Genomic DNA, 288,358 nt, shown 5'->3' on the forward strand with positions numbered 1-288,358 from the left:
AGCCGTGTGAAGTTCGTTTATGACGGATGGATGCACGTTTTTGAGCTTTAATCTGTTGGTTGCAATCCACTGCCATTATAAAACTTGGAAGAGCCGGGATATTTTTTAACATAACTGTGATTGTATTCGTCTGAAAGAAGAAAGTCATATACACCAATCAACAAACAAAGCTAAATTCCAGACTCAAATCCACTCACCTTGTACATCATAATGCGGGTCCACAGACGAAGAAATTCTGATCCACGAAGTCTTCCAGTGACAGAGAACTATTTTTATTGTCAGGAAATATTTCTAGAGCTAAAACATGTTTCTTCACAGTATGACTGGAAACAAACTGATGGGGATAAATCATATATCATCATTCAACTAATTATTTTTTAATCGTTTTTAATTAAGGAAAAAAGGATACATCTGACATGGCAATTATACTTCTGCAGGAATCCAGGCCAAATCCTTCAGTATTTTTATTTCCTAAAAGGTACGGGTCACATTTGTGAGATTTATGAGGCAATTTGAGATTTCTAAACTATATTTCACATAGAACGTACAGGATTTTTCAAACACTCACCTCTGAGTAGGTTTTCATGAAGAAGCTGTTGAAGTTTCTCAGCATCAACAACTTTGTACTGTTTCCAAAGAAGACATTCAAGAGGTTGAAGCTTGTAGCAGCTCATTTTATTTTTTGATAATATAATAGCTTACATATTTACCTGATCGGAATATTGCCGAAACAGAATTTTAGTTTGCAATCCTTCATCCACTTTATCGTTGTATGCGATCTAAATATGAAAAAAGAGACAACTGTATCATCGGCAACTGCTAAAATCACAATTAGACTTCTCATTTCTAAAGCAGAAAACAAATGTCTGAGTTCTGATAATCTACTCTTTACAATTTTCAGATGATATAAAATTCTCAAATCTTTAAAAACTTTAGTGTGTAATGTTGCTGTTTGAGAATAAACAACATCTGCAAAGTTACGACGCTCAAAGTTCAAAGCAAAGGGAGATATTTGCTTTTAAAGAAATTGCTTTTTAAGGACTACAACAAACGGCTGGTAGGGACTACACGACATTCCTCCCGGGTTAGTGACATCGCCAACCCTAAAATTTGCATAAACCCCGCCCCCGGAACACGATTTATAGATTATCAAGACAGAATATGCTAATCAATGACTAGAAGATAGCTATACATAATGCTGGGTACACACCAAAAGATTTTTTACATCTTATAAGATTTTCAAAATGTGATAGGATATTTCCAATATGTGATACAAAATGTGACTCACAATGATTTAGTCTCCTCAGAAGACTGAACTGTTTGGGCGTCATAGCTCAGACTATTGAGCTAGTGTACATCACACACATTGAAAGTGTTTTAACCTTTCATCTCTCTGCTTGGTTTGGCCATTTAAAATGCAAACTTATTTCTGGCCAGTTTGAGCTTCTGAAGTCTGGGAGGCGCTTCAGAGTGCCTCTGCCTATCCCAAATGCCATCAGTATCCTTAACCAAACCAAGTGACAACAACAAATGAGTTGTTATCTTAATGTATTATTTTCATTATGATATTTTCCATTGTATCCTTTTTTTATATTTCCTTTACTATATTTGAGATGTTGTCTGTATGTTTGTCTGTCTTGTATGTTTGGTGAGCCAAAGAAAAATGTAGACCACAAACATGAGGACAAAAAATTTAAAAAACGCCATGACTGCGTTTGTTATGCTTCCGTCTTCCATCATCTCACTTTCTGATTGGATATTGTTTCGTTTCACGTGATAATCTCCAGAGCGTGCGCACGTTTGTCCTCGGGCTTCACCCCACACATCAGGATTTCTGATCGTAAATATTCAACATGTAGAATATTTACGATTCGCGATCGGGGCGGCTCCGACGTTCTTCCGATCAGGTTGAGATGGTCCTCCCTGCAGAACACAAAATCCAACGGGAAGGAGTTGGATCCAGGTCCAACGGGAAGGAGTTGGATCCAGATCCAACTCCTCCCGCCTTAAGGCTTGTTCGACTTGAACCGGCGCTGCACAGATCGATCGGTGAATGACATCAAAGTACCGTGAGAGTGAATAGAAAGTAGACGGCTCCTTATGCTTTTGAATTGCTCTCACGGTACTTTGATGTCATAAACCGATCAGTCCGTGCAGCGCCGGTTCAAGTCGAACAAGCCTATACCTAAACCTACCCATCTCCACCCCCTGATCCCTAAACCCACCCCTAAACCTACCCATCTCCACCCCTAAACCTACCAGTCTCCACCCCTTATATGTGGATCCAACCCCGCCCCCTGGATCTTGTGGACTGCATTGAGGTGCTACTGATCAGGTTCGGCCTCACACCTCACACAAAGGGAAAATCTGATAAGATAATCTGTAGAACCATCAAGATAATCGGGACATAGCTAGGATTGGTGGGAGGGGGGAAATCGGCCCAAAATCAGCCTGATTATCTTTTGGTGTGTACCCAGCATAAGCTACATAAATTCATAAACTAACCATTCAGAGATGTTGTCTACATGTTGTCACTTTTTCTTGAGTCTCTCCGTCTTTGTCTGACTCCAATTTGAACATAAAGGCTAAAAGGTTTTGAAATTTTCAGTGCATATCTGTGTGAAGTAAAAGGACACAAGCTCTTGAAGCTCCGCCCTCTGTGCCGGAATCAGCAGCTCATTTGCATTTAAAGGGACAGACATGGTGCGTTTTTTGCTTACCCTCAAAAAGTGACAACTTTAACATGCTATATAAAAATATCTGTGGGGTATTTTGAGCTAAAACTTCACATACAAACTCTGGGGACATCAGATACTTATTTTACATCTTGTGAAAAGGGGATTATACCACCCCTTTAAAATGAATAAAATGTGAATTTATGTAACAATATATTAATATTTGTATAGAATAAACAATAATGTAATATTCAATGTGCAGAGAAGAGTGTTCAATCGATTCTGAAGTTGTAATTATGCTAACTTTATTTGTACAATTAATATCATTCCCCTTGTAGGAGAATTAACAAAAACAAGACAAAGATAGGGTTTAGTTGCAATTGCAGAGATATGTTGAAAGAACCAATATAACTAATTCAATGATTGCACATATTGACAAACTCAAGAGTATACTAAAAATTTTACAAAATAAGTGTGTGTATTATTACCTCGTCTACGAGATCCACAAGAAAATCTTTCTCTGTCCTTTCTGTGTCCTTTCTGGATAAAAAAAACACATATTTAAAAAAAAAAAAACCAGTGTAATAAAGCACATGATTGTGAACATTTCAGTGTATAAAGTCAGTTTTTCAGTATTCCAAGCATAAATAATTACTCAAATGTTGAATATTGTAAAGTTATAGTCAATCTCTCAGTCCTTCATGTAACTTACTGAATGTTTATCTCATTTTTGCACAGAATGGACAGGATGAATTCTGCGTTCTTATTAGGGATGTAAGTGGATGGTACAATGAGATACTCTCCTGGCTCCAGTCTGAATAATTTCATCACTTGTCTTGCATCCTGAAAGTCCCCGCTTGTTGCCACAGGCTTTCTGCTATAGAAAAAGCTTAATCCAAACTTTCCCTCAGATCTCATCTAAAGGATAATTAAACAATAAACGTGTCAGAAAGGTATGACAACTTATGTATTATGTATTAAAAACTTTGAGTATATTTTACTTGCCTCGGGTGGAACCTGTAAAAGTTCAAAACAAAAATAAAGGTTACACTCTAAGCACAATTGCATCATTGTACAACCATATTTATTGCCTTTGTGTTTGTTTGTTTGTTTGTTTGTTTTTGTGTGTGGTTTTTTATGTTTTTTTGTGAATACTGACTGCAAATACGCAGAAGCCGATGCCATGGTGTGAAGCAAGGCGTCTGTTTCTCTTGTCAGGTTTCTGTATGAGGGACACCAGAACATTGCTCTGGCCCTGATCACAGCCCTTATCCATCTCATTAATCTTCAGCCAAAACTGGGGGTTGGTAAAGAAGGTGTCTACAATTACAGGACACGGGTGTTAGAAGCAGATTTGCATTGATGACTAGTAGATTTATAATCATAACTGGAATGTACATTTCCTGAAGAAAATGTGAGTGGTGCAATATGCTAACAAAATTAGCATGTTGTTAGCATGATGATGACATGATTAGCATGTTGCTAGCATGATGCTAGCATGATTAACATAATGCTAGTAGGATTATCATGTTGCCAACATGATGCTAGCATGATGCTTGCACATTTTTAATTGTTCTTATGTTTAACCCTAAGCTAATTGTAATTAGCATGTAGCTATCCACAGCTAGCATGTGTAGCATGTAGAAAATCCTGTTTGATAGCACGAGTCAAAAGAGCCAAACCCCATCTCTATATGATGTTCTGATGCAGAGATATAGGTCTTGCAAAACGGTTGCTAAGGTACTCTATTTGGTTGCTAGGGAGTAGCTTGGCAGCTGCCAATGATGATACTCCAAAGGCTGCTTGTCAGTATGAATGATAAACCAACTCCCATGCCTCTATGACATTCAGAATGGAAGATATCCCTCTTTGGATTTGGGTTGCTAGGATGTGCCCAGGAAGTGTTGAAGGTGTCTCATGATTGTCTGTTTGCTGACCCAAGTCAAACGAGACCACCTTCATGTTTCTATCCAAACTTCTATCCAAAGATATCCCTTTGATCTATTTTCAAGAGTGATCTCTATGACACTGTGATCCAGAGTTATGTTAAATTCAAAATCCCTATGCAATTTACCATATTAGGAAAAACATGTGTGTTTCATGGGCCGTCCTACACCATAGTAACGCTTCAACTGTGGGCAGCTCCTGCCCCCCAGGGTCACAACTTTTACCCCATTGTGAGGAATGTTCTTACAGAGCCTGCCAGCCTCTTCAAATGTGGTAAATCACATTTCTGCGAAATCCTCGCTCGGAGCTATTGCTTGTCAAAGTTTTGCACTAAATAATAATAATAAGTATTAGCAATGATGACAATAGTAGTGCCTTGCCTTTGGCACCACTAATGAAAGAAAAGCACCTGAATGATTCATGCAGCCTCCAGCTGTGCTCCCAGGAACCCATCTGCCATGGTGGAACTTGGAAATCCAGTGACATGCAGACTTTTCTTCCAGAAAATCAGGACAGGAACAGCAGATATCTATGTTGTCAAATGTTCTACAGAAATCTTTCATTGACATCCTGCAAAAAAACAAAAAAAACAACGCTTCATATGTAAATCCTAGACAATATGTAATTCATGTTTTAGTACGTGTTAAGAATCTTTTTTAAAACATGGTTCATAGTATACTCACCAGAACTCTCCATTTTCGTTCCGAAGATGTTGTTTGCGGTCCTCATCACTCACTGTGTTCCACAAGGGTGAGCTGAAAGAATTATGTAAAACATACATCTCAATAACGGATCATTTTGACTGTGCAATAATCAAACAATTTCACAAACTTTTTTGTTTGAGAACTGCAAAAAATATAACAATTTTTTGTTGAATGTTTTCACTGCCAGTTGTTCTGAAAGTTAGTTATGTTAAACTGCTACTATTGTGTGATATAATTCATGATTCCCTATCTATTGCTGTACAATTTATAAAATCATTCTTATATTAATAGCTTCAATAATCTACTATTATTATACAATTATATCGTATGTTTTCTTTTACTAAATTAATACCTACAGAAGTTTTGAATATTATTGATCAACTCAGTCTTAATAATACATTAAATTTGCTTATCATATCCTCATGTATCCACTGGCTGATCCACTGACTATATGGAAGTATTCTTGTATTACTCCAATTTATAAAGAAGGTGATCCACATTCTTGATCAACAAAATGATAGACCTATATCAATAATTTGTGTTATTGTTTAAGTATTTGAACAATTAATTTATAATCTGTTATCAAAGTACCTAAAAAATAATACATTAGAAGAGATAGAAGAGGCGGATGAGAGTGGTGAGGATTCTCTCCCCCCACTGCTCTCCGGGCCCTCTTCGGACCCAGAGATGGAAGAAACTGCTATTTTAAGGTGATGATACACAGGGAAACTTTTTGAGCAATGTTGCTGGGCAATGTTGCCGTCAACGGGCAACCAGATGAGACACAGGGCCCACGACCAATCTAAATTATACAGATAGAAATTGATTGCCCATTTTCAATGGGAAAGTGCCCAAGCAACAATCGCTCGGCAAGATTGCCCTGCAACATTGCTCAAAAAGTTGCCCTGTGTCACCTTTATTGAAAATTTGGGTACCGCTGGTTTTGAGGCCAGCGGTGGAACATAAACAAAAGGAAAACAAGGATTTTTCACCCGGGGGAGGGAGCGGTGCGGTCACCGTCTCCCGAAGAACAATCCCATCCATCTCCGGGTCGCCCGTCCAAGGGCCGCTTGCTCTTGGCTTTACCAGCCTTCTTGGCGGAGGCCTGCGACTGGCTCCACAGCGCCGTTCAGGTGGCGGCTGCTGCTGCGGCGCGGGAGCGAGGGCAGACGCAGGAGGCCGGCCCCGGCGACGAGCAGACTGAGGGGCCGCAGGCAGTGGGGTGGAGGCAGCAGCTGACCGCCGCGGCAGGATGTGTTTGATGGCCTCAGTCTGCTTTTGTACAGCCGAGAACTGCTGGGCGAAGTTCTCAACCGCGTCGCCGAAGAGGCCAGTCTGGGACACGGGGGAGTTAAGGAAGCGGAGCTTGTCGGTCTCCCTCATGTCGGCCAGACACAGCCAGAGATGGCGTTTCTGGACCACAAGCGTGGACATCGCATGACCCACTGACCGCGCGGTGACCTTTGTCACATGAAGCGCGAGGTCCATTGCGGCGTGAAGTTCCTGGAGAACTTGTGGGTCGTGACCACCCTCGTGCAGTTTCTTCAGTGCCTTGGCCTGATGGACCTGCAGCAACACCATGGCGTGACAGGAATGTGCACCAGTCTGTGCGCGTCTCTCTCACTGGTCTTACCGGCTGTAAAAACAGCTTTTTGTTTGCTCAAAGGCAAAAACAAAAAATAGAGAAGGGGAGATAGAGAGAAGAGAGAGAGAAAAAAGACTGCTCGCGCTGCTGTGTCGTCACGCCCGCATCTCTGGAGAAATCCAAAAAAGAAGCTTGCTCGAAATAGTCTTCACAAGCTTTGCTTGGCTCCGAAGCAAAAAGCTGAAATGCAATCGCACCTGCAGCTCGTTATAACCGCGCTGCGAGGCTGAACAGCTGATGCAAATGATTGCATGCCAATGTGTATTGGCTCGTTTTAGTTTCACTCAAAGTAGATTGGCCTCTCTAGCGAGATTCCTATCAGTCGGTCATGATGTACGCTGAAGTGATCGACTGATAAGGGAAACCAAGATGCCATGAAGAATCCACAATGCACACAATAACATAGATGATAACCGGGAGAGAACAGAACGGAACAGGGATTATATATACAGATTATATATTTGCTTCTTTATTTTGAGACATGCTGTACATGCTTTAGATTATGTTATATTTATGTTTATATATACTGTATATTTTATTGCTAAGCAAACATTGCCATGTTCAAGTAATGTTTCGTTTCTTTATCATGTCTTGTTTAGTTTAAAGGTCCCGTTCTTCGTGATCCCATGTTTCAAACTTTAGTTAGTGTGTAATGTTGTTGTTAGAGTATAAATAATATGTGTAAAATTATAAAGCTCAAAGTTCAATGCCAAGCGAGATATTTTATTTAACAGAAGTCGCCTTCATCGAACGGCCGGTTTGGACTACATCCCTCTACTTCCTTCTTTAATGACGTCACTAGAACCGTTTTTTGACTAACCTCCGCCCACAGGAATACACAAAAAAAGGGGGCGTGGTCTTGTTGCGCTCCCACGGAGAAGAGGAAGAGTTGTGTTTGTAGTGTGTGTTTGTCGCCATGTCGTCGAGACACTGTTACTTTCAATCCCGGAGTCCAATCACCTTTGTTTGGCCTTCCCAACGGGCAACGTGCGCTACGCTGCTGTCGAATCACAACACAGGAACCGCTGGCACAATCAGAACTCGTTACGTATTTCTGAAGGAGGGACTTCATAGAACAAGGAAGTTATCAGCCCGTTCTTAGGACAGTGAAAACAGCGGTATACAGATAAGTAAATTGTGTGAAAAATACTGTTTTTTTACACACGAAACATGAACACATGTTATATTGCACACTGTAAACACAATCAAAGCTTCAAAAACACACGAAAAATGGGACCTTTAATAGTTTTATTGTTATGTTTTGTTTCTTTGTCATGGTATTTGTTGATACTGTTTTGCTGATTTCTAGTTTGTAGTTTGTTACCATGGTTTCTGATTAGTTGCACACCTGTTCCCTGTTTCTTTGATTGCTATCCTGTGTATTTAGCCCTCAGTTTCCTCAGATCTGTGTTCGTCGTTGAAGTTATGGTAGATGTGTAGAGTTCACTTGATTTCTTTGTTTATTTAACCTCATGTTTCATTGTCATTCTGTGCCACGCATCCCTCTTTAGATTCAACTACACTGCACCGTTACAAATATTTGTTTGTTGTAATTTATTGGTTGTGTTTATTAACAGTTTGCAATTCTTGTGTATGAATTATCTTGTAGTTTTTTTGTGTTTTGTGTTTTGTATATTAGGACCCTCTTGAAAGCAAGATTGTGCATTTCAAGGGGTTTATCCATAAGAATAAAATTTGTTGCAAATAGTACATTTCCACAACAGACTTTAAAAAAAAGAGAATGTGTGGTTAAATAAAATCAGTTCTTACTTGTCACCCCAGTCTCCATTCCACTCAATGCCTCCCCATGGGTTGAACAATCTCACCAGCTGAACTGGATATTTACCACTCATGACCTGTGGAGCATGATTTTAAATAATTAGTAGATCTTTCTGATATTACCAGTAGATTTAGCCTTTAGTAGCTTTATTTTTTAATTTAACAGAATTTTGAAGTAAAATGCATATGTTTATTTTTAATGATTTGTCACGTTCGAGCACTGAGCAGAACAAACACTAAGATTATGCAAAAAGGCCAAATCATGTACAAACATGTAAAGCATGGGTGAGTATCAAGTTTGTTGGCTTCCATTATCTTTTGTCCCTAAAATATTTACCTTAATACCTTATATGAATCTGATGCGTGCTGAGACTTGATTTTGTGCAGTCTTACCTGGTAAACCTTTGTCACAGTGTAAGCGTGACCCAGAACAATGCCATTTGGTAATCGTTCCTCACTCTCTTTCTGATTATGTGGAAACAGAGAAAAATTATCAGAAGACAGATGGTGTGGTGTAAAAGTCATTGCTTAAAATGTGCTGTAAGTGTTTTTTTGGAATCCCTCAAATTAAAATGTCCCTGTAAAATATTGTTGTTTTTTTGTTTTTACTCCTGCTGGAGTTTCACAGCCCATAAGGACTTCTGACTGGAAAGCACGGTACATTATCTCCCACAAATCAGTTGGAGCCGTTTTCAGTTCGTAGTGCATGTGAACCCCTCCGGTGAAGTCCATGAGGGCTTCGGATACCCGGCCATAGTGCATGTCAGCGTAGGAGCCGCACACTCTGTAACAGTCATTCAAACTCTAAATTATATGCCGCAATGTAATAGACATACATTTGAAGGCTAATACTGTACATTAATCACAGGTTGAATTACAGTCGTGCTTATATTGAATACGACAGCACAATTGCTTACATATACTTGAAATTATTTTTTTATAAAGTCACATAAAGTCACTAAAAGATGTACAGGCACTTACTTTGCATATGCTTTCTCCAGCAAGGCTGGCCAGAACTCATTATATGTTTTTGATCTGACAAAAATCAGCCTGTTGTTGATTGCTGGCAGTTTGTCATCAATCACAACATCGTACCATTTCCCAAACCGCCAGAACTGTAAGTTTAAATAAGCAGAACACTGAGTAAAAAACTAACAGGAATAACTATTGCTTGGGGTTTCGATTCTGGATAATATGATCAACATAGTGGAAAAAATTAAATATTGGAAATTATGGCATGAAATAAGAGGAACTCACCCTGAAGTGAAATAAACCAGTATAATTGTGGCTGAACGATTGTCTGTCTGGGACGACCTTTTGTAATAATTTGTCTTGAAATGTTAGAGCCCCAACAGAGGCCAGAAACCAGCAGTTTCCTAAAGAAAAAAACACACAAATTGGAACAGTAAATTTTATAGGATATCTTACATATTCCACATATTTTCAATGGCTCGGACTAAAGGATATAGGGATGTTGCCATGCATCTTTTCAAATACAACAAGTCTTTAAGTGTGTCTTTATAGATGTGTTATATTATAAAAGACAAATAATATTGTCTCTTCATTTTAATTAGACAGCAGTATATATAGCCTACCACATCACACAAATTGACAAATATGTTTTCAATATTATTGGGATAAATTGTAAATTATATAAAACTACATTGTAAGTGCAATATAAAATTATGTTTCTTTCGATAACATTTTTTTCATGAGGGTCTTGGGAAGTTTTGTGCAAATCGAACCAAAAAATCGGTTTTCCAGAAAGTTCAACCACTCCATAATGGCGGTAAACAAAATCAGATGTATGATTATTGGGGCTTACAAGGATTTGAAAGGGAACAGGAATGTAGGAAGACTCTAATGCACTTATTATAGCACCATCTAGTGTGTTGCTCAGAGGGCAGAAAAAAAATAATATGCAAATCTGTACAAAATACAATAAGGTTACTTGGCTTAAATATAGGCTAAGCTTTTATTTACACAGAGCAGGTCGCTTTGTCACAATAGCCCCTCTAATCTATTATTGAAAAAATAATCATGGCTGACTCAATTACTGGATGTTTACAATGGCATAGGTAATTGAACTGAACACCATTCTGCTTATGTATGATGCCGCTAGGTGGCAGTAGGTGCCAATGCACTAGAATTTACTAGAGTTTTAAACTAGGGTTTTTAAACTTTTGCTAGGGTAGGCCATTTTTTTATATACTTGTTGAAACTCCTTTCTCGTCTTGATAGCAATCAATAATTGAAGTGGTCTAAGTTTAAAAATGTACAAAATGCAATGATAGGAGGACCTTCCTGCCTGTATTTCCATCACATGTCAACATGTTGTAGACAGACAGCCAAAGCGCTGCAAAGAAACAGCAGCCGCTGTTTTTACTTTTACAGTTCCTCCTGAACCAAAACAACGAGTTTATGCTGCATAATTACCGAGATGGCAATCCGTGACGTTCTACTTTTTATTTCTGTTTCTTTCGCCGAAATGTATTTGCATCAATAAGGTGGTACAAGTAAGAGCTCTGTAAGTTGTTTACGTTCAATAATATTGTAGTGTTATGTGCTTTGAGACATGAGGTAATTTAATTCCGTCTCTCATGACGCTTTGCAGACTCTCTGGCTTTGCGCGTTCATGTGTTTTGAAGGAGGCGTGGCTTTGGAGAAGCTCTGAAGGGAGGGTGGGATGCTTTCCAAGCTAACATGCTATTGCTAGCATCTCCAAAACTGTCTTCCCACGCTTTAAGTGTCTAAAACGACAATATTGTGGTTACCCAGACATACCTATATTCCCTTGGGCGTAGTCAAACCTGGACACTGTATCTACAACAAATTCAGCTTTATCTGGATACAATTTCTGAAAGAAAATAAGTAATATCTTCAGTATTTGGCAACTGATGCATTCTGTGAAATGGATGTGATTGAAAGTTGTTTTTAGTTGTGTCTTTTAAATTCTTAAAAAAAAAAAAATGTAATTGTCATAGTCACATCTTTTAGCTTTCAAAAAATAAAAAAAATTTACACTTCTAATTAGTGTGCATTATTATCAGAACATGTCAAAGATGAAGTATAGATTACATACCGATGGTCTTATCCACTCCACTCGGGCCATGACTTCTGGCTCCAGCAGCCCTTCGCCAATGGAACGAGGGTCTGGTGGGAAAAACTCATCAACAAATCTCTGTCTTGTCTTAAGACAGTAGTCTTGTAAAAAGTTGTAGTCCTGATCCATGAACTTCAAAGGATTTGTTTCAGAGCCCATGCCACCCTTCATGTTGCGGTCATCCATGATTTTTAGGCACATGCCGTGTGGAACCGCTGGAGGAGGCATTTTGAAATCTGTCTGGATTTCTTTACTATTAAAAAGAGGAAATTACAACAACAATACAAAGATATTACATTGCTTTAATAAAAGTTACCTCTATCAGATTCATATTCACCAGTTCCCATTGACAACCTGTGCCATTCCCTGCCACCAGAAATACCAGCCGCAATCTTTATTTTAAGAGGAAGGTCAATGTTTACCCTGACAGATCAATGAGTCAGTTCATCTTACAGCTCATCTTACAGACTGTTCTCGTGGTATGCGTGCTAAGAGTCTTTGAATATAGTTGTTCGATTAAACCTAAACAAATCCCATCCTGTTATTGATTTTTCTGTGTTGTAACTTTTACAGTTGCCATTTGAGGATTTTATCCAAACGACTTTCATTTCATTCAAAGTATACATTTTATCAAACCTATTGTTAGCACAATGCTCAACTGTTTATGCTGCGGGAATACAGACATAACACATACATAAACACAGTATAATAAATCCTTACAGAACAACATCTACAGATGTAAATGTACAGTGGTACTTTATTTTACATATGTTACATACTAAAGACAAAGTAATTAAATTCATACAAGTATACAATCCATAAAGTGTTTTTTAAAATCAATTAGTTTGTATCTACAAACTGAATATAGGTCTTCCCTTCCAATGAGACTATTGAGCTTTAACTTATTGCATTACTGACATGAATAATATATATATGTACCTTCAGAGATGCAGTGAATTTTCTCCCAAGTGACTGGTAATCTTCTCCGTCTTTACACACTTTTGCCTTACTTCAAGCTTTTAAACACTTGTAGAAGCCCTCCCCCATTCCCAGCGTAGGTGTTTATAACAAAGAAGTGATTGACAGAAACTCATCTGAACTTTTTCATTATAAGACACTGAAATCCTCCACATTTGCCAAAGGACAAAACGTTGGTCTACGTGTTTCACATTAGCAAGTTATTATTGTTATTATTATTATTTTCATATTATAAAATACATGCTGTTTTTTTAGACACTCTATTACAGTTTAGTTTGCTCTTATAGTATGGGTTTATGCAAGGCCTCCAAAAATGCATTCAGTGCAGCACAAACCAGTTTATCCTGCCTGGACTTGCTTTGAAGGTAGAATTCTACTGCAGGCTTCATCATTATAATGATCATGAATTACAATTTATATTAATTTAAATTAATTAATTATTTAATTAAATTCATTAATTAATTTATTTAATGATGAGTATAAAATATATAAATTATGGCCATAGTAACAAATTAACACTCATGCCAGCCAGGTATGTATTAGGCATTTAAATCCTTGTGTCAATACAGTAGGCTATATGCAAATGAAAACCAGACAAGTCAGATCAAGAACTGTCTCTGTACAAAGAGAGGAGTAGGGTTTGATAGTGCCAAACTACAGTGCATTTGAAGCGGATCAAAAAAGTGAATCAAAGTTGTCCTAAGACAAGAACGCTCGATGGTGTTTTATGCCCCCAATGGCTCCTTAGAGGCAGCTAACCCTACCCTCAACCTTAAACCTACCCATCCCCTCGCTGCCTGGAAGGCGACGTTGGGGGCATAAAACACCAAAGACCGACAAGAACGGGTATTGTTCAAAATTCATGAAGCTTCGGGATTTCTTCGCTGTATTCTCGCTTTTTGCTCGCAGGTTTCTCTCTAGAGCTCCCCCCACAGCTTCGGAATAGATATTTGACAAGACTGTTGTAAAAACTCGTTGGTGATTCTCAGACACCAGAGGCTAGTAGATCAACAACATCAAAGCAGATGGGACATTCTTTAAAACGTCTTCTTCATTCGGGTTAGAACAGCGTGAGGGAGCGCAATAATGACAGCATTTTAGCAGATTTCTTTTGGCCGTAAGGCAATTGTTTACATCGCGAGACCTGATATCACGCGAGACTTCCTGACGCGGCGGCCGGCGGCCCGCCGGCTCAAAGTTGCAAGTGCGTATTTTCCGCTCACGGGCACCAGGGGGGTGCGAAACGACCACCATTCAACCCGAAATAAGTAATATAACCACTCCAATGACTCCGAAGCTGTTCAGTTAAGGTAAAAAAAGTTACTTAGTTCACCTTTAATGAAAGGTTTTGATCCACTTCAAATGTTGACTACTGTAGAAGAATGTGCAATCAGTGTGGAACTGTGAGGTTACTTTGGATAAAAATATACCAAGGCAAATATCTTTTAAAAGCTTTAAAACCATCTGTTGGTAAAACCAACCATGTAGGCTTAACCATTTTTTAAACGTCACAATAAGCAGATGTGTTAATCTTGGCTACAAATAAGCACAAAAGAGTCAATAAAATGTGGACTTACATTTACGCATTTGGCAGATGCTTTTATCCAAAGCGACTTACATTGCATTTCAAGGTTCACACATTTACATTCTTATCAATTCTTGCTTTCCCTGGGAATTGAACCCATGACCTTGGCGCTGCAAGCGTCAACAGCACTCTACTGTTTGAGCTATAGGATTTTTTTTTTTTTTTTTTAATTAAAATGATGAACAAGACCCTCAGAGACAGAGTATAAAACCACTCAAATGTTCACAGGGCACAAGCAATAAGGTGAGTGAGCATTTCTGGTCAGTATCTTCATCACTGTTTGTTTTTTTGTGAGTGATAAAAACTCAGATTAACATTTCCTTCTGCATTCTCAAGAACAAAATGCTTTCTGCTGTCTTCCATAGTCATAATAAAATGCACATTAAATTGATTGGTAAAAACCATGGTAAAAACTGATATTCACAGCCGTCATGTCACCAGTTCTCCACCAGAGGTCACTGACACTAAGTTAGTGAGTTTCATTCCCATTTTCACCTGTAATCATTCAATATCTTCAACATCAATATCTTCATGTTAATGTAGTACTAGTAACTCAAACTGACTACGCCATCCCCTAATGAAGGCAGGAGGAACAACAATATTAGAATCAATAAACACAAAATGTATATGAATAGTAACATCTTTTAGGCTATTATACTAGCCGACCATGCTCCCTAGCTTCTGGGGTCGTGAATCAGTAGGCTATATCGAGTAGGCCTACATGAATTCAGGCACTGGTAAGGACAGTAAGGACCCCTGGTAAGGACACATTGGGACACTGATTACTCTATTTCCAGCAGCATGACAACGTCCTCATTGTACAACTTTACTACTGGTGTTTATGAACAACAGCAGAACTGATATCTTTCCGACATTATCTCCCTGGTTTTCACGGTGCATTGTGGGACTTTTTAGGGAATGAACGTTTCAGTGCACTGGGATCATTTTGTGATTGAGACAGCCCTTAAAATTTCTGTTTCAATATTAAACAACAATTAAAACATCTGTGTTTCGATAAAATCCATAAAAGAAGATAATAGCTCTCCTCAGATGCAAGGAGGGTCAGGCCTGCTCACACACACTGACGCTCCTGCCAGCTGTGAGACTGAAAAAGAGAAGCAGAAAAACACGAACACAGCACCTGAAATAAACAAGCTGCTCAGATCTCTGTCCATTTTGGAATCATGGTGCCTTTAAAGTCTGCGTGAAACGGAAGTTGGGATAGTCTTTTCTTTCCTATTGTGATGTAGGCCTTGGCTATATCAAAGTGATTGTTTCTCGAACGAAAAAAAAATGTAGGGCGGGACTTGATTTTGTCCATCGGGAACTGATTGGATCATCAGTTTTAATTTCAAGGTGACTTTTGTTTTGTTTATTGATAGGCTAAGAAGTCTTGCAGAAATTCAACAATACATTATGAATTTAATATTTATGCTCATCAGTCTTTCAACGTTGCAATATGGTTGAAAATAAGTCGGTCCGCCTTGGACTGGTTTACGACGTGACTAAGTAGTTTCGGCCGGACTGTTTGACTACGTGTTTTCAACTGATCATCTAAGACAGGATAAGTCTGTTATACATGCTAAAATAACGGAGAAAAACAAACTACCAAACCATGTTCATTATTATTTCAAATAAATTTAAAGAGTTTTACATATTCCATCAAGACGATCAAGATCGATCTGTTTTCAACGTTGAAAAGTCGTAATTAGACGCTGAAGATTTACGTCTATTCAACATCTAATAGACAACTTTTTGCTAGCTGGGTAGTCTTTTGCACCAGCAGGTAGATGCAAAATTGCAAACAACAAGCAGATGTCTGATAAGAAAATATACTACAGAGGAAGGAAACTGTCTGTTTACAAGTCAGAGCTCATGGGACGGACAGCAGATGTTTCTTTGTGGAGCTTTTCTGCTTTAAAAGAGTGAGATATTTGGGGAGAGACAATGGGTTGATCTTTGTACTGAAATTGAATATTAATAAACTTGGATAGAGTGAATTATGATTATGAGTATGGGCTTCATTGACATGATCCACTATAAGTATCCATGCCCATCCTTTTTAATAGATCATCCTTTTTGTATGTAATAAATATGTCCTTTGCATTTTTGATGAAGTTCCTTATCATCACAGTTATGCTAACTTGTATTAATGCAGTGAAGACAATGTTTTTCACTAATTCCAACACCCTGTATAATGCAAAATAGTAGGACAGAGTACAATTCCCAATGACTACGAAAAAAAAGCAACTTCACTTGCATCGACACAGGGTCTTAAGGGCCCACCGGAAGGGTGTCTTAGGTCATTTCCTGCCATTCAAGTGGAGGCGCTGCCCTGCTTAACACAAACACAGGATGTGATCCATGGCTAGATTTATCAGCATCAGGCAGGACAGACACAATGGCAAGACATGTTGTGTGTTTGTTTCTATGTACAACATAGAAAAGATCATAACCTTTGTGGCTGAGTATGCAGTATGCATTAAATGTTAAATTCAGGGTTGTCACATGCACAGCGCTTTATGTTAGTGACTATTTTAATTAAAAGATTAGTTACACAAATGTATGCATTCTCTATAGCCGTGGTTTTGTATGTTAGTTTCAAACACCTAGATCATAGCTGCTATTTCTTAACTATTTCAATCGTTTAGTTTCGTATTCGTTTTTACTGCTGAATAACCTATAAAAGGCTGTTCATATACCAACTATCAGCACAAAATATCAGTGTTTGTGCAATGAACTATATCTTGGTCCAGAAAATTTTGGAAATATATTAAAAAAATTTTTTAAAAAAAGTAAAAAGTGTGACAACTAGCCCATATAGTAGAAACTAGCCCTATATTGTCCTAAAGGGTTGGAGTAATATAAGGTAACTACATGGGTTAAGGTTAGATTTAAGGGTAGATTCAGGGTTAGTATAGTTATTACCGTTATTGTAATTAGCCTACTATAATAAGACTAGGCCTACATGCGGAACAGGACTGTAAAATAAAGTGCTATTGTAATTCATTAAAAATATATGCAATAGAATTATGTTGTTTGATAATGACAACATAATACACAACTTGTTCCCTCTTTTTGATAACATTAATTTGTGAATTATGATTAATGAAAAGATATGGATTTTCTACTCTCCCAGTTTGTCTGATTATTATTGTTTAATATTGATGGCACAAGAACATCAGGATTTGTTTGTTTGATACTTGACAAACCTTAGGCACTTAGTACTCATGGTAAACTAAATTATGAATGGTTAATATGGTGTGAATGTGATTCTTCATTAGAAACTATGACAGCATGAAACATGGATATTAGTCTAAATCTAAAATTGGACTGGTGTCACGTTGTTGAACTGCCATAGGCTGATACATCTGGGAAAGTAGTCAAAACAATCAGCAGCCTGGTCAGTTGTGTTTTGTTGGCGTCAGGAACTCGCCCTGAGAAGACACAAATGAAACATTATTTCCGTTGTAGGTTATTCACTAAACAGGATGCATTAGTTTGAGCCTTGGAATTCCTATGAAGAACTCTTTCTCCATTCTCTGAGATGAACTGAATATTTCTCCTCAAAGCGAGAAGTATTTTAACATTAATGAAAGTGGCGGGATGATGCGTGTACTGATTCTGATGTTGTCCTTTTTTGTCGCTGACGGAACTGACCGGGTGATCCCAACCTGCACGGCCGAGGCTTGCTTCACATTGCATTTGAAGGAGGAGCAGTTTGAAAAAGCTTCAGAAAACTGTGTCAATAATGGCGGCAATTTGGTTACAATGAGAAATGACAATGAATTTCAGAGCGTTAAATCAGCTCTTCTAGCAGCAGAAGACAGCATCCTTAACTCTAAACTTTGGATCGGACTTGAGTTGCTGAAAGGACGCTGCACTGATTTCACTGAAGAGTTGCACGGCTTCAGATGGACGTCAGAGCCAAGCGAGTCCAAATATTCCAAATGGAAAAAGAAACCTTTGAGCACGTGCACGGAAAAAAGATGCGTGTCGATTTCGCTGACTGATGATCTCAAGTGGACAGATGGCTCATGTAAAGAAAGTTCATTTTATATATGTAAATTTCTTTCCAAAGGCAGGTGCAAACCTATAGTGATGGAAAAACCAGGTGATGTCAAATACATTCTTCCGTTCTTAGACAAACCGCAAACTCAAAGTGAAAAGTTGGCGATGTTACCACACGGGACGTGGGCTGAAATACTGTGCGGCGGGTCGGAAGATGCAGAATCTTTAATGTCATTTTGTAACAACAAAGATGGCATTTTTGGCTGGACAAATTCAGAGCGTTTTTGCGCTCGAGATAAAAGAAGCTGTGCGCGTAAAAACGGAGGCTGTGATCACCTTTGTTCAGGGACTTCTGGAGCAAGTGTTCGTTGTGAATGTCGTGACGGTTATTATCTGATGGATGATCAAGTAAGTTGTGCTCTCAGAAACACCTGCGAAAATTCACCGTGCAAATCAAAGTGTATTCCGACAGCTGCTGGATTTTGGTGCGCATGCGCGGATGGATTTCAGCTGTCTGAAGACAACATCAGCTGCGTTGATATCAATGAATGTCATCAGCGTGTCTGCGGTGAACACAGGTGTCACAACACGCCGGGAAGCTTTCTTTGTGAGTGTAACCCAGGTTTCAGGCTTATTGCTGGCAAATGTAAAGACGTGGACGAATGCACCGAATCAAGGTGTCAGCAGGGCTGTCTCAATTCGGAGGGTTCATTCTCTTGTTACTGCCACGCAGGTTACGATTTATTATCAGATAGCGGGATATGTACAGATATAGATGAATGTCTTGGTAAACCATGTGAAGACATCTGCAACAATACTATAGGTAGTTTCAAATGTTCATGCAGAGAAAACTTCATTTTGGCTAAAAATGGCATCAGCTGCATACAGGATCCCACTGAGAATCCACAAAACACTCCTCCTCCAGTTCATAGAGAAGAGTTCATCACTAAATTGAGTCACTTACCTGTCAGTTTTGAGTCGACAACAATCAACCCCCCTCCACTTAACAAGACAAACACTAAAGTGGACTCCACTAAACGCAGAGAAAGTTTCCTCGGTAGTTCTTGGATATTGGTGTGCGTCTTAGCTTCAGTTTTTGCATTGGTTTCGCTCATTGTGGTCATATCTGTCGTTTTATGGAAACGTTCAAAAAAAGCCACTTTGAAAAATACCACTGCTGACAACTACTGCTGGGTTTCATCTGGATTGGACAAAGAACGGAAAAAAAGCAACATTCAACTGAATAATAGAATGTAACTATTCCAAGTGTGAATACTTATTTTCTGTCAGCATCATATTTAACAGAGATACAATGTTATCTACACCAGTTTCAAACACCAGTTCAGAACTTAAAAAAAAAAAAAAAAAAAATGTATTATTTTTTCAAGAGCATTACAAAAAAAGTAAAGAAAAAAAATGTTCATATGTTATGCTAAGTCCTCTATGGACACCAGGCAAAAATGAAATGAGGTGAAATTACTGGCAAAAACAGGGAAAAGGGATTGTTGTTGTTTTTTTTATTCACTTTTACATTTTTTAGGTCAGAATTGTTTTTAACCAAAATTAGTATAAAGGTGATTCTCAACTATGAAACAAATAACGGAATGAATACCATTTTGCTTTATGCAATATGCAAAATGGCCATAATTGTAGTCCCATTCAATAATCTATACACTGTATCTGATTTGCATATTAATAATGTGTTCTTGGGGCAACATGTAATGAAAACAAGATAATGGGAGAAATAATATTATATTTAATAATGGGAGAAATAATTGGCAACATTTTCATAATATCTAATATTTCATATGAATATTTATATATAATTTATTTCCCTATTCACTTGTTGTGTCTTCCAGAATGCCTGATAAACATGCTTTAAGTCCTGGTGTCTCTACAGAGGACATGTATGAAATCAATGCACTCTTGTAACAGAAAGTCATATTTTGATTAACATTTTCCTGAGATGTTGATTTATGATAAACAGTTTGAAAATTAGTCAGATTTATATGATAATGACAAAATATCATCATATGTCCAAAAGAGTGCTACATTTGATTACTAAATCATTTTTAAAGACCAAGGAGATGTTGTTGTCATGTTGAAACCTCCAAACATTTGGTATCCCTGAAAAGCCCTGAATGTGCTCTTTACTGGACATCTGGTGACATTTTTTCAGATTTCAGAATTATAATATTTTTTTTCCTCTATATGTTGGATAAAAAATCTAGCATAATAAAACCACACAGGATACTTTAAGGCAAGGGTCAATAATGAAGTTATACTTTAACGAATAGATGAACTCTTTTTCAGGGTGTTTTTCTGTCAGGGAGGGGCAAGTTATATGTGATGTCAACTTTTGTTTAACCTTTTACCTTATTAAATACAGTTTCTGTCTTTTACCTGTTTTCTGTTTTATTGTTTTGTTTGATAATCGTCTTGCTGTAAAGCCTATAAAATAATATTTAATTGAACAGGACCCATCATGATACAATTTGAACATGTTGTCACAAAAGGGCAAGGTTTTTTCAGTGAACTTTCTTTCTTTCTGGCACTAAATGTAAATATATAAAGACTTTGTTGTTGTTGTTGTTTTAAGTACACAATGTGTAGATACTGTTGTAAAAAAAAAAGTCTGGTTGAACAAATAAAGCTACATTTAACTGTTTTCAGTGATCTAAAGATTTGTTCTTCGACAGGGCTACCCTAACAAAAAATAAGTATATACTTTAATTTTATTAAGTAAAGTTCAAGTATATTTTAAAGTATACTTTATGTAATAAGTAGCCTATACTAGATCAATGAAATAGAACTTGTAAGTGTACTATTTCTATGCTACCTAGGACTAATTTTTAGTAGCCTATAAAAGTATACTTTTAAGCTACTATAAGTGAAAGTATTTGATAGTTTTCTTGTCAAATACTTGTAGCACATTGTTTAGCTTATCAAAGTCCACTTTGAAGTATACTCTCAGTAAACTAGTTAGTTTTATACTGCAAGTATACTTGTAAGTTTTCTTTAAGTGAACATACACTCACCTAAAGGATTATTAGGAACACCATACTAATACTGTGTTTGACCTTCAGAACTGCCTTAATTCTACGTGGCATTGATTCAACAAGGTGCTGAAAGCATTCTTTAGAAATGTTGGCCCATATTGATAGGATAGCATCTTGCAGTTGATGGAGATTTGTGGGATGCACATCCAGGGCACGAAGCTCCCGTTCCACCACATCCCAAAGATGCTCTATTGGGTTGAGATCTGGTGACTGTGGGGGCCATTTTAGTACAGTGAACTCATTGTCATGTTCAAGAAACCAATTTGAAATGATTCGAGCTTTGTGACATGGTGTATTATCCTGCTGGAAGTAGCCATCAGAGGATGGGTACATGGTGGTCATAAAGGGATGGACATGGTCAGAAACAATGCTCAGGTAGGCCGTGGCATTTAAACGATGCCCAATTGGCACTAAGGGGCCTAAAGTGTGCCAAGAAAACATCCCCCACACCATTACACTACCACCAGCCTGCACAGTGGTAACAAGGCATGATGGATCCATGTTCTCATTCTGTTGACGCCAAATTCTGACTCTACCATCTGAATGTCTCAACAGAAATCGAGACTCATCAGACCAGGCAACATTTTTCCAGTCTTCAACTGTCCAATTTTGGTGAGCTCGTGCAAATTGTAGCCTCTTTTTCCTATTTGTAGTGGAGATGAGTGGTACCCGGTGGGGTCTTCTGCTGTTGTAGCCCATCCACCTCAAGGTTGTGCGTGTTGTGGCTTCACAAATGCTTTGCTGCATACTTCAGTTGTAACGAGTGGTTATTTCAGTCAAAGTTGCTCTTCTATCAGCTTGAATCAGTCGGCCCATTCTCCTCTGACCTCTAGCATCAACAAGGCATTTTCGCCCACAGGACTGCCGCATACTGGATGTTTTTCCCTTTTCACACCATTCTTTGTAAACCCTAGAAATGGTTGTGCGTGAAAATCCCAGTAACTGAGCAGATTGTGAAATACTCAGACCGGCCCGTCTGGCACCAACAACCATGCCACACTCAAAATTGCTTAAATCACCTTTCTTTCCCATTCTGACATTCAGTTTGGAGTTCAGGAGATTGTCTTGACCAGGACCACACCCCTAAATGCATTGAAGTAACTGCCATGTGATTGGTTGATTAGATAATTGCATTAATGAGAAATTGAACAAGTGTTCCTTATAATCCTTTAGTTAGTGGTGTAGGATACGTGCATATGATACGCATGGGTAGGATTAGTCGTGTGGGGTGCGTGTGTAGGCTATTACACGCAATAAAGTGCGAATCAAATGCACGCGAAAACTGCGTATTGTAATAAACCTCTAGGCTGGGGTTTCTTTTAAGAGGTTTAATTAGATTTCAATGGAGGACAGAGGGTACACCACACCACAGGCTTTAATGGAAATATTACTTTATTGACAATGTTCAATTTAGAAAAGTAGTCATTATGTGAAACAGCATTTAGTTCATCAAACATCAACTCAGTACGCTCACTAGGACAAACGGCGATACACAAGTGAAACTCCAAACACGTCACTCCACTGCACTCTAGTGGTTAACCTCAGACCAGCACAGCACAATATAAATCGTGATCACACAGCAATCAGGTTTTTAAGTGGAAAATCAGCACGTCCCTAGTCCAGCATACACGAATTATAATGGCCGTAAACCTCAAAATCTTAAAATACAACATACACACTCACTCATACATGCTCACAATGATAATTAAAATATAGAACACTTCCCCGTTTCCATGACACAAGACCCCGACCCGGGGTCTAGGGAAAGGAATCAGCCGTGCCAAGCAGTCCACAACAGCACGCGCTCTCCTCAGCGTTGTTCCCGTCTCCACAGTCACGGCAATTAATCACTGGTTCTGGCCTGAATTAGTCCTCTTTGGCCGTCACAGCTCTCTTTAGAACTTATAAAGTGTCTTTGGGCTTTACGAGGTCTCTTTGGACAGCACGGCTCTCAACCGTTCCTGGAACATGTGGCCAGCGCTCCTACACCCCAGCCCCACTATTATCTAACTACACAGGTCGGTCTAGCTAGCTATCTTCGTTGCAGGTGTTGCACCAAAAACTGTGACCCATCAGATTCTGTGACCCAAGAGGGCGCTGCTGCACATCTTATGAGGTCACACATTTTGATAGCTGCCTATCATATATTGTGATCATATATTGTGACCTATGTGGTACTGAGTCTGTGATGACTCTAATTAATAAAACATGTGTCTATATTAGTCTGAATGGATGCTATATCAACCCTAAAACAGTATTTTGAAGTTTGACTAATTTATTAGGCAGTTACAGTGAGGTCACACATTTTGACAGCTGTCTATCATATTTTGTGACCTATCATATATTGTGACCTATGTGGTACTGGGTCTGTGATGTCTCTAAATAATTAAACATGTGTCTATATTAGTCTGAAGGAATGCTATATCAACCCTAAAACAGTATTTTGAAGTTTGACTCATTTATTAGGCAGTTATAGTGAGGTCACACATTTTGATGTGCAGCAGCGCCCTCTTGGGTCACAGAATCTGATGGGTCACAGTTTTTGGTGCAACACCTGACAAACCCTAACGGTCTCGAGCAACACAAAACGTCCTCATTTCTTTCCCGAGCGCGACGAGCCAGTCCCGTGCTGCCTTCCCCTCCGCTTTTCTCACTCTCCTTAAATCTCCTCACTCCAGGTGAGATCAATCTCTTCCTTCAGGCCATCAATCACATGTGCTGCAGAAAGTTTCAGATGGGCCGAACCAAACCAGAAAGACAAATCCCCAGCGTTCATCACAGTATCATATGCACGTAAAAACTAATTTTTGCGTATAAATTGCACGACAAACACAATGCGTGCAATAGAGACGCATTTTGGAGCAGGCGACATGAGGAAGTAAGTGAGCGAATGGCTGACTGACTGAATGAATGAATGAATGAATGAATGAATCGGTAACTGTGAACATTCTCGTGGGATTACAATTATTCATGAGTCATTTTCAAGGTCATTGCCATTGGTGCATGATATAACAGACAGTGTTCGTCAACGTCCTTTTGGTGTATTTCTCGGCTCCCTCAGGCGGGGTTTCCTTCCTATGTTTAGGCTTATCTCTGCTAATGGGTTTTCTAAAGTTGGGAATATTCCATGCTTTTAAAGCCATACAGACTATCCTCATTCAGCTCATGTTGCCGTTCCTCTTGAAATCAAGATAGGATGGATTCTTATGGACAAACGATTTTGATTTTCATCGTGTTAATTTCGTCTTGTGCTGGATTGGAGCATAGCTGTGCTTGCTCAAGTAATCTAAAACATTGTGCAAACATCTACCAAATACCAGCGGACTTTCAAACGGCTCAAGAGAATTGCAGAAAACGGGGCGGTCAATTGTCTATCCAGCCGAATGCATCTGACGTTTTCGGCTTTCTTCTTGATAACACGATAGGACACTTTTGGATAGGACAACATTTTCCAAAGGATAAGTGTAATACGAGTGCATTAGGCGAAAGAGAAATGACCACGGAGTTGACGAACTTGGAGAGCGCAGAAACGGCGTGCGTTCCTCTCTGCGTGTCTGTCTCCAGCGACAGAAGATTGACTGTGAAACCATGCGCAGAAAAACTGGATGGATTTCTGTGTGAGGACCCTCAGCGGGATCTCTGCAAAGGAAGTGTGGTCATCCTGGATAATGCGCGATGTATGTATGCACCCTGTGAACATAAATGTATTCCTATGGGAACCGGATACAGGTGTTCGTGTATGGAGCGATACCGTCCTAATGCACGGGATCCACGCCGCTGTGACTTATTTTGCACAACAACAGTTTGTGAAGCGATGTGTCTGAGAAGCGGGACGGCGTGTTGGTGTCCGGATGGCTTTGTTAGAAGCGAAAAAAACTGCGAAGATATAGATGAATGTGAATCAAATAATGACTGTGCTCACATGTGTATAAATACGATAGGAAGTTATAGATGTGATTGCTATCAGCCCTTTATCCTCGTTGATGGAAGTGAATGCGTTCTCGGTCTTGATATATTTAATGGTCAAGTATTCACAACACCGTTCCCTAATTATATAGCACGGGGGGGCATGTCGACCCCAGGAGAATATGTTGGGCTGATAATATTCCTAGTAGTAGCTGCTTTTGCTCTATTAGTACTTGTGCGTTATTTGCGCGGACGTAAAGCAACTGTACAGGAATGCAATCCACCAGATTATGACGAGTTTCAAGGAAGTGTATCCAAGTGAATGATAACTTGCTAACTAAGTTGATAGTAATGTCTCTTTGTGTAGCTATACGTCAAGTACTCTTCTTTGTGACTCTACACATTCTCTGAAGGATTGAAATTTTGAATGACAGTTAAACTCTTATGTCCCTATCTAAAATAGAAATGTTATTTTAAAAATATATTATAAGCTAAAATGCGTTGAAGCTTTAAAATTGTTCTTGAAAAATTATTAAAATATTCTCATAGCAAAATTACCCATTAAAAATGATTAACTTATAGCATGCCATAAAGACCATGTGAAAATATATGTAGGCCTGCACATGACACTCTGATGCTGCTTCGTCTCCATAGGGGTGTGATGAATCCGATCTTCAAGCTAAAGGAACTGGATTAAATATTTGAATGCTACTGATCCACTATCTGATTTCTAACTTGTGATGCAGCCTGAATCATGATCACACCGTGTTCGTTCGTTGCCAGAGGAGAACTGGCACCTCGACTGAGTCTGGTTTCTCCCAAGGTTTTTCTCTCCATTCTGTCACCTGATGGAGTTTGGGTTCCTCGCCACTGTCACCTCTGGCTTGCTTAGTTGGGGATACTTAATATTCAACAATATTATTGATCTGACTGCACCGACACTATTGGATGAGAACTGAACTGAGCTGGATGATGACATCACTGTTTTTCTGCAGAACTGCTTTATAGATTAACTGATTTAATTATTGATGATATTTACAATGGAACTGAATCAACACTGACTTCAGCTGAACAATGACACTATTTTAGAGCTGCCAGCCGAAATTAACTCTGTTTGCATCATTGAATCATTTTCCTGTTATTACTGTAAAGATTCTTTGAAACAATATGTGTAAAGCATTATATAAACAAAGGTCACTTGACTTGACTATAGTTTTTCTGTGCAGGAAGTTGGGAAATACATATTTTTCTGTTATTGTAATTTTCAAAAGTTGCTTTTGATGTTTAAAATGATAATGCCTCTATAAGTATATTCTTGATGTATATGCACTTTGATAAGAGGTAATTTGCTGCATAAATAAATGCAGCCCTCTTTTAGCCCTTTGATCTGTATGATATCTGACTAGATGATTTCTATAGTGATTAAATTGAATTCCTTCAGCCTAAACTTTCATCTGAGTCATTCAGTGGTCAAGCTTTGTTCACTTAATTTGTTAGTAGCCTACATTACCAGCTAACTATTGAATTTTACTGATATACAGTTTTACCTTGAATGCATAAGATAAAACCATTTCTGAATACTTTTTATAGCTGATATTCTGTAATTCGCTAATAAATAATGACAGTTTTCATATTTGTCAAAGTTCCATTCTGAAATTAACTAAATTCATTGCCTGCTGTTAATATATATGTTAAAAGGAATGGATTTACTTGTGTAAATCAAAATTGTGTATCACCAAAAATGTCATGTCTTTTTTAAACCTTATTTGATCAGATCATATCACATGCTCATCCTTTCAAATGTATTCTTGCTCTTTATTTTAGCATTTAGGCCTATAGTTTATTTAAAAACGTTGTTTCCCTATTGCTCATTTTATGTTTCTCCACACAGGTATACTTTGACCTGTATAATAATTCATCTACCCATCACGAGATGGCCTATTACACCACGAGAGGCTGGACAACTTTACAGTGTAGAAATGATCTAGCCTACAACAGCAGAAGTAACCTCATTATTCCATTGAATATAATCAGCTTGATCAAGCTCGAGGGAGAGAGAAACGCCGACGAAACTCATTTTCAATGTACGACATTGGGTAGGTGACAGAAAACACGAGCACTTTTTTAAAAACAGCAGTAGCGTCATCATTAGACCTTGGCTTTCAACCGGGTAAGGTAGACTGGTGACGCTTATGACGTATTTTTCATCATCCTCTCGACCATCGTACATTTAAACAGCATCGATATGTTGCGCGAGCCTTCCTCTGATCCGCTTAAGACAATAGAATAATGCATAATAATGCGTGCCGGATATGCCCTACACGCGTTCCCGAAAAGACTATTTTGGTATTTACAAATTGATATGGGGATTTTCTGGTCATCATGTTCTGCGCGTCGGCGAGGAGATTCTGCAGGGTTAAAAATCCATGATGCAATCCTAATATTTTCACGTTTTACCTAGTTTTTGTCGTTGTCATCATAATTTCAGAGCATTGTGACCCGATGAATTTCATTCAGTGAAAGATGTTTCATCATGGTGATAAAGAAGGCAAGAAATCTGCATTTGGACATCCTGTCTACGGCCAGATTATTCTCTCGATCATCCTCCTCCTCCTTCTTCCTCTTCTGGTCACCGCCTTCCCGGTTAACACAGTAGGTAAGAGAACTGCTTAAATGCTGCGATTATATAAGTGATAAGGATTTGGGAATATAATGAGGATGCAGGACCTCCCTTGTGTAACGGGACACTCTGAAATTGTCGATAGCCCCCTGGCCCGTTCTGTTCTGTTCACTTAATGCCATGACGATGCTGCTTTCCAGCTGTCTGTTGTATATTGAATAACCTTTGGTCATGACGAAGCAAACAAATTCAAAACAAGCAAAAACACACTCATAAAATTCCAGAACCATTGAGTAAAACAAACATCTCAGCCGAAAAGTGTTTTCTCTTGTAAAAGGAAATGATATATTGATAGTGTGATGCTGGAGAAACTGTTGTAACACGGGATGAGTTGTAACACTAACAGTTTCACCCAACAAAAATACGCGTGACAAAATGCTATCATGCGCTCAACACCCTCCTGAGGAGGTGATAGAAGTTGTTGTAAGACCATATTGAAAATATAAAGGAAAATAACAATTTTAAGAAAAGATAGATTGCGGAAAGAGATAGCAAATTTCTTTCTTGTTGTTTATGATTTAATCTGTGAGCATAAAGCAACTGAAACAGAAACTGGTATCATCTGAATAAGCTGAATCACCATGACTCACCAGACTTTGTCAGGTTATCATACATGTATGGAAGAGTTTCCGCCACGGAATAAAATAACTTAAAAGATAATTACAATTTTTTTGAGTTTTTGAGTTTTTTTGAGTACAATGTTTTTGGCCTTTTTGTGCCTTTATTGGATAGGACAGTAGAGATTTTGACAGGAAAGCATGGGGTAGGGAGAGAGGGGAGCAGGACCTGGGAATCGAACTCAGGTAGCAGTTGCTTTTTTCCCCCTCACAATTGAGTTATAAAGTCAGAATTGCGAGATATAGTCAGAATTGAGTGACACAATTCGGAGAAAGTCAGTGCTTAAACTCGCAATTCTGAGGGGAAAAAAAGTCAGAACTGTGAGATAAAAAGTCGCAATTACCCTTTTTATTTTTTATTCTGTGGCGGAAACAAGCTTCAATGTACCTTAGACCAGTCAGTGTTTTTATTTTATTTTATTTTTTCATTTTTAATGAAATACTTTCATATGTAGCAGATATAAACAAGAGTATATTAAAGCTTGGATGGTATGGAACAAAAAAACGATCAAATTACAGACATTAGGATCCAACACTGATATCTTGTTAGGGGTAAACAGTTTAGGACCCAAGGACCAGATGTTTGAAAAAAGACCCGGAGTCAGAATTATAATAAATTGAAGAAAAGTTTTACTGAAGATAGTTTGCAGTTTCATCAGCAGAAGTCAGCTTCAAGACTCACACAGGAGTTTGTAGGCCGTCCCGCTTACAGTTACAAAGATCACAGCAGTTATACCCTTCACCCAGGTCTAAGCTACGTCATTACTTCAGGTTGCAGTTTCTGATTGGCTAAGAAATGGATAAACATAGTAATTTTCCACACATATACAGATAGACGGAAGCATATCTCCATTAATTATGCAGCTGACACTCTGACCCTGAAGTTAGGCCTTCCAGGTCACAGATTTGGGTTGCTGGGCGCCAGCATGTCCCAAACAACAACTCAGTCAATGTCCAGTAATGCCAGTGGTTCCTTAACCTGTAACCAAGAAGACTAAAACACACACCGACACACAGCTTTTCCAAGGTTGGATTTGGCCAGGCTCTAACTATAAACAGGAGAGTCCTCTCAAAACATCAAGATAATGCATTCTTTCTCTCAAGGAGAGCTACACTTTAGTCTAACTGGAAAGTAAGGCTTTAACAAAGGAATGGTCCCTTAAACTATTGGCTTCAATTACCCCTATATGTTTTAACACGTTGAAGACCTTTCTCAAACACAAAACAAGTCCCGATTTCATTTCTGGAAGCCGGGATAAATAAGCAAGCACTGTTACTGCATTCAGATATCAAATACACACATCAAAGAATACATGAAAAGAACATTTCAGTAATCACACTGGTAACTTCTATAACAAAGTAAAATCTCCAGAGAAGTCATTCAACTCATGTGATATTTAGCAGGAAAAATATTGATTAATACCTTGATTATAATCATATATACATTGAATATACATATACATCTGCACAATCATAAGATGTCTTCTTTGCTTTAAATGCATGATTTTGGTTCTTCCCGGTGCACTTTTAGTGGGGCAGTTCTGCAATGATCCCGGTGTTCCTGAGCACGGAATCAGAACTCCAAACACCGGTGTGTTCTTCGAAAACTCGGTGGCGAGGTTCTCTTGTGTAGATGGTTATAACTTAAAGGGGCCGGCCAAGATTATCTGCACGCGCTTCCACAATGGATCGGTAGGCTGGAAACCAAGCCTTAAACCAGTGTGCCTTTCATCAGGTGTGGCTACTCAGTCTTAAATAATTCTGTTCTGTAACTCAATCATTTTTACTGTTTCATCTGTAATTGTATGAAAATGTTGCAGCGTTTATTTATTTGGAGAATCTATCTTTCAAAGATTGTCTTCCTCCATTCATCGAGGATGCCCATGTCACAAATAAGACGTACAGGCCTGGCGACAGCCTCATTATTAGCTGTCATGAGGGATTTCAGATCCGGTATCCTGACACGGAAACTATGGAATCAGTGTGTCAAGCCGATGGGACGTGGGATAATCAGCCAACTTGTCAAGGTTGATGCAAGTCAACAAATCTGACTATATTTCAAAAATGTTCATGTGATATGATGTCCTCCACTTAAGATGTGGGTTTGATGCGCTTCTCTGTCTCCACAGGCTGTCTACGGCCGCTGATCCCGCCACACAGTTACATGAACATCTCGGAAACAGAGTTCTCTGTGCCTGTTGGAACTGTAGTCCACTACCAGTGTTTTCCTGGTTACAAGTTGGAGGGTCCTGAACTTTTGGAATGCATGTATAACCTCATCTGGTCGGACACGCCACCCCGGTGCCTTGATGTTGAGGGTAAATATCATTAAATCAGTTCTCAGTTTTGAGAGAATCAAGATCCACAAGCTATGTTCAGAATAAAAATGTTCTTTATTATTATTATCTTTTTAGAATGGTCGTTCTTTACACAACTGCGTTTGGGGCCTGAAGATGCAGACTTTTGGGTTTCAAAGTGCAAGTTGATGAAAACGATACGGTTATCGTCTATGTGTAAACTACAAAAATGTGAATTTGTGAAAACAGTGATGTCATGCGCATGCATGTTACGTGTTCAGTCTGTAGGCGCGAAGTGTTTCTTTACATCGCCAACTACTGGCCTGGCATGAATAATACAGCGTCTTTAGTCGTTTTTGCGAATCCTTATGAACGGGCTCGTTTTGACAACGTTGTCATCTGGAAGCAAAAAGGAGTTTTTAGTACATTATTGTCTTGTAAACAAACCTTAGTTAAGGGTTTACAGTATATAGTCTTAATCACATAGTATACTTCGGCCGTTCACGTTCCGTGTCGGTCCGCGTACTGTCCATGTGATAGAATTTTCTTCACTTTACGTCATCAGGAGGGTCCACGGACGTCCACATGCAGCACAATTTTTGTGTCAGTGCACATGCAAGTGAACTGAGCGCTTGAAAACAAAGCCCACTAGACAGAGAGCACGAGCCAAACGCATCTTTCCATGCTCATGGCCATAGGACGTACTTAGAAACGCTCGAGCTCTAAACTGTGCACAAGACAGAGCAGAATGAGGGAAACAACAAAGTATACCCAGGTCTTTAGTTTTCTCTGTTAATGAAAGACAAGTAAAATCTCAAGATCTATATGTAAACTTTTGAAAGCAACTTTTAAAAAAATTATTAAGAAAATCTGCAGTAATGTAAACAGAAAGCTACGTAATAGTGTTATTTTGAAGTGTTTGTAAACAAATACAGGGACACTCAGGAAGAGGAAATGAGTTCTCTGTTTCAGATGTCTTTTTCTCTGTCTCTGATGTTTTTGCAGCATGTTCCTTACCCTCGATGATAGAACATGGAGATTACATGTGCCACCCACAACCATGTGACCGCTACATTCATGGGACAGTCGTAGAATACTACTGTTATCCTGGCTACTCTCTAGCGAATGACTACAAGTACATCACCTGCCAGTACGGGCAATGGTTCCCACAGTTGCAGTTCTACTGCATCAAAGATGGTAAATCAGTCTGCATCAGTTTCGATAAAAGATTACAAGCATTTTTATTTGGAACAGCCTAGTCTAATCAAGCTTGCACATTAGCACAAAGAATGTGCAATTAGAAATTATTAGGTCAATTTCTCTTTCATGTTGAATAAGTTTTATGAAATTTATAAAACTGATTATGTGTATGAGTTAATTATGCAGTTATAGTTTGTTTTGGAACAAATGGACTTGAATTAAATTGGTCAATCTTTTTTAAAACTGTTACAAAAAGTTATATTTTGAGTAAATTCTGCCCTCTTTAACATTACGGTCTCAACAAAAATATTAAGCAGCACAGCCATTTTCAACACTAATAATAAGAAATGTTTCTTGAACACCAAATCAGCATATTAGATTGATTTCTGAAGGGTCATGTGACACTGAAGACTGGAGTAATGATGCTGAAACCATCAACAGTTGGAAAACAATTATTTTGAATTGTAATTATATTGAACAAAATGACTGTTTTTACTGTATTTTTTATTAAATAAATGCAGCTTTGGTCAGGATATATATATATTACAGTTAAGTTTGGTGTCAGTAAGATATATCTATATAGATTAATTCTGCTCTGTTTATCTGATTCCTTTAAGTTTATGTTCAATTTTCTCTCATATCCTAAACACAATATTCATATGCCCTTCTTTCATTTATGGACCACAAAAGGAGAATTTTTAAGGGTGCTGATTGCTATCGGCCGATAATAGCTTTATATAGTTTGATCGGTGGTTTCTGTAAAGGCCGATCAGAAGAGCTGATGATGCAAAACTCGTGAGACAATTTTTCTATACGCACCTAAAACCGGTTTGGCAGTTCTACCAAGTGTCTGAAAAGAACAATAAATTTGCAACATCTTTTGCGGAGAGCAGAGAGATTGCAACGAAAGCAACATACAGCAATGAGAGCAAGAATCAAGGGCCTGGTTTCACAGACAGGGCTTAGATTAAGCAAGGATTAGGCCTTAGTCCAATTAGAACATTTAAGTCACTTTTATAAACATGCCTAAGAAAAAAAACATTACCAGTGTGCATCTTGAGACAAAACAATGGCACATATATTAAAAATGACATTTTAATGTATATCAGTGCAAGTTGCTTGCAGTTAAAACAGCTCAAACGTGCATTTTAGTCTGGGACTAGGCTTAAGACTTTAGTGCATTTCTTTCCTTTAAAGCACTTTCGTTCCTACCTAAAAGCCAAAACTGAACTTCTAAATCAGCTAGATCAGTGATTGTTGTAAAATGCAGTTACTAAACTGTCACTAAACTGCAGGACGTGCTCGATCATAAAAAGGGTAATTAAAACAGTATTTAGACAACACAGTCAAGGAAAGTGAACTTTGGACTTTGGGTTTGCGCCTAAGTGGTTAAAAACAGAAATGTCAAAATGCCTGGCTTGGTGAGTGTTTGCTTAAACAGTCGGTTATGTCTTAAGTGAACATAAAGAGTTGGGAAATAAGTCACATATGGAACAGAATGTTGGATCCGTGCATTAGGTCTTAAAGTGACAGTAGCCTAATATTCCTTCTGCCGTCTGTCCTTAATGTTGATCAAGCAAGAAAAGACAAGAGAAAACCACTCACTGCACTTTAGTAATTTAGTAGGATTAATCTATATTTTATTTATACAGTGAAGACTATGCAGTGGTTTTACATTTGATTACTTTCTGTTGATTTTTTTTTTTATAGTATGTTTTATTATAAGTTGTTCCTAATCGCCTTCAAGTGAGGGGATGGAATATGTTGCCAATAAATAGAGTTGTCAATTCATGATATTTTATCATCTCTTAATTTTTTATGCTTAAAATACATTGTTGTTAAGAATAGCTAAATAACCCCAGTTTAAAAGCATTAAAGGCTTTAATTAGGTGATCCGTATCGGCTAATACTGCTTCCAGTGATTGGTATTTTTTCAATAAATAATACATTAAATTTCATATCGTATGCCCCCAGAACACTTGGAATATATGACATGTATCGCACGGGATCATTCTGTGATACTTTTGAGTCTTTTTTAAAAAGCTTGATGCTGGTCGCTATTCACTGCTATTATATTTTTTATTCTCCTTTTGTGGTCCATAAAAGAAAGAAGGGCATATGGGCATTAGAACAACACCAGGGTGAGTAATTTAGGACTTAACTTTCATTTTAGGGTGAACTATCCCTTTAAACTTGGATGTACTTGTTAATAAGTACTGTTTTTTTTCCCCTCCATAGAGACATCCTGGCCTGATTTTCAAGACTCTCTACTAACCACATGGAAAGTAGTGGCTTGTACGGCCACAAGTGTGCTGCTAGCCCTGCTCTTGGTGATCACAGCCAAGATGTTCCACTTCAAATGCAAATCCCAGCAAAGGCCAAGGTACAGCCAACATAATACTCACAGTGTCGTTTGATCTTTTTTGATTACTCATTAAAAAGTTTCTTTTTTTTACTTTTTCAGTGAAGAGCAAGATGAAAGCCGGGATCCGAACATCTTGGTTGTAGATGGTGTTGCTGTGCCACTTCCCTCTTATGAAGAAGCTGTTAGTGGTAATTACTGTCAGCCCCCAAACGATCTGCCCCCTGCTGGTCTGGGGAGCTCACAGCATTCAGTAGAGCAAAACCCACCTTCATATCCCGGGCATACAGGGAGTCAAAATAGTGTGCCGTTGGACACTGGTGAGGCTGAGACCTGCGATAGCATCTCGGACACATCAGAATGTTTTCAAGGCATACAGCCATCTTCCTCGCACGCTGGTGGACTAAATAACATGTCTGAGAAAACCAATGCCATCACCTCAATGGAAGAAACCGCTTCCACAAGCCCTAGCATAGACATTGCAGACGGTAAGGCTGCTGCCACCTAGTGGTATAACACACTGTTTTATCATACCAATGACCAATGTTTTGCTTTGTATTTTGCAGAAATTCCTCTCGTGGAGGATGGTGAAGAGGACTGTTGATTGTTACTTTTAACTGAAAATGAGATTGTTTCACTCCACTGATAATTATTTCAGCATTTATTTCTGATTTTGTTGAACAATATTGCACAGGCCAAATTGCTGCTCATAAGGATGATATTTAATGAAGAGCACACCAGGGAAGGATAGGCAATAAAAAAGTAATTATCAAAAATTAAATAAACTCCCAATTTTTGCTCATGAAGGAACTATGCATTAGATCATTGCATATTATGTTAATTTAACTTTCCCACAACACAATATATACAATTTAAGTATTCTAAATTATTTTTCTTCTGACTTTCACAATGTGCTGCATTCTGGACAGCTATCAAATGGTATGGACTGTAACAATGATGAATATTTCTTAAATAAATGACAAGTTAACTTTACATCTAAGTTTATTGTTATTAAATTTCATATGCACTTATCCAGGTTAATTGTGGATGAAAGTATGTACAAGTTAAAGGCAGGTGCACTGTAAACATTATGACAAGCTGACAACAAAGTGTAAATTTGGAGTAAAGTAAAAATATTGGTCATGCAAATGCATTGCTGCCACATACATATTATTATTTCCCCTCAATTATGTCATAATAGCGAGATCTTATGTCGTTAAAACGACATCTTTTTCTCGTAATAACGAGATGTTATGTCGTTAAAACGACATATTTTCTTGGCCTTATAAGGACGTGTAGTCATGTACAAAATATGCCTTTATCCACATAAAATTGATAGGCTATCACGCCTTTATCACACTTCTACGTTCAAAAAGCTTAAGCAAATAGTAGCAGCCCCCAATCAGGCAAAATTAATCAATGAGGCCCTTTTTTTTAAATATATTTTATATAGGCCTATACGTTTTTTTTAGATAATATATTATATATAAGATTTATTTTTGTTAATAGGCTATATCTTCATTACCTAGAGATATAATTAAACAAAAAGTAGTCAAAATACATCTAACAGAACATAGCCTAAGTTGTTTACTTTTAACAACATTGTGTACTTATTTTGTTGAATTAATGAAATGTAAATCTTCGTCTTTATAACAGAAGATACAATACAATAAAAAAATCTTCAAGATACAGCCTACAATCTTCACATGTATAACGGATTGTCACCTTATAAACAGTCCGTTGTGTGGTGGTATAAGCAATGCTATATAGAAATATATGGTTAGTATCTTAATTTAAACTTTATTTTATTATTTTATTAGTTCATTAACTAATTATGCTAACTCAACTAATTTAATGTAAAAAGCTGGATACTAATTACTAATTAAATAATGTCAAATATTAAATGTAGGCTATTGATTAAAGTTGCCACAGACTAAAGATTTTTTTAGACTTGTAGTCATTCAAGCAGTTAGGAATAATCGCACGTTCATTTTCATTCCTGGGTGTATATAGCCTAGTGGTCAGTACACTCTCCATTGACATTCATTGCTTTTCAGCTTATTGCGGCCTGAGTTCAAGTCCCTATTTGCCGTCGGATTCTGTTCCCCCTATGTTTCTTTCACAATGAGGTTCTAATATTTATCACATTGGAGCTGATTTATAAACCCAATAGCCAAGTGGTCAGTACACTCTCCATCGACATTCATTGCTTTTCAGCTTATTGCGGCCTGAGTTCAAGTCCCGCTTCATCAAACTTTCTTGATACTATACTGTCCTATCATAATAAAAGGCAAAAAAATATATTCTTTAAACTGATGCAAGTTAAGTTCCATCCACTCCAAAAATAAAATCAGCAATTTTTAAGCTATTACATCAACACCTCTCATAATGGGAGTGGGGGAACGGATTCCGACAGCTGGGGTTTTTTTGCTGTCGGTTTCTCTTCCCCCCATATCTCTGACAAACTGAGATTCTAATATTTATCACATTGCAGTTAATTTCTAAACCCAATAGCCAGGTGGTCAGTACACTCTTCATTGACATTTGTTGCTTTTCAGCTTATTGCGGCCTGAGTTCAAGTCCCGCTTCATCAAACTTTCTTGATACTATACTGTCCTATCATAATAAAAGGCAAAAAAATACATTCTTTAAACTGATGCAAGTTAAGTTCCATTCACTCCAAAAATAAAATCAGCAATTTTTAAGCTATTACATCAACACCTCTCATAATGGGAGTGGGGGAACGGATTCCGACAGCTGTTTTATTTGCCGTCGGTTTCTGTTCCCCCCATATTTCTGACAAACTGAGATTCTAATATTTATCAAATTGATGCTGTTTAAGCTCCATCCACACACAGAATAGAATAAGCATATTTTAAGCCGATACATCAACATCTCTCATCATTGGGGTGGGGGAACGGATTTCGACAGCTGAACTATTTGCCGTCGGATTCTGTTCCCCCTATGTTTCTTTCAGTATGAGGTTCTAATATTTATCACATTGCAGCTGATTTCTAAACCCAATAGCCAAGTGGTCAGTACACTCTTCATCGATATTCATTGCTTTTCAGCTTATTGCGGCCTGAGTTCAAGTCCCGCTTCATCAAACTTTCTTGATACTATACTGTCCTATCATAATAAAAGGCAAAAAAAATATTCTTTAAACTGATTCAAGTTAAGTTCCATCCACTCCAAAAATAAAATCAGCAATTTTTAAGCTATTACATCAACAGCTCTCATAAGGGGAGTGGGGGAACGGATTCCGACAGCTGTTTTTTTTTTTGCTGTCGGTTTCTCTTCCCCCCATGTCTCTGAAAAACTGAGATTCTAATATTTATCACATTGATGCTGTTTAAGCTCCATCCACACACAAAAATAAAATCAGCATTTTTTAAGCCATTACATCAACATCTCTCATCATTGGGGTGGGGGAACAGATTTCGACAGCTGAACTATTTGCCGTCGGATTCTGTTCCCCCTATGTTTCTTACACAATGAGGTTCTAATATTTATCACATTGCAGTTAATTTATGAACCCAATAGCCAAGTGGTCAGTACACTCTCCATCGATATTCATTGCTTTTCAGCTTATTGCGGCCTGAGTTCAAGTCCCGCTTCATCAAACTTTCTTGATACTATACTGTCCTATCATAATAAAAGGCAAAAAAAATATTCTTTAAACTGATGCAAGTTAAGTTCCATCCACTCCAAAAATAAAATCAGCAATTTTTAAGCTATTACATCAACACCTCTCATAATGGGAGTGGGGGAACGGATTCCGACAGCTGTTTTTTTTGCCGTCGGTTTCTGTTCCCCCCATATCTCTGACAAACTGAGATTCTAATATTTATCACATTGATGCTGTTTAAGCTCCATCCACACACAAAAATAAAATCAGCATTTTTTTAAGCCATTACATCAACATCTCTCATCATTGGGGTGGGGGAACGGATTTCGACAGCTGAACTATTTGCCGTCGGATTCTGTTCCCCCTATGTTTCTTTCACAATGAGGTTCTAATATTTATCACATTGCAGCTGATTTATAAACCCAATAGCCAAGTGGTCAGTACACTCTTTGTTGACATTTGTTGCTTTTCAGCTTATTGCGGCCTGAGTTCAAGTCCCGCTTCATCAAACTTTCTTGATACTATACTGTCCTATCATAATAAAAGGCAAAAAAATATATTCTTTAAACTGATGCAAGTTAAGTTCCATCCACTCCAAAAATAAAATCAGCAATTTTTAAGCTATTACATCAACACCTCTCATAATGGGAGTGGGGGAACGGATTCCGACAGCTGTTTTATTTGCCGTCGGTTTCTGTTCCCCCCATATCTCTGACAAACTGAGATTCTAATATTTATCACATTGATGCTGTTTAAGCTCCATCCACACACAAAAATAAAATCAGCATTTTTTTAAGCCATTACATCAACATCTCTCATCATTGGGGTGGGGGAACGGATTTCGACAGCTGAACTATTTGCCGTCGGATTCTGTTCCCCCTATGTTTCTTTCACAATGAGGTTCTAATATTTATCACATTGCAGCTGATTTATAAACCCAATAGCCAAGTGGTCAGTACACTCTCCATCGACATTCATTGCTTTTCAGCTTATTGCGGCCTGAGTTCAAGTCCCGCTTCATCAAACTTTCTTGATACTATACTGTCGTATCATAATAAAAGGCAAAAAAATATTTTCTTTAAACTGATGCAAGTTAAGTTCCATCCACTCCAAAAATAAAATCAGCCATTTTTAAGCTATTACATCAACACCTCTCATAATGGGAGTGGGGGAACGGATTCCGACAGATGTTTTATTTGCCGTCGGTTTCTGTTCCCCCCATATTTCTGACAAACTGAGATTCTAATATTTATCAAATTGATGCTGTTTAAGCTCCATCCACACACAGAATAGAATAAGCATATTTTAAGCCGATACATCAACATCTCTCATCATTGGGGTGGGGGAACGGATTTCGACAGCTGAACTATTTGCCGTCGGATTCTGTTCCCCCTATGTTTCTTTCAGTATGAGGTTCTAATATTTATCACATTGCAGCTAATTTCTAAACCCAATAGCCAAGTGGTCAGTACACTCTTCGTTGACATTTGTTGCTTTTCAGCTTATTGCGGCCTGAGTTCAAGTCCCGCTTCATCAAACTTTCTTGATACTATACTGTCCTATCATAATAAAAGGCAAAAAAATATATTCTTTAAACTGATGCAAGTTAAGTTCCATCCACTCCAAAAATAAAATCAGCAATTTTTAAGCTATTACATCAACACCTCTCATAATGGGAGTGGGGGAACGGATTCCGACAGCTGTTTTATTTGCCGTCGGTTTCTGTTCCCCCCATATCTCTGACAAACTGAGATTCTAATATTTATCACATTGATGCTGTTTAAGCTCCATCCACACACAAAAATAAAATCAGCATTTTTTTAAGCCATTACATCAACATCTCTCATCATTGGGGTGGGGGAACGGATTTCGACAGCTGAACTATTTGCCGTCGGATTCTGTTCCCCCTATGTTTCTTTCACAATGAGGTTCTAATATTTATCACATTGCAGCTGATTTATAAACCCAATAGCCAAGTGGTCAGTACACTCTCCATCGACATTCATTGCTTTTCAGCTTATTGCGGCCTGAGTTCAAGTCCCGCTTCATCAAACTTTCTTGATACTATACTGTCCTATCATAATAAAAGGCAAAAAAATATTTTCTTTAAACTGATGCAAGTTAAGTTCCATCCACTCCAAAAATAAAATCAGCAATTTTTAAGCTATTACATCAACACCTCTCATAATGGGAGTGGGGGAACGGATTCCGACAGCTGTTTTTTTTGCCGTCGGTTTCTGTTCCCCCCATATCTCTGACAAACTGAGATTCTAATATTTATCACATTGATGCTGTTTAAGCTCCATCCACACACAAAAATAAAATCAGCATTTTTTTAAGCCATTACATCAACATCTCTCATCATTGGGGTGGGGGAACGGATTTCGACAGCTGAACTATTTGCCGTCGGATTCTGTTCCCCCTATGTTTCTTTCACAATGAGGTTCTAATATTTATCACATTGCAGCTGATTTATAAACCCAATAGCCAAGTGGTCAGTACACTCTCCATTGACTTTCATTGCTTTTCAGCTTATTGCGGCCTGAGTTCAAGTCCCGCTTCATCAAACTTTCTTGATACTATACTGTCCTATCATAATAAAAGGCAAAAAAATATATTCTTTAAACTGATGCAAGTTAAGTTCCATCCACTCCAAAAATAAAATCAGCAATTTTTAAGCTATTACATCAACACCTCTCATAATGGGAGTGGGGGAACGGATTCCGACAGCTGTTTTTTTTGCCGTCGGTTTCTGTTCCCCCCATATCTCTGACAAACTGAGATTCTAATATTTATCACATTGATGCTGTTTAAGCTCCATCCACACACAAAAATAAAATCAGCATTTTTTTAAGCCATTACATCAACATCTCTCATCATTGGGGTGGGGGAACGGATTTCGACAGCTGAACTATTTGCCGTCGGATTCTGTTCCCCCTATGTTTCTTTCACAATGAGGTTCTAATATTTATCACATTGCAGCTGATTTATAAACCCAATAGCCAAGTGGTCAGTACACTCTCCATTGACTTTCATTGCTTTTCAGCTTATTGCGGCCTGAGTTCAAGTCCCGCTTCATCAAACTTTCTTGATACTATACTGTCCTATCATAATAAAAGGCAAAAAAATATATTCTTTAAACTGATGCAAGTTAAGTTCCATCCACTCCAAAAATAAAATCAGCAATTTTTAAGCTATTACATCAACAGCTCTCATAAGGGGAGTGGGGGAACGGATTCCGACAGCTGTTTTTTTTTTTGCTGTCGGTTTCTCTTCCCCCCATATCTCTGACAAACTGAGATTCTAATATTTATCACATTGATGCTGTTTAAGCTCCATCCACACACAAAAATAAAATCAGCATTTTTTAAGCCATTACATCAACATCTCTCATCATTGGGGTGGGGGAACAGATTTCGACAGCTGAACTATTTGCCGTCGGATTCTGTTCCCCCTATGTTTCTTACACAATGAGGTTCTAATATTTATCACATTGCAGTTAATTTATAAACCCAATAGCCAAGTGGTCAGTACACTCTCCATCAATATTCATTGCTTTTCAGCTTATTGCGGCCTGAGTTCAAGTCCCGCTTCATCAAACTTTCTTGATACTATACTGTCCTATCATAATAAAAGGCAAAAAAATATATTCTTTAAACTGATGCAAGTTAAGTTCCATCCACTCCAAAAATAAAATCAGCGATTTTTAAGCTATTACATCAACACCTCTCATAATGGGAGTGGGGGAACGGATTCCGACAGCTGTTTTTTTTGCCGTCGGTTTCTGTTCCCCCCATATCTCTGACAAACTGAGATTCTAATATTTATCACATTGATGCTGTTTAAGCTCCATCCACACACAAAAATAAAATCAGCATTTTTTTAAGCCATTACATCAACATCTCTCATCATTGGGGTGGGGGAACGGATTTCGACAGCTGAACTATTTGCCGTCGGATTCTGTTCCCCCTATGTTTCTTTCACAATGAGGTTCTAATATTTATCACATTGCAGCTGATTTATAAACCCAATAGCCAAGTGGTCAGTACACTCTTCGTTGACATTTGTTGCTTTTCAGCTTATTGCGGCCTGAGTTCAAGTCCCGCTTCATCAAACTTTCTTGATACTATACTGTCCTATCATAATAAAAGGCAAAAAAATATATTCTTTAAACTGATGCAAGTTAAGTTCCATCCACTCCAAAAATAAAATCAGCAATTTTTAAGCTATTACATCAACACCTCTCATAATGGGAGTGGGGGAACGGATTCCGACAGCTGTTTTATTTGCCGTCGGTTTCTGTTCCCCCCATATCTCTGACAAACTGAGATTCTAATATTTATCACATTGATGCTGTTTAAGCTCCATCCACACACAAAAATAAAATCAGCATTTTTTTAAGCCATTACATCAACATCTCTCATCATTGGGGTGGGGGAACGGATTTCGACAGCTGAACTATTTGCCGTCGGATTCTGTTCCCCCTATGTTTCTTTCACAATGAGGTTCTAATATTTATCACATTGCAGCTGATTTATAAACCCAATAGCCAAGTGGTCAGTACACTCTCCATTGACTTTCATTGCTTTTCAGCTTATTGCGGCCTGAGTTCAAGTCCCGCTTCATCAAACTTTCTTGATACTATACTGTCCTATCATAATAAAAGGCAAAAAAATATATTCTTTAAACTGATGCAAGTTAAGTTCCATCCACTCCAAAAATAAAATCAGCGATTTTTAAGCTATTACATCAACACCTCTCATAATGGGAGTGGGGGAACGGATTCCGACAGCTGGGTTTTTTTGCCGTCGGTTTCTCTTCCCCCCATATCTCTGACAAACTGAGATTCTAATATTTATCACATTGATGCTGTTTAAGCTCCATCCACACACAAAAATAAAATCAGCATTTTTTTAAGCCATTACATCAACATCTCTCATCATTGGGGTGGGGGAACGGATTTCGACAGCTGAACTATTTCCCGTCGGATTCTGTTCCCCCTATGTTTCTTTCACAATGAGGTTCTAATATTTATCACATTGCAGCTGATTTATAAACCCAATAGCCAAGTGGTCAGTACACTCTTCGTTGACATTTGTTGCTTTTCAGCTTATTGCGGCCTGAGTTCAAGTCCCGCTTCATCAAACTTTCTTGATACTATACTGTCCTATCATAATAAAAGGCAAAAAAATATATTCTTTAAACTGATGCAAGTTAAGTTCCATCCACTCCAAAAATAAAATCAGCAATTTTTAAGCTATTACATCAACACCTCTCATAATGGGAGTGGGGGAACGGATTCCGACAGCTGTTTTATTTGCCGTCGGTTTCTGTTCCCCCCATATCTCTGACAAACTGAGATTCTAATATTTATCACATTGATGCTGTTTAAGCTCCATCCACACACAAAAATAAAATCAGCATTTTTTTAAGCCATTACATCAACATCTCTCATCATTGGGGTGGGGGAACGGATTTCGACAGCTGAACTATTTGCCGTCGGATTCTGTTCCCCCTATGTTTCTTTCACAATGAGGTTCTAATATTTATCACATTGCAGCTGATTTATAAACCCAATAGCCAAGTGGTCAGTACACTCTCCATCGACATTCATTGCTTTTCAGCTTATTGCGGCCTGAGTTCAAGTCCCGCTTCATCAAACTTTCTTGATACTATACTGTCCTATCATAATAAAAGGCAAAAAAATATTTTCTTTAAACTGATGCAAGTTAAGTTCCATCCACTCCAAAAATAAAATCAGCAATTTTTAAGCTATTACATCAACACCTCTCATAATGGGAGTGGGGGAACGGATTCCGACAGCTGTTTTTTTTGCCGTCGGTTTCTGTTCCCCCCATATCTCTGACAAACTGAGATTCTAATATTTATCACATTGATGCTGTTTAAGCTCCATCCACACACAAAAATAAAATCAGCATTTTTTTAAGCCATTACATCAACATCTCTCATCATTGGGGTGGGGGAACGGATTTCGACAGCTGAACTATTTGCCGTCGGATTCTGTTCCCCCTATGTTTCTTTCACAATGAGGTTCTAATATTTATCACATTGCAGCTGATTTATAAACCCAATAGCCAAGTGGTCAGTACACTCTCCATTGACTTTCATTGCTTTTCAGCTTATTGCGGCCTGAGTTCAAGTCCCGCTTCATCAAACTTTCTTGATACTATACTATCCTATCATAATAAAAGGCAAAAAAATATATTCTTTAAACTGATGCAAGTTAAGTTCCATCCACTCCAAAAATAAAATCAGCAATTTTTAAGCTATTACATCAACACCTCTCATAATGGGAGTGGGGGAACGGATTCCGACAGCTGTTTTTTTTGCCGTCGGTTTCTGTTCCCCCCATATCTCTGACAAACTGAGATTCTAATATTTATCACATTGATGCTGTTTAAGCTCCATCCACACACAAAAATAAAATCAGCATTTTTTTAAGCCATTACATCAACATCTCTCATCATTGGGGTGGGGGAACGGATTTCGACAGCTGAACTATTTGCCGTCGGATTCTGTTCCCCCTATGTTTCTTTCACAATGAGGTTCTAATATTTATCACATTGCATCTGATTTATAATCCCAATAGCCAAGTGGTCAGTACACTCTCCGTCGACATTCATTGCTTTTCAGCTTATTGCGGCCTGAGTTCAAGTCCTGCTTCATCAAACTTTCTTGATACTATACTGTCCTATCATAATAAAAGGCAAAAAAATATATTCTTTAAACTGATGCAAGTTAAGTTCCATCCACTCCAAAAATAAAATCAGCAATTTTTAAGCTATTACATCAACACCTCTCATAATGGGAGTGGGGGAACGGATTCCGACAGCTGTTTTTTTTGCCGTCGGTTTCTGTTCCCCCCATATCTCTGACAAACTGAGATTCTAATATTTATCACATTGATGCTGTTTAAGCTCCATCCACACACAAAAATAAAATCAGCATTTTTTAAGCCATTACATCAACATCTCTCATCATTGGGGTGGGGGAACGGATTTCGACAGCTGAACTATTTGCCGTCGGATTCTGTTCCCCCTATGTTTCTTTCACAATGAGGTTCTAATATTTATCACATTGCAGCTGATTTATAAACCCAATAGCCAAGTGGTCAGTACACTCTTCGTTGACATTTGTTGCTTTTCAGCTTATTGCGGCCTGAGTTCAAGTCCCGCTTCATCAAACTTTCTTGATACTATACTGTCCTATCATAATAAAAGGCAAAAAAATATATTCTTTAAACTGATGCAAGTTAAGTTCCATCCACTCCAAAAATAAAATCAGCAATTTTTAAGCTATTACATCAACACCTCTCATAATGGGAGTGGGGGAACGGATTCCGACAGCTGTTTTATTTGCCGTCGGTTTCTGTTCCCCCCATATCTCTGACAAACTGAGATTCTAATATTTATCACATTGATGCTGTTTAAGCTCCATCCACACACAAAAATAAAATCAGCATTTTTTTAAGCCATTACATCAACATCTCTCATCATTGGGGTGGGGGAACGGATTTCGACAGCTGAACTATTTGCCGTCGGATTCTGTTCCCCCTATGTTTCTTTCACAATGAGGTTCTAATATTTATCACATTGCAGGTGATTTATAAACCCAATAGCCAAGTGGTCAGTACACTCTCCATCGACATTCATTGCTTTTCAGCTTATTGCGGCCTGAGTTCAAGTCCCGCTTCATCAAACTTTCTTGATACTATACTGTCCTATCATAATAAAAGGCAAAAAAATATATTCTTTAAACTGATGCAAGTTAAGTTCCATCCACTCCAAAAATAAAATCAGCAATTTTTAAGCTATTACATCAACACCTCTCATAATGGGGAGTGGGGGAACGGATTCCGACAGCTGTTTTTTTTGCCGTCGGTTTCTGTTCCCCCCATATCTCTGACAAACTGAGATTCTAATATTTATCACATTGATGCTGTTTAAGCTCCATCCACACACAAAAATAAAATCAGCATTTTTTTAAGCCATTACATCAACATCTCTCATCATTGGGGTGGGGGAACGGATTTCGACAGCTGAACTATTTGCCGTCGGATTCTGTTCCCCCTATGTTTCTTTCACAATGAGGTTCTAATATTTATCACATTGCAGCTGATTTATAATCCCAATAGCCAAGTGGTCAGTACACTCTCAATCGACATTCATTGCTTTTCAGCTTATTGCGGCCTGAGTTCAAGTCCCGCTTCATCAAACTTTCTTGATACTATACTGTCCTATCATAATAAAAGGCAAAAAAATATATTCTTTAAACTGATGCAAGTTAAGTTCCATCCACTCCAAAAATAAAATCAGCAATTTTTAAGCTATTACATCAACACCTCTCATAATGGGAGTGGGGGAACGGATTCCGACAGCTGTTTTTTTTGCCGTCGGTTTCTGTTCCCCCCATATCTCTGACAAACTGAGATTCTAATATTTATCACATTGATGCTGTTTAAGCTCCATCCACACACAAAAATAAAATCAGCATTTTTTTAAGCCATTACATCAACATCTCTCATCATTGGGGTGGGGGAACGGATTTCGACAGCTGAACTATTTGCCGTCGGATTCTGTTCCCCCTATGTTTCTTTCACAATGAGGTTCTAATATTTATCACATTGCAGCTGATTTATAAACCCAATAGCCAAGTGGTCAGTACACTCTCCATTGACTTTCATTGCTTTTCAGCTTATTGCGGCCTGAGTTCAAGTCCCGCTTCATCAAACTTTCTTGATACTATACTGTCCTATCATAATAAAAGGCAAAAAAATATATTCTTTAAACTGATGCAAGTTAAGTTCCATCCACTCCAAAAATAAAATCAGCGATTTTTAAGCTATTACATCAACACCTCTCATAATGGGAGTGGGGGAACGGATTCCGACAGCTGTTTTTTTTGCCGTCGGTTTCTGTTCCCCCCATATCTCTGACAAACTGAGATTCTAATATTTATCACATTGATGCTGTTTAAGCTCCATCCACACACAAAAATAAAATCAGCATTTTTTAAGCCATTACATCAACATCTCTCATCATTGGGGTGGGGGAACGGATTTCGACAGCTGAACTATTTCCCGTCGGATTCTGTTCCCCCTATGTTTCTTTCACAATGAGGTTCTAATATTTATCACATTGCAGCAAAATTCCAAACCCAATAGCCTAGTGGTCAGTACACTCCGAACTGGCGTAAATTGTATTTCAGCTTATTACGACCTGAGTTCAAGTCCCGCTTCATCAAACTTTCTTGATACTATACTGTCCTATCATAATAAAAGGCAAAAAAAATATTCTTTAAACTGATTCAAGTTAAGTTCCATCCACTCCAAAAATAAAATCAGCAATTTTTAAGCTATTACATCAACAGCTCTCATAATGGGAGTGGGGGAACGGATTCCGACAGCTGTTTTTTTTTTTTGCTGTCGGTTTCTCTTCCCCCCATATCTCTGACAAACTGAGATTCTAATATTTATCACATTGATGCTGTTTAAGCTCCATCCACACAAAAATAAAATCAGCATTTTTTAAGCCATTACATCAACATCTCTCATCATTGGGGTGGGGGAACGGATTTCGACAGCTGAACTATTTGCCGTCGGATTCTGTTCCCCCTATGTTTCTTACACAATGAGGTTCTAATATTTATCACATTGCACTTAATTTCTAAACCCAATAGCCAAGTGGTCAGTACACTCTCCATCGATATTCATTGCTTTTCAGCTTATTGCGGCCTGAGTTCAAGTCCCGCTTCATCAAACTTTCTTGATACTATACTGTCCTATCATAATAAAAGGCAAAAAAAATATTCTTTAAACTGATGCAAGTTAAGCTCCATCCACACACCAAAATATAATTGCCATTTTTTAAGCCATTACATCAACAACTCATATAATGGGAGTCGGGGAACGGATTCCGACAGCTGTTTTTTTTTTGCCGTCGGTTTCTGTTCCCCCCCATATTTCTGACAAACTGAGATTCTAATATCAAATTGATGCTGTTTAAGCTCCATCCACACACAGAATAGAATAAGCATATTTTAAGCCGATACATCAACATCTCTCATCATTGGGGTGGGGGAATGGATTTCGACAGCTGAACTATTTGCCGTCGGATTCTGTTCCCCCTATGTTTCTTTCACAATGAGGTTCTAATATTTATCACATTGCAGCTGATTTATAAACCCAATAGCCAAGTGGTCAGTACACACTCCATCAACATTCATTGCTTTTCAGCTTATTGCGGCCTGAGTTCAAGTCCCGCTTCATCAAACTTTCTTGATACTATACTGTCCTATCATAATAAAAGGCAAAACAATATATTCTTTAAACTGATGCAAGTTAAGTTCCATCCACTCCAAAAATAAAATCAGCAATTTTTAAGCTATTACATCAACACCTCTCATAATGGGAGTGGGGGAACGGATTCCGACAGCTGTTTTTTTTTGCCGTCGGTTTCTGTTCCCCCCATATCTCTGACAAACTGAGATTCTAATATTTATCACATTGATGCTGTTTAAGCTCCATCCACACACAAAAATAAAATCAGCATTTTTTTAAGCCATTACATCAACATCTCTCATCATTGGGGTGGGGGAACGGATTTCGACAGCTGAACTATTTGCCGTCGGATTCTGTTCCCCCTATGTTTCTTTCACAATGAGGTTCTAATATTTATCACATTGCAGCTGATTTATAAACCCAATAGCCAAGTGGTCAGTACACTCTCCATTGACTTTCATTGCTTTTCAGCTTATTGCGGCCTGAGTTCAAGTCCCGCTTCATCAAACTTTCTTGATACTATACTGTCCTATCATAATAAAAGGCAAAAAAATATATTCTTTAAACTGATGCAAGTTAAGTTCCATCCACTCCAAAAATAAAATCAGCGATTTTTAAGCTATTACATCAACACCTCTCATAATGGGAGTGGGGGAACGGATTCCGACAGCTGGGTTTTTTTGCCGTCGGTTTCTCTTCCCCCCATATCTCTGACAAACTGAGATTCTAATATTTATCACATTGATGCTGTTTAAGCTCCATCCACACACAAAAATAAAATCAGCATTTTTTTAAGCCATTACATCAACATCTCTCATCATTGGGGTGGGGGAACGGATTTCGACAGCTGAACTATTTCCCGTCGGATTCTGTTCCCCCTATGTTTCTTTCACAATGAGGTTCTAATATTTATCACATTGCAGCAAAATTCCAAACCCAATAGCCTAGTGGTCAGTACACTCCGAACTGGCGTAAATTGTATTTCAGCTTATTACGACCTGAGTTCAAGTCCCGCTTCACCAAACTTTCTTGATACTATACTGTCCTATCATAATAAAAGGCAAAAAAAAATATTCTTTAAACTGATTCAAGTGAAGTTCCATCCACTCCAAAAATAAAATCAGCAATTTTTAAGCTATTACATCAACACCTCTCATAATGGGAGTGGGGGAACGGATTCCGACAGCTGGGGTTTTTTTGCTGTCGGTTTCTCTTCCCCCCATATCTCTGACAAACTGAGATTCTAATATTTATCACATTGCAGTTAATTTCTAAACCCAATAGCCAGGTGGTCAGTACACTCTTCATTGACATTTGTTGCTTTTCAGCTTATTGCGGCCTGAGTTCAAGTCCCGCTTCATCAAACTTTCTTGATACTATACTGTCCTATCATAATAAAAGGCAAAAAAATATATTCTTTAAACTGATGCAAGTTAAGTTCCATCCACTCCAAAAATAAAATCAGCCATTTTTAAGCTATTACATCAACACCTCTCATAATTGGAGTGGGGGAACGGATTCCGACAGCTGTTTTTTTTGCCGTCGGTTTCTGTTCCCCCCATATCTCTGACAAACTGAGATTCTAATATTTATCACATTGATGCTGTTTAAGCTCCATCCACACACAAAAATAAAATCAGCATTTTTTTAAGCCATTACATCAACATCTCTCATCATTGGGGTGGGGGAACGGATTTCGACAGCTGAACTATTTGCCGTCGGATTCTGTTCCCCCTATGTTTCTTTCACAATGAGGTTCTAATATTTATCACATTGCAGCTGATTTATAAACCCAATAGCCAAGTGGTCAGTACACTCTTCGTTGACATTTGTTGCTTTTCAGCTTATTGCGGCCTGAGTTCAAGTCCCGCTTCATCAAACTTTCTTGATACTATACTGTCCTATCATAATAAAAGGCAAAAAATATATTCTTTAAACTGATGCAAGTTAAGTTCCATCCACTCCAAAAATAAAATCAGCAATTTTTAAGCTATTACATCAACACCTCTCATAATGGGAGTGGGGGAACGGATTCCGACAGCTGTTTTATTTGCCGTCGGTTTCTGTTCCCCCCATATCTCTGACAAACTGAGATTCTAATATTTATCACATTGATGCTGTTTAAGCTCCATCCACACACAAAAATAAAATCAGCATTTTTTTAAGCCATTACATCAACATCTCTCATCATTGGGGTGGGGGAACGGATTTCGACAGCTGAACTATTTGCCGTCGGATTCTGTTCCCCCTATGTTTTTTTCACAATGAGGTTCTAATATTTATCACATTGCAACAAATTTCCAAACCCAATAGCCTAGTGGTCAGTACACTCCAAACTGGCATAAAAAGTTTTTCAGCTTATTACAACCAGAGTTCAAGTCCCGGTTCATCAAACTTTCTTGATACTATACTGTCCTATCATAATAAAAGGCAAAAATATATATTCTTTAAACTGATGCAAGTTAAGTTCCATCCACTCCAAAAATAAAATCAGCAATTTTTAAGCTATTACATCAACACCTCTCATAATGGGAGTGGGGGAACGGATTCCGACAGCTGGTTTTTTTTGCTGTCGGTTTCTCTTCCCCCCATATCTCTGACAAACTGAGATTCTAATATTTATCACATTGCAGTTAATTTCTAAACCCGATAGCCAAGTGGTCAGTACACTCTTTGTTGACATTTGTTGCTTTTCAGCTTATTGCGGCCTGAGTTCAAGTCCCGCTTCATCAAACTTTCTTGATACTATACTGTCCTATCATTATAAAAGGCAAAAAAATATATTCTTTAAACTGATGCAAGTTAAGTTCCATCCACTCCAAAAATAAAATCAGCCATTTTTAAGCTATTACATCAACACCTCTCATAATGGGAGTGGGGGAACGGATTCCGACAGCTGTTTTATTTGCTGTCGGTTTCTGTTCCCCCCATATTTCTGACAAACTGAGATTCTAATATTTATCAAATTGATGCTGTTTAAGCTCCATCCACACCCAAAAATAAAATTGCCATTTTTTAAGCCATTACATCAACAACTCATATAATGGGAGTGGGGGAACGGATTCCGACAGCTGGTTTTTTTTGCCGTCGGTTTCTGTTCCCCCCCATATTTCTGACAAACTGAGATTCTAATATCAAATTGATGCTGTTTAAGCTCCATCCACACACAGAATAGAATAAGCATATTTTAAGCCGATACATCAACATCTCTCATCATTGGGGTGGGGGAACGGATTTCGACAGCTGAACTATTTGCCGTCGGATTCTGTTCCCCCTATGTTTCTTTCACAATGAGTTTCTAATATTTATCACATTGCAGCTGATTTATAAACCCAATAGCCAAGTGGTCAGTACACTCTCCATCGACATTCATTGCTTTTCAGCTTATTGCGGCCTGAGTTCAAGTCCCGCTTCATCAAACTTTCTTGATACTATACTGTCCTATCATAATAAAAGGCAAAAAAATATATTCTTTAAACTGATGCAAGTTAAGTTCCATCCACTCCAAAAATAAAATCAGCAATTTTTAAGCTATTACATCAACACCTCTCATAATGGGAGTGGGGGAACGGATTCCGACAGCTGGTTTTTTTGCCGTCGGTTTCTGTTCCCCCCATATCTCTGACAAACTGAGATTCTAATATTTATCACATTGATGCTGTTTAAGCTCCATCCACACACAAAAATAAAATCAGCATTTTTTTAAGCCATTACATCAACATCTCTCATCATTGGGGTGGGGGAACGGATTTCGACAGCTGAACTATTTCCCGTCGGATTCTGTTCCCCCTATGTTTCTTTCACAATGAGGTTCTAATATTTATCACATTGCAGCAAAATTCCAAACCCAATAGCCTAGTGGTCAGTACACTCCGAACTGGCGTAAATTGTATTTCAGCTTATTACGACCTGAGTTCAAGTCCCGCTTCATCAAACTTTCTTGATACTATACTGTCCTATCATAATAAAAGGCAAAAAAAATATTCTTTAAATTGATTCAAGTTAAGTTCCATCCACTCCAAAAATAAAATCAGCAATTTTTAAGCTATTACATCAACAGCTCTCATAATGGGAGTGGGGGAACGGATTCCGACAGCTGTTTTTTTTTTTTGTTGTCGGTTTCTCTTCCCCCCATATCTCTGACAAACTGAGATTCTAATATTTATCACATTGATGCTGTTTAAGCTCCATCCACACAAAAATAAAATCAGCATTTTTTAAGCCATTACATCAACATCTCTCATCATTGGGGTGGGGGAACGGATTTCGACAGCTGAACTATTTGCCGTCGGATTCTGTTCCCCCTATGTTTCTTACACAATGAGGTTCTAATATTTATCACATTGCACTTAATTTCTAAACCCAATAGCCAAGTGGTCAGTACACTCTTCGTTGACATTTGTTGCTTTTCAGCTTATTGCGGCCTGAGTTCAAGTCCCGCTTCATCAAACTTTCTTGATACTATACTGTCCTATCATAATAAAAGGCAAAAAAAATATTCTTTAAACTGATGCAAGTTAAGCTCCATCCACACACAAAAATAAAATTGCCATTTTTTAAGCCATTACATCAACAACTCATATAATGGGAGTCGGGGAACGGATTCCGACAGCTGTTTTTTTTTTTGCCGTCGGTTTCTGTTCCCCCCCATATTTCTGACAAACTGAGATTCTAATATCAAATTGATGCTGTTTAAGCTCCATCCACACACAGAATAGAATAAGCATATTTTAAGCCGATACATCAACATCTCTCATCATTGGGGTGGGGGAATGGATTTCGACAGCTGAACTATTTGCCGTCGGATTCTGTTCCCCCTATGTTTCTTTCACAATGAGGTTCTAATATTTATCACATTGCAGCTGATTTATAAACCCAATAGCCAAGTGGTCAGTACACACTCCATCAACATTCATTGCTTTTCAGCTTATTGCGGCCTGAGTTCAAGTCCCGCTTCATCAAACTTTCTTGATACTATACTGTCCTATCATAATAAAAGGCAAAAAAATATATTCTTTAAACTGATGCAAGTTAAGTTCCATCCACTCCAAAAATAAAATCAGCAATTTTTAAGCTATTACATCAACACCTCTCATAATGGGAGTGGGGGAACGGATTCCGACAGCTGGGTTTTTTTGCCGTCGGTTTCTGTTCCCCCCATATCTCTGACAAACTGAGATTCTAATATTTATCACATTGATGCTGTTTAAGCTCCATCCACACACAAAAATAAAATCAGCATTTTTTTAAGCCATTACATCAACATCTCTCATCATTGGGGTGGGGGAACGGATTTCGACAGCTGAACTATTTGCCGTCGGATTCTGTTCCCCCTATGTTTCTTTCACAATGAGGTTCTAATATTTATCACATTGCAGCAAATTTCCAAACCCAATAGCCTAGTGGTCAGTACACTCCAAACTGGCATAAAAAGTTTTTCAGCTTATTACAACCAGAGTTCAAGTCCAGGTTCATCAAACTTTCTTGATACTATACTGTCCTATCATAATAAAAGGCAAAAAAATATATTCTTTAAACTGATGCAAGTTAAGTTCCATTCACTCCAAAAATAAAATCAGCAATTTTTAAGCTATTACATCAACACCTCTCATAATGGGAGTGGGGGAACGGATTCCGACAGCTGTTTTTTTTGCCGTCGGTTTCTGTTCCCCCCATATCTCTGACAAACTGAGATTCTAATATTTATCACATTGATGCTGTTTAAGCTCCATCCACACACAAAAATAAAATCAGCATTTTTTTAAGCCATTACATCAACATCTCTCATTATTGGGGTGGGGGAACGGATTTCGACAGCTGAACTATTTGCCGTCGGATTCTGTTCCCCCTATGTTTCTTTCACAATGAGGTTCTAATATTTATCACATTGCAGCTGATTTATAATCCCAATAGCCAAGTGGTCAGTACACTCTCCATCGACATTCATTGCTTTTCAGCTTATTGCGGCCTGAGTTCAAGTCCCGCTTCATCAAACTTTCTTGATACTATACTGTCCTATCATAATAAAAGGCAAAAAAAATATTCTTTAAACTGATGCAAGTGAAGTTCCATCCACTCCAAAAATAAAATCAGCAATTTTTAAGCTATTACATCAACACCTCTCATAATGGGAGTGGGGGAACGGATTCCGACAGCTGGGGTTTTTTTGCTGTCGGTTTCTCTTCCCCCCATATCTCTGACAAACTGAGATTCTAATATTTATCACATTGCAGTTAATTTCTAAACCCAATAGCCAGGTGGTCAGTACACTCTTCATTGACATTTGTTGCTTTTCAGCTTATTGCGGCCTGAGTTCAAGTCCCGCTTCATCAAACTTTCTTGATACTATACTGTCCTATCATAATAAAAGGCAAAAAAATATATTCTTTAAACTGATGCAAGTGAAGTTCCATCCACTCCAAAAATAAAATCAGCCATTTTTAAGCTATTACATCAACACCTCTCATAATGGGAGTGGGGGAACGGATTCCGACAGCTGTTTTATTTGCCGTCGGTTTCTGTTCCCCCCCTATTTCTGACAAACTGAGATTCTAATATTTATCAAATTGATGCTGTTTAAGCTCCATCCACACACAGAATAGAATAAGCATATTTTAAGCCATTACATCAACATCTCTCATCATTGGGGTGGGGGAACGGATTTCGACAGCTGAACTATTTGCCGTCGGATTCTGTTCCCCCTATGTTTCTTACACAATGAGGTTCTAATATTTATCACATTGCACTTAATTTCTAAACCCAATAGCCAAGTGGTCAGTACACTCTCCATCGATATTCATTGCTTTTCAGCTTATTGCGGCCTGAGTTCAAGTCCCGCTTCATCAAACTTTCTTGATACTATACTGTCCTATCATAATAAAAGGCAAAAAAAATATTCTTTAAACTGATGCAAGTTAAGCTCCATCCACACACAAAAATAAAATTGCCATTTTTTAAGCCATTACATCAACAACTCATATAATGGGAGTCGGGGAACGGATTCCGACAACTGGTTTTTTTTTGCCGTCGGTTTCTGTTCCCCCCCATATTTCTGACAAACTGAGATTCTAATATCAAATTGATGCTGTTTAAGCTCCATCCACACACAGAATAGAATAAGCATATTTTAAGCCGATACATCAACATCTCTCATCATTGGGGTGGGGGAACGGATTTCGACAGCTGAACTATTTGCCGTCGGATTCTGTTCCCCCTATGTTTCTTTCACAATGAGGTTCTAATATTTATCACATTGCAGCTGATTAATAAACCCAATAGCCAAGTGGTCAGTACACACTCCATCAACATTCATTGCTTTTCAGCTTATTGCGGCCTGAGTTCAAGTCCCGCTTCATCAAACTTTCTTGATACTATACTGTCCTATCATAATAAAAGGCAAAAAAATATATTCTTTAAACTGATGCAAGTTAAGTTCCATCCACTCCAAAAATAAAATCAGCAATTTGTAAGCTATTACATCAACACCTCTCATAATGGGAGTGGGGGAACGGATTCCGACAGCTGGTTTTTTTTGCCGTCGGTTTCTGTTCCCCCCATATCTCTGACAAACTGAGATTCTAATATTTATCACATTGATGCTGTTTAAGCTCCATCCACACACAAAAATAAAATCAGCATTTTTTTAAGCCATTACATCAACATCTCTCATCATTGGGGTGGGGGAACGGATTTCGACAGCTGAACTATTTGCCGTCGGATTCTGTTCCCCCTATGTTTCTTTCACAATGAGGTTCTAATATTTATCACATTGCAGCAAAATTCCAAACCCAATAGCCTAGTGGTCAGTACACTCCGAACTGGTTTAAATTGTTTTTCAGCTTATTACGACCAGAGTTCAAGTCCCGCTTCATCAAACTTTCTTGATACTATACTGTCCTATCATAATAAAAGGCAAAAAAATATTCTTAAAACTGATGCAAGTTAAGCTCCATCCACACACAAAAATAAAATCGGCATTTTTTAAGCCATTACATCAACAACTCTTATAATGGGAGTGGGGGAACGGATTCCGACAGCTGTTTTATTTGCCGTCGGTTTCTCTTCCCCCCATATTTCTGACAAACTGAGATTATAATATTTATCAAATTGATGCTGTTTAAGCTCCATCCACGCACAAAAAATAAAATCAGCATTTTTTAAGCCATTACATCAACATCTCTCATCATTGGGGTGGGGGAACGGATTTCGACAGCTGAACTATTTGCCTTCGGATTCTGTTCCCCCTATGTTTCTTACACAATGAGGTTATAATATTTATCACATAGCAGCTAATTTCTCAACCCAATAGCCAAGTGGTCAGTACACTCTCCATTGACATTCATTGCTTTTCAGCTTCTTGCGACCCGAGTTCAAGTCCTGGTTCGTCAAACTTTCTTGATACTATACTGTCCTATCATAATAAAAGGCAAAAATTATATTCTTTAAACTGATACAACATGCAAGTTAGCTATTTACTAAACCCAATAGACTATAGCCTATATTCGAGCGCATGCATAAAACTTAGGACAGGAGTAGCCTATAATCAGATACCATATGTATTTGCTTTCGATTGGATTTTTTTCGTTTGTGGACATTTTTTTATAAGCTTTATATAGATAGCTATATTTCTCATGTCTGTGAGGCGTGTCTATAGTACACTGTTTTTCAGTTCATTTTTGAGACGTGTTCACGGAGATCATGAAAGCGCGCCCTGTTCGTTTTATTTTATTTTACAAAAGCACAACGTTTTCTTGTTGTTGTGAGTTTACAACAATAAAAGTAGTTGCGACTGATGTATTATTCTTTTCTGTATGACCAGAAATGATGGAGTATTTTAAGTTGTTTCCACTGGGAGAACGATCTCATGAAAGTGCGTATCTATAGCACGAATGATATTTCTCGTATCAAAATACGCCAAAACGATTTTTTGCGTACATATGATATGCAGTTTTCGCGTGCATATGATACGCACTTTATGGCGTGTAATATGCACGCCCTCCTCACCCCTAATCCTACCCAAGGGGTTTACAGTGCGTATCATTTGAACGCAAAAACTCGTTTTGGCGTATAAATGATACGAGAAATATCATTCGTGCTATAGATACGTACTTTCATGAGATCGTGTTGGCCGTGTCATGTAGTGCGCGCTCCACACTCCGCACAAACTCTTGGATATGCGCTTAATAATAACGAACATTTATCTAGGACGGTTAACGTTAGAGCGAGCGGCCATGCCAAACTGATAAGTCCTCTTCATGTTTAACAAATCAATTCTGTTGCATTTTATTGCGCCAGTTTGAAAAGGGCGGCTGAAACACAGATAAACGCCCAACGCTGGTGTTTTTCTTTAAATATATTCGTTTAACCCTTATGTGCTGTTGGGGATGTTTTCATCCACTATGGGGTATTTTTTAGTCTAAATTTGGCCATAACTTTCTCTGTGTTTCAGCAAATGGAATGATTTTTGGTGACAAATCTTATTTTGACACATATTTTGGGAAAATGCTTTGAAATTTTTCAAAAACTCAACAGTAGACTGTGGGCAAATTTACTACCCTTTCGTTATGTTTGTGGCTACTTTAAACACACACACACACACACACACACACACACACACACACTTTATTATGCTATTATACTTCATATAAACTCCATATAACTCCATGTAAAAGCCAGAAACTAAGCTTTTTTTTGCACAGGCCTATCTAAAGGGTTAATGGTTCCACCTGGTTATCAACAGTAAAAATTACAAATTTTACCTCTTCCCAACAGGGAAAACCACCAACAATCAAAAATGCATGATTATATGGTGTCATGGCTTTGCAATCAAAAATGTGGTTATAATGGAAGTCAATGGGGCAAAAACAGCCACGAACAGTAAATGAGGGAGAAAAAGTTCAAATCTGATGCTGCACAAAAACTAACAATGCATCAAAACCAATGTTGTTTCTAATCTTTGACATGTCCAAGACTGTGATAAAAGGTTAAAAAAAAATCCAGTCCACAATCACATTTTATATTGAAAATTAGTCATTTTGTGTTTTTTTTCCCCCAAATCAGTGACATCATTTACGAATTTGGCAATTAAAGAGTTAAAATCCTAAAAAAAAATTAAACATTTAGCATTTTTGAGCAGGACTGAGGTTGATTAATAGATTTATGCAAAAAAAATTGAAAAAAATATTTATCTGATACATTTTTACAGCAGTTTAAAGTAGTGGCTGTTTTCAGCCACAAACATAACGAAAGGTAGTAAATTTAAACAATGCACAAGAGTTAAGCTTTAAAATAAAGATTGCTGGTGGGCTAATTAATGCCACAATAATTTGTTTATTTTATTGGCTACTTATATTTTTCATTTTTGTTTTGCATTGAATACCATTTAAAGGATTTGTTGTGCACCGCAATGCCATCCTCCCATAGAAAGACACGTTAAGACGAGCCACCTTTATTTTCTTTATAATAAAGGGTTTCTATGGGAGGAAAACGCTTAACGTGTAATTAAATCCGTTCATATTCTGGGCTCATCTGCTTTTCTGTAGGATAGTATGGTTTATTAATAAGGTGTGTACAGCATTTGATCTTTGTCACTGAAGGCTAGCCTATTAAGCCATTAAGCTTTTTCTTTATTATAAGGGTTTTCTATGGGAGGAAAACGCTTAGCCTAATGTGCAATTAAACGCAATGTTCGTATTATGGGCTCATCTGCCAAATAATAAGGTGTACGTACAGAATTTGATCTTTTAACATGAATGAATTAATAGCATTGGGGGTTGCTATTTCTTCAGCTTTTTGAACGTAGATGTATGATAAAGACATGATTGGCTATCAATTGTATGTGGATAAAGGCATTTTTTGTACATGACTACACGTCCTTGTAAGGCCAAGAAAATATGTCGTTGTAATGGCATAGCATCTCGTTATTACGATAAAAAGATGTCGTTTTAACGACATAAGATCTCGTTATTACGAGAAAAGATGTTGTTAAAACGACATAAGATCTCGTTATTACGAGAAAATATGTTGTTTTAACGACATACATCTCGTTATTACGACATAAGATCTCATTACGAGAAAAAAGTCGTTTTAACGACATAAGATCTCGTTATTACGAGAAAATATGTTGTTTTAACGACACAAGATATCGTTATTACGACATAATTGAGTGGGAAAAAACCTACAAACCTGTAAAACTCTCCTTCAGCTTCAGAACAAAAGTGAGAGCTTTCTGACCGCCCATTGACAGCTAAGCAGCTACTACTTTGACGCTTCAAAAAGTTCATAAAAGTATCATAAAACTAATCCATATATGAATCAAGCAGTTTAGACCAAAATTTTCTGAAGAGACACAATCACTTTATATGATGAAAAGACTGGATTTAGGCCTTATTCACATATAAACATTCATCAACTTGTGATAAACACATCAGTTGTGGTAAACGGAAGCTCAAGCATGTTTGCTTGACGAGCGAGAACCAATGAGGTTCATTCTCGTGTTACACAGCAAGTTTGAGCTTCTGCAAGAACCAATAGGGATTGTTCTCGCACGTCAAGCAGGTTCGGTTGAGCTTCTGTTTATGTTCACTGTTCAATGTTTATAATGTAAATAAAAGCCTAAATTCAATCTGTTCATCATATAAAGTGATCGAGTCTCTTCTGAAAACTTAGACTAAACCGCTAAATTCATGTGGATTAGTTTTATGATCTCTTTATCGTTTAAGAGTCAGGTGGTAGTTCCGTAGCTGTCATTGGAGGGACAGAAATCGCTCAGATTTCATCAAAATTATTTGTATTTGTGTTCCAAAGATGAACAAAAGTCTTACGGGTTTGGAACGACATGAGGCTGAGTAATTAATGACAGAATTTTAATTTTTGGGTGTGCAATTTTCAAAAAATTTTTTATTAAATTGCTACTTATGTGGGCATTATTTCTGAACATCTATTTCTGATCTAGTTAACCACTTTTAAACTCCATAAAAGCAGATGGAATCAAGATTTATTAGACTCTTTGTGTGCAGCATATCAAACACTTTCCAGTTCATGTTGCTGGATCACTAGGATCAAGAGCTATCTTTGAGCTTGTCTGTCATTGAAGAGCATCAGATGACTTATGCATGTTCGATACAGACTTTCTTCTTAAGACAAACATAATACACAGAAACTGTGCAATTTTGAAAGTTAACCAGTTGTAAGGAAGCAATGCTTTGGATAAGATAATATTTTTTCCCCCACTAGGTGGCACACATGAGTTTGTTTTCAGGAAATCAACGGAGTTTTTGCTCGGAAACATCTACTCATCTACCTGGCAACTGAATTGTGGTGGAATTCTTAATTTCATAAACACAATAGAAACTAATCTTGATTTTTGCAATTAAATAAAACAAAACTGTAAAGAAATATAGCCTAATTTTAAAATAATTTAATTAAGTTGTAGGCTATTTGTTAAGCATGGATGGCTCTCTCTTGATTCATTTGTTTTATGTGATTTTATTGTTGATATTTCGTCGTACTTATAACTTATTTTTGTATAAAACAAAATTTACATCGATTTCATTCAAGTTAATGTAATAAATTATTATACCAAAAGTCTTGACAGAAAAAAACAACAATTAATTATCCATAAAATGAATTAGTTTTTTTTTTTTTAATAGAAGCGAGTTTTATATATCAGAAATTTATCGAATTTAAAAATGAATTGTATTTATTGTATTTAATATATATATATATATATATATATATATATATATATATATATATATATATATATATATATATATTATATAGCCTAGAAACTGCTAAATTGGTGATGTAGCCTACAATATTTGTAATTGGCCTATAAAACGACCATATATATATATATATATATATATATATATATATATATATATATATATATATATATATATATATAGTCGTTTTATAGGCCAATTACAAATATTGTACATCACCAATTTAGCATAGGGTAAGAATACGATATCCTGTAATCAAAGGCGCACATTTAACGAAGAGTGCGGCGCGCGCACGCACGCACACACAACATATAGCTTAAGCAAAATTCCGTACACACACACGCTCAAGAGCAAACACACTCCTTCACTCCCAAGCACACGGGAAAAATGCCGAGAGCGCCGGATTCACGAAATCATCATCATCGTGTAAATTGCCCTGAGGTGAGTTTCCTGACCAAGAGGACTGCATGGCTCCAAGGACTCTTCACACGCCTCATTATAATCATTTACTTCTCTTATTTGAGACATGCTGTGGCACATCCTCAGTGTTTGGACTACCGGCCACCTTTCAAACCCCCTTACCACCTTGAGTTTTGCAGGCACTATGAGAAATTTGGTTGCTGTGACCAAAAAACGGACAACAATATTGCAACGAGATACTGGGACATAATGGACCTGATTGGTGAAGAAGAATATGCAGTGTGCGGGGATTTGGTAAAAGATATTATGTGTCAGGTATGTCTGATATTTTGTGAACAATTATGATGACGTTTTAACTGTGTTGTGTTAGCTATGTTAAACTGTTTTGATCCATGTTAGTCTTGTGTGTGTAAGAAAATATTAATAGGCTATAAGTTGCACCTGTTTAAATTATTGCTGCTCTTCCCAGTAGATATGCGGCTGCATACAGTTATACAGATGCAGAAATTTAGAGTAAATTATTTTATTAGTGCTTGGGTAAGACAAGCGTAATTTTACTAGGCTATCATTTGGTTAGATATGACAGTTTTTGAACAAACCCCCAAATCTAAATATTTTGTTTGTTGTACTTGCCCCCTCAGATTTTTGAGCTAGATATATTTTGAATGCAAAAATAATAATAAAAAAATATTATAATTATAATATTTTTACATTTGATACGATCACACAGGTATGATTGGAACGTTCAGTTCGGCACGTTCAGCATCTGCTAAATTCATGCTTTCGCGCTTTGGCTGGTTTGAACCAGAGACGGACGCGCTCACATAGGTTTATTTTATGCTTCTGATATTTTAATGCATATTAGCCTACTAGCAAAAATATATTTTTTTTTAGTTTGTAAAGTACACACTGTCTATAGAAGCGGCAATAATAGTCATCTATTCTTTTCCCAGTTCACCAACGATATACTTTCATGTCTTTTGAGAGAAGTTGATGAATTTAGCCACCACGTGTTGTAAAAGCAAAAGCAAAGTTAAGCAATTTTGATCCAAACCATCCAATCTGATTGTACTTAAATTAAAGCAGCAACTTTTTTAGTGTTCTGAATTGCAGATCAACTAACCTTTATAGATCTACTAAAATATAATTATAAAGGTGTATAAACAACAAAATACATTGTCTTACACATATTTGAGAATCGTAATATCAGATTTCATGATAGCCTATATATTTAACACGTGTTTGGGAATGTTTTGAATTAATGAAAATTAAATTAAACCAACACATCAGTAATACAGCCATATTGTGGCAGAGGTGTCACGTGGCAAGCATGAGGCATTGCATGGAAATAATAAATATATAAAAATGCAAGGCTATCACTGGCCAATCTATACAGATATGAATGATACCTCATAACAGGCTTTTTTGAAGTGTGTACAGTTACCTTTCAAAAGCGATTTTACTTGTAATTTTCACTGGGGGATCAAAGAATTTCATTAACTTACAGTACATTTAAAGTGGGACCCAAGTCATATTACAGGGTAGGAGTGCCAATCCTGTTCCAGGAGATATACCTTCCTGCTCCAAACCTAATTAAATACACCTGAACCAATTAAGCTCCTCAGGAATATTTAAAAACTACAATCAGGTGTGTTGGAACAGGGTTGGAACCAGTGTTGTAGTCGAGACCAGCTCATTCGAGTGCAGGCCAATACCTGAAAAGGTTGAGTCAGACTTAAGACCAAGACCAGAATTCAGACAGTGTAAATAGTCTTTCCTTTAGGGTAAACGAAGCCTGGTTTTGCATCAATGTCACGTGAACCTCTGTAGCATGTTGAAGAGACACGATGACACTGAGTCAAGACCAGGTCCAAATACTGAGGCCCTGTTTTACACCTAGTATCAAGATGTGTTTTGGTCGATCTGATCACAAGTGGACAGCTCTAGATAGAGGTGTTAACGGGTTTAAAACGTTTTGAGCTTGTCCACTTTCGACCACTTCCAGAGGTGGTCAAAAACGCTTTCGACCAGAATGCTTTCATAGTGTAGACGATCATGAGGTCGAAAGCGTTCAAACAGCCACAAAAACCACCTACTGACCTAACTCATAAACATTACGGGAAGTGCGCTAGCCAGACGGGATTTAAACTTTGTCGGCTGAAGACTCAAATTTGGTTTGAAGATGAAAAAGATACCAAGCACAATGTTCTCTCACCATTCTTTCTAACAAACACTCACAGCGTTCGGTGTGGTCTTGTGGCTTTCAGAGCAGAAACGAAAGCTGATGCTCTCCGTATGTTTTTCTGACGTCTTCGGGCACGTTCATATGTAAATTGCACAAGCTTATTTTGTCTATAAGATCGAAAGATCTGAAGAAAAAAACAAAAACAAAAAAAAACATACATTTACCCGGCCATAGACCCTCCCTTCAAAGAAATCAGAACTGATGTGGTCCAAAAGTGGACAAAAGAGACAGGAATGTTTCTCCCTTGTCTACTTGTGATCCATTCGACCAAAATGCATCTTAGTACCAGGTGTAAACAGTGCCTGAGTTGGTGTAGCTGGTCCACCTGCACTCTTGCTTCCCATGCTGGGGGCCAACAAACCAACAGCCAGCATCCCATGCTGGTCCCAGCATGCAAAACATACCTTATGCTGGTAACTAACAATGCTGGATTTTTCAGCAGGCTCAAGATGGACTCAAATCTGGTCTTACAACACTGGTTGGAACTGAACTCTTGGATTGGGCACCCGTTACAAAGACTTGTGGGTGGGCTCTTTTGAGTGGGCCAGTATAAGCTTCAGAAAAGGTCAAAAGTCTAGTTGTCTTTTCTTACTTGTATTGCTCTTTTGCAGGAGTGTTCTCCTTACGCAGCACACTTGTTTGATGCTGAAGACCCGTACACTCCAGTGCGTCACCTACCAGGACTGTGCTTCACTTACTGCTCAGACTTTCACAGCAAGTGCCATTCTGTGGTGAAGTACCTAACCAACAGCCGGACACTGCAGGAGACGTGTGAGAAAGACCGCTCGCATTTCTGTAACCTCATTAACCTCCCTGACCAGGACTACTGCTACCCCAATGTCCTGAGGAACAATAACCTGTATAGCAATCTGGGCAAAGTGGTGGAGGACCCCAGAGGCTGCCTGCAGTTGTGCCTGACAGAAGTGGCCAATGGGCTGAGGAACCCCGTGCTGATGCTCCACAGCGGAGATGACACCCACCGCATGTTCGTGGCAGAGCAGATAGGCTTTGTATGGGTGTATCTGAGAGATGGCAGCCGCTTGGAGCAGCCCTTCCTGGACATCAGCGGGGAGGTTTTGACCACACCGTGGCTGGGAGATGAAAGAGGTTTCCTGGGTCTCGCCTTCCATCCCATGTACAGAAACAATGGCCGCTTCTTCATCTACTACTCCATTCTGATCAACGGCAAACTGGAGAAAGTTCGCATCAGCGAAATGAAGGTCTCAGCTCATGATATGAACATGGCAGACCCCCACTCAGAGAGGTTAATAGGTTTGATCCATGTTGTCATGCATATGCTATCAAAATACATGGAATATGGGATGGTTCTCTCAAAAATACGCAATTTTTTTTTTAACCCAAGTTGTTTAAAATCCGCACAGTTACTCTGTGCTTATATTCCTATAGTCAAGTTCTCAAAAAGCACAAAAAGTGCTTTAGAATTCAAACTACGCCCCGTTAAGCTGCATGTTAATGAAATCAAACCTCATTTGTTCTCTCATGCCTCATGACCAAATGTCATTGAAGTCAAAACTGACGTCATTGTTTTTGAAAACAGACCGTCACTATAACTATCGTTGTATAGAAAAGAACTGCGAGGCATTTTTTTAAAAATTATATTTTCTTTCTGTTCCAAAGAAAAAAAAGAACAGAATACAGGTTTGGAATGACATAAGGGTGAATAAGTAATGACAAATTTCGTTTTTGTGTGAACTATCCCTTTAAGTTGACAGTACATTGGAAATAGTAGGCTACTTTATATTTATCTTCCTTACATTTTAATCTGTTTTAAACCTGTCTTTACAGAGTTCTTCTTGAGATTGAGGAGCCTGCAGCAAACCATAATGGTGGGCAGCTTCTGTTTGGTCTAGATGGATATCTATACATATTCACAGGAGATGGAGGAAAAGCAGGAGACCCTTTTGGGAAGTTTGGAAATTCTCAAAACAGGTGAGGACAGTTTTGAAACATTTAATAATAATTAGTGTAGAGTTAATATTATGAATGTCACAAATCATGCTTAGTGCTTTGAAAAAAACTCTTTCCAGTACCTCCCTCTTGGACACGTTATCATAAAAGCTTTGTTATTCAAATATGTTTCAGATCAGCATTGTTAGGAAAAGCGCTTCGGATTGATGTGGATGGTAGCAGTTTAGATGGAAAGCCCTATAAGATTCCTCCAGACAATCCCTTTCTTGGAGAGCCTGATGCAAAGCCAGAGGTCTATGCCTATGGTGTGAGGAATATGTGGCGCTGCTCAGTGGATCGAGGCGATCCGCTCACCCGTTATGGCAGAGGGAGAATCTTCTGTGGCGATGTGGGTCAGAATCGATACGAGGAGGTTGACATCATTGTGAAGGGAGGAAACTATGGATGGAGGGCCAAAGAAGGCTTTGAATGCTTTGATATGAAACTGTGCCAGAACTCTTCTCTAGGTGAGCTGGACCGTAGAATAACCACACACACATTTGGGTCCGAGAAAATGACAAATCAAACCGAGCATTCCAAGATTTTTTACTGCTCAATGAAACTGGTCACTGAAGAACTTCATACCACAGGCCAGTCCATAAATTTGTAATCCTGATTTCTGGAAATGGTGAAGTTTTCAAAACATTTTAAAGAAATAGTTAACTCAAAAAATGTAGATTTACTTACCCCCATGTCATTCCGACACTAATACTATTTTCAGTTCCATGGAATCCTTAAGATATTAAGCAGAATGTCTGAGCCTGTTTTCTGTTCAAGGAAATTGGATGGTGATTTATACTGCCAAATTCTCATAAGAATTTACAGACTTACAGAGATCTCAAAATAAATTGATACGGTTGGTTTTAGGATTTAATAGCTTTACACATGTTGATGCTTCCATTTTAGACATCTTAAGTGATTACCTATAGAAAGCAGAGTTGTGCACTCTAAATTAAAGATGGTACACAACATAATTAATAAAAGAGCTCCTTCATAATTTTAATATGCATTTTTCTAGGGTAAGTGAGAAACACTGTTATAATACTAGGCAGAGTCTAATGGATATTGCATTATGTCATTTCAAAAGAATGTACGGTCGAAGGTCTTTTGAATACTCAGGGTAATAAGTTGCCTCTAGATGTAAAGAGTATGTTAAATATGGTTGGTTTTAGTGTGAAAGTTAAAAGTTGGCTATTAGATCAGTTTTGTGTTAATGTTTTTGGGTGGATGTTTAAGTGTGATGTATATTTTGGTAATGTGTGTTCTTATTGTATAACAGTATGCAGTGCCAAGATAACCTGTCTCTAGGAGTGAAGTTGTGCTTTACATCAAGGACCACAATGGAAATTTTTTTTTTTTTTTTTACTTTATTGTGTTATCCTTGACAAATGAGTGTATTTTTCACTATTATTTTTGTCTAATAAATCAAATCAAATCAATTAGAATAAAAAAAAAGGCCCAAAGAAAAAAAAATAAAGTATCAAAAGCCCCCAATATTCAGAATAGTGGTAAATTAATATGGGATTTACAATGACAGATTCTCAAACTAGTCCCTCTATCTTGAATTTTGTCTTCTGAAGTCCTATGAAAGACTTGTGTGAGAAAAATTTGTAATTTACTAATAATATGCATAGCTTTCAAATCTCATTTGCTAACAATTGGCCACATTGCACACAAAACAAAAAAAGCAATGGTGTTTGGTGAAAACCAGGTCTAATAGTGCAATGAGCCTAAAAGCAGCTTTGCAGCGGTGGAGAAAATTTTCATTGAATAATTGCTTATATTTTGATGCTCCTCAGACAACATTAATGTAAAGCTATAGGAAGACTTGGAATATAACCCACAAGTTGCATGGACCACATTTATGATGGTTTTTTTTAGGGCTTAGCAGTACAAATCACCATTCTTGTGCAAAGCAGGTCAGACATCCTAGTCCCAGTCCCAGACTTAAATGCATGTTTGAGCTGTGTTAACTGAGGCAGCTTGCAATGGCATATCTTAAAACATTTCACTGCCATTGTTTTGTTTTAAGATGCACACCAGTAATGTTTTTTTTAAAGGCACGATTATAAAAGCTTATGTCCTAATTAAACTAAGGCCTACTCCTGGCTTAATCCAAGCCTTGTCTGTGAAACCAGGCCTTTGTGTTTTATGAAAGAAATACAATTCAGGATCAAAGCAACACAAAGGTGAGGAAATTATCACAGAATATTCTAGAATGAAACTTAATGAAGCATAATAACTTGAGTAAAGTAAAAATAAGACAAGGTCTGTGTCAAATTAAATAATGAACAAATTCTCATTTCTTTACACATTGTTTTATTGACAAAACCTGCTATAATCCACCCATGTGTTTTTTTTATTTGTTTTTTTTTAATAGATGACATTCTTCCAATATTTGCCTATGGACACCATGTTGGGAAATCCGTAACTGGAGGTTATGTGTATAGAGGATGCGAATCACCCAACCTCAACGGTCTTTATATTTTTGGAGACTTTATGAGTGGGTAAGGACCATCGTTCGTTCAGTATTGCAACAACTTAAAAAACTGTCTTTTATGCATAATCAACTTTCAATACGATTTTCTAGAAGATAACTATAAAGTTACAGTACATGAGAGTCATTTTAGGTAATTTTTTTTTTTCTCTCTGGCTATACAAACCATAAAACAAGAACACACAACAATTTCATGTAACATGTAACATAACATGTATCAGTATTTAACCAAAAAAAAAAAAAAAAAAAAAAAAGGTTTAGCCTGAAGCTGACAGCTTATAGCGCCTAACCTTCTCACTTAACATACCAACAGACATTTAATTTACTCTATAACATCATAGTATAACGTAAAGTGCAAACAAACTCATGATTTATTTTACTTGAATCACCCACTTAATTTATAAACCTCCAATCTCTTTATTCTTAGATTTCTTAATTCAGTCACTACTTTTTTTTTAAATTAACATAAGTCTGGGAGAGATGACAATTCAAGCCTTTTGTTCTTATTCAGACAACTAATGGCTCTGGAGGAGGAGAAGAAAACTGGGAGTTGGAAGGAAAAGAATGTGTGCATGGGAGACACTACAACCTGCTCTTTTCCTGGGCTTATAAATCATCACCACAAGTTCATCATCTCATTTGCTGAGGATGAAGCAGGTAGGTTTGTGCACAGTTCTGTAAAGGTGTAATATGAATATTAAAGCAATAATATGGCTGAAAATCATTCATACAATATGTTTGTTTTTGCTTTTTCTGAAGGAGAGCTTTATTTTCTAGCAACCTCCTACCCAAGTGCAATGTCTCCCTTTGGCACACTTTACAAATTCGTGGATCCATCCAGGTATGTATATTTTGATACATATTGTCAACTTACACTGAGTCTCGTGCAAATGAAGGCAATATCTACTGTATCTATCCATTTATCCATCCATCCATCTATAATATGCAGGCAGTATAGTAAGTGAAGAAATGAACTGTCAAAATAAATCTTTGAGTAATGGCCTCTATATAACCAATCATATAGACAGATTGGGTAAATTCCCCATTATAAGAGTACTTAAAATGTAACGGATAACTCTCAGTTAAGACATCATGCTGGGAAACAAAAGGACAGGACGTGTCAGTTTAAGCATCATGTGGTCTATATTCCTTTGGAATCTTGGAATCTGTGGCGCATGCTTTCACCAGATGGTTTCCATCCAAACTTCTGGAAATCTGCTATCATCTATCTATCACGGATCATAACTCAATGATTTGTTCATGCTATTTTGTAAAATAGGGGGTCTGATGTGTGAAATGTTAAATTTATTATTTAATTTTGTCTCTAAATAAAATGAATCTAGTAAAGGATAAATAACTGACAAATTTAGATTTAAAGAGTGAAATGACTATAAACAACCAAACATAAGCTGTTTGATGTTTTAAATAATTAACTGATGAAAAATATCAAGAAAATAATCCTGCTGGAACCAGCAAGACTACAGGAGATTAATCGGCACATCTGAAATCAATCTCACTAATAGCAATACCATACATTAATCCCAGATGTTCCATATTCTTTATCCCTCTTTAAATAGCCAAGTGGAAAAAAATGTATTCATTACTAATAGGAGCAGTTGGAGGTCATTGTCGTCTCACACACACAACCCTGTGTATCAATTTGTGTTGAAAAATGATGATGCAATTTAAAATGTCTTTTTTTTACCTCACGGCGCTATAGGAGGCCTACATTTTTTAAGGTTAATGGGAGTTAATTTTCTCTGCATTCCCTCTGTCTGTCTTGGATTTACAGGAGAGCACCTCCAGGAAAATGCAAAAACAAGCCACTTCCAGTAAAGGTCAGAGGGAAGAAAGTGCCATTTACACCAAGAGAATGTAAGAATCTATCCATCTTTATTGTAGGCTATATATACAGTGCTGCTTGAAAGTTTGTGAACCCCTTGCAGAATAATTTTAACAAAATAAGAGGGATCATACAAAATACATGTTACTTTTTATTTAGTACTGTCCTGAATAAGATTTTTTACATAAAAGATGTTCACAACATAGCCCACAAGACAAAAAATAGCTGATTTTATAAAAATGACCCCAATGAAAAGTTTATGAACCTTTGATTCTTAATACCATGTGTCGTTACTTGGATGATCCACGACTGTTTTTTTTTTGTTTTGTGATGGTTGTTCTTGAGTCCCTTGTTTGTCCTGAGCAGTTAAGCTGCCTAATGTTCTTCAGAAAAATCCTCCAGGTCCCCCATATTCTTAAGTTTTCCAGCATCTTTTGCATAGTTGAACCCTTTCCAGCAGTGACTGTATGATTTTGAGATCCATCTTTTCACACTGAGGACAACTTAGGGACTCAAACATTCACTGATGCTCCAGAAGGAAACAGGATGCATTAAGAGCATTTTTTTTTTTTTACAAATTCTGCAAGGGGTTCACAAACTTTCAAGTAGCACTCTATATTGTTTTATTATTAATTTATTATTTCAACTTCAAACATTCCTGGTTGCCAGTGTTATGTAAAATAACTGCTTAAAGACTCATACATGTATAAATATACTGTTTTTTTTAGTGACTGTGCTTGGCATAAGTGAAACACCTACAAGATCTCCACTGGAAAAGATCATACTCCCCACTAAACCACCGGGCACGCGCCAGCCCACAATGGCCAAACCCTCCACATCTGCACCAAAGAAAGAAAAGCCGGGCCAAACCACTACAGCAAAATTGCGCAAAGACAAGCCCAAGAAAACAACTCAACCAAAGGAGAAGCAAATCAATGTAAGCACAAAAACACTAAAGAAAGCTCCGCATCCTCAGAAGAAGACTATGTTACAAACCAAAAAAGTCACAGGAAAGTCCTCTCACAATCCCAAGCTGTCCATAAAAGGAGCCCCGGAAAGAAAGAAAACCAAACCGCTTAAACCAACAAAACCAAAAGAGGCAACAAAGCCGAATGTCTGGCTACAGAAGGCTAAAAAGACTGGAAAAGAGGTGAAGAAACCTGTGAAGAGCAAACCTAAGGCGACTGTTTCTAAAAAGAATCCAGACGGCAGCAAAAAGACTAAAAATAGCCCTCTGGCAAAAAAGAGAAAACTGTTTAAATAAGCCATGTGCGTGGTGTAGTAATTAGATGGTAGTAATGTAGTGCAGTAATAAGAACTCAAAGATATCCTGTTCAAACAATGTATCAATGAAATAGCAGCTCTGAGGTCAGCAAGATGTGTGATGTGAGAGACCAAAGAAAAAACCACAACAGTCTTGTGCCAACAGTTGATTTTGTTTAGCATGCACTACATGAGCATTCTTCAAATGTTGATCTTTATTTTTGGAATGTGGTTAAGTAATTAGTTCGGGGCGATGATCTTTAGTTTAGATCGAAACTACAATTATAAGGAGAAATTCTAAATAAAAACACGAGAATGCTTTGGAAAGTCTTTCTTAAACATAACTCTTTGAAGCTAAAATACATTGTATTGTAAAATGTGATAATTTTATGACATACCTAAGAAAGTCCAAAATTTTTCAAATGGAAAACCAAAGTGGCATTGCTTTGCCTTTAATAGACACAGACAGAAGGCAAACTTATGTACCATGCATGATAAGTTTTTTGGGGGTGTAAGTAAAAATGGTTCTTTCAATAAAGTGTTTTGGCTTGTTTACAGTAAAATTCCGTTTAATGCAGATCCAAACCAAGTCTGTATGAGGGTGTAAATTAAGTATTACTTGCTACACCCTTGGTGTTTGAAGTACTAGTTCCATCTGAAAAATAATCCCAGACTTATAGGAGGACCACTATTGCTGAACATGTAAAAAAAAGATGTCTTAAAAATGGAAATCACAAATTTTGCAATGTGACTTTTAATGAATTAAACTTTTAAATGATGCAAGTTAGTCATTGCATAAGTATGCACACTTTGATACAAGTATGTTACTTTTGCTAACTGTTATTTCACAAAACAATTAATAAAACACTTTTAATAAAACATGTTTTGTTTTGTGTGTTTTTTTTTTATTGATCAAATCACCAATAAAGTGCCAAGTAAAAAAGATTTTCAAAATAGTTGCACTTTCTGCAGCATTAAATAAAAACGGGTCAAGGAAAAAACTATTTCTCATAAAATTTTACCCCGGCAACAGAGTCATTACTGTGAAGTATGTCAAAAACTCCAAGCAGAGCATAATGTAGATGATCTGCCATAATTTAACTGACAACATCCAGCCAAAGCAAAGGCCAATCCATCATTCAAGATCCTAATAACCTCCCCTTCCTTCCATTCCCTTCCACACACCTGGACAGAACTATGCACCTTACATATTTGAATAGATAATGCACTTCTATCCTTATTTTGCAACGCGAGTTACAGCTATTTTTTATTTTTTTTTTGTGCATGTGCAAGACTTCTGATTTATTAGCTGATACAGGTAAAAAGAAATCTAAGAAAAAAAATGCAGTGAATGGTCAAACTATTTGTGCTATAAACCAGTGTTTATAACTACAACAATACATACAAATAATATGAGAAATGCCAGTTTGCCATATCAAGCAGTTTTTGTACAGAGCCTCACAAATGATTGCACCTGCTCTTTCATCAAAAATAAGGTGGATATAAATGCACAAATTTACTGAGATATTTTTGCAGTGTTTGTAAGGTATTGTGCTGCATCTAATGGTCTTTGCATGTGTAAGATGTCACGGTGATTATAAGAATTCAACTGGGATGGGATGTTGGAATGTTGCAAGGGGATTATCATATTTGGGTCCTTGACATCAAAATGTTTTAAACCCTGAGCTAACCTATGATTATCAACTGTAATGAGTGAATTTGATATTAAATCATTAAAATAAAATGTTTATTAATTTTATTGCCTATTATTTTGGTTGTTTTTCACACTAAATTGTCCATAAGTTTGACCAAATTGGTTAAAATAAAATAGGCAAATACTTAAAAACAAACACTCACCCACCACTTTATTAGGTTCACCTTGTTAGTACCAGGTTAGATCGCTTTTGCCTTCAGAAGTGCCGTAATTCTTCATGGCACAGATTCAACAAGGTGCTGGAAACATTCCTCAGAGATTTTGGTCCATATTGACATGAGAGCATCACACAGTTGCTGCAGATCTTTCGGCTGCACATCCATGATGTGAATCTCCTGTTTCTCCACATCCCAAAGATGCTCTAGAGGATTGAGATCTGGTGACTGTGGAGGTCATTTGAGTTTAGTGAACTCATTGACATGTTCAAGAAACAAGTTTGAGATGATTTAACCTTTGTGACATGGTGTGTTATCCTGAAGTAGCCATCAGAAGATGGGAACACTGGTCATAAAGGGATGGACAAGGTCAGCAACAATACTCAGGTAGGCTGTGGCGTTTAAACGATGCTCAGTTGGTACTAAGTTGCCCAAAGAGTGCCAAGAAAATATCCCTTACACCATTAAGCCTTACACACACAGCAGCACCAGCCTGAACCGTTGATACAAGACAGGATGGATCCAGGCTTTCATGTTGTTTATGCCAAATTCTGACCCGACCATCTGAATGGTGTAGCAGATTCGAGATTCATCAGACCAGGCAACGTTTTTCCAATCTTCTTTAGTTCAATTTTGGTGATCTCGTGTGAATTGTGGTCTCAGTTTCCTGTTCTTATCTGACAGGAGTGTCACCGGTGTGTCTTCTGCTGCTGAAGTCCCTCTGCTTCAAGGTTGGATGTGTTGTGTGTTCAGAGACGCTCTTCTGCTTCAAGGTTGGACGTGTTGTGTGTTCAGAGATTGTTGTGTGTTCAGAGATGCTCTTCTGCTTCAAGGTTGGACGTGTTGTGTGTTCAGAGATTGTTGTGTGTTCAGAGATGCTCTTCTGCTTCAAGGCTGGACATGTTGTGTGTTCAGAGATGCTCTTCTGCTTCAAGGTTGGACATGTTGTGTGTTCAGAGATTGTTGTGTGTTCAGAGATGCTCTTCTGCTTCAGGGTTGGACATGTTGTGTGTTCAGAGATTGTTGTGTGTTCAGAGATGCTCTTCTGCAGACCTCAGTTGTAGCGAGTGCTTATTTTAGTCATTTCCTTTCTATCAGCTTGATCCAGTCTCGAACCATTCTCCTCTGACCTCTGGCATCAACAAGACATTTTCACCCACAGAACTGCCGCTCATTGAATATTTACTCTTTTTCTGATCATTCTCTGTAAACTCTAGAGATGGTTGTGTGTGAATATCCCAGTAGATCAGCAGTTTCTGAAATACTCAGACCAGGCCGTCTGGAACCAACAACCATGCACGTTTAAACTCACTTATATCACCTTTCTTCCCCATTCTGATGCTCAGTTTGAACTTCAGCGGATCGTCTTGACCATGTACCAAATGCATTGAGTTGATGCCATGTGATTGGCTGACCAGATATTTGCATTAATGAGTTGAACAGGTGTACCTAATAAAGTGGCTGGTGAAGGTATAAAGGTTGATTGTGTTCATTTTTAAATAAACTGGCATGCTGATGACGAGTGATCTGGCTGTGACACAATAGGATCACAAACAATATTTTTTTTTAAAACAAGCTTTGTTAGGGCTTGTCTTTTGCAGTTAAACTATACACAAACTTCATGCTGACAGAACATAACTTTGCTAAGTCTGCTAAATCTTTACTTAAAAAGGCTCTGTAATGCTCTCACCCACAGAGCTTTACTGTATGCTGTAATTAAAGCACAGGTTATGGGCATACCATTACAAACGTTTCAGAAGACATGCTGGAACTAGATTATTTGTATCACGACAAGCTGAAACTAATAACTGGGTTTTTATAAGCCACTGCAAGACATTTGTTTGGCAGAAATCCTAAGGACTTCTCTAGGAGATTGCCTAAAGGTGATGATTTGTCGTCGGACTGGTGAAAAGATCACTAAGGTTCCCTTTTATCCCCCCACCAAAAAAAAAAAAAAAAGGGTTTCAGCACGCAAGAAAATATTTTCACTTGGTTCTCTGCTTCTCTATTGGCTTTATTCCGTTTAGGGTCTTTTTATTTCTAACTCCAAGATCATGTTCTAACATGTATTTTTATTAGGTTGAGTCTTGAGGTATACTTATATTTTGTTGTTTCTTCACCTTTATCATAATCTTAAAGGATTAGTTCACTTCAAAATGAAAGTTCTGTCATCATTTACTCACCCTCTCAAGTTGTTTCAAACCTCTATGCGTTTCTTTCTTCTGTTGAACACAAAAGATGATATTTTGAATAATGTTGGTAACCAGACAGTTGATGGACCCCATTGACTTCCATAGTATTTTTCTTCCCTACTATATAAGTTAATGGGGTCCATCAACTGTCTGGTTACCAACATTATTCAAAATATCATCTTTTGTGTTCAGCAGAAGAAAGAAATTCATAGGTTTGAAACTTGAGGGTGAGTAAATGATGACAGAATTTTCATTTCGAAGTGAACTATTCCTTTAAAGTGTATATTGCACAAGTTGTTTGCTATTCAGATAATGTGCACTTGTCTACACTCAACGAGGCCAATGATGCCTACAAGGACTGCCAATTCATGAACCCCGACAAATATCAAACTGGCACTATAGAAATGCCAAAAAGTAGTCATTTAGACTAGGCTCTCTCAAACTTTTGAATCAAGGACCTGTTTCTTGACCCCATACAGCTTGAGGCTGATTTAGAAGAAACGTATTTGAAGCAACTGGTTTGACTTCCCATTGTGTGGATAAAAAACACTGAGACTTTTCTCAAAATATCTTAGTTCTGCAGATAAAAGAAAGTCATACAGGTTTAAAATGGCATGACACTGAAAAATCTGTGTAGAAGACACAATTTTCACTCAGAAATTGCTAATTAATTTAACAAACAATAACAGAGAAATGGCAATTAACACAAGTATAGAAAACCTGAAATAGTATTTTCTTGTAAAACTTACTCCAATAACCTTTGTTTTATTTACAAATTTGAAAAATCAGGTTTATAATGACTTATAATTATAATCTTTGCAATTTTTTTTCTGTCAAATGTTGTTTGTTTGCATATAATCTTCAATGACAGCAATGCCCTGCAGTGTGACATGCTATACTTACTATAAAACAACTTTAAACAAGCTGGGTAACATGAGGGTACCACAATCCCATGAATTCAAATTCAACAAAAGACCCCTGACAGACAAGAGAACATCCATGCAAAAACATGTTTTGGATGTTTTGGTTGCCTGAAAGACAACAAAAGACCTATGTCACTCTGTCTATGTCTGTAATTACTTGCCCTCTAGCAGACACTTTTCACCGCAGGTGTCTTACAGTACACTAATTGCCGGGACTATTCACGTAAAGCAACCTGAAAGAGTGAAGCTGCTAAAATTAAAGGGGCTCGGGACACCTTTAACATGGGTGGGTCCCCTCTCCCCCAGTGGGCCTCTCTGATCACAGGGCCTGAGACAGCATTCCCACTTATGGGGACAGTTCTGCCTGGTTAAGCTCCTGGCTCATGGAAACAATGATGATGGAAGAGGATTTTTGATTTCAGATTTACTTAATCTTTAAGAGAACTGTAGAGATCTGTAGTAACTCATAAAGGGCGGCACAGTGGCTCAACGTGTAGCACTGTCGCCTCACAACAAGGAGGTTCGGTTTTGAGTCCCGTATATGAGCTAGGAGGGCTTTTCTGTATGGAGTTTGCATGTTCATCCTTTGTCTGCGTTGGTTTCCTCTGGGTGCTCCGGTTTCCCCCAAAAACACGCATTATAGGTGAAATGGAGACACTAAATTGTCCGTAGGTGTGAGTGTGTGTGTGTTTGTTTGTGAGTCCCAAGCCATGTAATGTGGAGGGTTGGGGAAAGACCTTGCGAACTGCCCCAGAAAAATCATTGCCAAAAAAAATTCATGCACAGTCTTTTGCATATTGCAAAAAATGGCCCATAAAATCACCAAGAGTTGGATATGACTGAAATGGTTAATGAGTAACTCATAAATGGACACCACAAAATGAAAGGGGAGAAAAATGCTTCAAGAATTGAGTAAAGCCGAAACGCTATTGTCATTATCCTGCTCACCGAGTTTGTCATCTTAGTGAGATATTTCACATAGATGTGCTAGCCTTCCGACAGGAAGAAAATTATTAACTCTCTTTCCCAGTTAAGAGGAACCCGTTTACTGAATGAGCGACAAACATGCTGGCAGGAGACATCTGCCCTGGTTATGAGATTCTTAAGCTTGGAAAAATGGATTTAGCAAGAATTACATTTGCAAATGCAAAACAATACGATACAATAACCCATGCAAATATACTAATTCAATAAAGAATCAATATCACATGATTTTTCCTTTTATTTTATGATATCTGCGTTTTCACTTTAACTTTCTCTACCATGGAAACTGTGTGTGTGTATATATATATATATATATATATATATATATATATATATATATATATATATATACATACACTCACCTAAAGGATTATTAGGAACACCATACTAATACTGTGTTTGACCCCCTTTCGCCTTCAGAACTGCCTTAATTCTACGTGGCATTGATTCAACAAGGTGCTGAAAGCATTCCTTAGAAATGTTGGCCCATATTGATAGGATAGCATCTTGCAGTTGATGGAGATTTGTGGGATGCACATCCAGGGCACGAAGCTCCCGTTCCACCACATCCCAAAGATGCTCTATTGGGTTGAGATCTGGTGACTGTGGGGGCCATTTTAGTACAGTGAACTCATTGTCATGTTCAAGAAACCAATTTGAAATGATTCGAGCTTTGTGACATGGTGTATTATCCTGCTGGAAGTAGCCATCAGAGGATGGGTACATGGTGGTCATAAAGGGATGGACATGGTCAGAAACAATGCTCAGGTAGGCCGTGGCATTTAAATGATGCCCAATTGGCACTAAGGGGCCTAAAGTGTGCCAAGAAAACATCCCCCACACCATTACACCACCACCACCAGCCTGCACAGTGGTAACAAGGCATGATGGATCCATGTTCTTATTCTGTTTGCGCCAAATTCTGACTCTACCATCTGAATGTCTCAACAGAAATCGAGACTCATCAGACCAGGCAACATTTTTCCAGTCTTCAACTGTCCAATTTTGGTGAGCTTGTGCAAATTGTAGCCTCTTTTTCCTATTTATAGTGGAGATGAGTGGTACCCGGTGGGGTCTTCTGCTGTTGTAGCCCATCCGCCTCAAGGTTGTGCGTGTTGTGGCTTCACAAATGCTTTGCTGCATACCTCGGTTGTAACGAGTGGTTATTTCAGTCAAAGTTGCTCTTCTATCAGCTTGAATCAGTCGGCCCATTCTCCTCTGACCTCTAGCATCAACAAGGCATTTTTGCCCACAGGACTGCCGCATACTGGATGTTTTTCCCTTTTCACACCATTCTTTGTAAACCCTAGAAATGGTTGTGCGTGAAAATCCCAGTAACTGAGCAGATTGTGAAATACTCAGACTGGCCCGTCTGTCACCAACAACCATGCCACGCTCAAAATTGCTTAAATCACCTTTCTTTCCCATTCTGACATTCAGTTTGGAGTTCAGGAGATTGTCTTGACCAGGACCACACCCCTAAATGCATTGAAGCAACTGCCATGTGATTGGTTGATTAGATAATTGCATTAATGAGAAATTGAACAGGTGTTCCTAATAATCCTTTAGGTGAGTGTATATATATATATATATATATATATATATATATATATATATATATATATATATATATATATATATATAGAGTGATGATTATTTCAAGTTACATCCTCAATTTATATTAAAGGGGCTATATGTAGAATTCAGAAACCCTTGTTATTAGCAACACCGGTGGCCATTAAGTGAACTGCAGCCAGCAACTTATTTCTTGAGCTCACACACTTGCACACGTAACTTATAAGAGAATGAAGGTGATTATATGCCCCAATATACTCACGGCAAAGTTCTTTTTCGTTCTTCGGTTAGAAAGAAGTTGGAAATACCTTTGCAGCAATATACATTTTAACGAACATCTCGACATCATCCACACTGCTGAGAGAACTCTGTTAGAGCAATATCTAAATATGCACTGCGTGCTTTCCTCTCAATGACAAAATAAACACCCAGCAAAAATGACAGGGGTGAGAAAACAGCAGTTAAGAAAGCATCTGAAGCATAGTTCAGCCAAAATTTTCATTTACTCACTCTATGTTCCAAACTTGTATGACTTACTTACTTCTGTGCAACATAAAAAGAAGATATTTCAAGAAATATATTTTTTTGTTTTTTTCATACAATCCAGCATTCTTCAAAATATCTTCTGACAATTTTCATTTTTGGGTGAACTATTTTAAGCTGAAAAACTATTAAGTGACAAACAAAGTTAAACAGGCACTAGGAGCCAGTTGTTGGACCAAAGAGAGAAGGTACTGTGAGAATATTGGGTCACAGACAGAATCTAATGCTGCATTCCAGACTGCTCAGAATATGCATTTGTCCCACCTCCTACTTGGAAATAACGTATGGAACGCCACTCGAAGTCAGACATTCGACCTGCTCGATCAACCCCAACCTCAGCGAGACACGCAATTTGATGTCACTTCCAAGATTCCAATGCACATAGTGTTGAGCTGCCGCAAGTCAAACGTAGAAACAAACTTTAACATTAGACATTAAGTTTATATACAATACCTTCATTTGAGCTTTTCGTCAGCTGTTTTCAAAGTGAACGGCAGTATTTTTTGCTATTTCTATTGTTTTTGCCATAATTGACACAAAAACAACATGAAATGTTTTTGATGCGTCATAGCGACATGACAACATGTGAATGTGAGTGTGATCGACTGAAGGTCTGAAGTGGGACATTCCCACGTACAACCTAGTCTACCTGGCATATCTGGTATACACATTGCACGTGCAGGGGGAAAAAACACACATTTGCTGCCACAAAGCAGAATCTATACACAAATGACAACACACTTATAGAAGACAGAATGCATTCTAATAGAATATTTAGAGATTTCGGTTACTATAAAATCTTGAAAAATTAAAGGCATGGTTCACCCAAAAATTAACATTTTGTCATCATTTACTCACCCTCATGTTGTTCCAAACCTGTATGAGTTTCTTTCTTCTGTTGAACACAAAAGATGATATTTTAAAGAATGATGGTCACCAGACAGTTGACAACACCCACTGACTTTAATATTTTTTTATGGAAGTCAATAGATACCGTCAGGCTACCAACATTCTTTAAAATATCTTCTTTGGTGTTCAACAGAAGATAGAAACTCATACAAGTTTGAAACAACTTGAGGGTGAGTAAGTAACGACAAAATTTTCATTTTTGGGAGAACTATCCCTTTAACAGTTAATAATTGATCAAAACAGGGATGTCAAGGCTTTTATTCAGGCTTATTTGAAAACTACAGGTATGCGTGTTGAAGCAGGATTGGAACTGAGTTTGACATCCCTAGATTAAAACATTCTTTAAGCCATGAGAGGAAAAGAACTTAACTTAGCAACTACATATAATAGACTGTAAATGTGCAGAAAGAGAAACGTAGTTTAAGTGTCACTGGTTGTCTTCTTCTACTGAAACTCCTTGTAATCACTGAAATGGCACCATCTATTGGATGTTTTCCAAATGAACACAGTACTAGTTAAGTTTCAAAAAGCTTTATGTTCAGTATGCCTGGTCTCCTTTCAACATCACAGTATTAGTAATTCTACTCAATAGTTCAGTGTCTGATGGTTGGGATCATTTAACATGTTGAGAGAAAACAATACTCAAATAGCATCAGGTTTTTGAAAACATCATATACTCAATGCCTCTTTAAATCAGCCACAGACTGTTACAATTAAGTTGTTGGTTTGAGTTGTTACATGAAACCTGATCATTATCGTAATGCAGCATAATTATCTTGCTAATACACACTGGTAATTTTGAGGTACCTAAAGAATATGGATTACTCACAAATAACAGAATTCATATCTTCTCATTGCAAAAAAGGTGACATTTTGGACATTAAAGAATGTGTTCACTCACCCTTGTGGTATTATTTTGACAGAGAAGATTTTTTTGTTTTAGAATCTTGTGTCCCTTTACCTTTGCAGAAGACTAAGACATAATCTAAGACATTTGATCTATTCCGACCATAATTCTACAGCCAATACAGAAAGTTTTACAAACAATCTTTACTTATTCAATGAAAATGATAAGAATATTGATTCACTCTAACTTCAGAAACTGTTAATTAGTCTGCATGTAAATGAATCACTCGATTTTGATATATGGTTTAATATATCATTCCATCCGGCCCCATTTCAATAGGTGACAGTATAAACGGGTTCACCAACATGAAGGACACCTGTTTTCTTGACACTGTAGTACTGTCCCAATATTGGCGCGGTTTTCTGGTTAGGGTCAGTCAGTCGATAGCTATGAAGCAAAAAAATCAAGTAGGTGATGAAAACCGTGGATATATTAAGAGATGCCAACAACATGATATAATAAAATTACCCTATGCGCAGAATCAGGGCTTCCTTTATGATTTAGTTTTTCTAAGGGGGAAGGGGGTGTTGGGTTGGTGGTTGCACCACAAATATATTTATTCATATATAATTCATATATACATGGGGTTGGTAAGATTTTTTTTTCAATTTGAAAGTCTCTTTTGCTCACTAAGGCTGTATTTATTTGATCAAAATAACAAAACAGTAATATTGAGAAAAATTTGTGAATTTAAAATAATTTTCTATTTTAATATTATATTGTAAAATGTAATTGATTCCTGTGATCAAAGCAAAATTTTCAGCATCATTACTCCAGTCTTCAATGTCACACGATCCCTTCTTATTATTATTGCTTAAAATTTTTGTGGAAACTGTGATACATTTAAGTATTCTTTGATGAATAGTTTAATTTATTTGAAACAGAAATATTTTGCAACATTATAAATGTCTTTACTGTCACTTTTGATCAGTTTCATGCATCTTTGCTAAATAAAAGTATTAATTTCCTTTCTTTTTTTAATCTTAATTTTTTTAATCAAATAACAAAATTTTATGGGTTATTTTGGCCAATAATTAATTTTTTTGTTGAATCACTGATTTAATTAAGACATTTATTATGTTGAAAAATAATTATATTTAATAGTTCAATTTCAAATAAATGCTGGGTTTTTTTTACTTTATATTCATCAAAGAATCCAAAAACCTGATCACAGTTTCCACAATAATATTAATAAAATCGTCATATAAAACAAACTGAATACTTGTTTACATGTTAAGCCTCGCGCACACCGGGCGATTATCGACAGCGTTTTTCGATGTGTCTTTGCGTTAATACCCGAGCGATTTCCACTGGCGATGTGCCGAGTGAACGTGCAAATTCACAGTAGACAGTAGATGGCTTGTCACACAGAAGAAGAAGATAGCCAGTATTTACGTGCTCGCCAAAACCATTCACACACTTTTTGCTAACTGGCAAACAGAACATGGATATTTCAGACACCAAAGAGTCTAGCAGCTCTACATTTATCTTGCCTCGTTGCATCTTCTTCTTCGTCTACTTACTTCCTCTTTGTCGTTTTCTTCTATCAATGTGTGTTCGACAAGACCGGTTTGTGCTTGAGCGCCACCAAGTGCTGTAACTTCAGCAGCTCCAGGCACGAGAACAAAAGCGCCAATCTCATTGGTTGGCCAGTTTTTAACACGGGGCGTCAAACCAAAAAAACTAACCAGATTTTTTTATTACGCTTTTACGCCTGCCGTTTAGCGCGTCGCTGTGCATACTCACACTGGCGCCATTTGTTTAGTCAGGAGACGTTAAACATCGGCGATAAGCGCGCGCGATAATCGTCCCGTGTGCACAAGGCTTTACACATTAAGCCGTGTAATAATGTGACTCATTTTCCAGATTCTGTAACTGATTAACTAAAAAGAAACAAAGCCAAGTTTCTTTTCTTTGGCAAGAAGCACAAGAAGAAAATGATTAACTAAACACAACAACAACTCGTGAGCTCTGTCCTTTGATCCAGGTAGATTTTAATTCAACAAATGTGTGCACTTACTTTTTGAGCGTGTCCAGTGGTTCTTTCCGGGTGATGACTCCAGTCTCAGGGTCAACGGTGGTAAAGAGGCATCTGAATATTAATACACAGAATTAAATATTTTACATTACTAACGATTATACTTCTGAACAGTGTATATTCCACTTTACCTTCCACAGCCAACAACTCTCTTCATCTCCACTTGCCCAATCTGAATATGATCCCATGTGTCCTGGTGTAGGAATAACAGGGTTTTATTTTACATCATAACACACCTTACATCATATCATTCATATTGTATTATATTCAGTTATACCTCTGTGAATGCCTCACAGTCACTGACAACAATACTGGGACGGAATTGAAATACAGTAACATCACTATCCAAACGGGTATTCAGGTCCCTAACCGAGGCCTCTGACATTAGCATGATGGGAGCAGCATCAGGATAGGCCACCTGAAGAATTGAAAAATCAGACCAGATAATGCCAGTGACATAAGAAATAACCCAAAGGAAGTTGTTTGGTTTTGTGTATTGTAGCCTACTAGATTTTCATATGTGTTGAAAGGAGGTAGAAGCACAGCTGTGAAACCATATCAAATATACATTTTTAAATACATCTATAGTTCTGCTTTAGGATGATTGAGTGACAATGTGATATCATTTTGCTAAAATAAAAATACAAAAATATAATTCTGTATTTCTCATTCTCCAATTAATAAATGTATAAATAATAAATTTCTCCTCTAAATAATACATTTCAATGTTGCTATATGAAAAACTAGTAATCGCAGGTACAATTATGAGACATGTTTTGTCCCACATCTCAAGAGTCAATATTTCAGTTTTACAATAATAATTGTATGGTTAAAGATCTTTATTTGTGGTATGAGACATGTACAGGGCTGTCCATCAAACCTTTTCGTCCTTAGGATAGAGGGGATTTTTCTCAGAAGGCCTCTGGGCCTTTAGATGAGGTTCAAAATGCACCAGGCGAACTGTCTTGTCTGATTCCAGGTATCGAGTAAGCCAGTCAGACACATCGTCCCCGCAGTCCCTGCCCTGAACGTCTATACTGAAGACTCTGGACACAAAAGCAAAATTAATTTCAAGTTTCAGTATGCCACTTCAACTAGAAGAACTATCTTGCAAAGGGAACTTTGGCCACATATAAAATGAGTTAGCACAGGCACACAACAGGTCATTTCTGACAGGAAAATTTTCTGTTTTGAGAATAAAAAATAAAAAAATAAAAAATCAACAGCTTCATCAGAATGGTACAAAACGCTGTGACTTTTATGGCATTTGGAATGTGAACACAACAAAAAAATTGAGGGTATGATTCGAGCAGGCTAAGTGGTCGTAAAAAAATAGTCACACTTGTGCTCTTCGGTCAAAAATGACTGACCATAAGAAATGAATGGGAAAATCGACAAAAACACAAAAATTCTCTACAAATCGGCTACGATGCAGGAAAAAAAAGGGCTCAGCAATGAAGAGGTGAAACTCTAAAACATCAATAGTGCAAAACAGACCCACCCACTCACACACACACACACACACACACACACACATAAACACACATAAACACACACATATAAACACAAATGATCTGGTAGGGCTATTACCATAAAGCATAATTGAGTCAGAAGACTAAAATAAGAGGTTGAAATTAGATCAGAGCCAGATGGATTAAGCTGTGATAAAGTGGTAATTTTTTTTATTAAATTTTAATGTTACGTGTAACAAAATGCTTTCTCTGTATTCAGGTTTGACTGTAGTAATAATAATAATGCAAAAACGTGTACACTTTACATAAAAAAATAATTTTTTATAAATCTTGACTACAGTATTATTTGAGAATTTCTAAAAAATATATTCAAATCCACATCTTAAAAGTAAGTCATTTTGTCCAAAAACTACTAGAGAATTCACAAGCCTCTCCATAGAGAGCTATACAGGCTCTCTATGGAGTGGTAACACCAATGAGATGACATTTTATTTTATTTTATTTTAACAGATGGCGCTAATCTGACTTCAAAAATTGGATTTAAAAGGCCTAGTCTCTATATTAATCTGAAATACTGCATTCATTGAAAAAAATATTTTTTAAATATATGTTAAATATTAATAAGTACCATCAAATCCTCTCAAAATACAAAATAAAAAATATTATTGAACAAAAATATTTTGGGGGTTTTACAGGGGTGGAGGAAGTTTCATTTTCAGGTGTCCGGTCACTTCTGACCGCGAAGATAACAGGTGTGACTCCCAAATGAGGAGCACCAGAGGATTAAACAAAATGAGTTTGTCAGGTTAAAAATGACAGTTCAAAATGAAGACAAATGTATTTAGGTTGTCCAACATGATGAACTACACCTGTGTGAACTTGGAGAAATTCACGCAAAATATCTGTCATAAAAAAGGAAGTTACTGCAGCAAAATCACATGAGTTTTTTGTTGCATATCAAGGGATTTATTCCAAAAACGAGTTGGGATTTATGCGTATCTTGGCACTTCCATGTAACGTTTTTTTATGCAATATACCAAAATACACATAAAAATAAGTGGATGGAAACATAACAACAGTAAACTAATACTAAAGCTATTGAATAACATTTTCTTTAAGCGAAATAAAGCTGAAAAAAATATATGCAAAAAAAAAATCTAAAAATAGTAGATTTTAAACATATTTTTTATGTTTTAGAAATGTTGCCTTGACAGCTTACTGAAATAAAATTAGTTGAAGTTGAAGTACTAATAAAATTACTAAAACTGAAAAAAAAAAAAAAAATCAAACTTATAAACATGATATAAGCACACAAAATTACTAAAATGAAAACTGAAAATGTAAAAAATAAAAGCTAAATAACAAATGATCAAAATCTTAATAATACAAGAATATAAAGAACACTAAAATAAAACTGCTTCATTCAGCCACTATAATGCTTCATACAGCCACTATACAAAATATATGAAATACATACATTTAAATGTGACCTAAGTGTTGGTGGGGTGGGTCACTGTTTGTAGCATGTACCTGTGACCTAACGGCGCTGATCCACTTGTCCGACACGACTGTCGCGTGGTGTCGCGACGCCTCCCCACATTTGTACGTTGATGGGCGTACACACAGTTCCTTGAGTTTACCGCTATGGGCGTGGTTTTGACCGAGCGGGAAATGTTGCGTATTTAAAACATTTGTTCGAAGAAGTGATGTGTTTTATGGATTTTGTTAAGCAGTCATGAATCAAAAACAGAGAATGATCATTTTAGCTGCTCTGCTCTACCTCCGGAGGAAGAAGCCACGTCGTCGGCATTGGGTTCACCCTATCCGGAGTGAAGTTGTCCGGCAGGAGTGTTGGCCCTCTCTTCTTCCTCATCTGTGGACTGAAATGAGAGGTGGAAGGGCCTGCCTCCTCCAGGTCTCCCCCCACCTCTGTGAGAGGTGGAGTGGGTGCAGGTGGGGTGGGGGGTGCAGGTGGGGGGGGGGGGGTACAGCCAAAGGGGTAGGTGCTGGTGGGGGGCTGGGTGCAGCTGGGGGTAGCGGGGTGGGTGAAGCTGGAGGGGAGTTGACCAAAGGGATGGGTGCAGCTGGGGGGAGTGTGGCAGGGGTAGCTTGGTGGGACAGATTGGAGGTGGTCGGCCTACACTCCATGAATGGGGCCAGGAACCCCATCACAGCCATATATTTCCATGGCCGAGCAGATGAGGCCCCAGCCCCACTCCTGTGTATGAGAAATATATGTATGAGAAAATTACAGGCTATGAATCTGTCTGTGCATCTAATGCAAATTTTTGGTATTAAGCTATTATTTTAATCTTGCTTTAAGCTGCAAATTGATATGCCCATTTCAAATGGTTAGATCTGTCATGAGTTATGTATTTATGTATTTATTTATTTATGTAATCCACTTTTGCGTCGCGACGCCTCCCCACATTGGTACGTTGATGGGCGTTTACCGCTATGGCCGTGGTTTTGACCGAGCGGGAAAGGACCTGCAAGAGACTTCCCTCCGTCTCCATATGGTCTACTTCTATTGGATAGACGCGTCGCGTTTAACGGAATTCATTTGCATAAAGATGGGCATCGGCCAGCTTTTTGACGCGCAGCATTTTTTCAAATGAAGCGCCGCCTTCCTGGAATGCTTTGCGGGCGCGTCAAAGTCGCTTGATGTCACCCATAGGAATATAGTGGAGAGCGGCGGGACAGAAGTGTTCCACGGACAAGTGGATCAGCGCCGTGAACAGAGGACCTGCGAGAGACTTCCCTCCGTCTCCATATGCTCTACTTCTATTGGATAGACGCGTCGCGTTTAACGGAATTCATTTGCATAAAGATGGGCATCACCTAAAAATGGATGCAGAATTATTTTTTATAGTCTCAAAAAAAAAATTTTTACTAAACTTGGGCTATTGTTGTTTACGTAGAATATATACATTTTTTAAAATCAACCCTTTCACGCGAAAGTTAAAAATATTTTAGCTGACCCCTTGTTTCCATGGCGACGCGTCATTATTTTCACGTGACACACCGCAGCCACAATAACTAACAGATGTATCGCTATTTGTTTTATTTCGTTTTTCCTTTTTTATTAAAAATATTCACAAACTTGCTTACCATGTTAACTATCTGATATTCCGATTCTTTGTTTAAAAACCTTTATAAATTATCTTGATTCTTTAACGAGATGAGCGCTGCAGTTCAGTCCTGTCAGCCGGATTTACAGCACCTGAATTCCCCAGTTTCTCCCGAAATACATGAAAGTAAGTGGCTGTTGAACTGGGAGAGAAGAATAGAGTAAACTTTATAGTTCCGCTATGTGTGTCTGATATATGAATAAAACACGTCGGCAAATTACATTTTGAATAGATTGTTTTTGCTGCTTCCATAGACATCAGAGGAGAACTGGCCCCCGACTGAGCCTGGGTTCTCCCAAGGTTTTTTTTTCTCCATTAGGTCACCTGATGGAGTTTTTCGGTTCCTTGCCACTGTTGCCTTTGGCTTGCTCAGTTGGGGATACTTAATTTAATTAATCAATCAACAATACTATTGATCAGCATTACCAAACGTGGACGTTTTACACTAGAAACAAACACTGATGTACTATTTTATTTAATACTGTGAAGCTGCTTTGATACAATCTGTATTGTGAAAAGCGCTATATAAATAAAGTTGACTTGACTTGACTTGACATCAGTGTGTATTTTACAAACTACAAATGTATTGTTTTACTAGTACTTATGTGTATTTAAATGTCTGAAACATAAAATAAACATTATGTGGTCGAAAACACTGCATATTAGTTGTGATACATGACGAGCGCGGCCATCTCTGGCTCAGCGCCAGCCAGCGCGCGAAAGCAATTTGAATCTGGCAGTTCTGAACGTCACTGAACATTCTAAATCATACTCTCAGGGGCACAGAAATAAGAATCCAATATTGTGCCGTAACGTAATTGTAATGTAATTTACATTTTAAATGATTTTCGTTAAAAAAATATCTGATTCTGCCGACATTCGGACTGCCAACCAATCCAGTAGCACCTCAATGCAGTACACGAGATCCGGGGGGCGGAGTTGGATCCAGATATAAGGGGTGGAGATTGGTAGGTTTAGGGGTGGGTTTAGGGATTAAGGGGTGGAGATTGGTAGGTTTAGGGGTGGGTTTAGGGATTAAGGGGTGGAGATGGGTAGGTTTAGGGATCAGGGAGTGGAGATGGGTAGGTTTAGGTATATGTAAGGTGGGAGGAGTTGGATCTGGATCCGACTCCTCCCCGTGGATTTCATGTTCTGCAGTGAGGACCATCTCAACCAATCAGCAAACAGCAGCTTTCGTTGCATGCTGACATTTGAACAAGAACTCGCAGAGACACTTAGCCTGGGAAAACCCAGACAACTTCCGGCAAATTTAGATTTGCTCTGCAAGTAGTCTGGCAAAGAGCTCATTCAAGCCCATTTCCATGGCCTCGAAATCGCGGCACCAATCAGAAACGTTGAGGCGGGCTTTACAAGATGACGATCGCTCTGATTGGTTTTAGGTCTAGCCTATCCAATTGCGCCCAGAGGCATTTGAGCGACGTCCGTTGGTGAAGCGCACCAACTTTTAAATGCATTATTATATTCAAATTGCAAAAACATGAGGACAGTCTCCATGAAAGACCCACTGGCAGATGAACGTGCTAACTACATTTCTCTCCGAAATGGTAGGAAATTAAATGAGATTTAATAGAGGATTTTAACTGTGATTGACAGGGTGACAGGATGCACGTGACAGATCCGTCCGATAAAGATGACGAAGTAGTATGTCCCAAAGCTTGCCTACTTTTTTGCTACACATTCAAAAGTAAATACATTTTCTTCACAAAAAGAGTACATACTTTTATGGCGTAGTGTAACTTAGGCGAATTGGGACGCAGCATATGGCTTTACACGATGCCAATCGCTCTGATTGGTTTGAGGAGTTTTAGGTCTTAGATCCAATTGCGCCCAGAGGCATTTGAGCGTTGGTGACGCCCCTTTGGAAATGAGTTATTAAAGGAGCTTTGCCAGACCATAACTCAGTTACTACTGAGAATTGTCTGGTTTTAACCAGGCTAAGAAACACTGGACCTGGATGATATTTGAGGCTTTCAAGGCCAGGCCACGCCGTCTCGCCCTTTAAGCAACTAACAGGCACTATGTTATGACTATGTTATTGGCGATCCTGAGTGTAATGTGTATTAAGGATAATGTAGAGCGAGGCGGTTGTTATAGCGAATACAACCCCGGCAGGCGAAGCGGAGGGGTCTTGAATCAGCCTGAAGGGGTTGTCCTTAAAAAGGAGTTTATTGACTTAAAGATGATTGTATTGCTTCCGCTAAAGAAAATAGTCCGTTCCGTCTCTACGGTTAGAATCCTGCGTCCATAGCAACGCTCTGTTTTTCATGGCAACGGTGTGTTATACTTAGCAGGGTTATCAAGAAATAACACACCACATTCTACATTAGAATTCAACCAAGCCATGTAATATAGTTATATTTTATGCATGGTTATATGGTTATGGTTAATCATTTTGCACAGTAATCTGACAATAAATGTGGCACACCCAGATTTTCAGATGCACACCCAGAGTCTCTTTTCTGGCTACGCTACTGGGGCATCAGCAAGCTTTTTGACGCGGTGGGGTGGGTAACTGTTTGTAGCACTATGTACCTGTGACCTAAGTGCTGGTGGGGTGGTGGGTCACTGTTTGTAGCACTATGTACCTGCAGTCCACAACTGCATTACTGGGCTGGTGAAGAGGAACCCTCAACTCCTCCATCTGGGGTCCGTTAAGACACAGCTGCCCCCCCTCACAGGTCAAAGACACCAACACCAGACGAGGCTGCTGTCTGCCGGTCACCATGCGTCCATCCTCGGTGATGACCAGCCAGTGACTGCAACAAAACAAAATATGTCATGTCGCGAATTATGAGTGGTTTGAGAGGTGTCTGAATTTTGAACCCCTCCAAAGAAAAACAAAACATGGAAAGACGACACAATTAAGCATTTGCATAATACAAGTATTCATATTTTCACTGAGTTTTCAAAAGTTTTAGTAGACACAAAAGGTACAAAATAGACAAAAACATGGCAACAGCTCGAGCGCTTTCCGTTAGCATCTTTATCAGACAGTAAATCATTAAAAGTCACTGATAGTTCGCACACTGACCCATAGCCTATTACAGAACATTTATACGCGTGTATGAAACAGACAGGCTATGCGTTCAAAGTGTGACTGGAAAGCAAAGATGCACACTTCTATCAAATACTCACCGATCCCGCAGTTCGCCATATTTCAGCCCCATTCGCAGACATTCTGCTGTGTCTACCGACACCACTTTCCCAGACTTCATCGGATGAACCAGCAGATGAGCAACAACTCCAACTCGAGTTAACTTTTTCTCCTGACGCATATATTTATACACGACACCGAGTCCAAGCAGAGCAACAGTTGTGCCTGCAGCGCATAATGCGATTTCCCGATTTTGGTCAAAGATTTTCATAATCATCTCTTTGAAGTCCATCTTTATTTTCGGAAATAATACCTGCCTGCGAAATTTGACAAGTCTGAAAGGTTTCTCAGCGCTCAGCGCGGTGTTTTTATTGCAGCCAATGAAAAGGCGCGTTGCTAAGGTGTAGTTTTAAAGGGGCCTCGCTTTGAAGTCAACATGAAATCAGAAAACTTTCTTTTACACGCTCTTATTGTGAAAGATTCATCAGCAGGTTATTTCAATTCAAAGTAAATATTAGTCTAACTACATCATCATCTGAAACGACTTTTCTTGGCAGCTGTCGTCCCCAAGAAAGCTTTCTTTTTCAACCCTCTCACCCCAAACACCCGGTCGTGAAGTAATTATTTATTCAAAATAAGTACATACTCAAGAGAGTATGCGATTTCAGACACAAACTAAATGTACTAGATCAAATAAAAGTCCCAAGAAATGTAGGGGAGACCGGGACAGTTGCACCAAGAAGACAGTAGACATATTCAACATCTGCTGCTGCATTTATTGAACAAAACTTGTTTTGGAGGTATGAAAGTAATTTTTTTCATGAGATGTATTTTTGTCACTGTCCTGACATTTTGTATGAATTAATCAAAACTTACTTAGTTTGAATTATTGTTTTGTTGACTTCTAAGTGACATAGTTATTAGCATGTGTCAAAGTCAGTGTGTCTAGCAGACACATGATGTTCTGTCATGGCTGTTGGACGGTTGCAACAAGTTATAAATTGCATGTTTAATAAAAGTTTGTTGCATTGCAAATTGTTCAATTCTTCCTGTTTGACACTGAATTATGGAGAGATTGAATAGCATCTGTAACACCTGCACACTGAATCTATGTAGGCCTATGTTCTACACATAAACAAACAAAACTCAATAACTGTTATTTGATAAATATGACTAAATAAATAATAGGCTACAATAATATTACTGTATAAATAAATAATACTATAATATTATATTAGGCCTAAAACAGTTAATATTATCAGAATTCTATGCTCATTGAGACAAAAAGCTAAAGTTAATTAGTGAAATTTAAGGTATTTTTAACATGTTGCAACTGTCCCCTGGTTGTGTTGCAACTGTCCCCTGGGTTGGGGTCAGTTGCAACATCTGGCTTCTTCCATTCAAATAAATACTGTGAACGATATGTCATATGTAATCATCTTTAAATGGTATGGGTAATTAGCAGACAGATGCAAGTTTAATATATAAATTTGGTTGGTCTAGGTGTTGCAACTGAAAATGCAAAAAGTGTTGCAACTGTCCCCGGTCTCCCTACTTGAGTACAAACAAAACTAAAGTTTGTGGTGTACTGTCTACAGACAAGACTAATTACTACAGAAAATAATCTGGTGAAGTTATGCATCACACATGCAAATAAATGTGCATTGTTTTTAGTGGGTTCAAAAATTATTTCAATTAAATCAAATTTAGTTTGTTTTTGCAAAATGTTGGGCAAATATATGACATCTACCCAAAAAAAGGTTAAGTTGTATTGAACTTGTAACATATTCCTTATTAATAAACCTTTCACCGTATACATCCTTTATTTTTACTGACATTTAGCAAAATAAGGATCAATTTCACATGGACAAAACAATATTTTTTCTATTCTTTTTTTATTATTATTATAATCAGCCAAGAGTTATTTTTGCCCTGGTCCATTTAATCCAAGGACAGGATTAGAAACATAAATGTACACTCTGTCCTACCCTCACTGACCTGCTGGTCAAAAGATATTTTTCACCTTTCACATGAATATAGATGCCAAACCAGAAAAATATACAAGAAAAAGCAACAGATGCCGCCACCATGGGGGGCGCAATACAGACATTTGTTGTAATGGCGTTCCTTCTGTCACTGTGTCATGCAGGTTTAATAGCTGAAGGCAAAGTCTTGGGCACAAAGCCCTTTCTCCTTGGCAGGATGTGAAGATGGCACACACTCTTGTGTGAAGATGGCACACACTCCTGTGTGAGCCAAACATAGCCTGAGCAGCAGGGCCTCTCTGAGTCATGGGGGATACACAGGACACAATGTCCAGATCAGTGCTGAGAGGGTCCGTATGGGATAACTGCTGTTTTTCCTACAGCTCTAGTTCAGACCAAGGTCATATTTATTAATTATCTTCAAAGCTGACATTTATGTGTTAAACATCAAGAGTAATTAGATACCTCAGGTTCAAAAGTCGTATACGCTTTCTGTGCCGAGATGTTGGCTCCGATATCATTCTCACATAGACAACTCTGTCCTCGTTTTTGAAAAAACAAAGTGCAGCCAATCTGAATATTATTTTATCACTCCACGTGACCTTCATCAGGTTAATATGTTTAAGGAGGTTTAAAAAAGGTCAGATTATTCCCTTAACACTCTGTACAGAGCTGGGCTGAGAGCAGGAGTCATGTTGGTGTGCCATCTGGATCAACAAATACCTGATAGGTGTTTCATTTTGCTGGTTACACTGAAGTCTATAGCGTATTACAGGGGACTCATTACAATAATGGAGTCTAATATTAATATCCTTTATCAGATCGCAGTATACTTAATAAAGAGTGTCAGATGTAGTTCTCAACATCGCGAAAACTATCAATGCAACATGGTTGTGTTGTGCAAATTACAGAATTATGGATTTGGCTGCCTTTTAAGGAGTTTGAGTTGAATTGGCAACACCCCACAGGAAGTTGGAACGGATAGGAAGGAGAATTTACTGAAAGAATTTCAATGCAGATCATGCATTCAACGGAGCCCCCAAAGGAGCATGGTGAATGGAAAAAAATCCTGAAAAGTTTCCTGAAACTTTTATTATATAAAAACTTTTAAGATGCCCCGAGACACTTTGCTTTCTCTCTCAAAAGTATTGCGTTCCCCTGAAAAATTCAGCGCAAAATTCACTCACAAAAACATTAAAATGGTGTTTTTCCTCCAGTGTCGTATAATTGTTTTGTGAGCAAATGCAAACGTATTGCAATATATAATTTTTTTCCCCAATCTCATATTTTTCAATCACCATTATGACATATATAAACTAAATAGATTTTTCTATTACATACATAAATGACATTTCACCTATCTATCTATCTATCTATCTATCTATCTATCTATCTATCTATCTATCTATCTATCTATCTATCTATCTATCTATCTATCAATCTATCAATCTATCTATCTATCTATCTATCTATCTATCTATCTATCTATCTTCAAATTCAACTCAAGGAACTGAATTGGAATTTAAAAGGCATTCTTAGTTCATTCTGAATGGCAAACAACATTGCAATTCAAAGCCAAAAATGGCTGAAATTTATGAAAATGAACACATTTACAACTCTAATACCATAAGCATTTAATCTGAACAGGGTAAAATAGCATTCGAAATGGGAAGTTTTTTGGTTAGAATATGTCTTTAGTAACACCATTTCAGGGTGTAAATGAGCTATTTGAAGTAGAAGACCATTTGAATTCTCATAACAGTCATCAAAGCATTGATAGAGAATAGATGTGTAAAATGAGTAAAAAGAAGTTTTCATCAGTCCACCTTGATCTTGGGTGGTCCGTTCAAGCATCTTTATGTGATATAATGCTATCGAAATAATTCATGTGACTCATTAAAGATCTACAGTGACTGTGTAAGTAAGTGAGGTGATTCAGACAGAGCTGCGTCTCTTGGAGAAGAGCCTGAACGGTGAGATGTTTCTCAGGTCAGCAGACACAGTGCTAATGGCCGAGCAGCGTTGAGGGTTACACACGCAGCCCGTGGGGCCGGGCTCGAAAAAGTGGTGGGGCGACACGTCTCCTTGCTCCATTAGAGCATCAGTGAAGGACATGTCCTGCGGGAGGATCACCATTTTCTCTCGGCTTTTGTACCACAGGCAGGAGCACACCGTCTGGAAGTGAAGCACCTCGGCGTAGACGCTCTTCAGCCCTCGTCTTTTGTCTCGTCCCGCGGCGGCTGGGCTCGGAGGGTCCGGACGCCGCAGAACCGGACCTATCTGTTGATCTTTGGAGAGCAGCGCCCTCTGCGCCGCGTCTCTTCTCTCGTCCTCGGTGTTCATCGTCATGAACCGTAGCACCACTAGATTGAGGAAAGCACCAATTACTGTGAGGCCCATCAGGATATAGACAAAACTAAAGGCCACGTAATGAGGGTCGTTTTGGAGAGCGTTGTCCTTCTGCAGGGCTACGTAGTCCCCGAAGCCGATGGTGGTGAGGGTGATGAAGCAGTAGTAGAAGGCATGGAAAAAGGTCCAACCTTCATAGTGGGAGAAGGCAGCTGCTCCAACGCACAAGGTGCTGACGCAGGAGAAGAAGCCGATGATCACCATGTTGGCCATGGAGACTTCCGGCCTCCGCAGGCCCATGCATTTCTTGGCTTTGTGCAACAGGAACCGGACGAAGGTGTTTATGCGCTCGCCAAGGCTCTGGAACATCACCAGGGTGAGGGGGATGCCCAGAAGCGCATACCCCATGCAGAACGCTTTCCCAGCATCCGTACTGGGGGCGGCATGGCCATAACCTTGGGAAGGAGAGCAGGGAAAGATACGTGATTTAAAGAATCAACATTTTCATGGAAGACTGTATGTTTAGATGTTTGTAGACCTACAGATCCTGCATCGAATGGAATGGACATCACATGATTTGTGGTTTGAACCAATAAAATGTTATGTTTTTATAATATGGGTAATGTCTGGTCACTGATTGGTTCCTGATCAACCAATCACAATGAATATATGACCCCTTACTTAGTCTGGAATACATTTCCCACTCAACAACACAACTCAATGCTTAAAGGGATAGTTCAGTCATTAATTCTGTCATTAATTACTCATGTCATTTCAAACCCGTAAGACTTTAGTTCATCTTCGGAACTCAAATGAAGATCTTTTTGATGAAATCTGAGGGCTTTCTGTCCCTCCATTGACAGCTACCACTTTGACGCTTAAAAAACGTCATGAAGAGATCATAAAACTAATCCATATGAATTGAGTGGTTTAGGGCAAATTTTCAATCAAGACAATAAAGATATAGATTGCACAGCATGTTAGCTTGCTTATTTTTCTAAAAAGCACGATCTTTGCATGATCAGCTGAGTCCACATGTCATGGTAACAAAAAACTATGCTTTTAACCACAGGTCGAGAGCTGTAGTTTCAACCACACAACTTTGCGATGCCATTTGTGAATGTTCGTTGGAACTATGGTTTCAGGAAACACGGAATCAGAGAACTATGTTGGTAATGATGGAACTTGCAATCATGGTTGGCAAACGATGCTTTTGGGAAACACACCACTTATTGAGCTTCAAGCATCACAATAAAGATAAAGATATAGTTCTAAAAAAAAATCAAAATATAAACGAATAGCAGAGTTCACACCACAACTATAACGATGACGGCATAGAGAAACAATATAATTTGAATCAATTTCAGAACGTTTTTTTTTTTTGCAGCTGATGAACGGTAAAATCACTGACAGCCAATCAGAATCCTTCCTGCTTTCAGAGCTCGAGCATTTAAAGCAGCAAACAACAAAATTCTGGTGTGGACACTAATATAGTTAATCTTATAGTTATCTTTATAGTTATCGTTCTTGGTCTGAACGGGCCTTAAGCCACTTTTTTTTTTACCTTTTATATGGTCATTTTAATTTATGTTCATGGTAGTGTCATCAACTTGCACCCATTATAATCCTGATAATATCAAGTGATAATATTCAAAGTTAATTTAAAGATCTTTCAGAATTGTAGAACACAGGGTAGTCAAGACCATACCAGAGAATGTCAATAGGTCTTTGGTTCCACTGAGTGTGAGATTTACTGCCTTAAGTGCTCTTTAGTGATGTATGTCAGCTAAACAATCTCATTAAAACATCTGAATCATTTAAAGAGGTAAACAGGCCTGTCCTTCGGATGAGACGTAAAATCGAGGTCCTGACTCTCTGTGGTCATTAAAAATCCCATGGCATTTCTCGTAAAGAGTAGGGGTGTAACCCCGGTGTCCTGGCCACATTCCACACATTGGCCCTTACCAATCATGGCCTCCTAATAATCCCCTTACATTGAATTGGCTCTATCACTCTCTCTCCTCTCTCCACCTATAGCTGCAGTGTGGTGAACGCACTGGCGCCGTTGTACTGTGGCTGCCGTCGCACCATCCAAGTGGATGCTGCACACTGGTGGTGGTTGAGGAGAGATCCCCTGATATGATTGTAAAGCGCTTTGGGAGTACAGTAGTACATATGAAAGCGCTACATAAATGCCTCATTCTATTCTTCTTCTTCTATTCTTCACTGTTTGTAACTGGCCAGAGTAATCAGACTATTCACCAGACGCACCCCCCCCATATTTATTTGTACTGGATGTTCTTTAACTTTCTGTAAATATTATTACTGACGTTCATTGCACTTAGCCATCGCAATGTTATGATGATGCTGTAAACTCCCCAATGAGGGCAGACTAATATGGTAATGGAATTGGGATACCAAAAAGAGTCACAAATCAAGTTTTCAACAAGCAAATTTGGACAATGAAGTTAAAATGAATGAAGAATTTAACATTTCAGAATCTCTGTTATTTTTTATTTATTTATTTATTTGGACAAAAGCTGATTTTGTACCTATAAATTAGGTAATAAAAAAATATATTGAAATAAACCACATGTTCTGCTGAGAATGACTATACTTTTTTATGTGTGCATGAACAAATCATAATCATAATTCCAAAACTAACTTAATGTTAAATGATTTATGTAAATATCTTCATCTGACCATATCCAAACCCTACAGTCCATGTGAATAAATCCTTAACCCTATAACCTAATAAAAACTGACATGGTAACCCACAAATGGTGACATCTAAATGAACTTATTATATTCAAGACAAAAATTAATTACATTTGTCATGACGGATTTGAAGATATAAAAGTATGATTATTTGTACAATAGATAATCCCTTCCAATAGCAGAAGCCATTTTTAATCTGATACTAAAAAGCTATTAAAGAGCCTTTCAAACTAAACATGAGGGTTAAAGAGAAATAAAATAAACATTGACCTATACTATTTAGCTGTATTATCGTTCGAACAGGTAATGCAACGTAATTGTCTTCAGCTATTAGCATGTTGAAGGGTGCTCTTCCAAAAATAACCCATGACCATTTTTGAACTAATCCACCGGAAGCAATGACGAAATCCTCATGAACTGTAACACAGGATTAAGCACTTCAGTGATGACTGTATTGAGTCGAATTTCATGATATGTGTTAACTAAGCAATTTTTACGAGCATATGTCACGAAGATTGAATTTTGCTGAATTTCGGCAATATTTTTATTTCAGAGAAGCACACAGTAAAATGTTGATTTTACGTTTAAAAACTGTCAGCTGCAGTTGCCAGAGTTTTCCAGTTAAAAATACAGTTTACAGGATGGCATTTTGGTGATTGTATATTTTAAAATCCCTATAGTTATATGATTACATTAGCCTACCTAATATTATTACTCTTATTTGAGAAAATATGTTCAATGGAAAAACCAAACAATGACTTTAAGTCCATCGAAACTGTCCTCAAAATAAAACAGGAACACAAAACACAAATGCTATAAGCAATTAAATAACCAAATTAGATATTTAGTGGAGGGAATTGCCCCTTTTCACATGCATAAGGCGATTCATAATTTTCATTTCTGAAAATTAAACAGTTGTTTTTGCATAAAAGTATAAAAAGTACACAAGATTTTAAAGTTGAATGGCATATAGCTTAGGAAACTATAACATAATTAGACTTTCTTAACAAATGAAGTTAATCAGTTAGAACTGAAAAACAATTACCTATGGTTGTTATCACAGTGATGGCAAAATAAAAAGACCCGGCGAACCTCCACTGGACTCCGGCTTTGTGAGGCTTCAGAAGCAACACGACCTTTTCAATCTGATCAAAGTCAAGCCTGGTGAGATTATATTTATACATAAGTAGAAATTTTCGATAGTCGAGCTTGCCCTTCTGGGTTTTCTCTTGCTTTGACTCGAGAGCATCGAAGACTCCCGCTCCAATGAGTAAATAGGACAAAGTGCAGATAATTAAGGCGAGTGTCCGCAGGTTTTGCCTCTTCATCTTCTCATAGTCGCTCCAACATATCCCTCAGTTTTCAAAGCTCCGGTCCGGGCATGGGAACTTTCCTGATTCATGGCTTGCCATAACTCCCTTGCACCCCTTGGCAGCAATAACCCAACTGAGGGTCTCCTGAAAAAGTGGCCACAGGGCACCGCTATTAAAAGAAGTCGTGTTTAGTGGGAGCTGTTCTTTCAGCACCACCCCCAGGGACTGATACACACACTCCTTATAAGGTCATTTGTTCCCTCCAGGTACAGTATGAAGGAAGGTTTGCGCGTTATCGATCATATTACATTGTAATTCTTAAAGGGGCCATATGAAAGAATTTAGACAGCGTCTTTTTACATATGTTACATGTACTTACCATAATAATAACTATATAATTAACTACATAATTACATGCAACTAACCCTCAACCAAATCCTAATCCTACCCTAACCCTATAAGTACATAGTTGCTTAATATTAGGCTACTTAGTAGTTAAATATATAATTACACTGTAACAATGACACCTTAAAATAAAGTGTAACCAGAATTTTCATGTAATCGATTTTTGTATTTCCAGTGTGTGAACAGCTTGTATGGAGACTTAAAAAACGAGACCTTCCCCGACTTCCTAGTTTATGAAACCCTGTAGACTGATATTTCTGAGAAGGACTCGGGCCGGTTTTGCCAGGAAAATCCAAAGGATGCGGCGTTAACTCGCGCTCCCGAGAGCCTCTCTTCCGCTCTATGACACATAAATGCTAGGCTACACAATGTTCAGGGGGATAATGTCAAAAGAGCCATTCTGTACTGTAATGTAAGGTGTCATGCAAAGAAAAGGGATAAATTCAAACTCTCACATAGTCAGATCTATAGTACTGTATATAGTCTCAAACATACAGTAGGCCTATTTATATTCAAACTATCATAACAGAGTTTTTTTTTTTTTTTTTAATTTACAGAGATTTTTACATTAACAGAGTAATTAATTACCACATCTTTGTTTGGACATGATGTATGCTTGCAGAGCTTGTGCAAACATTATCCACATAGTCATGATCAGATGCTTTCTTAAATACAGTTTTCTCGCCGCTGTAATTTTTGTGTCTAGATGTTCGCTAACAATAGGCTTTATCACTGCAAATGTATTTCCAACTTATTGTTATTTGTAAGCAAAGTAGTTTGCCGTGAGTATTGGGGCATTGAATCAAGTTCAGTCTGTATATTATGTGACCGAGTGTGAGCATGAGTAATAAGGTACTTGCTGCAGTTCACATAACAGCCACTGGTGTCACTAATAACAAGGGTTTTTAAATTCTACATGTAGCCCCTTTAATTACTGAATGTGTCACTTTTAGGAGCTTTTTGGATTACTAATGTGATAACATGATGTGCAATAAAGAAAATGTAATGTAAAGTGTCGTCTCTTCCTTTACATGAAAAAATAAATTTAAAATTGTTTCTTAAAAAAAAAACAAGCTTTAAACCTGGGAATCTTATTACATTAGTAATTATCTCCAATAAAAAAAAAGAAATATTCATAAACCGATGTTTGCTTTTTCAAGAAAAAAAAAAAAACCTAAATAAACTGTTCCTACTTTCAGTGAAAATCATTGTCTAATGGAAGATTTTTATAGGAGGTTTTCAGGGAACTAAACCAGTGTAGCTAATGATCGCTAAAACATTTTCCAATGGAACACAGTAATCCAGACCCCTTGCATGTTCGATGACCCTTTGCATATTTCAACAAATGGTTTCCAGGCTTCATAAATTGTTGTCTAGCAACATAATTAACGCTCTAGTCCTTGAGTAAATATCAGTGGTCCTTTGTGGGTTCAAGCAGGCGCACCTTTGCATAACAATTTGCCTTTAACAGCCTCTCTGCGCATCAGTGCAAATGAAACTGTAGTTCTTTTAACGGTCACAGCATAAGGACATCTGGTTAAACAGACAATGCAAACCTTTCTGCTACTCTGAACAATTCCGCTATCAAGACATTGTGCTGCTGTCTTTGTCAAAAAAAATCTTAGATTGCATTTTTTTCTTCAAAAACATTTTGCCACAGACCTTCGCCAAACCATTTTTAACCATGCATTTTTTGTCCCACAGTAACTAGACAGAAGAAGTCATTCAAATCAATTTCATATTTTTATTTCAAAATATTACATAGAAAATCTAATTTACTATGCAGCATTTGATTAATCAAAATCTGTTAAAACATTGACTTGTTTGTTATGGCCACTTTTTGATCTCATCCATGTTTTAGATAATTATCTACAATCCTCACACTATATTTACTCTTTTTTTTTTTTTTTTTCGTTCGTTTATTTGTTCTTTTCAAACATAAAAACTCCTTTTTGTGAGGAAGTGATGTGTTTCATGACACATAAAGATCTTAAGTTAGCCACATTAAAAAGGTTCCCATAAAAGATGACATGATTTCTCAAGACAAAGCCTTTGGCACAATTAGCATAAATAGGATCTCAAGAGTGTTCTCAAGGCAAACTTTAAAACATACACATCATTTTAGTGCCTTGAATGAGTATGTTGTCCATATTTGTCACAAAAAAAAAAGTTACTGTACTAGTGTGTACAGTAGTGTGTAGTGTGTAAATAACCCAGTCATTTTAAATGGCAAATACAAAGTGAGACCATTTATGATTAGATAAATTCACCCTTGAACAGCAACACATGAGCAGAGCGCTGCTGGTGCTCGAGGTTTACTGGAGAATTGATCGGCCATTACAAGGCTTCAAACTCATCTATTCTCTGCTTGGTGTTGCCCATGCGGATCTGACGAAGCGTCTTGTACTTGTCCCTCCCGGCTTTTACGTTTTCATTGTGCAGAATGTCGTTCTGAGTCTTCATAGAGTTATCGCGAGCATCGGCCAGCTCAGAGCTCAGGGCCTAAAAACAATTTGAGATACAGTTAATCACAGTGTAAATACCAAATAAAGACAATTGAAATGGAATATTCGGATTCATAGCAGTGGCGTAACTGAACGAATGGTACGTACTGAACTGAAATCAGTGATTTGAGATCAGTTCAACTGAACGAAACATGTTGTTCGCGAATGAACCGAATAAACGTGCCATGTAGTTCATATAAAACTGTATGAATGAAGCATGTCTTTTAGGAACAGCCTAAATTAATTTAAAATAATAAGGCTTGTAATTGTAAACAAAATGTAAATCAATGTACTGTAGTGTTTTTAGCGGAATCTGTTGAATCAATAATACGCAAAAAACACTCACCTAGTAGTGTAATGATGTAAACTACAGATTCAACTGATTTGAATCACTGAATGAATCAAATTCCCCACTACAAGTCAGTGTTATGCAAGTATATAGTATGTAGTATGTGAACAAACTGAAAAAAGGATGATAAGAATTTCATGTTTCATTCATGAACAAAGAATTTCCTGAACGAATGATAGTCAAATTATATTGATTGAATCAAAATCCCAACTACAAGTAAGTGTTATGTTTGTATATGTATTTAAATAAACTGAAAAAACAATGTACTACAACAATGTAACCTTCAGATATAGATACTAAACAAACCAGTGAATGAATCTGAATCTGTTTTAAGGTGTTCAAAAGATTCACTAAATCACTGAGATCAATCAAAATCACAACTACAAGTAAGTTATATGTAGATATGTATTTGAACAAACTAGAAAAAAAAGGATAATAAGGCTTGTTTCATTTGTGAACGACTCTGTTTTTGAACAAATCTCCTGAAACAAATGATAAAATAACTCTGAATGCTCACTCACTCACTCAATAAATAAATAAATAATTAAATAAATAAATCTCTGGTCACCACCTACTGGTGTAACAATGTAACATCCAGATATAGATACTGAACAGGCCAGTGAATGAATCTGGATCTGTTTTTAGGTGTTCAAAAGATTCACTAAATCACTGAGATCAATCAAAATCACAACTACAAGTTTGTGAACAAACTGAAAAAAGTATACTAAGGCATGTTTCATTAGTGAACAATTTTGTGTTTTTGAACAAATCTCCTGAACGAAAGACAAAAAGTCCAGAACCTCCAGAAACAGTTACTAAACAAATCAATGAGGAATCAGGATCTGTTTTAAGGTGTTTTTCGGAATCAGAATTCGATGAAAGATTGGGATGAATCCCCATTATCGCTACTAATGCATACATAATTATGTCTGAGGAAAGGTGATACGCATGTTACCATGAGCTGTTTCTGCACACGTTCGTTCTTCTCTGCCTCTGTGATGCGCTCCTCCTCATTGCGGTGGTCCTCTATGCCCTCCACAGGCAACTCAGCACTGTAGGTGCTGTTGTTCTCCTCGTGATCATCATGATCGTTCTCCATGGGCTCCTCCATCATGGCCCGGGCAGCCATTGGGGCAGCCATGGGGGCAGCAGCCACAGGGGACGACATAACATGCTGCAACTCCTCACGGGTCTTTTCCAGATCACCCTGAACCTCTTTAGCCTGAGAAAAGTGGAGAGGTCAGTTATAAGGAGAAGAATTTAAACATATTTCAACGATAATATACTGTTCAAAACTCACCCTGTTCTGCCATTCATTGGCTTCCTCTTCCTTGACTCTCCTGGCTTCCTCCAGCAAGACAATCTTAGCAGTGAACTCAGCCAGCTCTGCTGCCTTTTAAGGGAAACCAAAAGGTAAATCTTTCTTTATTTCACTATAGATAAACAAATAAGTCGGCCCCATTACACAAACTGTCACAAAATATGCTAGTGTCACTGTCTAAGGTGTGTTTTGTGTGTGTAAAACTGTCCCCGGCATACCAGCTGTTCCTGATTTTTCATCTGATCCTCAGCTTTCCTGGCCAGCTCTTCTTTAGCTATCAGTGCCGCCTGTCTCTCAGCCTCCAAACGCGCTGCCTCCTCCTCCACCCGCCGCCTCTCTTCCTCCAATATCCGTGCCCTCTCAAACTGCTCTCTCAGATCTGAACAATACACAAAATCATCCAGAAGGGGGCAGCAGTCACTCAATTATACAATATCATTACTGCAAGTGTGTGCCAAGTAGGGTGGTCACAGGATTTTGTATAATATGCAATACACACAGTCTGGCCAAAAAAAAAAAGTTTGGATTTAAACATGCAAATGCTTAGGAGTCTATGATTGGATCAGTATTGCAGTGATTATTATGTTTCTTGCATGTTATATGTTTGGCAGCAGTTCTTCTAACCCTAATTGATGGAGTGTGTAGCTTTTCGTTTCTTAAACAATCATGTATGAAGACACATCATGGCCATATTCCAGGATGACAATGTCAAGGTTCATCAGGATCAAATTGTGAAAGAATGGTTGTGAGGGTGAACACGTGAATCGGCTCCTCTGAGTCCAGAGCTTAAATTCATTGAAAGTCTTTGGGATGTGCTGGAGGAGACTTTACAGAGTGCTGGACTCCTGCACTGTCAATACAAGATCTTGACCAAAAAATGCTACACCTCTTGATGGAAATAAATGTTGTGATGTTATTTACATCAAGTGATGCATAATTTTTGGTCAAGATCTTGTATTGACAATGCAAGAGTCCAGCACTCTGTAAAGTCTACTAAAATCTAATAATATATGAGATCAGACATCTAGTGAAATATTCTTACCTCTCTCAACCTTTTTGGTCTGCTCTTCAAACTGGAAAAGCTTCATCATCATCTCTTGCTTCTCTTTCTCCACCATCTCTTTTTCTTTCTCTATTGCCTCCCTTTTCTTCTTCTCATTCTCTAGCTGGGCTCTGGGGGAAAAAACAGGTAGCAAACACACTTAGGGCCACATTTACTAACAGCTTGCTCCAGCACAAACCCTCTTTTGCCGTTAAAAAACACAGTTAGTATTTACTAAAGACACGCATTGAATTTTTTTTTTTGAAAACAGGGTTATTTTTGCGGCTGACCTTATTGCATGTGCATTTGAAGGAGTCTCCCTTTCAGATGCAACATTTATGGGAGGAGAGTATTTAAATGAATCATGCAAGGTGATTTACTAAGGTTTGTGCTCGTCAATTTACTGGTATTTGCACCATTATTTACCGCTCAAAAAAATTATATTTTAAACCAGACGTCTTTGCGCTGCTCTTGTGTTGCTCATTATGATCCGGCTGTGTCTGTGTTCTTTAATTTGTGCGTTGTCAGTACATCATGTGCAGAACTTTCCACTCCCATCGGCGCTTTTATGGGATTGCGCTAATTTGCCCTGTTAAGTAAATCTGGCCCAAAATATACTCCCAATGCAAAAAGAAAAACCTTTGAGAAAAAATTAAATAAATACATATTTTATTAAATTAACTTTTTTTGTGGCCAACATTAGTGATGCTCTGGCCTGAGCTTCCTGGTGTCTTGCTGTGATCACAGGGCAGCGGTTCACTGCTATATGATGACGCACTCTGGGCACTGAACACTGTGTCCTCACCTCTCCATCTGTCTCTGGTGTTTCTCCTCTCTGGCTTGTGCCTTCATCTGCTGCACTTCAATGGTATCAGGTTTCCTGCGTTGCATGTAAAGTTCATGGTTTCCCATGCACAGGTGCAGGATGCGCTTGTTAATACGTAAACGAGATGCATAGAACACAAAGTCCTGCAAAAACAAGAGAGAAAGAACAGAATGTGACACATTTAATGTCATATGCATAAATAACTGGGCCTTCTTGAATGATTAAAAAATATATAAAAATGCAATTCTGTACATATGACTTGAATATAGACCTACTTCTTTTATGAAGAGTATGTTTTTAATTTATTCTGAATAACAATTCATTTAGATATATTTTGTATGCATAACATGAAAAATATCAGGGAAGGGGGTTCAAATGTCCTGATATCGTGATACAGAAAAAAAGTAAAAGAAAAATATCAAAAAAAACCTTTTCTTATAATTTTGATCAAGGAAATTACGTTATTAATTAGATGGTTACACCACATGACATTTATCATTAAGTCATAACATTTAAGCTTTGAAAATGGTATTAAAGTTTTAAAACCATATGAAACCAACATGAATCCAAAGAGCTCATTTCTAAAAACTTGACACATGTATTTTAAATGATTTTTAAAAGATTTTTCCTTTCTTCACCTTCGATACTCTAATTTCAGGGGAGAAAAGACGAAATCATTTATGCAAAGACTTACGGGAGCCTTTTTGTCAATGGGTTTGATTATGAACTTCTTGTCGCTGAATGAGATGTTCCTTATTTCACTCCAAGGAAATCCAATCTTTGGAGTCAGCCTAAGTAATGAAGAACAGACCAAATGTATTTCATGTATTGAATAATGTTAATTAACAACATGTACTTGTGTAGGATCAGGTTTTGGTTTAGGGTTAGCTGCAAGTAATTATGCATAATTTACTGTTTTTACTACTGTAAGCACATGTACCGTAACAAAGCGTTACCTTTTTTGTAATTGTAAAGTCTTTTTATGTGTTTGTCAACAAACATTACAAAAATCTCAAACTTTGTGGTACATTAGTCCTTGAGTGCATTGACCCCTCAATAATAAGCAGCAGGCGTTGATGTTGACTGGTTTGGCTTGTTGTGGGCTTGAACGGTCACTCTGCAGGTCATTAACCACACAGTCATGGCACACTGACCCCAATATCCCCAACTAACATTTCTAAATAATCAGATCTTGCTCACAAAGCTTACCTGTCTTCTTTTTCATAAATGTTAAGTCCCAAAGCATCCACGCCTAACCACAGGTCTGTTCCTTTCTTGTTCTTGATGTCAAAATAGTTGACGCCATACATCTCCAAATCCTGTGAGATCTTTAGATACTCCTGCATGGCATCTTCCCTAGTGATACAGAATTCAAAGAAATGATAAACTTGTGGAACGATATGTAGGCGAGGTGAATGGGAACATATAGGTAAAACTCACTTGAGGATTCCTCTGTGCTCCTCATGCCAAATCTGGATCCTCTCCTCCCATTGCTCTTTAGACAGTTTGTGCTGGTCAAACACTCTGTAAACACAGAATATCAAAATCACATGCGTGTTCTGAGTATTATTGTTACTAAACTGTTTGTGTTTAATTCTCCATCATCATGCGCTTACTACAGCCACAGATCCTGACAATTGTAAATAAGTTAATATTAAAATTTTGAAATTCTGGTAATTTGTGTCAGTTTTGTTTGAGATCCAAACAAAGTCAAAGTGATTTTACAAATATTTACACACTATGGTAAATTCAAGGGGGTACTTTTTTTTTTTTTTTTGGATAAACTTTAAATAATTAAGTTGGTAACTAACATTTAAATTCTTCCCAACATTTTATGCTTTTTTTTAACAAGGTTAACTTTAAGTCAGGTGGACCCAGTCAGTGAACGTAATTTCACCAAGTACAACATGTTTCTGGATTAACATCTTTGTTTATCCTGGAACAACATTTCAATCAACCAATCAGATTTGAGGGACAAGTTTACTCTCATGTGTGGCCGAATCAATCACACAATGAAGGAGATTACACAGAAAAACCTTTCATTTCAATTAAACTAGGAAAGATTGCAGAATAACAAATTTAACACAACCACACAAATGTAAACAAGAACCGACAAGGGACGAAACATAACAGGGAGCAAGGAGAACATAATGACAGACAGGTGATAATGTAACCATAGGACCAAATGAGGGCATAATCATAAACGAAGGAAACCTAAAATTAAAGGGGCTTTCGCAATGGGTAGTTCTATGAACTAGCCACCAGGGTGGTTCCCTGAGAACGAATGGTTCCTTTAGGAACATTTTCCTGGTTGCATTCACACCGCTAGTAGAAACTCTGAAGTGACGTAAGCTGCGCTTGTTGTTGTGACTTTTATTTTGACGGCGCGGCGGACCTTTATTTTGACAACGCTGAGAACGCCAGAGCACACAGGTCTCGCATTCTCCGTGTTCATTAGTTTACGATCTGTCTAACACATTATTAGATAGAACTGTTATACATAGAAAGTAGACAGTGTATGAAAAGGTATTAGCGTATGCCATGTGGTTGATGTCCAGTGTTGCTAGCTGAGCAGAAATACATAATCATGTTTAGCTTGGTCCCCTCAAAGTTGTGTTGGACTTTCTCTTTAGCGTAAAGGCTAAGAGGCCCATCTATCACTGTTTTCCATGTTTCTAGAGTTAGTTTGTGGAGTAAATATATAGGTTATGATCTGTGTGTTTACACAGCTTTTTTTTTAATGGCGGGTGCTGGTGTTTGGCGTGCGTTCGGCCAATCAGCGTACACTAATATCACGGGTAGTTCCTATAGTGCTGGTTTAGACCCAATTCTGAAGTAGGAGCTAAATTAGTTCCTCCAAAAGGAGTTCCTAGAACTAAAATTGTTCCTAATTCCTGAGGTGCGAACACGCCAAAATCCGGGAACTCCCGCCAATAGTTCTAGGAACTGTGAAAAGGTTCCTCCAGTGCGAAAGCCCCTAAACAGAGCAGGGAAACAGGAACTATCGGAAACAAAACAGAACATCAAAATAAGAGTTCATAACCTTGACATTTACAGTTTCTGTCAAGTTTAGGCTTACAACCAGGGTTAGGTGCTTCTACATCAGTGTTATTCACCTATAATTTCCTCTGATTTTATGGATAACTGGGTATGGTTAGGTTTAGGTGCAGGGATAGGGTTAGGACTACATTTTCAGACAGGAATGTTGTTCCAGGATCAACAAAATATCCAGTAACATGGCAAAATCACATTGACCGTGCTTAATGTAAATCTTATTTAAGTCATTTCAAATCATTAGAATGCACTGGATTCATGTTTTTGAGCAGTTTCCCCCCCTCACCTCTGAGGCAGAAGCCTCTCAGACGACAGATATCCAGATTTTTGGGATTCTAGTGAGTAGTCTCCGAACTTGGCCTGTACAGAATATGAGGCCAATAGCACTGCTGTCTCTGGGGGGCAGTAGATCTCATCGCTCAAGATGCCTTCCTTCACTTGCAGGAAGAAAAGCTTTTTTGTGATGTCCTGAATCAGTTCCTCAGACACGTCCTCAGGGTAGTGCTTGGCCCGAAACTTAAACTGCAGAGGGTTCTCTTGCTTTACCTCTTGAGAGGACACCTATGAAATCAGAATGAAGAATGATTGTTGGTTTGCGGCGCCTCTAAAGGAACATGGTGATGGGGAAATAAATGAGATGAGAGGAAAAATGCAAAAAAATTAATACTTTCAAAACTTTTGCATTCCCCCAAGAAACTTTGCGTTGGATGGAAATAATATGAGGTGGTAATTAAGAAGTATATTTCAAAATATTTATGTTTGCTTGCAAAACCTTTGCATCCCCTCTACACACAGAGTGATTGTTAACATACAAAGTAAATTACTATCTATCAATGTTCAGTTCTAGATGCCATGAGACAATGCAGATATTTCAGTGACTCAGCTATTGATTTAATTTATTATTTTTCTTATCGTCCCCATTGTTGAGCAATAATCAAAGTTCTACATCACCAGCATGACTCGTGACTTCTCTAACAGGAATCCTGTAGTGGTCGATGTTTATTTGACTAGCAATCTACACCTATGGTTTTGTCTACTGGGCTGCTAGAACACAACATTTGTGATAATTATTACTATATGATGATATGTATATTAGGTGATTGTGTGTACAATAAATATGGCAACTCTACAAAATATGGGTTAACTGGAATGAACATTTCAAGAGTGAAAAATTGAACTTGTTCTAAAACCTGAACTTTAGTAACTTAATCAAATGTGTCATGTTGCAAGTATACAGTCCTGTCAAAAGCAAAGGCAATCACATGTCAGAAAGTCAGCCTTCATAGTAGTAAATGTAAGAGTAGTAAAAGAGTAGTAAAATAACAATTATATCCCCACCCATATAGCTAACACATTCTCAGTGTTTTTTAGCACATTCCTATGTTGTTGTTAGGATGTTTGCTAGGGTTTTTTGGGTATTTTCTGTTGTGGTTACAAAAGTGACCCAAGCCAAGAGAGCCCACCCCCAAATCTCTATGATATTTTAATCTGTAGATTTGGATTGGGTGCCTGTAAATCTATGGGATTTTTTTGCCTTTCCGTGAGTCTACTCTGCTCTGATTGGTCAAACGGCCCAGGCTGTTGTGATTGGTCTACCGCTTACAGTTGCGTGTCGGAAATGAAACACCCATTACCACATCTGAATTTCAGCTCTAGTTCTTCCTCAGCACTTGATAAACAGCAAAACGAACAGTAGCATTGTTTTTTTTTTTCCTGTATCAATTCAGGCACAAGTCCTTATCGTTTTGAAATGCATACAAATTGGATTCGCAACTCTGTGTTTGCACAGTGTTTGAGGACGGGGCAAAGTAGACACTGTTCGCGGGCAGCCAATGAAGACCATAGGCTGGCATTATGCAGATTTGTTACATTGTTGCAATTCAGAATCGATTATTGATTTTAGGAGACAATAACTTTACTTTGATCTTTCAAACTTTGCAGACCTTTTACATTCACAAACAGCATTACACTCTGCATTAAAAGGTAATATTCAAAAAAGCATAATAGGGGCACTTCAACATGTTATTAACATATTATTAACATTAATCCAAGCATTGTGACTACTAAGCATTTAATGTCTAACAACATGGTGCAAATACGGTTTCAAAAACAATACATTTTCTATATAAAATCAAAAATACCTTTTTGTCCAGTTTCAGCCATGTCAGAAAGCCTTTGTTGTCCGTGTACTGCAGACCAAAGTACCAAACCTCACGCAAACCCACCGTCTTAACCACCTGAATACATGAACACAAAGGATACAATTCAACCAGTTACATGTGACTAACACAATGACAAATGTAAACAAATTGTGATATTGATTCCTATGACGTAAATTTAAAACATAATACCTAATCACCAAGATAAACAAGCATGACCTTATGTTGGATGTCAAACAATGGGAGAGTCTCTGTTCTGAGAAGATTAGAATAGGAACTCTACAATGAGAGTTCATGCTATCAACAGGGAGGGAAACTACCAACCAACCCACCCTCTTATCATTTAGGTGTGTACAAATAGGCAGAGACGGTGTCCACCACCTATATTCCATATACAGCCCTGTCATATCATACCTCACCAATCACCATATACCAAGGTAGTCCCGCATTACTAATCTCAACGGTATCTAAAAAATGATTTACACCCATTGACTATAGTCATAAGCATGAATTCGGGTGTGTCTCTAAGGTAACAAAAATGCTTTTGCAATTAGCTACAAAGCTTTGTTACAAAAATTGTTGTTTTTTTTGTCATTACAAATCATTACAAGTTTATGAGTCATTGTGATAAAACAAAAGTAGTGCATTTCCCTAGTAGGAAATAGTATGAAAGTATTACTTATGCAAGTGCATATAAATATCATCTTGGTATGAGATTTTCATAGTTTAGTGAGGTGCTCTAAATAAAAAAAATTCCCATTAGTTTTTAAATAAGCTTCAGTTATTTTCCCAGCATGCAATGTGAAACTACAAACATGTTTCATCATCTGTATATAAAGTGGATGCAATTTACTCTTTAGCTTAAAAACACATTTAAGTAGTAATTCCTCACATGCCGCCACAAGCTTTAAAAAAAAATATCAAGAAGATTTCAGGAGCCGCTGCTTTACCTGCTCAAAGAGCTGTTTGCCTGTTGTAACTGACTGGATTGCAAATTCCAGCTCGGCATCCATAGTGGTGACACGGACGTTGATCTGCACAGAAACAACAAAAGAATAAATTAAAGCAGGGTATTGTTGGTATGTTGGTATTTGTAGAAAATATTAAATGTACCATTACAACAGAACAAAAGATTTGTTTTAATTTAACACCATGTTGTCATATCAGATATTTAAAATCACATCAGTCAGAATATCAACCATCAGAAGCATGTTAACTATAATCATGGAATATTATGCCAGCTAAATTACATGTCATTCTACAAAGCCACAGGCAATAAAGCCTTATGACAGATATGCATTATGTAATATCTTCAAGAGAACTGACATCTTAGATGGTTAAAACAGATCCAATGAACATTAGGTGTGACATTACTAATCTGGGATACTATAATATACATTGCCCAGTTCGAACTTTAAAAAAATGATGTATCGCTTAATGGAAATAACATCACAACATTTATTTCCATCAAGAGGTGTATTCATTTTTGGTCAAGATCTTGTATTGACAGTGCAAGAGTCCAGGACTATGTAAAGTCTCCTCCAGCACATCCAAATTTAAATCCAAAAACAGCTCATTTTTTATTTTTATTTTGGCCATGCAGTGTATTTTACAGTTTATGAGATTTAGTTTTTCACTTCACAATGTAGACATTAAAACAAAACGCCTTGCAAACATGTAATCTACTTAAACTGATAAAGTAACAAGACATACAACTAAAAATCTGTTTCTAGAAGAGATTCCATGACTTCCATGGTGACAATCTCTTGTCCAAGGTCATGTTTCAGTCCAGCACACTTTACACAAGCTTTCATAACGACCCGGTGAACCTTGACAGAGCCTTACAAGTACTGTCAAAGTTACACAACCTTTATGCGAACTACTCTAGAGCTGTAAAGATAAACCCTTCAAACTTGTGCAACAAATGTTAGCAAAGTTATTTTCAGACCCATCAACATTTCAGTTCAACGCTTGCTTCCTGTTATTAGTTCCTATTCGCAAAGCATAAATAAAAGACCTTCATATATCCAGAATTAGTGCACATTTAGTGGCTCTAATCACGAGAAAAGTTCAAGCAATAATACTCACACTGCAATAACCATTACACCCTGGTGTTAGTATTAAGCCACATCAGCAAGTAAATGATCTGCATGTTTTGGCCACCTACTGTAGAACTATTGGTTAATTGCTGACAATACAAAGTTGCAACAATTTTTACCACTTTAAACTCTATATGTTGTGCAAAACCATTAATGGTACGGTAGAAAGTATAACTAATTTTAATGAAAATAATCAATTGTATATGAATTATATAAAAGCTATATAAAACTGGTTAACTGTAATTCATAACCATGCCACAAAGATTTGGGGTTAGTAAGATTTTTTTATGTTTTTGAAATAAGTCTCTTATGCTCATCAAGGCTGCATTTAGTTGATAGAAAAATACAGTAAAAAATTTAAAATAACTGTTTTCTATTTTTAAATATTTTTAAATGTAATTTATTCCTGTGATGCAAATCTGAATTTTCTTCAGTGTCACATGATCCTTCAGAAATCATTCTATGCTGATTTGTTGCTCAAGAAACATTTATTATTATCAATGTTGAAAACAGCTGTGCTGCTTAATATTTTTGTGGAAACAGTGATACAATTGTTTCAGGATTTTTGAATAAAAATAGAAAGATTGATAGAAAGTTCAGTGTTTATGTAAAATAGAAATATTTTGCAACATTATAAATGTCTTTACTATCACTTTTGATCAATTTAATGCATCCTTGCTGAATAAAAGCATTCATGGAAAAAGGAATTTAATTCTACATTACTATAAAATTCATGGCAAAAAGAGATTTCTTCTCTTTCACAGTAAAATGTTTATATCATTTTTTTATTATTAAAGTAATAATATAATTTACCTAATAATTGATGGTAAAAAACAATAAATCTGTGATTGTGTCTAAATTGTCAATGTTTTGATATAATTCGAATGTGATGTAGTTTTTGTGCCAATCTGTTTCTGTTGTGATATGAAGTCTCCGCTCTAACTCTTCCCAAAGGTGTTCTATCGGGTTGAGGTCAGGACTCTGTGCAGGTCAGTCAAGTTCCTCCACACCTAACTCGCTCATCCATGTCTTTATGGACCTAGCTTTGTGCACTGGTGCGCAGTCATGTTAGAACAGGAAGGGACCATCCCCAAATTGTTCCCACAAAGTTGGGAGCATGAAATTGTCCAAAATGTCTTGGTATGCTAAAGATTTAAAAGTTCCTTTCTCTGAAACTAAGGGGCCAAGCCCAACCCCTGAAAAACAACCCCACACCATAATCCCCCCTCCACCAAACTTTACACATGGCACAATGCAGTCAGGCAAGTACCGTTCTCCTGGCAACTGCCAAACCCAGACTCGTCCATCGGATTGCCAGACAGAGAAGTGTGATTCGTCACTCCAGAGAACAAGTCTCCACTTCTCTAGAGTCCTTTACACCACTGCATCCAACGCTTTGCATTGCACTTGGTGATGTAAGGCTTTGATGCAGCTGCTCGGCCATGGAAACCCATTGAACCCAAGCTCTCTATGCACAGTTCTTGAGCTAATCTGAAGGCCACACAAAGTTTGGAGGTCTGTAGCTATTGACTCTGCAGAAAGTTGGCGACTTCTGCCCACTGTGCGCCTCAGCATGCGCTGACCCCGCTCTGTGATTTTACGTGGCCTACCACTTCGTGGCTGAGTTGCTGTTCCCAATTGCTTCCACTTTGTTATAATACCACTAACAGTTGAACGTGGAATATTTATTGGTATATATATATATAATAATAATAATAATATATAATATATTATAATAATATATTGGTGAGGAAATCTCACGAATGGACTTATTGCACAGGTTGCAACCGATCACGGTACCACGCTTGGAGTCACTGAGCTCCTGAGAGAACTGTGGCCATGGAAGTGATTGGAACGATTGGAATGATTTGGAGGGGTATCCCGATACTTTTGTCAATATAGCATAACATAAAGTAACATAAAAGTTTGTGTGTATATACATATATATAATATATGTGTGTGTGTAAATATATATTTTTATATTTATATATATATATACCGGTATGTGTGTGTGTGTGCATGTCTGTATATATATGTAAATCTGGCACCAGTGCTCATGTCAATTATGCACTGTTCCTTTTCAAATAAAATAAAATAAACAAACATAACTCTCAGTTTTAGTTAGAAATCATGTACAATGATGTGAATAAAATTACAATAAAATAGTAGCACAAGGTGTTCAGTCTTCTGAGTATCACTATCAGTGTAACATAATGCAAATTAACCTTATCAGCAAGCCCTTAGATAAGGCACAATGGGCTGGCAGCTGTGTCAAAAGAGCTTAAATCACTGCTGTAACTAATATGGTATCTTTATATATACACACATAATACATAAGCACATATGCTTTCAGTAATCAAAAATCTTTTCATAAGTGGCAAACAAGCTGCTTATTATTAGCAGCTTCAGCCTCTCCGTATCCAAAGCAAATAAAAATTAATAATCTCAACGCCAGCATGGCAGGTATAATCTATAATCTTCAAAGCTTGTCCTCTTGGTTGGATTTGTCCTAGTAATGGAACAGACTGCATGAGTGCTGTTTAATCCAGCAGTCACCATCTCCATGAGCAACCATCAGAGCTAAACACGTTATCTAGCCGGAAGAAAGACGTCATAACACCTGCGTGTCTCATTTGCCTTGGAGGGTAAAGAGTACCTCACAATAAAGTGCTAACCCACTTCTCCTCAAATCACACACAAGTGTTTGTGCTCCACGTAGCCTTTAGGTCTAATCTCAGATTAAATAAACGTATTTGGATAATTCATGGAAAATGGAAATAGACATTAACTTTCAGGTTCTAATGTATATGATGCTGGTCACCATTTCTTTTAAGCTGTTTAATCAGCTTTACATCTCTAGTTTGTTTAAATGGTCTTGCAATGTCAATTCATATGAGTTTATGAAAACTGCATGCACAATAATTGCAGCTGGGGTTTAAAGTATGTCTGTGATAATCCTGGAAGGACTTTGTACGCATCAAGCAGCGAGGGGACAATTTCAATTGAATTATCTTTTATAACAATTGTAATCTTTGATAGACTGTTCTTTATTGGCATCAATGGTTCATGAAGAACCTTAACATTAATGGAACAATGGAACTATACAATATTCTTCACACTAAAAAAATTAATGGTTCTTCTGTGGTATTATTGTGAACCGTTATTTCTAAGATATAATGGCAGATTTTTTATTTTAACCAAATAATTATTCATTTAATTCAATTATAATGTGATACTCAACAATGGGGACAAACTTGGGAATGCTGTATCTCCATATTTCTCCCAGAGAATTGTTGATAAGAAATAATAGCTTTTCCAGTTAAAATATACATTTCAACATTACCACAACTTGAAACATGTCCATGCGGTGTGCAGAAAGATTCCACTCTTATACCACTAAAAGAGCCCTAATACTTACAAATAAATAAATATTAAAACCTTGATGAATAAGCTGGTTTATCAGTAACCTCTCAGCAATAATTAGAGTGACATCATATCCTGGTATTCAAATACTAAAGTCAAAAGTATGTTCACAGCAGCACATCTAGCTAATCTTTTACTTTTGCGGCATTCTGCGCCCATGAACACAGCATGAACTCATCCTCATTGTCTAAGTTTAGTTAATGAGTAAAGACTCATCTTACTCAAGCATGTTAACCATCAAATTCATAGTTAGTATCCTCCTAAAGTTTGAGGTGATAACAACACCCTTTGGAGATTAAATATAAAGATGATAATGTAATTTCAGGTACAACCACTAATCATAAGCATTAGTAATTTTACTCAACATTGACAAAAAATAATAAGGCAATAGCTTCGTTAACTTGAAAAAAATCTCCTGTCTTTCAACATTATGGATTCAGAGCAGATTACAAAAATATTGAATAAAATATTAAATAATCTTAAACTATTAAACTTTTGTAATGTAATGAGTCTTTTTGACAGAGGCCTATTGTAAGTCACCGTAGATAAATACAAACCCCACTAAATAAGACAGAATTCAACATATTTATCAAGAATAAACATAAATTAGGATAGACAGACATACTAGGCTACTTTATGCACAGAAATCCTTGTGTAATAGGCAGTTTAACTTATATAATTCATCCCATTTATTGCACTGATATCTATTTTTGTTTCTAGGGGTGAATTCAGGTTGAGTGGGACACTTTTTGCCATTGAGATGATTGGGAAAAAGTGTCCAAACCTGAATTCACCCCTATGTAAACATAAACTTTATGTTTAATAAAAAAGAAAATGAATACTTACAGGCTTAGGCATCGTCAGGCTTGTATGGGGACCAACTGAAGAAAGAAACCAGAGGCGCGCGCTGGATCTTTAACAGAGCTGTGCTCGCGACCGATCTGAACAGTGAACGCTAGAGACTCATTCCTGAGTCATTTTCGATAGATGGTGTCAAAGCCTCGCCCCAGCGATTGCTAGTACGATAAGTTAGTTAGACCACTCGAGTTAAAGAGGTGCAACGGGTCTCTGCTTACCGCGCAGCTGCGGGTCCTGTAGGTTCGACCTTTGATCAGGCTCGCGCCCTGACGGCGACGCACGCACGCAATGCGACAGAACAAGATCACGTACAGCAGGCTATGCGCTAATGCAGCCTTGCTGATTTCAACGAAAGGTTCTTGTCTCGTCGCTAACAATGATAAACTCTCTTTAACAGCTCACTGTTACATTACAGCATTAGTCCATATACTGTACACTGGGCGGAGAGATCATGGGTTGAATCTACTGCAAAGGTGGATATCTGGGCAGTTCTCTTCTTTCTCTAGTCTATTAGTAGCCTAAAGGTAGGCTAATATGTAGTAGCCTCACACAACGTAGGCTATTTGAACACTTAAGACGTTGAAAAGTGTTTGAATGTCACAAAATATCAAAATATCGCAAAATCCTTCCAGTGCTCTGAAACGTTCGCTTCCTAAAAAGTCCAACAATATACCTTGAAAACCAGGGAGCATCAATGCTGTTCACTTAACAGAAATTCTGAAGTGTGAAACATCTTGCAAACCAACTCAATACACATCAGGACACAGATGTTTTTTCAAATGCAAACCATTATTAAATTATGTTTCAGAATAATCATACACCGCTAGACAGGTAGGCCTAATGAACATAATCTAGCTGAAATTTACAGCTGAAATGCTGCATGTATATGTAACAAGCCATAATGTACTTTAAATAAGATTAAAAAATAATGTCGGAAAGATATCAGTTCTGCTGTTGTTCATAAACACCAGTTGTTCAACGAAGACGTTGTTATGACACCGGAAATAGAGTCATCAGTGTGTAGTGAGCAGGGTCCTTCTTTACTGTACCAGTGCCTGAATTCATGTACACAATATACTGATTCACGACCAGGGGTAGCTAGCGAGCTGATTGAGACGCACCCAAGGTCTTTAGGAGTACTAGAAATTTTGAGTTTGATCAAGGTTGGAGATAAACTCTGCAGGAAAGTGGATCTCAAGGGCAAGGGTTGAGAACCCCTGTGAAAAACCCCTTTTGGAACCATTTTTTAAAGAAGGTAGGGTTATTTGTTTGCCACTCGGTTTGACATTTTGCTATCTAATTTATTGGTTTTAAATGTGGGTCATGACACATTAGTGAGTTACAAACAGGCATCTCAAACTTTTAACACGTGCACTGTATGCAGAGGAACTGCTAGAGGGCTAAAATGACTGCTTTAACTAAAAGATTGAATTTAAATTAAATATGATGAGACAATCTTTTTAATGGCTATCAAGATCATACACCTCTAGATAGGTCATAGCCTGAGTTTGCTGATCAATGACATTTATACAATGTTCAAATATTAAGGGTCCAAATATTTTTGGGGGGACCATTGTAGTTTAGTAATTTTGTCATTTTTATTATATATATTTTTTAAACATATGTCTATGTTTTTATTATGTTTTAGTTTTTAGTTGTAATTCCATTTAGTATGAGTTATTTAAGTACTTTAACTTAAACTAAATGAAAACAAGAAATGTTGCCTTGGCAACTATAGCTGAAATAAAATAAGTTTTAGTTTTTAATATTTTATTTTAGTTACTGTTGTTTATTTTATTTCAAGTAATTAAAATAATTTACAGACCAAGCTGATTTGGTTCATTGTTTGAAACAAAAACAAAAACTATTCAATTATTTAAATTCATTTTTCATAAATGGAAACATGGCTAGTTTTATTTCATGTCTTTATTTCATGAGAAGACATACAAATGGTTTGCATTGCTTTTAAGCATATACATTAGTTCTGCAAACATTGCACACAAACTTATGAACCTGTGTAGTGAAAATTCCTCAAAGTGCCTTTCAGTTACTTTTTTTACACAATTTTTGGGGAGCTGGAAAATCTAAATACAGTGGGTATAAAAACATTGTCACAAAAGACCAGACTAAAGTGAAGAATAAAATTCAACAAGTTGAGTGCAAATCAATGCCTGAATTGTACTTTATTGTACTTCTGAATTGTGCCTCATTATGAGGTCATAAGCAAAAGATATTATGACACCACCAAAAAGTAGCAACAATAGAAAAAATAGAAAAAAAAACATCTGAACAGTTCGTCAGACATATGTCTCTCTGAGGTGTTCTGGATTGCACCACTCTGGTAGTGATGTTTCATACACAGATTCAGATGTGGTCCTCTGTCTCAACTCTGAGGAGGATCCACTCATACTATCACAACATGTCTCTTCATTGTCTCTATTGTGAATATCAAAATGTTCAATCCCAGAAGGTGAATCCAATGTTTCTTCGCTTGAGGATCTGGAGCAGCTGCATGTTTTCTTCGACAGACATCTGGCGTCCTGAACAGTCAGCGATTTACGGCACGAGAGAGCTACATGGGAATTGTGCACAACCGCTTGCTGATAACTCGGAGGATCGCTTGGTATCCTGCTGTCCACCTGATGGAAAACCTCCTCGCTAGACAAGCGTCTCGGCTCCGGTTGAGGATTCAGCACCTCAGGTAGGGTCTGGCTGTGGCGTAGAGCTCTCTCGATGGCCCGTTTGGTGGACCCACTTCGCCCGAAGACAGTCCTGCTTCTTATGTGTGCACTCTTCATTGATTGCGAGCGTCTTTTTGGGGTCTCTGAGCGATTCGGTGCAGGTGCCGACTGGCGGGTGGGAAACGAATGTTTGCGTAGGAGGGTCTTTCTCTGATTGCATGAAGGCATGATAGGAGAGCTATTATGGATTGAGCTCTCTGAAGCGCTGGAGAAACAACTCTCAAGTGAACTTGAAGAACAATACGAGGAGCCTTTAGAGGTTGTCCTGGCCCCAGTTTTAGGTGCCAAACAACAGCTTTCCCCCAAGCTGTTACCTGCTCTAAACACAATACAGTCATCGGAGATCTGTTTTGTTAGTTGTTTGTCATGAAAGTCCATTTCTGTCTGGCTCCTAGATAGGGCAAGGTGCCGAACATTCTTGCTCAAGACGATTGCTGGTTCAGAGCGTCTGCGAGTCAACAACTTTGTAGTCCAAGGTTCCTCTGTGCTGGAATGTTTCTGGGCATTCTCTTCAACGCCGGATTTGATAGAGTCCATGTCAGAAAAACTTCCCTTGTAGCCGTCTGCATCAGGGTCATTGCTGTCATACGCAGAGTCATGATGTTGTGAAGAATAAGAGTCTGAAGGAGAAATCAAGGATAGATACTTATTAATTGTCAGAACATTAAGTATTATTAGATCATAACAAGTATTTTGTCTACATTGGCTTTTCTAACTATGTAAAGGTTGCCTACACACTGGAGACAGATAATTGGTAAGATGTTTTGAGGGTGTGGAGATAAAATTCAAGTTTCAATTGGACGACCAATTAGATTTCTGAAGGTACAACTGGACCGCCTCTCTTAAATTCTCATTGGTCAAAGGATGAACAACTATTGATTGCATAATGACTGTCAAAATCGCAATTTAAAGAACCATTTAACATGAGATCTCTTTAGCTAAAGTCTCCTGCATCCTTTCTTCAAGGGTTTCAGTCTTAGCAATGTTTCACACTGTTCTCATATTTCCCAAGATATCATTCAAGATCAAAATCTCCTAAATAATATTCAGAGAAACATCTGAGACAGTTGCTACTTCATGCCCATTGATACAAAATCTACTGCATAGGCATTCAAAAAGACAAAATGTTAAAGAATCTACCTTGGTTATCGCTGAGTTCCTCTTCATCAGAGTCTCCAAAGAGCATCAGCGCATCCTCACCAAATATTTGATCGCAGTTTTTAATGAGAAACTCTGTCAGATTTGTTACCTGCAAATACAAAGAGTGACATGAGGATTAAACAAAGGCCACTTCGACAGCAAAAAAGTCATCACATGAATTATGAAATCCAATGAAATTGGGTAAAAATAAGTTTGGATATGAAACTAGGTTGATCATTTCTTCCTCTGGTGAGTTTCAGTATTACTCAGTCTGCTATTTTCTGGCTCCTGGCCACATTGTGTGAGAGGTTAAGACTTTCAGAAATCACTGTACACTCACCTCTTCCATCTTTTTCACTTCGTTGTCTGTTTGGAGCAAGTTGGGGGAAACACATGTAGCTAGATTGAAGGGAACCATCTTGTTTGATTCTGCGTTCTCACTTATGAGGTAAAGCAGAACAATCAAGTGCTTCAAGAGCTGAATATTTGGCTCAGGAAGCGTGTTGATCACCCTAAAGACAAAATAAAGAAAACCTGGTCACAAATACAGCTCATTTACACTAAACACTTTTTATTCAACCCGAGTGTGTCATTAGATAACTTACATTTTGATTTCAGCACACTTCTGAACTTCATCTTCCTTTTCCATTGCAGTCATCCAGGATTTGGCCTTCTCCACCATTAGCAATTTGCCAGGCAGTTGTCTAAGAAAATCCTGCAAATCGGAATACACAAAACCCAGGGAATTAATGACCAAATATGCATCTTTTAGACTTCAATACTGTCAATCACTCAAATCAAATCATGTTGCCCAAGGTCATCCCATACCTTGATAAGATCAGCAAGCAAAAAGACTGACTGCTCTTTCAGATCCACTTCTATCCCGTCGTTGAGCTGCGCCCTGATCTCTTTCAATGCTCTGGCGTTCCCTGCCTTCCTGAACACCCCCTCGGTGTACAGACCCTTTCTCAGAAGCAATGTAAGGATATCCTGCAAAGCAAATTGAGGTAAATTAAGACATTTGAAAGACTAAAACCACATACATAAAATACAACATTTGTTTTCAGTTTTGCAGTGAAGCTCTATTGATCCTTCAGACAATTTCTCACCATGATTGGTTTGGGAGGACACCCATCTTTTTGACAGATATCCGACAAGGCTCGCCCAAACAGTTTGTTTTCGGGATGTACACTTGCATCATGGGATTCCATGTTCCTATTCTGTACTCGTCGAAACATGCTCCTCCAACGCCTTTGATTGACGTTTAAGTTTCCTGATGAATATCAATAAAGAAAATTTTAAAATCCACTATTCCACAAGCATACAGTCTGATATTCTGACTTACAGTAAACTGCATTAACTCTGGTTTTGAAAGGTTGTTGTTGTTGTTTTTACTTTTTGACATCAAAAAGTCCAAAACAACAAGAGCAATGACATTTAAAAGAACAGAAGTGAGACTGTAAGCTTACCAGTGTGGGAGATCCTGGGAAGATTTGCATTAGTCTGCTGACTAAGGGAGATTCCTGTATTCAGTGGAACCTAATAGAAATAGAAAGCAATACATCAGATGAAGCAATGAACAACAGAGGCAGAGCTAAAAATGGTATTACTGGGGAATTTTAGGTTGGTGCAACAAGAGCTTAAAAAAGCAAGCTTTGTAAACTACGTGTTGGTCAAATATATTGAGATGTAACAGGTCAGGACTTTGTAATAACCCATTTTAGGCTTAGTTCTCAATGCTCAGCCTTTAAAGAATTCATAATTGCACTAATCTATCAATCAGAAGGTGATAAGAAGTGCTGTATGCGTAAGATCTTGGGATCAATATACTTACAGCTGTGGCTGGCATGATGAATAGGTCCATGCTGTTTTGAGTCAACGATTTAGGCTGAAACAGAAAGAACAAAAGATGTGTTTATCCTTTCATTGAGATTTGTGGAAGCAGGTCAATTCATATACATACTACTAATCAGTTTCCATGATGACATTAAGGGAGAATAGGTGTGTGAAACTATGTGTGATTGAAGGTGATAACTTACCACGCCGTGACCACTCAGCACCTTCATAAGTTTGCTGGGTTGTGATCACCAATAGATCAGTCCTCCCGGTCAGATTACCTGATCAGTGAAATGAGTTTGATTAGTGATTATAGAACTTGCAGTTTTATTTTATTACAGCAACTTAATACAGAGCATATCATAGAATCAAACTTTGCAAATCAACACCCAAAGTCCATGATCCAAATAATGCATTTAATAAATAAATAAAAATTAAATAGACTCAGTTTTAGTCTTCTACACATAAAAAAACAATTATTTGTAAAACATCAAGTGGTAAAATGAATTACAGTAGAATGTATGCATAATTATGTTTAATTTAATTAGCTAACAGTTCCAAAAGCAGGGTAATAACACAATACAATAAAAACAGTATTTGTAAATAAATATGTTACTCACCAATATAAAAAATTCAAGCAGAGGTCAAATGTTGTGGGTGGCTGGAGAAAGCAACAAGCTACATTGACTCCGGAGCAGAACAGACTCTACCAAGAGACTCAGACAGACTGAAGTGAAACAGCCCACTGCACCACTCAAAATACAAGTGGGCGGGCAAAGGGGAAATTCTGATGTGCAATGGAGACAGGAAGCAGCATCACGGGCTCCCACCATCAACACCTCTTTCGCTACAAAAGGCAAGTTGTTGTGACCGAGGGTGGAAAGTGTGACATACGTCACTCATGTGAGCACGAATGTAAAATTGGAATGAGAATATGGCAATAAAAGGAAGTACATATCAAATTACATGGTCAGAAGGTTTAAGAACATGCATAACATGTTACACTATCATTTGCATTAGAATAAAACAAACATGGGGATAAAGTCCAATTGGAATTTAATATCTTAAGACATCAGTCATTATTATGTAACATATCTACTATCATTCTATGTCTATAACACTATATCTTATAAAGATAAAATGCATGGCAGTTGCTTGGCATTTAGTAATTTTGTATTATTTCTTGAAATCAATTTCAGTTTCTGAAGGTTTTCTGGTAAATAGGATACTAATTAAGCCTGGCTAGTGTTTACAGTAAAGGCACTTCTACAATGATTCATTATTGTGCTGTAAATGCTAATGATACCCTCGGGAATTTTTAAAAGAAACAAAAAACATCATTTTGAGACTCCGAATCTGACAGTGTTTTGCTAACTGACTCACTGTCGCTCATGAAACCAGCCAGCCCCCATGTTTTTAAAGTAAGATGTATAATGGGTAAATTCATCATGAAAATAAAAGAGCTGCATTTGACCAAATGCCTTTTTGCATATACCCTCCTACTGCTTACAGTCTCCATGGAAATCAGGTCATTGCCTTCTCATCAGGAGCCTTTTGATGTTTTGGAAAGTTAAACATGCAGGGGAGTTTAAAACTGTACTAGTGAATCTTCTTAAAATCTCAAGTTTAACAGTTATTTCTTTCTTCACTGGGGAGAACTGGGCAGCAGATTTCAGTTTGATTTTAAGGCACTTACCTTACAGTCTTGGTTATAAAAAAAACAAAAAACATTTCCACTTTTATTTACCAGGGTAAAATATGCCCCAATAGCAGGGAATGTGCCATTAAATAATATATAAAGTGAAAATCAAACAGTAGCACAAATAAGATTCATACAATTTTTGGTTAAAAAATATAATAGTTAAAGGTTTGGGATCAAGCAAGGTTTTATTCAGTAAGTTTACATTCAATCGATCAAAGGTGGCAGACAGTAAAGACATTTATGTTACATAAGATTTCTATTTCAAATCGATTGCAAATCGGTATTTTAAAATGATTTATGAAGGATCATGTGACACTGAAGACTGGAGTAATGGCTGCTTTAAATAGTAATAATATTCCACAATATTGCTGTTTTTACTGTATTTTTGAGCAAATAAATGCAGGCTTTGGTGAGCATAAGACACTTCTTTCAAAAACATGAAAAAAATCTAACTGACCTCAAACATTTAAATGGTAGTATAGATATATCAAACAATTATTTTGTACAACTAGACCTTTTTTTCAGATCCTTACTGAGTTTTAGCTCTCTTAGCTCTTCTACATGTTGAACAGCCATGTTCCAATAGCCTGACTCACATCACACTCTTTTGAGACCAGATGACAACTGTCTGTGTTTTTCTAAACAACTTGTTTATTACATTCCATTCAGACTTAAAATATCCCAGATGACACTAACATGACAGGACAACAAGCTGAAGTAACAAACAACTCTCTCTCTCTCAGATTAATGTGAAACATTTCTGGTCATCAAGGGCATTTTATATAGATTAGACACAAACACTATAATTATGACTGAGATGGTGTTTGAGTAAAAATGGTGTCGTGGAATGATAACATTAACGCTTAACTTCTTAATTTGTATAACGAAACCCCTCACCACAAAAGCGATTTCAATATCTACATGAAGTATGAATCACCAAACTTTCCCCTCATGTACAGTGAAAGAAACCAAGTGATTTATTGCAGATTTACAATAATCAATACTTTTTAAACAGCGCAAACATTTAAAATCATTATCTAGCATCATTTGATACATTTAAAAAGGGCAAACGACGTACCTATTTTTTTTAAATCACACCTGTAGGTGGCCTCATTTGAATGACCTTCAAAGCAGCCCACCAGGGAAAAACCCACGTGGGATATAATGCATCATAATGATTTCTAGGTTGTAGGCTGAAAGACCACCAGACAACCTCAAATTTACACATGCCCACTACTGTCAGAGCAGAGGTCACAAACAACTATTAATCAGACTTTTGATTAGATTGCTGGATATCTTTATTATAAGACAATTGTCTTTAAAGGCTGTCTCAGCATCAAAATTCATCTTTAATTTTGAAATTAGGTTGGTCTTCAGGTTTGAAGTCTTTATTGGGGCTGCCGTCCTCATTGAGAACGCGCCTGCTGGTGTATCCAACGATAGGGTACTTTGCTTTGTATGTGCCTTTAAATATCTGCTCGAGGGATTGAAGTTGACTCTCAGTGAGGCCCGTCTAACAAACAGAAACCAAAAGAGGCAATTACGTTTGTGGCAAAAGAGTCTGGTGGAATCCAATCTTCAATCTAACAACAGTTTATTATGAAAAGTGGCATATGTTTTTTTCTGTGGCAAAGTTGTGATATTTATAAAATCCCCAACTTACAGTGTCATGTGTGAGATCTGCAGGGTCGAGGGACATTTTGGCAACGGCTCTGGTTGAGTCTTTGCCCACAAGGGCATTATAAGATGCCCCCTTTCTGTAAAATTCTGGAAATTAAAGAGACAAAACAGGGTTTCCACACTTTCTGACCAAGGAATTCCCATGATTTTTTAGCCATTCCGATTGCGACGTATATCTGAGTGAAACGGCTTCTCGAACAAGAAAAAATTTAGGGCGGTTTGATTTTGTCCATCGAGAATTGATTGGATCGTTGGATTGTTGTGGTTTGCTATTGCTGTGATCTCATGTGATTGACTGGTTGTCCCGCCCTTGTGCCAGTAAACACATCATCAGAGAAGAACAGTTATTTTGATTAAAGATTATGAGGTCACATGAATTTAAAAAAATTATGTGCACGAATAAAACTTTTTTATAATAAATAATGCAATATTCCATTAAAAACTAAGAATTGCCCGTTTTGAATTCATGGTGACTTTAAATTCACTATAGAAATTATCATGAGTCCTGGAACTATGCTAAAGGCCCGAGCGAAATCGAAGAATGAACTGATGTGACATAATTTCGAACAAAATCAGGCCGAAACGAAGTTCGTTTTGGGAGTTCGAAAAGTTTGCTACGGCTGGTAAAGACGAATGTACTTCCTTTGGTCCGTGGCGATTACATAATAGGCTTCTTTCATGTGAAATCTTTCCCAGGTCATTTCATTTCTCCTGTTCAGTCGGTTGAGGTCAGACGTCCGCGAGTGAAAACATGAATACACTAGAGAGCTGCTTTATAGCAGAAAATTAAGTTGTACTTCAGATTAAACAAGACACTGGCACTGTTTTTCATGTTTAATTCGGTAAAGCTGCTTGATTTTAAGCAATCAATTGTATAAAAATATATATAAATAAACGTGACGTGACTTTACTTGAGTGCCGAATTGCAGAGCTCGTGCAAACATATCCATGTTGCTAAGATGCTTTATTAAAATGCTTGCTGTTTTCTCAATTTTGTTGTGTGTTTATTTTGTTTTTTGAGAGAAAAGCACACAGCACATATTTACATATTCATCTAACCTTCGCTCTCAGCAGTGTGGGCGGCGTTGGATGTTCGATAGTATATCGCTGCTCACGTATTTCAAACATCTTTTTACCCCTAAGCGAAAAACGAAAAAGAACTTCACCTTGTGTATATCGGGGCCTTAAATTGCATAGCTTTATTGTATTTCCAGCCCTGGGAATTCCTGTATTTTCCCAGGACTGTTGGAAACTTGGTCCAGTAAAATGCAAATAGGCCTGTGGTTTCAGTATACACTGCTTAATTCTAACACACACACGTTTGTTTCACTATACTGTATTAGTGAGTGAGGACATTGTATAGACTTCTACTGATTATAAATCATGTTAAGGATATTTTCGAAACCCAATTCCTACCCCTAAACACATCCCTAACAGAAACATGTGCCAAGCACTATATTTAAATCAAAAACATGTTTTGGCCGTTTTATAAGCCTTTTTAACTAGTAAGGATGCCCTCACTAGTCAGCTGTCATAATATTTCACCAGATAAGTGAGGACATTTGGCCCTCACAAGCATAGCCAAACCTGTACACACACAAAATCAAAATAGGGAACAAAGCAAAGATCTAAACTGATAGATCTACTTCCTCAAAGAAGTGTCTATTAGTTTGAAACTTCCACCAGCACACAAAAGATTGAAGAAGGTGAAGTTGTATACAACATCTGACCTTTTCCAGTTGTGACGTCAAACACAACTCCTTTAATGGCCATGTAAATTGGTTGTCCATCCTGTAAAGGGGGCGGGGCACGTTTAAAACTCGTCAGTAAATACAATTTGCATTTAATAATAATCAAAAGAACATAGTTTTGAAATAGCGTATAAAACTAGCACAGTGTTTTTGTGACAGAACATACCTCGCTCCCATCGTATCTTTGCAACTCCTCATCGGTGAACAGACGCACCGGTTTCGATGCGTTTTTTATTTTGCTATCATCATTTGTGGAACAAATAGATAGTAACGCGTATAATACAACACTACGGGCATAAAACATTGTGGACTGTCGGTGTTGAGGTTTGTAAGAACCGAGTCTGCGGCTACAGTTTCCTTGTTGTCACGGGAGTGTCTCTCTGTGTTTCCATTCAGTCTTTCAGATGCTGATCTCAGATCAGCTTTCACAATCGGAGGTGGAAATGCTCCATTTGTTTCGGAACAGTATCTAATTGGTGCTTTAGGACAAAATTGTTTAATATTTTTAACATATCACTGTTAGGGGTCCGAATATATTGGACTTGTATGATTTTGCACTTTATGAAACTTCTTAAAACAACAACAACTTCTGCTTTGGGAACTTTCTAAACTTCCACTAGCCGCGAGTTTCTGTTTTCCATTCACGTGAGATGAACCGGAAGTGACGCGCACCAATGGAACTCCTCTTTAAACCATAGCTTTAAACAAGCCAAGTTCCTTAATATTTTAAATGAGGGAATTCTCAAAATGTCATGGTTATTATCCATAAAAATGCACAAATGTAATGAATCTCTACATTTATAACAATATTGTATCTTATTTTATAAAGCCCATAAAAATCACAATTCTGAAGCACAAATCCTTTGTATGTTATGTTACATTTTAATAGATATTTACAAATCTGCGCAATTGACATTTTTCTACTGTCAACACTTATGTATTTACAACTAAAAGTTTGATAGAGAGAAAACTCATTTTTGAAGTATTTTAGAGTTTGTTTAAATAAATATAGACAGAGAAGACAGCATGGGGGATATTAAAGTACTTTTTTTAGCAGCCAATAAATAAATTTAAAAATGTATTTTAAAAAAGTACCTACTCAAGAAAGTATGCGATTTCGGATGCAGCCATTATGTAGACCACAATGCAACTGTATTGTTATAATTTTCGTTTGTGTAATTTTTTTTATATTTTCTCCAACAGCCCAATGGTATGGTGTGTAAAACAAATTCATAAGATAAAAAAATAAATAATAAATCAGCTCCATTGCGTATTCCTGTGATCAAGGGGGAGTTTCATTTAAACACATTGCAAGGGTTCCGCCATAGTGGGCACTCGTGCAGCATACACAATGTCGTACATTTAAGTGAACGAGACGGAGGGAAGTTAGCGAGGGAAGGGCATTAAAAATAGCTGCTTATAGCTGTGTCCCAATTCAGAGGCTGCATCCTTTAAAGGGCGGATTCGAAGGCCGATTGCATCACTGCGGCACGACGAAGGCTATCCCAATTCGAAGGCTCCTTCAAATGCGGCCTCCAAATGCGTCTTACGTTTCTCGTGAAATTAAGGATACAACAGATATATCCTTCGCGACCTTGCCTACCCCAAAATTCATTGTGACGCCCCAGTGACGACGGGATTTTTTTTTTTTTTTTTTTAGAAATTGACGAATTACACTTTTAAATGCAATTATTGGGTTTCAACTGACTCAAATATCTAATGATACAAATGAAAAGAAAAAAAAACTTTAAAGCGATTCAAATGTTGACATATCTTACTAAGATGCGATTATACGTATAGCTACACTTTGTACTCTGTATTATATACAGAAATGGACCATGGTGAACATATTTAGACAGTTTGTGAACCCTGTTTTGTTTTTAGACAGTTTAATATAACGCTCTTCAACGGCAGCTGTCACAGTTTCTAGGCGACAAGAACAATCCTCTGTAGGCTCAGTCCAACCTTCGAGGCCTTCGAAAGATGCAGCCTTTGAATTGGTACACAGCCAAACACAGCCCTATGCATTCGGAACAGCATTCTACTTACTATTTCTGCCATAGAAAGATATTGTAGACAACAACGTAGTATAAGCACTATGCGGTTCCGAATTCAGCGCTAGTCTCATATAGGCCTAATTTATATACCAAATTTCGTTAGCTTTTAATGCATTGTGAGCTTCTGTCATGAATGTGTGGTTGCCCTCGTCTCTTTATCTTGTGTTTCGTTCAGCACTTTGGTCAGCCATGTTTACTGTTACTATTATAAAAACAAACTTGAAACTTGAAAAACAAACTATATACTGAAATTTGCGTGACTACAAATCTACTAAGAGAATAGTGTCCAACCATCATAACTAAGCTTCCAAATAAATTAAGCGTTTTATTAAAGTTCTTCAATAACTTTAATTTTTATGGTCATCTTTTATTTTTACACATTTATTCTTATTACTATATAACTCTTATTACTCCTTTCTCTCCTTGTGAACGAGACTGACTCACATGATGACAAACCTTAACAGTGTACACACATGCCCCCTGTCGTACAGTAGGGTTAGCACTAAATAACCCTTTCCGAGTAAAAAGCACTTAATAACCCTAATAACGGAGACTCGTTCAGTGACGGGGCGTAGTCGTTCAGTAAACCAAACCAATGAAATGTTCCGTCACAGCCCACCTTGAATGCTATTGGCTCTTGCCATAGTCAGTCTTTCAAGACATAACAGTCAGTCATCACCACACCGTCACGCGCACGCGCTTCAAAAGGAATGAACGAAATATACTAGTAACGTCTCTTAAATGTGAATGACAACGATTCATTCGCTTTAAAGATAGTTCACGAAACACCACTACATTCTGCCTTTTAAAAAACTCCCCAGTACTGCTAAGAAAATAACTTTATTTCTTTACACAAGAAAGTGCTGGCTTCTCATTACAGAGTCAGTCAGTATGCTCTTATTCCTAAGAGAAAACATTTATGGATACCATGTGATGTGTGATAGAAAATACGAAACAGAACCTAAATCGTGTTATGTGTTATGGAAGACTTTGCGTAAACTTTTCACAAAAATATCAAAGATAGTATCCAAGCCCTCCCCAACTAACTAACAGCTGTGATGTCACGCTTGGCAGGTTTGTTGGCCGAGCTCACGCGAGCTCCTCGAGACTATCCGTAATAAGAGATGAGAAGGTCCGGGTCCTGCTCCTGCAAGTTGATGGCAAAGTTTAAATGCCCCAAATATTCGGATGTGAAGCACAATGCTGAGGAGAGACACATCTCGATCTTATCAGGAGGTAATGAAACTAACTAGTGTGTGAAATGCGGTTGGATCCAGCGGGACTCGTGTATAGGGTTGTGAAAGCAGTTTCTTTTCAGAGAGAGGGAGTTTCATAGTAAAGCAGAAGCAGTCATGTGATATCAGCTGACCGCTTGCTTTTTATTGCCGCTGTGCGTTAGAGAGATGCGAGGCGCAAAATACTGTCAAATATACATTAAATGTGTGTATGCAAACAAATAACGATATGTCTGTATTTTTTTATGTCACTTGTTGTTGCATTGTAGTTCAATGGTGAGGACTGTGCTGCTGGACCACTTGAGTCTTACGAGAACAATGATGTTTCTGAAGTGGAGCATGATGAAGCAAGCTGTGACCCTTTACCAGGTCAGAACTTGTACCTAAAATATGACACTGATAAGTCATGTGTTTTATGTTCATGTATGTAGATCTAGATTTAGATGTAGATTTAGGTATTAATCCGGGAACACTTTACAAGAAGGTTCCATTCCACTGAAAGGGTGACATTTCTGTCCCCAGGACATATGTATAAAATTGCATGAAAAATTATCTCTAAAATACATTTTATCATGTCATGCACATTAAGCTAACTACAAATTTAAAATGTATAATTAAAAACATTAATAAAAACTACATAGAACACTAAAAAAATAGCATTTTCTCTCTATCTCTAAACTTTACCATGAAATGTAGTGATAAAAAATGTATTTTTTTGCATTGTTGTGTGACTTTTTATTCAATCTAGCCTATGCTTTAAAATGTTAAAGAAAAAAATATATTTTATCTAATATTTAGAGATAAAATACACATTTTAGTCATTTTAGTTTTCACTCAGTCCTGTTACCCTAACACATCCCCCCTACTGAAAAACTTGGAATATTCCACAAGACACATTTTCAACAGGAAGTTGCATCATCTGGATCTTCTGAAGGCAATGGGAAGACCATAAGTAAGTCCTCTCATTTTAATTTCTGTATATTTGATGAAATTGTAACTATGACTGAGAAGGTCAATCTCAACATACTGTCCTGTTACCTAAATTATTTCTTAGATTTTATTTGTTTATTTTAAAAATATTAACTTTTAGTTAGTCACTAGAATTTGCTCAGTGTCCTAATGCTATTAGCATGTATGCTATGTGGCCATGTATTTGATAACTTTTTGCTTAAAAACTCAATCCTGTTACTTTCAGTCCTGTTACTTATATGAAAAATAACAGGAGTGAGTAGAGTCCTCTGTTTTGTTGATTTAATACTGTAAATATTAGTTGATATAATACTATTCACCTGAATTCTGAGTTTTAATGTTGCAATTACTTATATTGTAGACATTAGCATTAGTTTTACTATGTGAACACCATACTTCCATGAAGCCAGTCCACCATGAAGTGACTTAAACGTTTTGTCTTTGTCATATTTTGTAGAAGATGGAGAAAACCCTTACTGTGCAGGTGCCAGAAACACCCACCTATGGCATCCTGCAATGGAAGGAGCGAAACACACCCTCTCTTTTCTCCCTTTTTTGTCTTAACTTCCCTCTTTCTCCCTCCCTCTCTCTTCTTCTGAGTTTCGGTAACAGGACTGAGAAAACATGCATCCATCTTCTGCTTAGAAACCTTGTAAAAAATGAAATAAAGTTGCCTGAGATTGACCAATACACATTTTGAATAGTTAAATATGTGTAGTATTAGATTCAGTGTTGAAAAAAGATAAAAAATAAAGTTTAATTTTGAAGAGGTACAACAAGCAAATGTCACCCATTCGGTGGAATGGCCCAGTTAACATTAATTAACTACCTTATATGGACTATATATGTATATATATATATATATACATTATAATATGAACTAACAATGAACAATACTTCTACAGCATTTATTCATCTTAGTTTATATTAATTTCAACATTTACTACTACATTATTAAAATCAAATGTTGTATTTGTTAACATTAGTTGATGCTCTGTGAACTAACAATGAACAGCTGTATTTTTATTAAGTAACATTAACCATGATTAGCAAGTACAGTAACAAATGTATTGCTCATGGTTAGTTAATACATTAACTAATGCTAACTAATGAACCTTATTGTAAAGTGTTACCATTAATCCTATAGGTATATTGTGGTGGTGCAATTTTATGTATGTAGAAAACATCACGGTTTTCTGCAGAACTGCTTTATAGATTAAATGAACTAGTTTAATAATTAATGATCTTCACAACGAAACTGAATCAACAGTGAACTGACTTCAGCTGAACAATGACAGCCAAAATGAACTCTGTTTGCTTCACTAAATCAATTTCCTGAGGTTTTGAAACAATCTGTATTGTATAAAGCACAATATAAATAAAGGTGACTTGACTTGACTTGTAGGTAGGCCTATGTATGCATGTTTGTGTTTTGCATTTATTTATTATAAATTAATATATATTTTTTTTTATTTACATATTTAATATATAAATATTTATAATTTAACTTAGGGAGTTGATTTAACAATGTTTGATTGTATGATACATCTAAGTTGCTGAAATAAAACATTAAATTGCAGAAAAAACTACAAGTGCAATAATCACAAAGTAAACCGTTTTCACTGACCAGGTAATCTGACACAGAGGACTGAATCTATATATTTTTTATTTTTTTAAATTTATGCTATAGTTATACAATCGTGTTATTTTTATTTATTTATTTATTTATTTGTACAAATTTATCTTCTTGGACAATACATTGTATTATTTATTTATTTAGTCAAATTTAACATTTACATTCTGGGACAGTTCTACATGTATGTATTGTGTATTTTATAAAAGACATTGCTTTAAAATAAACTTTCATTATATATTGCAGATGAGGATGCTGTGGACAATAATCTAATGCCCATTGGCTTCAACAAAGCTTGCCTGAAGAATGTTTTCACAGTCATCCTTGTCCTCATTTACCTGCTGCTCACTGCAGTGGCTGTGTTCTTGGCCTACCAGACTATTTCAGACTTCATGGAGAAACTCAACCATCCAGTGATGTCTGTTTCATACAAAGAAGTTGAGGAGTTTACTGCACCGGGTGAGCTATAATACACTGTCATTTTATGCTATCTCTCATTATGTCTATTTACAGAATCTCTCATCATTCCTTTGCGAACAGGAATTGCTTTGTATCCTGGGAAGGCGCAGTTATTAAGTTGCATGCATCACTATCATGACAACATTCCACCTCTTGTTGCATCGGGCAGACTAGAGAAAAGTAACTGTATGACCGAGGAGGTCATTTACTATGGGCCATATTCAAACCAGACGCAAGTATGTTTTCAAGCTTCCTCATCAACTATTTTTGAAGAAATGCTACTATTAATAATCTTTTATGCAACACGTCTGCCGCAGAAGCGAGCCATAGTGGTCAGAGGGCCGACTGATGTGAGGAACCGAGAACTTATATTCCTTCAGTTCAGTCGGAATGAAACGGAGGAGGATTTCAGCGCTATCAGTTACATGTTTTTTGCCACATTCAGTGACATGCGTAAAAGGTAGATCTTTAGAGAAATGTTCAGCATGAATCAGATTTGTTTTACTGTTTATATAAAAAAGTATTTTTCTTATCAGCGTGGATAAAGCAGCTTTTATGATGGACTGTGAAAGGAACTACTCCATGTGGACCTTCTCTGGGGGATTTCGGACATGGGTCAAAATGTCTTTGGTCAAGACGTCAGGCAGAGGAAATGAATCAGTTGAATTTAGACAGGAGGTAATAGATTTGTTATGCTATTTTTTTGCCTTTTTTGCATGTTTTTTATATAAATATCCAGATTAGTGGTCAACCAAATTAGTAGCCATTTCTTAAAGAGGACCTATTATGCTTTTTTGCATGGTCAACATTCTTTAGTATGTAATGTTGCAGTTTGAGCATGAAAAAAGTTGCAAAGTTACAAAGCACAAAGTCATAACTACATGGATAACAATAAAGATATAGTTCTCAGTATTAAAGAATAGCAGAGTTCACACCACGGCTATAACGATAACTGCACAGAGAAATTATATCGTTGGAATCGTTTCTGATTGAGATGCACTGACAGACTGGGTATTGAGGTGCTGCAACAATGTAAAATATGTGAAAAATAATGTTTTTTGAAGATTCAAGCATGTAAACCTTTTCTTGTAAAACCTAAAAACAAAATCAAGACTTTTATATATATTACACTTGATCCACCCAAAATACTGAATATTTTGTTACAGCCACTTACTTGATAATCATCCATATTTATTTCAGTCCAGTGTGGTGAAGTACATCGACAAGAGGCCGCCACAGGAGCAAGCCAACGAGCTTTTCTTTGTTGTGTTCCAATGGCGAGATCCATTTATACAGCAAGTGAAAGATGTAAGTGAACACATAATTAAATATTAAACTAATTGTCTCTGTATAATGCTATACAGAGAGTCTAATTAAGTGTGCCTTTTGTTTTTGAACAGATAGTCACAGCAAACCCGTGGAACACTATAGCCATATTGTGTGGCGTCTTCATGGCTCTATTTAAAGCTGCAGAGTTTGCCAAACTCAGCATTAAGTGGATGATCAAAATCCGTAAAAGACACTTAAGGGCCAAAATAAGAGAATTGGACCAAATGAGCTAATTCTATTACATCTGACAACACAAACTGAGTTTTTAAGTACAACCATCGACCACTTAGAGACTTCTAATTCACTAGTTCAATGGAGAACTAATTCAGTGCGAAGAGTGTATTACACTTTCATGAAAAATGTGGTGTTGTTCCATTGTATGTTAAGTTTTAACTGGACAATAGATTTTAACTTGATGAGCTGAGGCATGTGTTCTACAGTACAAGGGCAAAGTGTATTCATGTGCTTGTGACACTGAAATATTAACTATTCACACTGGTTTCTGAGTGAGAATCAGTTAGTTGAAATGATGACTGAGAAGGAATTTAGCTGAAACAAAAAAGGGCTTTTAATGACAGGGACCTTTGGTTAAGTTGCATTTCCAAACGATCAATAAATGTATAAATAACAGGACATTCAATGAGAGAAATTCGGTCTTGCTGCTGTTTTCTTTAATTATTTTGCTGTTAATGTGAATGAGTTGTGTTTTTATTATTATAGACATGTTGTATAGACCCATACCAACTTATGGAATTATGTCAATGATTTAAAAATGTTCTGAAAACATTATTTAATCATGCTTACAAAATAAGCAGGCCTTTTTTTGTAGTTATGATGTAAAGACTTTGACTTGTTTCCATGTAATGTTCTTTTATTTTATTGTGTTTTTTAAAGTTATCAAAATGTGAAAGAATTATAACTTCCAATTGTATTAATATACAAAATATTCTTCTATAGCTGATGCTGCCTCCAGGACTACAAATGTTATCTTGTTTAAACTATTGTTTTTAGTATATTTTGAGATATGTGTGGAAATGCATCAAACTCAAGTACTATTGATATATGTTTTATGCTTTTTAAAACCAAGTTACTTGAATACATCCTATGATTACAGCTGAATTAAGAATGTTTATGAGGGATTTAAAAATTACGGCAAGAGGTGATAATTATGTTATGGCATGGATGAATAATTCCATTAGAGAGATTTGTATTTTATTTTGCACTTTACGTTTATTAATCAGGACTAACTAATACCAAAGGTAAGCTTTATTTTCTACTCGGTATTTACTTATAGTGGTCTTTTTTGTTCTTCGTCTCCTTATTAAAAATCTATAAAAGTATTCTGAAATTATTAACTGTTTTATTGTATTTCACATGAGCTAGTGTGTTTGTTTATTTTACAATTTACATGGTTACCGTTAGTAACTGTTATCTAGTGACTTTTACTTTAAAATCTTGCCGGCCATTTTGAATCTGATCGGTTGTTTCCGTTTTCACGGAAAAAAAGGCGCCCATAACGTTGCTAAGAAGTGTGGAAAATGAATAGAAATGATTTATATGGAAATCTGAAGAAATGCGTTCTCCGCGTGAATTAAGAGGTGATACCGGGTTTGTCTTTATCCACGTTGTATTGCTGCTCACATGATCTAATGTTCAGTCCATGCAGTGTGTTAGCCTGAATGCTAAACATCTGCACATGAGAAACACCCCTGCATGTTTCACTTTTTACGTTCTTCAGCAATTTAACCTTATGTCAGTTCACAGTAGTACTTTAACCAGTGATGTTAGCATCGTTCTTCTTAGAGCTGCATTAACCAATGAGCGACTTTGTAACAGACACGCCGTGCTCTGCATGAATGAGATGTAAACAGTTTGCTTGCTTTCTCCAATGATAGATTTCAGTAACTCAAACCTGGTTATTAACCTTCAGCCTCTTTTATGTTCCACCCAGTTATTATATTACCGAGCTGTTTTACAGGAGAGGGAGGCAGGGCTCCATGTAGAGGACATGCACACTGACCTGTGCTTAAGAGTTATTTTAAGGTTTGTTGTTATCAGTGGCACCAATGGAAATCACCACTCTCAGATTATGCCACTCACAGCACTGATGGTTTGCCATTTTCATGTTGTGGAACTTTAATATTTCCTGCACCGCGGCCTAATGTCATGCCATTTTCTGAGGCATAAACTGCACTTCCTTTCAAAGCATGTCAGTTTACAGTCATGCATATAAACCCTGACTTATGAAATAATAGTCAGAAAATAGAAACTTTTTTTTTATTTTTTAAATGGAACAGTATATTTAAACTTTAGACAAAATCTTACAAGTTTGCATGTGTTTTTTGTTGAGTATCATATTTGATACATCAGGCTCAAATATGATGTAGTGAGAATATGGAGCTCATACCTGAGGAGGATATCAAAATTTTATTCAGAGGCCCAAACTGTGGAATAATATGCAATTTGGTGCAGTTGCTGATATTTATATAGGCTAAAAGGAATATGAAATTCTGATAGCTTGTGATGTAAATCAATGAGATCTTAGCAGTATAGCTGACTACTTCCATAAAATGCATATAAATATCAGGTTTTACGCTATATTTTCTAATAATATGTCTTGGTAAGCTCAAAGTTCTGTAGTTGTTATTGTGGTGGCCAAACGTATATTGCAATACAAGAATGATTGAGAGATGTGCTTGTAAATGTTCCTCAGAAGCCTGGTGTATCATATCTGGTTCTTATATTTTAACAATTTTTGTAAAATAAAATTAAAAGTATGGATAAACAAGTAAACCCAAGTTAATTCAGTCCACCAAGTGTTCATCTTGGAATATTATTAACAATATAAATGTTACTCTTAAGTTTAGGCTACTTAATAAAAATCATTGAATATTTTACAGCAAATTTCGTTCTGGAACATCTTTACATAAATGAATGTGAATGTTTATAATTCTCAATGTCTAATAGTCCACATTGAGCACTTTAGAGCTGGGTGACAAAAATGCGTTCAGTGCGAGTCTTTATGCGCAGATGCGTTACACGGACATGTTTGACTCGTGTCTTTTGCAGCGAATGTCTTGCATATAACATGGCATTCTAAAGTTAAAGTGTTGATCAGTGACAGTGTTGGTTCAGTGTTTTTCCAAACGCTGTGAGAGAACTGAACCTGTCCAGACATGACCCTTCTGTGGTGTTGTGGTTGGCTTGTGTGCTGCACTCTCAGCAAACTGCATTTAGTCCCCTGACCGACTGCTGTTGCTACTGGCTTGTGTCTTCTGGCACCTGCATGGAGCCAGACACACTGACCTTCTTTCCGTCCTTATGGAGTTTGTCCAACCTATTGCATTACTGATACCACACAGTCTAATGTACGAATTGGCAAAGCCCTTTCATACAAGCCTCTGCAGTATGAAATAAATAATAAGTCATCTTTGAGTTATGTGCATGGCTGAGTCTGAATGCCGTCGCTGGTACATATTCAGATTTGAGTCCTATCTATCTATCTATCTATCTATCTATCTATCTATCTATCTATCTATCTATCTATCTATCTATCTATCTATCTATTATAAAACTGTTTATAATCATGTCATATTAATTATTCGTTTTTGATGTATATTTTATTTCATCCAGTATTTTATTTTGTTATATCCAATATTTTATGGACCATAAATGTCAATAGTTACACTTTATTTTATGGTGACATTGTTACAGTGTAATTACACAAATAAGTTCTTAGTAGTAGTTATTAACTACATTAGGGTTAAGGGTAGGGTTTGGTTTAGGGTTAGTTACTTGTAATTATGCATAATTTACCATTATTACTAGTACATGTATTGTGTATCTTTTCAACCTTAAAATAAAGTGTTATCACTTTAATATATGATCAATATTTCAATTTTGAAAGATTTATATTCCCTTTGTAAATCCCAATTTTTTTTTTGTTATCTCAAATATATTTTTGCTTTGATTTGATGTCTGTGTTTTGACAGGAAGTGTTTAACTATTTAATTGTGTGTGTGTGTGTGTATGAAATAAGAAATCATGAAAATCATTCTTAGCATGTGATTTTGCACTCATTACATGCTGCGTGTTCTGATTGTTTTATCTGTCTCTTTATGCAGATCCCTGTTTATTTGCGGTGGTCTAAGATACAATAACATCTTTCAACATGGTTAAAGAACAGAAATGCATTCTTTGTGAAACTGTCTACAGCTCCAAACAGGTAAACCTGGCTTTTTAAACACAAACCTTCTCCCAGTTCTGCTATAATGTGACAATCTGAAAAGTCTTAGTGGTTCTGTTACAAACTGTCAGACACAACTTCCTTACTTGAGTGAAAGTACAGATACTACTGGTCAAATATTACTCCGTTACATGTAAAAGTTGTAAAGACCGATTTTTACTTAAGTAAAAGTTAGGGCTGTCAAACGATTAATCGCATCCAAAATAAAAGTTTGTGTTTACATAATATATGTGTGTGTATGGAGTATAATTATTTTCTATATATAAATACACACACATGCATATATATTTAAGAAAAATGTGTTATTTATATATAAAATATTTATATATAATATAAATTATATATAATATAAATATATATACACAGTATATACATGCAAATATTTCTTAAATATATACATGCATGTGTGTGTATTTATATATAGAAAATAATTATACACCATACACACACATATATTATGTAAAAACAAACTTTTATTTTGGATGCGATTAATCGCGATTAATCGTTTGACAGCCCTACTAAAAGTACAGAAGTACTTGTTTTTATCAAGTATCAAATGTAAAAACTAAATGTCAATGCATTGTTTTATTATTGTTGCATTGTTGTATGTAATACATACAGTACCTTATGCCTCTGAATCTATGCCTGCCTACCCTCATATCAATATCAAATGTATTTCTAGAACACATTTTCCAGTATGGGATTGAATGTGAGATTGAATAAATGCACTCAATAACGTCTACAATGGTTTCAGACACCCAAATGGCTGTTCCCTAAAATGGTGCCCCATTTAAAGTTTTTTGGCTTTTAGTATGAATATGTTAGCCTTACTGTTATCTATAAGCATTGCTCCAAAACAATGACAAAATTCGCATTTAGAAGACCAAACCTAACGTTGAAAATTAAAATCAGGTTGATGTTCTGACGTCAACCCGACTTTCATTTCCAACCAAAATGCAACCCCAGCAAGAAAAATCATCCCCTGACTGACGTTACTACTTTCTACTCAAGGACCAATACAGAAATGTAGTGGAGTAAATAGTATGATATTTGTCTTTCAAATGTGGTGAGGTTAAAGGTTAAAAAGTATCCATAAAAAATAATACTCAAGTTAAGTACAGATGCTCAAAAAGTGTACTTAAGTACAGTACTTAAGTAAATGTACTTTGTTACTGTCCACCTCTGCTAACTGTAATTTACACGCTCATACACATGCACTGTTCTGTTGTGAGATCTATAACCTGTGCAAGGCAAAACATTTTAAGAATAAAATGCTAGTTAAAAAGGATCTGTGTAACATGAAAAAGTTTGTTTCACCAAATGTATGCCTTTATTTATTGAAATATTGTTCAATACCATGATGCTATATTTCAGTGGTGTCTGTCTTTGGTTTTTAGGAGATGGAAGAGCACATGAGGAGTATGCTGCACCACAGGGAGCTGGAGAATCTGAAAGGCCGGTAAGAGGTCATGTTTGTAGTGGATTTTTTCCTAAACCTAACTATCTGGGTCTAGTCTACAAATCGACGTCCCCGAACGTCTACTGTCGATGTTTAGTCTATCTGGGTCTCGTCTACAAATCAACGTCCCCATTCAATAATAGTCACCTAACTAACTTGTTCCCCTAAACTAGCTTCCTGAGCAGGAATAAATCGACAAACAGACCTGCAAATGTCCTTTAAATGCTTTAATCACGGCCAGGAGATCTTCCCGAGCAGTTCTCAGGGAATCTCTCCCAAGAAGCAAGGCCGGAGGATCTCAGACAAATTCCATTGAGAATCCCACCCGAAAACACGGATACAACAGTTTTTATAGAATCGAGAAAACAAATAAGACTAACATGTCACCTTCAATATGATTGGTTCAATTGGTTCAAAAGCCCCAACCTTTTTCCTCTGTCACTGGCACAAGCAAACTCTGATTTTGTGATTACTTATCACAAGGTTTGAGAACTAGTCATTGTCTAGTTTCACTTCCCTTTTCTGTTATTTATACACACACACACACACACATACTCACACATACTCAAAGTCACAAGTTTTCCCCAAAGAGTTTGGAAACATTTAAAAGCATATGAATGTCATTCCTGCAAGAAAAACAAATGTTAGTTGATTAATTAAAGTTGATTAATTAAAATCCATCATGTTACTCACAAATGTTGCATAGAATCATGTAATCCACCTTTTTGTCAACCAGAACCCCTTGACTTGCATCAGGCTTTACTTCAGATAAATATTTTAAGTTAATATTTCAATAATATAACAACACATTTGCACGTTCATGGTTTTGTAATGACGGTTAATGCTCACTTGATAGGCAAGTAAACATAATATTTAATCTTTTCTTAGTAATTGTTTAATTTTTTACAAATTTTTATGATTCCATTAGTTATTAGCTTTTCATCAACTCACAAACTCCCTCATGAACCCCTGTTTGGGAAACCCTTCTCTACACTATCAACATTACAGTTATACTGTCAAGTTCATAGAACTGAGCGACCTTTAAATCTCAGGGTGTTGTAGCCTCATCTGAGACGTTTGTACACTAATTATAATGCTTAATTGTTTTAATCTGCTATTTAAAAATTTGGAAATTCACCCCAAAATTTTGTTAAATATATTTATTTTTTTAAATGCTTATGCAGCAATCTACGGAGCCTCTAAAGGGACATGGCGGTGGAACAAATTTGGGATGGGAGAAAAAATATTTTTCACATCTTTGAACTTGGACTCAAAGATAAAGAAATGCGGTCAGTGCTTAACTCAAGGAGTTCAGTGAAGTTGGCAATATATTCACATATTCGAACTTCCCGGATCAATATTAGTGAGCTAAATGTTGTTAAAACACAAATGACACTTTTTGGACACATTTGAGGAAATTTGGGTTGTAGCTCGTTGTCTACGTTACTGTGATTGTAAATAGCCTAAGTGTCATTTGTAACAACGTTTAGCTCATGAGTTATCAAGGGAACGCAAAGTCTCTCGAGGGAAAGCAAAAGATAAAAAAAAATAATAATTCTCCCATCCCAAATTTTTTCCACCACCACCTCCCTTTAGGGGCTCCGTAGCAATCACAAACAGCTGTGAAAGTCATGTGAAATATTTGGGAAAATTCTTTGATGAAAAGGTGTGGAAACCCTGAATACACTTATGGTCAAAGCATGTGTATTGAAAGGCACATGTCTCTTTTGGTCAGTGGATAGATAAGCCGAGGCAGCTGCCATAACCCAGGAGTATATATAGGGACGTTGAGAACAACTGGTAAGGCCAACAAATGACAACTGCCTCGTGACAATTATGTTGATCTCTGGAATGTGAAAAGTGAGAATTGCGTTCTTAAATGGGGAGAGTATTGAAATCCAAGGTGAAAAACACACAAATATCATGGCCTTTCGAGGTTCGACATATTTTAGCTAATTGCATTTTGGTAATGATGTTTATGAGATTAGTTTAACTTGTTTTGTGCTTTAATCAGAGCAATAATTAAGTCAAGTCAAGTCACCTTCATTTATATAGCGCTTTTAACAATATGGATTGTTTCAAAGCAGCTTTACAGTGATAATAGGAAATTACCATAGCAGATTGTTTAGGCTTTACAACAGCTCCACAAAAGTCCACAAAACAGTGCCTGGTGTGTCTCGAGAACGCACTCCCTGAAATAGGTTTGAAGGTGCAAATGATTATCCGTTTTCTCTGCGCAAACCTCAAAAAGAGCGGTAATCAATAATTAATTTGAACAAATGGTAATGAACTGCAGAACAATAAACACATATAATTCTAATCATAATCAAAATAATAGTACTCATTCGCTAGCCATGGAAAAAGCTTATATTTTCGAATTAGAAAAAACTTTACAGGCTGCTGACTGGAAAATGGCAAACTGCCATGACACCATTTTTCGGGGATAAACCAACTGCCAACAGCAAGCATCTATCAGCTCACGAGTTTGGCAGTTAAAGAGAGAAACTAGGCCGGCAGCTGTAAACAGCTCGCATTACAGCTTGCTGAAGAGTCCTGGCCTTGGTGCAGCCTTAAAGAGCAGTGGAAGGTGGAGCCAGAGGGTGGGGGGATGCGATTTCACACACCAAAATCGAACCGCTCTCCCAACCCTCTTCTCAGAGCACAGCAGACTCCATCATGACAGCGTGCTAGGCTCAGCTGGTGCTGAGCGGGTGGTCACCCCTCTGAGCTCAATGTCTCCTATTGCCTTCTGTTGTTGCCTGTTCACTCTAAACCAGTTGTGAAGCCCTTGGAGATGTGCCTCAAGATCAGGAAGATTGCATTTTTTTTGTTCTTTTTTAGTAACTAGTTGGATTTTATATTGAAAAGTCAGTTTGCCTCCTGATCTCTTAAAAGGATCCTAACTGATTAGACAGCCACTCTCAAAAGTATCAGCCATGCCTGAGGGAAGCATTGAGCAGCCTTTGTGCCTCTCTGTCCCCAGGGACTGTGGACACGAGTGCCGGGTCTGCGGCGTAACTGAGGTGAGCCTGACCGACTATGCCAGTCACATCTCCAGCGCTTCACATAAACAGTGCATTGAGGATCAGAAGCACCAGCCCTCAAACGAAGACCAAGATGAAGACTACTTTGACAAGGACATTGTGCAGCTCATCGAGAAACGCAAGGAAATGATCAGGTGAGTCTTGCTATGGCCCTGCTAAAAACCCTGAATTGTATGGCAGTGATGGTGGTTGCAGACCTGCCAGTCTTTATTTATGATATATAAAGATATATATTTATCAGTTATGTATTTATTAGATGGTAGTGTACTTTTAAGTTATATCGTTAAGTTGAAATATTTCTTATTGGAGTGTCTTTCTTTGGTGTTTTAATTGTCTGTTTGTAACCACAACACCTGCAGTTCTATATTAAACTATTCTGCAAACGGTTCTGACACTAGAGTCTGGTGTCATGTGAGGCCTAAAACAGCCGTGGCTGCAACACTTGCACTGTCACACTCCTGGATGCATACCACACCATACCCTTCCAGCTCAACCCTTAAACAGTATGGGCAGTATGTCTTTAAATAGTCTGACCTCATCAACTATTTTTATGTGCCATGCTGTTTAAATGAGAGTGTTAGACATTCATAAATGACAGAAATCCTTTGCATTCCATGAACATTCAGTCAAGATCACTGCAAATTAAGACAGCAGTAAATAGCTGTAATTCCTTATTAATATGATAGTATTAATACAATATAATAAGTTTGAACCAATAATATAAGTCTGATGTTAAGACAGGGAAAATCACACACATTTCTTCCATGGCATTTATGTATTTTAATTTATATGCATTGTTGTTTAAACTGTTACCATGCTATTCACCTATCCTCATTGTGGTGTCAACACAATTTTATCAGTTAAATCATTATATGTGACCATTCTGTATTGAACTCTATTAGGAAAGAAGAGGCATCTGCAATGCATGCTAAAGAAGAGCGGGACAACTCAAGGAGGTGGCAGGAGCTTCGGACTCAGTGGCAGGGGGCAAGGCCTTTGATGTACCAGCAGTGTGGCCCTTGGGACCGACCCTATCCTAACTTTCCTCAGATACCCAAAAGGGGCAGGGGCTCTAATTGGCAGAATTTAAGATTTTCATCCCCTGACCGCAACAAATGGTTTAACCCTAACCGACAGGCTAGGTGTGCCACATGGCATGCTGAAGGACCACCTGACTTGCAGAAGTGGGGCTGTGTTGGTCGCCAGGGAGGGAGTTTGCACAACCAAGGAAACTTCTGGGGTGGTAGACAAGGTGGCTATGGAGTCTGCCCTCCACATCTGAGAAAGCAATTTCCCTGGAACAACAATCAGTTTAATGCCACTTGGCAGGGACAATATATGCCACCACCTAGGCACTATAAATCACCTGCAAGAGAGCATAAAAAAACACCCAACTGCTCTGAGAATCAGACAAAGGGTGAACAGAGTGTAGAAGAGTCTGGTGGTGATCACGATCCCAACAAAGGTAAGGGTCAGAAGTCAGAGAAGGCACATCGATGGGCACCTTATCCACCAGCTAAACTTGGGGATCCTTTATTTCAGGCTAACCTTCAGCAAATTTTAGATAAGTCTAATGTGGAATCTCCTGAAAATGTTATGGCACAAAGTTTCAATGAGGCCACTCAGGACATGGTAAGGAAATCCAAGGCAGACCAAATAAATGGGCAGGATAATCCCACAGAATCTAACTGTGAAGAGAGTGATTGCAGGGAGCAGAAGAGTGCCTTAAAGAACATTGGCAGTACTAATATAGGTAGTTTCGCCTACCCCTCCACCTCCACCACTAGAAGAACAGAGATGCCCAGCAAGCTTGCAGGAAGTCAAGACTCTATCAGCGCTAAAGGTTCTAAGCATTCCCATTCAAGTTCTGAATTCCCACAACATGCCACTTTCAATGCAGACCAAGACAGTTTGCTGTCAGAGATGCTGCGAAAAGCTAAAGAGACATTGCTTAACAGAAATAACACTTTTGATGTATGTTGCCCAGAGAACGGCCTCAAAGGATCAAAAACTGTGCCTCAGATTAATAAGCAAGTTGAGAATTTAGAACTAAACAAGAATCAAGAATTACATGAGAGTACAAAAAAACTGAGCAAGAACAAGAGTCAAGAAAGGCTGGGTTTTGTAAGACGTATTAGCAATGAACAAGAGCATTTAACCAGCACAGACAAATCAGTACAGATTGGCAATGTGCGCAATGACACTAGGCCATCTCTGCAGTCCTTGCATGTTAGTACCTCCACTATGGACCACGAAGATGAGGAGGAGTGTATTGAAATGGAAGAAAATCCTCACCTTCCAGTACAAGATCAAGTCATGGACACACTAGATGAAGATTTATACTCAGTTGGTGAGGAGTCCCACAGCAGCCCATCCCAACAAACAGCAGGTGGCTCCGTGCCCTCTTTAAGTAAGCTTGCCTTGCCTGCTTGTCTCCAAAGGGATCTGAACCGCCATATGGGAACCAAAGGTAAAGCACCATCTCATGAACCCAACTTGAATATTGCCCGGCGAATTAGGAATGTAAGTGGCACAAGAAAGGAAAAGTGGCACCCTGAAAAGGATTTAGGACTTAAACCCACCTTGCGGCAGCTCATTAGCACCTCTGGCTCCAGGCGGAATGTCAACTGGGACCAGGTCTACCAGGAAGTCAACCGGAAGAAGCAAGGCAAGGGCTTACCAAGGTACTGCATGAGTATTTCTTAAATTTTGGTTTACTTTCATTAAATGGTTGTAGACTGAAACACAGTCAGTACTTTAATGTATTGCTACTTCCTTAATACCCTAATTCCATATTTGTTCTGAATCTTTTTAGATTTGGTATAGAAATGGTGCCCTGTGAACCCGAGGGTCTGAACCAAATGGATGAAAATGATGTACCTCTTTCTGAGGGCTTTCATTGGGATTCTCTGTTTGACCTCAGTCCAGTGCCTTCCCGCAAGCGTAGCTTGTCTGAAAGCAATGTGGTCAAAGATGGCCCTGCTGGTACCAGCTCCCTTCTTAAAGGTGTAGACCCAATGAAAGACTCTCCTGCTTGTGGCCCCTCACAGCAACCAAGGAGAGAAGAGCTGCAGTTCAAAGGTCTTCTGGAGATTCAAGTTTCGAAAGAGCCTTCTAACGGCCCAGAGGATGCTGAAGGAGACAGCGGTTGTACATCAGAGATTGAACAGATTGACACGCAAGGAGCTGGGAAGAAACGCAGAGCTCCTGGGGTAAGCTTTCTACTTTCTGCTGTGGTGGATGCTTGGCATACTTGGAAATACAGCTCTGATCCAAATCTAGTGAGCACCCCGATGTCTACCATATTATGTAGCTGCCTTCCAAGGGAATATCCTAATTGAAATGGAGCATTATAAGTGTCTGATTTGAAATGTTCCACATATAAAGTAATGCAAGAATAACCTAAATTTAATCTAGGTCTTGCCATTATCTAATTGGTGATCTTTCCACTAGGATGTTGTGTCTCCAGAGATTCCTAACGAAGATAGGAAAAACAAGAGGCAAAAAATTAAGTCTAAGAAAGGTAAGAAATCTATGTAATCAGGGTTTGAAATTAACTTTAACTCGACATCCAATTTAGTTGCCTATTATAAAATGGGTATGTATTGTGTTTTGCAGAGCGCTGTCAAGTGGATCAGTTGCTGGCTGTATCTCTACGTGAGGAGGAGCTTAATAGCTCACTTCAGGCAGTGGATAACAGTCTTATTCAGGCACGTGCTGCCCTGCAAGCTGCCTATTTGGAAGTACAGCGTCTGCTTATGGTGAAACAACAGGTAATAACTTTTTTACTTTATCACATTTACAAAAAACTCATTGCGCTATCACTTGATTTTGCAATATTTGAATAACTATTGTATATTTTACAGGTAATCGGTGAGATGAACTCTTTGAGAACCAAGCGGATTGAAATACTTCAAGGAATGCAAGGTACAAAAATCTAAATGGAAGAGTCATTTAATCATATTTACTAGCTTTACAAATCTAAGGTAAAAGTTATCAGGAAAATTATAATAGCTTTAATGGTGATCATACTGTACAAATGGCCTGTAAAGGTGGTTGATTGCCAGTTTTCAGTATGTATTAGCTTATGACAGTAAACACCTTGAGTTTTGTGAACAGCTTCTTTGTTATTTATAATAAATTAAAATAGAGATCAAGAATTCTATTTCTATTACTCTTTTTCAGGTGAATTTGAGCCAACAGAAAAAGAGAGGAACAGTGAGATCTTAACCTCTTCATCAACCCAGGTTACTCAGATAACCGCCAGCGCTGTTCTCCCAGCAACAGCTGCCCAATCATCCTCTTCAACCTTCTCACTGCCTGTTACCATCAAACAAGAGCCCATCGCTCAATGTAACCCCATTCCTGAGCATAACCTTATCAAATCCCCATTCCCAGGACCTCAAAATACCACACCTGTCCAAACAGTGTTTGCAGCTTGTCAAACAGGTAGGTTCCAATCATTAAATTGCAGCTCAGAGGTAGTCATTCCTAATGGAACTGAATTATTGAATTAATTAAAGTGAATGTTAATTCTTCAATTTGAAACAGATACTAACTTCAAGTACAACCTGGAGTCTTCACATGACACCACAAGCATGGATTTGACGGCAGCTCCCTCAGATCACAGAATAGAGCCATCACCCAACAAAGAAATTCATCAAAATTCTCTCGAGGGGTTAGCCAACCCTTCTTCCCAACTCTCTCCCAAGCCGCTGTCTCCCTCAAACCACATAGAAACTGATCCAGTTAAGCGTGTTCGAAAACTGAAGAAGAAAAAGTGTCTTAAGAAAGCAAAGGGGAATGAGCAGCCTGAAATCAGTGAATCAGAGCTTGATGCAGAGCAGCCCGCTGCTCGACCTGCCCGCAAGTACCGACCTAATCGGCGATCCAGCAGAACCTTTGCCTCACCCCCCACACCAGAAGAGAAAAATGAAAATGAGGAGATGATGGTGACCGAAGCTTCAAAGGCACAACCACAAGGAACCAAGCTAGCAACACCACCAATGAAGGAAGCTCACTCTGATTCATCTGAACTGGAAATGGTGGAGCTTCCCCCACCTGTGCCCACTGATTTCGTCAATCTAGATTCTTCAGACCCAGATGAGATGCCTGAAAAGAAGGCCAAGGAGTCGGCCAAGGAGTCGGCCAAGGAGTCGGCCAAGGAGTCGGCCAAAGAGTCGGCCAAAGAGTCGACCAAAGAGTCGGCCAAAGAGTTGGCCAAGGTGTCGGCCAAGGAGTCGGCCAAAGAGTCGGCCAAAGAGTCGGCCAAGGTGTCGGCCAAGGTGTCGGCCAAGGAGTCGGCCAAGGAGTCGGCCGAAGAGTCCACTGCACACTCAACAGACCGTGCCGTCACAGACCCCCAAAATCTTGCCTGCAATGAGGTCACCTCCACTAGTGAAATCGATACTAGCAGTTCAGTCAAGGCTTGTGAAAGGTAAGTCTCATGTTTTGGACTGTGATTTTCTAACCAGTATTCTATAAAACAAGTTGCATCACTTCCGGTTCAGGTCTTTTGTATGTGCTTTATTAAATATAGAGGCGTTTTACTCAAGATACCTTCAAAGGAGAAAAATGAGCATAACCGATGGCCTTCACATATACAGATTGATATTTAAATGTTTTTTATTTTAGGTTCTTGTTACTAACATTTAGATATTTAAATCTAATAAAACGGCAACAATAAAAATAACTATCTAGGTTAGCTGATTACTTAAATGTCCATAGATATCGCCGTCAGTTCGTACTGCCGTTTACACTTTTTCTGACAAGCGGATGCAATGAGACATGTTTTCCTGTTTGTTCATGTGACGGTCAGCATAAAGCCTATTTGGATTGGTGCTAAACTCTGCCGGATAGTGGTCCTTCTGGAGCAGGAGAGGACACCCCTTGTCTTATAGCTTGTGAAGTAAAAAGTATTGATGTTTGATTCTTGAATGAATATTTCTTTTAAGCCAGTAATCGGCTGAGCTGGTCCCCAGAACTGAATCAAACTTTAGTTCTGGGTTGATGGAGGAATCGGTTTGAAATGAACAAATCAAAAAGTATTGGCTCATGCGGTTGAGTTGGACATGACCAAAAAGCTGACTTTCAACTTTGCCTGTAGGTTTGATTCATTAATTTCAAAATGGTTCTTTGGTTCAATAACCCTTCTGGACATGCTTATGGACATAAGGTGAGCTTATGGTGCTGCGCATGGAGCATGCTACTTCAGCTGTCATCTGCCCGAACCTAAAGTTCCTTCAAGAATCAAACATCACTAAGTAAAAAAGGGTCTTTTGAAACTTGACTTCTAAATGAATGCTTCAGAAATTAACCAAACTGAGATTCTCTGTACAACTACAATTTACTTTAAAGTCCGCAGTGCAGGTAGCATACGCATTGTGAATGCACATAAAATATGTCGCTACTGTATAATATTCAATGTATTAATAATAGTAATAATAAAAAAATATATGCTATATTATTCTAGTTCCCTGTTCCACAAACTGTGATTAGAAAGTGGACTTGGATGTGTTGTGTTTTTAATCTCTTAGGTTAGAAAACATTCTGAAAGATATTATTCGGCAAGCATATGTATGGGCTTTGAAAATGGTTGAACACAATGGTGTGTGATAGGCAAGAGTACACAGACATACTATGCTGCCACATTGCTGCCACATACATGTTATTTTTTCCACTCAATTATGTCGTAATAACGACATGTTATGTCGTTTTAACGACATCTTTTCTCGTAATAACGAGATGTTATGTCGCTTTAACGACATCTCTCGTAATAATGAGATGTTACGTTAAAACAACATATCTCGTTATTACGAGCAAAGATGTCGTTAAAACGACATAACATGTCGTTATTACGACATAATTGAGTGGAAAAATAATATGCACGTGGCAGCAATGCGCCACCGTAAGATACAGCTTGTTTAAAATCTTTTTCACTGCATGACCATCTGGTACCTTGACTCTTTCTGTCTGCTTTCATTGATGTTTCTCAGTATTGCAGTATTAAAAATCTTTTTAATCTAATTAATCTTTTTTTCTTATTTTTACAGTGTAATAAAATCAGCCTCAACAGTGTTGAAGTCCAAGTTGCATTCAGGTATGTGATATGTTCAAAAACATACATAGAAGCTGTAACGTATCATTCATACAACTTAACTGCTGCCTCAACAACATACTATGTGCCATTCACTTACTAAATATGTAAAAAAGAAAAAAATGTAACTTGTGGGAGCTGTTAGTACATATAAATTCATCTAGTTCCTTGCTCATTGCAGTCTTAGCAGAGCAACCAAATTAGAATACTCACACGATCAGCATACAAATATAGTTCATCAAGTCCCCAAATTACTTTTTAAGGGCAAGGTATTCTTAGTGCCTGTTAGTTTTATACTTAACCTGTGCCTCTGAGAGTGATTGCCGGTATGACAACCCTGAGAATTGTGCCAACTCATATACAGAATGAGAGCACTAGTGCTGGTTTCTTGGGAACTCCTTTAAATGACTAAAATTAAACATACTGGCACTTTCATATTATCTCAGTTTCACAACGGTTAGTTTAAAAAGGTTAAAAATAAAAACGTTTTATGTAAAGTTTAAAAAGGTTAAAATAATTTTTGTTCAAAAAGAAAACATTCAAATGGATTGATTATCAATTTTGATGATCACCACCCTTGAGTTATGGTGGTGAGTTAGTGATTTAAAGGGATAGCTCGCCCAAAAATTAAAATTCTGTCATCTACTCACCCTCATGACGTTTTAAACCTGCATTACTTTCTTTCATCTTCAGGAACACAAATGAATCTTTTTGATAAAATTCGAGAGCTTTTTGTCCCTCCATTGACAGCTACCAGCTACCACTTTGATGCTTCAAAAAGTTCTTAAAGGGTTCACCGGATGCAAAATTAACTTTTTTGCATATAAATGTGTCTTTGCAGTGTGTGGACACAACCACCATACAATGAAAAAAATCCATTCACTCCTTTTTTTTTTTTTTATTCCTCAAAAAGCCTAAACACTCAATAATCAAGCCATTTGGATTTTCTGAGCAATATGATGTCATATTGCTCATGCTTCGCCCACAAACACTGACGGACTGTCCCGTATTCGCACTTTGCCTGTCTTGTGTCCACACGCCCCAGGGAAGAGAGGGGTGGGGTGAGCAGTTGCTCATTATCATTTAAAGAGACATGCACCGAAACGGGTCGCTGTGAACAGAGCTGTTTTTGAGGAGGTTAAAGGGTGTTGTTTTACACAACCATTGAGGAATTTTAACCAAAGTAGGTTTCAGACTTTACATGAAGACCCTAAAGAATCATACCAACTTGTGGAAAATGGGCATCCGATGACCCCTATAAAGAGATTGAAAAACTAATCAATATGAATTGAGCAGTTTAGTACAAATTTTCTGAATATACACAATCACTTTATGCGCTGAACAGATTGAGTTTTGGCTTTTAATTCACATAAACAGAAGCTCAACCGAACCTACTTGATGCGCGAGAACAAACCTCTTGCTACGTTACACAAGAGAATGAACCTCATTGGTTTTTGCGGAAGCTTCCATTTACCAAAACTGATGTGTGAGTTAATGAATATGTGAATTAAAGCCTGAAGTCAATCTGTTCAGCGTATAAAGCGATCGTGTCTCTTCAGAAAATGTGGTGCCCATAGTGTTAATGTTTCACTCAATAACTGAAATGTTTGTGTGTGTGTGTTAGCAGATATATCAGATCTAGGGGAGGAGGATGTGCCAACTGAAGGAGAGTTTGAAGGCCATCAAGAGGCTGTTAATGGAATGCAGATCCATAACGGACTGCTGTATACTTGCTCAGGGGACCGCACTATACGTGCTTTCAACTTGATAGTAAGATCATTGTACACTTTTTTTTTTTTTAAATTCAGTTGAGTGGGTAAACATCGTACAAAATTGTCTGAAATTTGTAGTTTAGTAAAAGCATTTAAACATGAAAATTATGTTCTTTTGAATGTAGCTCACAAAGCAGGTTTCTTTAAGAAGTCTCTTAATTGTTACAGAGCCGGAAGTGTGTGGCTGTGTATGAAGGTCACAGCAGTAAAGTGAACTGCCTGTTGGTGTCATGTGGAGGAGGCCTGCAACAACGCCTGTACTCGGCATCAAGTGACCAGACCATCCGCTGTTACAACCTCAAGGTGCTTGGGTCTGATCCACACTGCTTTTTACAGGGTTTCTGTACAGGGTTTCTTAAATCAAATCTTGATCAAATTTAAGGTAATATGAAGTCTTAAATATTTTAAATGGTATAAAAAAGTCTTAATTGTCATTTTAAGAGGTCTTGTGGACGGAAAAGGAATCGCGATAAACCTCAAACCGTTGCTTGTTTCAAAGTAAAAAACAGGTTCTACGGCTCTACAGGCTAGCAGTTTCATAGTTTCAAAATAAGAGTCCCGTTTTATTAAAAGTTTTTTTTGGGTGGGGGGGAGGGAGTATTATTGATATTGTGGTTACACAATAAACTGTATCTGGCAACTAACGTAAACTTTTTTTTTTCTTCCACTGAAAAATGAAGTGGATATTTTTCAGATACACAGTCTGCACTTCTCCATTCAGCAAAATATAGAGTTATTCACACTGTCAAGCTCCAAAAAAGTACCATGAAACAATACAATAGCTCTGTGTAAATAACCGACTGATATTTAAAGGATTTATTTAACCAATTATTGGTTCCAAAATCAAGTGATTTTATTTTATCTGTGGAACAACAAAGTTCCAAACATTGAAAGTGATATATTACGAAACTACAAAAAAAGGACCATAAAGGCTGATAAAAGTAGAAAATGTATTATTTAATTTAATGTTAAATGGTTAAAATTGTAATTTAAGTAGTTGTTATAATGAACATCCTAGACATCAGTGTCTTATAAGCCTTAATGTCTTATAAGTCCTTCTATTCCTAAGTTGTATTTCAGTCTTTAAACATTTTTTTTTATTATATTGAAAATATGACAAGCATTTGTCTATTTCTTTCCTCAGACAACAGAATGTAAGGAACAGCTGTCTCTCCCAGATCGAGTGCTCTGTCTTCATAATCGTTGGAAAATTCTCTATGCCGGTCTGGCCAATGGCTCTGTGATCACCTTCAGTCTTAGGGTATGAAGTGCTTAATGGATCAGAAATCAAAAGTTTGGGTTAAAGTAAGTTTTGTGTCCTCTGTTCTTTGGCTGTGGGGTAATTAACAAGATTTCTCTCATCTCCTGTAGAACAATAAGCAGCTGGATATGTTTGAGTGCCATGGCCCTCGGGCTGTAAGCTGCCTGGCGACGGCTCAGGAAGGGGCTCGGCGGATCCTGCTAGTTGGTTCCTATGACGCCACCATCAGCGTTAGAGATGCTAAGAATGGCCTATTGCTGCGTACGCTGGAGGGCCACAGCAAAACTGTGCTCTGCATGAAGGTTTGTGCCTGAATCACACTTTTTCTAATGAATATGCTTAAAGGTGCAGTACGCGATTTCTGAGAAACACTGTTGAAAGTGGTTCGGACTGAGCACCACACAGAGTTTTAAAAGTTTGGAGAATGCTTAATTTTATTAGCCTGACGTCGTCATACTCAGATTCTAGTCAGAATGTGAGTCTGATACTGCTCCATTGAGCTTTGATTATGGGGCGTGTTTCAACCGAACCAGGAAAGAAAATGCCTCTGCACTCAATTGGATAGACCTACAACCAATCAGAGCAACGGAGTAAGTGACGTATGTTTTTCATTCATGTTTCCGATCGACAAATGCCTTGATCGCGGCAGCGGTTCTCTGTTCCTCTTTTAAAATGAATGCGCTGTCGATATCTTCTATAACAGACACGATGGCGGAATCTACACATGATGTTTAGTAAACAAAGTTCAGGAGGAGCACATTCAAATAATCAATCCAATCAACCGTCTACGGTCTACACTATCAGCATGAGAGGAAGCATATATTCACTCTGTCAACTCACCTAACATTCCTTGACAGTTTTCAGCGTCCCTCCACTCACTCTCGGCTTGTTCTTCCACAGCCAGGAATACGGGGGGAGTACTAAGCCCGAGCCCTCTCCTCAGACAGCACGCCAAAATATGCATTTCTTCTATCTGACTTATTTGTAAGCGTGAAATTTCAATTCTCAAGCGGCAGTCATTTGAATTCAACCCAAGCGCTCGTTGATGACGTGGATGATTACGTTACCGTTGCTCATCTGTCCATCATCGTATAAAGCCCGCCCTGACAATTTGATTGGTCCGAACAATTTTTGTTCGGCATAATAGCTCCTCAACGGATCGAGTCCAGACCGAACTTCCCGACCTAAAAATTTTGTGGGCGGGGCTAAGTTCGGCTGGCATCCAGGCTATAATTTTATCAGTTATGTTTTCAAAGTTTGAAATGTGCTTGAATTTTGAATATCATTCTTGAAAATTCTTGATTTCATGACACCATATCAATGACAGCTGACTGGAAGAGAAGTAAGAAACTTGAAATGATTACTACAATATGTAGAGCAATGAAGAGAGGGGTGTGTGTTTGTTTGGGTTGATTTCCAATTTCAACAGTGTTTCTCAGAAATCAATTACTGCACCTTTGATGACGGCATAAAATGGAAATTGCAATAGTCTTTTCTTTCCTATTGTGACGTATATCCAAGTGAAACGGCTTCTCGAACAAGAAAAATGTAGGGCGGGACTTGATTTTGTCCATCGGGAGTTGATTGGATGGTTGTGGTTTGCTATTGGTTGATCTTATGTGAGTGACAGATTATCCCGCCCTCATGCCAGTAAACACATCATAGTCAGAGAAGAGAAAATATATTCCATAAAAAGTAAGATTGTCAATTTAGATTTCATGGTGACTTTTTACAACATGAGGGTGAGTATATGATGACAGAATTAAAAAATTTTAAAGAAATAAAGTAAAAAAGAACAACATGAGGGAGAAATAAAGGATTCCATCAAAGGATGTGTATCAAGTAACACACCCTAAGTTTTTATTTGTTGCTTCTCTGCAGGTGGTGAACGATTTGGTGTTCAGTGGCTCGAGTGACCAGTCTGTACATGCACATAATATACATGTGAGTACCTCATGCACGGTGTTTCTCCTTTCCCATTGAGATGCAGGAATTAAGTATCTTGTTTATCTCTAAATTGCTTCCATGTCTCTGGAACTCCAGACAGGAGAACTGGTGAGGATCTATAAGGGTCATAGTCATGCCGTCACCGTGGTGGCCATATTGGGAAAGGTGATGGTTACCGCATGCCTGGACAAACTGGTCCGTGTATACGAGCTCCAGGTATATGTGACACATTTGCTGATAACTTTTTCTTTCTTTTTTTTTAATTTAAAAACAAGATATTTTAAAGAAATTTCAATTTAAGAATTAAATTTCTTTTAGTTTTATTCATAAAAGAATTATGTTTAGCACCATTAAGATATATTTTACATTGTTTTAATATAAATTAAGCACAAAATTTTAACTGAATAAAAATAAATTAAAGCTAAATATAAATATTAAAATAAATATTATAAAAATAACAAACATTATTAAAACGTGAAAATAAATGAAAATTGAAAATACAAACATAAAAGCAAAACATAAATACTATTGACTTTATATAAATAATACTAAAATCACACTAGCACCCGTTGAACAGTATTTTTTAACTAAAATCATGACAAATGCTACCACGATGTATGAAAACTTTACAGTTTTAATGTATTTTTCACATTATGATGATGAAAATTTGAACAAGAATGTTTTTCTTCACAGTAGTGAAAATTTGAGGAAAGAAAAGTGCTTAATTGTCATGAATTCAATGTAAACAAAATATTCCATTTTCTTTAGAGGTTTGGTGGATTGTATTGGAATTATATTGTTGTGTGCTTGTTATGAACTCTTTTTATGATATTGACCAAATCTCTGGTGGTTCCAGTCTCATGACAGACTTCAAGTATATGGCGGCCATTCAGACATGGTGATGTGTATGGTCATCCACAAGAGCATGGTGAGCACATCTTAACACCCTATTGGGATCCAATAGCAGGTCCCACAATTTTTTTTACATACAGATTTGCAAGCATTGATTAAGTGACCTTTTTTTTTAAAAGAAGCGGTGATGATTTGTCTGTTGCAGATCTACACAGGCTGCTATGATGGGAGCGTGAGAGCTGTTAAATTGAACCTGATTCAGAACTACCGCTGCTGGGTAAGAAACTGAGCTCATGACATATAAAGTGACTGGAAGCTATTCCTGATGCCAGTTAATATCTGTGGCATGACTCTTTACAGTGGTACGGTTGTACCCTAATCTTTGGCGTGATGGAGCACCTGCAGCAGCACCTGCTGAACGACCACACCAGCCCAGCACAGCAAACATTCAAATGCCGCTGGAGGAGCTGCGACTCATACTTCACCACACGCAACGGCTCCAAGCAGGTACGGCAGCTTTCCGACACTCTTAATGCAGGCATTAATATTCACTTTCACACGTGAAAATTCTGAAGTTGTACTGCAAAGGGTAATTTGTCAATTTTGCTGCATGTACCACACCTGTAACGGCTTTCTGTAAGCCACCATTCATGTACCACCAACAAAATGCCGTTTAACCCTCTGCTGTCATTTGCTGTAAATTCTTCAACCTGCTGCATCAGAAATATAATTGGCTACAACTATAAAATATTACAAAAAGAATGACAATTTATTTTCATGACAGTTAACCACATTTTCCTCCCAATTTTCATTACTGTAATGCAACAAAAATTCTATATTATTTTATTTATCATGGTTTTATGATTAAAAAAATGGTTCAAATGAGTTGTTATACTGTGCCCGCGGCACACACTCTTCAATTGGCGCGCTGTATATCACTTAAATATATATAATTGTAAGAATATCAATTCAACAGTATGTGTATATATATATTGCACAATTTATGTGCATGTTACCTTGTGTGTGTGTGTGTGTGTGTGTGTGTGTGTGTGTGTGTGTGTGTGTGTGTGTGTGTGTGTGTGTGTGTGTGTGTGTGTGAAACATTTGTGAGAAATAAATTTGCTTGGTTCAAATTCTTACAAATTTGAGTCACGGATTAATGGCCATATGAAAATGTCATATGCAAATGTAAACAGTTGGGAGCAAATCGGATGTGTAACAGTATATTAGATCTGTGCATTCATTCTTAAATTTATAATAATATTTCACAATGTTACTATTTTTACTGCATTTTTGATCAAATAAATGCAGACTTGATGAGCAGAAGAAAAAATGATAAAACATTGACGTGACTCTTGTCTTTGTAGGCAGTGCATTGTCACATGCAGAAACATGCTGAGGACGACAGTAAAATGGAGCCATGAGGGGCCAATGGAATATCACAGACATAGTCTCCTCTTTTCCCATATTGGGAATGTCTCATTCAGCCCTCACCAGAGGAGCCCTTTTTTATATGACCCATCAGATACCAACAACTGCCACTTAGATGATGCTGACTCCACAGTTTAAATGATGGATGATTTTAATCGCTCAGAAATTCTGAGACAAAAATAAACAAAAAAGACATACAAGTGTTAATGTTAATTCAGACAAAAAGAAGAAAATTTGCCCTTCTCTAAGTGGATGTGATTGGTATCTCTAAGTCTTTCTGAATTTGTCTCTTCTCTTTCACTTCTATCTGAAGTGTGAAATATGCTCAGTTCTTTTATACCGACGTGGCATTGCTCTGATACTCTCCTGGAAGGGATTGATTTCTGTGTCAGATGCTTCTACATGTCTGTCATCATCAGATCTGATTTACTGACCAAATTAAGACAGAGAAACTGTGGGAAACGGTTGGGTACCGGGACAGCAACAGAGGTGCGGCAGCTCCCTCAGCAAACACGTGTGGCTCACTGTTGTGTGTGTGTGCGGTCTGAGTTTAGAGACGTTATGATGTGGAGTGATTTAAGAAAGCGTGAGACTTGTCAAGCAACTAGATTTTGTGTTTTTTTTGTTTTTTTTATGAAGGACATCTTTCTCAAGTTGCATCGCTCTGTTTGTTTGTGTTGTCTATATTCTTGACAACTTTTACATCTAAATCTGGTTTCCAAATAAAAACTATTTTAGTTGTTTCTGCTTTTATTTCTTTTAATTGATCATTTAAATATAGTTGTTTGAGTGGTTGAATCTATTTCCTCTCTTTTTTTTCCTTCTTTTTTTTTGTTTTTTTTCTGTGGTTGCTCATCAATGAAGCAAAGTTGACGGATTCAGGTGTGCTGTGACTCGAGACTGCAGTTGAAATGTGTTTGCTGTGCTGTTGACAGAGACTGAAACGTGACAGTTGGTGTGCGTAAGCCTTTGAGAACACACAAATGTGTTTTGTGACAGTGTGTACAAGAAGACACGAAGACTATTTTGTTTTCCATATTTTTCTGTAGCAAAGAAGTTGTTATATATTTTCTCCACAGTATTTTGTGGCAGTTGTGGAGATGAGATTTGTAGTTTTATGAAAGTACAGGAGGGTCCTCGCACTGGAAAGTACCTTTATTTTTCTGTGCGAGAATGAAAGTTGTAGGGGCGATAAACACGGGAGGTGTTTTTGTGCAGTTGGGTGCGTATTACTTCACTTCCTGTAATCCTCAGCCCTATTACAAACCAAAACCAAACTTAGTGTAACTGTAAACATTTATTGACATCTTAACATCCTAACATGGTCTCTGGTGTTAGATTTTATACGGAGTAACAGCACTATCTCCTGTCAGTTGAAAACGGATTTGTACTCTCCTCTGACTGCCCCTGAAGTGTTGAGTTTTTAACTATATATGGTCACTCTGGGGTTTTTCTTTTTTCGTTTCTTTTTGTTAGGTTATATCATAATGGATGAAGATACAGCTTGTTTTTCCACCCAGTCATAGCCTTTGAAATGCATCTCAGCTCTTTGCTATAGTTGTGTGTTGCTGAGGAGAGTTTGCAGCCAACCTCTTACCTGGTATTCCCAAGTTTCTCACACTTGTTGATCTCAAATACTATTAAATCTTTATAGACATTTTGTACACACGCTATTGAAACAAACAGAATTAAAAAACAATATATACATAACTGTGCTATTGTGTCAGTTTCTTTTATCCTAAGGGGAAATTTGCTTTCATAGAGGTTATATTTCAGTATAGTACTTCACTTAACACTTTTAGGCCTGGTATCACAGACAGGGCTTAGATTAACCCAGGATTAGGCCTGTTTAATTAGGACATATAAGTAGCTTTTATAAACATGCGATTACTGATTTGCATCTTGAGACAAAACAATGGCACTGATATATTTTAAGATATGTCAGTGTAAGTTGCTTTCAGTTAAAACAGCTCAAACATGCATTTTAGTCTGGGACTAGGCTTAAACCTGGTCTGTGAAACCGGGGGATAATGAATAAACTGCAAATCTAGTAATAAAGGCTTATTAGAGAACTATAGATAAACTATTATCTAACATGGCATAAAAATAGTTTTAACATTACATATTTTACTGGTGACTTCATTCGTCAAGCTCAACCATGCAACCCTGTTACCAGTGTTATTGTGTGGAAAACTAATATGTACTTGAATATATGTTTGTTTAATTATTTCTAGAATGTAATATCACATAACAGGGTATTAAAGGCTGAGACCCACATTTTGTAACAGGGCTGAAACCAGATATTATTATAAAATAAATGGTGAAATAAAGAGCTTGTACAATATAAAGCTTTAACAGACCCTTTGTTGAAAAAGTGAAATTTCCCAATTTTATTTTGTAATTGGCACTTTATGCTTATGTTTAAATAATTAGGCTTTACAAAACAGCATTCTTGTTTTTCCTGGGAAAGCACTTCAACCAAGAACTACACAATTATTTATTTTGTTAAACGGGTGAAGTCAGTACACTCATTTGAACAAATGGTTAAATGGGGGTCAAGCACAAAAACAAAAAAGCCTAGGATCGACCCATGTCTTTGCCCACAGTTATGAAATGAAGACCTTGAATCCTGCCATCCGTCATGAGTTCTGAGATGTTCCCTGATGATTCTCCTCCAGTGATTAAGTTTCCTCACCTGGTTCATCATGTTTTTCATTTCCTATTATGTTAACTTACAAAACAAAACAACCAGGATTTGAAACAACAAGGACCATCTACATGGCCCTGCTTTGTTTTTTTAATGGATTTTGATATTACCAAATGGGAACAAAATGTGAAGCTGGGATGCATGTAAGAGTAAATATGGAGAGACATTCTCTAAGAAAGCTGAATCAGAGAGAGTGGTGGTATGATGAAAAGAGTTTGTGTCAGATGCCACAGAGCAAAAAGAATATTAGAAGAGAAAAAATAATGCTAATGCAAACATCAAGATGAGACTTTGTTGGCGTATCCAAAAAGTTTGTTTTTGTAGCCTGAACTCGCATGAAACCCAATGTTTACAAACCTGATCCGAACCACGTCCATATGTGGTGTGAAATCGGAATCAAATCTGGATTGTGTTTCAGTGTGAATGGTCAAACTGAATCATCATTCGTAAAGCACTGTGTATTCAATACCCCATATTGTCAAGAATTATATATCCGAATCTACTTGATCTAGTGTTATCATTTTATGTAATGTTAGATAATCCGTTATATATTAGGTCCATCAGCATATGGCAAAGAAGAAATCTCAGCGTCATGTAAATTAGCATCTTTTGAGGCTGGTTGAGGTAAAAGAGAAATGCTGTCTGTAGCACCAGGGTAGACAAACTGAATGTTCATGTGAAAAGAATGATGACTTTGAGGAACGAATTACAACAGAAAACCAGAAATCATGCTAAAAGTTACACAATGACGTGCCTCAAAAGTCGCTTGTGCACAACGCCCCTGAAAACGTTTCCTGCGCAATCTGACTAAAAAAAGTGACATCGGTCTATAACACTATTACTCATTTCCCCATCATGACAATCCCTAATAAAATTGAAGTAATCGTGTAAAGTTTCTCGAGTTGGTGTTCAATGTGGGCTGAGGTACAGAGAAAGAGGTAACAGTAGTCTGGCACATTGAGTGTTGAGGTAAAAGCTGGTAGTTCTGGTCCTTGCCGAGTCTGGGCTCGCCTGGATCCGTAGGTCTAGGCATACATGGTTAGCTGGAGCCACTGGAGAAATTGAAATAGCGGTTTAACATTTTGTAATCAGCTAACCTACAGCTTTAAAAGGAAGGCTTTTGGCGTTAGAAGGACTCGGACATGATGCTTCACATTAAATCTTAAGATCGCTCACCTCCAGTACATTAAGTCTGATGGTGCCGTCTCCACCTCGATCAAAGGCCTGGAATGCTCCTACAAAGAGAACAGGTTCACTTCAGACAGCACACATGTATGTTGCTTGTGGATGATTATTAGCATCCACAAGCCCCAAATCAATTGTGTTGTTGTGTTGAAGCGGCTCTGTGTGTGTGTTCCCCATGACTTACTGATGTTTTTACTGGATATTGAACTTAGTCATCTTAGTTTGATAACTTTTAGTGTTTAAAGGAGTTTAATATGAAACATTTTCTGAAAAATGCGGACATTTTCTTTGTCCTCGCACATTCTTGTTCAACCCTGTTATGCTGAGATTCGTTCCAGTGTTTTTTAGTTCAATCATGTCTGCATTGCACTAATCCATTCCCTCTTTTTAGGTAAATCGTGGCCATGATTGAACTAAAGTAAACAAGGGGATGAATTAGTACAGCGTGGTGACTACTGAACTAAAACGAGAGAACGAATTCATAAAATGTGGCTACAAATGAAGTTGTGGGAACAAATTTTTAATTCGTGGCCACAATGTTGCTGTAAAAAAGTTTTTTTAAATAGTCTTTCTGACATCATATTTAATAGAGACTTTTATTATTATTTCATTGTTTACACTTTAATTGGTCTTACCAAGCTCAAAAGTTCAACTCTGTTATTAGTGTTATGAGGGGAAAAAGTCAGTGATCAGTCAGCAATTTTTTACAGAAAAGAAATATTGTTCTTGGCACAACCCACAAGAATATTGACTGCAGGAAAATGTTATAATTATTATTATAATGTTATATTTGTTTGCTAAGGCTGTAATTTGTCATTTTGTACTGACTTTAAATCCCAAGACATCTTGAATATAACAGGGTTGACAAAACACTTTAAAAGAGAAATGTTTTTTGTTGTTTTTAAAGCATTATTTATTACAAAACTGTATATAATTCCAAACCTACTATGACAAACTTAACATATTGTAGAAGCAAAAAGTGTTTAACGTAAAAAGTGACCAGCTTAAATGGCACCACTTCCTGATAAAGACACTGTCCACTATTATTTGTTGTACTATTTGCCAGTGAAAAAGGCACATGTGTTTGCAGTTAATTTTAGCAACTTACTGAACATCCCCTCCAGTCGTACAAGACAGCTGACAAAACTGTCAAAGTCCACGTTCATGTTATCATTGGCGTAGCGCATGGTGACGATGTCGTACAGCTGGTTATTCAGACGGAACCCTGAGTGACAAACAAGACACGTGACTGTACAGTGACAAGTCCATTAGTGTTAGTCTAGTCAAATGTTCTTCAACATGAGAACAGATCCACTTACAGTAGAAATGCATGAAAACCTTCTAACCTGCATCATTGATGGCGTTTCTCATCTCATAGCTGCTGATAGTGCCAATATGATCAAAGTCATAGCGCTTAAAGATTCCCTGCAGACAAAATTCATAAAGTCAATATGTGCAGCAATCTTTTTTTACACTCACCCGCCACTTTATTAGGTACACCATGCTAGTACCGGGTTGGACCCCTTTTGTCTTCAGAACGGCCTTAATTCTTCATGGCACAGATTCAACAAGATGCTGGAAACATTCCTCAGAGATTTTGGTCCATATTGACATGAGAGCATCACACAGTTGCTGCAGATTTGTCGCCTGCACATCCATGATGCGAATCTCCCGTTCCTCCACATCCCAAAAATGCTCTATTGGATTGAGATCTGGTGACTGTGGAGGCCAATTGAGTTTAGTGAACTCATTGACGTGGCGTTTAAACAATGCTCAAGTGGCCCAAAATGTGCCAAGAAAATATCCCTCACACCATTACAGCACCAGCATCCTGATCCATTGATACAAGGCAGGATGGATCCATGCTTTCATGTTGTTTACCCCAAATTCTGACCCGACCATCTGAATGGTGCAGTAGAAATCAAGATTCATCAGACCAGGCAACGTTTTTCCAATCTTCTATTGTCTAATTTTGGTGAGCTTGTGTGAATTGTAGCCTCAGTTTCCTGTTCTTATCTGATAGGAGTGTCACCGGTGTGTCTTCTGCTGCTGAAGTCCCTCTGCTTCAGGGTTGGATGTGTTGTGTGTTCAGAGATGCTCTTCTGCTTCAAGGTTGGACGTGTTGTGTGTTCAGAGATTGTTGTGTGTTCAGAGATGCTCTTCTGCTTCAAGGCTGGACGTGTTGTGTGTTCAGACTCAGAGATTGTTGTGTGTTCAGAGATGCTCTTCTGCTTCAGGGTTGGACGTGTTGTGTGTTCAGAGATTGTTGTGTGTTCAGAGATGCTCTTCTGTTTCAGGGTTGGACGTGTTGTGTGTTCAGAGATTGTTGTGTGTTCAGAGATGCTCTTCTGTTTCAGGGTTGGATGTGTTGTGTGTTCAGAGATGCTCTTCTGCTTCAGGGTTGGACGTGTTGTGTGTTCAGAGATTGTTGTGTGTTCAGAGATGCTCTTCTGCTTCAGGGTTGGATGTGTTGTGTGTTCAGAGATGCTCTTCTGCTTCAGGGTTGGACATGTTGTGTGTTCAGAGATTGTTGTGTGTTCAGAGATGCTCTTCTGCAGACCTCAGTTGTAGCGAGTGCTTATTTGAGTTACTGTTGCCTTTCTATCAGCTGAACCAGTCTCGAACCATTCTCCTCTGACCTCTGATATCAACAAGGCATTTTCACCCACAGAAGTGCCGTTCACTGGATATTTTCTCTTTTTCTGATCATTCTCTGTAAACTCTAGAGATGGTTGTGTGTGAAAATCCCAGTAGATCAGCAGTTTCTGAAATACTCAGACCAGCCCGTCTGGCACCAACAACCATGCCACGTTCAAACTCACTTAAATCCCCTTTCTTCCCCATTCTGATGCTCAGTTTGAACTTCAGCGGATCATCTTGACCATGTCTACATGCCTAAATGCATTGAGTTGCTGCCATGTGATATATGTGATATATGATATATGCATAAATGAGCAGTTGAACAGGTGTATCTAATAAAGTGGCCGGTGAGTGTATGTATGGGGAAAGAATGAGGACAAACCTGCCAGTGTTTGATTTTGTTCCACAAGTGTCTAAACTCTTGTAGGTTAAGTCTTCCTGTTCCATCCATCTGTGCGATAAGGATTAAGAAAACTTTGCTTGCAATATTCTACACTACAACCTCTGCTTTAAAATGAAATCTAATGTAATTCTAACAGCGAAACTAGTGATTATGCCTAAATTGACAAGTCAAGTAAATTGTTAAGAATATAAATTCCTAACTTAATATTACAATGTTGAAATGTAGTATTCTATGCTTTCGTTTATCATTAATAATGATAATAATTACATAATAATTGAAAATGATAATTACACACTTAACAAGGCCGTAACCCTATTAACTGGTGGAAACAACTGACATGAGAAAACTGTTTTGGATAAATACCTCAGAATGGATTTACCATTATCAGCATTATGCTAACATAACAATATTTGGTAACACTTTAGTTTATGGTCCAATTCTCACTATTAACTAGTTGCGTATTAGCATGTGCATTGCTAGCATATTGGCTGTTTATTAGTACTTATAAAGCACATATTAATGCCTCATTCTGCATGACTATATTCTACATCTCTTAATCCAACCCAATTCCTAAACTTAACAACCGTACTAACTATTAAAAAGCAGTAATTAGGAGTTTATTGACGCAAAAGTCGCAGTTAATAGAGAGAATTGGACCCTAATCTAAAGTGTGACCCAATATTTTAGCTTGATAGCACCTTCAAAACAGACATGCAATCTTGATACAAAGGATACATCCATGAGGGCGATCATGCTTCTACAGTTCTCTCGACTGAAGCCCTCAGTGTGTATGTCTTTGTCTGTAAATAGCAGATAGTTTCCTGAAGACAGTATACAGAAAAACCATAACCCAGAAGCAATCATTCAAAGATACGTACATTTAGACACCACCTTGTTCAAGACATCGTTGAGTTCACTGGCTGAGATCTCCATTTGCTGCAAGACATAAGAATAAACAGAAAGCCAGGTGTGGTGTTTATTACAGCCAAGTAAAACAGTAATGATATTGCAATTACCATTGTTACCACTGGCATGGCCAATTACCAGTCCCACCCCACCTCCATACTCACACTCCCCCCAGCGCTCAGTGGCTCCCCAGTACTCACGTCCCCCGCGATCTCCTGGAAAATGGACAGGAACTGCTGGTCCTCCTCACTCTCTTCCCCAGTTGAAGCTGGAGCCGGCTGATCAGACATGGTAGTTGTAAATTACACGTTAGAACTGAATTTATTCTCTCATTTTCATTGTGTCAATAGCTAAAGAATCTGATCACTTTTAGATAAAAAAAGATTTTACGCCTCTACAGGGCTCTGTGTGAACACCAAGAATGATTACTATAAAGATATCTATATTAGCGTCCACCAACAGATGATATCGTTCTGTTTATTATAAGTATGCGCTGCAGTTCTGATTGGCTGTCAATGTTTTTATTATTCATCAGCTGGAATGAAAAACACTAGGAAAATTACTCCAACGATTTCTGTCATTATTGTAGTTAACGACACATTGTGGTGTGGACTCTACTGTTCTTTTACATTTATAATGATTTTTAAAAGTATATCTTTAGCATTATCGTTATACTTAGTGTCCTTGGTGTGAACGGGCTGCCCTTCAAAATAACAGTCACATAAAATATTGAGAAATAAGAATATGAACTGAAACCTTTGAAATATTTATATTTATTTAAAATGCTTGCATGTGTGAAATCCCCTAGCCAACGGGTTGCAACATATTTCTGAGTGTTTTTTATTGTGTTACGTTACTGTATAGTTGCTGAAATGTTCTGGGTTGTTGTAAGAGAATAGTTAGGTGGTTGAAAGAGTCCATCACGAGTCTGATATTCTTTCAAAAAAGAGGATTTTTTTTTAGAATTAATTTCTTTTTTTGGAAAAATGTGCAATTCTTTAACATATTCTTAAGAAGTTCTGAAATATTAGAAGAATTTAAGAACAATATGACAAGCTTTGGTGTTATCTCATATATGGCAGTTCTTGCGGAAGATGCGTTTTTGTAGAATTGTTATTGAATTTCGATTTCAGCTAAATGTCACGTAATGCATAATCATGATCAAAAGTGTTACTTAAGAGTATATGTATATGTAACTAATGTTATATTGCAATGCTTAAAGGTGCGGTGAGCGATTTCTGAGAAACACTGTTGATATTTGAAATCAACTCAAACAAACACACCCCTCTCTTCATTGCTCCACCCACAAAATGCACTAACATGCAATGTAAGATTGGATCTCACTTCATAATAGCTGAGGCGAAGCAAAATAATGCTTTGCGAAAAATAAAGCGAAGATGATGAACGAATGACAAGGAAGAACAAAAAACGAACATTCAGTACACAAGAGTCCATACAAGCAAGTGTTGGTTGTTAGTCCCCAGCAGCACACCAGCTCCAGACAAACAATGACACTCAAAACTGTCCTATAGCTAACATTACAACAACAGCATATATTGGTTCTGTGAAACACAACAAAACCAATGTAACTCACGTATGGAGCAGAAAGGCCTTCCCGCTTTGGTCTCTCCAGCACTGGAAAGCTTTTCTAATAGTAGCACCGGTCCTAAAACCCTGATCCCTGATCAAAACCCTTCTTTTTTCAGTGATATACCTCTGACCTTTTCTCTTTTGTAATGTCTCTCAGCCATCTCTCTTTCAACAGTCTTTCTTCAAATCTTTCTCACTCTCTTATGAGTGGACACGCCCCCTGCTGCTGATTGGCTACAAGTGTGTTGTGCTGCTCGGGTCCGATCCACTTTCAACAGTGTTTCTCAGAAATCGAGTACCGGTTACCGCACATTTAATATTTGAAACAACCCAATAAATTAATTAAACATCTCACTTTTGGACAATTTGGAGTTTATCCTAACTTGGAGATGTTTCTTATGGTGATTTTTAAGAAAGAAAAAAGTTAAGAATGTTTTTGGGATTACAAAATATTAGTGAGAAAATAAGAAAATATCAGTTAAGAACTTCATTCTTAAGAATGTCTTGTCTCTAGATGTCAAGTCTCTCCTTCTAGTTCAGTCTATGGGATTTTATCCATTTTTCATTACAAGTTGTTGTAATATCTGCCTTCAATACTTCCAGCCGAAGTCCAGTGCTTATGTTTAGCGGTTTGGTACTATTTGAAATAAGGGAACGTCTTAGCTGAACTCAGATTTCATTCATTTCTAAATGATCAAGAACTTACCACTGGATGATCAGCTTCAATCCTGTTCTCTATCTCCCTGAGAAGAAACCAACAAACATTTGTCACCATAGTAGACAGCACAAGACATCAAAGATCTTTTGGGGAGCCTTTGTTTTTTCCATATAGTATGTCTTTCCTGTCTTTTGAGCCCCTTTTGATAAATAGCCAAATGAGCACTTTTCTCAGGATACATCAGCCATATAAACATATGTGCCTTTTTTCTGTGATAACTGATTAGGAGTTACTCATACTTACCATGTGTAAATAATCTTTAAAGTATGATTACCTTCAAATATTATTAATGATAAATGTTAACGTTAATTCTCTGCATGTTTAAATGTTTTTTTTAAAAGTTTGATTAATGGTTACAGTGATTATCACTGGGCCAGTGACTCATTTACATTTAGGCCACAGCAAGAAACTGTAAATCATGACATGATCCTTATTAAAATACTGTGAATCCTTGTCATCAGGGCTTGACCTGCAGCATCATCAGTATTCCTTGGAGACCTTCATCAGTCCTTTGTGTATCCATGTCTTCCTTGTAGCTGAAGTTTAATTGTGCGGCAAGACTGGGTCAGAACTGAAAGAGAATGTTTACCGGAGGGTCCCAAAATGTGCTGTTGCTTGTCCTAAAAAAGATTCCATTACAGCCTCGAACTGGGGCCGATTTCTTCCAGCTCTACAAATCAAATTGTCATTAAATTTTTTGTCCTTGTGGTTTTCTCCACCCCCTTTCCCAATTGTTTCCCATCCCTTCTGTAAAGTTAACTACTATGAAACTACCTTGGTATTCTTGTGATAATATAACCATGACCCTAGTCTTTGTACATAAAATATATTTTGGTGAGGATTTAAAGAGCCCTTTTGCACCCACTGACATGAGTATTAACTTCTGTAACAGCTGCTTTCCAGCCAGATGTTTCAGAAGTTCTTCACCTATGACACAATTTAACGTAACAGAGTACTTACAAACAACTACAAAAAAACAAGTTTACAAGCAAACACCAGAAAAATTAGGATGTCAGATCAGCGTTACAGAGTTCATTTTTACGGAGCCCCATACATGACATAAGGAAAAATATAGATAATGTGGAGCTAATTAATTGCCAAAAATTTTTAACTAAATTAATCGTTTCCATAATTTAAAGGTACAATATGTGTTATTTTTTTTATTAACTACATTTAAATAATGAGTCAATAGATCATCAATCCCTCTTCCAAAACTTGTTTTTATTCATTATGGTAATCCTTACTATAAGTGTGATGGGTGATTTTCGCTTGAAATTGCGTGCATAAGTCACTCGCCTGTGCGTGTCTCATCATATCCGTAAATAGAGAAAAGTTTCTCCGGCTACTTTGACGCGTGTATGGTGTGTGAGTGGCAGAGGTTAGTTGTTGTCACGAGCGAGAAAAGTTGACATGGAGCAGCTAAATCACAAACCACTGGAGAATCACCCGTTTAAATAAACTGAACAGAGGAGAGTCTGCCGGCAAAAACAGATCGTGACAGAGCTCGTAATAAAACAAGAATCAACATTAACTTGGCTTTTTAGGGATGGCAAGAACTGAGGGATTTGAAATGTTGTAAAAGTGATGTAGAGATGCCATTTTTTATTACTCAACAGGTGAGTAAGGTATTTTATTGAACTGATAAATTAGCTCTCTAACAGAGTTCATAGTAAAGCATAGTATCTATTGTGAAGGGTCATTTCATTGTGGCTGTTATAGTGCTGTGCTAGAATTAATTTTCAAGGAAATATTGTGTCTATTAATGGTTAGAGCTACAGTAATACCGTCAGCTGAACTGGTTATGTCTTTGAAGCCTAGTAGTGAATGTTTTATGAGCAGAGCCAAAGCACAACCAAAACAATGTTCTTCTGCAAAATGTATGCAGTTTTGTTTTTTAACCGCTAGAGGGCGAAAAGTTGCATAGTGTACCTTTTACTAATTTAAAACAAGGCAATTAATTAGTACAACATAGGAACGAATTAAGTCACGTGTGGAAACTTTTCATTCGTGCTGACAATCTATTTTCCCCCTCTCATGTCATGTGCGGAGCTCCGGAATTTTTTCCTCATAATACAAAAGTAATTTTCTTAGGGGCCATTCACAACAAATGAGTTTTTGTCTTTAAAAATGCGAGACACAGGGCAGTGAAATTGAAAAAAAAAAACCCCGCAAAATGTGTTTCTCTGAGAGCTGCATTTCTAAAACGGTTCATGCGTGCAATGCTGTAAAAGACACCAGAGGGCAGCGCAAATTGTCAAAAAATCGTCCGTCTAGCACGTTTACATAAAAAACAATAATAAAGCTGCACAACGGAGTGAAAAACGCATTCTGTGTGCCAGCATTTTTATTTTTCGAGTAAAAATGTTTATACATTTAAGAACCAAAAAATATTAAACATTTGTTTTCCGAGAATTTTTTTATTATTATTTAATTTAATTTAATTCAATTTATTTATCCTGTTTATGGATGTTCCGAAATATTTTCTGACAAAAATACTTAAGAAATTGTTTTTTTTTGCTTTATGAGGATAAATTTACTCAGACATCATTGTATGATAATATAAATAAAAAAACCACCAGCCCTCTCATCCCTTCTGCTCTCACTCACTCAGAGGTATTTCTCCTTTCAGAGAAGACGCGGAGGATGAACTCGCCTTCCTGGTGGGGCTCGTATGTGGAGGGAACGATGACGTACTCCCCTGGACTCAGACGGAAGCGCTGGGTCACCTCTCGCAGGTTAATGTACGCCCTGGAGCGGGCCTTAGAGGAGTTAGACGTGAAGAACTCCTTCTGCATGTGCTGCTTGTTTCCGTGCATCTGACAGACAGAGAAACACAACAGCAGAAAAAAGGGAATTTGATCAGACACAATCACAAAGGTGTTTATATTCCATCTATAAAACAACACTAGTTCTAAAAGAGCAAAGAAACTGCATGAACATGAGCATGATATACACAAGCCTTGGGTCCAAACATTGGATCTCCACATTTCCATACCTCCTTTGGCACCTATGGGCAAATAGAAAGAGTTAAAAGAGTGTTGGATTCATCTTTATCACTATTTGCATGCTTTTGTATCATTTTAGTGATTATCTCTCTGAAGATTAAATATAGTAGCATTGATACCTCATAGATGGAAAATCCAATAGTGAAGAGATTTGCACCCAACTTGCGTTCTCTACGTCTGTTTTTCTGCATTAGAGCAACAACAAAAGTGCACGCTACTTCATCATCCTCTGGGTCGTCATCTTCCTCCAGAAGACGCAGGCGGTATTGTGGATTTGTCCAGAATGTGTCTATAGGAAACCACACAAATAATATGAATGTTTACTTCGTTGAAGCCAATATTGTTTTTTTTTGCAAGACATTATTTTTAGTTTTTTATATTTTGACCTGTGAAGCACTTTGTGATGCATTTTATGTATAATAGATACTATACAAATTAAATGGAAAATTTATATCAAAATCAAAATGTAAATACTTTTTTGTTGTTGTTTTAAAATCATATCTAAAGCTTTTTAAGAACTTTTTTTAAGAGACCCGCACAAATAATAGTTCAAATAATAAACATTTTTACAAAAACAAGTTTTATAAAATTATTAACATTTATTACATCATATATAGAGGTAATATGAAAAGAAAATGCAATCAAAACTGTCCTCGCCAAATGGTATGATATAAACACCATAAAGTAAACAGCAACCAATCAGCTGCGCTATGTATATGAAGATGCGATCGCTACCAAATTGAGTTAAGGACCTATCAGCCTGCGCCATCTAGAGTTTCATGACAGAACTTGGTATTTAATTAAATCATAGCCTTTTGAAATTTAATTATCACATTAAGTCATATCATGATCTGTCCCTAAATTTAAGAACTTAGATATTAAATTGACTTTTTATGACCTGAAACTTGATAAACTAAATTTCTTAAGGACCCATGGGGACCCTGTTTTTTTTTCTTCTTTTTTTTCAGTTTGTTAAAATCACACCCACCTGGATAATTCCTACATCCTCCAGCAGAGCAGCCTCTTATCCAGCGTCCCTCATTAACAGACACCGTCCATTTGTGGAGCTTATCATCCTCCAGAGCATCAGGGGTCAGGTTGCAAATCTCAATTTTTGTGTAATTTTTCTTAAAATCATCAAATGACATCCTATGGGTTGATGACAATAATGTGAATGATTATCTTTGTGAATAAAGATATGGACTTATTTTCATGGTCATGGAGCTTTGGAGCTTCTTCTGGTCTTGGTCTGGACTCAGACTCGAATGAGCTGTTCTCATCCACAACACTCTATATCATTCTCATAATTCATTATGAGGATATGTTTGCTTGTTGATTTTTTTAACTCACCAAAATTCTCCATCTTCAGCATTCTGATGCTGGAGTTTCTCTTTTTCAGTTTTAGAGATGGTTTCCCACTCTTTTGAACTGCAGAAAAAAATGAACAATTGTAATAGTTGTATAGTAATATATATATATATATATATATATATATATATATATATATATATATATAATAATTATTATTATTATTATTATTATTATTATTTTAACCCTGTAAAGCCTGGAAAATTAAATGATAGACAGAAAAATCAAATCTTTCAAGTGGAACAGTTCATTAAAACTTTAGACAAAATATTTTATTTTATATATATATATATAAATGCTTTTTACGTATCATATTTCATGCATTAGGCTTTTATGGATCATATAGTATGATGTAGTGAGAATAAGGAGCTCTTCAGTTTTTTTTAAAACTAAGCAAAAATATGCAATTTGGTGCAGTTGCTGATAATTTTATGGACTAAAAGAAAGATAAAATTGTGATAGCTTTTTGAAGATTTTTGAAATTCTGAAGATCTTTTTAAGAGTATAGATGACTACTGTACTTACATAAAATGCACACACACACACACACACACACACACACACACACACACACACACATATATATATATCAGTCTATATCTCCCAATAATATGTCTTAGTAAGATGATATTTGTACAGAAGTGTACATATAAACGTTCCTCAAAAGTCTGATGTATCATATGTGATACTTACATTTTAACATGATTTTTCAAAAAAATTAATGTATGGATAATCAAGTAGACACAAGTAACGTCAATCCAGTAAGTGTTCATCTTGAAATATTAACAATATTAAAGTTATTCTTACATTTACTTTATAAAAATCTGTAAAGATTTCACTGCAAAAAGACACTGTATTACGACCAGAATGATACTAAAAGGCCTATTAATTGCTATAAACGTATAAACTATCAATCAGACAACAGAAAACATGTAGGAGATTGTGTACACTGTACAACTATATATTCAGCAAAGTTTTTATCATGTTAGAGGCCTTCGAACTTCGTCTTTCAAATATGATATAAAAGGCTTTTTAGGGTTAAACCGGTCTAAATTCAGGTATAAGCAGATACTCACTTATCGCTCCAAGGTCCGTTCCATTCCACCTGACCCCAGGGGTTACGCAGACGCACCAGACGCACTTTAGACTCCTTCTGCTGGGACTGTTTACACTGCAGACACAAAATATCACAATTATCATCCGAGGCTATCAGAGTTAGAAACAAGAAATACAAACTAATAGAATGTTTACCTCCTCTACAGCCGTAACGGAGTAGGCATGACCCTTCACAAGACCCGTAGTGGTACGAGTTTCAAAGCGCGCTGGAACCAGGGACTGTGGGTAAAAATGTAATTGCTTCATGGTAGGATACTAGAATTTCGACCAAAAGTTATCATTGTTTTTATAAAAAATATTTACTATCAAGAGTGTTGTAAAAAGGCCATATTATGCCCTTTTACAAAGTCTTGATTTTGTTTTTGGGGGCTACTAGAATAGATTTTAAAGGTCCCGTTCTATGTGATCCCATGTTTCAAACTTTAGTTAGTGTGTAATGTTGTTGTTAGAGTATAAATAATATCTGTAAAATTATAAAGCTCAAAGTTCAATGCCAAGCTAGATATTTTATTTAACAGAAGTTGACTACAAAAAACGGCTGGATTGGACTACACCCCTCTACTTCCTTCATTAATGATGTCACTAGAACCGTAATCTCCGCCCACAGGAACACAGGCGTATTGATGGCGAAATGTCAACAGACGTGGTTGATGTTTATCTATAATCGGATACCGCAAAAGTTTAATTCGAAGTTGTTAGTTTGCTCTGTCCATTTCACCACGGACTGTTTTTCTAACCTGGGATAATATCAAGCAGGCTTCTCTCAGCGTTTCATACTGACGAAGGGGGCAATTTCAACTATATTCCAGCAAGCGGTAAGTAGTGATTTAATATGGAAGTAGCGATCAACTTCACATCGTTTCTCTTAGTAGGATGAAAATAATCTTACTTAAACTGTGATTAATATACAGAAAGCGATCAAAGAACAATCCCTTTCCAATCGGCCAAGCTATCAATCACACAGCGCGAGTTTATCTGGACACTTGCCAAAACTCGTTATGAAATCAATGACGCTGTTACACTGCACAACGAAGCTCTTACTGTATTTATATACCTCATGTTTGCATTGGTGAAATCATTAGTGAGAGTGCAGAAACTGCGTTGCAATGATAAGATCTTTCACGCGATCAACAGACTGTCATCTGCTCAATGCTCATAACTGCAACCTTTTATGTGATGGGAATAGATCTAAATACTTAAAAAACTTCTCACGATTCGTTAATCCAGATAGCTGTAATAGTAAAAACGTATAATAGCTGTAATAGTAAAAGTTTTCCAGATAGTTCCACATGTAATGCCAGATATTTCATATGCAAACATGTCAGCCAATCACAGCAGTGGGCAACAACACTGAAGTCTCACAGCAGACACGCCCCTTCAAACAGAGTGTTCAAACCAGGGAATGAAATCAGGCTAGGAAATATGCCTTTTATTTCTAAATTATAACAATTTTTGATCTAAAAAACATACTAACTTATAAGGGCACCCCTGGAAACATTATAAAATAATAAAAATAATCCATGGAATGGGACCTTTAATGCTTGAATGTTTTAAAAACACATATTTGACATTGTTGTAGCACCTCACTTCCCAGTCCGCCAGTAACGCTCTGTTTAGTTCCTGTCTTTATGAAGCTCCTCCTTCTTGAAAGCGCAATGTGCTCTGATTGGTCAGCTGGAGCAGTGTGTTGTGATTGGTCAACCGCTTCTAGCATGTTTCGGAAATATTACACCCCTTACCATAGGGCTGAGCGATATGGCAAAAAAACAAAAATCTAGATTTTTTTACAAAACGATTGACCAATTCTCTATTTCGATTATTTTTTTATTTTTTCAATGTTTAACTAGTCAACTACAATATGATTAAAGTAAAATTCTCTTTATTAAGCATCTGGTTAAAAAAGTTCTATTCCACACCTGAAGTGATCAACATGGTGATCTGATTGGTCGACTGAACCAGTGTGTTGTGATTGGTCAACCGCTTCCAGGGCGTTTCAGAAATGTCACGCCCCTTACATTACGTGGTATTTGTTATTTAAATTATTTAAATGAAGGATCTTGTAACGTGTTTTTTCCAGGAAGAAATCTCATGACTACAATCGAGCCGTTTCGGGGAGTTCAGATTCAGTGCTTACTGATAGAGAATAACTCCGTTTGGAATGACTTTGTGCTTTGTAACTTTGCAGAGCTTTTTCATGCCCAAATACCAACATTACACACTAAAGAAAGCTGAAAATGTCTTCTGTTTGACTCACATCAATGGAGCAGCCCATGAGGGAGCCTCTCGCCAGAGCTTTCTTCATGATCTTATACAGCTCTTTAGGTGCCTCCTTCATCTCATAGAATTCAGTCACTCCACCGGTGAAGTCTTCCATTCCCTCGGCAGTGTTTCCACCCTTAAGAGCCTCATAGGAGCCATGAAGTCTGAACAGAAATACAAATGAATTACATTAAGAGAGCAGGTGCTGTGTGCACAAATTATAAAATGAATTCCTTCTGTACTTCAGTTACTGTATAGTTTCATTGGATACAATTCATTAGCTCAAAAAAGAAAGAAAAAAATACTAAAAAGAAGTGCTACAAAGAACAGTTCTGATCGTGAAAGGTAATGTTACATTTAAGATTAGGGTCATTCTTAGGAAATTGTGCCATTTGTGTGTATATGTGTCCCCATCACTGATATCATTAGAGTGTTAGTAGAGTGTTAGGGTTAAGGTTAGAATAAGTTGACATGTAGTTGTACTTATGGACCATCACAATAAAGACTTATACACTGTAAAAAATTTCTAACCCTCCCAAATCAAAAATTTCAAGTGACCGATAACATCTAAATTTTTCAATTGGCCCAAGTGAAATTCTGTAAACTTCAATTGGCCCAAGTGAAAATCTGTAAATTTAATTTTATAATTTACAGAATTTCACTTGGGCCAATTGAAAAATTTAGATGTTATCGGTCACTTGAAATTTTTGATTTGGGAGGGTTAGAAATTTTTTACAGTGTATTAAGCAGACAGTCTACTTATATTCTAATGAGAGTTAGTTGACATGTAGTTGCAAAGTTACTTATATAGTAGTCAACAGAATGTTCAAAAGGGACCATCAAAATAAAGTGTTGCCAATGTTTGTTTTACAGCTAAACATCATCCAGTCTGCATTATTTTTCACCATTTTGTGAATGCAATATGTGATTTAATTTGTGTATGAATATGAATCTGAAATGGAATGTACCAAAAAATGTATTGAATAAAACATGCATTTAGTGATACAGACTTTTATTCGCAAAAATAAGAGATATAAACTAAGAATTCTGAGCGATCCACGTTCTCACGGATCTGCGAAAAAGACTAAATATGCTGTATTATTCATGCCAGATCAGTAGTTGGCGATGTCACTTTGCAAAGAAACAGTGCGCACATATAGAATGAACACGTAATATGCATGTGCATGACGTCACTGTTTTCAAAAATTCACGTTTTCGTAGACGATAACAGCATTGGTTTCAAAGACTTGCACTTGAAAGTTTTCGTTTTCAAGCCCCTGAAACGCTGTGAACGAATGAACGGCCAAAACGGTTTCCGTTTTTAGTTGAAAACGGTGTTGTGTAAATGCCCAATATGAAAAAATTCTCAATTCCGAGATATAAACAAAAAAATAAAGTCAAAATTGTGAGATAAAAAGTCACAATTACCTTTCTTTTTTTTTATATTCTGTGATATTTTAATATTCTGTGATATATTTATTCCTGTGTCTACAGGCTTCCATAGTCTAGTGCGCATATACACTCACCTAAAGGATTATTAGGAACACCATACTAATACTGTGTTTGACCCCCTTTCGCCTTCAGAACTGCCTTAATTCTACGTGGCATTGATTCAACAAGGTGCTGAAAGCATTCTTTAGAAATGTTGGCCCATATTGATAGGATAGCATCTTGCAGTTGATGGAGATTTGTGGGATGCACATCCAGGGCACGAAGCTCCCGTTCCACCACATCCCAAAGATGCTCTATTGGGTTGAGATCTGGTGACTGTGGGGGCCATTTTAGTACAGTGAACTCATTGTCATGTTCAAGAAACCAATTTGAAATGATTCGAGCTTTGTGACATGGTGCATTATCCTGCTGGAAGTAGCCATCAGAGGATGGGTACATGGTGGTCATAAAGGGATGGACATGGTCAGAAACAATGCTCAGGTAGGCCGTGGCATTTAAACGATGCCCAATTGGCACTAAGGGGCCTAAAGTGTGCCAAGAAAACATCCCCCACACCATTACACCACCACCACCAGCCTGCACAGTGGTAACAAGGCATGATGGATTCATGTTCTCATTCTGTTTACGCCAAATTCTGACTCTACCATCTGAATGTCTCAACAGAAATCGAGACTTATCAGACCAGCCAACATTTTTCCAGTCTTCAACTGTCCAATTTTGGTGAGCTCGTGCAAATTGTAGCCTCTTTTTCCTATTTATAGTGGAGATGAGTGGTACCCTGTGGGGTCTTCTGCTGTTGTAGCCCATCCGCCTCAATGTTGTGCGTGTTGTGGCTTCACAAATGCTTTGCTGCATACCTCGGTTGTAACGAGTGGTTATTTCAGTCAAAGTTGCTCTTCTATCAGCTTGAATCAGTCGGCCCATTCTCCTCTGACCTCTAGCATCAACAAGGCATTTTCGCCCACAGGACTGCCGCATACTGGATGTTTTTCCCTTTTCACACCATTCTTTGTAAACCCTAGAAATGGTTGTGCGTGAAAATCCCAGTAACTGAGCAGATTGTGAAATACTCAGACCGGCCCGTCTGGCACCAACAACCATGCCACGCTCAAAATTGCTTAAATCACCTTTCTTTCCCATTCTGACATTCAGTTTGGAGTTCAGGAGATTGTCTTGACCAGGACCACACCCCTAAATGCATTGAAGCAACTGCCATGTGATTGGTTGATTAGATAATTGCATTAATGAGAAATTGAACAGGTGTTCCTAATAATCCTTTAGGTGAGTGTATACATATTAAGGGGTCGTTCACACAGAATGTGTTTTCCATTCCACTGCTCTACTTTTCCATTGTTTTTCCATGTAAACATGCTCTAGACGGACATCTTTAACCGTTGCTCTCGTGTCTTTTGCAGTGTGTTCTGTCCAAGCGGCAACCTCCCTGTCTCTTTCTTGAAACCAACACGGAAGTGAATTAAATGGCAATTCATCGACTGGCCGCTTGAGGCTGGCTGCACAAGTGAGTCAAATCTGCATCTCCCCCATGTTAAAATGCCCAACTTTACAGCAGAAAAAAACATGTTTACAGCCTGGAGCAAAAAGTGGCTTTGGTCTATACAGCTAATTTTGCCCTTCATGACGACTGTGAGGGGGGTGAATTTTTTTATAACTCATCCATTTAAATTATATTAAGCCTTAAATTTCTGCATAATTAAGGGTGTCCACTTTTGAGTGACAGGTGGATTCCCGCTGCTGTGGTCATTAGTCATCATTAGCCATTTGTCTGCTGTCTGTTAGCCGTCACGTTATCTCAGTTCATTGTCTGACTGTAAAAATAAATAAATTCGGGAGTGGCGTGCTGCCAAGATGGCGACGGTAGGCTACGCCCAATTTAGGCTTCAAAAACGGTCTTCAGAAACCTACGGGTGACGTCACGGACACTACGTCCATATTTTTTTTACAGTCTATGGTTCTGTCCGAACGGCCATTAGTGGCCTTAGTCATTTTTGCCCTGACCTTCAACCCTGTAACATTCAACCCCCCCAAAATATTTATATAACAGGGTTGACACAAAAATACTACAACGATTTACTTTGCAACCTCTAACCGTAGAGTATATTTAGGATTGGGGGTATGGACAATATGATACCTTAAATTGGCCTATGTATTTATATATGTCACATCCATAAAAAGATGTTCCAGCTTTTAAATATCAAGGACTGACCAACTCCAAAACAAAAGATGTAAATGTCAAGCACTCGATACTTACTTAGCATAAGCTTTTTCCAAAAGAGCACTCCAGAATTCATTCCTTTCAGCGGACTTGGTGAACACCAGCTGGTTGTTGAAGGTGGGAATGCGGTCATCAACAACAACGTCCACCCAGTCACCATAACGCCAGAACTGAGTAGGAAAACAGACAGAGGAAGACACGGAAATCAGGCGTAATGAAGATATGAAGTCAAAAGCTATTTTGCTCAAAAGAAAAGACACCGACCTGGAAATGGAAAATTCCAGCATAGCTTTCAGAGAAGCTCTGCTCTTGAGGTATAACACGATACAGCAGCTTGTCGTTCAGAGTCAGACATGCAATGGCAGCAAGCAACCAGCAGTCTCCTAAAATACACGAGAAATAACATTTCACAAAAACATTTTATATACTGTACATATAGACCTATTTGCAGCAAAACAGGGCCCTACACACTGCTGATCTCAGCATTTTCAGATTGTCCAGGGGAACATGCCAGGTTGGTAATCTACTCTATGAATTAGCAACCTTTGTGTCTTTGGGCTCTTTTATTGCCCATATGGGGTCACAACAATAGGAAGCGCTGCTAGTTGGATTCCCTTCCAACAGAGTAAACACAATATGGAGGGGTCCCTGCTGGACTGTTGGCCTGTATATGGGGGCCAGAGAGAGGTACTCGTTGCCATAAAGCTGCAATTACACTCTAAACACACTCTCCAAATATCAGGGTAAACAGTCTGTGACATTATTGTGTTAATGTGTTAAAGTGCTCATCTTACCCAGGTCTCCCTGGCAGATATCTGTCCTGCTGGCGCCTCCGACAATGAACTGTGGGTTTTCACATATCTCCTGCAGAACAAATGCCATCAAAGTGTTTGATTGTAACTCAGATTTTACACATACGGTAGTTTGAGAGATGCAAAGACTGATATGAATCTCTGATGTTTTGGATGAAGGGATGAATAGATGGATGGAGAGACTAGTTGTCACAAGGTTTTAAGCTAGAAGTATTGAAGCCTGTTTCCACCTCAGAGTAATAGAGTAAATGTGTATTTCTTTGTGAAATGAATTACTTGTAATCGTGTTCATAATTGCTCTCTTTTCTTGCAATTGTGACTTCATCTTTCACTTGTAATTGTGACTATATCGCACAACGTAACTTTATTTTCTGCTTTTGCAACATTATAACATTATTTTTTATATTATAGTGTGAGTATTTCGAATAATTGCGACTTTATATCTCACAATGTGACTTTAGTTCTCATAATTCTGACTTTAGTTTTCACAACTGTGACTTTCTCAGTGTGACTATTTATCACAATGTGATATATATTTCTAATTTGAAACTTTATCTCTTATGTTTCTTTTTTTCAATTTATTAAAACAAAATTTTCCGTAGAATTATCATGATATGGGTATTTTTTTATTAATCTCTGGTAGGTAATCCTGTTTATCTCAGGGGTAATCATTGACTGTCAAGTGAAATTTACATGTAATTTTATTTACTACAATATCTGTTGGCCTAAACCAGAGTTTCCTGGGGGGTTTATGAGTTGATGAAAAGCTAATGATTAAATCGTAAAAATGTAGAGGAAAAAAAAAAACAATCAAAATGAAAAATGAAAAACCTTATCTGTTTACCTCCATGTCATTTGACCATTAACCAACATCATGTGTTGTTCAATAACTGAAATATTATCTTATAATCTCAGGGGGTTCTTGAAGTAAAGTTTAGATCAAAGAGGTTCAGATGACATAAATGTTTAGGATTACTTGGCATAACAATGGTTTGAAATGTTAATGTTAATTTGTACATTTCATGAATTGCTTCGTGCTTCATAATTAAATACCCTTCTTTTATATGCTAAATGCATTGTGACAACTGACCCCACATAGTATGAAAACTATCCTTGCTGTTATCTAGTCACAAGAGGTCAAAGCATGTTCAATGAAGTGCATTTTTTTATCGTGGACAATCAGAGAATTTGCCAAATAGCTTTTTATAGCAACGACTGTGTCTATACACATGAAGAACAGCGACAACTAGACCCGGATTTCCCAACATGCCCTCTGCAATCATATCTTTTAGGTTCTTAATCCATCAGAGGCAGTTCTTGACCCATTTTGGCATCTGAGCATTATCATTTCCCATGAATGTGTGTATGTATAAGCAAATAAATCTATTTTTAGTTGTGTCATTCCATCCATCCCATGAGCCATTTCGACATCCCACCCACACTGTCAGTCCCAGTCCACTTGAACCCACACAGGCCTTCTGCCTCCTACCTTGGGACGCTTCCAGATGATGTTCTTCACTTTGTTGGACTTGTGGCCCAGCTCTTTATAGCCAAGGGAGTCCACAGTGGCAGGGAAGGTTTCATCCTCAAAAAGGGTCTTTTTCTGGAGATACTCCTGCTTGAGGAGGGTGTAGTCCTGGCCGCTGAAACGGAGAGGTTTGCTCAGGGACCCTTCGCCATCCCTTCTCTCTCTCTCCCGGATTAACCGGTCGCAAAAGAACCCAGACGGTGTATAGGGCATCGTGTCTCACTAGGACAGTGTTTTTTTTAGGGATTGGAAACACTGGCTTTTGCCACCACAACTTAAGTCTTACAAGCCAAAAATCCCTGGCATAAATTCAAACAGCTGACGTCTGATTGGCTCTCCTGCTAAATGACGCACCTTTCATGCGGTCAGGGAGTAGAAATCAGGGTTAGAAGAAAAAAAACAACGTGTGAACACACTCCTTTTACGTGCACAAACACATACACACAAACACTCCTGCATACATACACAGGCATACACAAAATGCTACAGTCTTCTCTTTGGGCTGCTCCCATTGGCTGATGAACAATGAGCATTGGGCGACGGTTGCGCTCTCGTGCCGCCATTGTAGGGCGACACAAAGGAAAGCGGTCCTGCAAAGAGAGGCCAGTGAGATGGCCTGCCTCAGCAGAAGGCATTCACAGCCTTTAAACCTGTTCTCAATAGAGTTCAGCATTAAGCACTCTCAGCATAACCACAGGCTTGACCTAACTTAACAAAACTCTCTATATTTATATCACTTTATCAACGCTTCATTTGTGTGGATAATTATCGGCCATCTACTGTAACCGAAACCGTTGAATGTTCAGTTGTATCATACAATAGCATTCAAAAGTTTGGGGTCGGTAAGATTTTTACTAATGTTTTTCAAAGAGGTCTCTGTTGCTGCACCAATCATAGTGTGACATATTATTACAGTTTAAAATAACTGTTTTCTCTTTTAACAGGTTTTAGAATGTAATTTATTCTTGTGATGGAGCTGAATTTTCAGCATCGTTACTTCAGTCTTCGGTGTCACATGATCAGTCAGAAATCATTCTCATATGCTGATTTTGTACTCAAGAAACATTTCTTTTAATATTATCCATTTATTTTTGGAAATCATGAGACAATTTCTCATGATTCTTTGATGATAGGAACGTTTTAAAAGAACAGCATTTATGTGAAATAGAAATCTTTTGTAACATACTGTCACATTTCATCAATTAAATGGATCCTTACTAAATAAAAATATCAATTTCTTAAATAAAATGATCTTACTGACCACAACCTTTTGAATAGTCTGTACATGGATCATAAAAAAACAAAATTACTTTGCTCTTTCAGAATTCTTTATTCAGAAATTAAGATGTTGTTGCAATTTTTTTCTTTTGAAAACAAATCTCACCTCCATCATGTTAAATCTACAGTATTATGTAAGGAAAACAGCTAGTAATTCACGTTAAAACAAACTCATTTCTTGAGGTAGACAATCATTATGGAGGGAATCTTTAATATTAATCTGCATTATTAAATTGCTGATTTAATTAACCAAATTATAATGTTTTATTGCAATTATAAGCTGCTGACACTTTTTAAGGCATGCAACAGCATCTTAAAAATACCAAAATTAAAATTGTAAAAATAAAATAAAATAATGCAATCCACTATATTATTATTTCCCAGTCTTTGTGTATTTCTAGGCCCAAGCCAGTTAAAGTTAATACACCTCGTTTAACGTCGAACTCAAACATGACTGGTGTCCTCGCCGCACCTTAAAGAGAGAAACAGAAGGTTTATATTATAACTCTCTGGTTTATATTTAACACCACATTATTTATGTATGAAGTATTCTACTGATAGTTCCCACAAAAGAAAACTTGTGCCGTCTACACACCTGACTTGAGCTTGGGTTTTCTTTTCAAACTATTCAGACCAAGAATGACCACTGACTCCACTTTGTCATCGGAGACAAACGAGCCTTTATCATCAGCACAGCTGAAAACACAAGGAACAAGGAGAACGGTGTACTGAGCTTTCTGAACACACACAATGGTATATACCCTGTTCTGTTTACATTTCAAATTTCTTGTAAACAGTACCAAAATATCAAACTTTTAAATATAAGACCATCCCTAAAATGGAAAGTGATGTTGAGCCATTACCTGCTAACAAGCCTGCCAACTCGCATGCTAAAGCGGCGCAGGCAGAACTGCTTCTGGTCTCTGTAACTAAAAGAGTGACCGTCATCCAGATAAACAACTCCATCAGCATTGCCCTGTAATGCAAAACATATAATCCAGATCAATGCGGTCTATTATTATTATGTGTGTGTGTGTGTGTGTGTGTGTGTGTGTGTGTGTGTGTGTGAGTGTGTATGTGTGTTCAAATCTTGTTTAATGTTGGGCTCCTCAAGATTTGACCATGATGCACTAACAAAAACAACCATGTACAACCATGTTTCTTTGGACATGTTCACTTGCAATATGTATAATTTTAAATACTTTAGAGCAGGGGTTCCAAAACTTTTTTGTCATCCGAAAATATTTACTTGAAGTACCCCCCTGAGATTTTAAGTTAATATTTCAATCAATTAAAAATGTATTCGCATATTCACGTTTTTCTGATGATGGTTAATGGTCACATTTTTTTATTGTTTTTATTTGTAAAATATTTTAAAAGAAATAATAATAATATTTATTATTATTATTAATTTAATAACTCTAATAAAAAAAAAATGAAGGCAGAATATATTACTGTTGTAAATCACAATTGTACTGCAAAGAAAACAATTATTATTTGATAATAATTATAACAATTCTTTTATTTTAACAACTCTCTTTGTAACAACTCTTAAAGTGCCCCTATTATGCGATTTTAAAGGTTCCTAATTGTTTTAGAGGTCTCCTAAAACAGGTTTATGTGCATCCAAGGTAAAAAAAAAAAAAACAGTTTAATTTTCTCATAATATACATCGTCATGCACTTTGATCTTTAAAACTTTGCAGGCCTTTCACATTAACAAACAGCCATATTACACACTGCATAAAAGATCATATCTGAACAAGCAAAAAAGGCGCACTTTAAATTCTTAACTTCCAAACTTCAAACCCTTAAGCTTCTAACATTGCAAATCTTTGAGCTTTTATTTTGACGGAACACTGGCGAAATGCTGTAAACTTCAATCCAAAAAATGCTGAAAATGATGTGAATGTAAATAAAGAGAACCTAGTGCACATTGCATTCCCAAATGCTTTAGAAACCGTTGCTTTAGAGTACCATGTAAATACTGTAGAACATAAATATGAAAATCAAACGGTACCATAGTAATTATTAAGTCTTGGAGTGGGCGATATAAGCACAAATCTGGTACACAGTCAGCTTTATTGTGTCCTTATTACAGGTTACCTGTACTTACTATAGTAATAACAGTGGATTATCCATAATTACAAGCAACTTAACAATAACCAATATATTTTAAAATGTAATTTATTCCTGTGATCAAAGCTGAATTCTCAGCATACTCCAGTCTTTAGTGTCACATGATCCTTCAGAAATCATTCTAATATGATGATTTGCTGCTCAAGGAACATTATTATCAATGTGGAAAACAGTTGTGCTGTTTAATTTTGTTTGTGGAAACTGTGATACATGTATATTATGATATTAGCATCTGATTCCATCCCTGACCTGTACTATGGTACCACCCAGTACTTTCTGTTTTATTGTCATGTGGTCACCTTAGTGTCCAGTGCCACAGTGAGAGTGATTGGATGCTGCTGTAAGTCTGCTGTACTGGACCCACAACCTGCTCTCCTGGGCACCACTGTCCCGCCACGCTGGAACACGGGCACCTTACACAGAGGGTATACCGTAAATAACTCCGTATGACTACTATATTCATGAGACTGCTGTATCAGAGATGTAATGTGAGTCACTCACGGTGTTCAGAGTCACTGGCAGATCCAGAGTTCTGGCACCCTTGTGTACTTCTGCCGTGTTTGTGTCGTACCACAGCTTTCAAACACACAAAACATCTCTTATGAACACACTTTAACCTTCAGGACAATTCATTTGTGAATTAGGCTTACCTCATCAGACCCTGGGAGCAAAACCCTGACCTCTGTGACCCCAGGATCTGTCACAGGGCACACAAGGAGAGCACTGCCTGAAAAATGTCCATTAGTTAGAATGGTATCTGAAATTGGACTGCTATGTTTTAATAAGTCTCAAATATATATATATAAAAGCAATTTTATATATTTTATATTTTATCCAACAATAAGGAAAATTAGTAGATGAAAACACTGAATATTTATTGATCTGCATTCTGAAAATAACCAAACATTTTATTTTATTACCAAAACACACTATCAAATAATAAACGTTAAAAATTTAAGTTTAATATAATTTGAAACTCCTACAGAAGCAGGGAAGACGCATGTGAATTAATTTGAATAATTTTAACATTATAATTCAATGTTAAATTTCAAGTAGGTTTAAACAGCTAAATGACTGCCATTTATGACCTAAATGTGATTTTTTTATACAATAATCAATACTTTTCACGCCGTCAGTCCGCACAAGCTTGAGCTCCGAGGATCTCATGGTACTTGTCATATTTTGAGTCAGATATCTCAGTGAATTGCCAACCTGAGTCTCAATCTGAATGAATCGCTGCAGTCGGATCAGTCCGATGACTTGTGAATGAATCATTCAGTGAGATGTGTGAACCGTTTCAACAGGTTCATTGAAAACAATCAGCTCACGAAGAAATCGCAAACAAATCGGATATTGCAATCGCGTCTTGAAATGTGTTGAATTCTTCAGTTCAAAACAACAAGGACTGATAGGATTTTGTAGAATTTAGTGGACTAAAAAGTATATTACGCTTGGGAATGTAAGCTTCGGAAAGTTGTTTTCCTTGCATGTCAAACAAATTTAGTGGCCACGAATTAAGAATATTTAATCATTCACTCATTTTAGTTAAATCTTGGCCACGTTGTACTACTAATATGTTCTCTCATTCGTGATCACAATTGAAACTAAAACGAGGGAACAAGTTAATAAAATGTGCCCAATGACAAAAGTAATGAGAACAAATTCTTAATTTGTGGCCACGATATCTATTTTTTTCTTCCATATTCCACACTGATAGTGACTTTATTAGCAGTATTACACAGCAGATCTACTCATGTTTACCTATCATGTACTGGTTCTCCACAGCAAACGTGCTTGAATCGATGGGAAACTCTACCCAAAGAGGTCTGTAGGGAAACACACACTGCATCAGCAATTCAGCATACATATAAGCCATAGTAAATAAGGTTGTGCTGCAGTTTAAAATGCAGTACCTGATGGGAGGAAGGGCTGACACGTGTGCTTGGTGGAACAGAGTGTACCAGTACGGCAGGAGACAGTATCTGTCCTGAACAGCAGAGCGGATTGCAGAGGTGACTTCGACCCCAAACAGCCAGGGCTCACGACGCTTGGTCACTTTAGCAGAGTGTCCTCTGAAAAATGGCTGAAGAGCCCCTGCTTGATACCAGCGGACCAGGAGCTCAGGGTCTGGATCCTGCACAAATCCCCCTACATCGGCTACACACACACACACACATACGAGACCATATTCAATCAGTGATGGTCATTTTACACCCAGTTCAGCATGAAAATACACTATTGTGCAAAAGTTTGACCAAATTTGCAGTAAACAGTAATATTGTGAAATATTATTAAAATTTAAAATAACTAATTTCAATTGTAATACATTTTAAAATGTACTTTATTCCTGTGATGTCAAAGCTGAATTTCCAGCATCAGTGTCTTCAGTGTCACATGATCCTTCAGAAATCCTTCTAATATGCTGATTTGGTGCTCAAGAAACATTTCTGATTATTATCAATGTTGAAAACAGTTGTGTGGCTTAATATTTCTGTGGAAACCATGATACTTTTTATCAGGATTCTTTAATGAATAGAAATTTCAAAGGAAGAGCATTTATTTTAAATAGAAATCGTTTATAACATAATAAATGTCTTTACTGTCACTTTTGATCAATTTAATGTGTCGCTGTTGCATAAAAGTGTTCATTTCTTTAAAAAAATTTTTTTTGAATAGTAGTGTATTCAGGGCCTAAAATTAATATATGAAATAAAAGTATATGAAACGGTGTCAATCGCCAATTGGCGAAGTTTTTATGATTTCTAACAATTCAATGTTGTGAGAACATGAACAAACACGAACGATGCTCGGGACAGTTGACGGACCAGCGCCGCATCGTCATGAAAGTTTAAGCCTTGACAATTTAAATATTCAAGCTCAAGAAGATGCGAAAGGGAACATCAATTCATATCCTAGTAAACATAGTCGGCTATGTCTTAAATGAACGTAAACAGTTGAGAAAGAAAACACGTGTACAGAATGTATCAGTATTCAGTCTTAAAGTGGCAGCAGCCTAAAATACCTGCTTATCTCTGCGTTTTAATGTTAAAAAACACTCACTGCTCTTGACTAAATAATTTTGTAACTTTAATAAGGATTAATCTATGTTTAATTTATACAGTGAAGAATATGCAGTGTTATTTTACATTTGATTAGCCTACTTTATTCAAGTTGTGTACCTAAAAATCGTGAATTTTCACTGGTATCTAAAATTTGGACGTCATAACTGCCTGTTTTTGCAAAAACAGTTTCATGGCCATTGGCAGGTGTGGCAAACAGTTAATTTTAGGCCATTAGTGTTAATGTACTGTATGTATATGTATGAAATATTTACCTACATTAATATTACAATCAACTTACTTTGTAGGTTTAAATATGATATATTAAAATGAATATGACATAAAAACTGTCACTTTATTAGTCTAACCTCCACAAAACTGTATTCCTGTCAAACTCAGTGACAGCAGCATGGGTATTGAAATCTTCAAGTACTCCCAAGTAGCAACATTGTCCCCAGTCCATATGGCACCTGTGACATAAACAGTTCAGTGTTGCTATGGGCCGTGTTGTTTGTTTCCATCAACACAATGGTATGTCATCTGATTTTGAAGTTACCTAATCTTTGAGACCCAGCAAAGAAGGAACGTGAAAGGATAAACGGCCTTTCTGTGCCACCTGAGCGGGTTAATAAGCCCTCAAATGTAGCCATATGCTGTGAAGGGGAGAAAAAACAATATAACCATAATCTTTCTCTATATTACAAGCATGTTTTGACTGAGCTTACCTGATAGAAGCCATATAAGTTGTGTAGTTCCCTATGTTCCCATCCTCCGAAGTGCACTGCATCTTTTGGCATTGTCTGCTCTGGCCCGTTAAAGACAGAAGGTTCATTCATGTCGTTCCACACAAACAACGATTCTGTTGAGCCCTAATGGAAGAGTGGATGAAGAGCAAACAGTTACCAATAGAAATGAAGAGACAATGAATTGGTTTTTAGATCAAAAGATGCTAAGGAACCACCTCAAATAGTGCTCAGTAATATAGTATTAGAAGTATTAGATAAAACCTTAATAGTGACCAAAAATTGAGACTCACTTCATATTTGCTTAGAGAGAACTGTCTGGCATACCATGATCTTGTCTTTGAGCTACTGAAGTCCAAATAACTGGATTCACCTGATGGAACAGTCATTTTCTTGAAATGTGAGTGCTAAATTTGATGTAAAACAAGATCTCAATGTAAATAAATCTATAAAGGGATAGTTCATCCAAAAATAAAAATGTTGTCATCCTTTACTCACTCATGTCTCATGTCATTTTATTTCTTCTGTGGAACACAAAATCTGATATTTTTGTCAGATTTTTTTTTTGTCCTTACAGTGGAAATCAATGGTAACCAAAATGTTTTATTACTTACCAACATTCTTCAAAATATCTTATTTTGGGTTCCACAGAAGACAGGAAGTCAAACGATATGAGGGTGAGTAAATGATGAAGGAATTTTCAGTGTTGTTATTGTTAACTAAAACTAAAACTACTAAAATGTTTAACCATTAATTGAAATTAGCTGATTTTAATATAAACTTGAGTGAAAATGAGAAAGGCGTCCTTGGCAACCAAATAAAATAAAATAAGTTTAATTTGAAGAACTAAAATGACCAAAACTAAGGGGGGCATTTACACAACACCGTTTTCAACTAAAAATGCTTTGACTATGCGCTTTGACAGTTCATTTACACGACAACAGTGTTTTGGCAGCCTGGAAATGCAAGCTTTTGAAAATGGTTTCAAAGTGAACGTTTTTGAAAACGATACTGTTGTCAATTCACAAACATGAATTTGTGAAAACGGTGATGCGCATGTGTAATACGTGTTCCTGGTTTACATGTTTGTTTCATATCCCCTTTTTTTCCTAGTTATCACATTGATTGTTTATGTTTTACACCTGTTGATTGTTTTTTACAGTGTATATATTGTGCTTGTTTTCAGTCTTTGTTCGGTATTTGTCAAGTTTAGTTGCTTGTTCCGTTCATGTTTTTTGATCCTAAGAATCCAGAGTGTTTTGTAAACTTTTTCATTCCTGTTTTTCAACCACCCATGACAATGAAGCTAAATAGAAATATTAAAAAACCCAAAATCTAATAAATTTGACAAAGGCACATAAAATTACTAGGGCTGTCAAATGATTAATCGCGATTAATCGCATCCAAAATAAAAGTTTGTGTTTACATAATATATGTGTGTGTATGGAGTATAATTATTTTCTATATATAAATACACACACACGCATATATGGTTACACTTTATTTTAAGGTGTCATTGTTACAGTGTAATTATATATTTAAGTACTGAGTAATATTAAGCAACTACATGTACTTACTATAGGGTTAGGGTAGAATTAGGGTTTGGTTGATGGTTAGTTGCATGTAATTATGCATGATTTACTGTTATTCCTATGTTAAGTACATGTAAATGATGTAACAAGGACACTGTAAAATAAAGTGTTACCAAATGTGTTATTTATATATAAAATATTTATATATAATATAAATTATATATAATATAAATATACACAGTATATACATGCAAATATTTCTTAAATATATACATGCATGTGTGTGTATTTATATATAGACAATAATTATACACCATACACACACATATATTATGTAAAAACAAACTTTTATTTTGGATGCGATTAATCGCGATTAATCGTTTGACAGCCCTAAAAATGACTAAACCTTTAACTAAAATTATAGCTATAAAAATAATAGCTAATACAAAATGTTAAATACTACAATAGAATAGTAAATAAATATGAATAAAACAACACTGATTTTCATTTTTGGGTGAAATATTTCCCTTTAATCATTAGCCTAGTAATAGTTATCACTAATGAAGAATTATGGAGAGTTTAGAGAACAAACTGGAATCAATAGACGGTAGGATTTCTGATCGGTTTTGACTTTTAACAGTTACTGCAGGTACAACAGTCTTGTTGAGAATTTTTTCTGTATGATACGATAAACAGTAATGTGAATCTGAGACTGGCCTCTTCATGTATGCTGGATCTTACCTGGCCAACATGTTCCTTCATAAACAGTGCCTTCTCTATTCTTCACAAAATGGCCTCCGTCTTTAGCTTCACAGTAAAACGACCAATCAGGATCGTTCTTGATGTGCGGGTCACTAATAACAACCAACTAAAGAGGCAAAAAATAAACATAAAAAACTGATACCTTTTAACTTTAGAAGCCCCTTACTATACCTTTCTGTTCTTCTTCTGGAGGTGACGCTGTAGTTCTGCTGGGTTTGGAAAAAGCTTGGAGTCCCAGGTGAAGTAGCGCTTCCCATTTGTGTGCTCTATGTCCAACCATATGACATCATACGGAATACTGTGGGAGTCAAATCCAGCATCCACAGCTTTCACATCTGCCTCGTCCTTGTAGTTCCAGCGGCATTGGTGATAGCCCAAAGAGAAGAGTGGAGGAAGAGCCTGATAGCCTGTTGGCAGAGAAATACTAAAGGAACTTCTGTATACATTTATAGCCACCTTTTTTTTAAATATAAGAGCAAGTGCGGACATTTGTAACTTGAATGTGCGAAGTTTCCAGTGTCATCTGAAAAAAAATCAATGTCAATGAAAAACCTACAAAAGTCCTAAATGTAGTTTTTGTTATACCACCATTGACAATATTTGGGGAATAGTCAGTACCTGTGAGTTGAGCGTACTGAGAGAACACTTGGGCAGCTGTGGGTCCCAGCAAAATGAAACAGTCGATTGTGCCGCTCTCTGATATCCATCTAACATCAGTCTGAGGTGCGATCTTGCTTTTCTTCCCTGGTGGTTCATCCTCATTCTGTTCAGACAACAAAAATAATCAACTGAAACAATACACATCTAAAAAAACATGCGTCTCCTATTTTACTGATTTAGACTATTCTCCAGCTAACAGGGAATGTTTTTAGAACTGTGACTAACTAAGGTTCTCTCAAAGTTTACCTAATGTTACTACTTGTTTCAGAACGTTCAGAGAACATTCAAAAGTAACGTTCCCATAATGTTTGCAAAACTATAAAGGAATGTTTCCTTAAAGGGATAGTTCACCCAAAAATGAAAATTCTGTCATCATTTACTCACCCTCAAATTGTTCCAAACCAGTGTGAGTTTCTTTCTTCTGCTGAGCACAAAATAAGATATTTTGAAGAATGTCAGTAACCAACAGTTGACGGTAGCCATTGACTTCCATAGTATTTCCATACTATGGAAGTCAATGGTGCCCAACTGTTTGGTTACCCATATTCTTCAAAATATCTTCATTTGTGTTCAGCAGAAGAAAGAAACTCACACTGGTTTGGAACAATTTGAGGGTGAGTAAATGATGACAGAATTTTCATTTTTGGGTGAACTATCCCTTTAACATTCACATAACCAAGAAAAAGATTTTTAAAGCATTTCAACGTTCAGGGAACATTCAGAAATAAAGTCTTCATAACTTAATGGGAATGTTAGCAAAACATTCTTAAAATATGTTTTTGTTAGCTAGGTCAACTGTTATCTGAAAGTCATTTCAACTTTGCAGTGTGTAATTTCTGGCCCCCTAGTGACACCAAACACTATTTCAATTGTTTCCAAACAGTCGATTGAATAATAGAACTGCACCTCATTTGGCTCTGAATTGTACTTGACATCAACCAGAGTCTCCGACGCGTTCAGCCAGAACACTCCAGCTGTCCTCTCTGGCTTGTGAGCTATCAGGACAGGGACAGAACCGTAAAGACCAAACCTGCTATTGATGTCATAGCCAAACACATCCAAGTTGTACAGCCGATACGCCTCAGAGACACTGTGAAGTAAAACAAGTATTGGGGTTTGATTGCTACATCATATTAGTCGAGAGTCTATTCTGTTCAACTTGTCTTCTATAAGTACGGATAGTGTCTCAACCACATCAGTTTTAGAAAGCAAACTCTAAAATATATTTTATGAAGTGCACTACCTTGTGTCCTTCAACACCAGGGTATCAGCATGCTCAGGAAGACCATACGTATGGTTGAACCCATGGAGACTTAAGTCCATACCCACCGAACTAGGACCTGAATTTAAGACATCAGCAATGATATGTTATAAAATAACTAGAGAATGTGGCTGGTGCTTGCTCATGTAAACCTATGTCTGAATTTCTCTCTTCTGCTGAACACAAAAGAAAATATTTTGAAGAATGTTGGTAACCAGACAGTTGATGGTAGTCATTGACTTCCATAGTAGGAAAAAAAATACAATGGAAGTCAATGGCTACCGTCAACAGTCTGGCTACCAACATTCTTCAAAATGTCTTCTTTTGTCTTCAACAGAAGAAAGAAACTCATATGTTAGGTTGGAACAACTTAAGGTTGAGTAAATTATTTTTCAATTTTTCATTTTTGAGTGAACTATCCCTTTAAGGAACTGTCTTTTTGGCAAATTTTTAGCAAAAATCTATGGGCAAAAGTGGTAGATTGCCACAAAGCACAGTTCACACAGAAGTCACTTTCAAACTAAGCAGCTCTCTGTTGGTCAATGTGGCAAACTCGTGTGAAAAACTTGAACCAGATGCAAAATTTGTCTGGGGATTTTTTTGACCTCTCACAAAATTCCCAAACACATGGATTCTATTTAAACTTACTGGGTTTTGCCTGCAAAATTTAGCCAAATAATGATAAATGTGACCACACCGTTACAGTTAAGGCCCGTTTATACCAAGAAAGATAACTATAACAATACTGGCATCCACTCGACACCAAGCAAGGGCCGATAACATTCTGCTCATTAGAAGTGCACACTGCAGTTCTTCTGCTTCTTTAAACACTCATGCTCTTTAAAGTCAGGTGGGTTCTGATTGACTGTCAATGTTTTTATTGTTCATCAGCTGGGAAAAATAGTTCTGAAAGTGATTCAAATGATAACGTTCCTCTGTGTCATTATCATTACAGTAGTGGTTTGGACTTTGCTATTCTCATTGAATTAGATTGATTATTAAAACTTTGTAGACATCATTATAGTTATTGGCATTGGTGTGAACGGGCCTCTAGGGTTTGTTTAAATCGCTAACCCTATGTATACATCATTAGTAATACAAGCAACCATAATAATAATAATACTGTCAGGGTTCTGCCCTGGCAGTGTTGTCTGTGTTGTCTCTGTTCAATGTATCTATGTTTATGTTGTGCTTAAACACATGGCTGTGTCTTTGTTTGTGTTTGCCATGTGCTCCTCTGTCCCTTCCTCCTTGTTTCCCGTTACCACGCCCCCTTGTTTAGTTGAGTCCTTGTTTGAGTGTTAGCACCTGTCTTCTCGTTAAGTCCTTGTTTGTCTGAGTGTGCTCACCTGTTCCTCATGTTCTTAGCTCCCTTTATATGTTTGCTCTTTCCCTCTTGTATTTGCCAGTTTGTTAAATGTTGTACCTCAGAGTACTACTGTGTCTTAGTATCGGTTCTCTTAAATCGTTAGTGTTTTGTTGTAGAAGTTTGTTAGTGCTCTGGTTACTGCCATTGGCTCTGTCCGTCTTGTTCTCTGTTCCAGTCCTGTCCAAATCCTGTCCAGCAAGCAGCCCTGTTCTGAGCCTGAGTTACCTAAGCGTCAAGCTGTAAGAAGTTCCTGTCTGGCTTTAGCTGGTTACCTCTGGTCTCACTCTGATCTGCCATATCTTCACTCCAGCCTACGGACACCTCATTACATCTGCTGCTCTGCTGTTGTCATTGTCTCATCTCTACCTATTGTTTGGATTGCTACCTTCTCCCACCTCGTCGTGTCATCTGTTTATCAATAAAGCTGTTAATTGTCATCCTGCATTTGAGTCCTCCTTCACAGACCCGTAACAAATACAAGTTTCACTGGAGTTGTATTCTGTATGTTATGGCAGTTTACCGTTTGCCTTGATGTCCTCAAACTGTCTGAAAGTTTCCTTCCACAGCCCGCATTGATTTTCATCTCCCTTTGAGATGGAGAACATGATCTGTCAAACAAGTAAGTTCTCTTGATCATACACTTTCACATTAAAGCCTATAATCTCACCTGACATGAATTTGAAGATGACCTGTAAGAAATTTAAATAGAGTTAAATGGGAAACAACATTAGCTATTACCAAATAGCTTTTTATGGGAGTATAAAACAACAGTCCTCATATATTGTTCCTCACACCTAGTTGGATCTTGCAGAGTCTCAAAGTAGAGTTTGTTTTCTGGGTTAAGTGTGACAATCTCCTCCCCATCACAGGAAATCTCTAGTTTGAAAGGTGAAAAGGAAACCAGCAACTGGTACTGTCCCAGACCCCAAGTTAGACATACACAGTCCTCTCTCTTCCAATGAACTCTCAGCCTGTCAAAGACATCACAATGAAGAACTGGCAGTAGCAGATCTAGGAGAGATGTGAAGAGAGTTGTGAAGTTGATGGCTTACGGCTCATATCTCATCTCTCCAACCAGAACGTCTGAAACGTGGTAGCGCTGTTTCACTGGCTGAAGCTCATCAATAGAAACTCTGACCGTTCCATTTTGGGTGGCCCGTATTTGAAGACTCAACCGATTCTGGAAGATGTAGAAATAGTTTCGATAACGTTTTATTTTGCATCTTTGAATACTTCCAAACTTTACATCCTTTAAACTACATAATTTGAATTTAACTTTTTTTTTTTTTATTCAGCAAGTACACATTAAATTGGTCAAAAGTAACAGTAAAGACATTTTTAATTTAACAGTTTTTTATTTTATTTTATTCAAGGAATCCTGATAAAAAAGGAATTACGGTTTCCACAAAAGTATTAAGCAGCACAACCGTTTTCAACTGTGCTCATGTTCATCTGTGACAAGAAATGTTTCTTGAGCATCAAATGATCATATTAGAATTATTTCTGAAGGATCATGTGACACTGAAGACTGGAGTAATTATGCTGAAAATTCAGCTTTGCATCGCAGGAATAAATTGCATATGAAAATATATAACAATTGAAAAAAGTTATTTTAAATTGTAAGAATATCTCACAAAATTGCTTTTTTGAACTGTATTTTGACCAAATAAATGCAGCCTTGGTGAGCCATTCCAAAAAATATATTTATTAATTTATAATAAAAAAGAAAAATGTGGTCTTAAAGGGTTAGTTCACCCAAAAATGAAAATTCTGTCATCATTTACTCAACTTCATGTCTTTCCAACCTCATTAGCCTGAGAGCTTTCTGTCCCTCCATTGACAGCTATGCAACTACCACTTTGACGCTTCAAAAAGGTCATAAAGAGATCGTAAAACTAATATATATGAGCAGCTTAGTCCACGTTTTCGGATGAGACGATTGCTTTATATGATGAACAGACTGAATTTAGGCTTTTATTCACATATAAACATTCATCAACTCACACATCAGTTGTGGTAAACGGAAGCTCAAGCATGTTTGCTTGAAGCGCGAGAACCAATGAGGTTCATTCTCGTGTTACGCAGCACGTTTGAGCTTCTGCAAGAACCAATGAGGTTTGTTCTCACGCATCAAGCAGGTTCGGCTGAGCTTCTGTTTATATTCGCTGATCAAGCATCACAGTGGTAGTTGCATAGCTGTCAGTGGAGGGACAGAAAGCTCTCAGATTTCAACAAAAAGATCTTCATTTGTGTTCCGAAGATTAATGAAAGTCTTACGGGTTTGGAATGACATGATTTTTGGGTGAACTATCCCTTTAATAGTCAAGTCTTTAGAAAGCAGAATAATAAATAAAAAAATCGAATTAAGTAAATGCATTAAACTTATTGTGTTAAACAAGAATGAGCTATGTGAAAAAAGCAGTGGCAGTCCACCTGAGAGTCCCGCTCACAGAGCTCCAGACTGGCTCCTCTATCTGTGAGCAATAAAGTCTCCAAGGAGGCAAAGTACTGAGACACTGCTTTATCTCTCTGTCGCCTATTGTAGAGATCAAAGGTCAAACAAATTCAAACTTATTCAATTTATTTCACCAAAGAAATAAAGAGACTAATATCCTAAATAATGGCATCTAGATATTATTAATATAATACCAACAATAATAATACTTACCTGTAGAATGTAATGTCATGGTTTTTCTTAAACTTTTCTTTAAACTCATCACCCGGAACGCCACTGTAATGTAATGTTATGGTACATCATAACTAAGTACAGTTCAATTGGTTCTGGTCTAATTTTTCTTAATACTGTAATAATAGCAAGTAGTGTGCAGGCATATGTCCTTAATGACAACAATGATGATAAAGACACATATCGCTCACAATTTTAACAGCGTGCTTTTGATCACAAGCATGACCATCGTTTCAATGCTGCAGAAATGCTTGTTACCTCTCAGGTTGAGTTGAAAGAACATTCACCTCCATGATTCCGCCACATGAAGAGGAAGTTATTTGACAGGGCTAGTCAGTGGTGTGTGTTCTTTCTATTGGGCGACAAACGCTAATACTATGAAATGTTATTATGGGGCACAAATATCCCTGCAAGGGGGCGCATGATGGCTCACACAGCCGAATCCTCCATTCAGACGCATTTAAATCTAAATGGGTTTTGTCTTTCTTTAAATATTTAAATCTCAAGGTTTGTAATTGTAATAAGCTACTGCTATCTGGCATACAAACGGGAACCTGCCTAATCAATCTGTGTAAACATATATTTTTTAATTCATTGTGTACATTAATCACAAACGGCTGTGATTGGTCCATCCTCAGTATCGTTGAGAAAAGGAACAGAGAGGCTTCAGATCAGAGCCGTCACCGTTGATATGGTAGGATATTTCAGTAGCTGTCTGGACAATAATTTACACTTTAGGTATGACAATGAGATATATTAATAGTGGTTAGATTTTAAAGCACAAGTAAAATATAAATATGAAATATATACATAAAATCGACGAATTCTTTTTTAGACCCTACAACTGACCAATCAGAGAACGTCTGGGCTACTAAGCCCCGCCTATTTGATAACTTATAATACTCCATTCTCGTTTTTCACTGTCTGTGATTCTTTGAGCCCTGTGACATTTATCTCGAAATGTCACGCTGAGGACGATTGGGTGGTCTGTTTTGGACTAAAATAGCATTTTCTTTTTAAATAGTGTTGACATTATTGCCTGCCTTCTTCCTTTTGAGAAATGCCGGTTTGAATTATATGTTAGGTATTAAATAGTATTAAATGGATAGTCCACCCAAAAAATGTGTCATTTTGTAATTACTTTGTCATTAATTACTCACCCTTCATGTCGTTGCAAACCTAGTATGACTTATGGGCAAAAATTACAATGGAAGTCAATGGAAACTGCTTGGTTACCAACGTTCTTCGTCTTTTTGTGCTCCGCTGAATAAATAAATGTAAATGAGTGAATATGACCATTTTCAGGTCAACTATCACTAAGATAATTAAGAGGGCAAGTCTATCAGTATTCTATATATCATTAGGCCTATCAGCATATCCTTCATTTTCCTCCTCATCATTTAATAATGAGTAGAAATGCTTTTATGCCTTTAATATTATTGGGCAAAAAGGAAATCTATACAGGACACAAAACACTTTTTTTCTGTCTAAAAATACGTTTTCTGTCTGCAATTTATGTATGGATATCAGGAATATTGGATATCAGGAATTGCATATCTTCCAAAAAATAAATAAAAAAATCTTAAAATAAGTGTACAGTGTACATTTTTGTACACTTTCATACAAAAGGGATCATATATTATCAGTGTTGTTGGGTAAGTTACTCTAAAAAAGTAATTAATTACTAGTTAATTACACTTCAACAGTGTAATTAGATAACTACTCTCTCTAAAACGTAATGCATTACCTATAGCCTACTACCATATCAATCTCAACCAGTTACAAGGATAGACATGAAACTGCTTGTTTAATTCTTTTCAATAAATAATATAAAATTGCATTCATTACTCTTGAACTGACCAAAGCATTTAAAGGGAGAAAGTGACATTAAGAACATAAATTTTAACATTAGACGTTACATTTTGATGTTAAATTAGTAACTGTAAATAAATTACAGAAAGATTAAGAGTAGGCTAATCCCTTACTTTACTTTTTAAAGGGAAAAGTAATTAAATTACAGTAATAAGTAATTAATAAGGCTACACAAAACACTGTATATTACTTAATAGTTATTATAGTAGCCTAATTAATTACTTAAGTAATTAATTAGGCTACACAAAACACTGTATATTACTTAATAGTTATTATAGAAGTCAGAAACCAGACAAAACTGTGATTTGCGTGCTGTCCCGTGTTTAAACAGAAGAGGGATCTTTCTCACATTTTGAACACTTCTCGAGAACGCGCCCGGAGAATCTACGTGCACTCTCAGAGTGGAATGCTAGTGCACGCGCTTGCTGTTGCGAAGGGCGATAGCGTCGCGAACGAGCGCGCATGCAGGCAGAAGGATCAGCACGTCACGAATCTGCAGAGATGCTGAAGGACCCGCGATAGGGACATTTACAAAAACACGGCGCAGTTGTGCATATGTCAGAGCAAATGACACCTCCTTTCGTCTTCATGGAGGAACATTCAGCGTATTTACACCATTTGACGTCTTCGACATGATTTTAAAGCGTATTTTATGAGAATTATAAACCACACCCGGCGCTGTGAGGATCGGGATTGAGGTGAGTAACGTTAACATGGATACGGACACACGGCTCCATGACATGCCGTCAGTGACAGCTGCAGTCATAATAATGCAGTTATAGCACTGTTTTCAAGGTCATATCCACTGGAACGAACAATTTGTGATTTGTAAAGTGTGTGGATGTGTTGTTGTGTGTGTTCACTGTAGCAACGCGACACATCGAGCGGTGCGGATCACATTTCAACAGCGGGCCTCTGCCATTAAACCAGATCAGACTCAAACAGACGAAATATTAACATTAAATATGGAAGAAAATAATCTGATTTTAATTTTTATTAGGAAGTAAAATTCGTCTGCAATGAAACCAGTATTTGCAGACAAAAGCAAATGCTGTAATGATCTGATAATTACTTAAACAAGCTCTGCTAAACACACACACACACACACACACACACACACACACACAAATCGTGCTCAGAGTGTTACGTACGTTAATTAGCACAATCTGCACACCTCTGTTACATTAGTTTCACAGATCAGTTCTCTAGTAAGTTAATGTGTGTACTTGTTAAAATGACACCTGTCAATCACTAAGCTCTAAGTGCAGGTTTATCTCGCTTCTTAAAGATAATATAATTTATCTGATGTCTCTGTACTATTACATTTTCTTTTAGTTGAGGCTTTTATCCAAAGGAAAGCAACTAGTACAACACAGAGTACTGTCTAATTTTTTCAGTCCTCCAATTTGATTGGTTGATATTTTAGTATCTCACATTTGGGCTGTGTTCGAAATCACCCCCTATACCCTCATTCACTATTCCCACATTACTCCACTAATGTAGTCTACTTGTGGGAGTAAATGAAAACGAGTGAGTGAATTCGGACTCTGAGTTCGCCGGAAGGGCTGCCGCTTTTGCATAGTTTGTGCTTGCTGTTTAATAATCATTCATAACCAGTAGTAATGAAAATATTTATCTTCAACTCTGTCATGGAATCTAGCATGTATAAACCTTAATTAAACAATTTAATCATCAATTAAAAAGGAATTTATACCTCTATGATATTACTCTGTACCCACATTGGACCAGCGTTTTGGAAAATGAATGGATGGATGATTCAGCTGCTAGCGCCATCTTCTGGCCAAACGTGGAAATTCATTCTGCAGTGAATTGTGGGTATTCTCTAGCCATTGAGCATACATTGGCTGGATCCCAAATGGCACACTCCGGCCTTGTGGGCCTCCTTCAAGTTCACACTTGGTGACGTCAGGAAGTGCAGACCTAAGAGGCGCTGGCCTCGAGTCCACGAGGGCATGTGAGAGTGTATTTTGGGACAGGCTTGATGACATCATGCCACCGAAAGTCAAACAGTCACGAAACTCCTCCCCTCATTTATCTGATTGGGCGTTCGCAACTCTGCAATGATTCCTGAGTAGGTAACTCGTGTGGAGGGTGCGAAAGTGCGGCGCTCGTGAGCACACTTCTAAGCACTGAAATGCCGAATGGGACACCCTACGGACTCGTGCACTTGGCAAGCACGCTCAGTTTAAGGCCACGAGACCGCAAGTCTACATGAAGTGTGCCATTTGGGATCCAGCCATAGGTTGTACACTCGTTATTGTGGTGGTGCATTGAATGAGTGCACTCGATAAGGGTTCGGACACCACTACAAATGGCTGTCCCCTCAAATAGTACCCTATTTAAGGGTATGGGGAGCAATTTCGGACACAGCCTTGGATTTTTCGCTGTATTATCGGTGTTCCAGACCAGAGAAAATTAGCATGCATGACATGGAAAACCCGGAGTGGAGTTGGAACAGAGTGATTACAGATGCTTGCTGTGCGGGAAGGGAAATCTCTGTTCTCCGCTCCACTCACATACGTTGTTTCTGCACACAATGTCCTAAAGAAAAACCTCTTGAAAAATACTTTTTTTGACTGTTATAAAAATATATTAAATATATGATGACAGTTGTTGTTTTAACTTTATTTTTTATGTCTTTTTTATATTCATTTTTGTATTTATTTCTCAACAGATGTCATTGCTTATCGTATTGCACAAGCCAGTGATAAGCTGTCATCAGACAATTGACGATCTCATGTGCGACTTTTTTCATGATTAATTTTTACTATATTATTATAAAAATTAAAGTGTATTTTTTGTTGTGGATTTCTCAATTGCGATTCGCATTTTTCAGAGTTGCATTTGTGAATAAATAAAAATGTAACTGGTTGTGTAAAATAGATGCATAATATAGTAATATCAATATTATGATCACGGGCCCCTTAATCTAATTAAGTCATATTATTGCATGTTTTGAGGTATCACTAGTAGGGCTGGTCCGAATACCATTTTTTGAGCTTCGAAGCTTCGGTGGTAATGAACATCGATTATTCGAAGCTTCGGAGAGAGGAGGCTGAACATATTCTTCTCTCTAATAAAGGCAGGAATCTCTATGTGTCTGTATGTCCGTTTGCATTTTGATTATTTCGAGAACCGTTCATCCAATCGACTTCACAAGGGAGTGCAGTGTCGCATTTGGTGTAATATAGATGGACACGCGAGACGCGACACATTCAGAATTAATAAACTTTTAGTAAACTACAGAACAGCGCGAGCGGGAAGCGGCGCACCACACGCGAGAACGGACACTGCACTAGTGATATAAAACGCACACATACAGGTCTGTTAAATTATTAAGCAATACTTTTAAGGTAGTCCAATATTTTTCTGACTAACAAATTACTGACACAGTAAAGGGTAGATTTAAATAAAGAAAAACGAATTTTAAATAAAGAAAAACGAAATTTAAATAAAGAAAAAATGAAATTTAAATAAAGAAAAACGAAATTCAAATAAAGAAAAACGAAATGTAAATAAAGAAAAAACGAAATTTAAATAAAGAAAAACGAAATTAAGTTAAATTAAAACGAGATTAATTTAGTTTGATAATAACGGGTAAAAAGGCTAATACATTTTGTTTCTATTATTCTATTTTCCACAATGTCAAAGCAATGTAACTTAACCCAAAACACAAGCTCATGCATGCACTTTGGTATTTCTAGCATGCAAGCGTTTTCCGCGTGGCTCGAGCCGCGCCTGAGACGCGTGTCTCACGCAGGCAGTGTGCAAACTCCAACCTGTTAACATGGGAGCCGAAATAAAAATGGACATGCAACGCAGCCAGTGTGTCGCCGGCCTTATTCAAGCGCGAATGAGAACTGTTGGGGGGGGATCCCAGGTGTGCAAAAAAACAAACAAAAAAAACCCAATATTCGAATCGAATGTCAAATTTTCAAATCGAATACCAACCCACCGAACGAATATTCGAATATTCGGGTCCAGCCCTAATCACTAGCATATCGCTGGCTAAGAGAATATGGTGATGTATCATGATGAAACATCCAATTTACACCCCTACTTAAAACTATTGTATAAAAGCAATAAAACCCTCTAAGTCCCTCATTTGGTCTAAATATCAGCACAGATGTTACCTGGGTGAACAGGTATATATACGGAACTACAGGCTCATGAATATTAGAAATTATTGTTAAAAAATCTAATATTTATTAAATTTAGAAGTCTTTCTCAGAATTTATTTGTAGATTGTGATTTGTGACAAATAGATTAGTCAAACTCTTTCACAGGTCACACATTTCACTTAAGTACACAAATTAATGTCCCCCTGTAGTCAATAATTAGATTTTTTGACTCCAAAATGACATTTTAAACATTTTCCTGTGAGAAAAATTCCTTCTTTATGCCTTAAAAAAGCTTGAATATAACTCTACACCCTTGCTTCATTTAGTATATGTGGACTCATGAATATGCAAATTAGTCCCCGCCTCCACTCAGTCACACAAGCTCAGATTATCTGATCCACTCGGTCAACTTTACTCTACTAAACGCTGCACAATGGCAAGTGGAAATACTGGTTTAATTCAGTCGTAAATGTTTGAACCAGAAACTGATTCAGAAGAAGAAGTGGAAGAATGAATTATATACAGGCTCATATATAAGTCGATGTTGGTAATCAGAATGGTAATGCGTTTTATATCGCACTCTACAATGTCAAACGCATAACGGTAATTAATATAATTAGTCTTTTGCTTGACTTTGTTATCAAACAGCTAATAATGTGTTGCTAATGTTACACAAACCATGTTCCTGTTCGCCATCTCAGATTCAGACAGCTTCCTTCTAAAAATCAGCATCCTTAGAAATGAACTCAGAACATCAGTGGAGAAAGCCATATAGTTCATCATAACATCGTAATATACATCATATACACAATTCACGGCATAACCTGGCTTCTCTCGAGACTAATGATATGCTAATGATATGCTAAAGCCCGCCCGATATGCTAAAGCCCGCCCGCCCGCATGTTGACGTGATTGGTTACAAGGGACAGTGGTGGCCAAAATGATTAGAACACGTGGCATATTTAAGAGGTTTCAGTTGTTATTTTCCAAGAGGACATTGACCCTAAACATTCTTCTAACTATTGCCTGCGACTGAAGGAATCTGCTGGAACATTGAAAATCATGGACTGGCCCTGTCAAAGTCCGGACCTCAACCTCATCGAGCAAATTTGGGGCAAGTCGGAAAATAAACTGGACAGATATATTGTACATTCAAAGGAAAGCCTTTGTCTTCAGATGCAGAAGGCATGGGATAACATTAGTGTTGAAGTTCTCTGTAAATATATTGACACTATGCCAGAGAGATGTGCTGCTAAAGGTGGACATACTAAATATTAAAGTCAAAAGTGGATAAAAACAGTATTACTCACTTTGTCTGATATTTGTTTTGCTCAGAGCAACCATCATATAAAACATCATGTTTTGGAGGCAAAAAAGGTCAATATTTTAAGATCTGTCAGGTGTTCTAATAATTTTGGCCACCACTGTAGTTTGTGACGTCAGAAACACCAGCGATTTTAAACTGCGTTTTTGAGCTTTTCACTGCAGTTTTAAGGACAAAATACTCAGCAATGGTGTTGACATAAATTTGCACACGATTTGTCTTGAAGCATATTAAAAACACCACAGGGGGTCTTAAAGTTTATAGTACCTAGTTTAATATAACGTGTGTGCTAAAACTTATACAGTTCAGAAGTAGAAACTAAATAGATTAGATTAAATACTATTTGGAGATTTCCTTTCGGTATGAACTTTCTTTTGTTTACTGTATGTTTTGGGTCTAACTTTGCTTAATGAAATATTACATTTTTACTCAGCAGTTTTTATGATGGAATAAGAAGCCACGGATTGTGCATTGTAAGTGCTTTAACAGTACAACAAGCAACTTTAACACAATGCTCTTTTCTTTTCTGTGTCCAGTGGGCACCACCGGGCTCCAATGCCAGACCGAGGCCCCTGTCACTGGCGTTAGGGGACGAGCACGGGTCAGACCACAGGCAGGATGAACGCAGGACAGGAGCAGACAGACATCCTGACCACGGGCATTCTGGTGAAGGAACGATGGAAAGTAGTAAGTCTGCAGGTTTTAATGCACATCAGTGGGGTGTAGTAGTGCACAGATCGCGGTTATATCCGCAGACACTGTGGATCATCCGCGGGTTGGGCGGGCCAAGTAATAAAAAAATAACATTCCAATTAATTAGGCGTGTAGGTCACGGGTGGATGAGATAAATCATCATAATGTGTTGATTTTAATAAAGACACAAAATCTCATTTCACAGTAATACGCAACGAACGTGCGTCGCTCTTTTACTTTCGTTTTCAACAACAACATATCTCTTAAAGGTGCTGTATGTAATTTTTTTACCGCACTAAATCATTAAAATTACCATAATATGTTTGCAGAGATGTAGCAAACATGCTAAGTTCAAATACTTGTTTATCCAAATGCAATGCTACGGCCTGTCAATCTACTTTGAAATGTGCATTGTGTTCCAGAATGTCTGTTTTTGCCAATTTACCCAATAGTATTTCGACACCCCGGGTTGCCAGTTGGCGCAAAACAGCGTATTGCAGCCGTGGAAGGCAGCAAACGAACTGGGTCAGAGATTACAGATTCTGCCCGACCAATAAAAACATTGCAAACGTATTCATTAGCTGATCAACTTACAGTGTAAGGCTCATCGCTTTCCATTGTCAATTGTGCTCATTCCTGTTGGGTGTCCTGAGTCTGAGGAGGAGAAGGGGTCGGGGAAACAACTCTCTCTCACAGTTTCAATTTGGACTGCAGTACCCATTTCAACCACTAGCTGTCAATATTACATACTGCACCTTTAAAGGAAAACCATTCAAGGAAAACAAATACCTAAAGACTCAAGAGCACTATATAAAATTACATAAAACACATTATATAAAACACAAAGGAAAAAACTAGATGAGATATTGCTTAATAACTTAACAGCTTTAACAAAAAATATACACAAGCCTAACAGAAATTATTCTGATAGTGATGAGTGTTTTCCAACGTGTTGGAAATATTAACGTGTTTAAAGCTTAATTTTTCATCGGGCATCCATTTGCAGACTCTAAGCTAAGAATTTGTGGGGTCCACTTGTTTAAGCAGCAATGGGGACAAAACCAATCAGACAGAAATTTCAAAAAGGAGAATTAAAAACAAAAGGAAGGAAAGAAAGAAAAAGATTTATTTTTAACAGCAGAGTTGTGACGTTAGAGCTGGTCCTTGCATCTCTAGTGTGGTGTTTTGTTTGTTAAATGACCGGACAGCATAGTTATTGATTTAGGCAGTTCTTAAAGAGATAGTTGTTCACAAAAATTAAAACCTTGAAAAGAAACCACATTTAAATTTGCTTTCTGGAAAGCATGTGAAACCATGTTTGCCCACGTTTACGTGTGTGTCTGCAGATAGTGACAAGTAGTGACTCACTCCTCACGCTGATCTAATATTGCAGTGTGTCTTCATCTGTGTAACTCACTGACCAGCTCTTTTAGTGCACTGATCAGTAATACGATGCTTCCTCTGGCGGAACGTTGTATAATCCTCAGAGAAAACTAGCTGTCTCTGTACAGGGAGATCTGAGGGGAAAGGAAGTGACATGAGAAGACATTGTGGGGACATGTGATGCCAGGAGAAATAAATAGCAAAATATAAAAAATTTAATCCAACTACTGTGCAGAAAATGCTGTGACTTGTAATTTTTGTTTTGTTTTGCATTTTGCTGTACAAAGTACATTTAAAGGGTTGATTTAAATTGTTTTTATTATATTATTTTATAATTATATCATTATTTATTTAATTATCAATGTTTCTTGCACCAAAAAATAGTCCAAAATAGTACAGTGATATCACTCTGGTCTGCTTACCTCTGATATTTGCTTTTTACTTCAGGTGAAAAAAATCGGCGGTGGCGGCTTTGGCGAGATCTACGAGGCTCTGGACCTGATGAACCGCTCCAGCGTGGCTCTGAAAGCAGAGTCCGCTCAACAACCCAAACAGGTTCTGAAGATGGAGGTGGCGGTGTTGAAGAAACTTCAAGGTAAGTGAAGTAGAGCAGCTAAATGGATATTTGTAAATGTTTTTTTTTGTTTTTTTGTTTTTTTATCACAACTGCCATACATCAAATTTACTCTTTTTGCAAGTTTTTTTTATATATACACCACCGTTCAAAAGTTTGGTGGTCATTGAGATTTTTTTTTATTTTTTAAATAAATTGGAAAAAGGTGCAACACTCACTCTTAAGGAAATCCAACATTATTGGTTAAAAAATGTGTGACGTTTCAGCCATTGTCTAAGCCTTCATCAGACATCAAGAGCAACAATCTCACATATTGCTTTGAACACTCTTGCAATCAGCAAACGTTTTTTTATTACATTTTTTAAAGAAATGTATATTTTCAGCAAGAACGCAAAAATTCTAAGCAGCACAACCGTTTTTAACATTGATAATAAGAAATGTTTCTTGAGCAGCAAACCATCATATTAAAATGATTTCTGAAGGATCATGTGACACTGAAGACTGGAGCAATGATGCTGAAAATTCAGCTTTGCAATCACAGGAATAAATTAACTTTTAAAATTTATTAAAATAGAAAACAGCTCTTTTAAATTGTAATAATATTTCATAATATTACTGTTTTTACTGTATTTCTGATCAAAGAAATGCATTACATAAATACATACTTACTGACCCCAAACTTTTGAACAGTATTTTTTTTTATCTTGATTTTTGAGTACTTTTGATCTTGTGTAATTGTTTTCTTGATTAAAACTGAACTATGTTTTTGATTCAGTTATATACATTACAATTTCAAAGAGGGAATCTGAATAGTTTCAAATAGAGATAAGAATGTCTATGATTATAAAACAACTCGTAGTGCAGGGATCTGTAGCTAACCTTGAAATAAAACCGTGCTCTCTCTTCTACTGGGCAAAGAATCAACAAATCAATTAGTAGAGCACAGCAATGACACCATCATTATCCTCTTTCGCTCCCTTTACAGTCTTCCTCCATTATAACCTCAACCTCTCCACACTGCTTATGAAAAAAATCAATGTACTTGTATCATGTTGGCTGTAATATGGCTGTATGATAGGACAGAGTGGTTTTATCTCTTCCTGAGGGAAAGACTTGTAACTGGAGATCTCTCTATCTACTCACGGCGCCCAGAAGTAAACAAAACAGACCCTCACTAGCAGTGATGCACACAAAACATGATACAGTTGCTTTTTATTTTAAGTAATATATGCAAATCTACTAGCAAAAAAAAAAGTAGCATGTCATTTTTCACAAAAGTATGTATACTAATACTCACACTCATAACAGAATAATCATAATAATGGAGCACTGGAGACTGGATGGAAAAGGCAAGTGAGGAATATAGGGCCTTGCAGAGGGCTGTAGGGTGTTTCATGTCAGAGTGGAATATGAATGAAGCTGGTCTGATCTGGCACTGCGGCCCAGAGAGTGTCCCAAGAGAGCCGAGTCGCACTGAACTAAATGCATAAACCTCCCCCTTCTTTGGACAGACCGCCATAATAGGAGGAGGAGTAGAGGATCACATGGACAGAAAAAGAAAGAAACTTACTGTTTACTACTATCATTCTCTTTCAAGTCCACTTATAATGTTTATAATGTAACCATAACCCACCTTCTTTTTGATCCTTTGAATTAAACAGGCTTTTTTGCTGTACTTTTAAGACGACTGTATATGTAAATGACTTCTATTATGCCTGGTTGGCATGTGAAATGAGTTACAATAGCTAAGTTTCCATCCACTTGTCAATCGAATTATCTGAAGTTCGGTATAAAAGCTCATGCGAATAAAGCTGGTGAAAGTGTGTTTCCATCCAACGGCTTTAAAGCGAATAAAAACCTGTGCGTAATGACGTCACATGCTGTTTTGCGATCAAATTGGTATATCGAATTGATTTGAGACATTTTAAGGTGTTTCCATTTCATTTTCGCAATGAATCGCACAACATTCAAGCATACATTTGCGAACAAAGTTTTGCTAGACAAAATGGATCGCGCCATCTATCGTTTCCATCAGCGTTTATCGCATAAGCCGTATATCGATCAAGATAAAATTCGATGAGACCGAACGTATTTCATTTGAGTCGATATTCATGAAATTCAATCGAATTTTACTGTTTCCATAAGGCATTTTTCATTCGATATCACTTAATTCGGATAAAAACGTGTGGATGGAAACATAGCTACTGATATGTAGTTTAATGAAGTTTCCTCTCATTGCTGTTTCAGGAAAGGATCACGTTTGTCGGTTTGTTGGATGTGGCCGCAATGATCGCTTTAACTATGTTGTCATGGAACTTCAGGTGAGGCCGGATTGACTGATTATGCATTTGTTCTAACTTAATGTGTGCCTAATATTACAGTTTATTTATGATGATGATCTGGCACACTTAATATGAGAGTGCAGTTATATACTCAGAAAGCTATAAAGATGATAAATGGACAATAAAGATGGTTGAAGCTTCTATGTGACCTGTAAAGAAACCATTTCCTTAAAGGTTTAGAAGGCTTATACAATTCTGTCATCATTTACTCACCCTCATGTCGTTCTCAATCACTTTATATGATGAACAGATTGACTTTAGGACTTGAACTTCTGTTTATGTTTGCTGATCAATGTTTATGTGAATAAAAGCCTAAATTAAATCTCTTCATCATATAAAGCGATCGTGACTCTTCAAAAAAAAATCGGACTAAACTCAATTCATATGGATTAGTTTTATGATCTCTTTATAAACCTTTTGAAGCGTCAAAGTGGTAGTTGCGTAGCTGTCAATGGAGGGACAGAAATTTGTGTTTAGAAGACGAATGAAAGTCTTACGGGTTCGGAAAGACATGAGGGTGAGTAATTAATGACAGAATTTTCATTTTTGGGTGAACTAACCCTTTAAAGTAAACATATGGTAAATGCATAACTTACCTATAAACAGATTTATGCATTTAAAATGTAGATTTGTCTTTTTGTAATTTATATATGAATTTGATGACTACATACTTTGCAGTCTGTGTTCATTTATTTATGACTTTATATCAAACCTGCCTTTTGATCAAATATTTGTAGCCAAAACAATTAACTGTTGCCTTTTTGGCTTTTGCAGGGCCGTAATTTAGCGGATCTGAGGAGGAGCATGAACCGTGGTACTTTCACAGTCAGTACTACACTCAGACTGTGTCTGCAGATGCTGCAGGCAATCGAGAGCATCCACTCAGTGGGCTTTTTACACCGTGACATTAAACCGGTAAGGTTTACTTGAATAGTATAGTTAGTATAATAATAGGATGCTTTAAAGTGTACTTTTTACTTAAAAGATTACAACCTCATTGTAATAAATAGCCTGTTCACACTGTTTTCAGTCCAACTTTGCCATGGGCCGATTCCCTAGCACATGTCGAACATGCTACATGTTAGACTTTGGTTTGGCGCGGCAGTTTACAAACTCCTGTCAGGAAGTCAGACCGGTCAGTATCAATAGTCATTTCTAATACAGTTTTCTGACTGTACTTGTTTATATGTTTGTGAGAATTTATCTGTCACTGGGCTTTATATATTTGTGTACTGTAAGATTCTTTTCTCTCTTAGCCGCGTCCTGTTGCTGGGTTTAGGGGCACAGTACGATACGCCTCAGTCAATGCTCACAAGAACAAGGTAAGAATCTGCCATGTTTGCTCTGTTGTTCCTGCACAATCTCAGCTGTTGTTAGTAATATTTCAGTTACAAGGATAACTCTGGTCTGATCCGATTTATTTTTGTCTTACTGTCACAGGAGATGGGAAGACATGATGACTTGTGGTCTTTGTTCTACATGCTGGTGGAATTCTTGGTCGGGCAACTACCCTGGAGGAAGATAAAAGACAAGGTGCTGATCGGGCTGGAGGAAGAACTGCTTAGACAAGCATATGCCTGTCTGTTTGGGAAGTGATGATGATATTTGTATATTTATGCATTAGGAGCAAGTGGGGAAGTTAAAAGATACATACGATCATCGGCTGATGTTGAAACACCTGCCGCCAGACTTCAGTGTCTTTCTGGACCACATCAGTAATCTGGACTACTTTACCAAACCTGACTATCAGGTAAAAATATGATACTTTAATAAATCAATGGAATATCTAGCAGTTATTGGTTAATCTGACTTGAAAATGATCTCTCCACTTCAGCTACTGAGGACCGTTTTTGAGAATAGTATGAGAACCTACAACGTAGTGGAAAATGACCCTTATGATTGGGAAAGGATGAGCTCAGATAGCCCACTGACAATCACCGCTGCTGCAAACACGCCACAACATCACACACGCCTCACGCCAGCTCAGATGGGGTAAATCATGTGACTGCTTTACTTTTGTTGAACTCTATCTCAAATATTTGGATTTTCTTTGTAGTGGGATCACCAAGAGTACTCAGGTTCTTCTGTTTTCTTCCAGTGTTTTGAATGCCTCCTTGATGCCTGGAGATCAGAAGGAGAACACAGATGAAGTTCTGCAGGATGAGCAGCTCAGTGATGGGGACAATGCTCGGCCCGAGAATCTGCCTGGATCTCCGAGCCTTCCTCTCAGGAACCAGGAGGCTGATGTCTGGGAGGATCTGGACCGCAATCGGAACCGAATCTGTCCTGCTGTCTTGAAGGTGCCAGAATGTGTTCCATGAACTGAATCAATCGCAGACATCTTTGTCTATTGTTGCAGGCTTCATATTCTGTTGTCCTTCTCTTCTAGATGGGAACAGAGGATGAACATAGCAACCAAGGTAATCAGAGTCCCCATGCGGGGCTTAGCATTGGTTCACCAGTGCGAGTCCGGTCAGAGTTGGTGCCCTCAGATAGAGACACTCCTCTTCTGAGGAAATTGCGGAACATTCATAGCTTTGAGCTGGAGAAGAGACTAACTTTGGAGGCCAAACCCAACACTGAGCGTTTTGTGGAGGCCTGGTAAGTCTCTTCATCTCTCAAGATTGCATTATTTCTAGAGATGCACTGATTGCAGGATTTTTGGCCCATTCCGATTTTATTTTTGTGTGACCTGCCGATACCGATTGCAGATTCAGATTTTCTTTCAAAGAACTGTCATTGACAGCAGATACAAACAAAACTCTACTTTTCTTCAATGCTAAATTTTATTTTCATTAAAAAAACAAGGAAAAATACAGTGATAAAATAAGAACAAATAAAATTTCCCAAGCTGCAGCACAAATAAATACAATAGAATAAAGAGATGAAATAAAGTTTTTCAGGTGGCTCTAATATTATATTCAGGTAAGAAATAATACAGAAATGAAAGTAATCAAATGTAAAATAACACTGGATAGTCTTCATTGTAAAAATTAAATACAGATTAATGCTTACAATTTAAGTTACAAAAGTTAGCAGAGAGTAATTTTCTTTGTCTTGACAGACAGCAGCAGGAATATCAGACTGCTGTCACTTTAAGAGTTTAATGCACAGATCCAATATACTGTTACACAACTTGCGTTATCTTTCTCAATTGATTAGGTTCCAAAACTGACTGTGTTTAACTGAATACTCGCTGAATATAATTTTGTGTATATTTTAAGCACAGCCACTCATTTTGGTACTTGGGACTCACAAGCTGCTTGAGACTGAGAGGCGGCTTGTGCGCTCCACTTATATAGATCAGTGGTGCGCACGCTTTTGGTGTCAGCACGAAACCGGGAATTAGTAAAATTATTAAAGGCACTATTTAACCGGAACGAATGAGACGAGTGAGTGAGAGGAGGCGGGTGTGTGTCATTTCGCTGTCGGAGAGAAGAGAGCGAGAACGCACAGCTGGCATTATTGCCTGTGCCGCTGGCAACAAAACAGACCGGCTCGGTTGATCGGTGCATCTCTAATTATTTCAAATATTCAGCATTCAGCAAATTTACAGTATGTTCTGGAGTCTTAGTTTGCATTTTTTCGGTTTCTGTGAACAGTTCTGGTAAGCAGCCAGCTGGTACAGCACGGGAACGGGAAGCTGATGGTGTCCCTGGCATGGCCATATCCAACGTAAGTCACACAGAGCGTGTTTGGCACCATGACGAGGAATTCCGGTCTGGCGGTGGCTCGCCCAAGCCTGCTTCACCAGGATCTCCTGAGCAGGGCGACGCTGCAGCTAACAGTGGCTTTGTTGCTCTAAACCTGAGCTCAGGTCTCCAAGATGTTGAGTTGCGTGATTGGGTGATGGTAGACAAGGGCTCTGACCTGCAGGACTTCAAAGAGGCAGCAGGAAGTAGCCCTGGTCATAAAGCCAAACTCACTAGTAGCCCATCAGATGAGTGTGATGAGGAGCCAGAGGTTTTGCAGCCAATGGATGAATCACCGGATAAAGAATCCTCTCCTAGTCCCGTACAAGGAGACGCCCATACACCTCACACAGTCCAGGGCCCACAAAGGATGGACCGGTTGGAGCTCTGTGTATTCCCTGCTGCTAGTGGACCTCCTGTTACCCCCACCAGCCCTGGTGAGGCACTGGCTGAAGGAGCGCTCACACAGGTAAGCCCACAAAACGTGTTGTTTTCACTGCTCCTTGCAAATTGTCTACAGTCCCAAATTTGGTCATGTGAAAAGTTTTCAAATTAATGAGTTTTTCAACAAAGGTGCCAACAGGAAGTGAGGCTCTATCTTGGCAGTGCTTTGGCTCATCAAGACAAATTTTGGATACCATGACCCGAGGGTACCTGAGCAGTAGGTTGACAGTGCCCCCTTAAATATACAATATTTCATATGAAACCTGTGTAATCCCTACCAAGTTTCTCACTAAATTTGGATGAGCCAAACAAGAACTGAGGCTGAGGCTTGGCAACATTTGAATCTATCAAAAAGTTACAGTAATAAGTGTTTTTCACTTAACACCCCTCCTGATAATTTCCTTCCAGCTGCCCTGTTCTGGATGTTTAAGCAAACACTTATTATGCCACACGCACACTAGTGTCAGCAGGATAAAATTGGTCTCTGAGGTCTGCTCACCACAGTAATGAGATACAGACAGCTTACCCTCAGTTCTGTGATGTAAGCTTACGTTAGTCTGAGTTAAGCTGATCCTGATACCTGAGCTCTTGTATCCTCACTGCCTTGGTCAGGACACTGTCTGTGGGTGGAGTATTGTAAAACCACACAGAGCTGTTTTATTTTATTAGTATGCTGCAGATTTGAGCACATTACTGACTCTGAAAGTTTGATTTTAGTGCTGAGGTCTATGGAATTTTCTAGAATTTGCATTCTTCCTACCAACATGTATGCTGCTGTGCCATTTTGCTTCTCATTCCTTCATTACCACCTCCTATCTTTCTGTCCGTTTTAATCAGTATTTTTACTTTACTTTGCCCCATCTTCACTACCCATTCATCGCCCCTGACTCACATAATTCACCTCACTAAACCCTCTTCACCTCCCTTCCACTGTTCCCCACTTTCCTTCTCTAGCTGCCCACCTCTCCTGCATCCCAACCTGAGGAGCTTGTGGCGAGGACGTGCAGCCCCCTGCAACTGCGCTCCCCTAGCCCGCACACCCTCCTGACCACCCTGTCGGACCCCCTACACCAGCGCGCCCTGCCCGGGTTGCGCCGCAGCCAATCTGCAGACCACCAACACCACCCTTCCTCTTCCACCTCCTCGTGCCACGCCTCGCTGCCACTACCTTCCCAGCTCCGTGCCGCCCATTCGCCTGGACGCAGGAAACTTCCTGCCATTCCAGCGAGTGCCGCAAACAACAAGTTCCCCTCAGTCATACGAATCACCCGCGCTCAGCTTCAGCAGGTGAATAGGCACTCCCATTCCGTGCTTCCCATAACTTCAACCACCTCTGCCCACCAAACATGTCTTCTCTCCAGTCTCACCGTTCTTTATATTCTTGATTTTTTTTATTTTATATATATAGTTGTATTTGACTGTAACACTGAAGTTATGCTGTTTTTGGTGTGCTCTCTCCTCAGAGAACTTCAGGAATACTGTTCTGTCCGTTATGCATGCCCAGTAAAGTTTTCTGTCAAGGTTGTGTCCTTAAAACTGTGGACCTTGTTAATAGCTTTTGTTAATAGCTCTGTTCCTACAAACCAAGTGAACTCCCTACCTTAATGGCATTTTAGGACATAAAAGGCATGGTTCTAACTAGCGCATCCCAAAAAGTTGCATCGCATATATCCTTCACCGAAAAGATAATACTGGAATGCATTGCAACAAGATTAGTGAAAAAGCACAAAAACAGGAACATAGCAATTACAACATTTATAGAAATTTAAGTTTGCACCAATAATGTTTCATTTTCCTTGGCTAAAGAAAAAAATTAAGATGGTGTCTTGAATAAATGGGTCTGCTTGATCAGATGAGTCCGCATAGGAAAGTCTGAAATAGACGTTTGTAATTGTATCAAGCAGACTATCGGTTCTATGTGACATTGTGTTAGCACTAGTGTAGCCTGGTGTATAATACTATGTATATGTATCTAGTAAAATTTCATTGTTTTACATTTTATTATTTGCAGGGCCGTCACTAGCATTTTTGTGGCTCTTTATGAGAGGGTTGTCCAAACCTGCTCCTGGGGGGGGTTCAGCTTAGCTTAGACTTGAAACAATTGGAATAAGTTGTGAGTCAAGTCTTCCACTTGACTTCAGGATAAATATTTGTATGGTGATTGTGCCACACAGAGGTAATGCTTATTTAGAGAGTTCCAAATCTGTCACTAGTTTTTGGAACAGAGCTTGTGTGTTTTCATTCCTCTGAATATGTGACTAACCGCCTCTTATCCTGTTTAAGCCTTTGGCAGTCAGGTTGCCTTTCATCCTAGGTGTCTAAAGCAGGAGTATGTAATCCTGCTCTTGGTGGGGCACTATACTGCAAAGTTTAGCTCCAACCCTAATCAAACAAACCTAAACCTTCTGGATTACTACAAACTTCCAGTTAGGTGTGTTAAAACAGGTCAGAGCTAAACTCTACAGGACATTGGTCCTCCTTGAGCTGGATTTTACCCCTTTGATCTAAAGGATATTAACACCTTAAAGACATTAGCCCCTTTCACACATCAATCTCGGTAAATTACTGTAAAATTGCCTGAATTACTTTACCGGTGAATACACAAATATGCTGTTCACACAAGCAATGGCATTCTGCCATTCTACTGGTAAGAGACCATTTACACATCAGCTCCAAAATACCAGTAAATGATGTGATGTCAGTCATCGGAAGTGATCTTTAAACGCAGCGCTGTTGTCTTCATTCATCCGCATCCATGAGAACTTTGATTGGCCTAAAGCAGACTTCTTACTTCAGCACCTTCTGACGTTTTACGTGATCATACCAGTAACCATTACTCTTACCGGTAATTTACCAGGAAAGACTGTATGTTTGAAAGGGGCAATTGTCTCTTCACTAACATTAAGATAGTACGTGTGGTTTGTCAAAGATCTGTTTCTATCTGCATGCAAGCATGTTTGATTACCAATACAGGCATTAATATCAAGACTGAAACTGAATTTATGACCTCTGGATGACATCAAGGACATGAACATTTATGTAATACATTGCTAATTTTCTCTATCCCTCTCTCAGCTAACAGCTCAGAGACCTTCTGTGCTGTCCTCCCAATCTGCATCTGAAAGTGTTCCATTGGAGAGACGTGATACTGATAATGGTAACAATGAGATCCATCCTCAAGACAACACAACTGACATCAACTCCCCACAGGAGCCGACTGCTTTCCAGCCCACCAGCCCCTCTAAGGTCGAGGGGGATCCTTTACTAAATGGGAATGGTCCTCAGAAACCTTCAAGCCCAGTGCCAAGCCTAATGCCGTCTCCACGCACACCTTCCTCTCTGCATAGCCCAGTTCTGATGAAAAGCTGTCTTACACCTCCTTTAGACAGCAACGAGCAGCTTCCAAAACTAAAAGACCCCAAGAATGATGCGTTCATTATTGAGCACTCCTTAGAGCCCAACCAGTGGTCTCTGGAGGAGGGAAAGGAAGGTGGTCCTACCAGAAACGGCCCCTCTTCTCCAGCCTCCATTTCCAAACAAGACCTCAGTCATCGGCACAGCCGTATCCCAGTATTAGAACCATCTAGCCTTGTGGATCCACCGCCTGGATCTGCTAAAGAGAAGTTGCTCCAGAGGAGGGTTCAACACATTCCACTTTCACCCTCCGCTTCCCCGACGTTATCCTCCGACAGGCGTGTCATCATGGCTGCCATGCAGCGGGATCAGGTTTCTTCTGCCTCTTCTGAACGCTCTCAAGATGACGAGTCGCTTCTGGGTTCTCGTTCCGATCGTAATGGAGATGATGCTCCATCATTGTCCTCTTCCTCCAGTCCACTTTTACGGAAGAGCAAGATACCACGGCCAGTTACCCCTACAACTAGTGCGGAAACCATCACGGCACACTTCATGCCCCGTCCACCACCAGGAAAACCTCCTAGCCGCTCCACTGTGGATTCAAGGTAGTTATTTTGGCTCAGCAAAGCCAAAAAAAATTCTAACCCTAGACCGAAATGCATGCCTTTCTAGAAAACCAAAATTCTTACTTACCCACAAGAACTTTAGACCTACAATATGTCTACCCCTTATCAGCTGCCTACAATTGTTCTAACTACCACCTAGCAACCTCAGAGAACATCTTAAAGGGGTCATATGATATATTTTCATGATTTCCTTTTTCTCTAGTGTTATGTCGTTGTTTGTGCATGTATAGGCTCTGCAAAGTTACAAAGCTCTCTCCCACAAAAAGATTTTTAATTCACATACCTACGTCACTATGTGGAAATATTTGCATAATCCCGCCCAAATGCATGCGCAAAGAAAGAAGGTGTGGCCTTAGTTATCGTAGTAGTACTGTTGTTGCCGCCATGTCGTGGTGTTTCTACGCGAAAGCAAAAGCACTTTATTTGGCCTTCCGAAAGTGAATGCAATTAGGAATCAGTGATTAAGATTTATTTACAACACTGTTCCAGAACAGTACAACCCAAATGTTCGTGTTTGTGCAGCGCATTTTACGGAGGACAGTTTCCTGAACCTGGGAGAGTACAAGGCCGGCTGTGCACAAAGGCTATTTCTAAAAAATGGGGCAATTCCAACTTTGCTAGGGCAATCTGGCGCTTCTGAATCAGAGCCTGTAAGTATGTTTTATTATTTGTTAAAGTATTTGCTATTGACAGTTCAAATGCAGAGTTTGTGCAGTGTAGATTAACGTCTATTGTTTGTAATTCTTATGATCGAAAGTGCAGAGATCGATTTATATTTACAAACATAGGATCCTCTGTTCCCCACTCATAACTTGTAGTGAAAAGATGACAAACATAGATGCACTCCTGTTTCACACTGGCCGCTCAAGCAGAGCTGAAGCAACACGCGCCCATTGAGCTACACCAGTATGTCTTTAAACTGTTATTTATTTTAACACTTCAGGACGTGAAGTTGTTACAGTTAGGAAGACAAATTAAACCGTTATAACATCGTATCTGAAAAGTAAGAGAGTTTCAAATTAAAAACTTCCCACTGTGAAACGTTCTGCTGAAGTCCGATCGATCGGCTTGATCATCTGCATTTTCAGAATCTGACTCGAGCTCAAAATTATACAGCAAAACTGACAACATTATTAACTGTCTTTATAATTGCTTTGGAAGCTTACGCTCAATTATGGTAAGCAGCGTTACATTTCCGACACATGCTTGATGTGTTCGGCCAATTACAACGCACTGGGTCAGCTGGCCAATCAGAGCACACTGCGCTTTTCAGAAGTTGGGGATTTGTAGAAACTGAAGCGTTTTAGAAATGACTGGGCATAGAGTAGGGCTGTCAAAATTGGTCAAAGATGACGTTCGAATATTGCCTAAAAAACCCCACATATATTCGAACTATTCGAACATCTGGTTGCGCATTTTGTCAATGCATTACGTCAATAACAGGACAAATTAATACAAAGAGACATAACTACTTGTATAGGTAGTTTATTTAAGTTTAAACATATTTAACAACGTATTACCTACACAAAAACAAGTACTGTAAATCAACTATTGGCCAAGACCGCAGACCTCACTCTCGCTCACTCGCACTCGCACTCTCGGGCACTCTTTCTCTCTCTCACCCTCACGCTCTCCCGCATAACGGTTTAAATGAACAACAACAATAAACAAATGTTGAGTGCTGATCAAGAGTTTTTGTGCAAGCAATTTAAGCTCTTGTCCCAAATATAGCAGGCTTCATTCAGTGATTGAAACAAATATTATTAACATTAATTGAAGTTTTACAGTATATAGAACCCCTCAGGCAGCGCGCCCACTCGCAAAGCAGACAGCCGCGCCTCTGCTACTGCGGGCGTGTTTTTCCACATTCGAATTCATTTTCACCTTCAAAATTCTGTTTTTTAAAACTATTCGAATATATATTAGAATTTAGAATATTCGTTGACAGCCCTAGCATAGAGTAGCTACAATAATGTACAGTATGTGAAAAATTATTATAATTTTTTTTTTTTTTACATGAAAGCATGTTAACATATTGTAATTTATTACACCCAATACACCAAATAATGATCTTTGAAAATAGCATCATATGACCCCTTTAACAAACATCCAGAATCCTCCAGCACCCACACATCACCTGGAAAGTTGTTAGACATTTACTAAAATGATGGGTGCTTGGCACTGTGTTTTGGGTGGTTGCTAATTAACTGCTCAGTGGTTGCTAAAGAGCTGTCGATGGTTATTAGGCAGTAGCTAAGGCATTTTGAAAGGTTGCTTAGGTATTCGGGGTAGTATTATTCAGGGCAGTATTTATAAATTGGCTTCTTTTTGATCACTGTATGAGTTTTTCCAGCAATCTCTTGGTTCTTATTTCATGCTATAGCATTGGTTGACTTTTTTTCTCGTCCTCCAGGCACCGGCGGTACAGGATGCCTGCCGGCAGCAGCAGTGACTCAGACCTGCTGACCTGTCTGGCCCAGTTAATGCATGCCAGCTCGCCCCGTGGCTCTCCGCACCACAGCTGCTCATCCCCCCAGCACGTGGACAAGAGGCATGTGTACGTCAGTCCCATCGCTGCTCACCACCTCCACCAGCGCAGCTCTAGCGCCTCCCCCCGCAGTTCCTCCTCACTGCAACGCTCCATCAGCTCTTCCCCGTCCCGCCACGAGCATCGTGGGGGCTGTCTGACCCGCAGCCGCTCTCCTCCCAGTTTCTCCGGCTCGCCTCCTCTGCGCCGCTCTCATCCTCACACACAGGAAGGATGCTGCGGGAGACAGGCTCGCTCCGCCGCCATTCTCACCCAACGGGGCAAAGCCGGCATCCGCGAGCTCAGGTGCTCAAGCAAGCTGAGCAGATAGTCAACCACAGGGTTTAGACTCTGGCAGAAGAGGGACATTTGGTTTATATACTTATTCCGCCACACATCTGGGTTTTTGCAACTTTATTTTCTCTCCATCAATAGCCTCAATTTTAAGATGCTGCTTTGAACACTCAAGTCAGTTTCAGAACATGGGAGGTAATACATGATGGTGATTGGCTGGATCTTTTGTATTTTATAGTTTCTTTTTTTTTTCAAACATTCCAGAGCATTAATGAAGATGATTGTATGTATTCATGAATTACATAAGGTTTTGCATCAAGCTCAGCTGTAATATAGTATTTATGATGTTATTTATTTGGGCTTTGATGCATTGCAGCGCTCTCCGAGCAGTGGCAGGTACACTGATAGATCATGCTATCATTAACCCTATCTGTGCTCTGTGCTTTTGCAACTGTCAGCACCTATACAGTATTACCCCTTTTCCACCAAAAAAGAACTGGTTCGGAACTGGTGCTGGTTCAAAGTTGGTTCATTTTGCGAACCTTCTCAGAACCTGTTTGTTTTTCCACTGACTAGAGAGGCCAGCAAACGACGTCGTTACGTCACTGTGTACGTTGCCATACGTCTTAGCTTTCCCAACTTCAAGCATAACAATTACAATGTTGGACTACATCGTCTTTCTGCAAATGTTTCTCCTGGCTTTGCGATCCTATATTGGGGTCAGAAGAAGACGTTTAGAACACATTTGTGCTGCTCGTCTGGATTACTATAGACGGAGGTTACGTTCGAGAAGAAGTTCGACAATAACCCCGCCCCCAGCCCCCGACGTAAGCATGACGTGGTAAAAGAACGGTTCTAGTCCAGCAAGGAGTTGGTGCCGCTTTGGAACCAATTTTCCTGGCCGAGAACCGGTTCTTTGGCTGTCGAAACACAAAGAACTGGTTCACGAGTAGGCACCGGCTCCAAACCGGCACCAGCACTGCCTTGGTGGAAAAGGGGTATATGTTGCCTGAAACACACTCTACGCAAGTAACAAAGCTAAAATTCAGTCATTAGTGTTCCTATACGTTCAGGATTTACTTTCAGGTCAACTACTGGAGCAACGGAGAACCTTCCTGAGTTAGCTTTCAAATTCTGTCATCCTTTACTCACCCTCATGTTGTTACGAAGCTCTATGAATTTCTTTCTTATGTGGAATACATTAGGGTAGGCTGTTAAAAAAGATGGAGAGCGCGTCTCTGCTTCTTTCCACTGTAAAAAATAAACGTTTGTTGCCAATTACGTAGTTTGGAGATCAAGTCAGAAGTGAGACTGAGGAGGTTTTTATAGCATCAAATAACTAACTAAAACCAAACTTGTTGGGAAAACAAACACGTGAACATACTTCTGCTTGATAAGAACAACCTAAACTGACAGAAACCATCTTTGGAAAAAATTTATTTGAACTGTAATTGTATTTTTTAATTTAGCTCACGTCCCATTCGATTACATGGAGAGGGCGGGGTTTATGACCTATACTGCAGCCAGGGGGCGATCGAAATGCTCTGGCTTCACTTTCCAGGACTTCTGTGACAGACTTGTGTGGACCATAAGAAAATATCTGTGTTTGTTTTTTGATACATTGGAAGTCAGTGGTAACTAAAGATGTTTGGTTACCAGCATTCCTCAAAAGATCTTCTTTTGTGTTCCACAGAAGAAAGAAAGTCATACAGGTTTGTAACGACATGAGGATGAGTAAATGATTTTAGTTTTGGGTGGACCATACCTTCAAGTATGTACAACGGGACCATGCACTTAAAATGGTCTTGCCAAGCATTTGCGTCTGTGTACTTGCGTAGACTGTTTCCGAGTTTGCAAGAGGAAAGTCAGTTCTCTTTTACTTTATTATTATTATTATTTTCAAGAAATGGTGACCACTGAAACAATCAACAACAAAAAAAAGTGTTCTTGTGCTTCAATGTGCCTAAAGAAGTTGCTTTGGAATATGTATACTGTATAGGGCAGGCTCAAGCTTTCAGAATCTAGAGTCACAAACTATTTCCTTTGTATTTTTTCTGTAGTGCTTCTTGTATCTCACAGCATTTTTACCATTTCCAATGAAAGTCACACTTAGTTTTTACTGGTTATTTGCAGGCCCAAACAGAATCCACTCCTACTATACTTATAAAAAACTACGGACGTCCTTAAAACTGGACCATTTACAAAGTACACTAGATATCATTTTTGAATGTAACATTTATTAGTTAATTTGATTTCCGCTTTTAGCTACCAATAAGAATGGAATACTCTCAGATCCATCAAACATTTGTTTCTTAACCCGTTTTACAAGCAGGAAGTCTGCAGATTCTCTCTTCGCATATAAAAAAACGACTAGTCTCCTCGCTTACAATATAAAAGATCAGTCAAAAACTTAATGTTAAAAGGGAAGGTTTTAAAATTGCAATACTTTTACAATTTCTTAATTAAGTTCTTAAGTTCTAATACTGATACATTAGCCAATATCAGTGACTAAACTTGGTTTTATTGTATGTGCCACATGATATCTTCAGTCGAACGAAACTAAACATAACTTAGTTTTAAAACCTTTCATAGTTCATTAAGAATAATAATACCTATTTTTTAAAAGCATGCAGCTAATTCCCTTCAAAGACTGGAGCATTAACTTACACAGCCGTCTTCCTTTTCCGCTTGTAAAATGCTGTAATTACACTTCCCATAGAATGCCAACCCTTTGCATGAGTTAGAGAGAAATAACAAAACGCCGCAATGTACAATAAAAACAGCTTACAAGTTTTCATATACAGTACCTGGAGTTTGTAGCCTGATAAGTACTGTCAGCTTGTAAATAGGGACTTCATATTTGTTTTGCCTCTGGTTTGTTTTAAACATATTCTCTTAAGCTCATTACCTGTTTTAACTTTATATCAGCACTTGCAGAGAGAACGTTTATGTACCTACTCAATCCTCGGCTGGTTAATATGCGTTTATGAGTATGCCGGTGTAATCTGGTAAGTGATTTACCAGCATGTGGTACAAATATTGATTATTTCTCATTAAAGAAAAGGCATTAGTAGCAAGATCCCCCCAATATAGCATCACTTTAGTTAGATAATTAGTTAAGTACAGTTGCAATTACAGTCTTCACTCTGCCCTAAGAAACTGTCTGGTCAGTCATCTTATAAAACAGCTGTTTTCGACCATCACTGCAATAAATCCTTTGGCCAAATGAGATTACAGGCAAATTTCACCCTGGCAAAGTTTCCATGTTCATCTGATCACTGTTAAATAACAAAGAAAACAGCACAGAATTTTCCTGGACACCCTGAAATGCTGTTTTTCATTTAGTTGACATACCCCTTTGCCTTCTGTAAAATAACCGATCTATTTAGCGTTTAGTGAAATGCTAGTCTAGTATACTGTAGTCTAGTTTACTGGTTTTATCACTTCCAAAACAGACCGTACAAAACAAATTTACACATCACTGAGATTCTTTTCTTGGTGGATCTCAACTTTATTCCTCCCATGCATTTGTGTATCGAACAATTAAACTGCACATTATTGTTATGGCAATGAACTGACAGTTTCTCATCTCTAATGAAGGGAATGAACAAAACTAGCAAGTTGCAAATGTTCCAAAGGCTGAAGTAGTGATGTAATAGTCTGAGAAAAGAAAACAATACATGATGAGTACAGTTTTGCATCTGTATCATTTTTATTCATCTTTTTCTTACGGCATATTGTTGTACACAATTTATGAAGTTAAATGTACAGTGTACAAAAGAATGTTATAGGGTGGGACATTGTACATTATTGTAATTATTTGTGTTAATTTTCATTTGTATCATAAATACCTTGTACAGTGGTTTTTTCTGTTTTGTTTATTTGTTGTTGTTGTTGTTGTTTTTTCAGTTGGAATTATTTTATATTTTATTTTTATAAACTTGCTATGAATAAAATTTTCATTCAGCATGTCAACATAGGTCTCCGAACATGAAATGTCTCTATATTTAAATGTTCTAGATTCTGAATAAAGTGCCAATTTTACCGTTGGGACTTTTATTTTGAAAACTTCACGTAAATTATTCTAGTTTCACACAGTTTGAACTAGTTACTATAGAAACCGGACTTGTTTACGACGATAAACCTGTAACTTTAACGATCCGCGATTTAAATGTTTTATGAAAATGCTGGATTTCACTACTAATTTAAACTCTCTCGGATTTGAGGCTGGACTCAGTGAAGTTGAGAAAGAATTGCTTTTTCTGCGCGGTCGATCTGCCGGGCTGACTGTAAGTGGATGTGCGCATGCTGTATTTGTCTATGAACTTTTCAGATTGTTAAGGTAAGAACAGTCGAGCAATGTTGTTAATCTCATATAGACGGCGTTTTTATTATTATTACTGTCGACTATCGTGTACATTTTCCCACAGAAAGAAACTGAACGCTGAGAATGGCTGCACTGCTAACACACATCTGTCTGTTGGCATACTGGGTGGAGGTCACGTGGGCGAACAGCTGGCAAAGCTTTTCCTGAATTCATCCGACCTCATGCCATGCGACATCAACATCTCAACTAAAAGACCTGAGACCTTAGGTTAGTGAGTATAGATGTACAGTTATGTTCCACACAGTTATTTTGGTGGAGGGAAACAATACTTTTTAAAATTTCTTTCAACAGTATTTGTTCTTCAGACATTACTCTTTAAAAGTAAAAGTATCAGCTGTATGTAAAGTGACCCACATTTGGGTTTTCACCACTGAAAATGTGTACAATTTAACTATTCACTCATTGAGATCCTTATACATACATAAATGTGTGTGTGTAGTACACACATACATTTAAATACAATATATATTTAAATATAATGATAATATATACACACACTGACACACATATATTATATAAACAAAAATATTTATGTTGGATGCAATTAATCGCGATTAATTTAATAAATGCAGCCGTTGTGAGCATAAGAGGCAAAAATTCTTATACTGACCCCAAACTTTTTGCAGTCTAAATGCACTCAGAAGCATTTTTTTTATTAAAAGATTGTAGAAATTCATCTAGTTGCATATATTCTGTATTAAAATATGTCAATGAAACATAGTGCACAAATATCTTTAGTAGGAATTCTTTTATTTTTTAATCAAAGCTGCTTAACTACACGTGAATCAGTTCTCATAGTCGTTACAACACTGTGTGGCTGAACTGATGTGTGAGTGTGTTGATCTGTAGGATGGTGCACAGGCGTTACTGTAGAAACACATGTGAAGGTCGAGCGCCTGCGACCCGCTGGCGTCCTCTTGTCAGGGTGATTATTGATGCAGTCAGGAGCAGTTTCCACTCTAATGCTTCACATCTCATAAAAATCCTCCCGAGTCTGGTTGTCATTAAGATTGAAATCAGACCTGGTTTTACATCTGACATCGTAGGACTGGTGCGCCCTAATCGATAAGCCTGTATTTTCATCAAGATCTACTGGTTAATTATTGCCCTATAATCCATCGCGCTCTTTAAGATCACTAAATTCGAGGCTTTTGGTCATACCTAGGATATCCAGATCCACCAAAGGAGGGAGAGCATTTTCACATTTAGCTCCAAAACTCTGGAATAGCCTTGATACTGTTCGTTGCTCAGACTCGCTGTCCCAGTTTAAAACTAGATTAAAGACGCATCTCTTCAGCCAGGCATTCATATAATATTCTTAATCTTACAGTTAAATCCGAATCCTAGTTCATAAACACCAGAGGAGAACTGGCCCCCGACTGAGCCTGGGTTCTCCCAAGGTTTTTTTTTCTCCATTAGGTCACTTGATGGAGTTTTTCGGTTCCTTGCCACTGTTGCCTTTGGCTTGCTCAGTTGGGGATATTTAATTTAATTTAATCAATCAATAATACTATTGATCAGCCTTACCAAACGTGGACGTTTTTTCCACTAGAAACAAACCTTGTTGTGTTATTTTGATTTAATACTGTGAAGCTGCTTTGATACAATATGTATTGTGAAAAGCGCTATACAAATATACTTGACTTGACTTAATTCTGTCTTTTCTTTCATTGATCCACAGGGGAAATTTCAAACTTTGGCGTTGAGTGTTACTTTGACAACATTAGACTGGCTAAATGGGCAGGCTTGCTCTTCCTCTGTGTCTTGCCCTCTCATCTTCCTCAAGTATGCTCAGACATTCGCTGCCATCTTTCTTCAGACTGTCTTGTGTACAGTTTCACCTCAGCAGTGCCATTGAACAGGTACTTCAGATTATTAGCTTTATTTTGAATAATACCCACTAAAAGCACTTTCCTGTGCTTTGATATCTGTTGATTGAATCTGATTTTGGTTATAGAGTGCAGCAGTCGCTTCCGGAAGTAAAAACTCTAAAGACAGCCCTATTTGTTTCTGCTGAAGAAGTAGATAAAATAATCGTGTTGGAACAGCTGAATTCCTGGTGAAAAACTACATTACCCATGATGCTGTACAGAAAATTACATCAATCAGAGAGTTGAAAGATCTCTTTAGCTCCGCCCACTCCCATGAAGCACTGCGAATGACGTCGATCTCTCTACGCTCTCAAAATACTGAAGTGTTTGTGTATGCATATTTTGCAATAAACTTCAAATATATTGTTTTTATATATATTCGTAAATGAGTAGTTTTATATTTCTCCATAGTTTTAAGTTCTATTATGCTGTTCGCAATGCTTCATGGGATTGTAGTTCTTTCCCTCACTAAAGCTGTGAAGTACCTTTGTCTTTTTGTCCAATTTTTTAAAACTTTTTTGCTTCATATCAAAGTTTGTAGTGTTGGGATTCACCTCGTAGCTGATTGGCTTGGTTTATGGCGTATAACTCTTTAACGAAGACTCTTTTAAAATCCCTATTGGAAAAACGAATGGAAAAGATACTTCTGGAACCAGCACCTGAAAAAGGGAGAGGGAACTGTTGCACTCTATACTTAGATTTTGAGGGAAACTTACATTAAAACATTTCTTTGTTAGTTATTTTTCATTTTTTTAAATAAATGTATAAATAATGCAGTTTCTTTTTTATTGCAAAATTATTATTTTATGTAAATATTAATATATTGACCTTCACATGTAGCCACAATATGTCACACAATAGTTAAGCATCAGCTTATGATCTTCTCAAATCTTTTTTTTTTTTTTTCAGGCTTGCAATGCTTCTTGAACACAGTTTTATTATTAAACCTCAGTATGAGTTTGTGGCTTGTGATGATGTCACTACAGTTTGGCTCCTCCACAATCAAGTTACCGCAGCTTTAAAGCACAAGGAAGTGCTTTCGGCATCACTTCCTCTTTCGATGAATGGTGTGTAAAAACTAGGAGTATCCTTGACAATACATTTGTGTTTCCCCTTTAAAATGTTTATACCCATCTGTCATTTTTACAGACATTAATATATGAAGACATAAATAACATTATTTATATTATTATAATTGTTATAAATATTAACATATTTACATGAACCGGTCAAAAATCTGTCATATTTAAATATATAAAATAGTAATATCCAAGTAAATATTTAAAAAACAGTCTATTCATCAAAGAAAATGCATCACACGGAGCTCCTACCTAAGGGGACATGTTATAGAAAAAAAAAATTATAGTTTCATTCTCTCGCAGACATTTGTTTCCACAAAAATATTAACTGTTTACAACATTGATAATAATAAGAAATGTTTCTTGAGCATTAAATCAGCATATTATAATGATTTCTGAAGGATCATGTGACACTGAAGACTGGAGTAATGATGTGGAAAATTTAGCTTTGCATTACAGGGATAAATGAAAATTTTAAATTTAATAAAATAAAAAAATAGTTATTTTAAATTGTAATAATATTTCACAGTATTTTACTGTATTTTTAATCAAATAAATACATCCTTGGTGAGCGCTGACTTGGTGACTTGTTACAGTGTAATTATACATAGTAATATTAATTTAACTACATGTACTTACTATAAGGTTAGGGTTTAGTTTAGGGTTATTTGCATGTAACTATGCATAATTTACTGTTAATACTGTAGTAGTATATGTAACATGTCAGCATACCATTTTTTCCCCCTCAAATGATGTCTGTATCCATCTGTCATGTGAAGTCAATATCGTGTGGTTTTCATATGGTGTTCTATAAGAGCCGTTAAGTAAACGTTGAGTGTTTGCTGAAGGTGGGCTGTTCCTGGATCAGAGATGGGTATCAGCTGTGCTCTACGCTCTCCTCAACATGTGCTCGGCTGCCAAACTGGGGTCCGGAAAGACTCTTCTCCTGCTAAATGAGCTGTTTGAGACCGCTGTTTCAACAAAGACATTTACTTATCACAGTTTTGTAAATTCACCCAGCGCATCTGATCCCCATAAACCCGATGAGTGAGTCTAGAGCTTTTTTTTTATTCTGTGTTATTATAGTTAAATATAGCTTTTATTTGTACACTTTCATGCTAACTTTAGTGTAATTTTTTGTTCTTTTATTATGTGCTTTTGTCATTTTATTATTATTATTATTATTTTAATATTGCTATTTAGATTTGATTTATTTTTATTTCAGTTTTAGTTTAATTTTTGTTTTTATTCATTATCAGTTAATAATTTTAGCGCTTCACCTTATTTCAGTTTATTGTCAAGGCAACATTTCTAATATTCATTTAGTTTAATAATAACAACCCTTTTCCATAGTAGTTGATTGATATTCATATTGACTATTATATAACCAAGTTTTATCATTTTGTTCATAAGATATTGTCTCTGTTGTTTTACAGCCTTTTTCCGTGGATCAATTTGGTCGAAGCACAAACTAAAGACACTCCACTGACTGATTTGGTGTTGAGAAATAAAGGTTTGCGAGACTGCATTTCAGTCATGTACTACAATGTATTTTCAAACCTAGCAGAAGGATAGGACGTACTTTTGTTCACTGAGACAAATCATTTTAGTTTCAGTGTGTAAATTCCTGTGTTCATGTTCAATCTGTTTATAATTAACCAACTGTATGTGCAGATGTGTGCAAGTCTCTAAAATAAGTGCTAATTAAACTCGGGGGAGAAGTTTGTATGTCGGCTCAGCTGAATCCCTGCTGCATTACTGCTATATTTGTGTTTTATCCTCTGCAGACTTTTGCCACTCAAGGCAAAGTACATTTCAAGTACATTTTAATGTGCCAAGAGATAACTAGAAAAAGGCAAATCAAGGAAATAGCTAATAAACAATAGAGCTGTTCACTTATCTCATAAAACATGTAATGCTACCAATGTAAAATAAATATTTTTTGTATTTTAATTTTTTATTTTGTAGAGTGATTCAAAGGTACACTATGTAACTTTTTTTGTTCAAAATTAACAACATTTAAATAAAGCAATACATCATCAGTCCTTCTTCCAAAACGTGTTTTGTCTTACCCTGATTCACTATGGGAAGCCTGTCTTTATATTTTAGACCTGTCGATATGGGTTTCTATACTACTTTGACGTGTGTATGGTGTGGTTAGTTGTCACAATGACAGAGAAAGGTTGACTTTGAGCCGCTAAATTTCAGGGAATCACTCGTTTTAAACAAACGCCAGACAAAGGAGAGTCTGCTGACAAAAAAAAACAAACAAAAAAAAGATTGTGACAGAGCTTGTAATAAAACAAGAATTAACATTGGCTTGGCTTTTCAGAGATGGCGAGAAGTGAGGGATTTGAAGTGTTGCAAAGCGACGCGGAGATGGTGTTTTTATTTCTCAACAGGTGAGTAAGGTGTTTTATTGAACAGATAAATTAGCATGTAGCTCTCTAATAGAGTTCATTGTAAAGCATTATCTACTGTGGAGGGGCATTTCATTATGGTTGTTGTGGTGCTGTGCTTGAATTTATTTTCCAGTGTTTATTAATGGGTAAAGCTACAGTAATGTCTTCAGCTTGAGATCTTTTCCATCTAAACTGGTTGTCATATCGAACCATATTCGATATAGTCACGCAGCACAACAATACTATTCTTCCTCAAAATGCATGCAGTCTTCTTTTTAACCACTAGAGGGCCCAAACTAAGCGTGACAGTGAGAATAATAATACAAAAGGATGACGGATTAATAAAAAAAATTATAATGTCATATAAGCATAGGTACTGTAGTATGGAAGCTTGTTTCCTCCACAAAATAAAACATTTTAAAAGATAATTGCGACTTTTTATCTCACAATTGCGAGTTTACATCTCGCAATTCTGACTTTATTTCTCAGAATTGCGAGATATAAAGTCAGAATTGCGTGAAATAAAGTCGCAATTGCGTGTTATAAAGTCAGAATTGCGAGATATAAAGTCAGAATTGTGTGAAATAAAGTCGCAATTGCGTGTTATAAAGTCAGAATTGCGAGATATAAAGTCGCAATTGCGTGTTATAAAGTCAGAATTGCGAGATATAAAGTCAGAATTCTGACTTTTTTTCTCGCAATTGCGACTTTATATCACGCAATTCTGACTTTATAACACATAATTGTGAGTTTATATCGCGCAATTCTGACATCTTTTCTCACAATTGTGAGATATAAAGTCCAATTCTAAGGAAAAAAAAGACTTTTTTTTTTTTTTTTTTTTTTTTACCTCAGAATAGTTTGTATCTCACAATTCTGACTTTATAACACGCAATTGCGACTTTATTTCTCAGAATTGCGACTTTATTTCTCACAATTCTGACTTCATATCTCGCAATTCTGAGAAAAAAAAAGTCACAATTCTGACTTGATATATCGCAATTGTGAGAAAAAAAGTCAGAATTGTGAGATAAAAAGTCTCAATTATTATTATTTATTTATTATTCAGTGGCGGAAACAAGCTTCCATACTGTAGTGCTAAATATCAGCTTGATTGTTATTAAGTGTGGCTCTTTATGAGTAATCATTGTAATCATCTCTCTGTGATATTGCTTTAACACAAAAAGTTATAAAAACAAGTAATTAAGTTAATTACTATTAAGTTAAATTAATAGTAAAATATGCAGACAAAAATAATTTTGAATCTTTCTTCTCCGCCAATGAAAATTGTTTAGAATGATACAAACAGTGCTGATACAGTCCCAGTGCTGTTTACTAAATATCAGCTCATTTGCAACGCCACAATTCCAATCAATATATATATATGTGTTGAAAATAAATAAATAAAATTATATATATATATATATATATGTGTGTGTGTGTGTGTGTGTGTGTGTGTGTGAAAAAAAATATATATACATACTCTATGCATAAATATATATATATATATATATATATATATATATATATATATATATATATATATATATATATATATACTTTATACTAACTATAACTATTTATATAGTTTATAAATAGAAAGAACAGTATTTATTAAAAACAAATCATTTAAAACATTATAAATGTATTTACTGTCACATTTAATCAATTTAATGCATCCTTGCTTAATAAAAGTAAATTCCTCATTTCTTTTAAAATTTCCTAGCAAACTTTCTTATAGCATCTTTGTGTACTGTTTGCAGTAGTATTTTTTCATAGGACTTTTATTATATATTTGTCTGTGTCTGGCAGCCATTGAGAAAAGACTTGTCTCCTCTGCCTTCACACACAGTACGTATTTACAAATGAACGGACTTCCTGGGGCGTTAAACGTTATTTGTCAAGCAAGCAACACAGTTGCTTCCACAGCATCACAGGGTCGCCGGAGGTAAGAGCATGAACATATATTATGAAACAATACTGTACGTGTGGGTTTAACACATACGGTGGGTCTGATTTGAAAGCAAATGCGGTTTATGCTGTTTTGTGTCTTCTGCTGAGATTGATGATTTAATGGCGAATGACACTTTAGTTACGCGACGTGTCAAAACTGTTGCTGTGATTCGTATAAATGTCAGTTAATGACGATTACGCACAAAATATAGTTCAAACAGCCTTACTTATATTGACAGATGTCTATATGTATTGTTAAAAACCCAATTTTATTTGTTCTTGTATATTTTGTTTAATTTTTTAATGAAGTTCATTGAAAGACAGTTCGTCAGCTGAAAAACTCTTACCTGCCTCAGGTGAGTTTTTATTAGGTGGCCTATTGTGATGAATGTGATGATTTATGTATGTCATGTTTTTTTTGTGCTCTAGAGATGGAGAAACTAGAGACATCAGAGCTTCAATCTAGACTCTCATCCCTGTCTGTTTCTTCTTTCCCTGGTATAACGTCAAAAAACTGTGAAACAAACCCTTTAAACAGGTGTGTGCATGTTTATATGAGTTTAAAAAAAAAATGTTATTTTAGGGTTCAAGGGTATTTAAACCTCATCCTTCCCACTGTCAATTTGAAGTCTTCAAAGCACAGACCTTTCCCGGACAGTAATCCAACCGGACAACCAAAGCAAAATGGACGATAACAGCAACAACAAAGAATCTCCACAGTCTACTGAGGTATATTGCTTTCAAGCCTGTCCGATGTATATATAAATAAGTGAGCTTTAGTGCTGTGTGATTGTATGTATCGTGCTGTTGTCAATAGGAGCCCAGCGCATCTCTGGGGAAGGCAGAAGCGGGTGACACACAGGAGAGCAGTACTTCACACTCCGGGGAGAAAAAAGGTTAGCACATCCCCTATTAGAGAGGTGAAGCTAAGCACAGGAAATCTTCTCATTATGTTTCATCATTGCCCCTCGAGAAGGAAGCTGTCAGAAAAAAGAAAGATGTTTATGATGTTTGTAGTGTGCTATTTATAACCTTAAAAAACTATACCACACATGTCATTTTTCAAGTCACCATGCAGTCAAAATTGACAATTCTTTTTATTATTTTTTATGGAATATTGCAGTTTTTTATTATAAATGATTTATTCGTGCACATCATTATTGTTTAAAGAGGTCATAATATGCCTTGATTTTGTTTTTGTGGTCTACTAGAATAGGTTTTAATGCTCGTATGTTCTAAAAACACATTATTTTTCACATATTACATTGTCCGTCAGTAACGCTCTGTTTAGTTCCTATCTCTATGAAGCTCCTCCTCCTTGAAAGCGCGGTGTGCTCTGATTGGTCAGCTGGAACAGTGTGTTGTGATTGGTCAACCGCTTCCAGCGTGTTTCGGAAATATCACACCCCTTGCCTTACCATAGGGCTGGGCGATATGGCAAAACCAAAATCTAGATTTTTTTTTTTTCAAAACGATTGACCAATTCACGATTTCGATTTTGTTTGTTTTTTATGTTGAACTGGTCAACTACAATATGATTCAAGTAAAATTCTCTTTATTAACCATCTTGTTAAAAAAGTTCCACACCTGAAGTGATCAACATGGTGTAAATGTAAAACAAATATCTTCGCAGAAAATATGAATGAAATATGAAGGCAAATAATGTACAAACTTATCTTAAACATATCCTATATACTCAGGAATCATATAAAAAAGCTATGCATTTCTCAGCCAATAACACCAGTAATAAATTCTTTGTAAAAACAGAAAATAACAGCACCTTTCAGCCTGTCACCATCATGCAAAAATGAAATATCAAACATACAGTAGTAGTTCTTTGCAGGTTTTTGCATTCCATTGCGCTATTTTTCCTGTTGTTTTTATGTTTGGCGAACATGTTTGGCTGTTGCACTCATATCTCGTTTTTTTCAACGCAAAAAAATCTATATATAACATGCTTTACCTGAATAAGCATATGTGCATTTTCTTCCAATTCACCATAGGGCAGGCGATCATGTGACTACTTTGTGCTGTATGGTATGCTTTCTTTTTAACATAGCATGCAGTGTACAGTATATAGGCCAGGTCTTGTTGTATGCAGTACAAAAGTTGTTTAATATAGCACATAAGTTCAGACTCTGATTGCATAAACCATGTTGAAAGCTGCCTTAAAAGATATTGATATATAATATAAACAGATATATGCACAACTCATGACTACTCAATTCATTTTTTTATTAATATGTCAGGTCTACATATTTACAATTAGCTGAAGTTATACTAATTTACTATTAATTGGTGGAGGAATTTTTATTATTATAATTATTATTAATAGCAACAGCAACGTTATGGGTTTGATTCCCAGGGAATGCATGAGCTGATAAAATGTATACCTTGAATGCAAGTTGTTTTGGATAAGTGTCTGCCAAATGCATAAATTATTATTATTATTATTATTATTATTATACATTTGGCAATGGCTTTATTCAAATCGACTCACATTGCATTCAAAGTATACATTTAATTAGTTAATGCATTCCCTGGGAATCGAACCCATGACCTTGCTGTTGCTACTAATAATAATAATGATAATGATAATAATAATAATTATTATTATTATTATCAAAACAACAGCGGTGATAATAATACAATTAATTAAATCATTGTTTATTTAAATTAGTTTGCCTTTATCAAATTGCTGTTGTATGTAGTTAATAAAAACAATAAGCAATTTAAGGTCTTGCATTTAAGTAAATTATTTTAGAATTAAGTTGTTGCCAGGTGAACCAATGTGCAGTCATTATTGTGCAATAATGCAATGAAATCATTTTTATTAATGTATACATTTAAATAATTCAAATGCAAAAATATTCAAAATTTTCAATAAATATACAGTACATATATATTTTTTTTTTTTCTTTAAAAAGTATCCAGGTAATGAGAATTTTGGGGGAAATGTGCTTTAATTGTACATAAAAATAGACTTTCTTGTTTTCTTATGATTTTGAGCTGATATGAATACATACACTACTGTGCAAATATTCCCAAGGTGTTAAATGAACGAATATTCATTGATCGGCCACTTCTCTCTTTGCAGTTCTTCCTCCGATGAATCCGGCCTCCACGTGGACCTCTGTGGCAGTGAAGGAGCTGAAGACTAAGCTGCGTCAAGAGAAGGACAGCGTGGTGACGGTGTATCGCGGAGACATTATGACCGTCCACGTACCCGTTGTTCCTGAGGCCAAGCGAGTGTGCTGGGAGTTTGCCACAGATGGCTATGACATTGGCTTTGGGGTTTACTTCGACTGGTCACCAGTCACTAGCCGAGCCATTACTGTCCACATCAGCGAATCCAGTGACGATGAGGATGAAGATGACGAGCTGGAAGGTGAGGGAGTACTTCCTGTCCTGTTTCAGTCCTATATTGTTTATTAACACACACCCGTACATTTTCAGGACTCACAACCTCATTCTCTGAAAACCTCTGCTGTGTGAACATTTATGCATTTGGCAGACGCTTTTATCCAAAGCAACTTGCATTGCATTTCAAGGTTCACACATTCACATTCTTAACAATTAACATAATGAACCGTTATGTTTTTATTATCTTAGAATGAGCCGTTTCTATCTACGTACACCACGGGTCCCCTTACATTGAAATAGCCATTTTGCGCTGACATGTTTCTACAGTGGCCCTAAACGGACAAACTACAGAGCGCGTTTCGTCACTATGTTGTTCTTCGTGCAAAGAAGCAAGCTAAAGTCAGCGAATAAAACACTGACACAATGATGAACAAGTAACAATAATATTCGCAATAACATATCGTTTTACTGAATAATAAAGTAAACATAATTTCTTAATTTGTTGGTAAAGAAACCTCATCGTTTAACTGGCTTCTCTCTGCTGTCTCAAACGATGACATCACTTCCTGTCGGCCGCCGGTGCATTTCACAACCTCAACACTAGATGGCGCTACAAAATCACACACTGCACCTTTAAGCAACCTCCCCCCAATTTTTATCTCATTATTTGATATTATTATTATTATTATATGAGAAAGAATGTATCGGCATACATTCATAATTTATATGCACCATCGTTCAATAGTTTGGGGACAGTAAGTATAAGGAAATTGTTTAGCAAGGACTCATTACATTTATCAATTTTACATTGTTACAATTTTTTTTTTTTTTTAATGCGGTTCGAATACTGAAAAAATGTTTCACAGTTTTCACAAAAATATTAAGCAGCACAGCATTTTTTTCAACATTGATTATAATAAGAAATGTTCTTTGAGCAGCAAATCAGCATATTCGAATGATTTCTGAAGGATCATGTGACACTGAAGACTGGCTCAGCAAATTCAGCTTTGCATCGCAGGAATAAATTACATTTAAAAATATATTCAAATAGAAAATGGTTATTTAAAATTGTAATAATATTTCAAAATATTACTATTTTTACTGTATTTTTAATCAAACAAATGCAGCCTCCGTGAGCATAAGAGACTTTCCAAAAGATTTACTTTACAAAACTTAAAATAAGGAGATGCATGTAAGGAAAACTCCAGTGACAAATGGACAATTGTTTTGTCAAACAGGCCCTGTGGTTCCAGGAGATGTTGAGAAGGGCTCGAAATCAGTTAACAACTCGAACTTGGGAGAGATCCTGCCTGTGTACCGTCAGGACAGTCATCTGGCAGTGCAGGGCGGCAGCCACGAGTTCCCAGGAGACGGCACATACCAGCTGAAGTTTGACAACTCGTACTCGCTGTGGCGGAATAAGACTCTGTTCTACAGAGTGTACTACAGTGCCTGAGGAAGCAAGTGCTTATTTAAAAAAAAAAAAAAAATCATCGTATGTATTCAATCACTGTATAATTCTTGCTATTGTTGATTTGTGCTTTTTGTTTTATCCAAGCCCTATCATAGATCAAAAATTTGCTTTGAAAAATATATATATATATGGCTTTAAGATGTTACGTGCAAGATTATATATTTCATATAAAAGGTCCATATATGTTTTATAATTGTATTGTCTGACACCACAACAGAACTGTGGCATCACATATCAGGAACTACAGAGTAACTAATCAGGGAACGTATATGGGTGGTGAACCGGGTCCAAAGCTTCTCAAACAATTCTACACATTTAAAAGGCAAACAAAGACCGTGAGAAAGTAATTGCAGGTGACGTGGCAGAAGCCACTGTTGATTCAGGTAATGATATACATGTTTTTGTTTGTTTGTTTGTTTGGTTTCTTGCTGTTTTATGTCTAATATAATATTACGTAGACCTCCATTGAGCAAAATCAGACACTATTTCTTACATACTGCTAATACTGAGTCTCAGCCAGAAAGACACTGGAAGCCACAGCTAGTTAAGGTGTATTTGAAACCTCATATCATGTGTTTTTATTGTAGTTGCTTACTATAGTAAGATGGCAAATGGTTAAAGCCTGCTTGTTTGCAACTTTAAACCATTTCCTGCCACAAAAGCTCATTTGTTGCGTAACTGATCCAATATTTACACGTCCCAGGCTGATTAAGGGTTGTTTGAGGTCTGTATAGACACTATGCAGATGGCCTGTTGAAGACGTTTTATTTACATTTATGCCTCTTTTCCAAGGCTTCTAGAAAACTACTTCTAGTATATAGGTTTCATGATTCAGATAAGTTCATTGGAAGAGCTTTCTTGGCTCGATGGTGTTTTAAGCCCCCAATGGCTCCTTAGAGGCAGCTAACCCTACCCTCAACCTTAAACCTACCCATCCCCTCGCTGCCTGGAAGGCGCCGTTGGGGGCATAAAACACCAAAGACCGCTTTCTTATATCACGTGCAATATGTCACGATAAGCGCTGCCGGCAGGAATAGCGTTTAGTTTCCTTGACGACTTCTTGATTATGAATACCAAATCACGCTGCAAACATTTCTTTTTGTACCTTAAATTATTTGCATGTCTTAAGAGAATGTTGCATTGTGCTGCTGAGGTAGGCTACTTTATTCTGCCAATGTGCTTTTCTGCTCGTCTACCTTTTAGTATGACATGTATATGATGTATGTTTATCATCCTTTTCTTGTTTTTCGTTCGTTGTTTCATTTGATGTGTGTTGTTCACAATAAACGTTGAGGTGAATTCAGTTTGCTGCCTGTTACATATCCAGACTCATGGTTCCTTCCTGGTCTTCTGATAATACACTGCACTTGCTTGTGAGAGAAGCCATAAAAAGTGCTTTTTCAGCATTAAAAACTGTATGTTCCTGAACGGCCACATGCACCATTTCCCCTTAAACGAAGATTAATGTACTGAGTCATATCACTACACATTAGAATGAAGTGCCATTCTTCCTTATTTCAGATAGAGGGCGCTGTTAGACTGACATGAAGACAACATTACCATCCTAATTTAAATCATTCGACTTTCTGCAAGGCCATTGTTTATATTTTTGAATATTTATTTAATATTGTTTGATTATGATTTAATATAATTATAAATCAGATATTCATATTATATCTAATTGCTCTTTTTTTTTTTTATAAATAAATAACTTGGACAGTTATAAACAAATAAATTAATTCAGGATTACATTTAGTGAAAATTACCATGAGCCCATGGGTTGGTAATTTATTTATCACAAAATATTGCACTGAATGTTTGTATCAGTATGTCCCTTATTTATTTTTTCTTAACTTTTTTATATTTATTTCGCTGTCAATGATTATTCCTTTTTAAATACATATCTTAATGTATTTATTTTTGCTGTCACTCCATAATCAAACATTTTTAGTATAAGAAATGTTAATTTTTCATGACTGAGTGTTGTGCATTGTGTTATTGTATTGTAGAAATAATGATAATAATAATGTGTGTGTATGTATGTATGCATGTATGTGTATATATATATATATATATATATATATATATATATATATATATATATATATATATATATACACATATATATTAATATCTACAGTTAATAAAACTGAAATAAAATAAATTAAAACTACAAAGAAATATTTAAAAAAAATAAAAATGGCAAAAACACTAGAAAATAGCATGTATTGTATTAAATATTTTTGGTGTAATAACTGTCTAATTGGTATTTTTATAAATGAATTCGACAATTATTAACAAATAAATTATTTCAGGATTACATTTTCTGAAAATTGGGTCCATGGATCATCATTCTTTAATTCATTCAATGTTTTACTGAGTTTTTGTATCAATAGGTTCTGTATTTAATTTTCTAAAACTTTGTATTATTTTTTGTTATTCATGATTATTTATTTATTTATTTAGTCTATCATTTTGTACTAGTATACTATCTATCACAAAATGTAGTATACTTGTTGAATAAATAGGCCTAGGTCCCATGTTTATTTTTTCTAAAACATTTTTCTTATTTATTTTGTTATCAGGATTTTAATTTTTTTTATTAACTTTCACAAAATGTATAAGGCCTACTGGCTTTTTGTAGGTTATTAATTGTTTATTTTTTTCTAAACTTTTGATTTTACTATTTATTTAGCTGTTTATGATTATTCATTCATTATTTATTATATATATTATATATACAGTAGTTGCTTGTTCATAGGCCTAATGGTTAGAGCTGTCAGTCCATAATAATCAAGAGGTGTGTTCGACTTGAAGCAGCGCTGCTTTCTTACTTTGGTATCAAAGTACCGCGAGAGCGATTTGAAAGCACACGGAGCCGTCTGCTCTCGCGGTACTTTGATGTCATCCACCGATCGGTCACACCTGTGGCGCGTGTGGGACAGGAGGTGATATATACAGCAGAGGTTGCGCGTGACAGGCTGCTGTTGTGACTGAGTGTCTGAAGGCCTCACACCGAGAGCACTGGAGGAGTTTGACCGAATCTGAATCAACAGAATGTGCAAAGTTCACTTTTATGCCGTCTGGTCCTTACGTGAAGCACCTCGTCAGTTTATACGGTGGGCGCTTTCATTTGATCCACTAACGTTATATGACCTAATATTGTTTTATATGCAGCAGGTTGCAATTAAACAAACATGAAGGGGTTTAGGGGGTGTCACAATTTTACAGCAATGACTATTTATCAGGGTAGAAATCTTTTTATTACAAAAAAGTAGCTAAATATGTACATCATTATTACTGATTAAAGGGAGAGTTCACCAAAAAATAAAAATTCTGTCATTTAGTCATCCTCAAGTTGTTCCAAACCTGTATGAATTTCTTTTTTCTGCTGAACACAAAATATATTTAGAAGAATAACGTAACCAAACAGTTGATGGGCCCCATTTACTTCCATAGTATTGTTTTTCTATAGCCTACTATGGAAGCCAATGGGGCCCATCAACTGTTACCAACATTCTTCAAAATAACTTTTGTGTTCAGCAGAAGAAAGGAGGAAGCAACTCAAAAATCCCTGTCACTCACATGATCACACTAATTGCAAACCACAACCATCCAACAATTCAATCAGTTCCCCATGGACAATATCAAGTCCCGCCCAATTCAAATATAGTAAACAGTAGGGACAAAAAAGATGGTCACAACTTCTGTTTTTTGCCGACTTTAATTATATAGTTGACACGTTTTTGAATGCCAGAGTAGTTTAAATGGACATGTTTTTTAGGACTGTAATAAAATATCATTATTTAGAAGAACATAAACACTGAGTAACAAAGCATGTATACAATAGTTAGTATAATTGTGGATCTAGCCCTTGTGACACCTCCCTGTGTTAAAACCTTTTTTTTCTTTAATTTACCCCATTTAGAAATGTCAACCGTACGATGTACCAGGTTCAGATGCCGTTACCTTTACCGAAGCAGCTGATAGTATTTGGTTTAGGGGAATGGTCATCCTTCTCCAGTGACACCGAGATCTCTGTGGAGGTTCAGCTGGGTCCAGAGGTCAAATCACAGGTCATCGGGACTCTTTCACCTCACTCCAGGCAAGTGCAGTGAACATTCTCATTATAGGAGTGCCCTGCAGTGAATCAATTGGTCTAAATCCATCCCGATGTTATTGTTAAAAGTATTAGAAATAGTTTTCAGTAAATGAAATAGAGGTGAAATAAAATTGATGAAAAAATCTAATCGGATGAAAAACTTAACTTATGACAATGGCATTTTTGCCATGGAAACTAAGTGAAATAAAATAAGAAAAGAATTATAGCTACATAGAAATATAAACAACAACAAAAATAATGGAATTGACAAAAGCACATACATTTTCTAAAACTTCAAATGAAAACTGACATTTTTAAAAGCTAACTCAATAAGTTAGGCAATAAAAAAACCACACCAAGAGCCCTGCTACTGGGACACTGACAGTTTATCAGTTTATCTGACAGAAACTTTATCTGTGAAGGTGTCTGATCTGGCAGGGAGTCTGGACTCCTGAACTCCTCACTGAAGCCACACAGAGAGGCAGGAGAGGAGTGTATGCCAAAGTCTTGCTCAGCATCACTGGACAGGTATTTAAACCTCTTCTCTCACTGATGCAGATTTGTCTTGTTTTTTGTCTTTCTCATCCATCCTTTACAAACTTCTTAGATGTTGTTAGCCATATATTCTAATCAATATGTCGAGATCATGATCAAATTTACGTCGATAACGATGATGAGCTCTGGACATCTTTACTCAATATGGATTAATCTATCAGCCAATCACATGGCACAGAAATAAACATGACAAAAGCCAGTCAGTGCATGTCGCTAATACGTGATTTCTGTGTGAATTTCGTCTGATACACAAACCCACACACGTGACGCTCATTTTCTGCATCTCAGTACATGAGGACGTGAACTTCATCTCCAGAGCATCTTCATCTCACAAGCTTTTCACTGTTGCATTTGAGGAAAACTATTGTCAAAATACACTGAAACTGAAACTAAACCTGAAAAATCTTCATGACAAAACCGTCAAAATAGAAGTTCGGTTTAACTTCAAGAAATTATGACAGAAATATATCACTACTGTATACCAAAATGTACCTCTCAAAGTAATAATAATATTTCTAAAGAAAATTATATAGCCAAGATAATTTTTCATCCATGTTTTAAATTTATACAGTTCTGTTGTGCAGCATCTTATTTGACAAAAAATAAAAATGCAATGTTTTGTTGTAAATTAATTGTTATATTTTAAATTGATTACATTTTAAGGTAGGGACACGCACACCAAACCGACGCCAAAGAACTAGCGCTGATGAAAGCCGACTGTGTTGTCTCCTGCGTCAGGGGAAAAGCTGCACTTGAACACACTGAGAGAACTACAGCCGACTGTCAGCCAGAATGCTCGTTCTGCGCCTGCGTGTAAATGAGTCTATTTCTGCAGATATATTCGTCTATATTCATCATTCAAAAAGGGAAACTGACTCTGCAGATACACAAGCCACAAACAAAGCAGTGCGTGCTTACTCTTTTTAATATCAATCCTGCTCAACACTTTCTTTATTCCACTCCGCTCATGTTAATATTGAAATATTCACCAAGGAACACTCCGGTAAGATGACTTAACATTAGAACAGCCTTCTATCTGTACCGGTTTGACTTTGCTCACTGTTTTGCTATTATTCTCGTGCACTGACTCATTCACTAAGCTGAATAGCCAATCAGAGTTCTCTCTCTCACCGACGGCGATTCAACGTAGAATCGGCCGGAAAAAAGTCGACAAGGACCAATTTCAGCCGGCGGTGATGAGAAAACTTAGTCGGCCGACACACAAAAACTGCCCGACGGCTGCCGGTCGGCTTGGTGTGTCCCGGGCTTTAAAAGCATGATTAAATTTAGTTTAAATAAATTTATATTAAATCGTAAAACACAGAATCCCCCCCCAAAATAAAATTGATTTGCTGAGCCATTTCAAGTTTTGCTGATTATACTTCCTATTCTTTTGTTTTCCGCCTGCGGTAACTCTGAATGAAACTTCACTTCATCATTGTGTATCAGACATTGACACCTTGTGGAATAAAGGTGAATTGCACTTATTCAGTCAAAGATTCAATTATTGTTGCGCAGAAAAAATATACTTGCATTGTTACACACCTCGGGTTGTTAGCGATCCTATACTATTTTTACAAAAAATTAATGGGAAAATGGGCATTCTTTTATTAATATTTTCGTGTTATTTTTTTTATAATGAATTGATTGAGGAATACTAAGAAGGTTGATGTCTAACTTAAAGTTATTGTGGAGGAGGATAGTGAATGACGTCCCGGGCCACTTAAGACCCAATGAATACATTTTAGGGTTAAAGGTAAATGAATATCGTGATAAATATCGATATCGTATGATATTTTTGGCCATATCGCCCAGCCCTATTTGAAGGTGAGATCCAGTTTTATCAGCAGCACTCCACGAGTGAGGAGGAAACATCTAGTGCTGAACCACTCCTCCAATCCCTCCAGCACCCTTCTCAGCAGCGGAGAGAGTCATGATGTGAGTCACGCTTTACTGAAGACTGAAGAGAAATGATCCATTCATTGTTCTTCAGTGGATTACAAGGTCATTTCTAACTGAACCAGTCATCAGATTTTAGAATTTTTTGACATAAGGTTTATAAAAACACCTTGAGACATGACTTACACGAATACACAAAAGAATGACTTCTTGTGTTTCTATGAAGATCACCCAGAGATCACCTCCCGAGGGAAGCGTCGGCTGTGCAGAGCTGGGCAAAAGCCAAATGGAGACACGGGAAAACACTCTACTCAATGTTCAGGGTGTGTGGCCAATGGTAAGGAAGGAGTCATCCACAAACTAGTTCTTCAGCAAGTAGATCATCTCCAGGCAGCGAGAGACTCTCAAATGTTTAAACTTACTGTGTCTTTGTGTGGTTTTGAAGGATAAAACTCCAAGACGCTCCATTATAGGGATAAAGGGGAATGTTTGGAGTTCTGAAGAGCCGGAAAGCCCTTGGGATCCAAACCAAGTTTCAAGCCCGAAGAAACGCAAACTTTGTAAAATGTCTGCAATAGATTTAGAGGACGAGACGACCGTCAAACGTGTGAAGAGTTGCAGGGCTGGTAAAGGCTCATTCCTCTGCTCAAATGAAAAATCACTCATGTTTATTTACACACTTGGAGTTTTTAATGTTTCATTGTGATAGTTTCAGAATTAGTTATTGATATAACTATTGAAATGATGGCATAGTTTATATTTTTATTACAATGACTATCAATCTTTTCTATCACAATGAGAACCCAAATGTGTGTAATATTTCGAAATATTATAATATGTTTATATTTTGAAAAGAAAATGACATGTTTAACTGTCAATAATTACTGGTGTTTGCCAAGGTAATCTATTGCCCATAAAAAGTACAATAAAAACTAATTTTCTAATCTTTTGATTTTGATTTTATTTTTCAATTCCCATGTAATTGGTAGAAAGTGACCATGAGAATGGCCTCAGCTGCTGACATGGCATTAAAATCTTATTAATAAAGTTTTATTTATTTCTCAGACTGTCCATCAAAGCGCTGGAGCCACGCAATGTGTTTGAGTGATCCTGAAACGGCCATTCTGATTGGTGGAGAGGCTGATGACCAGGCCAATTGTAAAGACTCTATATGGAAACTGGAGATTGGTACGTTCATTTATTTATTTAATTTTTTACAAATATACATTATGTAATAACTTATGTAAGTATTATTATATAGAGTTATTAACTTATTATTTCTAAATTAACTATATAAGTTTCTTACCACAAAGGGGAGGATTTTGAAATTTTCCTTTACTAGGAAATTTTAGATTAATTGGAGAATATATATTTTTTAAATATAATTTATATAAATCCTATAAATATTATTGTATAATTATTAATTAATTCAATATTTATTTATTTAATAAATTAAGTTGTTTCATACTAATAACTGCAGTGTACCTTTAACATACCTTTAATGGTAATAATTCTCAGACAATGATTTCTGGTTCCCCATGGACGTCGCATCATCTGAGGTCAGTCCACCAAGCTCACAAGGTCACTCTGCAACCTTTGATCCTGAGTCTAAAGTCATCTATGTGTACGGTGGTCTGAGAGACGGCCAGCGGTACAGTGATATTTATGTACTGGACACTATAACATGGAAGTGGAAGCTTGTTTCTGTGAGTATTGGATCATTTATTTCAGTACTTAACAGACAATTCTTTTAGAATTTGTGTATGTTTTATGTAACATGATCATTTGGCTTCTGCATACTGTGTGTCACGTTTGGGTTCGGATAGGCAAAGGGAAATATCCCGTCATTGGCCTACCACAGTGGCACAGTCTATAAGAAGGAGTTGTATGTATTTGGAGGGGTGCAGCCCAGCCGATGTCCTGAAGGCAAGGAGTGCAGTAACGCGTTATACATCTTCAACCCAGAACATGGTCTGTGGTATCAGCCGATTGTGGAGGGTGACCGTCCTCTGCCCAGGTTTGGGTAAGTAGTTAACTTCCTCTTTTTCTTTCTTCCTCTTCCATCTTCCTAATCTTCATAAAAGTAGTCCATACAACATTCAGTGACTTGGGAACCTATGGAAGCTTTTTTCCATCATGGAATAAAACATAAAGGTAATTTTAACTTCTCACAATTTTGAGTTTCTTGCAACAGCAAGAAGTATGTATCTTACAATTCATACGTCACAGTCAGAATTGCAAGGTATAAACTTTGTGAGATAAAGAGTTTATTTCTCGCTATTTTTACTTTATAACTCACAATTGCAAGGAAAAAAAGTCCAGATTTGAGAAGTCCCAATAACCTTTTTTTTTTTTTTTTCATTCTGTGGTGGAAACAAGCTTCCACGGGAACTGGATCAGTCTGATTTATCCTACTTTTTCCACATGAAGTATGCTCACATAAAGCGATATACTACTGTATATAGCAAATCTCAACTGCCTGATTGTTTATATAGCAGCAAAATACATCGCTAGGCAATAATGTAGTTTATATTTTGCCGAGCTGTTGGGATTTGCTATAGACCTCAGTCAGGTTAGACGCCATATTGAATTAAAAGGGATAGTTTACCCAAAAAATGTAATTGTCGTCATTTACTCACCCTCAAGTTGTTCCAAACCTGTATGAGTTTCTTTCTTCTGTTGAAAACAAAATATATTGTGAAGAATGGTGGTAACCAGACAGTTGACGGTAGCCATTGGTTTCCATAGTAGGAAAAAAAATACTACGGAAGTCAGTGACTACGTCAACTTTCTGGTTACCACCATTCTTCAAAATATCTTTTGTTTTCAAAAGAAGAAAGAAACTCATACAGGTTTAGAACAACTTGAGGGTGAGTAAATGACAGAATTAAAATTTTTTTGGGTGAATTAAGTTTTTAGCCTAAGATTTTTGTCCATTTATTTGAACTATAATTTGTCCCAATTGCTTGTTGATGTTTATATCAGGCACTCCAACACGTTGCTGTCCAACAAGATGATCATTTTTGGTGGGAGAAAAACCGCGACCTACCTCAACGATCTTCACATCCTGGATCTCGGTAATGACCCGGAGCACATGGGTATCTTCTGGTATTCGCTGTCTGCTGTTGTTCATATTATCCCAGTCTCGAATACTAAGTCTTTTCTTTCTTGTGGAAAAGGCTTCATGGAATACACAGCTGTGAAGTACGAAAACATGCCACCAGTGGCTCGTGGGTAAGACTTTAAATTATGAAGGCTCTTCAGACCATCACAACTTATTTTTAAAGAACTTTAGAATACGTTGATAGTTAAAGTAAGTAAAATTCATTTTTGAACTATTTAGAAATTCTTCATTGAGTAGGCTTGTTTGCTGTGCATGTGTATTGAAGTGAAGACTGAAGTTTTTTTTTCTACTTGATTCAACTGTGCAGGTTTCACGCTGCTCTACCCGTGTCTGACAACAGGGTGCTGATCAGCGGAGGCTGCAGTGCTATAGGAGCCCTACAGGACCTCCATCTCTTTAACATAGGTCTGTCATTCCCTAACTGACTACATGAAGTACTATACAAATATCTACACTGCCCGGCCAAAAAAGTGTCACTGTTTGGATCACTGTTGACTCTTCAGTCAAGATCTTGTATTGGCAGTGCAAGAGTCCAGCACTCTGTTAAGTCTCCTCCAGCACATCCCAAAGACTTTCAATGAATTTAAGGTGCAAATTCATGTGTAAAAATGATTCTTCATGCCCAACCATTCTTTCACAATTTGAGCCTGATGAATCTTGACATTGTCATCCTGGAATATGGCCATGATGTGTCTTCATATATGGTTGTTTAAGAAATGAAAAGCTACACACCCCATCAATTAGGGTTAGAAGAACTGTTGCCAAACATATAACATGCAAGAAACATAATAATCACTGCAATACTGATCCAATCATAGACTTAAGTATTTGCATATTTAAATCCAAACAGCGACTTTTTTTTTAGGCTGGGCAGTGTATATCTAATTAACGTTTAAATACCTAAAAGTATGTCTTTACTAACTTTTCTGGGCCGGCAAGTTTCGATCCCATAGAAGCCTATGGAGTAGTGATCCAGCTCTCAGATTTCATCAAAAATATCTTAATTTGTGTTCCAAAGATGAACAAAAGTCTTGCGGGGTTGGAACAACATGATTGATATACAGTATATATATATATATATATATATATATATATATCAATAAATCAATATTTCAAAAAAGTATTGTTCAGATCTCCGCCGGACCTCTTGTAACTTTAATTGAATACCCCTGATATAGATGGTCTCAAAGCTAACAGACATGGACCAAATGTCCCAAATCATTGATTGGTTCTTTACAAGGCTTTAGCGTTATTAGTCTGAAAGGTTTGATCTAAAAGGATGCGTGTTTGCAGATACCAGCTCCTGGACATCAGTGGTGTCCCCATTGCTTTGCTCTAAGCCTCGCGCAGGCCACAGTCTGATAAGCCTGGCTTGTACGAAGGCTTTATCTTCAGACCCGAGGGATGCAAGGGATCGGCGTCATGGCAACAGCCTCTCTCTCCAGTGTAACATCCTAGTGTTTGGAGGGTCCGACTGTTCAGGAACATTTTATAATGACACCATTAAATGCACGGTTGAACTCCGTGTTTAGGATCAGGGACTACAGGATTTTTTTTTCTTCTAAGAAATTAATGTTGGGTTTTACAGGAACGTAATGTAAAAAATTGGAATATAAGAAGCACTTTTATCGTTCGTTTTTTTTAAACGTTGCATTGTTGCAGTTTTAGCATGAACAGCTGTTTTACAGCTACTGTTTTTATAATCTCCTTCAAAGCAAGCAAAGGCTTCACTCACTTACATGTGTAGTTCAGATTTGTATTTAGTACATTCAGAGACTCAATGTATTTTTGTGCAATAAATGTTTTCTCTTGTTTTGCACGTATTTGACACGTTTTCACGTTTGTATTTTTGTCCACTTTGTACGTTTGACATTTTCCTTTAAGTCACTGGCATGTACAGCTCATCTCTTGTTCATGGATGTCTGAAAGTTACTAAAAGCAAATCTAGACTTTTCACCAAAGCAATAAATGCAGTACTTTGCGAAAAAAAAGAATCTGAACTGTCTTAACTTTTTAATGAAGAGTCTCACAACTGTTTATTAAAGCGATTTATTGATTTCAGTAAGGATCACTGGAAAGTTATGCCTGCAAATCATCAGGCGTATCAGGCTGATGTGATGGATGACTGGCTTTGAAAGCATCAATCTCAATTAAGGTCTGGTTTAATCGTCTGATAGTAGGGAACTGGGACATATCCACCTTGAACCTAAAGGATGGTAGAATTTACATTAATGTTTGTGTTTAGCAAAAGTCTAAAGTGCAACAGTGCCCGCCCACGTTTTTTAGTGGCATTGGTCCAGGAAGTATTTTTTTCCCTTTAATTTCTCCCATAGGAATTAAAAAAAAAAACTTTTATAAAGAGCTATAAGCCATGATCCAAGTCCAGCAGCTACGAGTTGAATAAGAAACATTACACACTTTGATTTGAAGCAACAACAAAAAATTTAAAATCAGACAAAAAGACGGGTACAAGATAGTTTTAACAGCTTTAGTGAGGTAAAGAACTACAATCCCATGAAGCATTGTGAACAGGATAATCGAATTAAAAACGAGAAATATAAAACTTCTCAATTAAAAATGAGGCAAGGGAGGCAGTGCCTCAAATAATTGGATGAGAAAATAAAGCCTAAAAACAAAAAAACATGCATATATAACAATATGGCGTTAATGAAAAGACTAATTAAAAAGGCAAGTAAACCACTGCAAAAATAGCAGTGATATCACGTCAAAATTAAACTTGAAATGGACTAAAACCATGATTACTGTGGGGTTTTCTTAATGATCAATCCGCTGGGTGAAATGAAAGGTCCATCTTCGTCTGTGAGCATCTTCATTATTGAGCTAGATGACCGATGAACATCAGTTCACAAATAAAATGTTTAAATTGTTACTGCCTCTAGTTATTATTTTAGATGTAATAATGCTTAAAAACACTAACTTGAGATTTATACTTGGTTTTAATAAATAGAACATTAATAACATTGTCAATGTAAAAATACAAAACAGAATTGTATTTGGTCTCTTTTGAATGTAATGTTTAACCAGGAAAATTTGACAACACAAATTTGATTTAAAAAAAAATTATGCCACTATATTATTTATATATATATATATATATATATATATATATATATATACACACACACACACACACACAATATAATACAGTATAATATGTATACAGTATATATATTAAAATATTTGTTTATTTGTAAATATAAGTGTTTTAAGAGCGTAGGAAGACTGTTTTAAAGAGGTTACATCATTCTTTTGCAGTGCTTCATGGGAAAGAGCTCTTTTGGTACGTTTTGCTTGTTTCAACTGTCTGATTGGAGGAATATTCTGTACAGCTTCATGGTTAAAGGGATAGTTCACCCAAAAATGAAAATTCTGTCATCATTTACTCACCCTCAAGTTGTTTCAAACCTGTATGAATTTCTTTTATCTGCTGAACACAAAAGAAGATATTTTGAAAAATGTCTGTAACAGATTAAATTTAAAACAGTTGATGGACCCCATTGACTTCCATAGTATTTTTTTTTTCCTACTATGGAAGTCAATGGGGTCCATCAACTGTTTGGTTACAGACATTTTTCAAAATATCTTCTTTTGTGTTCAGCAGAAAAAAGAAATTCATACAGGTTTGAAACAACTTGAGGATGAGTAAATGATGACAGAATTTTCATTTTTGGGTGAACTATCCCTTTAATGTAGTATTCTGCTGTTAAACAAGCTAATCTGCTCTTAAACATGATTATTGTAAAACTAAGTTGAAATAATGCAGACTAACGGCTTCAGCAGAAGCAAATAGTAGCTCACAGTAGGGCTGTCTTTAAAGGTTTATCATTTATCATTAAAAATCATTTTCCCTATGGAGAAACTGAATGGAGTTTTTACTTCCAGAACCCGGCCGCTGCACTCTATAATGTTAGCTTTAAAGAGACATGTTTTACCTTTCAGCGTTGTAGACTTGAGGCACGAGACAAATATCTGCCATGGATATCTAGAGGATGAACAGTGTAATAACGGCATGAATATAAGTTGAATTTATAATTCTCATTCATCACTGTTTAAAAGTGTGGGGTCTGTAGGATTAAAAAAAATAAAAAAAAATAATAATAATACTTTGATTCAGCTAGGATAGATTATATTTAAACATATTAAAATAAAACAGGTATTTTAAATTGTAATAATATGTCAATATTATGGGTTTTACAGTGCTTTTAATCAAATAAATGCAGCCTTGGTGAGCATAAGAGACTTCTTACAAAAACATTAAAAATCTTATCAACCCCAAAGATTTGAATATGTCATATACTGTGATTTATTTTGATTACATTTGGTAAAGTATTATTACCTCATCACCCACACAGTATTTTCCTGCTGTCTGCTTCAGGATAGGCTCCAGAGCTTCAAATAACACACACAATAACATTCCATTATACAATTAAAGCAATTAGTTAGTATGTTAGGACAGTAATTGGATCAAAGATAAAAACAAATAACCTGGGGCCTGTACCATGAAGCCGGTTTAAGTGGTTAGCCAGGTGTGTTTCACTTTAGTTAGTGCCAACCCTGGGTTTTAGGCACCATGAAAGTGGTTTGGCTTTTAGCAGTGTTCATCGCCATAGTAACTCACGCTCCACGGCTAACCTGGTCCGAGTCAGGTGATGTTCCAGGTAAGAGGTTGCAAAATGAACTTGGACCAATCAGCTGTGAGCAAAGTGACACATGTCTGATGCGATAGTCACTCCACCTGTTTCCACTCCAAATTAAAGGTCACTGTCCTCTTTCATAGACGGCTATTTTCTTCTTGCTGTGTAAATTTGTTTAAATTCTTAATATTTAAATACTTTTATTTAATAAGTGAATTGCGCTGCTTCTCTCGCGAGAGTTTTGAATGAGTTTCACTCTTTCTCAGCATGTGATTGGCTGTTCGCTACTGATGTCACACCTAAACTGCTAAACTCAGGATCAAAGCCTGAGTTGACAGAGAAAGTTGATGATCAGCATCATGGTACCAACAAAGCCTGGTTGGATTGGTTTGGTTTTGTCAACTCGAAACTAATCCTGCAACCCTGAGTTTGTTGAACTACCATCATGGTACAGGCCCCAGACGGTTTATATGACAGCAAGAAGATGCCACTGCATTTACAAGTCCTTCATGAAAAAAACTCACCCTCGAATCCTCGGTTGATGAAATGTTGAGCCCACTGTGCCTTCTCTGCTCCAATTTTCTGGATCACATACAGATTCTGAAATATAGCATCATTAAAAATAATGGCTTTTGTTAATGTTTGACTGACATTCTCTAAATAAAGCACTGATGCAAAATTCACTTGTAGAGGAGAAGTGTTAACTTTTCTATGTGATTGGACATGATTTTTACCTCACGGATGATAAAATGAGTGAAAACTTTTTGTTAAAGGAGCGACCTGGTAGTGATTTGGGGTTGGGCTCTCTTTATTTATTTATTTTTGTACAAATGTGCACCTTTAAAGTCACTGAAATCAAAATGAACCATTCTTATTTTTCGATGGAATATTACAGTATTTATAATGAATGATTTATCCATCCACATCGTTATTTTTTTATTTCATGTACCCTCATAATCATAATCAAAATAACTTCCCCTCCCTCTTGCAGCATCTCTTCTGTTCTCTGATGACACGTTTACTGGTGTGAGGGCGGGGTCAACCTGTCACTCATATGACATCACACCAATAACAAACCACAACCATCCAATCAAAATGAACAAAATTAAGCCCCGCCCTACATTTTTTCTTGCTCAAAAAGCCGTTTCACTCAGATATACTTCACAATAGGGAAGAAAAACTTCCATTTCACGATGTCATGTCTCTCACTCACCTGGAGGGGCTGGATCCCTGATGCGATGATGTCACAAATGATGCGGACGTGAGCTCGCTGCTTTGGGTCTGCAGGCAGGAGGCGGGGCGTTGGCCGAGTTTCCTCAATGTACTGGATAATGGCCAACTGTGATGTTAAACAACAAATCAATGTTAACATACAATCATGTCATTTCTGTGTGCAACAAAGCAGGAGAAGCCATGTTCTCACCGACTGAGACAAGGTGATGCCATCGATGGTGACTGCGGGAACTTGCTGCATTGGATTTATTGCCTTAAACTGATCTGTGAGCTTGTGAAGAAGGTTACTCAGTTAAGATTATTGAGTTAGCGACAACATGTAATGTTATAAATCAGAGGCTTTCAATCTTTTAGAGGTCAAGGACCAGCATATTATGATCATCCTAAAACTGAATCTAATTTCCAACATTTACTTATTTATTTAAAACACATCTAATCTATATTAATCTAATTTGTATTATTTATTTTAATTCAATTTTAATTAAAATTAATTTATTCATTTAAATATATGTAATATATTTATTAGGGCTGTCAAACGATTAATCGCGATTAATCTCATCCAAAATAAAAGTTTGTGTTTACATAATATATGTGTGTGTATGGAGTATAATTATTTTCTATATATAAATACACACACATGCATATATATTTAAGAAAAATGTGTTATTTATATATAAAATATTTATGAATAATATAAATTATATATAATATAAATATATATACACAGTATATACATGCAAATATTTCTTAAATATATACATGCATGTGTGTGTATTTATATATAGAAAATAATTATACACCGTACACACACATGTATTATGTAAAAACAAACTTATTTTGGATGCGATTAATAGCGATTAATCGTTTGACAGCCCTAATATTTATTTAATTCTTTTAATCTTTATTTTTAACATTTTGTCTAAAATTCTCCATAGGCCACCTAGCACTCCCTTGCGGTCCCCGGACCCCAGTTTGAAAGCCCCTGTATAGATAACGCTAGATAAATATTAACAATCCAGAGCAGAGATTTCTGCAGTATACCTGTTGCCCACCATCCTTGATGAGATTCACTGGTTTTTGCTCATATTCAATGCCTTTCAATGCAAACGCTAGGAATATTTAAAAACACATTAGAGAAATATGCAGAAATAGATTCAAGTAATAGAATTAACTGATGTCTTCAAGACTCACCTATCCGGACTCTCCAAGAGCAAGAACTCCTATAGTATCCATAAAGAACAGGCTAGAACATTAAAAAAACAGCAGTCAAATAATGCATTATAAACAATAACTTAATTTAAGATAAGCAACAACATATTTAAACCTTCGCTTGTGTCTCCATGGTATTCATATATCAGTTCTGCAACTACTGAAACTATGCAAGAAAAAAACTACTACTACTTGGTCCACCAATGAGAAGCAGCACCAAAAATCCTCCTCCTGGCTGAGGTTTTAGTGACTAAGCAGCAACTTCAATGGACTTCGGAAGACATCTGGAAATGTGTGTGCGTTTAGATGTCTATATCATCTCCCATCTGCAATGATATTCTCCAAGCATACGGTATTTGTGCGTTTACCTTGATTACACGTGCAGCTGATGCACTCATATTAGATTGTTGGTCCCTGAAAAGAAAGGACTTTGTTTGAAAATCATTTATTGATGCTGGGTGGGTTCACAAACAGTTCTTCTTATGAACCGATTCTTTTTGAGGATTCATTCTGACCGATTCGTGAACCGTTTAGGATGACTTTTTTGGGGGGGAATAAAATGAAATGTGGGAACAAAACTGTTAACGATTATCGGAACCATTCATATTAAATATATTTATATTAAAAAAAAAACCACTATAATGTCTTATATTGGAAGTCATATTCTTATTAGTGTTAGCAATAATTTTAACAAAAGTGTTTGGACAATAACAAACAAACATGTAACATGATCTAATAAAATCCAAATAGTTTGCCACCAAAAATGAACTAAAAATGCCGCGCTGTATGACTCAAGTAAATCGTTTTTAAAATATAAAAATGTTACCGTTTGAACGAACCGATTCCTAAAACGATTCAGACTCCTCGATGCACATTGTAGTTCAAAACAATGTATTTATTTGATTTTGCCCTCAGAATAGAAAACACTTCATCGAGCAAAATGGCGTGGAGTAAATAAAATGTAGCAAAAATGAAGATTAAAAATAACGTAGTTAAAAAAAAATTTGTCGAATCACGTAAATTTGTCACAAGTCTTTCTTTTATGCGATTAACTGACAGGTTTAATACCCTATCACTTTCTAGTCAACAGAGCTCTAGCCTATGAGCTTTGTCTGCGTCACCAAAGGAACGCCTCTCAACAAACGCGCACTGCTATTGGTGCATCATCTTTTACGTCTAACCAATAGATTTCATTAATTTGGGGGGAGTATTTGGATTCGGCATATAATTGGCTATTTGAAGACTATGTCCCGCCCATTCTTAAAGTGACAGTAGGAAAGGCGATTCCTCTGCAGGCTGCAGGTCTCGGCGGTGCACGACACGTCCTCTGGCGGGGGTTGGACGCACATTAGGGGTGGTGAATACAACATTAATCTATGAATTCCATCATGGCAGCGACCTTAATGCGTTCCGTTGTAAAGAAGAGGGTAAGAAACACAAAAAGCATTGCTTTTTTTTTTACAACCATGCAAGTAATATGAGTTTGACGTTACGCAACATCAACTTAGCGGTCAAACACCACGAGCAGATACTTGGTAGCCTCCCTGAAAGCAGTTCTATATATAATACACTAAAAATGGCAAGAAGTTTGTCGCCTAATCACCACAAAGTTATGACCTTTATTCTTATCAAATAATATAATTTCACAACAGTTCACTTGTTCATTTGTGCATATGCACAAAGTTCATATGCGCTAAGTGCTACTCGTGTTATCACAGTTCTAGAAAGCATTTGACTTCATGCATTAATCCTTGTTTAAGTTTGAGCTACAGTGAGTCTAAATAAATCATATTTGCTGCAATCATAAAAGCAGCTTCACTGTATTTAAAGAGAGATATTTGCATATCCACATTGATTAAAAGCTACATAACCCATTCGTTTTATTTCAATGCTGATCTGTGCTTTCTATGAATCAGGTTAAGTGTAAGAGAGGTGCACTGCAGTTTTACTGTATATGAGGTTTAATATACTGACTGACATTATCAAATGAAGTTATCTTTCCAGAGACAATAGTGTAAATGAATGAAATACTGTTCTGCAGGTTCCTCTTCAGATGGGACGGATGTGCTACTCCTCCTCCTCTGTGGTAAGTTCATTGGGTATGTGAGCAGAGCACATATCTGTGCAAAGGGTGTTTGGGCTCAAAAGAAACAAGTGGATTATTAGAATGTTTGTCTAATATGTCAAATGCATTGCAGTCTAAAAAGTAGCGACCATGAGAGCCAAGCAGGCAATTTGATTGTGGAAATATTGCTCATATATCTTATTGATAGGTCTTCAACCTATAGTAGTGTTCGATAAGCCATTAACCTGTAGACAATGTAAACTTTGCCTCATCATTTTAGAAGACCACCACACTTGTGCTGAACCTTGTACTAACAAACACTCTGTATGACTCAGATCTGACAGTGACTCGAGAAATCAGTCTTTCATTCTAGACTTTTATTTCCCTCTATTGAGAGGAATAACACTAAAGTAGTCGTCTTATGTGTAAAGGCTGGAATACACTACAGTACGCGCTTAAAAAGAATGTTTCCAAAATGGTATTTTATTGTGATGCAATAGAAGAAGAAAAAAACTTAGTGTCATTTAAAAAATCTAAAGACTTTTTTTTTGCCACTATAAAGAACATTTTGTGTTTGTGGATGTCAGTGCCAATAAAGAACCTTTATTTTTAAGAGTGTAGATGACGTAAAAAGATTTTAAAACACTAGGCATCATACACTTGCTGTAAATGATTACAGAGAAAAACTGGACGACTGAGGATCACACACTCCAGACTTTGAAGACGTTCAAAAAAACAAACCCATGCAGAAACATGCGTTTCGTTGCTTGGAGATGCATGACAAATGAAAACAATACATTCTAACAGCTTCAGCTTCAATATCAGCTTCAAACATCAAAATGTTTGATATCCTCCGGCTGGATGGAATCATAGTCTGAAGTTATAAAGTGGAAGTCTGAGCGATTACCTGTGAAATCATTTAACTCAGATCTGTAGACTGACTCTGACTTTCAGCAACTAGCATCAAGTCCTCCAGACTGGAAATAAATCAGGGCAGAAATTGGTTACACTTTATTTCGATGGTCCACTTTAGACATTCTACTAATGAAAGTAATTTGCAACTACATGTCAGCTAGCTCTAATTAGAGTATTAGTATACTGTTAGGTTCGGGTTAGTAGAATATGTAGTTGCAAAGTTATTTATAGTGAGTGTAATGTCTGTTGGGGAGCATCAAAATAAAGTGTTAGCGGATATTAAGCAGACAGTCTACCAGAGGTGGACAGTAACAAAGTACATTTACTTGAGTACTGTACTTAAGTAAACTTTTTGAGTATCTGTACTTAACTTGAGTATTATTTTTTCTGGAAACTTGTTACTTTAACTTCACTACATTTGAAAGACAAATATCATACTTTTTACTCCACTACATTTCTGTCAAGGTCCTCGAGTAGAAAGTAGTAACATTAGGTTGCATTTTGGTTGGAAATGAAAGTCGGGTTGACGTCAGTTTGATGTCTGAACCCGACGTTGGATTTTGGTGTCCAACATTGGAGTGTCAATCTGATGTTGGATTCTGACATCAACCTGATTTTCATTTTCAACATTGGGTTTGGTCTTCTAAATTCAAATTTTGTCATTGTTTTGACGCACACTAGCTTATAGATAACAGTAAGGCTAACATATTCATACTAAAAGCCAAAAAACTTTGAATATGGCAGTATTTGAGGGAACAGCCATTTGGGTGTCCATTGTGGACGTTATTGAGTGCACTTATTCAGTCTCACATTCAATCCCACTACTGGAACTGTGTTCTAGAAATACATGTGATATTGATATGAAGGTAGGCAGGCATAGATTCAGAGGCATAAGGTACTGTAAGTATTACATACAACCATAATGCAACAATAATAAAACAATGCATTGACATTTACTTTTTACTTTTGATACTTAAGTACTTTTAAAAACGAGTACTTCTGTACTTTTACGTAAGTAAAAATCGGTCTTTACAACTTTTACTTGTAACGGAGTAATATTTGACCAGTAGTATCTGTACTTTCACTCAAGTAGGGAAGTTGTGTACTTTGTCCACCTCTGCAGTCTACTAATACTCTAATGACTGCTACATGACATGTAGATGCAAAGTTACTGATAGTTTGCAGAATCTCTAAAGTGGTCCATTAATATAAAGTGTTACCCAAACATTTGGTCAAAAGTCATGTAGTGTATTCCAGCCTTAAGCTATTTTTAAAAAAACAAGCAAAACATACTTGTGTTGCTGCATCAAACCATTATTGTTATAACTATGCTTTTGTTTTTATGAGTTGTGTTTTATGTTTGCTTTTTACACATACTTTTCTCTGTGTCCTTCCTCAGCCTACCACCAAGTTGTTCATTGATGGAAAATTTGTAGAATCCAAGAGTCCAGAATGGTTGGACATTCACAATCCTGTAAGTTCATACTGTACTAACAGAGATGCTGAATTTACACTGGAAGAGATAATGTACTACACCAGTTTAATGGATTACATTCTTTGAGCACACTTAGGCCAAGTTAAAACCTATAAGATTATTGTGTTTTAATCACATGTGACTAGACTACTCTGCACCAGCACTACTTACTTAAACCAGCAGTCAGTATATACTACAGACTCACTGATATTGTTTGGTGTTTTCATGGTTTTGAAAAGGAGTATTCACTGAGTATTACCAATGTGCAGAAGGAGCAATAGGGGAACCATTAAGCTTAGCCAGGTTCTTGAGCTTTGGTCTAATCTGCTTTACACAGTAGAAAACAGATGCTAATAATAATTGCTTTTTTGCATTTACACTCTATATTTTAGAAACTCTGAATAATATCACATTAGAGCAGTTTTTTTTAGATATAATTCTTGTATAATTCGATTGCTATGAATGAGTGAATCTTGTGTTAGAAAATAGTTGTTTTTCGATGTTAATGTTTGTAACAGCAAGAAAGCACAACCTTTGTCACCAAGCAGAATGACCTACTGTATCAGCACTTTGCAGAAAAATGGGCACAAACCTTTATTTATAGATGCATTGTCTCTGTGATTGAATTATAATGCTCGTGCTCGCCTCAGGCCACCAACGAGGTCATTGGTCGAGTGCCTAAGGCCACACAAGAGGAGATGTTGGCCGCCGCGGACTCGTGCTCACGGGCGTACCACACCTGGTCCGAAACGTCCATCCTGGCCCGCCAGCAGATCTTCCTTCGCTATCAGCAGCTCATTAAAGACAATATTGTAAGTGACTGCTGCTCATCCTCAACCCCTTTGTTTTGATTTCCACTTCTGTTTTCAGTAACTGGATTATAATTTAAAGGTATAGCGGAGGATTTTCCCGAATTTTAGAAAAGAACCGCCCTCTCCACTTTTTGAAAAAACTCTCTACCTGCTCCCGAGAGGGAACGCCTATTAAACGTGTGCACGAGCTAATCATAGCTTACATTAACTTTTACTAGCAGTGATTTTAATTGGATTTCTCCAAATAGCATGCCAAACTTTACCTGTCAAGTAGAAACTTTGCGACTGAGGCATCAGTGGGAAGCCCAACCTGTGTTCTGAGCGCACGCCATCGTGTGAATCGTGTGCACGAGCACGTACGACGGCCTTACGTAAACATATCACCAGAATGATTGACACTTTGGAGGACCAATAGTTTTGATGATCCACCCGGAAAAAGAAAATCCTCCGCTATACCTTTAATATAATTATGCAAATGGTTACTGATAGTGGCAATTAATAGTCCTTTATTGATTTGTAATGTGAATAATTGAAATATGGAGCTTTGAAAAGGAGGTGATTGTGATTATTATTTTGATTAATCGTTCTGCCCTACTGCCTGCTAAATGTATAATATGTGATTTGATTTGTGTTTCAGAAAGAGCTGGCCAAGTTGATCACCCTGGAGCAGGGTAAAACCCTGGCTGATGCTGAGGGTGATGTGTTCAGAGGACTGCGTGAGTCTTGTGACAATTCTTGAGTAAAATCTCTGTTTGTTAATTCCTGTCTGAATGTTTTAGTTAAGTCTGTAGAACATTAAAAGGCATATTGGGTGTTATTTTCAACCTAATGACCATACCGCAGCCACTACAGACATCATTTTGACTCATCCTTTATGATATGTTAAGCAAACATGATGCGTTTACAGTAAACAGCCTTATGAAGGAGGCTTAAAGGAGAACTCCGGTCAATTTTAACATTGAGCTCATTTTTTTGTACATTTGGAGTGCTGTCAATACAGAGAACAACGACAAAAATCGGTGTTGCCTACACCGTGTTATCCTCTTTTTAAAATTTGCACCCTGTTGACTTCAATGGGGCAAGTTTTAAACCTGCTTTTAGCCTCTTAACATCCTTGATGTGTCATTACAAGTGCACAGGTCATGTGAGTGATTCCTTTAGAGTGAACGGGTGAATCTGACTGCAGTAGATGTGAAAGATATGAATAAAAATGATGTTATTTCAGCCAGCGCACATACCTGTATTTACATCCTGTTTTCGGCTGAAGTCCACAGTAGTCGATTGTCGAGTTCGGGCGCATCATCGTACGTACTAAACCTTTGTGCGTGAACTCGACAATCGACTACTGTGGACTTCAACCGAAAAAAGGATGTAAATACAGGTATGTGCGCTGGCTGAAATAACATCATTTTTATTCATATCTTTCACATCTACTGCAGTCAGATTCACCCGTTCACTCTAAAGGAATCACTCACATGGCTGGGCACTTGTAGCACTCCCAACTCAAAGTACAATTAATACTTTATTTTTGGATAAGGCATAAGATAATTCTTTCAAAAGCATAATTGTTTGCCGACCCCAAACGTTTTGAACGTTAGTGTAAGCTTCTCATTTCTGCTTCTAAACCTTCCTGATGTTTGCCTGCTAAACTTCCATCATAAGTACATTTACTATAAAGATGCTTCCTTTTCTGTTATACACACTGAGAAATAAAACCAACATATCACATTACATAATAGTTATAATGTTGAAAAAAAACTGTGATATTCCATTTTTAAGTCAAGTCAAGTCAAGTTTATTTATATAGCGCTTTTCACAACATAGGTTGTATCAAAGCAGCTTCACAGTATTAAATTAAAACAATACATCAGTGTTTGTTTCTAGTGGAACGTCCACGTTTGGTAATTCTGATCAATAGTATCCTTGATTGATTAAATTAAATTAAATATCCCCAAATATCCCCAACTGAGCAAGCCAAAGGCAACAGTGGCAAGGAACCGAAAAACTCCATCAGGTGACCTAATGGAGAAAAAAAAAACCTTGGGAGAACCCAGGCTCAGTCGGGGGCCAGTTCTTCTCTGGCGTTTATGAACTAGAGGTCGGATTTAACTGTAAGATTAAAAGTATTATATGAATGCCTGGCTGAAGAGATGCGTCTTTAATCTAGTTTTAAACTGGGAGAGTGAGTCTGAGCAACGAACAGTATCAGGAAGGCTATTCCAGAGTTTTGGAGCTAAATGTGAAAATGCTCTCCCTCCTTTGGTGGATCTGGATATCCTAGGTATGACCAAAAGCCTCGAATTTAGTGATCTTAAAGAGCGCGATGGATTATAGGGCGATAGAAGATCGGTTAAATAGACTGGAGCTAAGCCGTTTAGGGCTTTATAAGTCAGTAGCAATACCTTGTAATTAATACGGAACTTTATAGGTAACCAATGTAGTGATGATAAAATTGGTGTTATATGATCATATTTTCTTGATCTAGTAAGAACTCTAGCGGCGGCATTTTGGACTAACTGTATCTTGTTTATTGAGGATGCAGGACAACCAGCTAATAAAGCATTACAGTAATCTAGTCTCGAGGTCATGAATGCATGAACTAACTTTTCTGCATCAGAAACTGATAGCATATTACGTAGCTTAGCAATGTTTCTAAGGTGGAAAAAGGCTGTTCTTGTAACATATGAAATATGATTTTCAAAAGACAGGTTGCAGTCTAGTATAACACCCAGGTCTTTTACTGTAGAGGATAAAGTAACAGGACATCCTACTATGTTAAAGTTGTATTGTGAGAGGTTTTGTGGGTGGTTTTTTGAACCGATAAGTAGTACCTGTGTCTTGTCTGGATTTAATAAAAGAAAATTGCGCGTCATCCAATCTTTTATATCTTTAACACACTGTCAATTTGGATAATTTAGCGTTTTCATCTGGCCGTGATGAAATATAGATTTGAGTGTCATCAGCATTTTTAGTGCTATAGATGAGGTGTTGTTGGCTGTTAGGGCCAAAGAAAGCCTTTAGCCCCATAACTGTTTGCACATTTTGTTTGTGTGCCTTCACATTATTTACTCTATTTGTTGATCTTGCAGAGGTGGTGGAGCACACCTGCAGTATCACATCTCTTATGCTGGGTGAGACCCTCCCCTCTATCACTAAAGACATGGACACGTACACATACCGGTTGCCCATTGGCGTATGTGCCGGTATCGCCCCCTTCAATTTCCCTGCCATGATTCCTCTGTGGATGTTCCCAATGGGCATGGTGTGCGGGAACACCTATTTAATGAAGCCCTCAGAGAGAGTGCCTGGCTGCACCATGTTGCTGGCCAAACTGCTGCAGGACGCCGGCGCTCCAGATGGGACATTGAACATAATCCACGGACAGCATGACGGTACAGAAAACTGCGCAGAAGGATTACAATTTGGCCACATTATGATCTAGATTATGTGTGCAGATAACTAAATTATTATTTTTTTCATCTGTTTTTATAGCTGTGAATTTCATCTGTGAACATCCCGCCATCAAAGCCATCAGTTTCGTCGGCTCCAACCAGGCTGGCGAGTACATCTATGAGAGAGGCTCCAAAAATGGCAAGAGAGTGCAGAGCAACATGGTTGGTTTTGAAAATGAAGTTAATGCATTTCACAGAAAACCATATTGCATGTGACAGTTCATTTAGGAACAACAAAACCATACTCAAGCATCCTCTCCAAAAGTCTTAACTTCGTTAAAGAGGCATTCAGTAGTTCTTTAGCTAGCATTACGTTCTTTGAGTTCATTGGTTTTATGTTAAATTACACAAGCTATGTTTCCATCCACCTATTTTTATGTGGATTTTGGGATATCGCATAAAAAATGCTGGATGGAAACGCCACGATGTGCATAAAAAACTCTCACTTGAGGTGGATACTTTTTTTTTAATCTGATAAGAAGACATGCGTGTAAACTATGATGGAAATACATTTACTAAATAAATCCATCAATGCGCAACAAAGAAAATAGCGTGACTTTGCCTCAACAGTGGATGTGATTGGATAACTGGACTAACCAGCGGATCAGTTTCATTGTACAGCATCTCATTCTCAAGTATTGATTTGATCATTCTGAAATTCCTGAGCCAAAGTCTGTCATCAGAATGATTTGGGTTATTTGGGCAATCCATCAATGCGCAACAAAGAAAATAGCGTGACTTTGCCTCAACAGTGGATGTGATTGGATAACTGGACTAACCAGCGGATCAGTTTCATTGTACAGCATCTCATTCTCAAGTATTGATTTGATCATTCTGAAATTCCTGAGCCAAAGTCTGTCATCAGAATGATTTGGGTTAATTCTCTCCCAAAAGTAGCCTAGAAATCTAGACGCACCCTAGCGGCAGCAAAATGTATTTGGCAGCCAGTGTGGTCTAGCAACTCTCCGTTGACTTTCGGAGCTGTAAAAACCTAAATTGGGTCAGGCCAATCACATCGTGTATAGAGTAGGTGGGGCGGGCTTAACATAATGACGACAGAGTTGCGACGGTTCCCTGCTACTTGAAAACAAAGAATGGCTGATGACGAACAGCGGTCTTTCGATTCGGCTTTGGCCGTGACTCTGGAGGACTTGGAGTTAAGCTTTTCTTTGAGAAAAGAGCAAAGAACGACACTTAAGTCATTCTTAAAAAAGGAAGATGTGTTCATAGTTTTGCCGGCCAGATTCAAAAGTTGAATCTATCAACTAACGTTAGCCCCGCTGTTGGGAAAACGCTCTGGTTGGTTGAAGCGCTGTCATTTGAAAGACAGCCGTTTATCCCGCCCCTCGGATTGAGCCGTGTCTATGGTGAGTTGCCAGACCTAACGTCTTGATGTAGGCTTGCCAGGCTATCCCAAAAGCGTCTGGATTCCCAAACACCAGCATCCGAACGCAAGATAACATGACAGCGACTATTGCATTTCGTTTGCACGCTCTGAGACGTAAGCCATTTATGATGATGGAGGGAAATAGAGCCAGTATCTTCACCGATCGCAGCAACGTTCATTTTTATTAGATATTTTGCGCCAGTTTCCCAGAAAGTGACGATTTTGTTCTCTTGAACACATGGTATGGAAATGTTTTATTCCAAACTGCTGAATGCATCTTTAAAAGGAATAAATAATTAATGAATTAATGAATTTTATTCAATCCATGTTGTTTCAAATCCATATTACTTAGTTACTTCCAGGGAATATGAAATGTGAGTTTTTTTTAAGAATATCCTGGTCGCACTTTCCAATATGATGAAAGTGAATGAACAAATATTTTGTTGAAAAATAAATGATTCATTCATGAATCCATCCTATAAGTTCTCTGTCTTTATCGGCCTAAATCAGGTATGGGCAACTTTCAGTCCAGGAGGGCCACTGTCCTGCAGAGTTTAGCTAAAATCACACAAACCTGAACAAATGAAATCATCCCCTATACCCGCATTCACTATTCCCTTCATTACTCCACTAATATAGTCCACTTGAGGGAGTAAATTAATGAGTGCACTCGATAACGTCCATTTGCAGTTTCGGACACCACTACAAATGGCTGTCCCCTTAAATAGTGCCCTATTAAGGATATAGGGGGCGATTTCGGACACAGCTGAAAGCAGGGTGAGAGTATATCATGGTTGGAGCTAAACTCTGCCGGACCAAAGTTGCCCATCCCTGGTCTAAATGATCGGTTGGTTCCACTGGAGAAGAATATGTCAGTCAATAACAACTTGGAATATATTGCAGTGCATGAAGCATTATGGACCATTTTTTTGTTGTATCGTTATAGTGTCTTTGCACCCTTTTTGAAACTTGATAGCTTTCATGCACTTTCATTATATAGAAAAGAGTGGCCAGGATTCTTTCATTAAAAGAAGGGGAGGGGAGTAATTGACTAAAAGCAGTGATGTTAATAAAATAAGTAAGGGTTAATGCCCGACGAGGTGTCCATTGTCAGGTATTAATGGACGACGGCGAGGCGTGAACCGTCCGACACGCAGCCTCCGCCGAAGTCCATTAATACCTGACAATGGACACCTCGACGGGCATTAACCCGCTTATACCATGGTCACTTGCCAAATAACACATTTTTAAAACATTAGTTTATATTTTAATTAGTTTTACAATCGAAATCTAAAGTTTTTACAAACAATAACTTGGTTTCCCTGGTTACGCCTGACGGTTTATTTACTAGGTGTCCTCCATCACTTTTTAATGGACACCCTGCAGCCAATCAGAATCGAGTATTCACCCAGACCATGGTATAATATTTAGTAGTGTGACGATAAACAGTGTAACTTTCACAAGCAGCTGTATCTCAGCACAACTGTAATGGCCAGATGGTGGCAGCATTTGGTTACAAATGAATCTTCACCATTCTGGTTCATTCCTAAAACCTCTAGAATGAGGCTGCAATTTTAGTCTGACTCAAAATTTGGGAAGGAAATTTTAGATTACCCTTTTTTCAGACTTTATTGCTTTAACAATTAGCATGACTGACTCACGGATGATGCACAGCAGTGAATTAAGTTAAACTGCAGAAATGTATAAGTTAGCAGTTTACAGATGCCTTGGATTTATCACTGCAGATACACTTCCTTTTTTGAAACCCTATAACAATCCCCTCCACTACCACAATCCTTTTCATTTCTTTGGCATAAGATTCAAATGTAAAATTCAAGTTCATTTGCAAAACTGCAATCTAATAGCTATTCAAGATGGTAAACTGTGTTTTTTGCATTTTTCCCTCACTTGTACTTTGCCCATTTCCAATTGTGCTAGTGCTAGAGTTTGTATTTTGATAAAGCTGTAGAGCTGCTTCTTCTGTCCACCAGGGGGCAAAGAATCACGGTGTGGTGATGCCTGATGCCAACAAAGAGAACACACTCAACCAGTTGGTCGGTGCTGCTTTTGGAGCAGCAGGTCAGAGATGTATGGCACTTTCCACCGCAATCCTCATAGGAGAAGCCCAAAACTGGTTGCCTGAGCTGGTTGAACGTGCAAAGAGTCTCCGTGTCAATGCAGGTACTTGAGCTTTATTATATTCCTCAGTTCTGATCCTGGTGTACCCTAGTATATCTCACAAATCTGACACCCAATTTAGGCGTGGAGCAGTGTCCTAATCAGACACAACACGATAAAGCCCAAAATGCACTCTGCTTGTCTGCATTCGGGAACAGTGCGCATGATGTCATTTTCATCATCAGCATAGTCCGCTGATGTTTGCACATGCTATCCGCATCCCGCCTGACAACTGCACTTGCAATGATTGAATACCACTAGGTTAGGTGCATGCACCGAATGTGTCCGTTTGCACTTACGTGCAGTGGATTATACTTTGAAAGAACGGTTTCGTTTGGTCTCTTTCTGGTGGAATGATCTTCCCAACCCTAGCCTGACATCCGAATCCCTGACAATGCTCATCTCTTCCGTGAGCACTTAACTGCATCCTGGAGAAAACAAGTTCTACTTCGAAGCTTTTACTATTCCATATTCCTTCATTGTTCTAGCTTTTACTATTCTGAACAAAACTTCGTATTACTAACATTTCTCATGTTTAATGCCCCTTTAAGATGAATCACTTGTTGTATTCCTCATTTGTAAGTCCTCATTAACTTTGGATAACAGTGTCTGTTAAAATGAATGTAAATGTGAAAGGTTTGCATGTTCAACTGTGTGTGAGACGGAGCAGAATGCGGAAAAAAACGAAATAGACAAAAGGATTGTCTATCTAGGTTTTGTCACTTAGAATTTTGGACCAATGAGATTTTGTTGCAAACATTAAATTTGTTCTGATTGGCTGTGGGTCTCTTGGGTCCAATAATATAATATTTTAAAGTTTTTTTTTTTTTTTTGTGCCAGTTAGAATACATGATAATGAATATTGACCAATTCCATTGTTTGCGTTTCCAGTCAGGTTTACAGGTGTAAACGGGGTCTAAAAACGTTTTAAGCTTGTCCACTTTCGACCACTTCCAGAGGTAGTCGAAAACTCATTCGACCGGATTGCTTTCATATTGTAAACGCTCATGTGTTTCAACAGCCACAAAAGATGCCTACTTTACACCTACTGACCTTACGCGTAAACATTATGGGATTTAAACTTTGTTGGCTGAAGACCCACATTTGGTTTGAAGACGAAAAACATACCAAGCACAATGTTCTCTCACCATTCCTGATTTCTAACACACACTCACAGCGTTCAGCGTCGTCTTGTGGCTGTCAGAGCAGAAACGAAAATAAATTGCATGAGCTTGTTGCACCAATTAGATCAAAAGATCTTAAAAAGCCCATACATTTACCCACCCATAGACCCTCTCCTTGAAGAAATCAGGACAGAAGTGGTTGAAAGTGGACAAAAGATTGATTTAAACACCAGGTGTAAACGGGTATGTGTCTCCCTCGTCTACTTGTGATCCGATCAACCAAAACGTATCTAAATACCAGGTGTAAACAGGGCATATGAAATACATTGCCATAAATGTCACCTTAGAATATTTTTTCCTGATATTCATTGAATAAAGTCTCTCTTCCACAGTTGCACTGGTTTTTTTTCTCTGAATTTTTTGCTCTATCCCTCTTTTTTAGCCTTTTTGTAGACCACCCATGCCTTCATGACCACACCTCTCCCTGTGCAACTTAAAACATGTTCAGCTCACCCAGAGGAGAGACGCACTATTTTTCTTGGTCATGCCACAAAGATGAAGCACATTTTGTGGTATAAAGGGCACCAGAAATTAGTATGGGCCGATCAAATGTTTGAAAAAAAGTTTTGTAATCAGAGGAACTAAACCGCAGCAGCTATTCTGAAACCTTAAAACAGCCCTCTAAGACAAATGGCCTTAGGGTATCTAAAATTGTGCGTTTGGCTGTTTATTCATATGTGTGTGCATGTATGCGTGTGCAAGTGCATTTGGGTATGTCAGTGTTTGCCAGTCCCTTTGGTTATAACCCAGTAAAAAAGGGCAAATTAAAGGAAAGTCATCCTCTTCATCCATCTATTCAGCGAAAATCAACAAAACGACACAGAAACCCTTTCTCCATTATTTTGGAAGTCTACACTTCTGGTTAACCAAGTAAATTGTTGTTTGGAAGGGAAACCGCGACATTTTCTGCAAACTATCCACCTAAATCATCTTCACTACAGTAATGATTCAGCAAATGAGTGCATCTTGGTTGTGCGCTGAATTGTTAACATATGAATTCACACGTTTTTGTGGTCATAAGATTTCTGGTCATTCATTATGTAATGAATAGTGTGTTCATTCAGCTTTCGTTTCAAAGTGCCACATGTGATGACAGTTAAGACTAAAAACATGTTAACAAAAATCTAATAATGATCAGATATGGCTGTGGTTTGGGTATGTTTTGGAAAAACTCCTTAATTATGTTTTTCTGTTATTTTCCATTTTCTCTTCTGTAAGGTGACCAGCCCGGAGCTGATGTGGGACCGCTCATCTCGCCTCAGGCCAAAGAGCGAGTGAACAGCCTTATTCAGAGTGGTGTGGATGAGGGCGCCAAGTTGCTGCTTGATGGCAGGAATGTGAAGGTCAAGGGTTACGAAAACGGGAACTTCGTAGGACCAACCATCATTAGCAATGTTACGGTATTGAACCACTATTTGCGCATGTTCATCCCACTTATTCATGTTGCTCCAAACCTGTATGCCTTTCTTCTTTGGAACATAAAAGATATTGTGCAGAATGTATTTTTTTTTAATACATACTATGAAAGTCAATGGGGTTTAGAGTCGTTTTGGACCTCATTAGCCGCGTTTCCACTGTCGGGCCAGTGCGAGCCAGGGCTTTAAACGGGCCGTGCCGGGCTAATAGCCTCGGGCCAGTAGCACCGGGCCCAAAATCTGCTGCGTTTCCACTGTCGGGCCAGAAGTTCACTAAAACGCCCGTAACACGCCTCTCTGGAACTACGTCACACTAACCCATCATTTCACCAACAAATGGAGGTTTTATCAGAAAACTAATCAGAAAGAAATCACTGGAAACAGCGTGATCGCAAAACAAACATGTTAAAAGCGACCAGTTGCTGGCATTTTTGTTGTTTACTTGAATATTTAAAATCCAAGCATCAATGTTTTACCACAGGTTTACAATAAAAAGTGATACATTAATCATAATGAATTAATTAGTCAAAATTGCACATTAGTCACACAGAAATAAATTACCGTTAGGTCTATTTCACAAAAGAAAGGGGACACACTTACTTATTCAGTCGCATCTGTTTCTGTTAGTTACAGGACATATTTACAACACATTTAGAAAGAACGATAATTTCTACAAATATATGCCACCAAAAATACGACCCGAGGAGCTTTAGCACTCTCTCGACTCCCAGTAGGCTACAGATATTTTCAGTCAGAGAAACAGAGGAAGCTCCCGAAAAAAGGTTGCTTTATTTTATGATAGTCCGGTATAAAGAGACGAGACGTAGGCAGATAAAATAAGATAAAATAAAAACATGATTGTGCTATGCATATCTTCAAGCGTATTTACTATGTTTACTATGGTAATGGTTATAGCGTGCACAGACTTTATGCAGTGATCAGAATCCACATCGGATCACAAACAGAAGGCATTCAAACATGAAAGTGAGTTAAATTATTTGAAAAGTCTTTAATGCTGACAGAATCATCCGGCGCTGCCGTCTCCAGACTCCGCCTCTGTTCGTAACCACTCCTCTAGCCCGAGCTGGCCTGCTTTGGCCCAAGGTATTCAATGGGCCAGAAAATCCTGGCCGTTGGCCCCGAGTAAGCCCCGATCAAGCCCCGGAAGTGACAGTGGAAACGCGACTGGCCCTGGCACGCACTAGCACGCCCGGCCCTGTTCCGACAGTGGAAACGCGGCTATTACCCGCTTTTCCAATATCAGGCCAGTTCAGGCTAGAGCTAACAACGTGCCGGGCAGGGCCAATAACCTTGAGCCACAAGGCCAAAATCAAGCTGTGTTATCCACTGTCAGGCCAGTAGCCCGCAGCGCTACCCTAAAACCTGCCCTTAACACGCCTCTGTAGAACATTACACAACCTCACCAATTCACCAGCATGGGGTTGCTAGCTGACTGAAATGAGCTAGATCACAAAAAAATTTACATGACAGAAGAGTCCAAGTTCTTCAAGCGGTCTCTGGTATTCCCCATGTTCATAGCTTTTGGCCCGACAGTGGAAACGCAGCTATTGACTTTCATTATATGGACAAAAACTGTTTGTAACATGTAGGTGATTAAATCCCAACAAAGTTGGAATATGTCAATAGGATGCAAAGGCTATGTAATGTTATACACCTGCTGTTTGTGATACCTCAATTTCAGCCCGACATGAAGTGCTATACAGAGGAGATATTTGGACCTGTATTGGTGGTTCTGGGCGCTGACAGCTTGGATGAAGCCATCAAACTGGTCAATAAGAACCCATATGGCAACGGAACTGCCATCTTCACCACCAACGGTGCCGCAGCACGTAAATACACCCATGAAGTTGATGTTGGTCAGGTGAGATTTCTTTCAATATTGACTGGGTTTATGATACACATTGAGATATATCAAACTGTCTCAGCTGGATTGCAGCCTAAACACAAGAAATATCCCATTGTGAAACTCTGGTTTTAGAGTTTATGCTTATTGGGTTGAACTGGTTCTTTTTTGAACTGCAGGAAATGGGAATGCTTGTGTTAATGCAATTGTGAGAAAAATAATTGTGGTATATCAGTATCTGATTATATACACGCATCCCTACTAGTTATTCCACCATGATAGTGCCGTTTAACACTGTTGAAATGGTATCTGTGTGACCTGAGATGGGTGCATGCAAGAGTCAGAACTTTGAGAGACCTCTGGACGTCTGGAAAACTCCCTCCTTATAGACAGTGTAGACATGTTAATGTTCAGTTGTGTCGTATTGGGCACCTCCATATGTCAAGTAGACTCTTGACACGACCATTGTAGGTAAAGAGTCCCAGGCACACACCTCTAGAGTAAATATTAGAATGTGAAGTAAATGAAATGTGTAAAGTCCCCATGGCGCCACTCCTCGACCGTTTCATATGCAAGTGTTGTCTCTTTAGCTGCCATAAGTAACACAAGGCCTTCTTTTAAAAATGTATGTAAAACCTTCCTGAACTTACCTTGTTTGCCACATATTTTAAAATGTACAAAATACAGCGGCTACCACAAAACATGCACACTACAAATAGTTCACAGCAAATATGTGCTTTTTATTCAGACCAGCACTATGCCAAAATATTTAGCTGGTAAAGGTCTGAGTCTGAAATTAAACTCAAAAGGGATCCCTTGCAACCTGTTGATTATGCAAAAAACAACCCCCTTTTACCCCGTTTGTTTGCCAGTGGCGAGCCGCTATGCCGTGTGTTTGCGATTCACATGCTGGAGTACACGGCACGGGCCATGTGCTGAGCTGGCCTCTCAATCCCCCTCACACAAGAACCTCCTTTTGCCTTTTTTTTCCCTCCGTCCACTCCCTCACGAGTCACCTTCGGCCAGAAGGCTCAAATTGTGCAACCGCATTACAAAAAAAAAAAAAAAACCCAGTTTCCAGCCTCACCCCATCCCAAAAACAAAATGTTTTGTTTAGTTATTCTCTGCATCCATTACTTTTCTCAGCTGGTACACAAACAAATGATTGTGGCTTTCAGTTGTGTGTCGACTGCCTCGTCAACTCTTTCAATAGAATGAGCTGATTGTTCCACACTTTCCGTACACAGTTGTTGAAGCCCTACAGTAGCTTGTTCCCAAAGCAAAGATGTGCATGGGTGTTTCTTCAACTTCAGGCACTTTTATGTGTCAATAACCATTTAAAGTTCATCAATTATGAAAGAAGTTCAATTCAGCTATAAGCAGCTCTACAGAAGACAGTAGTGTATTTATTCAGTGTTGATTCAGTTTAGTTCAATAAGTGTTGAGTTTGGAAAATTCATCAGTCGAATCAGCTATAATGCAACTCTGCAGAAAACAGTGGTTTCATTGTCCAGCTCAATTCAGTTCAAGTTTTGTTCTCATCCAGTATTGTCAGTGCAGTCAAACGGATAATGCAGTATGACTGAATACTTATAAGAGCGTGTTCACACTTGGCATGTTTGGTTTGATTTCAACGAACCCTGGTGCAATTACTGTTAGTGCGGTTCATTTGAATAAGTCTGAATGCTGCCATCTGAACCCTGGTGCACCAAACAAGCGGACATCGCTCAAAAGATGGGTCTCGTCTTCGCTTCCAAACCAACTCTGATGCGGTTTGACTGAAATATGAACGCAACATGGACTAAAGACATGTTAACTAACCAAAAACAGGACATGATGTCACAAGATGTGACCCTAAAAAGGACAGAATGCTCAAGTATACGTGTTTTTCTCGTCATAGTCGGTACAGGCATCAGAACCGCGTCTCCTTGCAGCAGATCTTCGTTTGTGTGTGACGGAGGGATTCCTGCCACTGTTTTGACTCCTTTACACATTTTATAAGCTCTTCACGAGTTCTCAGCTGGTCAAAATACCATCATATGTCGGCTACGCACATACAACGAGCGCATTTAGCCCAGAACACAGTAAGTTCTGTCACGAAATATACATAATAAAAGCCAACCAATCAGGTTGTGAACATATCCCTATGTCTAGGTTCGGTGTTAAAAGCCAATGTAAGCAGACCAGAACTGAATGTTGTTGTGGGTTTTTTTTTGTTTGTTTTTTGTTGTCCAGACCAAATGAACCAAGCGAACCAAACTATAAGTGTGAACATACCCTAAGTGTTGTTTAAACCTCAACTAAGCAAGCCAGAGGTGACAGTGGCAAGGAACCCAAACTCCATCAGGTGACCCAAATGGAGAAAAAAACCTTGGGAGAAACCAGGCTCAGTCAGGAGGAGGCCAGTTCTCCTTTGGCCAAATAAACGAACATGATGTGATTTATGATTCCAGGCTTCGTCACAAGTCAGATTGTGGATAGATATCGTCAAGCCATCATTAGGTGGGAGTTGTAGTCTGTCCAGCAGGGCTGCAGTTTTGCCTGTAGTGGATGAATAACATATCAATGACTGTAAGCATGATGAAACTACATTGTGGTCCTAGCAGGTCCTGGAATGGAGGGTTCATAGCTGGCCATAGGGGTCTGTGCTGAGGAGTCTGTTATTGTGTGTATTCAGGATACAGAAAAGGGCTGGCTATGAAATTTGCAAAAAAAAGGAGTCGGCCATTTTGTTCCAAAAATGTAATTTCCATTACAGAAAGCTATTAAACTGGAAATTACACTGTGGAGGGAATTTACTTTACTTTTAGAAAAAAATTACAATTCTTTGAAACAAGCATGTTGGATGTTAGCAGGTTTTTAAGAAAGTTTAGGGTTATTTTTACAATCCACAAGGCAGATGTTCATAGTGGAAGAAACCCATGTCAGAAAAAAGAAACGAAATCCACTGGGATGATTATCCTGTTTTCGCTTGCTATCTAGTAAAGGTTAACACTACATTTAAACTGTAGTTATGTTAAACTCCTATTTCTGGACTTTAATTGCTACATTGACATTGAAGCGCAGTAGGCAAGCTCTTCAGTACACACTGGAAAGGTTGGAGCTATACTTGTATGGTGAGATTTCTAATTTTACATTGAGCAGGGAGACGAACGTGAAGAGGTAATGTATAGAATTTACAAACCGTCACTCCCACATGGTGTCTAGCGACGTGAGGAAAGCATACAGCTTTCTGCGGCAGACAAAAATGCATTTGCGTCTGACGGGTACGCTGTTGTCTTAACTGTCATCAGGGTGTGAGTGTGTCAGATATGTGAGATGCAGTGAACATGACTGCTCAAGAGGGCAAACACAGCTGACCTCTGAGACGTCTGTTAATATGCTGCTCCTCTTACAGATTGGAGTTAATGTACCAATCCCCGTCCCACTGCCCATGTTTTCATTCACCGGTTCCAGAGGCTCCTTCAGGGGGGACACGAACTTCTATGGAAAGCAAGTAAGTATTCATCACTGGATATATATATATATACACTATATAATATACACTGGATATACATTTCAAACACTAAGTCAAGTAAACCATCTGTAATAAAATAATAACAAATAATTAAACTAAAAGCAATAGCACAAATAAAGACCATAGAGCAAAGATGCTAATTAAATAAACTAGATCTAACAGTACTTAGATACAAATTAGGTAGATCAGGTACAAAAATTGAATCAAATGTAAAATAACTTCATAGTCTTCACTGTATAAGTAAATAAAGATGCATCCTTATTAAAGTTACAAAAGTTATTCAGTCAAAAGCATTGAATGAATTTTTTGTTTCTTCTGCAGTGAGTCCGTTGTATGATTAACATTAAAACACAGGAATATTAGGCTGCTGTCACTTTAAGACAATGCATAGATAGATCCAATATACTGATACTGTTACACATGCTTTTTCTTTCTCAACTGTTTACGTTTACTTAAGACATAACCAACTATGTTTACTAGGATACTTTCCAAGACGGGAATTTTAAAACAGAATTTTGTGTGGAATTGTCTGTCAAGCAGACAGATTTAAACATGCCCCTTTAAATTAATCAGATGGTATAGAAAAGTAGAACGTTTGACAAGAAACAGTTTTTTAAATAAAACACAGAAAAGACTCATTTCAATTATACAAAATAAACAAAACAAAAAATTACCACATTGAAAGAGACATTGAGAAGTTGACATTTGTTTCTGCCTTGGGAAAAAAATATTTTACAATGATTGGTCACGTCATATCTTCCCCAGATGTCAAATGAACCGTTTAAAATCTGTTCACATGTTGACATGGTCCATTTGGTTTACCATGTTTTGTCTCCAGAGTTTGGCTTTAAAATTTGTTTTGGTATAAAATTTCATCAGCTGTAGTTTGTCATAAAACTATGACTGACATGTTTTGACACAAGTGGTTTATTGCTTTCGCCAGCATACGTTTGCCAGCCACCTGCCATTTCTCATGTGATGTCATTGTCATTTTGGGAGGGTATTAAAAAGATGACTAATCTTGAGTCATTGTTTAGTCTTAAGTATTTTGGTATTCTTTCCATCACAGGGCATTCAGTTCTACACACAGATCAAAACTGTTACCTCACAGTGGAAGGCAGAAGATGCTACGCTGAAGTCCCCTGCCGTGACAATGCCAACAATGGGACGTTAAGTGTTGATCACCTGTATAAATTCCGCCCCTGCCCCCCAAAATCTTCAAAACTACAAGTTTTAACTACTGAACATTTGATATTTTCTAAATAAATTGACCTTTTCACTGTTAAAATGTTCTGTGTAGTTAAATAATTCCAAAAAATGTGATTTTCTTTTTCTTTTTCTTCTTCCACTCTTTGATAATTAAAAAAAAAAAATCTAATAAATGTAGCTCATTTTGCTCTTTAATTGTATAAAACATATACATCTGTCAAATGGTTGGCAGTTTCTTACCCTGATATAGCAGAAGTTTCTATGTTTCATAAGAGAATGACTCCACATTCAACACTAAATTTAGTTTGAGTGTTGACAAGCTGTATTAAGTCTACAAAAAAAGTGCTACAATATCTAATATCTGTAGCTAACTGGCTTTTCTGAACTGTTCAACTAGCATTATCTCTGGTTATGAATGTGCAAAATTTGTGAACTGTTGATGAATAGAGGAATGTTTTGGGCTGTTTGCCTCAATAAAAAAAGACAATGAATTTGTTCTTGTTGAAATGATTTATTTTTAGTAGCCGGGTGCACACTATATGATTTATAATAGTCCTTTACGTATGTTGCTTGTCAAACTGTACGAACATGATTCCTGCTGGAAGCCACGTCACACTGTAGGATCTCAGTTTTCATAATGTCAGACTCTATGACAGTCAAGACACATTAAACGGACGCATGCAAGAAGACTCGTCCAGAGTTTTACATCAATCTGTGACGCGTTCAGTGACGTGAGCTGCATTTACATGCGGGTAAGAAATGGTGGCTAGCAAACAAAAACAATCTCTTGCGTTAATTTTGATATTGGCTTTTCTTGAAAAGAAAACTGGATAAAACGAAGATGGTGGAGGAGCATGTGGTGGTTTGTTGTCGTCTCACTAATTGTCAAATTTGACGGTTGTCATAGAGAAGCCACACTGCAGCATTGCAACTCAACTTCTGACACAGCCAGAATTTAGTTGGAGGTAAAATTTTATAGCAATGGCCATCAATCAGCTGTCTGCGAACATGCTAAACTAGCGATAAAAGACTTCAGAGGATCATAGGAATCTGTTAGGATTCACAAAATTTGTCTCAGACGGCCAAATCGTGGCCAAAATCATAGTGTAAACCCGGCTTCAGTTTCACTACATCCATAAGTATTCAATTTAACTTATGTGCTTATTCAACTTTAAACTTGAAAAATTGGTGGAAAATCATCTGCAAATTAGGTGGGCAAATGAAGACAGAGGTGATGAGTTGTGTTTCTTGGGTTATAGAGGTCTTATGATGTGATTCCTTAACAATCCGGTTTGGGAGACAGCACTCAGCAGTACGCCATTAATTATGGTGAACCAGCACAGGGAAGATGCAAAGCTGAGATAAATTACTCTGGATCTTCTTCTTACAGCTTGGCTGCTCTGTCTGCTAAACAACCAACCTCAGATGAAGTAAATCTTGGAAATGCTTTGTAATTTGCATGGCGTCCTCTGGCATGCTAGTGTCTAACCCTGGCACCCTTGAAAAAAGCTGACAAAGCCAAGAGATGGGTTGGTTTCTTATGTGGGTGAAGAAAAAATGCAGAGACGACATAAAACATTTTTAACATTTATACACTACCTGGCTGTTACTATGAAGCTAATTCCACTGGACACTTAAAGTTTGCTCCCAGTACGTACATTTCAAATGGCTGAACCTAAAGAAATATTTTACAATGTTTGCAACTTGATAAATAACTAAAGCATCAGTGACATGCTTTAATTGACCAAAGTCTAGCACAGCAGAGATGAAAATTCCAAACTGGTATGGCTTGCTTTCTTCTGTAAAATACACAAAAAGAGAAGATATTTTGAAAAAATTCAAAATAAATTTGTCCATAATAAAAGTCAGTAGGGACCCTATTGGGGGTGTGCATGAATAATGACAGTTCTGGGTAAACTAACACTTTAAAAGTACATTTTTAAAAACTGAACCCAGTTACTTGAAGATTACCACAAAGTAGTGTGATTATAATCTGTAAATTATGCCTCTGCAAACTTAACCCACAGAGAACCAACCTAGAAAAGTAGTTCCAGCTCAACAACTTCATAGCTTAATAAAAAACATGTCTTATACTAAATAATTCATGTAAGTGCTTTAAAACTACAAGCTTCACATTTCTGCTCTTAAACCATTTGTCCCACTGACCTGCTAAGCTTCCACCGCTACACACTCCAGTATGACAGTAAGTGCGTTTTCCGTTCATTTTTACAAGCTGAGGGATGAGTCAAAATTCTTTTCTTAGGTGATCATCAGCATGCCACAAATGCTGGCCACTGAATATTCTTTGGGTATGCCAGTGTCCGCAACACAAATGCGAGCATGATCTAGTTGCGCTACCCTGCTTTCTCTAGATATCTACAAATAAGTTGAAAGTACAAAATGTGCATGTGAAGCTAAGTGGCATGTTCAAACTCAGCATGCAGATGTTTCTTGTGGTGAGTTATGTCAAGGCCAGTGCAGACGTATTTTTACCCTTGACTCCTGGTTTTGACTAACTCCTCATCTATTCAGCTGAATACTGTCAAAGCCAATTTTGCATCATGTTGCCATCGCGTTTACCCTGAAAAGAGAGGGCTACTTGAAGAGAACCCAACTCCGGGAGTGAAACTTACAAACGACTGTGATATGCATCTTTTAAAAAGAGATTCCCAGGTAACACTTCTCATCAAGAAGCCTTACTCTTTCAATTTTTATGTTTTCCATTAAACAATTGCATTGCATGTGGTACCACTAAGCTCCGTTTTCCCATGTCGGACCCAAACTTTGGAATGATCTCCTGCTTTCTATAAGGTCAGTTAAGTCTCTACCGAAATTTAAGGCCATGTTAAAAGCACATCTGCTAAAAACTTCCTGGGCATCTTCATGATGGGTGTTTGATCATTATCTTGTCTGTTCTGATCGTTTCAACTTTTATTTTTGAATTTTTTTTTCTTTCTTTTTCTGTACTTCTCTTATTTGTGTTTTATCAGTGATTGTGAAGCACCTTGGGCAACTGCTTTTGCATTAAATGTGCTATATAAATAAACAAATGAAATGAAATGAAACTAAGCTGACCGTTAGTTTTGTCGTCTTCCCAAATGGCAAGTAGCTCCTGGTCTATGTATAACTGCTGCCATGTTATCTTCATTTTTGTTTCTGAGTCTATGTGCAAATGGTCTCCATCATCTTCGCTAGTTAGCCATGTTTATCTTTATTTAAATCTTCATCTGAAATTGCATAGAGTAGTATGTCTAAATTCACAGTATTTACATAACAGTAGACAAAAGGCACCTGGATGATTGTTTGCGCCGAGATTCTGATATAAGTGTAGCCTAGAAATCTAGACGCACCCTAGCGGCAGCAAAATTGATTTGGCAGCCAGTGTGGTCTAGCAACTCTCCGTTGACTTTTGAGCTGGAAAAACCAAACTCAGGTCAGGCCAATCACATCGTGTATAGAGTAGGCGGGGCGGGCTTAACATAATGACGACAGAGTTGCGACGGTTCCCTGCTACTTGAAAACAAAGAATGGCTGCTGGAGAACAGCGGTCTTTCGATTCGGCTTTGGCCACGACTCTGGAGGACTTGGAGTTAAGCTTTTCTTTGAGAAAAGAGCAAAGAACGACACAAGTCATTTTTAAAAAAGGAAGATGTGATCAGAGTTTTGCCGACTGGTTACGGAAAAAGTTTAATATACCAACTAGCCTTCTTCGTTGCTCTGATTGGTTGTAGCGCTATCCTATTGCGTGCAGAGGGATTTTGAGAGACAACCGCTTATCCCGCCCCTCGGATTGAGCCATGCCAATGGTGAGTTGCCAGACCTAACATCTTGATGTAGGCTAATATAAGTGTGCATCCAGTGGACAATTTAATATCCCATGAGGCCACCTGAGAAGATTTGTGATTGGAAGTGACACAACGCAACCAATTTATACTACACATTTATACTACATAGCAGTCGAGACCCACCTCCAAGAAAGTTTTTGACATCTTCCTATTTAAAACACCTAAGCTTACTCAAAAGAAGTACCTACGATTTCAGACGGAGCCATTGTCATCACTACAACACGCATCCTTTGTTCACACAGACACATTTTAGCAATGTATTATCACTAGGGTCTAAAGCTGTGATTGTATTTTCTGGTATTCTGACATTGCTTGTATTCACACTGAATAATTTCCAGCAATTTGCACCAAAAAAATCCAGGATTAAAACCTGGGTTGAATCCTTTACACAATCGCAAAATGCACACAGCTGGAAAAATATGTGGACTAGGAGTATTGTCAGTGGTTCTGCAAAATGTTGATGGGTAACAAACTGAAATGTAAGCAGAGAAAATGATGGACTTGGACACACATGACTATATTTAAAGCTAATCTTAAGCAAGCTGTTTGTGAATAAAATGTCACCCTGTAAAAAAATATTTTCCACCAGCACCAGCTGCAGACAGCTCATTTGAGATGAGGTGCAATGACTGCCAGGACATTTTTGAATTGCTTAAAGTTTAACCTCCTCCTCATATAGTCACTAAATTGTCTACATTTATGGTAATCTCTAAAAATCCATGATACCAAATTTTTCTATGCTTTTGCCAGGGTGTCTGCTCCTGTAGGGCCACCTTAGCTCCAGCCCTAATTAAACATAAATAACATAAATAAAACCTGAACCAGGTAAAATTGGTCCTCCAAGAGTGGGATTAGACACCCCTGTTCTAAGGTATATATACACCACTGTGTCTATGGTCCTGTTTACACCTGATATTAAGATGAGTTTTAGTTGATCGGATCACAAGTAGACGAGGGAGACATACCCATTTACACTTGGTGTTTTAATCCGTCTCTTTTGTCCGCTTTCAACCACTTCTGTCCTGATATCTTCGAGGGGAGGGTCTATAGGAGGTTAAATGTATGAGCTTTTTTTTTTCTCAGATCTTTCGATCTAATGGACAAAATAAGCTTGTGTAATTTATAAAATAAACAAACACAGGGATGACAGAAAACACAACGGAGAGCAGCAGCTTTCGTTTCTGCTCTTACAGCCGCTAGACCACACCGAACGCTGTGAGTATGTGTTAGAAATCAGGAATAGTGAGAGAACATTGTGCTTGGTACATTTTCATCTTCAAACTAATATTAGGTCGTGTTCGGACAAAGTTTAAATCCCGTCTCACTAGCAGCTTCAATGTTCACGTGTTAGGTCAGTAAGCGGAGAGTAAGTGGTCTTTAAGATGTTCGAACGCATTAGAACACATGAGCGTTAACACTGTGAAAGCAATGCTGTTTCATCTACCTGTAGAAGTGGTCGAAAGTGGACAAGCTCAAAACATTTTAGACCCCATTTACACCTCTATATAGCGCCGTCCACTTGTGATCCGATCAACCAAAACGCATCTTAATACCTGGTATAAACAAAATGTAAGTCTCTGATATTTCCACTGTTTTAACTACCTGCCAGTAATAGTTCTGATCATTTAGAAATGTAATGCACACCTCTCTGCAACCTTATGCATTTGCAGTTGTAATTGCAATACCTGCATTAGCAAGCAAACAATGTTACATAACTTAGGATGCATGGAAGCTGAATGTCTAGGCTCTTTCAAGTTCTGGGAACAAGTTTATAATAAGTTTGGTTTGTGTGTAGGGTATTCATATCTCAGATCGAAGCGTGTGTTTGGTACCAGTGTGTCCACAATTACCATCTCCCACATTTGCATTTCCCAGCAAAAGGTCCAAGGGCAACAAAGGGATTAGAGAACTGTCGGCTTGGAAAGCAAGAGCTTCGGTAAGAGCGCCAAGTGCCAGGCCACAGAGACAGGAGACTGCCTCCTACTGTGGAGGTGAAGGGAAAAAGCTACCACAAGCAAAACAAATACACAGGACGGTGCAAATAAATACCTTGGGAGGGAATGCCGTATGCTGTGCCCACCAGAGATCAGGAACTTCCTGAATAAGAACATTTAGTGAAGTATCACTGTAGGCTACATCTATAAATAAGTTTGCTGTATAGCTTAAGCAGGTTTGTTTTTGGCACCAAGAGGACTTCCCATTCTGTGGAACATATTTAAAAAAATGGACACGTTTCATTCCGATTCATTTTCCTTGAAGGGACATCAGGAAGGTGTCTGGTCAAACAAACCCTATGTTAGAAAACGAGAGGAATGTGGTTTGGAAATAGAGCTTGCACACCAAACTCATGGAAAGAATACCTGTTATAGGGCACAGCTTGTGCTTCCAGGTAGTGTGTGTTCTTATTTTTCGATTAATGGAAACTTAAATATTTATTGAAGTTCATTCAATGTACATTTCAAAACAAAAACAGAAATATAAGCTATACCTGCAGCCTTTAGAGCCACTGTGGCTCTTTTCATATATTTAACAAATTAGCATGTGCAGACAAAACGCTCTAATGTTAGCAATTTGCGATGGTTTGCTAGCAGTTTTATTTTTTTCGAAGCGCATTTATGCACTTTTAGGAATATATTTGATTTATGTATTTGTTATATTATATTGTTATATTGTTTTTGTCAATGAAATAAAAAAAATTGCCTTCCCAGTCAAGCATTTATCTAGCCTGGAAAGCCAGACCCAAATCTGAAAGATTACGGGTCTGGCATCGAGTAATGAAAATCGGCCAGCTCGAGGGGCGGCACCAAGCATGCATTTGAAAATCTCACTGCATGCAATTGGATAACACTACGACCAATCAATGTCGTGATTGCGCTGTCGTCACCTGTTTAGCTCGCCTCTGGCCCGCCTATATCAGATACACTGATGTGATTGGTGCAGCTCGGCTACAAGGGCATAGTTAATGAGCGTCATTACTCGACTCCAGAGTAACTCGCTGAGCAAATTCAAATTCGCTCTCGCGAGAACTCTGGATTTCCAGGGTAGCATTTATCTGCAGTTTGGACTCAAATCTCATTTTGGATTTTAATCTCATTTCAGTGATTAAATTCAGCACTGTAACCCAAAATTCACATAAAAATTACATTTTTGTTTTCTCTGGATGGAATAACATTCACAAACTTGGTGAATCCTGCAAAATAACATATATATGAGAAAGTAAATAGGGTTAATTTTGATTTAATGTTGACTAATGCCAGGTCACTGAGCGAGGATATTTGCAAATCATCCATCTTAATTACCTTGGGCACTGCGAAATGTGTCAGAGGCGAGACCAGATGATGCAAAATTGCCATGGAACTCCCACAAATTGCGTTTACATCCCACCAAGTTACAATTCTGGGGCATTGGGCTGGTCTTGGCTCTGCTTAAGTCTGACTCATCTAATTGAATTAGGCTAACCTCAAGTGCTAGGTTTGGGGAAGCAGGTGAAGGATTGCCCCGTGGAAATACTCCAAATCTCCCTGGCAAGAGGCTTCCTCCCATTTCCACATAAGTGAACTAGATAGGTGTTTTGCTGACATGGCTTAGGTGAACTAATCACGTTAAACTAACATGGTTCTTAGTGGCTATGAAAAGCTAAACACAATGACATTTACTATCATAATCAAACGCATGCCAGTGCTTCCCACACTGTGTTTGGAGAACAGTCCCATCCGGTCAAGGTAATCATTGGTTTAGGTGATGTATACCATCTACAAGGGGGAAAATATAGAATGGTCACAATAATAACCTTTTCTTTTTTTTAAACATAGGTTATTTATTTTCATTTACTGTATGACAGTGCAGTTTGATGTGTAAAATTAGCCTATAATTGGAAAGAGGGTAGAATCGTGGACTGTAAAGTGCTAGCTGGGCGATCTCCTTCTGTAAGCAAATTTCTATACAAAGACACCATTTTTGCAGTGTTTTTTTTTTTCTCTTCAAAAACCCACTCTTTTTTTTTCACTCGAGCTGCACTAGACTGTCTCCACAAGTTTATTTTCAAGAAGAGGTGTTCTATCACGTATAAAATGAAGGCTGAGTAGAAAGGGCTAAAATAATGCTACGATTATATGACGTTTCTATGGGTGTCTAAAAAGTGGATGTTTCAAAGGTTGTTATTTTTGTTGTTCTTTGACCTTTCCTGCTGTTGAGCATTACCAGAAACTAATGGCGCTTTTCCACTACACAGTACCAGCTCGCCTCGCCTCGCCTTTGTTTGGTTTTCCACTGTGTATAAGTTGTACCTTTACCTGCTTCCAGGTACTTTTTTTCGTACCACCTCCGGCGAGGTTCTGAGCGAGCTGAGGTGATACTAAAATGTGACGTGAAAACACGGCAGACTGCTGATTGGTCAGAGAGAATCGTCACTATTCACTGCGTCATCATTGCACGCGTCAGACGGAGTATCCTGAATAAAAAACAGCAAAAACAAAAACAAAAAAATCCAAAAACAGCATACACTCGATTTCCTCCATTGTCCTGTGTGTGTAGGTAGCGGGTGTGTCTCGCGTAGAAGATTACGTCACGGCAGTTTCCTGCGGCGTCGCTATGACGACCAGGTACTATTGTGGAGGTACTATCTGCAATGGAAAACGGAGCGGAAAGCGAGCCGAGCCGAGACGAGTCGAGTCGAGTTGAGCTGGTACTGGTAATGGAAAAGCGCCATAAGGCTACGTTCACACTATCAGGTTTTGGGATTGACAACCGCATTTCCTTACAAGTGTGAGTCTCAGCAAGAACCAATGAGGTTCATTCTCGTGTTACGTAGTACGTTTGAGCTTCTGCGAGAACCAATGAGGTTTGTTCTCGTGCGTCAAGCAGGTTCGGTTGAACTTCTCTTTATGTTCACTGATCAATGTTTATGTGTGAATAAAAGCCTAAATTAAATCTATTCATCATATTAAGCGATCGAGTCTCTTCTGTTCTGAAAACTCAGTTCATATGGATAGTTTTACACAATCTCTTTATGAACTTTTTGAAGTGTCAAAGAGGTAGTTTTAACTTTTGGGTGAACTATCCCTTTAACGTGTTTAAAGTAGGGCTGTCAAACGATTAATCGCATCCAAAATAAAAGTTTGTGTTTACATAATTTATGTGTGTGTACGGAGTATAATTATTTTCTATATATAAATACACACACATGCATATATATATTTAAGAAAATGTGTTATTTATATATAAAATATTTATATATAATATAAATTATATATAATATAAATATATATACACAGTATATACATGCAAATATTTCTTAAATATATACATGCATGTGTGCGTATTTATATATAGAAAATAATTATACACCGTACACACACATATGTATTATGTAAAAACAAACTTTTATTTTGGATGCGATTAATCGCGATTAATCGTTTAACAGCCCTAGTTTAAAGCTTAATTTTTCGTCAGAGACTAATTCACAGACTACTGCTATGCAGTTGCGGAGTCCACTTGTTTTAGCAGCAATGAACATGTGGCGCTAAAACAGACACTAACGCACACGCATTTTTACATTAAATAATACATTTCATTTCAAATCTTATACCCCCAGAACACTTGTAATATACGACAAGTGTCTCATTGGATCAATCTGTGATACTTACGCATCTTTTCTTTTTTCTTTTTTTTTTTAACTCCTTTTGTTTTCCATAAAAGAAAGAAGAGCATAGAGCATTAGAACAACATCAGGGTGAATTTATTATTTAATTTTCATTTTAGGGTGAACTATCCCTTTAAGGACTCAATACAGGACTGACAACCGTATTCTTTTGCTGTGTGAACAAACATTTATTTGTGTACTGCTAATATGGAAAAGACCTTGAGGGTTTATTGCCTTTTCTGTCCATGCAGAACTTACAGTATAACTTTGCTGTAGTCTTTATTTATGTAACTTCAAGCTCAATGACAGTGTACGTTAGTGCAGTGTCATCTAACAGTTAGTCATTACAGCAAATATGGAGTTCTCTTTCCTGTTCCAGAACCAAAACGTTTAAAAGAAAATGTTTGAGAGCAGAATGTAATTCTGCAAAGCCAGTACCACAACCTAAAGGGTTACTGGAATAAGTACAAAGTCTAACCTATGGCCTTTTCTTGTGATTCTGGGCAGAGAAAAGATAGTTCTCCAATAGCAAAATACCAGCTACCGATTCTATAATTAAAGACCCTATATTCTGTGCTTTATATTTTATTGACCACATTTAATGAACAACACTTAAAATTTCAGTTTAGAACTTTTACTGGAGTAAATGAAGTTTCCGCTGACTGGATCATCTGACTGGATCATCACTTTTATCACAAATTCATTCTGCTTTTGTTTTATTTTTCACATTCCTTTTTGTTCCATAAACAGTGTATAAAAAGGGACTGGAAACCTTCCAAAAAATTTTTGGTAACACTTTATTTCGATGGTCCACTTTAGACAATCTACTAACTATCAGTAACTTTGCAACTCCATGTCAACTAACTCTCAATTGAGTATTAGTAGACTGTCAGCGTAATATCTGCTAACACTTTATTTTGATGCTCCCCAACAGATATTCCTCATAAGTAACTTTGCAACTACATGTCAAATTATACCAACAGTTTACAGTCTACTAACACTCTAATGGGAGTTAGTTGACATGTAGTTGCAAAGTTACTTATTGTTAGTTGAATGTATAAAGTGGACCATCAAAATAAAGTGTTAACGATTTCTTACACTTTTGCAAAAAATTCAGTAACCTTCCATAAATGTTGATAATTTATAAAATTTTGTCTTAATTTGAAAAATTGTGATTAATTGCCCCTAATATTAAAATTTCAAATATATTTTTTATATTGTAATACATATGTTCACATTGAATCTCCAAATAAATGTAGAAACATTAAAGTATAATCGAAAGCCATCAGTAACATTTAAATATTATCTAAAACATATTACAAATAGATATTTTATTATATATTGTAAAGAAATTAATATAATTTGATATATCCAATAAAATGAACAGATTGATAAATGTAACAGAATAAAACAAAATGACATTATTTGTGGTATATGATGTTATTTCATGAATGTCATTATTTTAAGAAATGTTTCTTTCTTCGTAGCAGGAACAAATTGTAGGTCCCAGCTAAATAAAATTTGTTGAGTAAATTTGAATTCAAAAACATAATTCAGACAGAATACCCATTATTAAAGACGAGAGCAGTCAACCGTCTGTACACTATATAGCTGAATAATCTTTTTTTTGTGAGTGCTTCTATGTGTGTGTTTTGGTTTGAAACACTGACACAAATTTAATCATGGCTGCCACTGTCTTAAGGTTTTGACCGTACTGTCAAACTGAATTAGGAGATGAATCTCCACATCAAAGGTCAATTATTCTGTGGTTGAATTTCATGCCTTTCTCTCTTCCTTTGCCTTTTCTAATTGCTGTCAAAAATGGCTGGGTCACAAGAGACACAGCTGGAAAATCCTTGATGAAATAACAGTTTGGCTGACTGAATTTCACCCTGTTTTTAGTCACATGTCAGACCACTTCACTTGTTAAAAAAAAGCAGACACTCACGTTCTATCGTTTTGTTTCCATTATCTAAGCCCTCTCTCAAATGTTTTATCACATAACGTGAATGCCAAAGGAAGTGGGCCTGGAAATGACATCTGAGCCCACCACAACAATACATTTACCAGGATTTTGCTAAATTGGCAAATATGAAATTTCCATGAGTGTCTAAAAAGGGGTGTTTTAAGGTTGTCCAGACCAAGCTTCTTGTTTTCTCTCTGCTGAACACTTATTGGGACCCATTTTTACCAGTATGAAGTAAGGGATGGTAAATGGAAAACAGCTGTTGACCAAAACAGCTCATTTTCAAACTTTAAAACGTGTGGTGTGAT

General features: G+C 37.5%; 19 protein-coding genes across 35 annotated transcripts in view; 10 read left to right on the forward strand and 9 right to left on the reverse strand.

Moving 5' to 3' along the window:
* The window catches only part of LOC307147591 (calpain-1 catalytic subunit), a 26,091-nt gene extending 13,230 nt beyond the window's left edge, over positions 1-12,861 (reverse strand). The window contains exons 1-18 of the mRNA XM_079852452.1: positions 12,793-12,861; positions 11,833-12,106; positions 11,535-11,607; positions 10,008-10,126; positions 9,732-9,865; positions 9,360-9,534; positions 9,144-9,215; positions 8,742-8,827; positions 5,306-5,377; positions 5,032-5,192; positions 3,835-3,995; positions 3,681-3,692; positions 3,388-3,593; positions 3,164-3,215; positions 711-779; positions 569-626; positions 410-471; positions 198-266 (exon numbers count right to left, since the gene is read on the reverse strand). Coding sequence (XP_079708578.1) covers positions 198-266; positions 410-471; positions 569-626; positions 711-779; positions 3,164-3,215; positions 3,388-3,593; positions 3,681-3,692; positions 3,835-3,995; positions 5,032-5,192; positions 5,306-5,377; positions 8,742-8,827; positions 9,144-9,215; positions 9,360-9,534; positions 9,732-9,865; positions 10,008-10,126; positions 11,535-11,607; positions 11,833-12,081 — 1,830 coding nt within the window. The 5' untranslated portion in view covers positions 12,082-12,106; positions 12,793-12,861. The remainder of the gene's footprint in view (positions 1-197; positions 267-409; positions 472-568; positions 627-710; positions 780-3,163; positions 3,216-3,387; positions 3,594-3,680; positions 3,693-3,834; positions 3,996-5,031; positions 5,193-5,305; positions 5,378-8,741; positions 8,828-9,143; positions 9,216-9,359; positions 9,535-9,731; positions 9,866-10,007; positions 10,127-11,534; positions 11,608-11,832; positions 12,107-12,792) is intronic.
* Positions 12,862-17,565: 4,704 nt separating this feature from the next.
* Positions 17,566-21,095, forward strand: cd93 (CD93 molecule). The gene has a single exon (XM_079852818.1). The coding sequence runs from the start codon at positions 18,023-18,025 to the stop codon at positions 19,682-19,684; it is 1,662 nt and encodes a 553-aa protein (XP_079708944.1). The 5' UTR covers positions 17,566-18,022; the 3' UTR covers positions 19,685-21,095.
* A 3,983-nt stretch (positions 21,096-25,078) lies between these two features.
* susd4 (sushi domain containing 4) lies at positions 25,079-35,545 on the forward strand. 4 transcript variants are annotated; one of them, XM_079853074.1, is made up of 9 exons: positions 25,079-25,163; positions 27,881-28,048; positions 30,221-30,424; positions 30,543-30,716; positions 30,819-31,007; positions 31,992-32,183; positions 34,425-34,569; positions 34,651-35,036; positions 35,115-35,545. In XM_079853074.1, exons 2-9 carry the CDS (start codon positions 27,916-27,918, stop codon positions 35,150-35,152), a joined length of 1,461 nt encoding a protein of 486 aa, XP_079709200.1. In that variant the 5' UTR covers positions 25,079-25,163; positions 27,881-27,915; the 3' UTR covers positions 35,153-35,545. The 4 variants fall into 4 exon arrangements, with proteins under 4 accessions (XP_079709200.1, XP_079709199.1, XP_079709198.1 ...); XM_079853073.1 differs by lacking the exon at positions 25,079-25,163 and adding an exon at positions 27,404-27,488; XM_079853075.1 differs by lacking the exon at positions 25,079-25,163 and adding an exon at positions 27,724-27,738.
* Positions 35,546-61,392: 25,847 nt separating this feature from the next.
* On the forward strand, positions 61,393-71,966 carry hhipl2 (HHIP-like 2). Its single transcript, XM_079853539.1, has 9 exons — positions 61,393-61,939; positions 64,481-65,133; positions 65,676-65,819; positions 65,973-66,304; positions 68,218-68,344; positions 68,846-68,991; positions 69,094-69,175; positions 70,127-70,209; positions 70,906-71,966. The coding sequence occupies exons 1-9, from the start codon at positions 61,592-61,594 to the stop codon at positions 71,439-71,441; spliced, it is 2,451 nt and encodes an 816-aa protein (XP_079709665.1). The 5' UTR covers positions 61,393-61,591; the 3' UTR covers positions 71,442-71,966.
* An 8,984-nt stretch (positions 71,967-80,950) lies between these two features.
* marc1 (mitochondrial amidoxime reducing component 1) lies at positions 80,951-91,475 on the reverse strand. Its single transcript, XM_079852896.1, has 7 exons — positions 91,140-91,475; positions 90,590-90,760; positions 84,261-84,426; positions 83,658-83,798; positions 83,512-83,573; positions 83,363-83,434; positions 80,951-81,729 (listed from the first exon to the last, which is right to left on the reverse strand). Exons 1-7 carry the CDS (start codon positions 91,388-91,390, stop codon positions 81,615-81,617), a joined length of 978 nt encoding a protein of 325 aa, XP_079709022.1. The 5' UTR covers positions 91,391-91,475; the 3' UTR covers positions 80,951-81,614.
* A 1,529-nt stretch (positions 91,476-93,004) lies between these two features.
* kcnk3b (potassium channel, subfamily K, member 3b) lies at positions 93,005-99,645 on the reverse strand. The gene is made up of 2 exons (XM_079854178.1): positions 99,196-99,645; positions 93,005-95,887 (listed from the first exon to the last, which is right to left on the reverse strand). The coding sequence occupies exons 1-2, from the start codon at positions 99,476-99,478 to the stop codon at positions 95,019-95,021; spliced, it is 1,152 nt and encodes a 383-aa protein (XP_079710304.1). The 5' UTR covers positions 99,479-99,645; the 3' UTR covers positions 93,005-95,018.
* A 1,953-nt stretch (positions 99,646-101,598) lies between these two features.
* ezra (ezrin a) lies at positions 101,599-117,936 on the reverse strand. Its single transcript, XM_079853836.1, has 13 exons — positions 117,492-117,936; positions 112,074-112,157; positions 111,106-111,201; positions 109,251-109,525; positions 107,351-107,434; positions 107,120-107,266; positions 106,605-106,701; positions 105,890-106,053; positions 105,085-105,215; positions 104,261-104,421; positions 104,022-104,114; positions 103,677-103,943; positions 101,599-102,370 (listed from the first exon to the last, which is right to left on the reverse strand). The coding sequence occupies exons 1-13, from the start codon at positions 117,501-117,503 to the stop codon at positions 102,206-102,208; spliced, it is 1,776 nt and encodes a 591-aa protein (XP_079709962.1). The 5' UTR covers positions 117,504-117,936; the 3' UTR covers positions 101,599-102,205.
* A 1,183-nt stretch (positions 117,937-119,119) lies between these two features.
* Positions 119,120-124,067, reverse strand: tagapa (T cell activation RhoGTPase activating protein a). The gene is made up of 10 exons (XM_079853835.1): positions 123,841-124,067; positions 123,424-123,501; positions 123,219-123,272; positions 122,854-122,923; positions 122,494-122,657; positions 122,213-122,374; positions 121,990-122,099; positions 121,725-121,896; positions 121,385-121,493; positions 119,120-120,864 (listed from the first exon to the last, which is right to left on the reverse strand). The coding sequence occupies exons 2-10, from the start codon at positions 123,448-123,450 to the stop codon at positions 119,801-119,803; spliced, it is 1,932 nt and encodes a 643-aa protein (XP_079709961.1). The 5' UTR covers positions 123,451-123,501; positions 123,841-124,067; the 3' UTR covers positions 119,120-119,800.
* A 996-nt stretch (positions 124,068-125,063) lies between these two features.
* On the reverse strand, positions 125,064-128,752 carry nenf (neudesin neurotrophic factor). Its single transcript, XM_079853837.1, has 4 exons — positions 128,520-128,752; positions 128,333-128,393; positions 126,586-126,689; positions 125,064-126,435 (listed from the first exon to the last, which is right to left on the reverse strand). The coding sequence occupies exons 1-4, from the start codon at positions 128,655-128,657 to the stop codon at positions 126,259-126,261; spliced, it is 480 nt and encodes a 159-aa protein (XP_079709963.1). The 5' UTR covers positions 128,658-128,752; the 3' UTR covers positions 125,064-126,258.
* A 2,623-nt stretch (positions 128,753-131,375) lies between these two features.
* On the forward strand, positions 131,376-137,368 carry pacc1 (proton activated chloride channel 1). 3 transcript variants are annotated; one of them, XM_079854090.1, is made up of 8 exons: positions 131,376-131,646; positions 131,915-132,014; positions 134,494-134,706; positions 134,788-134,942; positions 135,024-135,166; positions 135,243-135,384; positions 135,907-136,014; positions 136,107-137,368. In XM_079854090.1, the coding sequence occupies exons 1-8, from the start codon at positions 131,611-131,613 to the stop codon at positions 136,266-136,268; spliced, it is 1,059 nt and encodes a 352-aa protein (XP_079710216.1). In that variant the 5' UTR covers positions 131,376-131,610; the 3' UTR covers positions 136,269-137,368. The 3 variants fall into 3 exon arrangements, with proteins under 3 accessions (XP_079710216.1, XP_079710215.1, XP_079710217.1); XM_079854089.1 differs by lacking the exons at positions 131,376-131,646; positions 131,915-132,014 and adding exons at positions 132,532-132,597; positions 133,072-133,219; XM_079854091.1 differs by lacking the exons at positions 131,376-131,646; positions 131,915-132,014 and adding an exon at positions 133,090-133,266.
* A 131-nt stretch (positions 137,369-137,499) lies between these two features.
* On the forward strand, positions 137,500-160,858 carry znf106a (zinc finger protein 106a). Of its 3 annotated transcripts, XM_079854084.1 has the most exons (23): positions 137,511-137,633; positions 140,160-140,260; positions 141,679-141,740; positions 144,724-144,918; positions 145,687-147,468; positions 147,600-147,996; positions 148,238-148,307; positions 148,403-148,557; positions 148,651-148,711; positions 148,970-149,233; positions 149,336-150,057; positions 150,094-150,221; positions 151,837-151,883; positions 153,505-153,650; positions 153,821-153,955; positions 154,797-154,913; positions 155,024-155,215; positions 156,795-156,857; positions 156,957-157,076; positions 157,717-157,788; positions 157,918-157,989; positions 158,073-158,219; positions 159,080-160,858. In XM_079854084.1, exons 2-23 carry the CDS (start codon positions 140,207-140,209, stop codon positions 159,134-159,136), a joined length of 5,058 nt encoding a protein of 1,685 aa, XP_079710210.1. In that variant the 5' UTR covers positions 137,511-137,633; positions 140,160-140,206; the 3' UTR covers positions 159,137-160,858. The 3 variants fall into 3 exon arrangements, with proteins under 3 accessions (XP_079710208.1, XP_079710210.1, XP_079710209.1); XM_079854082.1 differs by having other exon boundaries at positions 137,500-137,633; positions 149,336-150,221; XM_079854083.1 differs by having other exon boundaries at positions 149,336-150,221; positions 153,508-153,650.
* capn3a (calpain 3a, (p94)) lies at positions 160,232-183,278 on the reverse strand (the record flags this gene model as incomplete). Of its 2 annotated transcripts, none has more annotated exons than XM_079854088.1 (21): positions 160,232-162,902; positions 163,027-163,085; positions 164,144-164,260; positions 164,382-164,460; positions 166,058-166,126; positions 166,814-166,878; positions 166,957-167,014; positions 167,185-167,262; positions 169,281-169,317; positions 171,900-172,108; positions 172,288-172,299; positions 172,417-172,586; positions 173,286-173,446; positions 173,648-173,725; positions 174,742-174,836; positions 174,917-175,000; positions 177,036-177,204; positions 180,762-180,895; positions 180,990-181,108; positions 181,520-181,589; positions 183,027-183,278. In XM_079854088.1, the coding sequence occupies 21 exons, from the start codon at positions 183,276-183,278 to the stop codon at positions 162,876-162,878; spliced, it is 2,142 nt and encodes a 713-aa protein (XP_079710214.1). In that variant the 3' UTR covers positions 160,232-162,875. The 2 variants fall into 2 exon arrangements, with proteins under 2 accessions (XP_079710214.1, XP_079710213.1); XM_079854087.1 differs by having other exon boundaries at positions 167,149-167,262.
* An 838-nt stretch (positions 183,279-184,116) lies between these two features.
* Positions 184,117-198,914, reverse strand: ganc (glucosidase, alpha; neutral C). Of its 2 annotated transcripts, XM_079853838.1 has the most exons (24): positions 198,812-198,890; positions 198,536-198,598; positions 198,301-198,403; positions 196,920-197,047; positions 196,662-196,838; positions 196,535-196,556; positions 196,388-196,454; positions 194,481-194,577; positions 194,144-194,327; positions 193,196-193,340; positions 192,749-192,984; positions 192,557-192,683; positions 190,577-190,656; positions 190,266-190,409; positions 190,097-190,193; positions 189,909-190,010; positions 188,395-188,638; positions 188,243-188,307; positions 187,132-187,208; positions 186,983-187,057; positions 186,781-186,894; positions 185,207-185,319; positions 184,939-185,039; positions 184,374-184,815 (listed from the first exon to the last, which is right to left on the reverse strand). In XM_079853838.1, the coding sequence occupies exons 1-24, from the start codon at positions 198,844-198,846 to the stop codon at positions 184,709-184,711; spliced, it is 2,703 nt and encodes a 900-aa protein (XP_079709964.1). In that variant the 5' UTR covers positions 198,847-198,890; the 3' UTR covers positions 184,374-184,708. The 2 variants fall into 2 exon arrangements, with proteins under 2 accessions (XP_079709965.1, XP_079709964.1); XM_079853839.1 differs by lacking the exon at positions 196,535-196,556 and having other exon boundaries at positions 184,117-184,815; positions 196,388-196,475; positions 198,812-198,914.
* A 1,982-nt stretch (positions 198,915-200,896) lies between these two features.
* Positions 200,897-223,230, forward strand: ttbk2a (tau tubulin kinase 2a). 4 transcript variants are annotated; one of them, XM_079852820.1, is made up of 17 exons: positions 200,897-201,123; positions 206,428-206,578; positions 208,415-208,562; positions 210,789-210,862; positions 211,658-211,798; positions 211,914-212,018; positions 212,140-212,205; positions 212,324-212,416; positions 212,508-212,633; positions 212,718-212,875; positions 212,982-213,183; positions 213,273-213,484; positions 214,486-215,044; positions 215,974-216,306; positions 218,095-218,978; positions 219,522-219,649; positions 221,413-221,519. In XM_079852820.1, exons 2-16 carry the CDS (start codon positions 206,510-206,512, stop codon positions 219,637-219,639), a joined length of 3,288 nt encoding a protein of 1,095 aa, XP_079708946.1. In that variant the 5' UTR covers positions 200,897-201,123; positions 206,428-206,509; the 3' UTR covers positions 219,640-219,649; positions 221,413-221,519. The 4 variants fall into 4 exon arrangements, with proteins under 4 accessions (XP_079708946.1, XP_079708945.1, XP_079708948.1 ...); XM_079852819.1 differs by lacking the exon at positions 219,522-219,649 and having other exon boundaries at positions 221,413-223,230; XM_079852822.1 differs by lacking the exon at positions 215,974-216,306 and having other exon boundaries at positions 221,413-223,230.
* A 2,689-nt stretch (positions 223,231-225,919) lies between these two features.
* On the forward strand, positions 225,920-231,210 carry noxred1 (NADP-dependent oxidoreductase domain containing 1). The gene is made up of 6 exons (XM_079853822.1): positions 225,920-226,162; positions 226,251-226,414; positions 227,889-228,069; positions 228,988-229,145; positions 230,006-230,204; positions 230,594-231,210. Exons 1-6 carry the CDS (start codon positions 225,999-226,001, stop codon positions 230,730-230,732), a joined length of 1,005 nt encoding a protein of 334 aa, XP_079709948.1. The 5' UTR covers positions 225,920-225,998; the 3' UTR covers positions 230,733-231,210.
* Positions 231,211-233,388: 2,178 nt separating this feature from the next.
* On the forward strand, positions 233,389-239,341 carry tmed8 (transmembrane p24 trafficking protein 8). Its single transcript, XM_079853077.1, has 6 exons — positions 233,389-233,507; positions 233,942-234,050; positions 234,142-234,241; positions 234,330-234,408; positions 236,610-236,900; positions 238,114-239,341. The coding sequence occupies exons 2-6, from the start codon at positions 233,944-233,946 to the stop codon at positions 238,329-238,331; spliced, it is 795 nt and encodes a 264-aa protein (XP_079709203.1). The 5' UTR covers positions 233,389-233,507; positions 233,942-233,943; the 3' UTR covers positions 238,332-239,341.
* A 1,918-nt stretch (positions 239,342-241,259) lies between these two features.
* Positions 241,260-249,996, forward strand: LOC307148381 (uncharacterized protein). Of its 2 annotated transcripts, none has more exons than XM_079853841.1 (13): positions 241,260-241,468; positions 242,278-242,454; positions 242,874-242,979; positions 244,822-244,944; positions 245,132-245,242; positions 245,351-245,531; positions 245,971-246,093; positions 246,424-246,611; positions 246,732-246,928; positions 247,891-247,982; positions 248,085-248,139; positions 248,337-248,434; positions 249,323-249,996. In XM_079853841.1, exons 1-13 carry the CDS (start codon positions 241,407-241,409, stop codon positions 249,559-249,561), a joined length of 1,752 nt encoding a protein of 583 aa, XP_079709967.1. In that variant the 5' UTR covers positions 241,260-241,406; the 3' UTR covers positions 249,562-249,996. The 2 variants fall into 2 exon arrangements, with proteins under 2 accessions (XP_079709967.1, XP_079709968.1); XM_079853842.1 differs by having other exon boundaries at positions 241,263-241,468; positions 244,834-244,944.
* A 33-nt stretch (positions 249,997-250,029) lies between these two features.
* gstz1 (glutathione S-transferase zeta 1) lies at positions 250,030-256,211 on the reverse strand. Of its 4 annotated transcripts, none has more exons than XM_079853846.1 (10): positions 255,953-256,211; positions 255,242-255,540; positions 255,109-255,160; positions 254,959-255,026; positions 254,108-254,188; positions 253,898-254,023; positions 253,209-253,284; positions 252,387-252,439; positions 251,983-252,032; positions 250,030-250,235 (listed from the first exon to the last, which is right to left on the reverse strand). In XM_079853846.1, the coding sequence occupies exons 2-10, from the start codon at positions 255,266-255,268 to the stop codon at positions 250,109-250,111; spliced, it is 660 nt and encodes a 219-aa protein (XP_079709972.1). In that variant the 5' UTR covers positions 255,269-255,540; positions 255,953-256,211; the 3' UTR covers positions 250,030-250,108. The 4 variants fall into 4 exon arrangements, with proteins under 4 accessions (XP_079709972.1, XP_079709971.1, XP_079709970.1 ...); XM_079853845.1 differs by having other exon boundaries at positions 255,495-255,540; positions 255,953-256,200; XM_079853844.1 differs by lacking the exon at positions 255,953-256,211 and having other exon boundaries at positions 255,495-255,637.
* Positions 256,212-256,381: 170 nt separating this feature from the next.
* On the forward strand, positions 256,382-277,089 carry aldh6a1 (aldehyde dehydrogenase 6 family, member A1). The gene is made up of 12 exons (XM_079853843.1): positions 256,382-256,553; positions 257,168-257,212; positions 259,506-259,580; positions 260,231-260,392; positions 261,030-261,108; positions 263,482-263,784; positions 263,885-264,006; positions 267,223-267,412; positions 269,812-269,993; positions 271,711-271,890; positions 275,270-275,368; positions 276,459-277,089. The coding sequence occupies exons 1-12, from the start codon at positions 256,503-256,505 to the stop codon at positions 276,561-276,563; spliced, it is 1,593 nt and encodes a 530-aa protein (XP_079709969.1). The 5' UTR covers positions 256,382-256,502; the 3' UTR covers positions 276,564-277,089.
* Positions 277,090-288,358: the final 11,269 nt, after the last annotated feature.

Source organism: Squalius cephalus (genome assembly GCF_949319135.1).
Source record: "Squalius cephalus genome assembly, chromosome: 20".
Classification (NCBI taxonomy): Eukaryota; Metazoa; Chordata; class Actinopteri; order Cypriniformes; family Leuciscidae; genus Squalius; species Squalius cephalus.

Bases quoted from the DNA above. Each gene is read 5' to 3' on its own strand.
- gstz1 (XM_079853845.1), bottom strand. From the start codon at position 255,524: ATGAGTGCATCAGCTGCACGTGTAATCAAG. The intron at 255,027-255,108 runs GTGAGTCTTGAA...AAATATTCCTAG, and splicing joins CTCTTGGAGAGTCCGGATAG to CGTTTGCATTGAAAGGCATT. The intron at 254,189-254,958 runs GTATACTGCAGA...CTTCTTCACAAG, and splicing joins TCAAGGATGGTGGGCAACAG to CTCACAGATCAGTTTAAGGC.
- kcnk3b (XM_079854178.1), bottom strand. From the start codon at position 99,478: ATGAAGAGGCAAAACCTGCGGACACTCGCCTTAATTATCTGCACTTTG. The intron at 95,888-99,195 runs GTAATTGTTTTT...CTCCTTCCCAAG, and splicing joins CACTGTGATAACAACCATAG to GTTATGGCCATGCCGCCCCC.
- hhipl2 (XM_079853539.1), top strand. From the start codon at position 61,592: ATGCCGAGAGCGCCGGATTCACGAAATCATCATCATCGTGTAAATTGC. The intron at 61,940-64,480 runs GTATGTCTGATA...GCTCTTTTGCAG, and splicing joins TAAAAGATATTATGTGTCAG to GAGTGTTCTCCTTACGCAGC. The intron at 70,210-70,905 runs GTAAGAATCTAT...TGTTTTTTTTAG, and splicing joins GCCATTTACACCAAGAGAAT to TGACTGTGCTTGGCATAAGT.
- znf106a (XM_079854082.1), top strand. From the start codon at position 140,207: ATGGTTAAAGAACAGAAATGCATTCTTTGTGAAACTGTCTACAGCTCC. The intron at 141,741-144,723 runs GTAAGAGGTCAT...CTCTGTCCCCAG, and splicing joins CTGGAGAATCTGAAAGGCCG to GGACTGTGGACACGAGTGCC. The intron at 156,858-156,956 runs GTGAGTACCTCA...CTGGAACTCCAG, and splicing joins TACATGCACATAATATACAT to ACAGGAGAACTGGTGAGGAT.
- tagapa (XM_079853835.1), bottom strand. From the start codon at position 123,450: ATGAAGGTGCTGAGTGGTCACGGCGTG. The intron at 123,273-123,423 runs GTAAGTTATCAC...TTTCTGTTTCAG, and splicing joins TGCTGAGTGGTCACGGCGTG to CCTAAATCGTTGACTCAAAA. The intron at 122,658-122,853 runs GTAAGCTTACAG...GATATTCATCAG, and splicing joins TCCCAGGATCTCCCACACTG to GAAACTTAAACGTCAATCAA.
- aldh6a1 (XM_079853843.1), top strand. From the start codon at position 256,503: ATGAATTCCATCATGGCAGCGACCTTAATGCGTTCCGTTGTAAAGAAG. The intron at 256,554-257,167 runs GTAAGAAACACA...ACTGTTCTGCAG, and splicing joins GTTCCGTTGTAAAGAAGAGG to GTTCCTCTTCAGATGGGACG. The intron at 267,413-269,811 runs GTACTTGAGCTT...CTCTTCTGTAAG, and splicing joins GAGTCTCCGTGTCAATGCAG to GTGACCAGCCCGGAGCTGAT.
- marc1 (XM_079852896.1), bottom strand. From the start codon at position 91,390: ATGGACTTCAAAGAGATGATTATGAAAATCTTTGACCAAAATCGGGAA. The intron at 84,427-90,589 runs GTACATAGTGCT...TTTTGTGTCCAG, and splicing joins AATGCAGTTGTGGACTGCAG to AGTCTTCAGTATAGACGTTC. The intron at 81,730-83,362 runs GTAAGTGCACAC...TTTGCTTCATAG, and splicing joins CCACTGGACACGCTCAAAAA to CTATCGACTGACTGACCCTA.
- tmed8 (XM_079853077.1), top strand. From the start codon at position 233,944: ATGGAGAAACTAGAGACATCAGAGCTTCAATCTAGACTCTCATCCCTG. The intron at 234,242-234,329 runs GTATATTGCTTT...TGTTGTCAATAG, and splicing joins AATCTCCACAGTCTACTGAG to GAGCCCAGCGCATCTCTGGG. The intron at 236,901-238,113 runs GTGAGGGAGTAC...TTTGTCAAACAG, and splicing joins TGAAGATGACGAGCTGGAAG to GCCCTGTGGTTCCAGGAGAT.
- ttbk2a (XM_079852819.1), top strand. From the start codon at position 206,510: ATGAACGCAGGACAGGAGCAGACAGACATCCTGACCACGGGCATTCTG. The intron at 208,563-210,788 runs GTAAGTGAAGTA...TTGCTGTTTCAG, and splicing joins GGTGTTGAAGAAACTTCAAG to GAAAGGATCACGTTTGTCGG. The intron at 212,019-212,139 runs GTCAGTATCAAT...TTTCTCTCTTAG, and splicing joins CCTGTCAGGAAGTCAGACCG to CCGCGTCCTGTTGCTGGGTT.
- ezra (XM_079853836.1), bottom strand. The intron at 106,702-107,119 runs GTAAGCTTTGTG...TTCATTACTTAG, and splicing joins ATTTATGAAAAAGAAGACAG to GCTGACTCCAAAGATTGGAT. The intron at 104,115-104,260 runs GTATGCCGGGGA...TTCCCTTAAAAG, and splicing joins TGAAAAATCAGGAACAGCTG to GCAGCAGAGCTGGCTGAGTT.
- ganc (XM_079853838.1), bottom strand. From the start codon at position 198,846: ATGGAGGTGAATGTTCTTTCAACTCAACCTGAGAG. The intron at 190,657-192,556 runs GTAAGATCCAGC...CTGTTCCATCAG, and splicing joins TGAAGGAACATGTTGGCCAG to GTGAATCCAGTTATTTGGAC. The intron at 188,308-188,394 runs GTACTGCATTTT...GTTTCCCTACAG, and splicing joins TCAGCCCTTCCTCCCATCAG to ACCTCTTTGGGTAGAGTTTC.
- susd4 (XM_079853074.1), top strand. From the start codon at position 27,916: ATGTTTCATCATGGTGATAAAGAAGGCAAGAAATCTGCATTTGGACAT. The intron at 32,184-34,424 runs GTAAATCAGTCT...TCCCCTCCATAG, and splicing joins GTTCTACTGCATCAAAGATG to AGACATCCTGGCCTGATTTT. The intron at 34,570-34,650 runs GTACAGCCAACA...TTACTTTTTCAG, and splicing joins AAATCCCAGCAAAGGCCAAG to TGAAGAGCAAGATGAAAGCC.
- noxred1 (XM_079853822.1), top strand. From the start codon at position 225,999: ATGAAAATGCTGGATTTCACTACTAATTTAAACTCTCTCGGATTTGAG. The intron at 226,163-226,250 runs GTAAGAACAGTC...ATTTTCCCACAG, and splicing joins GAACTTTTCAGATTGTTAAG to AAAGAAACTGAACGCTGAGA. The intron at 226,415-227,888 runs GTTAGTGAGTAT...ATTGATCCACAG, and splicing joins TAAAAGACCTGAGACCTTAG to GGGAAATTTCAAACTTTGGC.
- pacc1 (XM_079854089.1), top strand. From the start codon at position 133,075: ATGGAGAAAACCCTTACTGTGCAGGTGCCAGAAACACCCACCTATGGC. The intron at 135,167-135,242 runs GTAGATCTTTAG...TTTTCTTATCAG, and splicing joins TTCAGTGACATGCGTAAAAG to CGTGGATAAAGCAGCTTTTA. The intron at 135,385-135,906 runs GTAATAGATTTG...TATTTATTTCAG, and splicing joins CAGTTGAATTTAGACAGGAG to TCCAGTGTGGTGAAGTACAT.
- cd93 (XM_079852818.1), top strand. From the start codon at position 18,023: ATGATGCGTGTACTGATTCTGATGTTGTCCTTTTTTGTCGCTGACGGA.
- LOC307148381 (XM_079853841.1), top strand. From the start codon at position 241,407: ATGTGCAAAGTTCACTTTTATGCCGTCTGGTCCTTACGTGAAGCACCT. The intron at 242,980-244,821 runs GTATTTAAACCT...CATATCGCCCAG, and splicing joins TGCTCAGCATCACTGGACAG to CCCTATTTGAAGGTGAGATC. The intron at 248,140-248,336 runs GTAAGACTTTAA...TCAACTGTGCAG, and splicing joins ATGCCACCAGTGGCTCGTGG to GTTTCACGCTGCTCTACCCG.
- nenf (XM_079853837.1), bottom strand. From the start codon at position 128,657: ATGTTTTATGCCCGTAGTGTTGTATTATACGCGTTACTATCTATTTGT. The intron at 128,394-128,519 runs GTATGTTCTGTC...CCCCCTTTACAG, and splicing joins AAAGATACGATGGGAGCGAG to GATGGACAACCAATTTACAT. The intron at 126,690-128,332 runs GTCAGATGTTGT...TTTAATTTCCAG, and splicing joins TGACGTCACAACTGGAAAAG to AATTTTACAGAAAGGGGGCA.